Source organism: Hyperolius riggenbachi, chromosome 7, assembly GCF_040937935.1.
Source record: "Hyperolius riggenbachi isolate aHypRig1 chromosome 7, aHypRig1.pri, whole genome shotgun sequence".
NCBI classification, from domain to species: Eukaryota; Metazoa; Chordata; class Amphibia; order Anura; family Hyperoliidae; genus Hyperolius; species Hyperolius riggenbachi.
Window position 1 is genome coordinate 161750675 of NC_090652.1, and position 288358 is coordinate 162039032.

The following is a 288358-nucleotide window of genomic DNA, read 5'->3' on the forward strand; positions in this document are numbered from 1 at the left end:
CATACCTGTTCACTGCACCTGTGTGACAGCTGCACATTGTATTGTAATACCAGTCACCACATACCTGTTCACTGCACCTGTGAGACAGCTGCACATTGTATTGTAATACCAGTCACCACATACCTGTTCACTGCACCTGTGAGACAGCTGCACATTGTGTTGTAATACCAGTCACTGCACACATTTAACTGCACCTGTGTGACTGACCGCACGCTGTTTTATATACCAGTCCATGCATACCTGTTCACTGCACCTGTGTGACAGCCACACATTGTATTGTAATACCAGTCACTGCATACCTGTTCACTGCACCTGTGTGACAGCCACACATTGTATTGTAATACCAGTCACTGCATACCTTTATCTGTACCTGTGTGACAGCTGCACATTGTATTGTAATACCAGTCACTGCATACCTTTCACTGCACCTGTGTGACTGACCACACACTGTTTTATATAGCAGTCCGTGCATGCCTGTTCCCTGCACCTGTGTAATAGCTGCACATTGTATTGTAATACCAGTCACTGCATATCTGTTCATTGCACCTGTGTGACAGCTGTACATTGTATTGTAATACCAGTCACTGCATACCTTTAACTGCACCTGTGTGACTGACTGCATGCTGTTTTCTATACCAGTCCGTGCATACCTGTTCACTGCACCTGTGTGACAGCTGCACATTGTATTGTAATACCAGTCACTGCATACCTGTTCACTGCACTTGTGAGACAGCTGCACATTGTGTTGTAATACCAGTCACTGCACACATGTAACTGCACCTGTGTGACTGACCGCACGCTGTTTTATATACCAGTCCATGCATACCTGTTCACTGCACCTGTGTGACAGCCACACATTGTATTGTAATACTAGTCACTGCATACCTTTCACTGCACCTGTGTGACTGACCGCACACTGTTTTATATAGCAGTCCGTGCATGCCGGTTCCCTGCACCTGTGTAATAGCTGCACATTGTATTGTAATACCAGTCACTGCATATCTGTTCATTGCACCTGTGTGACAGCTGCACATTGTATTGTAATACCAGTCACTGCATACCTTTAACTGCACCTGTGTGACTGACTGCATGCTGTTTTCTATACCAGTCCATGCATACCTGTTCACTGCACCTGTGTGACAGCTGCACATTGTATTGTAATACCAGTCACTGCATACCTGTTCACTGCACTTGTGAGACAGCTGCACATTGTGTTGTAATACCAGTCACTGCACACATGTAACTGCACCTGTGTGACTGACCGCACGCTGTTTTATATACCAGTCCATGCATACCTGTTCACTGCACCTGTGTGACAGCCACACATTGTATTGTAATACCAGTCACTGCATACCTGTTCACTGCACCTGTGTGACAGCTGCACATTGTATTGTAATACCAGTCACTGCCTAACTTTATCTGCACCTGTGTGACAGCTACACATTGTATTGTAATACCAGTCACTGCATACCTTTCACTGCACCTGTGTGACTGACCGCACGCTGTTTTATATACCAGTCCGTGCATGCCTGTTCCCTGCACCTGTGTGATAGCTGCACATTGTATTGTATTACCAGTCCATGCATACTCTTTCACTGCACCTGTGTGACAGCCACACATTGTATTGTAATACCAGTCACTGCATACCTGTTCACTGCACTTGTGTGACAGCTGCACATTGTATTGTAATACCAGTCACTGCATACCTTTAACTGCACCTGTGTGCCTGACCGTATGCTGTTTTATATACCAGTCTGTGTATACCTGTTCACTGCACCTGTGTGACAGCCACACATTGTATTGTAATACCAGTCACTGCATACCTGTTCACTGCACCTCTGTGACAGCTGCACATTGTATTGTAATACCAGTCACTGCATACCTGTTCACTGCACCTGTGTGACAGCTGCACATTGTATTGTAATACCAGTCACCTCATACCTGTTCACTGCACCTGTGAGACAGCTGCACATTGTGTTGTAATACCAGTCACTGCACACATTTAACTGCACCCGTGTGACTGACTGCATGCTGTTTTATATACCAGTCCATGCATACCTGTTCACTGCACCTGTGTGACAGCCACACATTTTATTGTAATACCAGTCACTGCATACCTGTTCACTGCACCTGTGTGACAGCTGCACATTGTATTGTAATACCAGTCACTGCATACCTTTATCTGCACCTGTGTGACAGCTGCACATTGTATTGTAATACCAGTCACTGCATACCTTTCACTGCACCTGTGTGACTGACCGCACACCGTTTTATATAGCAGTCCGTGCATGCCTGTTCCCTGCACCTGTGTAATAGCTGCACATTGTATTGTAATACCAGTCACTGTATACCTGTTCATTGCACCTGTGTGACAGCTGCACATTGTATTGTAATACCAGTCACTGCATACCTTTAACTGCACCTGTGTGACTGACCGCACGCTGTTTTATATACCAGTTCGTGCATACCTGTTCACTGCACCTGTGTGACAGCCACACATTGTATTGTAATACCAGTCACTGCATACCTGTTCACTGCACCTGTGTGACAGCTGCACATTGTATTGTAATACTAGTCACTGCATACCTTTAACTACACCTCTGTGACTGCTGCACATTGTATTGTAATACCAGTCACTGCATACCTTTTACTGCGCCTGTGTGACTGACCGCACGCTGTTTTCTATACCACTCCGTGCATACCTGTTCACTGCACCTGTGTGACAGCTGCACATTGTATTGTAATACCAGTCACTGCCTCTCCACACCGGGATCTCATCTGGCTCTTCTCGGCTTCCTGCTCCACTGCGCATTTTTTACTCTGCAGGCAGGGGGGACACTGGGGGCATTAGGAGGGAGAGAGGGAGAAGTTTAATGACGGCGGCCATCCATGCCGCATACCGCATCCCCGGGCTGGTGCCTCGATCGTTTTTTTCCTCCTCTCTCCCCAGCAGCCGGGACCAAGGGGGGGGGGGGGGGGGCAGTGTGGGACAGCGGGAGGGCCCCCCATAATCGGGACTGTCCCGACGAAATCGGGATGGTTGGGGGCCCTGGAGAGAGGTTGCTGCAGAGATAGGAAAAGCTTAGTTAGGCTTTTGTTAGCTTGCTCCTTGCTGATATTTATTGCTAAAAAGCACCCCAAAACAGCTCTTTTGAGAGCTAATGTTCTTGTGATGAGTTTTTTTTTGTGTGTGTGTGGCCAACTGACACTTGCATATATAGCCCTGTCTGTCGCAGCTGGCCCTTGCTAATTGCTATACTGTGCCAGGCCCAGCACATTCAGTGCCTACCTTTTCACTGCACCACCTGACCTGTGTGACTGCTGCACTGCACATTGTATTGTAATACCAGTCACTGCATACCTTTATCTGCACCTGTGTGACTGACCGCACGCTGTTTTCTATACCAGTCCGTGCATACCTGTTCACTGCACCTGTGTGACAGCTGCACATTGTATAGTAATACCAGTCACTGCATACCTTTATCTGCACCTGTGTGACTGACCGCACGCTGTTTTCTATACCAGTCCGTGCATACCTGTTCACTGCACCTGTGTGACAGCTGCACATTGTATTGTAATACCAGTCACTGCACACCTGTTCACTGCACCTGTGTGACAGCTGCACATTGTATTGTAATACCAGTCACTGCATACCTGTTCACTGCACCTGTGTGACAGCTGCACATTGTATTGTAATACCAGTCACTGCATACCTTTAACTGCACCTGTGTGACTGACCGCACGCTGTTTTATATACTAGTCCATGCATACCTTTCACTGCATCTGTGACTGCACATTGTATTATACCAGCAGTCAGTGTATACCTTTCACTGCATCTGTGTGACTGCACAATGTATTAGTCAAGTCTGTGCATATCTTTCCCTTCATCCCCCCCAATATGGACAAAACAACAGGCAGATGTAGAGGCAGAGCCAGAGGCAGGCCACCCGGCAGGTCTGTTCGAGGTCGTGCTGACGTGATTTCGTGCGGACTTGGACCAAAGTACAGTGTTTAGAAGGCACGTGCCATCAACTCCCAAAATTGTCAGGACGTAGTTGACTATTTAACACAGAGGAGCCACATGAAGGCGTTCGTGGGATACACGCCAAGAAGGTTGATATTTGACTATCATGAATCATCTATGGGACAGGTGTACACAGTTATAGAACATACACAAATAAATAATATTACTGTATTTTTCAGAATATAACACGCACCTAGGTTTAGAGGACAAAAAAAAAAAAAACAGGTAAAAAATACTAAACCTGGTGCATCTATGGTCTAGGAGCATTTTGAAGATGGTCTCCTCCCAATTATTGTGTCCTCCTGTGTCCCCATATGTCCCCCATGTGTCCTTCTGAGTACCTGTATGTCCCCCATGTGTCCTTCTGTGTACCTGCCAGCATGGTGGCGTAGTTGTTAGCACACTCACCTTGCAGCAATGGGTTCCTAGTTCCCAGCCAGGGCCTAACTGCACGGAATTTGTATGTTCTTCCTGTGTCTGTGTGGGTTTCCTCCGGACACACATGTTTTCTCCCACACCCCAAAGACTTACAGCTAAGTGAATTGGCTTTACCCTAAAATTGGCCCTAGACTATTATGCATACACTACACGATACATACATAGACATATGATTATGGTAGATATTAGAGATGGCTTGAACCTCCGATTTTAGGTTCGCAAATCTCGAACGCGAACTTCCTCAAAAGTTCGCAAACCTGCAAACTTTGCGAACCGCAATAGACTTCAATGGGCAGGCGAACTTTCAAAACTTCAAACGCAAATTCTGGCCAAAAAAGTGATGGAAAAGATGTTTCAAGGGGTCTAACACCTGGAGGGGGGCATGGCGGAGTAGGATACACTCCAAAAGTCCCGGAAAATTATGGATTTGATGCAGAGCAGGGTTTTAAGGGCAGAAATCACATTGCAATGCTAAATTGGAGGCATAAAGTGCTTTAAAACATCTTGCGTGTGTATACATCAATCAGGTAGTGTAATTAGTGTACTGCTTCACACTGACAGACCAAACTCACTGTGTAACGCACCACAAACAGCTGTTTGTGTAGTGATGGCCGTGCTGGACTGGTGCACACCATGGCGAGAGTGCAGGCGATGGCGGTTTTCAAACAGATATGGTCGCCGGGTTGAGGTAGCTCGATGATAGAACAACAGTGACTGTCCAGCTGATCGAATTTGGTCTGTCCACAATGAAGCAACGACCTTATTATCTTGGATGTGCCCCCAACACACTCATATAGCCGGTCATTGCTTCATTGTGATATGCAAGCCCCTTCACCGTGGCAAGGTAAAGATCACGAAGGGGAATTGACACATGTACATGACTTTTGTTTTGTTGTTGCAGCCGCAGTGCAGCCAGAAAAATTAGGCAGGCATGTACACGCACCAGAATTTTTTTTTATTGTTTTTGTTGGCGGCCGCTGCTAGCAGTGGCCTTAAAAATTCAGGAATCCACCTGGAGTCCTGGACCCTGTTGGTGGTGGCGGAGAAGGCAGTCAAGCGGCCTGCAGGCAGAACTAATTCTAAAAGAAAGGAAGCGCTCTATAGTGCATTACCCAAGGATATGTTTTAATCGCAAATTAAAATTATACTCACAAGATGTGAATGATAAAATCGCTCATCAGCGGTACAGTCCACCGCTACACTCTCAGGCAGATGGGCAACAACGCGCTGTGGCCGGCAGCGCGTTCTCCGATACTCGGGGAAGCCGTCTCGTGGTGGGAGTGGGCGTGACTGTGGATTCAGCGTGCGTATAGCGTCATTACGCGTTTCGGCGCTCTGCGCCTTCATCAGATGATGCCTATACGCACTGGAGGCTGTCTATGTACGCTCCTGCAGCCGTCGTCATGGCTACTGGAGCGAAACAGTTTTTTTAAAAACAACTTTATTAGTGGCGAGCAATTGGGCGCACACTATGTTAGAAGAGAGCACTATGTTGCTCCCAATTGATATAAACAACACTGGGAGAACTGGATTCGCTGGCTCACAGCGCGCTGTTCACGGATATAAATACACTTCTATGTGATAAATACTAATTCAATAACACAACAAAAAGGCTTACATTTAAAATGTTATGATGCCACCTCTATCTGATTTCACCACATGGCTGCTAACAAGAAATAAAAATCCTTAAAGTACATACCATAAGCTCATATGTGGAAATTTTTAGCCTGGGTTATATCAGATGTCACGGATGGTTATATAGACTCTTTAAATCTTATAAAAATTAAACAATAGAATATCAAAATTATTAGGATTACAATCAAATTTGTCATATTTGAAATGAATACTTTAAAATGAAAGTAAAAATGGATAAAAATACATGAAAAATTTCTATATATGAGTTAGTTAATATGGGTTAGTATTCCTAAAAATGGTTATTATATGGATCATTTGGGGGGATGCTGCTCCCTGTGTAGTCACGTCCTGATGGAGGGGGGGGGGGGGGGCAGTGGAAGGGGAGAGGAGGAAGGGGGAGGGGGAGGGAGGGGGGCCAGTGAAAGGGGGGAGGGGGGAAGAGGGACGGGGGGGGGGGGGAGGAAAAAGGTGGGGAGGAAGGGAGGAACGGAAAAGGGGTATAAATCTGAGCAGTTACAAACTACTCTAGAGGAGTTCAAGGTCAAACCGCCCCGTCAGAGGGGATCGTCTTCAGAGTCTAAACTCCACGCTGACATGTCTTTTATTACACCTTACTCAGAGGCACACAAGAAAATCAAGAAAGTTTTAACACAGAATTGGGCTATCTTAAAACAAGACTCTATATTGAGGGACATAATTCCTGACCATCCGGGTGTGATTTTCAAAAAAGCGAGATCAATTAAGAACACCATCGCACCAAGTAATATAAGAAAAATCAAAGAAAAACCCAGAAGTATGTTCCCATCAATAGTAGGAAACTTTAGATGTCATATAAAAAGATGTGGTTGTTGCCCGTTCATGCAACACAGAGCAACTGAGGTGTTTGATGGCAGCCTATGTGTAAATAAGATTAAGGAATTTATTACATGTGGGAGCGACCACGTGGTGTATTTGCTGACTTGTGACTGCCCCAAAAAGTATGTGGGCAGAACTACTCGACCACTCAGACAGAGATTTGGGGAACACAAGCGTAACATCCTGGAGGGGGTTGAGAAACACACTGTCCCCCGTCATTTTAAAGAATGTCATAACTGTTCTGTTGAAACACTTAAGATTACAGGTTTGGAAATGATTCCAAAAAACCTCCATCGAAGAGAAAGATTTAGGAAACTATGCGAAAGAGAGACTTTTTGGATCTTCAAGCTAAATGCCCTTAAACCAAATGGCTTGAATGAAAGTTTGGAAGCCTCCACTTATTTGTAGCATTATATTGACGTTGATAGTATCTGACTTGAACTAGTTACTTTGATAAGCTAATAACATGTTTCCTTCTCTTTCTACAGCTACCCTATACCCTTAGCAGAATTCCACACTAGATGAGGGTGGTGAGTACCCGATAAGTTAGAAATGTCCATAGCAGGTGTCATACTAACCTTTCCAGCCCACCCCACCGCTGAAGAGTTAGTTCATCCTCTGTCCCATGATTGTAGGCCGCCGTACGACCTGTCCGGCTCCCTTACCCACGGCCCCCCTACTCTTAAGGGCTCTGAGTTGCATCATTTCCCCAACATGGACCTCTCCCTTATGGAGATAGCCTGCCTCCCTGAGTCTAAATTCCCTGGGTCCAATATCTACCCTTTCCCCCCCCCCCCCCTGCCCCCCCCCCCCATCCCCCTTTCCGTTCCTCCCTTCCTCCCCACCTTTTTCCTTTCCCCCCCCCCCCGTCCCTCTTCCCCCCCCCCCCCCCCTTTCACTGGCCCCCCCTCCCTCCCCCTCCCCCTTCCTCCTCTCCCCTTCCACTGCCCCCCCCCCCCTCCTTAAGGACGTGACTACACAGGGAGCAGCATCCCCCCAAATGATCCATATAATAACCATTTTTAGGAATACTAACCCATATTAACTAACTCATATATAGAAATTTTTCATGTATTTTTATCCATTTTTACTTTCATTTTAAAGTATTCATTTCAAATATGACAAATTTGATTGTAATCCTAATAATTTTGATATTCTATTGTTTAATTTTTATAAGATTTAAAGAGTCTATATAACCATCCGTGACATCTGATATAACCCAGGCTAAAAATTTCCACATATGAGCTTATGGTATGTACTTTAAGGATTTTTATTTCTTGTTAGCAGCCATGTGGTGAAATCAGATAGAGGTGGCATCATAACATTTTAAATGTAAGCCTTTTTGTTGTGTTATTGAATTAGTATTTATCACATAGAAGTGTATTTATATCCGTGAACAGCGCGCTGTGAGACAGCGCATCCAGTTCTCCCAGTGTTGTTTATATCAATTGGGAGCAACATAGTGCTCTCTTCTAACATAGTGTGCGCCCAATTGCTCGCCACTAATAAAGTTGTTTTTTAAAAAACTGTTTCGCTCCAGTAGCCATGACGACGGCTGCAGGAGCGTACATAGACAGCCTCCAGTGCGTATAGGCGTCATCTGATGAAGGCGCAGAGCGCCGAAACGCGTAATGACGCTATACGCACGCTGAATCCACAGTCACGCCCACTCCCACCACGAGACGGCTTCCCCGAGTATCGGAGAACGCGCTGCCGGCCACAGCGCGTTGTTGCCCATCTGCCTGAGAGTGTAGCGGTGGACTGTACCGCTGATGAGCGATTTTATCATTCACATCTTGTGAGTATAATTTTAATTTGCGATTAAAACATATCCTTGGGTAATGCACTATAGAGCGCTTCCTTTCTTTTAGAATTAGTTCCTCCTTGTCCAATACAAGTGGAGCAGCTCAGTGCATAGAGACCAAGGAGAAAAAGGATCTGTTTGAAAGCACTGATACTTCAGGAAAGGAGCGCAAGGTCATCGACTTTTTTCTTTGGGCCTGCAGGCAGAGATGCTGTGTGTGGGGACCGACTTAGTCTTAGGTCACACGGCGTGCAGGCAGAGATGATGTGTGTGTGGGGACTGACTTAGTCTTCAGGCAGGCAGTAGCCCTCCGGGATCCATGCCTCATTCATTTTGATAAAGGTGAAGGTGCGCTGAAGGTCCTTTCTGACAGGACGCTTGAGGCAGGGCAAGCCAGAAGTTGGATGGCAAATTGTGACAGCTCTGTCAGCCTTTACGGTCATAGGCCGTAAAGGCTGATTTGGCAACAGGACCAAGTACAGGAATCTTAGTAGCTTGATGTCACCTTCTGCTATAACAAAAAGAAGTAAATTATCTTCTTTTATTTACACCATCTTGTTTTTATAACCATGGATGCCTAGAACTAAGGATGAGAGTGGCCTGAAATGTAGAACTGGTGCCAAATTTATCTTGTATGGATTGATAAAGACAACCATTTTAAACCAGATGTTTTCTTAGCTGGCAACTGATGTTTCTTATGAACAACTATTATAAATATGTTCAAAATTACAGCTGTAGCTTAATTCTCTTTTTTATCTATTGTTGATTGACAGATAATTAAAACATGCTGATTCCATTTTCTTATTGGAGCTTTTGTAATGCTGTTATGGGTGCTCCTATTCTGTGTCACAAATGTAGTAAGAGCTGCACATTCCTCTATTTCAAAAGAAGGTATATATTCACTTAAGCATGTAATGTAATGTGAAATAGTTCACATTCATAAGCACATAAATACAATGAAAGATGTAAGTGCTGGACGAAATGGGTGGATGGACAAGGGTGGTTATCTTGTGGAAGATAATTCTCCTCAGCATTCTTGTGTCCTTAGATAGCAGCCCATTTGGGTGCTGAGAATGCAATTCCTTGTCATTTCTTGTCAGTAGAAACAGCTATGGACACACACCCAAGGAATATTTAATTTGTCAGTATTTTGTTATTTTCTTCAAAGCATGAAAAAAGTTACCTAAGCTGCGACGTATTCTTGTAACATTTGCAAGTACAGTATAAATACAGTAGGCAAAAAAGATGCTGAGATTTAAAAATAATTGTATAATTTATATTCATTAATATGTCTATTACACCAACTGGGTGCAAGGGCTTGCCACAAGCAGAAGTGGGAACTATTTATTTATACTACTAAAATGTTATACATGTCAAGATCTGGCTCTGGCATGAAGCAAGGAAACATTTGGAGACATTTTCAAGCAAGAATTTATTAATGTATCCATCTACTGCTGTGCACCTTCTTGCTGCAGTTAAATGCTTTAAAATTTCAATGCCAATGTATGTGCAGGACCTTTAATTGCAAGTTTTCACTGCCCTTAAAAAGCAGCCCAAGGGGAGGCCACTTGGCAAACCAAATGCTTCGCGGCATCAGTAGTTGTTGTAAAAACCCTCATTAGATGTGTTGGAAGGAGACAAGATAACAGCAGTCAGCTCACTTTGTGGAGTGTCTGGTGGATTTTCAAGTATATTGTATTGATGACCTGCTGACACAACAGTTGTTGCAAATTCACCTATGGGAAAGAATGTTGACCAGACCACACTATAGTCCATTTAGGAGAGTGTAATTTATGATAGTAATATCTTATACTACATTTTTTTACTTCTTGGCAGTGAAAGCTCCAAGTGAAGTTGAGCTTATGCTGCCCTGGACCTGATGCACAAATCTAGGGTTATATTGCCATACGCAGGCAGTGCACCACAATGTTACCAGTGCTAACGTCAGCAGAGTACCTCATGTGGCTAAATTAGCATCACCCGTGGTACAAGAGTAACACAACGTTGCTATGATAATGCACATTACATTACTTGTTTAACGCAATGTTCTTCTGGTGATGCACAGTATCATAGTAATGCTCATGTTACCCATGTACTGCTGGACACTTTAATAGTGCAATGCGAAGTACTCTGCAGCTGCTAATGGCAATATTACTGTAGGTTCGTGCTTGGCATTCAATTGTCTGGTTAATCAGTAAAAGGTAACTTTTATTGGTAACTAGCAGACCCAAGCTCGTTTAAAAATGGATCTAGGGTCTGCGTTTCTCGCCGCCGCCTGCCGCATGTTCTGCGCGCGCACCTGCACGTGCACAAGTGCGCGCATCCCGGACGCCCGCTCACTTGTCCGCCCGGCTCCATGGCCCCGTCCCTATTCTCCTGTCTCTGTGAGGCTGGGTTTGTTCTGCCCCCCCCCACCCTCCTGCAAAACTTTGTATAGGGCCCCCTCTTCCCTCGCTTTCTGCACAGGTAAACTGAGAACCAATGTTATTCATGTGGCTTGTGCACGCTTGAATGCGTTTTCCCCTTGCAGATAAAACAGACAGCAGGGAAGCACTGCATGCATTTTCTCTATCAATTACATTTGCTACTGTGATAAAACGTGCATGTTTTTACATATACAGACACACATGGTGTGCAGAAAACGCATATAGGAAAACGCACACAGAAAACTGGCAGACCAGTGTGCTTCCATCCTCAGCTTCTTATTACTCACTTTGTTCTCCTCAATGGAGCAGAACTCCAGCTCTGCAGATTCCTCCAGCATCACTACAGTACACAACACTTGGGGGTGGAGAGGCTGGGGACATGGCAATGTACACAATACCATGCTGTACACTGAATAGAGACTGTCTACAAAACTTTGTATGATTCCTTTTCGGTGGCTGAGCAGATGCAGTAATTAGAACAATTGTGAAGAGAGCAGAAAGCTTTTTCTCTCTGTGCCTTGAGTTGTCAGTCTCTCAGGACAGGGAAAAGAGACTTCTCAACCCACGGGGCCCACTGCAGCTTCTGGGTCTCCTGCAGCTGCATCCCTTGCAGGGTCTAATGTTACGCCCTTGCGAAAGAAGGGGGTGCATGGGGGAGGGGAGAAGAGATAGAAGCACAAGACAGCCTGGTGGGAGAAAGAAGTGGCAGAAATGACTATCATCAGGACTGCAGACTTCACCAGTGCTGTTTGGCAGGGGGGGGGGGGGGGGGGGGAGATGAGATAATAAATTGCCTGGAGCTTGCTTTTCTGCTCACTACAGAAGTCGGCTGTGAGCAAGTCATACAGGTGACTTGCTATTTTCCCTTATGTTGCCCGAATTATGAAAAAAGGTCCCATGTGGAAGAACACAGTGGTGGAGCACCACAGTGGCACCCCTAGCTATGACTACCCCCGGGGCTGTGAGCACCTGCAACCTTATGGTAGGTGCGTCACTGATGGGAGCTAAACAACAAGGCTATTACAGTGAACAACCACAAAACTGTGCCTCCTACAAAATAAATCCCCAGTCCCCCCACCCACTAATGCCAGGGTTCCTTGAGATCCAAAAACTATATCAAGGGTTCCTCCTTCAAAAGCTTGAGAAAGGCTGATCTAATAGCTTAGTTATCAGAGTGCTCATCTATGTGACACAAAGCTTCTGCGGCTAATAGTGCTGTTGTCACCTAATCTAAAGCAGCATAGTTGAAGGAGATAATAGCTCTGTAGGGGGAGCTGCTGCTGCTGCTTTACTTGCACTATTACACTGTTCACACTGTGGTGCATAAACTAAATTCTATAGGAAGATTGCAGTCTATGCCTCCACAGTTTCTGACTTTAAAGGCCAGTTTTCACTAGAGCGAATCTGCATGCGTTTTCTGCATGCCGATTCGCATAACCAATACAAGGGGATGGGGCTGATTCCACTTGTCAGGAATTCTGTGCGGTCTGCTGTGCAGAAAAAATCTGCACGGCAGAGCCGTCAGAATTCGCACGCCGCACATCAGCACGCAAATCGCCGCTGATGTAATGTAATAGGAAAACCGCAAGCATGTTAGTCTTGCGGTTTTCCCAGCGTTTCCGCGTGCATTTCCGCGTGAAAACCCATGTCAATGCTTGCCGGCATTGACACGGTTAATATCGCATAGCGATACAAACCAGGAGCGATTCCACGTGAAAATCCGCATGGAAGCGCGAACGAATCCACACCCGCATGCGGATTTGTTGACGCGTTTTCCGCGATGGGATCGCAACGCACAAGTGGAAACGGGCCCTAAATAATTGTTTTTCATTTGCTACTAAAGGAGCTTATAAAGCACAGCTAAACACAATATATGAAGCTCCTGCATCTGCACAGATCGAGGAAAACATGTGTTTTCACAATGCACTGCTATGGAAAAAACGCATACCAATGCGTACTAATGTACTAAATACTAATGCACACTAACGCATACCAACGCATTACATGTAAAAGGGTTCTAAGGGCCCTTTTACACTTAATGTGTTGGTATATGCGTTAGTACGCGTTGGTATGCATTTTTTCCATTGCAGTGCATTGTGAAAAAGATTTCAGTTAAAGGACCACTGTAGCAAAAAAAGTAGGCAGTTAAAATCTGACAGAACCAACAGGTTTTGGGCCAGTCCATCTCCTCATGGGGGATTCTCAGGGTTTTATTTGTTTTCAAAGCATTTCCTGAACAGCAGTTGCAAAGTCTAACGGACAAAAAAAGTGTGCAAGTGAATAGGGAGGTTGGCTGGTATCTTACTATTTTGGCAGTTAACTTCTTGCTGACCGCCCCACGCCGATTGGCGTGGAAGCGACGGCAGCCCCAGGACCGCTCCACGACGATTGGAGCTAGCAGAAGATTGCGCGGAGGTCCGCCTTCAGTCTCCCTGCGGCGATCATCGCTCGGAGACTGTTAAACGGCAAAACCACTGTCTAATTACCCCATACAGAGTTGCAATCTAAGGCAGCGCTGTACTGGGGACAGCCATGTGACACGGCTGTCCCCTCCATAGGCTGGGGAGTGATCGACTGTCATAGGCTGAAGCTAATTGGCTGGTGGGGGGAGGAAGGGAGGGGGAATAAAAAAACAAAAAAAGAGCACATTTTATTAAAAAATAAATACACTAAATACCTATTATAAAAAATGAACAACTGGGGAGCGATCAGACCCCACCAACAAAGAGCTCTGTTGGTGGGGAGAAAAGGGGAGGCGGGGGGGGGAAATCACTTGTGTGCTGAGTTGTGCGGCCCTGCAGCTAGGTCTTAAAGTTGCAGTGGCCATTTTAGTAAAAAAAAAATGTCCTGATCATTAGGGGGGGTTTAACACCGCGGTCCTCAAGTGGTTAAAGAGAAACCGTAACCAAGAATTGAACTTTACCCTAATCAATAGCTGATACCTCCTTTCCCATGAGAAAGCTGTTCCTTTTCTCAAACGGATCATCAGGGCTTTGTATGGCTGATTTTGTGGTGAAACCCCTCCCACAGTGTGATGGCAGCGCCTCACAGCACTGAGGTACTGATATCACACTGTGGGAGCCTTGTAGCATTGTGGGAAATAACAGCTGTTTCCAACTGCCAAAAAAGCAAGCAGCATCTCCTTCCAGTGACATCACCTGCCAGCAGTAAAAATGTCACCATGTGATACATTTCAGACTGTAAATCAGGGAGAGGAAAGCTTTTACAATGAGCAAACACTGACTAAATCATTTATACATAATTATTGTAAAAATTAAGCATTTTTTTATTACATTATTTTCACTGGAGTTCCTCTTTAAACTGCTGTTCAGGAAATGCTGTTGAAAACAAAGAAAACCCTGAGAATCGCCCATGAGGAGATGGACTGGCCCAAAACCTGTCGGTTCTATCAGATTTATGCATATGGTCCTTTAAAATGTGTATAGCGTCAACTGTGCCAATGAAAACCATGGGCATTACTTTGAAAATCAGTTTTATTTCAGTTATAACTGAAAGCAACTGATTAAGTATAAAAGGGGTCTTAGGGTCAACTGATTTTCAAAGTAATGCCCATGTATTCCTATGGCTTAGTTCCCACTATAGGCGCTTTAACTGAAAGCTTTTTCACAATGCATTGCTATGAAAAGTTAAAACGCATACGTTTTTCAACGTATAGTGTAAAAGAGGCATTACAGATTTTTATTTTTTTTTATTAGTATAATTGGGGGTCTATTGGAGGAATAGTCTTTATATCTTCAGAAGGATAGAAAAAGAAAACATTACATCAAAGAAAAAATACATGGTAATGACAGTGAAATTACACTATGACGGCAACTGACAAACATCATATTATTGAATAACAAAACAACAGACGAGCGAGCGCCTTTGTAGGCACCTATGTAGGTCAACTCCAAAACTAAGGCTGTGGTTTTCCCTTAAAAGTGCATACAAGGCAATAAGAAGACCTGCGGATGGGGGAGTCCTGGCAGGACCTTCAATGATGCTTTTGCCGAGGCACCTGTGAGAGAAGACGAACAGAAGAGCAGTGACATTGGGTCCAGAGGCCAACGCCGAGCGACGGGAGGCCATCGAGAATGGCAATGCCAGCAGGATCTGGGGTAAGTGCCTGGGGGCCTGCTGGCTCTAGCAGCCGATGTTGGGTGGGCCTACATCTACCGGAAAAGAGAGGCAGCAGCACTGTGTTGCTGTATGACAGCTCCATGGCACAAATACCTTTCATCACATCACTCGACATCGCATGGGGCACACGCCTGAGTTATGCTCTCTAGGCTCAGGTAAAACTAGCAATTGAAGTTGCCAGGAACTCCTGAGGCGATAAGAGGCTCACACGTATTGAGCTTCTCATCACCTCAAATTCCATATGGCCCAGTGTTTCTACAAAGCTCTCCCAGAATTCAAAGAAACGTTTAGTACGGATGTCCTTTTTGAGATGTGATATAGTTTTAATCTGAATTGTTGCAATGTCAGTGGAGTTGGAGAAATCCAGCTCTGTAATATAGTTTTCCAGGCTGCTGCAGAAATGATGGTGGCTAGTGATGATGGTAATGCGCTCATCTGTGTAATTTTCGTAGGCATGATTACAATCCTTATTGAAAAATCTTAGCCAAAATTGAAATTTCAACTCATCACTAATGTTTTGCTTCCCTTAGTGACCCTCACCCCTTCCATATTTGAGATACTAAATAAGGCCCACTCTGGTGTCATTGGAAAGTTGTAGCATAATTTACTGCCGATTATTATTTAGTATTTATATAGCACCAACATCTTCCACAGTGCTGTTCAGCGTATATTGTCTTGTCACTTAACTGTCCCTTAGAAGGGCTCGCAATCAAATGCCTACCATAGTCATATGTCTTTTTGTATTGTGTAGTGTATAAGTCGTAGTCTAGAGCCAATTTAAGGGGGAAGCCAATTAACTTATCTGTATGTTTTTGGGATATGGGAGGAAACTGGAGTGACTGGAGGAAACCCTCACAGACACGGGGAGAACATACAAACTCCATGCAAATAGTGCCCTGGCTTGAATTTGAACAGGGTACACATCACTGCAAGGCATGGGAGTTAACCAATACGCCACTATGCTGCCCGGAGCAAGAATCGCTTGAAGGCCAGAAAGTATGAGCTAGATCTGTATGGTCTGTGTTACATTTTAACAGGAATGCGAATCTGACAACTACCTCATCAGAAAGGATTTTTAGGGATAAATACAGGTATATGCATAGTGGTGCTGCTTTAAGAGCATTTCTCTAAGTATTGAGGCTGGAAGAATCTTCCATAAGTACTTAAAACGTTTGATCAAAGCATCCACTATGTGGTCCAATGAGATTCACCCACCTAGAGTATGAGAGGGGAACCCCAGCTGGAGCCTCACTAAATAACTAAATATAAATAAATAACTAAATATAAAACCAGTCCTCTGCGGCCCCAGACTTCATCCATCCTTTCAAAAATGTTTGCTATGGCCAATACAATAGCCCTTTACAGCCAGGCAAGATAGGTCTGGTAATCCACAGATAGATCTAAGTGAAGGTGTCACCGCAAATTGTAACCGCTGCCTTTCCATCTCTAGAGCCTATAGGCAGAAATTGGTGAGTAAGGATGAGCGAGCAAATCAGCCCCAATCTCTCTTTGCAAGATTCTCACAAAATTGGCAGTCAAGTTTTTTATGCAAAGTTTGCCATTCAGGAAGTATGAAACAAATAAGAATTGACGATTTTCACTCTGCCATGTATTAAGCCTCATACCCACGGTACAATTTTCCATCGGATCGACCAGTGATCTGATAAGAAATTGTATGGTGCGTAGACATCCAAATTGTTTCCAATAGATTTTGCTATTGATTTTGCGTTGATAAGTATCCAAAATTGATTGCAAAATCGATCACAATCCGATCGGACTGGTCGGAAATTATCTTATAGATCCATTGATCTGACGGAAAATTGTAACGTGTGGACTCTTTACACGGAGCTCTGCTAATACTTTGAGATCATGCCAGAAAAGCTGAAATTCCTGCTTCTTCTATTAGCCCTGACATTTTATGACACAATCACACCTGCTGCACTCATTTGGGCCTAATTTTTCTGCTAGTTAGTGTCAGAATTATAATGCCAGTTTCACACAACCTGATCGAAAGTTTGATGAAACTCTGTGAAAATCTGTGAACCTGCCAGTGACAATATCGCTCATCCCTTCCGGTGAGGACCTGTATCCCTCCAATAGTGGCATCTGGAAGTGAGATGTTTCAGAAGTAGTGGCTATAGGCATGAGCTTCTGTGCGTTATGGAAGAGATGGCAAATCAGGTCCTGGTGCTGATATATAGAGATGGCTACACAAGGAGGTACATTCAAAACCAACCCCAGCTAAAAGATGAAAGTAAGAAAATGTTACCCATATGGCAGCAAATACCGGCGACACACAGGCTGCTATAAAGGTGGAGACACCGCACACACAGCAGGGAGGGACTCTATACTGATGGAAGCATTGCTGCTACTGAAAGAAAGTGGGTGTGATTTTTGATGAAATAGGCATGTTTTGAGCATCCCATTGCAGGTAATCACACTTCTTCCTGTTAGAGCAGTTCGACAAGATCCTTGGAGAATATTTTGGGGATGACTTAGCAGCAACCGAGAGGCTCTACACTAGGCTTCCTCAACCAGGGTTCCTTGAATACTCTGCAAGGATTCCCTGGCATTTTCCCCTATCATGGGGAATGAGGGAAGCGTATAGGTCACGCTATAATCAGGGCCGGATTTCTGGGAAGGTCACAGAGGCCGGACCGCATGCGGAACGGACGGAACGGATGCACGGCATAGCAATGAAAGTCTATGCGTCCGTTCACATGCGTCCGTTTCGTCCGGACCGGAGCCGGACCGGATCCGGACTCCGGCATAAGATCCAACATGCGCTATTTTTTGGTCCGGCTCCTCCGGCAGACGTATCCGAAGCGGAGCCGGACTGTTGCATCCGGCCAATACAAAACAATGAGAACCGGAGAGCGCACAACACACTGGCTATAAAAACCGGACGTTCTACCCCACTTCCTATGCTTTTCTAGTGGCCATTTTGGATGGGGACCACATGGGCCCAGCGTTCACTAGAGTTGGGCCAAACCTCCGATTTTAGGTTCGCGAACCGGGTTCGCGAACTTCCGCGGAAGGTTCGGTTCGCGTTAAAGTTCGCGAACCGCAATAGACTTCAATGGGGATGCGAACTTTGAAAAAAAAAATAATTATGCTGGCCACAAAAGTGATGGAAAAGATGTTTCAAGGGGTCTAACACCTGGAGGGGGGCATGACGGAGTGGGATATACGCCAAAAGTCCCCAGGAAAAATCTGGATTTGACGCAAAGCAGCGTTTTAAGGACAGAAATCATATTGAATGCTAAATGACAGGCCTAAAGTGCTTTAAAACATCTTGCATGTGTATACATCAATCAGGTAGTGTAATTAAGGTACTGCTTCACACTGACACACCAAACTGTTCACTGAACAGAACAGGTATGCAGTGGCGGGTCCACTGAACAGAACAGGTATGCAGTGGTGGGTTCACAGAACAGGTATGCAGTGGTGGGTTCACAAAACAGGTATGCAGTAGCAGGATCACTGAACAGGTATGCAGTGGTGGGTGGGTTCACAGAACAGGTATGCAGTGGCAGGATCACTGAACAGGTTTGCAGTGGTGGGTGGGTTCACAGAACAGGTATGCAGTGGTGGGTTCACAGAACAGGTATGCAGTGGCAGGATCACTGAACAGGTATGCAGTGGTGGGTTCACAGAACAGGTATGCAGTGGCAGGATCACTGAACAGGTATGCAGTGGTGGGTGGGTTCACAGAACAGGTATGCAGTGGTGGGTTCACAGAACAGGTATGCAGTGGCAGGATCACTGAACAGGTATGCAGTGGTGGGTTCACAGAACAGGTATGCAGTGGCAGGATCACTGAACAGGTATGCAGTGGTGGGTGGGTTCACAGAACAGGTATGCAGTGGTGGGTTCACAGAACAGGTATGCAGTGGCAGGATCACTGAACAGGTATGCAGTGGTGGGTGGGTTCACAGAACAGGTATGCAGTGGCAGGATCACTGAACAGGTATGCAGTGGTGGGTGGGTTCACAGAACAGGTATGCAGTGGCAGGATCACTGAACAGGTATGCAGTGGTGGGTGGGTTCACAGAACAGGAATGCAGTGGCAGGATCACTGAACAGGTATGCAGTGGTGGGTGGGTTCACAGAACAGGTATGCAGTGGCAGGATCACTGAACAGGTATGCAGCCAGGAAAAGCTAAGCCTAACTAATCTTTTCCTATGAGAGACAGACAGCAGCTCGCCCTACTCTCTCTAATGCAGGCACACGAGTGGCCGTAATGGCCGCCGCTGCCTGCCTTATATAAGGGGGGTGGGGCTCCAGGGGCTAGTGTAGCCTAATTGGCTACACTGGGCCTGCTGACTGTGATGTAGAGGGTCAAAGTTGACCCTCATAGTGCATTGTGGGGCGAACCGAACTTCCGGAAACGTTCGCCTGCGGGAGGCGAACGCGAACCACCGAAGTTCGCCGGGAACCGTTCGCCGGCGAACCGTTCGGCCCATCTCTAGCGTTCACAGAGTGGAGCAGCAGGGATTTCATGCTTGGCAGCAACATGTCTGATGATATGTCTGATAACGAGGAGGTGAGGCCTTCTCCCCACATAGTAGTAGGTGAACAACAGGAAGGAGAGAATTCCCAGGTACGAGTAAAAAATGACTGGATCCATGGTCCCAACTGCAGTCTCTGTATCCACGGATGGTCTCCACACGTCCACCTGTCTCCAACAATGACCCCAGAGCTTCTGCTGACCTCCCAGACCCCAGGTATTTACAGGTTGTTATCTCTTTAAGAAACCGGATCCGGACCGCAACCGTGTTCATACCGCACGGAAAACGGATGCAAACGGACCGGATCCGGACCTGATCCGGATAGGAACCGTACGGATTAGGTCCGGTCCGGATCCGGTGCGGTCCGGACATCCGTTCCGGTTTTTACAAAACCGCAAGTGTGAACGGGGCCTAAGAGGTCACATGTCAAAGTAAATCACCTCTCCTGCTTTGCTCTGGTCTGCCTGAATTCCAGAGATCCCTGCATCTCTCTTACTTGTGCAAAGTGTGTGGTATGGCAGTCAGCATCTGCTGTCACCTGTATGATGAGAGGGGACAAACAATCTGCTGTGAGAAGAAAAATATATGGGCTCAAGTAGCAGAACTCTTGAGTTCCGATTACTTTTTTTCATGCAGCACGCATTCACGGGCAGGAATTAGCAGCTCTCCCCCTCCCTGACTGATGTTATTTTATTACTAGTAGGTCAGTGCTGTTAAAGACCTCAGATCTGTTAAATGTATGGCTTTTTTTTCTCCTAGAGAATGACAACAACATTCTTTGTGCTACAGTTTAACTCTTTCCTGGCTTTTTTTGCCAGCATTGTACTGTTAGCCATCGGTGAAAGCAGGATGTTTTGAAACAGAATGACACCTGTGTTACATTTATTTACATTTACAAAACAATCAATGCATCTCCTGCTGACTGTATATATAGCTGTGTGCCTAACTTCTTGTATACAGTAGCAAAGTCTGAAGATGGCTCATTGACCAAAGGCTCACTGTTTTTCTTTTGGTTAGCCAATAAAAAGTGTTATTCTGTTACAAAACTTCTTGCTGACTGATTAAGATCTGTCTTAAGTGCTAAATTGTCACTGTGTAAAGTACACCTGAGCTTATTCTGGGTACACACAATGCAATTTTCTGACAGCTTTACTGTCAGATCGACTATTTCCAACACGTCCGATCTGCTTTCCAATCAATTTTCTGAATGATTTTTCATAGAAGTGAACAGCAAATTGATCGAAGAATTGAAATTAGATCAGACATGATGGAAATAATGGACCTGACAGTAAATCTGTCAGAAAATTGCATCATGTGTACCTAGCATTACACTACATCTATGGCAGTGTGTGTAGTGTCGGATCCTTCTACTTACCTGTTCTCTGTTTTTGATGGGCTTCTCTGCATTGTGCTACACTGTACCCTATTTGTGGCTCTGACAAGTGGCAAGTAGCACAGAGGACAAAGAAGCAGCGCTGTCCACTGGGGCTCCTTGTGATTTTGCACTCCTGTATGCATGTGCACAGGAGCCGAGGGAGTGTTATGGGTATGTGTACTTGACAAGTGCTGCTGAGTGCTCATACATGAGCATCATTTCTGAAGTATGCAAGCCCAGAACACTATCGCCTGCTGTGCATGCAGACAGGAGCGCAAAATTACATGGAGTGGACAGAGCATGCACTGCTTCTTTGTTGAACGGGGCAAAGCAGCAAAACAGAGGGGGGCCCGTTCAAACTAGTCAGAGTTGGACAGAATGGGGGGCGGTTGGTGACAGCCAGCCTAGGGCGCTGGAAAGTACAAATCCGGCCCTGGCTATAATAGGGGGTACAGAAAAATAAAATACACTTAATTTGGAGTCAGACTAATCATGAGCACAAAATAAAGCACTACAATACGGAGACAGTATAATGAGGGGCACTATAAAAGGAGTAGTATAAAAAAGAGTACTGTTATAGGGGTGCACTATAATTGTGGGAACTATAGTAAGAAACTCAAACTAGTGCTACTACAATAGGGAAAGTATAAGGAAATATGGACTGGATGACTAAACAAAAAGACTGTAAAAATAAACAGCCACACCCACTTTTAAGGACCATGCCTCCTGCAAAATAAATGCCTGAGTTCCTTGAGATCTAAAAATTATTTGAAGGGTTTCTCCAGGGTAAAAAGGCTGAGAAAGGCCTGTCTAGAAAGTGAAAAGAAGTCACACAGGCATGTAATTGGCTAAGGAACGTGCCTGTGTGCTCCACTCATGCTTAACTACTTGGAGACCGCCTCACGCCAACGGGCGTGACCGCGGCGGCAGCCCCAGGACCGCCTAACACCAATCAGCGTCAGGTCCTGGAGCTGGCTTGTGCAGGAGATCGCACGTAGGTTGCGTGCGCATCTCCTGCTTGGAAGGCGGAGCTCCGCCTTCAGTCTCCCAGCGGCGATCGCCACTCGGGAGACTGTTAGACGGCGAAATCCTTGTCTATAAACCTTGTGCACGGCTGTCCCTCCATTGGCTCAGGAGTGATAGGCTGTCATAGGCTGAAGCCTATGACAGCCTCTCACAGTGATTGGCTGGTGGGGGGAGGGAGGGGATAAAAAAATAAATAGCAAAAAATATCACAAAAATACACATAAATATTTATAAAAAAAAAATAAACATCTGGAGGGACAATCAGACCCCACCAACAGAAAGTTCTGTTGGTGGGGAGAAAAGGGGGGAGGGGGATCACTTGTGTGCTGAATTGGCCGGCACTGCAGCTTGGCCTTAAAGCTGCAGTGGCCCAATTAACAAAAAATTGCCTGGTCTTTAGGGGGGTTTAGTACTGTGGTCCTCAAGTGGTTAAAAGGGTAGTAAAGTGACACAAAATATAATAATGCAGAAATGTCGTAGAAAACTACGTGGGGCACGCGTGTATGAACAGTGCAATGTGCCCGGAGCAGCGGAGGGACAAGCACAGGCCACAGACAGATAATGTATATTTTGCACGGAGCACTGAGGGGACATATTTCATTAGGGGGGACAGTGTCAGAGGTTTCATCACGTTCGTCGATTGTCACAAAATTGCACGCCATTCCCACCATGCGCCCAATCGAGCAAGGTGGCCCAACATCTTGCAGCATGCACAATGGACAATGCGACCAATTTTCATCCCAAAATTGGTCACATTGTCGGTTGTGCATGCACTTGGTGGCACCGATTGTCATCCAATTCGATTATAATAATCGAATCTGATGGTGGATCGGCCGCCAAGTCGCCTGATGTATGGCAGCCTTCAGTCTTCAACAATATTCTGATTACTTCAGGTACAAAGTTACAGACAGAGCAGTAGACTTTGCAGACTATCCCTTTCAGCCAGCCCTCTGAAGACATTCCTTAGATTCACACACAGGCTTGTGACCTTATGGTGTCTGTGTGAGAATCCGCTTAGCTGCCTGTGCAGGCAGGCAGCTTTTTGACCATTGTTTGGGTTTGCATGCTGCAGGACTCTGGAAAGAAGAGGTTCTGTCAGTTTTGCAGCTTGTGCTTGCTGAGGAATTTGCATACGTTGTCATGCAAATTGCCTGGCCGCATTCATTGGAGGCGTGTACTATAAGTACTATGTCTTTCCCACAATGCTGGGCTGGTCATAAGGAGTCTTTCTGTGAAACACTCTGGAGAGTGTCAGCCATGCTCTTTGTTTGAAGATCAGCTTAGAGTAATTCCTGGAAACTGTGCTAGGCAGATTCCCTAATGCAGTTAGGATTGTTTATCTGTTTGTTTGCTCTGTTGCTGTTGTCCTGTCCCAGCGGTGGTCGACAGAAAATGGTTCTGATCTCTGTTCTTGGAGTATAGCTGGTGCAGCGGTTGCTACCAGCTATCTCTTCTGTTCTGTCTCCTGGGATCGCGCTAGCCACTTTTCGCTAGCGCTGTGGATCCTTCTGTTTTGTCTCCTGGGATCGCGCTAGCCACTTTTCGCTAGCACTGTGGATCCTTCTGTTCTGTCTCCTGGGATCACGCTAGCCACTTTTCGCTAGCGCTGTGGATCCTTCTGTTCTGTCTCCTGGGATCGCGCTAGCCACTTTTCGCTAGTGCTGTGGATCCTTCTGTTCTGCTACTCTGTACCTGGATCGCACTCGCTTCGCGCTAGTGCTGTGGATCCTTCTGTTCTGTCTTCCTGGATCGCGCTAGCCACTTTCGCTAGTGCTGTGGATCCTATCTCTCGCTTGTCCCTGTTTTCGTGTGTCTGTCTTGTCTGCTACGACCGCTTGCTGAAGGCTTGGTGAGGTAACCGTTAAGCAAGCGTTTGCGTCCTCTGTTTCTTGTTTGTCTGTCGATGGTTAGTTAGGCGTGCTTGTCTCTATTGTGCTTATCACGTGGAGACCGCGCATAACCGCGTGCACTGTTGCGAATGAGTGCGGTGTTCGCGGTTAGCTAGCGTTTGTTATTTTCTGCACCTCCTCATTGTATGATTTGCTGTGCCTTTGCTAACCTCGTATTCTGTTCTGATCTGCCTTGTGTCACGTCTGGCGATCGCACCTCTCGCAATCGCGTTCCTGTTTCATATCTGCTGTTGTGTGTGCACTGTCGCGGGGTGCCGACTAGGTTGGCGCACACACATACAACCTGTCCCTTTGCTCGTCTCATTCGCAATCGCCTCTCTTGCGATTGCGTTCTGTGCTTCGTACAATTCCTGTCTGGCATTTGTGGAGGTACAGAGGATTGGTTCCTCTGCACTCCCCAGCGCCATCTGCCGACAGGAATTTTCCCTCTACGGGTGCGTAGCACCTTTTGCTGGGTGCCTGCAAATATACGCTTGTGGAGGATTTCCGCCGTGTCAGCGCACGCGTTGTGCGCTGATCACGGAGAAAGTTCCACAATCGTTACAGTCTGATTATGGACACAGTGGAGAAGGTAATAGCAATCTGTATTACATGTCTGGAGATCAGAGTGATCGGTGATCTGTCTGGAATCGACAGGAAATATCCAAATGGACAAATGTATGGGTATCTTCATAAATATAAACACCAGAAACTACAATTTCAAATTGTTCATTTGATTTATAAATGTATCCTAAAATAAAATAAAATCTTAAAAACAAGTACACAGCAAGAGGATATAGATCAGTGCAGATTAGTAGTCAGATACATGTAGATGTAGCTCAGTCCGTTCAAAGAAAAATAATTGTTCTCAATCTAATTGAACTTCTTGCTTTCTCGTGCTAAATGATTCTGTTAGAAGCTTTGGTTACTAAACTGCTGTGTATGTGTAACCATCCTGGGATTTGCATAAAGTTTGCATAAAGGTGGCCATACACTGGCCCGATTTGCGACCGTTTCGACAGCAGATTCGATCACTGGGATCGAATCTGCTGCCAATCGTTCATGCTACACGCCAAATTGCGATCCATTCCGTCCGATCCCGTCGATCGCGCCGTGCGGAAAATAACCGTCGATCGCCCGCGGGTAAAGAGCGCATCGCTAGCGGTGTTCGAGTGCCCGACGACCGACGCAATAGAGCCGCATACATTACCTGCTCCGCCGGCGCGACTCCCGGGTCTCCGCTGTTCTCCGTCTCCGCTCTGGTCTGCTCTGGTCTCCGGCATGCTTCCCTTCTTCCTGTCCCGGCAGGAAGTTTAAACAGTAGAGGGCGCTCTACTGTTTAAACTTCCCCCAGACAGGAAGAAGGGAAGCATGCCGGAGACCAGAGCGGAGATGGAGAAGAAGAGCGGTGACCGGGGGCAGTCGCACCAGCGGAGCAGGTAATGTATGCGGGCGGGGGGAGCGGCGGCAGCACCACCACAACAGATTGTGATCGGTTTCACGCTGAAATCGGTTCACAATCTGTTTGCAGTAAAGGTAGCCATACGATCCCTCTCTGATCAGATTCGATCAGATAGGATCTGTCTGTTGGTCAAATCTGATGGCAAATCGACCAGTGTATGGCTACCTTTAAGGTGGCCATACACTGGCCTGATTCGCGGCCGTTTCGACAGCAGATTCGATCCTGGGATCGAATCTGCTGCCAATCGTTTGCGCTAAACGCACCCGCCGATCCGATTTCCTCCCGAAATCGGATCGGTCCGTCGATCGCGCCGTGCGGGAAATTACCCTCGATCGCCCGCGGGTAGGGAGCGCGTCGCTAGCGGCGGCCGATCCGATCAGGTATACATTACCTGACGCTGGCTCCCGGGCGTCTTCTCCGCATCTTCTCCGCGCTGCACCCGCTCCATCCCGGCGCTTCCTGTCACTGCAGTGACCAGGAAGTTCAAATAGAGGGCGCTCTATTTGAACTTCCTGGTCACGGAGTGACACAGGAAGCGCCGGGATGGAGCGGGTGCAGCGTGGAGAAGATGCGGAGAAGATGCCCGGGAGCCAGCGTCAGGTAATGTATGCGCGGGGGGGGGGGGGGAGGGACAGGCGGCAGCGGCGGCTCCACAGATTGTGATCGGTTTCAGGCTGAAATCGATTCACAATCTGTTTGCAGTAAAGGCAGCCATACGATCCCTCTCTGATCAGATTCGATCAGATAGGGATCTGTCAGCTGGTCGATCTAATAGCAAATCGACCAGTGTATGGCTACCTTTAGTGTTCAAACTGTCATTGTTCCTGACTTTCTGTAACTTTGGGTCACTCTTCCCCATCCCCCATGCACACTGAGCAGGAATGAGGAGGAACAGGCACACTTGCCCATTGAACACCAATGATGGCCAGGTGCAGTGACTGCACTTTGGTTGGGGGATAATATGCAGCATGTTGGGGTATTTTTTTGTATCTATAATGACACAAGTGATACCTGGGGCAATTGTTGCAGTTTATATGTGGGGTGATTGCTGTGTGTCATATGTGGGGTAACCAGGGTCGGACTGGGACACTGGGGGCCCACCAAAGAAATTTCAACCTGGGGCCCACACATCCCATGATTGCAGTGAAAAAAGGGCAGGACCATGCACCAGAAGGTGGGCGTGGTCATGATGTATTATGGACAGGGCCAAATGTACATGATCTTAGCAGCATTGTAATTCAGAGACACTGCTGCCCAGCAAAACTTTGCCTTGAGTCCCCTCCTTCAATATAAAGTAATGTCCTACTTTGCAGAGGTTGCGACCGCAGAGGTTGCAGAGGTCAGTCTTGGGCCAAAGGGGCCCCGAAGGACACTCCCTCAACTACAGTGTTACCTTTCTATTGGTCCTGTGCTCATAATAATCACTTCTATAGATACTTTGAACAGTGGGAATCATTAACAAGCTGTTTCCCATCCCCTTCTTGCACCTGCTTGGGGACCCTATTGTAAAATTTGCATCGAGGCCTACAGCTCCTTAGCTACGCCACTGCTCAGTCTCAGCATGAGTGATTACAGCACTAAGAAGAGAATTTTTGTGCTGCAGGCAGCAATTGGAGCTCTCTCAGACAAGGAGGGGGGGGCCCACCAGAGACCTGGAGGTGGGGCCCACGAGAGAAAAAACTGTACTACTGTGGCCCAGTCCGACCCTGGGGGTAACTATTGTATTTCAAATGTGTGGGGGCAGGATGGGGGGAGCGTCCTCACAATGTTTGCTTCAGGCAGCCAAAAGTTTAGAACCGGCCCGGATGAGACTGTAGTTCATCATCCAAGCAGCATAAAGAATCACTGGCTGCAGTTTACGTTCCCTGCAGGACCTTTATGCCAGGGACCAAGATTGCCTCATACACTATGCTCCCACATAGCCAGATCTCCAATGGCCAGTGGGAGAGGACAGTGTAGTGTCCATTCAGATGTGTTTCCACCATAGGCTTTTATGGAAAAGGCATCCGCTGTCCAGGAAAAATCATGCAGATCACAAATTTGCATTCTGCTTACCACAACAATTCCCTTGGATCTGTTACAGACTGAAAAGTGTGTGCGGAGCGTAAAATAGGAACTGGTTGTTTTCCACTCCAGCAAAATGGACAAAAAAAAAACAGTTTATCTCTACAATGGGAACTGACCCCTCTCACTCTTCCCAATCCATCTTACAACTTTTGCCTTCAGGCGTGAGATATTAACCTCTTGACGACCAGCTAACGCCGATTGGCGTAAACTGGTCGTCTGCGGGTTTCCATGGCCTTTCCATGTTCGTTCACGGAGGGTGTCTCCGTGAACAGCCGGAGAGCCACCGATCGTGGCTCGCCGGCAAAATGTAAACACGCGGGGAAGAAATGCCCACTGTTTACATCATACGGCGCTGCTGTGCAGCAGCGCCGTAAGGCAGAACGGCGAACCCCGGCCTCTGATTGGCCAGGGATCGCCGGCCTATGATAGGCTGAAGCCTACCCTTCAATGCGCAGGATGGATATCCGTCCTGCGCAGCTCACAGGGGGAGGGAGAGGGACAGAGCGCAGAGAACGCTGCGGAGGGGGCTTTGAAGAGCCCCCTCCCCCCCCCCGCAAAGCGCAGCAAGCCGGCGGCAATCAGACCCCCCCCAGCAGGACATCCCCCTAGTGGGGAAAAAAGGGGGTAAGTCTGATCGCCCTGGCATAATCCTGATCTGTGCTGCGGGCTGGAGAGCCCACGCAGCTCAGATCAGACAGAAATCCACTGGTCGTCAAGTGGTTAATCAGTTGTAACTAAACGTCCAGGCAAAGAAACAATTTCTCCACCCATACAGGAGCCCAGCATAATGCAGAACCATGCTAACCCATACAGCACAAACATTTCTGAAACTGCTAGGGCTTGAAATCATTCCAGAACTAGAACCAGAAATGTAAATGTGAATGTTTCTCATCCTGATTTCTAATGTTTTAACTCTTAAGGGGCCCATACACCTAACGATTTTCCCGACGGTATACAGCAGATTTGATCACTGTGATTGAATATGCTGTGAAATCGTTGCGCAAAAGCAAAGGATTGATTTCCATCCGAAATCAATCGTTCCCGTTGATTCACGTCGAGCCGTCCATGTGGAAGATTTTGCTCGATTGCCGGCGGGTCGGGAGTGCGTCGATATCGGCGTTCGAATGCCCGACGACCGACGCAATACAGCGGCAATACATTACCTGCTCCGGCCAGCGCGAGTCCCCGCTGTCTTCTTCTCCGCTGGGTTCCGGATTCCGAAACGGCTGGCTTCACTTCCTGTCGCGGCAGGAAGTTTAAACAGTAGAGCACACTCTACTGTTTAAACTTCCCCAGAAAGAAAGAAGTGAAGCCAGCCGGAACCCGGAGCCCAGCGGAGAAGATGACAGCGGGGACTCGCGCCGGCCGGAGCAGGTAATGTGTGTGTGTGTGTTGTGTGGGAAGGGGGGGGGGGGGGGGGGTGCAGCGGCAGCACTACCACAGATTGTGATAGGTTTCATGCTGAAATTGATTCACAATCTGTTTGCAGTAAAGGCAGCCATACGATCCCTCTCTGATCAGATTCAATCAGAGAGGGATCTATCTGTTGGTTGATCTGATGGCAAATCGACCAGTGTATGGCCACCTTTATACTGTCCTTAATCTGTAGTCACTATATTGTATGCCCTTGAATCATATTGTGTGTTGTGTGTGTCCATTACTTCCAAGGCCACCTTCTTAATTTATGTTTACTTACCAGGGCTTCTTCCAGCCCCTAGAAGTCATTTCACTCCCTCTCTGCAGCTCCACTACAGGTGCAGTACACGCCGGATGGTGTGGACACGCACAGAGGCACCGTAGGGTCGGCCAGCTGGAAACCGAGGAGGACCGTAGCTGTGGCAATTGACCAAAATTTTTTCTAGTGGCTGGAAGAAGCCCCAGCCAAGTAAAGATAGATTAAGTTGGTCGCCTTGGAAGTCCTTTAACCACTTCAGCCTTCAGTGTTTTTCCACCTTATTCATCCGAGCATTTTCACCTCCTATTCATTCGCCAATAACTTTATCACTACTTATCACAATGAATTGATCTATATCTTGGTTTTTTTTCCACCACCAATTAGGCTTTCTTTGGCTGGTAGAGTTTGCTAAGAATTATTGTTTTCTAAATGCATTTTAATGGGAATATTAAGAAAAAATTGAAAAAATTAATTATTTCTCAGTTTTTGGCCATTTTAGATTTAAAGTAATACATGCTACCATAATTAAAACCCATGTATTTTTATTTGCCCATTTGTCCTGGTTATTACACCATTTAAATGATGTCCTTATCCCAATGTATGGCGCCCATATTTTATTTAGAAATAAAGGTGCTTTTTTTTCAGTTTTGCGTCCATCACTATTTACAAGCTTATTATTTGAAAAATAATAGTAATATACCCTCTTGACATGCATATTAAAAAAGTTCAGACCATTAGGTAACTATTTATGTTTTTTCTTTTTTTTTTTTATTGTAATTTTTTATTTTTATTTTTATTAAAAATTTTATTTGGGTATTTTTTTTAGTGTGAGAAGTAAACAGTTAATTTTAAATGTAATTGTTTGTGTGTTTATTAAAAAAAAGTATGTAGATATAGTTTTACTATTTGGCCGCAAGATGGCCTCAGTCATTTTTTTCTTCCTGTAATCAAGTGATCACGCTTGCAGGAAGTGATGGGAGGACGTGAAACGCTTTTTTTTCTTTAGAAAGATTGCAGTCTTTCTTACGGGGACTTAGATCATTGATTGGAAACTGGGTTCCCATTCATTTATCTCCAGGCTAACTGCCGGTGGCACGGGAGCGCACAGCCACGATCGGCCGCGGGAGCGCGCAGCAGCACAGCAGCAGCCTTTTGGACGTAGCAGCTAGATCCAAAAGGCTAAACTAGTTAAGCAACTGCCAAGTCAAATTAATTGTAAGTACAAACTTATTTAACCAAAAAAAATGATTCTGATAAGTCCCTAATTAAACAAAGTTTAAAGTTAAAAGAAATCTTAAGCCTAAAAAAAGCAGTTTAACTTATCTGGGGCTTCTTGCCTCCCCCTGCAGTCATCCTGAGCCCATGCTGTCCTTCCGCAACCCTCAAAGTTGGCCAGTTGTGGCCGGTCGCAGGCTATAGTGCTTGTGCGGCTGCACACATCTTGATTGTGCTACTGCAGCTGGAAGCATTCTGCGCATGAGCAGCAGCGATTTTTCTGTACTGCTCATGCACAGAACGCTGCCATGCACCAGAGCGCAATGAAGAGACGTGCGGCCCGGGTCTGTGCATACAGCTGATCCTAGGTCAATACAGCTAATGAAAGGATCGCGGAGTGGTAGTGTGGGCACAGGATGATTGCAGGGGGGCTGTAAGAAGCCTCAGGTAAGTTAAACTGCTTTTTAAGATTTAAGATTTCCTTTGAATCGAAATCGCGCATGCCGTATCCCTACAGTCTTTTGAAACATTTTAGGTATCCCTGTGAGGCAATACTGGATCTGAGTAGGTTAGACAAGACAATAGTGAAGTGTTATCTTCCTAATGATGCTTGCATAGTGTGAATAAACAGATACTGAAAGGAACATGGCATTGTAGATAAAGGGAATGACTCACTGAACATATTGAAAATCGCCTGCTGGTTTGTTTCACTTCACACAGGGTTTTAAATGAGACCTTTCGGAGGCAAAAGTACTAATTAATTTTAATTAAATTATCTAAATAACAGTACATAAAATCTGTGACTTTGTTTAAATTAGTGGTTTTCAACATCATTATAGCATGTACTGCCTTGTGAAAGATTGTGGTTGGCAAGTACCCTTGTTGTGGCTAATAGTATATTATGTACCTCTTTATCAGGATCAGATTTTATTTTGCCAAGTAGTGTTGCTCGGATACCTCATTATCCTATTCGAGTTTGGTCGAATTCGGATAGTAAACTATCCGAATTCACTCGAAGTTCAATATCCGATTTAATCGAATATCCGATTCGACCTCGGATATCCGACGTCACTATCCGAGTCTGTATTCGAGTAAAATATTCGAGCTGGCCTTAAATAGCTTGTAAAACTTGTTTGGAGGTCAATGATGCATGAAACCACCTTTTTTATGAAGAAAAATATCAAGTGATTAGGTGGTGATGTAGTAGTTATAAAAAAGGTATCAAAAATAGTAAATTAACTTCATGAAAAGTGTTTGCATGAGAAGGTGTGTCCAAAATGGTTTTAAGTTGGAAGTCTTCATTTACGTCGTCTTCATCTTCTTCTTCTTCTATATCTTCTTCTTCTTCTTCTATATCTTCTTCTTCTTCTATATCTTCTCTTTCCTCTTCTTCTTCTATATCTTCTTCCTCTTCTTCTTCTATATCTTCTTCTTCTTCTTCTTCTTCTTCTTCTTCTTCTTCTTCTTCTATATCTTCTTCTTCTTCTTCTTCTATATCTTCTTCTTCTATATCTTCTTCTTCATCTTCTTCTATATCTTCTTCTTCTATATCTTCTTCTTCATCTTCTTCTTCTTCATCTTCTTCTTCTATATCTTCTTCTTCTATATCTTCTTCATCTTCTTCATCTTATATATCTTCATCTTCTATATCTTCTTCTTCTATATCTTCTTCTTCTATATCTTCTTCATCTTCTTCTATATCTTCTTCTTCTATATCTTCTTCTTCTATATCTTCTTCATCTTCTTCTATATCTTCTTCTTCTATATCTTCTTCATCTTCTTATTCTTCTTCTATATCTTCTTCTTCTATATCTTCTTCTTCTATATCTTCTTCATCTTCTATATCTTCTTCTTCTATATCTTCTTCATCTTCTTATTCTTCTTCTATATCTTCTTCTTCTATATCTTCTTCTTCTATATCTTCTTCATCTTCTATATCTTCTTCTTCTATATCTTCTTCTTCTATATCTTCTTCTTCTATATCTTCTTCATCTTCTTCTATATCTTCTTCTTCTATATCTTCTTCTTCTATATCTTCTTCTTCTTCTTTATCTTCTTCTTCTTCTTCTTCCTCTTCTTCTCTATCATTCTATTATGTGTCTTTGTTTTCCTTTCTTTTGTAATATTTTTTTTTTACTTCATTTGTGGAAATATTTTATTTTAATAACACCATAGTTATATTTGTGTTGATGGCATAATAGGTAGGTAGTGGCACATTGCAAGCCACAGCGCCTTTTCTGTGTACCCTGGCGGTGGTAAAACACAGACATCAGCAGGAGGAGGAAGTAGTTGCAGGCTTGCAGCTATTTGTAGTGTGGTGTGTGGTAATAGTCGGTCGTTACTCGGTAGGAGAGTGGGTGGGCAGGTGGCAGCAGAAAATAGTTCTTCTTCTGTTCTCCCTGGCAGTGGTAGCAGCACACAGACAGCAGAAGCTCACTGCAGCTACAGGAGGAGGAGTAATGTGTGTCAGGCAGTGTGATGTGACTGACATAATAGGTCCTGGTTCCTAGCGGTGGTTCCAGGGCCGTAAATGAACATCATGAGGTTCCAGACAGCGGTCGTGAAGCCCACATTGTGTCCAATACACAATTGGGACAGCACAGTTTTCAACCCGGACACCTCTAAAATAATTACAATTTTTTTTTTAAATGATTGCAGCTATTGTTGAGCGTAATAGCTGGTGGCGTATGGGCAGCAGCACCTTGTAATGTGTTGTGTTTCCTGGCAGTGGAGAGGAGACACAGACAGCAGGAGGAAATATAACAGCAGGCAGCATGAAGAGGATAAGTGTGTGGCAGACTGGCATTTGGCAGCAGGCAGGTGGGCAGGCAGCGAGACATAGTAGGCCTTGGTTCCTAGCGGTGGTTCCAGGGCCGTAAATACACAGCATGAGGTTCCAGACAGCGGTCGTGAAGCCCACATTGTGTCCAATACACAATTGGGACAGCACAGTTTTCAACCCGGACACCTCTAAAATAATTACATTTTTTTTTTCAAAATATTGCAGGCAGTGAGGCAGCTATTTTTGAGCGTAATAGCTGGTGGCGCATGGGCAGCAGCACTTTGTAATGTGTTGTGTTCCCTGGCAGTGGAGAGGAGACACAGACAGCAGGAGGAAATATAACAGCAGGCAGCGTGAGGAGGATAAGTGTGTGGCAGACTGGCATTTGGCAGCAGGCAGGAGGGCAGGCAGCGAGACATAGTAGGCCCTGGTTCCTAGCGGTGGTTCCAGGGCCATAAATGAACATCATGAGGTTCCAGACAGCGGTCGTGAAGCCCACATTGTGTCCAATACACAATTGGGACAGCACAGTTTTCAACCCGGACACCTCTAAAATAATTACATTTTTTTTTCAAAATAATGCAGGCAGTGAGGCAGCTATTTTTGAGCATAATAGCTGGTGGCGCATGGGCAGCAGCACCTTGTCATGTGTTCCCGGGCAGTGGAGACACAGACAGCAGGAAGAAATACAACAGCAGGCAGTGTGAGGAGGATGAGTGTGGCAGACTGACAGCAGGCAGCAGGAGGGCAGGCAGCGAGACATAATAGGCCCTGGTTCCTAGCGGTGGTTCCAGGGCCGTAAATAAACAGCATGAGGTTCCAGACAGCGGTCGTGAAGCCCACATTGTGTCCAATACACAATTGGGACAGCAGAGTTTTCAACCCGGACACCTCTAAATTAATTCAATTTTTTTTTTATTGCAGCTATTGTTGAGCGTAATAGCTGGTGGCGCATGGGCAGCAGCACCTTGTAATGTTTTCACTGGCAGTGGAAACACACAGACAGCAGGAGGCAATACAGCAGCAGGCAGCGTGAGGAGAATGAGTGTGTGTGGCAGACTGGCATTTGGCAGCAGGCAGGAGGGCAGGCAGCGAGACATAGTAGGCCCTGGGTCCTAGCGGTGGTTCCAGGGCCGTAAATACACAGCATGAGGTTCCAGACAGCGGTCGTGAAGCCCACATTGTGTCCAATACACAATTGAGACAGCACAGTTTTCAACCCGGACACCTCTAAATTAATTACAATTTTTTTTTTTCAAATTGAATGCAGCTATTTTTGAGTGTAATAGCTAGTGGTGCATGGGCAGCAGCACCTTGTAATGTGTTCCCTGGCAGTGGAGACACAGACAGCAGGATGAAATACAACAGCAGCAGCAGCAGGTGTATGTGTGTGTGCCAGTCGTCACTTCATGTCCCCCTCTCGCCGACAACAGGGGCCATGAATTCGCCTTCCACCCAAGCCTGGTTCATTTTGAGAAACGTCAGTCTGTCCACAGACTTGTGAGACAGACGAGATCGCTTCTCAGTGACAACTCCACCGGCTGCACTGAAGCAACACTCTGACAGTACGCTGGAAGGGGGGCAGGAGAGCACTTCCAGGGCGTACTGCGCAAGCTCGCTCCAGATCGGCAGGTGCTTGACCCAATACTCCATGGGATCAACAGGGGCCACGCTGTCAAGCCCGCTGAAGGACCCCATGTAGTCAGCCACCATGCGGGTCAAGCGCTGCCTGTGACTGGAGAAGGATGCTGCTGCAGGCACCTCCTCTCTAGTCCTTGGCAGCTCTACACTCATGTAGAGCTCTTGGGTCAGAGACAGCAGGTCTGTGGTGCGCGTGCGCTTGCTGCTGGTGGATGCAGGCACCTGCTGCTGCCTCTGTGCTGGCTGGACAGTGGGGGTGGATGGCTCAGGGAAGGCTTCCTGCAAGCGCTCAACAAGGGACAGCTGCAAATCCCTCATTTGTTGCGCACGGTCTCCTCCTGCAGGCAGGAACTGGCTGAGCTTCCCCTTCAGATGTGGGTCCAGCATCATGCAGATCCAGATGTCCTCCCTCTGCTTCATCTGGATCACCCTTGGGTCCTTGCGCAGGCACCTCAGCATGTGCGCTGCCATTGGGAAGAGTCTGGCCACGTCTGTTGGCACATCATCGGCATCCCCAGAGTCGAGAGTGCTGTCCTCCTCTTCCTCTGCCCCCTCCACCTCATCCTCTCTCCACCCCCGCACCAGTCCAGCTGCGCTCTGCTGCTCCCCCTCATCAGCAGCAAGGTCAGGGACCTCCACCAACTCTGAGCCCTCCTCCTCAGAGGTGGCCTGTGAAGCTGCCTGCAGCTCCGGCTGGTCCAAGGCTGCCACTCCCTCTTCCAGCAGTGCATACAGGGCCCTGTCCAGCACACACACCATGGGCACCCACTCGCACACCACTGCATGGTCCCTGCTTACCATGTTGGTGGCCTGCAGGAAGGGTGCCAGGACTGAGCACACCTGCCTCATGTGCCCCCAGTCCTCCGTGGAGATGATGGACGGGAGGTTGGTGGCGGCACACCCAGTTGCAGTGAGGGAGGCAACTGTTGCTCGTGCAACGTACTGGCTGACAGCCTGCCTCTGTTCAACCAACATCGCCAGGGTGGAGTTCCAGCGAGTTGGAACATCGAGCATGAGCCAGTGCTGTGGCAGGTGCAGCTCCTTCTGCACCTCTTCCAGGCTCGCCACGGCTGCAGGCGAGTGCCGGAAGTGACGCACAACCTTCCTTGCCGCCTCAAGGAGTCGGTCCATCTCCTGGTAGGTCTGCAGGAACTTTTGGACTACCAGGTTTAGGACGTGCGCCAGGCAGGGGATGTGGGTCAGGTCTTCCCTGCTGATTGCAGCAACCAGGTTTGCCCCATTGTCGGACACCACCTCTCCGACTCTGAGGCCTCTGGGGGTCAGCCAATTCCTCTCCTGCTCTCGGAGTTTGGCCAGGACGTGGTTCGCCGTCAGTTTGGTCTTCCCCAGGCTGACCAATTCCAGCAGCGCTTGGCAGTGGCGGGGCTTCACGCTGCTGCTGAGGCGGGGGGTTTGGGCTGGTGTGCCGGAGGATGGAAGCGGATCAGAGGAACCTGCTGCTGTTCCGCTGACCCTGCATGGTGGCACCACCCACTGCGTTGTTGGTGCTGCTGCTGCTCTGACAGTGCCGGCCGATGCTGCTCCCCCCTCCTCACCCCCTTCCACTAAGCTGACCCAATGCGCGGTGAAGGACAGATAGCGGCCTGTTCCAAACCGGCTGCTCCACGAGTCCATGGTGACGTGGACCCGTTGACCCACCGCGTGCTCCAGCCCTCTCCCGACATTGGCCATCACAGAGCGGTGAAGTGCAGGGATGGCCGTGCGTGCAAAATAATGTCGGCTGGGGATTGGCCAATCGGGGGCTGAACACATCAGGAGCGCACGCATGTCGTTTCCCTCCTGCACAAGGGAATAAGGCAGGAGTTGGGAGCACATGGCCCGTGACAGCAAGCCGTTCAGCTGCCTCATGCGACGGCTGCTGGGATGCAGAACCCTGACCACCCCCTGGAAGGTGTCGCTGAGCAGGGTCTGGCGAGGCCTTTTGCTGGCATGGGAAGCAGTGGAGGGAGCAGAGGAGGCCACTGAGGACTGGCTGCCAGAACAGGCCTCAGTGTCGGCGGCAGGAGTTGTAGAGGGAGGAGGAGCAGTGCGTTGCTGATGCACTCCTGCTGCCGACGGCTTCGCAGTGGTGGCGGGTCTGCCACTGCCAGCTTCCTTCAACTTCACGAACTCCTCATGCTCGTGAAAGTGTTTCCTGCAAGGTGGTTGACCAGAGAGGTGGTGCCAAACGCAGAGGGCTCCTTCCCTCTGCTGAGCTGCTTGCGGCACTGGTTGCAGGTGGCATACTTGCACTCCAAATATGGAAGGGTGAAAAAATTCCATATTGGGGAGGTAAGGTTGCCCCTTCGGCTGGAAGGTGCTGCTGCCGCTGGCCTCCCTGTGGTGGTTGGGGGGGGTTCTTGGTGCGGCTGGTGGTGGCACTGGCAGAACTCGTCTCCTGATCAGCACGCTGTGTGGCCTGCATACCGCGCCCACTTGTGATCCTGCCCATGCCTGCAATGCTGATCCTTCTAGCAAGGCCCGCAGACGCATCCTCCTCCTCCTCCTCCTCAGAGCTGATGACATCCCTCTCCCAGGACCTGGCAACCAGTCTTTGTCCTGCTCCCTGTCATCATCATCCTCCCCCTCCGCAAACATGTCCTGCTGGGATCCCCCAAAATCCCCTTCTGCATGCATGGGCGGATGGACAGTCACCACTGTCTGACTGTCCAAAGCATCATCCCCCAAAGTGCCCATGAGCATTCCTTCCTCTGCCAATTCTTCCGCAACAGCACTCCATACCTTCTCTGTGCTTGGGGTCCATAAGAAGGTGCTGAGTGACAGGGTGCTGGTGTCGCCCGCTGGGGCTGGAGAACTGCACTCCTCCTCCTCTCCCCCAGGCAGTGCTGGGCGGCTGCTGCTGCTCTTGCAAACAGGAGTGGTGGCGGGGGTGGAGGACTCGGTTCCAGAGCTAATGGTGGCCTGCTCATCCACCATCAGTTCCACCACAGCGTCTGCGTCCTTCTCCTCAATAGGACAGCTATGACCTGGCGGTGGGCGGAACATCTGGGCCACACGCTGCTGCTGCTGCTGTGTCTCTGCAGCGTGACTCCCAGCTGTTGGGCGGCCAAGGCGTCCACGGCCAGTGGCTAATGGCGGAATAGCCACTGGTGCAGATGCAGAACTGCGCATGGTGGTGGTGGCGCGGCTGCCACGCCCACAACCTCCTCTCTTGGCGATGCCCTTGCTGCCCTTGCTGCCCCTGCTCAAACCGCGGCTGCCAGTTCCAGACATTGTAAATTTTTAATATTATACAAATGAAAAAAAAACTTATGTATGTAAAGGCGGGTGGGACAAGTGGAGTACTTTAATGGGGTGGGCCTAGTGGTGGTGGGTGTGTTAGGTGACGGACAGGTGTACTGTACTCTACAGCAGAGATCGGTGTAGCGCTAACGAGAGAGTGCGCACTGCGCACACTAAGACCCTAGCTGACGCTGACTGACGGTGTCAGACTACAGTACAATTCAGCAAATACACAATAGAAGTAGTGATATATATAAACAATAGGAGGACGGGTGTAGCACTAACTGGAGGGTGCGGACAGCGCAGATGTGCACTGCGCACGCACACTAAGACCCTAGCTGATGCTGACTGACGGTCCCTAAACACAGACTAGAGTACAGTGAGTACTAACTAAACAATAGAAGAATCGAGCTAAATAGTAGAACAGGTGTGACTAGATTACTGAGAGCAGATACAGCAGGACAGGTATAGCAGTAAGCTGGGCCTTGCTAACTACAAAATAGTACAATAATCTATCTAACACAGAAGTAGTAGTACAGTAGAGTAGGACAATTGAGAGCACAGGTAAGGTAGAGACTAGACCACAGAGCAGGGCAGGCTGCCTTGCCTAGGCACAGGCCCTAGCTGCTGGCTGCAGGCCTGCAGCAGCACCAGTGACAGTCTCCCTCCCTAGTCCCTAATCACACAAACTAAACTGCCTAAAATACAATCTATCCACAATACAAAGCAATACAGTTGAAGATCAAGTGTTGGAGTGTAAAAACGCTAGGTTTAGAACAATAGCAATGCACTTGCACACAGACAAAAAGCACTGGAGCAGTTCTCTCAGTACAATCAGTCAGTAAGTCGCAAGCAGGACGAGTGAGGCAAGATGGCGTCCGCTATTTATAGAGGGGGGCTTGGCCAGGCTCCCCCTCTGTGATTGGCTGCAGTCAGAGGGCTGGGAGCCCTATGATTCGCTTGTGAAAACTCGAGGTGACGTCTGGCGTGACGCTATCCGAGCTCGTGACGCTATCCGAGCTCGGATAGCTAGGATATCTCCAGATATCTGATTGCTATCCGGGTGCGCTCGGATAGCACAGCCCGGATAGCTAATACTATTCGAGCTCGGTATTCGAGCTCGAATAGTGAAAAAAGAGCTAGGATATCCGAGTAACTCGGATATCCTAGCTCAGATGAGCATCACTGTTGGCAAGTACAATAGAGGTTGTACCCGGAAATGGTTTTGGAACTACAGGGACGGTGGTGGCACAGTATCATACAGTGGTACAGTAAACAAACAGTACGTTGCATAAGCATACAGTAGATACAGTAGATTGCCTAATGTATAGGCATGGATAAAATATATGAAAGATACAAAAAGATGGGCCAAGGAGAAAAGGACCAGGGAGTAATCTGCTGCAGTCTATGGCACTCATTTGAGTACTACTTTTACCTACCTACATACCTACTTCTGCAGCGATAAATGAATCAGATGCCCCTCAATCTGTCCTTGTGTTATGCTGGGCATACACGGGTCGATCCAGCGGCCGATTAGCCGCCGGATCGACTCCCGCCACATCCCCGCGCGTCCGCGCGTGCACCTGAATCGATTCCCGCTCGTCCCCGCCGGCGCTTCTTATCTCTCGCTCGATTCACCGCTATTGTCGGTCTGCGGGTATCGAGCGCGGAATCGATCCCCGCAGTGATCGGACACGTCGGATATTATCAATCGAGCCATCAGCGGCTCAATTGATAAGGGGGTATCGAGCCGTCTATGCCCAGCATTAGAAAGAGAGGAGAGGATAAAAAGGAGAGAGAAGAGGAGAGATAGAATGTGAGCCTCCCTGGGGTTGCAGTGGGACTTGGCTGGTGGGTGTCCTGGATGGCTGGTCTGGCCCAAGACCCCCTGAGAGCAACCTGCTGACATGATGTACTGGAGGCTGTGGCCGCTGACCTTGCCTTTTCTGCATAAATATTCACTAGGTGTATGTTATGATTTAGTTCTACAGCTTTTTAATTATTCTGCTATGCTTTTCATTAGTTAACCACTTATTCATGTTTGCTTATAATGATTTAACCAAACCTGAACTGAAAATAAACCGAAGAGGTGATTAATTGTATGTGCAGTAGCAACGGCATATAGAATTTCCTGGAGTCTTGCATTGTTATTTTCAATCTAAGGAGTTGCATTTTAAGTGTGCAGTGTGGACAGCAGCCATGTTGGTGTGATGTAAATTCTTATTCATTCAGTTTGTAGTAAAAAGAAATCATTAACTTTTTAGCTGTAGAGCTCTCTCTTATTATCAGGATAATGGTATCATGACGATGTCAGATAAAAATATTTTATTTTCTATATATATAAAATATTTTTGTTTCTGTTACCTATTTCAGGAGAGCTGCTGCTACATTTGACAGTAGTCCAATTTTGTGAACATGAATCACTGGTTTATTAACTCTTGAAATAAAAATAAAAATAAAAGGTGAACACAGAAAAGTTTGAAACAGGCTTGATACCATATTTCATCATATCAAATGATAAAACCGACACTGATGCGAAGATAAATTGTGAGATAATGATTTTTATGTGTAGTAATAAATAGAACATTAGTAGCAAAAAAAAGAGTCTCATATTTTTATTTTCAGTTATATAGCTTTATTTATAACATTGCATCATTCTGGTATTTTTGCAGTTTCAAGACCACACTCTGTATTATAAGCTGTAATATAAAGCAGGGCTAATGACCCATTAAACTTTCCTGCAGAAAAACCTTATAACTGCATAACTCATCCAATTTTACCACCTCCATGTAGTATAAAGGCCAACAGATTTTGAATACTATGAAAAGATTGTGTATGTAAACTGTCACACTACATGGAAGTAGTGAGATAGGTCAGTGATTGACCAATCATACTTGAAGGCGTGTACAAGGCTTATCTCAAGCTTTCTCTCGCTATTTAGAAAACAGGACTAAAGGTCCGTACACACGCCGGACTAGAGGCAACGACGGGTCCGTCGTCACCTCCCGCTTGTTGGGCGTTCCAGCAACAGTCCGGCGTGTGTACAGTTTGTCGGCGGACTGATACGGCTGTTTCTGAGCGATCTGCCAGGCGGATCACTCAGAAACAGCCGTATCAGTCTGCAGACAGTCCAGCGTGTGTACGGACCTTAAGTTTGATCAAGTTGGGTCGGAGAGCTCAAAGAAGCTCTTTTGCATAGATAACAACGCAAGAGTTTTAACTCTTTTTGTACTGGAAAACAATATTAGACTTTTTCCTTTGCTACCAACGTTCTATTTGTTATCTGTACTACACGTACAATTCATCATTTCATAAGTTTATTTTTGCTTCAAATTTGCTTTAACTTTTTTTTTTTTTTTTTTTTACATCTAACAGATTGTCAAATGCCAGTAACCCCAGATCCCAGTAGACCACCTCCTGGATATGTGTATTATGTGCTGAGAAGTTGGGAAGTTAGAGCACAGTTGAATGTTCTGAAATTCTAGTATGAGTTTATATTTTGTAATTTTACAACCAGAACAAGAATGCTTTAACAGCAAAGGGAGACAGGGATTTCTTGAAATCACATATTAATACATTTAAAAATGTAAAGTTAACCTGTAGGGTAAAAGTGCCCCTACAGACAGGCCCGGATTTACTTCAGAGGAGCCTAGAGCCTATAGGCACAGATGTCCTGACACCTTAGACTTTGTCCTCCAGGAATCTACAAACCCCCGCTGATCCGCACCTCAATTGGGCTGGCTGTCCCAGCTGTCACTTCTCCCTTACTTCCCTTGCCCATCATAGGTAGCTACAGGTGCCTCTTAGTATTAGGTAGCCAAACGTACCCTACAACGCTGAGACCACTGAAAAAATTGATTATCGATAGCTCACGCATGCTCACAGACCTGCTCTAGCTGTCAGAAAAAGCCAAGCCCTATTGGTTCCATGCTACTGAGTATGCACAAGCTGGCTCTGTCTGCACAGTAGCATGGACTTGATTGGGCGTGGCCTTTTTCTGCCAGAGCCCGAGCAAGTCCATGCTACGGCCCAGGCACATTGTGGCAACGCTTTAGGGGTCTCATCACCCTGGCTGAGGAGGATGGGGGAAGATGCTCCAGGATCCAGCTTGAGAAAGCGAGGAAGTTCTCTGTGAAACGCGTGGCTAATAAAGATTTAATGCTAACTGAATCCACTTTCATTGCGGCTAAACACCGCTATTTTATAATCTCTAACGGCATGCACAACCGGGGGACAAGCTTGAACTGGCCGAGCACATACTTTACCCTAATAACACATGTGAGTCATTGCATAGCGAGGATTCACTAACATCTCTCTAGGAAAACCTGAGGCAAAGAGGAGCCAGAGGATCCCCTGCCATAGGCCTGGTCCCCGGCTCTAAGACTCCCGTTAACCCATAAGCATGTCTCCAGATCTTCTAAATAGGTGATGCCTTACCATTAGGGCATAGCAGGGGCTGCTAGCGATTTTGTCACTCCAGACAAGAAAACCTGTGGCCACCCCCGTGGCAAACTCCGCCCCCCCATGAAAATCCCAATGTAGCAGCGTTTCACCAGAAAGCACACTTATTGCAGCAATGTTTCACCAGAAAATACACGTATTGCGGAAGAATTTCACCAGAAAATAATCGTAATGCACAAATGTTTCACCAGAAAATGCACATATTGTGTCAGCGTTTCACCCAAAAAAACGTAATGCGGCAGCGTTTCACCACAAAATACATGTATTGCGGAAGCGTTTCACCAGAAAATACACATATTGCGGCAGTGTTTCACCAGAAAATAACCATAATGCAGCAGTGTTTCACCAGAAAATAATTGTAATGCGTCAGCGTTGCTCCAGAAAATATTCTTAATGTGGCAGTATTTCACCAGAAAATAATCTTAATGTGGCCGCATTTCATGATATGCTGATAATGATCGCCTCTATAGAGTATGTGCTTTGAATTGTGGTAATCTTTCCCAGAACTGTTCCCCTCCCCTACTTACACATCTCTGACCCTACAGCTGTCCTTGGCAAGTTTCAGAGCTTCATATCAACTGTTATGTATAGACCAGTGGCGGACTGACAACTCATGGGGCCCCCGGGAAATAGGAGATTATGGGGCCCCGTACCAGTGTTCCCAACCCTTCATGTTATTTACTGACAAAGGACATTTTACTAATTAAGTAAAGTTATACAATTAAGTGTATTTTTTTTTCTGTTCAGTGTGTGAAATTTATAAATTATAAATAATAAAAAAGGACGTGGACGTGGGGTCCCCCTCCCAAGCTTCTTTAACCCCTTGTCCCCATGCAGGCTAAGATCACTAGAATGCGGAGCCCTGGCTGCGTTGGGCTTCTCACTCTGACTATACCAGCCCGTATGGTCCAAGGGTTCTGGGGACAAGGGGGTCTTCCCTACCTCCGGTGCTCCAGGAGGAGGTTGGGCGATGACTCCATGGTGGGGTTCATGGTGGCATCTGGGAGTCCCCTTTAAGAAGGGGACCCCCAGATGCCCACCCCCCTCCTAGGAGAAATGGGTATAGGGATACTCAGTACCCCTTAACCTTTTCCACAAAGGGTTAAGTGAGATAAAAACACAACAACGAAAAAAGTCCTTTATTATTCTTAATTAACCATAAATACTTACCTGTACCTTTAAAAATATGTTCCCATGCCAATATCCTCTGAAAAGTCCCACGCCAATGTCCCCTAATCTTGTGAGCTTCTTAAAGTTGATTGAAGATCTCTGCGCACCCGACGCCCCACACCGCCACTATCCGCGCAGCTGAGAGCTAAAAGCATCTTTGAATTTTGGCTCCAAGGCTCCCCATTGGTCTATCACCTTTTCTGAGGATATTGGCGTGAGAACTTTTTTTAAAGCTGCAGGTAAGTATTTTTGGTTAATTTAGAATATAAAGGACTTTTTGTAGTTGTGTTTTTATTTCACTTAACCCTTTGTGGAAATGGGTAAGGGGTACTATGTATCCCTATACCAACCTCTCCTGGGAGGGGGGAATGCATCTGGGGGTCTCCTTAAAGGGGACTCCCAGGTGCCACCATAAAACCCTCTCTAGGAGTCGTCGCCCCCACCTCCTGGGGACCCGGAGGTGGGAAAGAGCCCCTTGTCCATGGATTGGACAAGGGCTCCAGGGGGAGGGGGTAGCATAGCTGCCCCTCTCCCCAGAGCCCCCCTTACCATGGACTATGTGGACTGGTATAGTCAGGGTGTGAAGCCGGGGCTCCGCATTCTGGCTATCCCAGCCTGCATGGGGGTCAAGGGGTTGTAGAAGCTCTGGATGGGGACCCCACATCATTTTTTTTTTATTTCACACACTGAACAGAAAAAAAAAACATTTATATAGATGTTTATACATTAACTATCATTTTACCACATTTAAATCGCGTCTTTTTTCCTCAAACTTTAACATCGATTTTCTCAAAAACTCTAAGATCTTTTTGAAAAAATATTTCCTCTTGGTCCCACTGTTCATCTTAACATAACCTGCAAATTTGTTGTTTGTAGCACATAAGGAGGCTTTGCTAGTAACCGTTAAAGTAATCACGGATTCCGACTCGGGATTACGGGTGTAATGCGAAATTCAGACTCGAAACTGCATTTGAATTCAGAATTCCGATTCTATCCGAAATCACGATCACGGCCAATCCAAAAGTGGGCGGAGCCATGATCCAAAACCACTCGAATCCAAAATTGGGGGTATCCGAGCAACACTAATCAGGACTCACCAAAGCTGGGGCAGCCATAGTGCAGACAATGGTTTATGCAGACCTCTGGTAAGTAATACTGCGTGAAGCACATGCTCATTTCTGTTTCAGGTCATGGAAAGGCTGATTCACTATAATCCACTATCTGCAATCGCTTTTCTTGGCTCACCTTGTGATCTAATTCACTAGGCACAGAACAATCACAGCCATGGAAAGCTTCTGAGCTGCAATGATGTACAAAGAACCGCAGTTTCCTACCGTGATCAGAGTATCCCATGCCACTTTCATGATCTTTCTAGCCTAAATAATATTTAAAATGGTGTGATTTTTATAAATATGTTGTTAATATATTCTTCACATAAATGCATTCATTTGCCTAATTGTTATCATATTACACTTCCTTCCCTCTGAGATCATTACCTGCATCTTTCCACTGAAATGAATTGGGCCTAGTGGCATCCTTGTGTGCCTTTATTTTTTGTAAATATTTCAAATATAATTTTCCTGACATTGCAGTGGATCACTTTTAATGTGGCTGTCATAAATCAGACACAAAGGCTTCAATTCATCAAGCATTACCGCATTCGGTAATGCTGAAAACAGCTGACTTAACGAAGCACTTTAGAAAATGTTAATTCATCAAAGCTGTTACCGAATGAGAAGCTGAAATGACACAGCAATGAGATAAATTACCGACATGTGCTCAACAAATGTTAATTCATCAAGGTTCCCACATTCGATAACACATTCGGTGTTTATCTCAAGCTCTCCCCTGTCGTTACAGGCTTCGAAAGCCTTCTGTGTGAATGTTTTCATGATTAGCAGGAGCAGGCAGCCAATAGAAACAGCCCCTGTTCTCCTGCAAGTGCCGCTGATAGGTCACACAGGCTTCTCCACACAAGCTTTCAGACCCCCCAAGCAGTGAGCAGAGAGAACGGGTCAAAATATATCCCCAGATTCCCTTCGGTGGTGTAACCCTTTCAGGCCCTGTTTGATAATGCAAAGATGCTGGTGGTGAAATCACCAAGCATGGCATTTGTAATGTCTCCAGGAAGTTCATCTACGTTGTGGCAAATAAATAAAATGTTAAGAAAGACTGATCGACAGATTCAGAGCAGCAGAGGCAGTATAAATAACAGTAACTATAACATCTTTACATCTAAAGGGATGTCTGGATGCCTTCTATTGTTATCAGCTTGTAACAACACACGGACATTCCAAGCTGCTCTGCACCACTCTGCTGTTATCGAACAGCCTTTGATGAATTAAAGCCTAGTAGTTCGGTAACTTAACGAACCTCTACCACACATGGGAAAATATTGATGAATTAGCACAGTGAAGTGTAAAATACCGAATGCGGTATTTTAAGGACTGGGGTTTTGTTATCGAACACCCTTTGATGAATTGAAGCCAAAGTGTCACTTCAGGTTTACAGGTTTACACAAAGCTAATCATTTTGCAGGATTATATATTGCACTTGAGTAAATACAAAATACAGCAGGCTATGTTTACAGTGGGTCATTGCGTTGCAGGAGAAATTTAACACACACTAGTGCATTGCAATTGTAGTGGTATGTGAGGTTCAGAGTGCATCCAGATCCTACAGTGGTGCCCATAGATAGATTGCGATCTACCGGTAGATTGTGAAGGATTTCTTGGTAGATCCCGACCCCACTACATTTTCCATTCTGTATATACAATTGTGCTCCTAAAATTGTACATCGGTAGATCATTTTGACTTGCTAATTTTTCAAAGTAGCTCACAAGCCAAAAAAGTCTGTCCTACGGTGTCCGGTATACAAACACGGAGCATGCAGTGCGTCACAGCATAACACATGCGTTAACAGTGGCAGTGACGCATAATTTCCATTCACTGTATGCTTCACTGTGCAATGCGACTATTCCTCTCCATTGCGTTGCAATTCCCGTTTTTACAGGAAACGCAATGCAGCTCCCCACTGTGAACTTAGCCTTACTGAATAGAGATGGCCCAGATTTGGAGAACTCATGGAGAAGCACATGATCAGTTTGATCAGCTGATAGATTTGTAAGCCTCTGATTTGCTGTGATTGCTTCCTGGTTTAACACATGATCATGGCCAGCAAATCAGAGCCTTACAAATCTATCAGCTGATCAAACTGATCATGTGCTTCTCCATGAGTTCTCCAAAGCTGGGCCATCTCTATTACTGAATTCAGTATTTTTCATCCAAGTAGAGATAAAGACAACAAGTAACTTATAATGTGCTACAATATTAGTTGTTCTAGAATAGTGCAGATCTTCATGTTGAAAATAACTTAAATCAAACTTTGAGAATTCATGAATGATAACAGTTTGGCTACTGGTGTATACACCAAACCAGAGAAAAGGCAGTTTGCCAGAGCAGCAGCTTATTAGCCATTTTGCAGAGTTGTGCTGGTTTGTATTCTGCAGAGGTCAGTGAGATGTAATCAGGCTGGAGTGGGGAGAGGGACAGTGACTCAGCAGGAATACGCCTTGGGTAGGCTTTACAAAGTTTCCTATAAAAAGCCATTTTTCTCCTAGAACTACACAGCCTACAGCGCAATATCATCACCTCTAAAGCCACCAAGTCCCAACTAGCTGCAACAATGGTTCACTGGACTGCTGAAGAGAAAGCTGCCATCAACTCCATCTGGAGCAAAGTTGACCTGGAAAACGATGGCCATGATGCTCTGGGCAGGTAATAACTAATGACCTGTATATAGCAGATTGTAATTGTACTTTTAAGTTTACATTGAAAGAACCTATTTATTGTATTTAACTTTTAGCAGTTGATTTTTTCTCTCTCTCTTACATAAAAATCCATGAAATTAAACTGACTCGGACGGCTCTGGTCGTAAATAGGCCAGAGTTGTCCAGTCCGTAAGTGGTTAAACATTACACCTTCCTGTTAAAGGATAATCATTATATGTGGCCCCTCTTATTGCAAATTAAACACTGGTATAAAATATGATGCATGCGTATTTTGTTGTGTTTTATTAGGTTGCTCCTCACCTACCCCTGGACTCAGAGGTATTTCAGCAGCTTCGGAAATCTCTCCAGTGCTTCTGCTATTTCTGGTAATTCCAAGGTCCATGCCCATGGCAAGAAGGTGATTGGTGCCATTGACAAAGCCGTTCATCATCTGGATGATGTGAAGCACACCCTGGCTGCCCTCAGCAAGAAGCATGCTGAGGAGCTCAATGTGGATCCCGAGAACTTCAAGGTATAAAACCTATACAAATACAGTCACTAACCTGCAGCTACCGATTAGATTTACATCTTGTGCAAAATGATCAAGATAATGGAAGGCAACTATTGTATAGTTACTAGTTACTATGGTATTTTGTTTAAAGGTTAGTCTTTAAGTGAGTGCTTTCCATTTTTATCAGGTTTTTCTTGCTGTCTGTATTGCTGTTGGAGAGCTGTACTCACTTCCTGCTATTAGTGGCATCACAGAAATTGAGTGGAGGCCTTCCCAATAGGGATGGCAATAAAAACAGATGTTCTACCCTTTAATGCTCTACCCAAAACAAATATAAACGTTTTTACATGGGTAATGGCTATTTGCATGATTTCTCTTGCTATTCTACATCCCAAAAGTTTTTGCTTGCTTGCAATGCTTAATACAAAATGTAGATAAATAACAGTAATATATACGTTTTGCCATGATATTTGTGTTACTAGTACAGGAAGTAAAGGGAATCTGGCATTATACAATTGCTTGCAGGCTGGGCATGCATCTGTAGTAGTGCTACAGATACATGCATACTTAAAGGAAGATACAATGCATCAACAAATAGAGGAGCATGGCAATGAAGCTGAAAAACTCACCTTTATTATATACAGCTGAGTACAGTTAACACGGTGAACAGTGGGAGTGGGCGGAGCCTGACAGCCATTTCTTGGAGACACGTTTTCTCAAGGACCATGACACACCTATTGCCAGGAAGGGGGTAACTGCAAAGCATCTGTCAGGCTCTTCCAACTCCCACTGTTCAACCCGTTATCTGTACCCGGCTGTATGTAATAAAGATGCATTTTTCAGCTACAATGCCACGCTTCTCTATTTGTTGAGATATTTGTGTTACATCCTAACACACTATGTTAAGCACAATGCTTTTATTTCTTACTTTTAATTTGCCATCATGCTATGTATTATTATTCAGGATGGTTTTCACTCTAATGTGAAAGTCCTTCCACTACCTTCTGAGGTGAGGGAGTGAAATGAGTTTCCTGGATTTTCAGTCCCTAGTGTTTGAAAAAAAATGTTAAAAAGTAGATAAAAATGTATGTCCTAAGTAAACCTAGTCTGAGTATTCTCTTGTCTGCTCAGAAAAGGTATTTTCCTGTGAGAAAACTCATAAGGAAAGGTAATTAAATTTCATACATTGCCAGCCACTTGCATCTCCAGTCTTTATATAACCTGCTAAACTTTTGTGCCTCTGTTACTCATTCTGTGTCTTTTCCTTACTCAGCGTTTTGTTGATGTGCTGATCATCGTTTTGGCCACCAAGCTGGGAGCTGCATTCACCCCTCAAACCCAGGCTACCTGGGAGAAGTTCAATAATGTCCTGGTGGCTGCTCTGAGCCATGGCTATTACTAAATCTCTGTGTAATATTGGGGGAAAAATCTCCACTAACACTTCTGTGAGAATAAAAAATATCTTTCAATTGCATTTCTATCTTTTTCCTCTATTGTTTCACTTTTTTTTTATATTAAAGCACACCTGAAGTGAGAGGAGTATGGAGCCTGCCATATTAATTTCCCTTTCCTTTTAAACACTGAAAGTTGCCTTTCCCATTATTCAAGCATTTTTGAATTCGATCTGCTTATGATGCTTTTGATTTTGTACAGTGCTGATCTCAAAATGGATCCATTTCTTGATCTGAATCAGATTGGACATTCTGGAAATGATCAAACAACAGGAAATTGTCCATCTATCTGATGTGAAAATTGTATGGTGCTGGGTACCAGCATTAAACTGAACTGCGGTATGCATAGCCCAGGCTGCCTGGGAAAAACCCAGTAATGTCTTGGCTTCCGCTCTGATCCACGACTGGTAGTAACCCTGTGTCTGTAGTACTGATGCGGCATCTCTACTTACATTTCTTCAGTATGAAAAATAAAAATGGCTCCTAAACCAAACCACTGCGGTAAATTCCTTTTTTCTTATTTACTTCTTATCAACAAATACAGTATGTCACAAAAGTGAGTACACTTTTCACATGTTTGTAAATATTTTGTTATATCTTTTCATGAGACAACACTGAAGATATGACATTTCTATACAATGCAAAGTAGTCAGTGCACCACTTGTATAAAACTGTAAATTTGCTGTCCCATCTCAATAACTCCACACACAGAAACCTAAAGCAACACAAGTGGGTACAACCCTAAGTGAAGAATGTCAAAATTGTACCCAAAGTATCAGTATTTTGTGTGCCCACTATCCCATTTTCCAGCAGTGTCTTAACAACTGAAATTAGAGGGATATGGAGGCTGCCATTTTTGTTTCCTTTTAAACATTACCAGTTGCTTGGCAGGTCTGCTGATTTCGCTCTGCAGTAGTGTCTGAATCACACATCTGTACCAAACATGCATCTTGTCATCATCTTGTCAGATTTTTTTTGTGTGAAACATTTTATCTTAATGCTAATTAAGGGTCTATGGCTAAAATATTAGAGGCAGTGGGTCAGCAGGATAGCCAGGCAATGTGCATACTTTAAAAAGACACATATCCTATATCCCTCTCACTTCAGTTGACCTTTAACTCTCATGGGCATGGAGTCCACTTGAGGTTTACAAATTGCCACTGGAATCCTTTCCCACTCCACCATGACAGCATCACACAACTGGTGGATGTTAGAGACCTTGTGCTGTTCTGCCTTCCATTTGAGGATGCCCCAGAGATGCTCAATAGGGTTTAGTTGTGAAGACATGCTTGTCCAGTCATGCACCTTTACCATCAGTTTCTTTAGCCTGGCATTGGTTGTCTCAGAGGTGTGTTTGGGGTGATTATCATGTTTGAATACTGCCCTGCGGCTCATTTTCCGAAGGGAGGGAATAATGCTGTGCTTCAGTATGTCACAGTACAAGTTGGCATTAATGGTTCCCTCAATGAACTGAAGTACTCATTCAATCCCAAACCATGACACTCCTACCACCACGCTTAACTGTAGGCAAGACACACTTGACTTTGTACTCCTCACCTTGTTGCTGCCACACATGCTTGACACCATCTGAACCACCTAGTATGAGGACAGCCATGCCGACCAATTTGATACAGTGTGCGGCATATGGTCTGGGCACTGGCAGGCTGACACCCCCATTTATTCAACCTATGCACCAATGCTGCCAGTACCATTATGTATACTTGCAAAAGACAACATTTGGATACGGTGCTAAACACGGGCACTCAACTTCTTTGGTTGACCATTGTGAGACCTGTCTTGTTAAACCGCTGTATGGCCTTGGCCACTGTGCTGCAGCTCAGTTTCAGGGTGATGGCAATCTTCTTATAGCCTAGGCTATATCTACAGCGGCTGTATCTTTTTAAGAAAACATCATGGATACCATGATAAAATTATATCGTTGGGTGTTAAAGATATGCAGAATTCCCCTCTCTCTGTTTGCTTCATTGGTTCATAAATCTGCAAAAACTGTACAGCTAAAGAGGTAACGGTAGACTTCAAAAGAAACATCCACACTTAACCCGGTCTCCATTGAAGTCACAAGGGTACCAAAAGTCCAGTTTCTGAGCACTACCATTACCAACGATCTCATATGGGATGAGAACACCATAAAAACCCAGGAGAAGGCTCAGCAAAGGTTGTTCTTCCTTCAATATCTGAAAAAAAATTAGAATTACAAGGGAACTACTGACCAACTTCTACTCCTCCAACATTTAATCAATCCTCTGCTCCTCCATCACTGTCTGGTATGCTGGTGCATCCATAAGAAACTGATACAAACTTCAAAGGGTCATCAATGCTGCAGAGAGTATCATCAGGGCTCCCTTGCCTCCACTGGACCTCTTACACAATTCCAAAATGAGGAAGCTTATAAAAAAGATAAAAGAAACAAAAGGACACTGGGAGCCCGATCTGGTGTATTATCGCTGGTTTTCAGGTCTGTATGTTCATTCAAGTAGAAAGAATTATACTCACAAAGCTGGGTTACGTCAAGGGGCTCTCCAAAGCTGCATGTGGGGAAGTACCATCCCCACTCAGCCTTGTGAGAGTTGAATGAAGTGCACAGCTCCTGGAAAAGGCCACCTGGGGTGGTGGGGACCCCTGGCAGGGGGTGATAAATAGACAACGTTGGATGGGAGGTGCCCGGAGTACTTAAATGTGTCTAGTATATATCAATGTTTAAAAGCACCAGTAGCTATATAATAGATAATAAAATAGGTTCTACCTTAATAAGTCAGTAGTCCTTTGTTTAGAATAAAAATAATTTTTATTGTGCCCTTTCTTGAAGCGGAATATAACCCTGCATTTCAACTTTGCTCTAAAATATTATTTACAGCATATTATATGCAACCAGCATTTTTTTTTTACTAGACCAGTATTGGAAGGGTTACACACAGAGCTTTAAAGTTCCGTGGAGAGAACTGCTCCCCGCAGCCGAAGTTTAGATAGATACATTTAAGTAAACAGAATGTAACAAGTGTGGAATGTGACTCACTCTCTCTGACTGTGCAGGAGCTGGAGGACAGCCAAAGAGTGTGTAACATTCCTTACTTGTTATCATGATCAGTTAATGTGATTTCTTATTTAGACACCATGGTTATCAAGGAAGATGGACACTTGGTGACCGATCTTTTTCGTAAAGAGACTGACAGAAATGCTATTTTACATTTCAGGAGTTTTCACCCGCAGCACATGATCCATAATATCCCTGGTGGACAGTTCCAACGGGTTGACAGAATTGTCAGCCAGGAGGGCAAACAAGACTTGAGGTTGTCCGAAATGGTGGTACGCTTTAAGCAAAGGGGATACCCTACCAAATTACTTCTTAACCAACTTGATAATAGACCAGGTGGGGGTAGGAGAAGGAGAGGCTCTGGTAGACAAGATAAACAAGATAGGGTTGCATTTGTCTCCACTTATAGTGTAGTCAGTAGTCAAGTGGAACGTTGTATTAGACGACATTGGAATATTCTTAGGGATTCATTACCTTATATTAAGGAATTTAATCGCCCCCCTATGTTCTGTTACAAAAGAGCACCCTCCTTTAGGAGTAAATTGGTTCATTCTGATATCAGTATTAATAAACAACCAAAGCAATGTGGCGTTTTTCCCTGTTTACAATGTCATATTTGTAATAGCCTCATTAAGGGTGATACCTTTTTTCACCCTATGAGTGGTAAACGATATGCCATACGAGATAGGTACACTTGTGATTCTCAAAAAACACAGTATTACTCCTGCGCACTCAAAAACAATTTAATACCATCAATTAAATAACAATAAAAATCATACCACACACGAGTAGCTCCACTAAAATCGCAACCACACTGTCACTCACATCCAGACAAATCTGCAGGTATGCAGAGACCTTACAAACCTCTCACACTGAAAAGTCCTGCAGGATCCTGCTAATTAGCCTGATGGTTCAGAGCAGCAGTTTGAGGGCCCTTTTCCACTAGCAATCGCTAGCGTTCACGCTGAACGCTAGCGATTGCTGAATCGCAATTACCGGCGATTCCCCGACGTTCGCGGCCGCGATTTTGCTATGCTATGCACTGCATAGCAAAATCGCGGCAATAATCGCTCCGCCGCGCGATCGCGATCCGGTCAAAAACGAATCGCGGTAGTGGAAATGACCTACCGCGATTCCTATGTTAAAAGCAAACTGTAGCGATTTGACAAATCACTAGCGGTTTGCGGTTTTGCGATTAAGCAATCGCAAACGCTGTAGTGGAAAAGGGCCCTGAGGATGCAAAAATATGCGAGCAAACACTTCAGTGGCAGATTAAGAAAAAATTCCAATAAAAACGTTGCGGAAAATAAAGAAAACTAAAAGGCGTAGGGCAACGATTTAGGTGTCGCCAGAAAGAGGAGAAAGAGAGCTTTAAAATGATATCCATCTTTCCATAGTTACATTGTATTACACAGGGCGACTTTTTCTGCTGAATGGAGCTGCTGACACTGGGGAAAGTGTCGTCCTGTGTAATACAAGTAACTATGGAAAGATGGATATCATTTTAAAGCTCTCTTTCTCCTCTTTCTGGCGACACCTAAATCGTTGCCCTACGCCTTTTAGTTTTCTTTATTTTTGCGATTGAAATCGCGGCCACGGCAATTTCAATCGCAAAAATAGCATAAACTAAAAGGCGTAGGGCGGCGGTTTATATATCATTGGAAAGAGGAGAAAGAGCGCTTTAAAATGATGTGCATCTTTCCATAGTTTCTGCACTGCTCGGAGTCCCTTTAATCTGCCACTGAAGTGTTTGCTCGCATATTTTTGCACCCTCAAACTGCTGCTCTGAACCATCAGGCTAATTAGCAGGATCCTGCAGGACTTTTCAGTGTGAGAGGTGTGTAAGGTCTCTGCATACCTGCAGATTTGTCTAGATGTGAGTGACAGTGTGGTTGCGATTTTAGTGGAGCTACTCGTGTGTGGTATGATTTTTATTGTTATTTAATTGATGGTATTAAATTGTTTTTGAGTGCGCAGGAGTAATACTGTGTTTTTTGTTTAATTCGAGTGGATTGGGGTACAGATCCATTTTTCTCCTTGCAGCCAACATTTTGTTAAAGCTCCTTATTGTGGTGCTGCTAGGTGCGCGGCAATCATACATATTCTCACTTGTGATTCTCGTTGGGTGGTTTATATGCTTAAATGCCCATGTGGTAAGTGCTATGTTGGCCAAACGACACAGAGATTGAAAGATCGTTTGTTTTTGTTTTTTAAATAAAATGTTACTTTATGGATTTTTTTCTTTTTTCTGCTAATCAGCATATTCCACCATGGCGTTTTGGCTGATATTTTGCCAATACATCTTAGAGGTATGCCTGATCTTTTATTCGGCCATTATTGATTGTTATTTTTTGAATGTTTGGATCTTGCTCAGATCCACCAATGGGGGAGTTGGAGGTGTGACTAGATATGTAAATAGGCTGTTTCCTATCAGGTCCTCTAATTAGTATATACTCAGTGATTGGTTGTTTCTCTGTATATATGTTGGTGTTTTTGTATGTCACTTCAGAACTAGGCAGCATGAAGATGGGCAGGAGCCCGAAACAGTGGACTGTCCTGCCTTAAAGTTCTTTTTAAATTTGTATGTCTTTTTCCAATAAAACAGACTAAGCTTTTCTGAAGGTGGTGCGGATCTTTTTCTTCATTTGCTACAGTTTGTGTCCCATGGTGTCTGGGACTATTGGATCTGCACACCTGACCATCTGAAATTGATGGAAGCCAAGCAAGTGCGACTCTACACTCAAAATTTCTGATGCAAACATGCACACCCCAGAGGGGAGATTAAGCTGTCATATAACAACTGACATCTCCACTAAGTGATCAGGAGCTAATCGCGATGGCTCCTGATCACTACGATTGCTGGCCGATCATAGTGATCACTATTGGCAGTGGCAGTCTGAGGGAAAGAAGAGGACAGGGATTCACCTTCCTGATGCTCTCCCAGCAATCATCGCTCCCCTCCGCTCTGGCTGGCAACCCCGCTCGCTCTGCCTTAAGTGTCGGGTCCCGGATTGATGACAGAACTTTACGGCAGTGCGAGCGGGGATGCCAGCCAAAGCGGAGAGGGCTAGAGCTGCTCATCACTGGAGCCTGGGAGGTGAGTAAAGGCTGCTGGCAATACAGTACAGGGACTTATGCGTGCTATGCGTGTAAGCAAAAGTGATGTCGAACTGATGTCGCCCCATTACAGGATCGTATTCTATTCGGCCTAGAGTGCGGGGAATGACTCTCCCATTAGTGGTTCTCAATGTAATGTGATTGCCCCGCCTTCCTGTAGTTCTAAGGCAGCGGCCATCTTATTGAAGCCCGTTCTAACTGTGGATTTTATTTACCTACACCGCAACTCTACAGCACCGATTGGTAATAGTACAATAAGGGGTTAAAAATGATATAATAAGAGGATCAATTAGTATGTATTTAATATCTCGGATGGTGTCATACAATGATATGGATGAGGAATAAATATGAAGGTATGAAGAGTGGGGGATATGCTGAAGTATGCATTCTCCTAATAAAGAGACTTATTAATTAGAATTAAGTGGGCAGTTCCCCAGATCTGCAGTGTGCCACTATAAGATAAAAAAGAAGAATAAGTAAAATAAACAATAATGAAAATAATTAATAAATATAAGATTAATCTAATGATTGTAGTCCTTGGATGTCACTGAAATAAGATAGATAGTTGTGGAATATTACTCACTGCGGTTTGTTATAAAATTTCACAATTCCAAAATGAGAACCAGGGCCAAAAGCATAACAAAAGACCCCTTCCACCCCGTCTGGCACTACTATAGCCTTCTCCCATCAGGCCTCTGCTACAGATCCATCCTCACCAAAACTTCCAGGCACAGGAACACCTTTCTTTCTTTGCAATCTTTCTCCTAAACTCAAACCAACTCCTTCAAGCAAATCCTCTGACAAGGCAACAGGCTCGGATTTACATCACAGACAGGAGCCTAGAGGTACAGATGCCCTGGCAGCCTAGACTTCACCCTCCATTAACATACAAACCTCTGCTGAACTGCACTGCAAGTGTGCTGGCTGGCCCAGCTGTCACTTCTCCCTTACTTCCCTTGCCTCATAGGTAGCTACAGGTTATCCTTAGTATTAGATAACTAGAGGAACCTCAGTATTAAGCAGGGTTGCTCAGCAGGACCCCGAATGCGAAGTTTCCCCAAAAAATGCGGGTGTTTTTTGGGTTTGCCGCATGCGAACCCGAACCCGAATGCTGCAATCCTAGCCGAACCCGAATACGAAGCCTGCCGAATGTGCGCACTAGAATTCGGCCGGATGGAGCTGTGGGTTCGGTTTCGGCTTCGGGATTCGGGGATGACGTTATTGGGCCAATCAGAAGTCCTCCTGCCTAGTGTTGGGCGAACAGTGTTCGCCACTGTTCGGGTTCTGCAGAACATCACCCTGTTCGGGTGATGTTCGAGTTCGGCCGAACACCTGACGGTGCTCGGCCAAACCGTTCGGCCATATGGCCGAACTAAGAGCGCATGGCCGAACGTTCCCCGAACGTTCGGCTAGCGCTGTGATTGGCCGAACGGGTCACGTGGTTCGGACCCGAACGCGCTCTGATTGGCCGAACTGTCACGTGGTTCGGGTAAATAAATACCCGAACCACGTCATATCTCCGCCATTTGTCTGTGGGTTTAGCTTTGGGTAGGCAGGCAGGGTAGTTCGCGCTCCAGCCACGCTAGCCAGGGTCCCCCCTGTCATTGTGTCACTGCTGGGAACAGTAGTACACCGCTTGCTCAGCCACACTATATAGCATTCTGTTTACTGCCACTCTGTGTACCTCGCTCAGCCACACTATATAGCATTCTGTTTACTGCCACTCTGTGTCTGCTGGGAATAGTAGTACACCGCTTGCTCAGCCACACTATATAGCATTCTGTTTACTGCCACTCTGTGTACCTCGCTCAGCCACACTATATAGCATTCTGTTTACTGCCACTCTGTGTCTGCTGGGAATAGTGGTACACCGCTCGCTCAGCCACACTATATAGCATTCTGTTCACTGTTCTGTGTCTGCTTGGAATAGTGGTACACCGCTCGCTCAGCCACACTATATAGCATTCTGTTTACTGTTCTGTGTCTGCTGGGAATAGTGGTACACCGCTCGCTCAGCCACACTATATAGCATTCTGTTTACTGTTCTGTGTCTGCTGGGAATAGTGGTACACCGCTCGCTCAGCCACACTATATAGCATTCTGTTCACTGTTCTGTGTCTGCTGGGAATAGTGGTACACCGCTCGCTCAGCCACACTATATAGCATTCTGTTCACTGTTCTGTGTCTGCTGGGAATAGTGGTACACCGCTCGCTCAGCCACACTATATAGCATTCTGTTTACTGTTCTGTGTCTGCTGGGAATAGTGGTACACCGCTCGCTCAGCCACACTATATAGCATTCTGTTTACTGTTCTGTGTCTGCTGGGAACAGTAGTACACCGCTCGCTCAGCCAGAGTATATAGCATTGTGTTTACTGCCACTCTGTGTACACCGCTCAGCCAGACTATATACCATTGTTTACTGACACTCTGTGTACACCGCTCAGCCAGACTATATACCATTGTTTACTGACACTCTGTGTACACCGCTCAGCCAGACTATATACCATTGTTTACTGCCACTCTGATTCTGCTGGGAACAGTAGTACACCGCTCGCTCAGCCAGACTATATACCATTGTTTACTGACACTCTGTGTACACCGCTCAGCCAGACTATATACCATTGTTTACTGCCACTCTGATTCTGCTGGGAACAGTAGTACACCGCTCGCTCAGCCAGACTATATAGCATTGTGTTTACTGCCACTCTGTGTACACCGCTCAGCCACACTATATAGCATTGCGTACTCTGCCAGTCAGTGTGTATATTGCTGGGATCAGTAATACTCCACTCACCGTCAACCACTATATGAGCTCAACATGAGTTCCCCAGAGACCTCCGCTGTGAGCAGCACTCCCAACAACAGCAACAGCCAACGCCCCACGCAAGCTATAACATCCACCCCAGCAGCCAGTGGTCAGCAGCAGCCCTCCCCGGAGGAGAACGTTGTGTCCATCAGTCCGTCGCCAGAGCGATTAATGAGGGCTGCCATTGAGGAGATGATGGGGCCTGATGTGGAGGAGGAGGTCTGGCTCAGGCCAGCATCCCAAGTTAATGTTGAGGACGATGAGGGGTCTGTGTCTGGGGATGTTGGGGTGGCAGAGGTGGTGGGTGGGTCAGACTCAGGAGAAGAGTTGTATGATGAGGATGATGATCGGGACCATCTGTATGTGCCTCAGAGTCCGACCCCGGAAAACATGTTGTATCGTGTGTTTAGGTACTAAAATCTGCGTTCCCTCCCAGTAGTGTTGGGCGAACAGTGTTTGCCACTGTTCGGGTTCTGCAGAACATCACCCTGTTCGGGGTGACTATATAGCAGACTATATAGCATTGTGTTTAATGCCACTCTGTGTACACGGCTCAGCCACACTATATAGCATTGTGTTTACTTCCACTCTGTGTCTGCTGGGAACAGTAGTACACCGCTCACCCGCCACTGTATAGCATTGTGCTCTGTGTCACTGCTGACAATAGTGGTACACCGCTCACCCACCACTGTATAGCATTTCTGTACTGCCACTGTACTGCTGCCAGTCAGCGTGTACTTTAAGGATAAGTGAAATGAGGAAGAAATCCGGTGAAAGAGGGAGGGGCAAGGGAAGAGGTGTTTCCCCTGACGGTTCACGTACAGGCCACAGGGGAGCACCCAAGAAAACCCACTCAATACTGCCCATGTTGTCCAGGACAACAACCCTCACAGATCCAAAAGAACAGGACCAGATAATTACTTGGATGACCTCTCAAGCGTCCAGCAGTGGGTTAAGCAGCACCAGCACATCACGCACGAGGTCCGAGTCCTCAGCCAGTTAAAGTCTGGGCTTTCTTTGAAGACTGCACTGAGGATGTTACCATGGCGATTTGCAAGGTGTGCAAGACCCGCCTGAGCAGGGGGAAAAGTATTAACAACCTCTCCACCACCAGCATGAGCCGCCACATTCTATCCAAACATCCCACTCTGTGGGCAAACGCGGCAGGACAGGGTACCACCAGCAACACTGCCTCCCTTGGGTTCACCAGACTCACCACCAGACCCGCCTCAGCAGCAGCAGTAGCCCAGCCATTGCGTGGTTCACAACATTCACAAACATCAGACGATGCTGACACTGTCACTTTCCGGACTAGTGCTCTTGAGGTCTCCCAGTGTTCATCAAACACAACAACCAACAGCCCTTCGGTGTGCAGCGCTACGGTTGAGTTGTCTGTCTCTGAGATGTTTGAGCACAAGAGGAAATTGCCAGCAAATGACCCCCGGGCCGTGGCAGTAACAGCCAGCCAGCATAGCCAAGCTTCTGGCCTGCGAAATGCTGCCATATCGAGTGGTGGAGACAAACAGCTTCAAGGGCATGATGTCAGTGGCCATCCCACGTTACGTGGTTCCCAGCCGCTACCACTTTGCGCGCTCTGCAGTGCCTGAGTTGCATGAGCACGTGGTCAGCTAAATAACCCGAAGCTTGAAGAATGCCGTTGCCTGCAAGGTTCACCTCACCACTGACACCTGGACGAGTGCGTTCGGCCAGGGTCGATACATCTCCCTTACCGCGCACTGGGTGAACCTTGTGGAGCCTGGCAGCGATTCCTCACCTGCTACGGCGCGGGTGTTGCCCACGCCGCAAACAGCTGGATAACAACAGCAGCACCTACCTCTCTGACTCCTTCTCCTCCAACGCATCTCAAAGCTGTACCTCATCCGGAAATGCTAACCCAGCACCAGCAGCAGTAGGATCGTGGAAGCAGTGCAGCACAGCTGTTGGCATGTGTCAGCAAGCGTTGCTGAAGCTGATCTGCCTTGGGGATAAGCAGCACACAGGGGAGGAAATTTGGAGGGGAATAAAGGAACAGACGGATTTGTGGCTGGCACCGCTGGACCTGAAACCGGGCATGAAGCTAGACACCTGGCACGAACTGGCAATGTACACAATAGAGGTGCTGGCTTGCCCGGCAGCCAGCGTTATGTCGGAACGCTGTTTCAGTGCTGCCGGAGGCATCATCACAGATCGGCGTATCCGCCTCTCCACAGAAAATGCAGACCGTCTGACTCAAATTAAAATGAATCAATCCTGGATTGGAAACGACTACGCAACACTCCTGGACCCCAACCAAGTAACATGACCGATGAACATCTGGGATGGTTTAGCGTTTCCGGTCCCTGTTTATTGAACCTCTCATCTGTATTACATTTATGACTGCATGGCGGCAAAAAGCATTGCTGCTATATCCGCACGCTTTTTGTCCTCATGCAAGGCCTGGGTTGTTGTGTCTCACAAAGCGTGGCCTTCTCCTCCTGCGCCTCCTCCTGTTCCATCACGTGTGCTGCTGCTGCTGCTGCTGCTGCTGGGTTACCGTTGCCGGTCCCTGTTTATGGAACCTCTTATCTTTATTACATTTATGACTACATGGCGGTACAAAGCATGCTATCCGCACGCTTTTTGTCCTCATGCAAGGCCTGGGTTGTTGTGTCTCACAAAGCGTGGCCTTCTCCTCCTGCGCCTCCTCCTGTTCCATCACGTGTGCTGCTGCTGCTGCTGCTGCTGCTGGGTTACCGTTGCCGGTCCCTGTTTATGGAACCTCTTATCTTTATTACATTTATGACTACATGGCGGTACAAAGCATGCTATCCGCACGCTTTTTGTCCTCATGCAAGGCCTGGGTTGTTGTGTCTCACAAAGCGTGGCCTTCTCCTCCTGCGCCTCCTCCTGTTCCATCACGTGTGCTGCTGCTGCTGCTGCTGCTGCTGGGTTACCGTTGCCGGTCCCTGTTTATGGAACCTCTTATCTTTATTACATTTATGACTACATGGCGGTACAAAGCATGCTATCCGCACGCTTTTTGTCCTCATGCAAGGCCTGGGTTGTTGTGTCTCACAAAGCGTGGCCTTCTCCTCCTGCGCCTCCTCCTGTTCCATCACGTGTGCTGCTGCTGGGTTAGCGTTGCCGCGTGGTCCCTGTTTATTGAACCACTTATCTTTATTACATTTATGACTGCATGGTGGTACAAAGCATGCTATCCGCACGCTTCTTGTCCTCATGCAAGGCCTGGGTTGTTGTGTCTCAAAGCGTGGCCTTCTCCTCCTGCGCCACCCTCCTCCTGTTCCATCACGTGTGCTGCTGCTGGGTTAGCATTACCGGTCCCTTTTCCTGGAACCTCTTATATGTATTACATTTATGACTGCATGCCGACAAAAAGCATGTTACCTGTGCAAAGAAAACAGACATTTCCCGCATTTAAAAGACAGTTTTCCCTTTGAAACTTTAAAATCGATTTTCTCAAAAACTATAAGCTCTTTTTGCTAAATTTTTTTTTCCTCTTGTACCCACTCCCAAGGTGCACATACCCTGTAAATTTGGGGTATGTAGCATGTAAGGAGGCTTTACAAACCACAAAAGTTCGGGTCCCCATTGACTTCCATTATGTTCGGAGTTCGGGTCGAACACCCGAACATCGCGGCCATGTTCGGCCTGTTCGGCCCGAACCCGAACATCTAGATGTTCGCCCAACACTACTCCTGCCGAGGACCTGGCAACCCTAGCAACCAATCAGAGGAGGGGAGCCTGGCCCTCCCCTCCTCTATATAAGGCGGCGGCCATGTTGCGGAGCCACGCACTTGTGTGACTGCTGCTGGTACTGAGAGATTCTCCAGTGCTGTGCTGTGTCTGAGCAAGTGCTTTTCACTGCTAAACCTAGCGTTTTGTTTCCTAAACACCCCCTAAACACATTTATTGTTGTCCTATATAGTTAGCTAGTATTTTGATTGTTTTTAGTCAGCTAGTGTATAGTGTATACTGTGCTAGGCTAGTGTTAGTCTGTGTGCAGGCTAGGCCTGCTAGCCTAGGTAGCCTTAGCCTACTACTAGCTTAGGTAGGTTAGGGATTCTAGTTAGTTGTGTACTTAGTAGTACTAGTTTAGTTAATTATTACTGCTGTAGTCTGTTACTTTATTAGTTTCAGTACTGTGTTCACAAGCGTCCGAGCCATTAGGCAGCTATAAATTTTCACCTAAGGCGACAGGAAGAGGCAAGGGCGCTTCTGCACTGAGTAGTGAGAGAAGAAATGCCTCTCAGCTGACTCAGGTGTCAGTTTACACAGCAGCAGCGGGGCTGACTGGACTTCAGCTCAATGATTCAAAGAACCACAGTAATGAATGAGTCAGTGAGAGAAGGCACTCATCCTAGTCAGGGATCCGAGGAGTACAGCATCATCAGCTCCTGAGTCCAACTCCTGAGAATTCAGTCCCTCTCTCTCTGCTACTGCTAACTGCGTGGATGTAGAGACTGTGTAGCAGCCAGGCATTGACTTCCCCCCAGGCCGCCTTTCATTCAATGATTTAGGGTTGGTCCTGTGTCTGCTGTATTCAGGTTTGTTGATGTAAGGCAATGTAAAATACTAGGCTAGCTGATAAAAGTGCAATTAGAGGGCAGGCTAGCTGGTAAATATACACAGCATGATGTAGAACTCGTCTGGAGGGTCAGTGGGAAAAAATCTGTCTGGTCTCTCTCCATTGTTATAATGACTGCATGTGCAGATAAGGTCTTAAACAGGTTGAAAAGTTTTGACAGTCCCTAGACTCCAGGAGGGCTGCTTGCTGACTTGTGTAAGAGATTGGCAGGGACAGCAGTCCTATTACCAGCAACTAGTCTCTGTGTAATGTGGGACTGCAATACAGATAAACTGCTCCATCTCAGGCTATTCTCAGTCTCACTCCACTCCTCCTATCTCTGTATGTGTATAGTGTATGTCTACTGTGTGCTGTGTACAGTGTGCTCTGTGTGTGTGTGTGTGTGTGTGTGTGTGTGTGTGTGTGTGTGTGTGTGTGTGTGTGTGTGTTGTGTGCAGTGTGTGTACTGTGTGTGTGTGTGTGTGTATGTTGTGTGCAGTGTGTGTACTGTGTGTGTGTGTGTACTGTGCTGTGCATGTGAGTGTGTGTGTGTGTGTACTGTGTATAGTGTGTATGTTGTGTGCAGTGTGTGTACTGTGTGTGTGTGTGTATGTTGTGTGCAGTGTGTGTACTGTGTGTGTGTGTGTGTGTGTGTATAGTGTGTGTACTGTGCTGTGCATGTCTAGTGTGTGTGTGTGTGTGTGTGTGTGTGTGTGTGTGTGTGTGTGTGTGTGTGTGTGTGTGTGTACTGTGTATAGTGTGTATGTTGTGTGCAGTGTGTGTACTGTGTGTGTGTGTGTGTGTGTGTGTGTGTGTGTGTGTGTACACTGTGTGTGTGTGTGTGTATAGTGTGTGTGTGTGTACTGTGTGTGGTGTGTGTGAGTGCATGCCGCAATAAGTATATTTTATGGTGAAACGCTCTGCTGCATAACAACTATTTTCTGGTGAACCCATGCCGCAATAAGTACATTTTCTGGTGAAACGCTGCTGCATTATGATTTTCGGGGGTCTTGGGGGTGGGGTTCACCACAGGAGTGGTGTTCACCATGAGGGGTGCGGGGTATGGGACTGGGGGCAATCACGGGGGGGGGGGGGGGGTGCCACAGGATTTCTCGCCTGGAGTGACAAAATGGCTAGAGACGCCCCTGAGTGTTAGTTAGTTACTGACTGTGACAGGTCACCACCAGCATCCGTTGTGAGTGACCTGACCTGTGACTGTCTGTCACTTGCCCGAGCCTATTGATTGATTGCGTCTGACCGTGTGTGACCGATTGTTGTAATTGTCACCGACTGTCTGCCGCACAACTTACTTGAAGCGTAGTATGCTAGGTGTTTCTTAGTTACCTGCGTGCGTGTGTACTACTACTAGTGTCTACTACTATACTACTAGTCTACTAGTACCCGTTCACTTATATTTTTTTCACTTTTACTGTGTGATTTTATTATCATCTGTAGTGTGTGTAAGAAATTAGAGTTACAACACATACAGGCCACCACCAGCATCCGTTGTGAGTGACCTGTGTCTGTCTGTCGCCTGCCCGAGCTTATTGATTGATTGCGTCTGACCGTGTGTGACCGTTTGTAATTGTCACCGACTGTCTGCCGCACGACTTACTTGTAGCGTTTCTTAGTTACCTGCGTGCGTGTGTACTACTACTAGTGTCTACTACTATACTCAGTGCAGTTTCTAGGCTAAAATGCACCCAGGGCGAGTGTGTAAAAATTGCGCCCCCCCCAAGCAAGGTATGGGTGCCCGCAGTATAGGTTAGCCAGGTCTAGTTGCACTTAGTATAGGTCCCCTCAGTATAGGTAGCCAAGAATAGGTACCCCAGTATAGGTAGCCAGGCATAGGTGAGCCAGTATAGTTGCCCCTGCTATAGGTTAGCCAGGTAGGTGCCTCCAGTATAGGTAGCCAGTATAGTTGCCCCCAGTATAGGTTAGATAGGCAGGCGCCCCCGGTATAAGTTAGATAGGTAGGTGCCCCAGTACAGGTTAGCTAGGTGGGTGCCTCTAATATAGGTAGCCAGAATAGTTGCCCCCAGCATAGGTTAGATAGGTAGGTGCCCCCAAAATTGGTTATTTAGGTAGGTGCCTGCAATATAGATAACCAGTATAGTTGCCACCTGTATAGGCTAGCTAGGTAGGTGCCCCCAATACAGGTTAGATAAGTGCCCCCAGCGTAGGTTAGATCGGTAGCTGCCCCTCAGTGTAGGTTAGATTAGGTAGCTGCCCCCAGTGTAGGTTATATAGGTAGCTGCCCCCCAGTGTAGGTTAGATAGGTAGCTGCCCCCCAGTGTAGGTTAGATTAGGTGGGTGTCCCTCAGTATAGGTTAGATAGGTAGCTGCCCCCCAGCGTAGGTTAGATTAGGTAGCTGCCCCCAGTATAGGTTAGATAGGTAGCTGCCCCCCAGTGTAGGTTAGATAGGTAGCTGCCCCCCAGTGTAGGTTAGATTAGGTAGGTGCCCCCCAGTACAGGTTAGATAGGTAGCTGCCCTCCAGCGTAGGTTAGATTAGGTAGCTGCCCCCCCAGTATAGATTAGATAGGTAGCTGCCCCCCAGTGTAGGTTAGATTAGGTAGGTGCCCCCCAGTATAGGTTAGATAGGTAGGTGCCCCCCAGCGTAGGTTAGATTAGGTAGCTGCCCCCCAGTATAGGTTAGATTAGGTAGCTGCCCCCCAGTGTAGGTTAGATTAGGTAGATGCCCCCCAGTATAGGTTAGATAGGTAGGTGCCCCCCAGCGTAGGTTAGATTAGGTAGCTGCCCCCCAGTATAGGTTAGATTAGGTAGGTGCCCCCCAGTATAGGTTAGATTAGGTAGGTGCCCCCCAGGGTAGGTTAGATTAGGTAGGTGCCCCCCAGTATAGGTTAGATAGGTAGGTGCCCCCCAGCGTAGGTTAGATTAGGTAGCTGCCCCCCAGTATAGGTTAGATTAGGTAGCTGCCCCCCAGCGTAGGTTAGATTAGGTAGGTGCCCCCAGGGTAGGTTAGATTAGGTAGCTGTCCCCCATAATGGAGGGGGGAGCCAGAGCCGCGGGGAGGGCAGCCCGACCTCTCCCTCCCTCTCCTGGGCCTCCCTCCGTGATCCCCCCTCAGATGCAGAGCGAGCGCAGCAGGAAGCGCTGTTTACAACTCACCTGCCTGCCTCCAAGCGCTGCTCTCTCGCCGCCGGTCTCTTCCTCTCTCCCTATACGATACACACGCTGGTTCCTGTTTAGCCGGAACCAGCGTGTGTGTATCATCGTATAGGCGGCAGAGAGGAAGAGACCGGCGGCGAGAGAGCAGCGCTTGGAACGCAGGGAGGTATGTTGTATACAGTGCTCCCTCCCTGGCTGCTGCTGCGCTCTGCATCTGAGGGGGAGCACGGAGGGCGGCCCAGGAGAGGGAGGGAGAGGTCGGGCTGCCCTCCCCACGGCTCCGGCTCCCCCCTCCATTTCAGCGCCCACCTCCCAACAGCGCCCCGGGCGGCGGCACGGGCCGCACGGCCCTAAAAACGGTCATGACTATACTACTAGTCTACTAGTACCCGTTTACTTATATTTTTTTCACTTTTACTGTGTGATTTTATTATCATCTGTAGTGTGTGTAATAAATAAGAGTTACAACACATACAGGCCACCACCAGCATCCGTTGTGAGTGACCTGTGTCTGTCTGTCGCCTGCCCGAGCCTATTGATTGATTGCGTCTGACCGTGTGTGACCGTTTGTAATTGTTACCGACTGTCTGCCGCACGACTTACTTGTAGTGTTGTACGCTAGGTGTTTTTTTAGTTACCTGCGTGCGTGCTACTACTAGTGTCTACTACTACTTTCCTACAGGAATTCCCAGAACTTCTGGCCATGCTGGCTCTGTCTTATCCGAGATGGATCATCCTTGGTGACTTCAACATCCGGGCTGATAACACTCAATCACAAGATGCAAATGAACTAATAAATCTCATGGGTGGACTAGGCTTCACACAAGTTGTAAAATCAGCTACCCACAGAGGAGGGCATACGCTAGACTTACTGTTCCACCTCGGAATGGACATTAGTAACATAACAGTAACCCCAGTGGTGTGGTCAGACCATCACATAATACAGTTTACTATTGAACATCACCCTATCAAGCAGCTCCCTAAAGAAACAATCAAAACCCGTCCCCTGAGTAAATTAACACCGGAGAGGATAACTGCCAACCTGGATTTTACAAATCTGCTCCACAGTCAAATGGACCCAAACTCTCTAGTAACCCAGTACAACAACACGATATATGAAACACTTGACAGTATTGCCCCATGGCGCACCAAATCAGCAACCAAAAAGCAGAAAGCTAATTGGTTTGACAAAACCATCATGGATCTAAAAAAGAAAGGGCGCAGACTAGAAAGACAGTGGCGTAAATCAGGGACTGGGGAGCACAAATCTAGCCTAGTTCAACACCTCAGACAATACCAACAAGCAATAACCAAGAAAAAATCAGACTTTATCTCGCACAAAATATCTACAGCCAACAACAGAGCTGCTCAACTCTTCCACACAGTGGAATCACTCTGCAATCCTTCCTGCCTAAAAGCCCCAACCACATACTCCAGGGAAAGGTGTGAAGAATTCTCTGCCTTCTTCACAAACAAGGTGTCTACCATCCGTGCCAGCATTACACCAACAACATCAATTGACCACTGGACGTTGCATATGCCTACTACCGTACCACCATGGCAAGTCTTTGACACTCTGAGTGTAGAAGATTTTGGAATTCTCATTCAAAGTCTCCGCCCCACTACCTGCGACCTGGATCCTGGCCCAACTGGATCCTTAATGCAGTGCCCAGCGCTGTTCAGGCCAGCACTTCACAAAATCACTCAGTGCTCCTTGCAAAGTGGACTTTTCCCAGAAGAACTAAAGAAAGCAATCATAAAACCCCTCCTGAAGAAACCATCACTAGATCCTGATTCTGTAACCAACTACAGACCTGTGGCGAACTTACCATTCCTATCAAAAGTTATCGAGAAAGCAGTCGCCAACCAGCTAGAAGCCAGGCTTACAGATAACAACATCTTTGATACTTTTCAGTCAGGATTCAGGAAAAGGCACAGCACTGAAACAGCATTAGTCCGAGTAATGAATGATCTACTTACTGCAAGGGACAAGGGTGATTGCTCAATTCTGATTCTTCTTGACTTGTCAGCAGCATTTGATACTGTGGATCATGAAATACTAATCCAGCGACTGAAGAATTACTGTGGCCTAAGGGGTACTGTTCTTAGCTGGTTTCAGACCTTCCTATCTGGCAGGACACAGCAAGTATGTCTGGGCACACACTACTCTAATCCAGTGCCACTTGCCTATGGAGTTCCACAGGGTTCTGTACTATCACCATTACTCTTTGCAGTCTACATGCTCCCACTGGGCAAAATAATCCAGAACTATGGTTTAGGATACCATTGTTATGCAGATGACACACAACTGTATCTGTCCTTCAAGCCTGGAACCCAAGACCCATCAGCATCCATAAATGCGTGTCTAGTGGATTTACAAAATTGGATGAACACCAGCTAGCTGAGGCTGAACTCTGACAAAACAGAGGTGTTGGTGGTAGGTGGTCCACACATGATGGATAAAGTTCAAAACGCTCACCACCTCAAACTAGCAATTGGGGGAGATACTGTACAGTATAAAGACTCTGTGCGAAACCTTGGGGTGATCCTGGATGGAAATCTAAAACTCAGACAGCAGGTATCAGCTGTCGTCAAGTCTTCCTTCTTCCATCTAAGAAATATAGCGAAAATCAAACACCTTATCCCAGCTGAAGACCTACCTGCCCTGGTTCACGCATTTGTATCCTCCCGCCTAGACTACTGCAACGCCCTGTTAATCGGATCTACAGATAAGGTTCTGCGCCCCTTACAGCTAGTACAGAATGCTGCAGCCAGACTCCTAGCCAATGCCCCCCGCAGCTCACACATCACCCCAGTACTGCAAACTCTTCACTGGTTGCCAGTAAAATGGAGAATCAATTTTAAGATCTGCCTGCTGACATTCAAGGCTCTACACCACATGGGACCCAAATACATAGCGGATCTATTGGAACTTTATGCCCCTCCACCCACCCTCCGCTCTGCCAACAAGATGAAGCTGGTTATTCCCAGGATACACTTAACATTTGGTGCTCGGGCCTTTTCCTATGCAGCCCCTACTCTATGGAACTCACTTCCACAATCAGTACGAGAGGCTCCTTCTCTGGACAGCTTTAAAAAAAGGCTAAAAACTCACCTCTTTTCCCTAGCCTTTGAGACTGCATAATGCAGGGTCACAGCGCTTTGAGTCCCCAGGGAGAAAAGTGCTATATAAATATTATTGTTATTGTTACTATACTACTAGTCTACTAGTACCCGTTCACTTATATTTTTTTTTCACTTTTACTGTGTGATTTTATTATCATCCGTAGTGTGTGTAATAAATAAGAGTTACAACACATACAAGCCACCACCAGCATCTGTTGTGAGTGACCTGTGACTGTCTGTCGCCTGCCAGAGCCTATTGATTGATTGCGTCTGACCGTGTGTGACCGTTTGTAATTGTCACCAACTGTCTGCCGCACGACTTACTTGAAGCGTAGTACGCTAGGTGTTTCTTAGTTACCTGCGTGCGTGTGTACTACTACTAGTGTCTACTACTATACTACTAGTCTACTAGTACCCGTTCACTTGTTTTTTTTTTCACTTTTACTGTGTGATTTTATTATCATCCGTAGTGTGTGTAATAAATAAGAGTTACAACACATATAGGCCACCACCAGCATCCGTTGTTGTGAGTGACCTGTGACTGTCTGTCGCCTGCCCGAGCCTATTGATTAATTGCGTCTGACCGTGTGTGACCGTTTGTAATTGTCACCGACTGTCTGCCGCACGACTTACTTGTAGCGTAGTACACTAGGGGTTTTTAACCACCCTGGCGTTCTGATTAAATCACCAGGGTGGCTGCGGGAGGGTTTTTTTTAAATAAAAAAAAAACTATTTCATGCAGCCAACTGAAAGTTGGCTGCATGAAAGCCCACTAGAGGGCGCTCCGGAGGCGATCTTCCGATCGCCTCCGGCGCCCAGAATAAACAAGGAAGGCCGCAATGAGCGGCCTTCCTTGTTTTGCTTATATCGTCGCCATAGCGACGAGCGGAGTGACGTCATCGACGTCAGCCGACGTCCTGACGTCAGCCGCCTCCGATCCAGCCCTTAGCGCTGGCCGGAACTTTTTGTTCCGGCTACGCTGGGCTCAGGCGGCTGGGGGGACCCTCTTTCGCCGCTGCTCGCGGCGGATCGCCGCAGAGCGGCGGCGATCAGGCAGCACACGCGGCTGGCAAAGTGCCGGCTGCGTGTGCTGCTTTTTATTTGATGAAAATCGGCCCAGCAGGGCCTGAGCGGCAGCCTCTGGCGGTGTTGGACGAGCTGAGCTCGTCCAGACCGCTCAGGTGGTTTATTACCTGCATGAGTGCTACTACTAGTGTCTACTACTATACTACTAGTCTACTAGTACCCGTTCACTTATATTTTTTTTTCACTTTTACTGTGTGATTTTATTATCATCCGTAGTGTGTGTAATAAATAAGAGTTACAACACATACAGGCCACCATCAGCATCCGTTGTGAGTGACCTGTGACTGTCTGTCGCCTGCCCGCGCCTATTGATTGATTGCGTCTGATCGTGTGTGACCATTTGTAATTGTCACCGACTGTCTGCCGCACGACTTACTTGTAGCGTAGTTTGCTAGGTGTTTCTTAGTTACCTGCGTGCGTGCTACTACTAGTGTCTACTACTATACTACTAGTCTAATAGTACCCGTTCACTTATATTTTTTTTTCACTTTTACTGTGTGATTTTATTATCATCTGTAGCGTGTGTAATAAATAAGAGTTACAACACATACAGGCCACCACCAGCATCCGTTGTGAGTGATCTGTGTCTGTCTGTCTCCTGCCCGAGCCTATTAATTGATTGCGTCTGACCGTGTGTGACCGTTTGTAATTGTCACCGACTGTCTGCCGCACGACTTACTTGTAGCGTAGTACGCTAGGTGTTTTTTAGTTACCTGCGTGCGTGCTACTACTAGTGTCTACTACTAGTCTACTAGTACCCGTTCATTTATATTTTTTTTCACTTTTAATGTGTGATTTTATTATCATCTGTAGTGTGTGTAATAAATAAGAGTTACAACACATACAGGCCACCACCAGCATCTGCTGTGAGTGACCTGTGACTGTCTGTCGCCTGCCCGAGCCTATTGATTGATTGCGTCTGACCGTGTGTGACCGTTTGTAATTGTCACCGACTGTCTGCCGCACGACTTACTTGTAGCGTAGTACGCTAGGTGTTTCTTAGCTACCTGCGTGCGTACTACTACTGCCTACTACTACTACTAGTCACCACCAAGTCACCACCAACACAGACTTTATTAAAGTTTACACCCTTTCCCGCCCTCTTCTACTTATATTTTTTTTACTGTATTTGTATAGTGCACAATGACTGGCAGAGGTAGAGGTAGAGGGCGAGGCACCACCAGGAGAGGAAGCGCCATTGCAGGAGCCACTGCCAGCAGCAGCAGGTCTGGGACTGGTCCGCTGCCAGCCACTGACCACAGGGAGGAGGGAGCAGAGGCGCAACAGCAGCATGTTGCGCCCATCTTTGAGACGGGTCGTCGCCCACGGCCCATTGGGGAGAGTCAGGTGCAGGCTGTGGTGGAAATGATGGCCGGGCAGGAAGCCACCTTTTCCAGCCAGGCCTCCAGCACCAGCGAGACTAGTGCCACCAGCACCAGCACTCCTGTCACCAGCAGCAGGCCTCCACCAGCGCTTGAGGCCATGGTCACGGTGACCCCATCGACCAGCCTGCCCTCAATGAGCACGCTCTTCTCCCCTGAGACTTTGACAATGTACAGGGATGTTTTTGAGAAGTATGAGTTGGAGATGATGGGGCCATCCAAGGAGGAGGAGGAGGAGTTTGAGGTGCAGAAGTTTGTTGTTGGTGCTGAGGAGGAGGGGCGTGATGCAGGGGATGTTGGGGTAGAGGAGTTGGTTGAGTCGGGCTCACAGGATTTGTTTGGGGTTGATGATGATGACTTGATAGATCCTCCCTATGTGCCACCAGTACCACCAGCACAGTTGGTTGAAGGCAGCTCGTCATCGGAGGAGGAGGCGTCTCTGGCGCAGAGGCGCGGCAGCAGCAAGGCGGCCAGCACAGGGCGTGGAAGGCAGGAGCCACAGCCTGCTGCTTCAGTCGCTACCACCACCCGCAGCAAACCTCTAACTACAACCAAAAAGGCACAATCCTCCAAGGGCATCCAAAAACCCCAGCCCTCAAGCTCAAAGAGCAGGTTGAAGTCCCCAGTCTGGCGGTTCTTCCCCAAGTGCTCAGTGGACCTGACCCGTGCAATTTGCAACAGTTGCAATCTCAGTCTCAGCAGAGGTCGCGATATCCACAAATTGAGTACCTCGTGCCTGCAGACCCACTTACAGAGCAGACATTTTGAGGACTTTAATGAGTTGGAGAAGCAAAGTGGTGCAGGCAGTGGTCAGAGCCAGACAGCCACTGCACAGATTTAAGCAGCAGCAGCAGCAGCCGTCCCTCCTGCCCATTCAGCAGCAGCAGCCCCTCCTGCCCATCCAGCAGCAGCAGCAGCAGGAGCACAGCAGCAACTCACTCCCCCCCCCCCCCTGGGCAGCCAGTCCTCAGTGGCCTCATCAGCTCCCTCCACAGTGGCCTCCTCATCCTCCCATGCAGGCAAACGCCACCAGACCCTGCTCAGCGAAGCATTCCCCGGTGTGACCAAGGTGCTTCCTCCCGCCCACAGGCGCATCCGGTTGCTGAACGGGTTGCTTGCCCGGGCCATGTGCTCCCAGCTCCTGCCATATTCCTTTGTGCAGGAGGGGAGTGACATCAGAGCGCTGCTGCAGGTTGGGATCCCGGAGTGGCAAGTCCCCAGCCGCCACTATTTCTCCCGCAGGGCGATCCCAGCACTGCACCACTCTGCCATGGAGAACGTGGGCCACGCGCTGGATCACGCTGTCAGTGCGCGGATCCACATAACCATGGATTCTTGGAGCAGCCGGTTTGGGACAGAGCGCTATCTGTCCTTTACGGCCCACTGGGTCAGCCTGGTGGAAAGCCCGAGCGAGGAAGCAGCAGGTCCATCCTCGGGCACAGCAGCACCAGTTGCCCACTACGTGGTGCCACCGCGCAGGGTCAGGGGAGAAGCAGCAGCTCCCACCACCAAGCGATCCCGTCTCTCCAGCAGCGTGAAGGCCCGCCACTGCCAAGCGCTGCTGGAGATGAAAAGCCTGGGGAAGAACTCCTTGACGGCATCCAGCGTGCTCCGGTACCTCAGGGAGCAGGAGAAGATGTGGCTGACCCCCAGAGGCCTCACTGTGGGATTGGTGGTGTCCGACAATGCCGCCAACCTGCTGTCTGCCATCAGCAGTGGAGACTTGCTCCACGTCCCTTGCTTGGCCCACGTCCTGAACCTGGTGGTTCAAAAGTTCATGTGCACCTACCTGGGGATGGAGGAGCTGTTAGAAGCGGCGCGGAAAATTGTGCGCACTTTCCGCCGCTCAGCAGCTGCCGCAGCAAAACTGGCAGACATCCAGCAGCAGGAGGGCCTGCCACGACACCGCCTCATCATAGATGTGCCAACTCGCTGGAACTCCACCCTGGCGATGTTGGAGCGGCTGGTTGAGCAGAGGAGGGCTGTCAACCGGTACATCTATGATGCCACTGTCTCCGGCACCGGCAGCAGAAGCAGCACCACACTCCAGCTCCTCACCAACGCGCAATGGGGGCAGATGCAGCAGGTCTGCTTGGTGTCGGCTCCCTTTCTGCGGGGAACCAACTTGGTAAATGAACAACGGGCATCCCTCTGCCAGTGGGTGCCCTTTGTTTGTCTGCTGGACAGGGCACTTGGCGATTTGGTGGATTTGGGAGAGGAGGCCCTGAAGCAGCTGGAACAGCAGCCGCCTATGCAGTCCACTGCTCCGCAGGTATTTGAGTCCCTGGAGGAGGAGGAGTTGGAGGTGCTGGACGTTGCTGCTGGGGGGGAACATCGGAGCGCAGCAGCAGTGGTGCGAGGGTGGAGAGAGGAGGAAGAGTCTCAGGGGCAAGAGGAGGAGGAGGAGGACGCTGACCCTGATGTCTCTGTTAGACGGTCCACCCTGTTCCCCATGGCAGCGCACATGCTGCGCTGCCTGCGCACAGACCCCAGGGTCAAGCGGATGCAAGCGAGGGAGGACGCCTGCATCAGCATGATCCTGGACCCACGGCTGAGGGGGAGGTGGGATCAGTTTCTGCCTGCCAGAGACTGTGAGCAGCGAGCAAGGGAGTTGCAGGAGATCCTTGTTCGGCGACTGGAGGAAGCCTTCCCCCTGCTTTCCACTCCCTCTGTCCCTGTCCAGCAGCCAGCAGCACAGCAGCAGGTGCCTTCGGCCAGCAGCAGCATCAGGCGCCCAGGAGACCTGCTGTCATTGACGCAGGCGTTCTACATGAAGGTACAGCAGCCGAGAGAGGAGGTGCGGGCAGCAGCCACCTTCGATGAGAGTCACAGCCAGCGCATGATCCGGATGGTGGCCGACTACATGGGGTCCTTCAGTGGGCTTGACACCAGCAGCGAAGAGCCTGTGGACCCCATGGAGTACTGGGTGGAGCGCTTGCACATCTGGAGGGAGCTTGCGCAGTACGCCCTGGAGGTATTGTCTTGCCCCCCTTCCAGCGTGCTGTCTGAGAGGTGCTTCAGTGCGGCCGGTGGCGTGGTCACCGAGAAGCGCTCTCGTCTGTCCACAGAGGGTGTGGACAGACTGACATTTTTGAAGATTAACCAGGCCTGGATAGAAGGCACGTTCCTGGCACCTGTTGTCGGGCGAAAGGAGGACATGAGGTGCCTGCCTGGGAATTGCAATACATTGCCTGCTGCCTGCCATACGAGATGACTCCTCCTTCTCCTTCTGGCCTGCTGCATTGATTTACCTATGAATTTATTTATGTATTTATTGTATTTCTACCTGACTGCTCCTGCTGCTGCTGCTGGCCTGCTGCATTGATTTACCTATGAATTTATTTATGTATTTATTGTATTTCTACCTGACGCCTCCTGCTGCTGCTGCTGCTGGCCTGCTGCATTGATTTACCTATGAATTTATTTATGTATTTATTGTATTTCTCAAATAGTGACAGTCAGGGGAGGACTGGGACCTTTTGGCCTGGGGGGAAAACACAAACTAGAGGCCCGTTTTCACGGCAGCCCCAGCCCAAATGACATCACACACGTGCCCCACGTGCTATATGTCATTACTCACGTGGGAAATACAGCAAGGACACTCAAGGGACCGTGTGACAGGTAAACTATAAATGCACTGGCACCGGGGGGGGGGGGGGGGGGGGGGGGGGCACATAATACATTTTGAGTTACAACAGTCGGGGTTTCTACCTCTTACACAAGTCCTGCAAGCAGCCCTTCTGGAGTCTAGGGACTGTCTGCAAGCAGCCCTTCTGGAGTCTAGGGACTGTCTGCAAGCAGTCCTTCTGGAGTCTAGGGACTGTCGAAAACTTGTTAACCTAGATAATATCTTATGTAGCTGTGCACATGCAGTTAACAATGGTGAGAGACCAGACAGATATTTTCCCATGGACCCTGCAGGCAAGCCTCTGCTCTGTATCATGCTGTGTATATTTACTAGCTTGCCCGCCCTGCAATTGCTCTGTAATTGGGCGTTTATTTTCCTCATTCAGCCTAGTGTTTCACATTGTCTTATACATAAACCTAAATTCACCAGGCACAGTGCCAGCCCTAAATCATTAAATGAGAGGCAGCCTGGGGGGAAATCTCCCCCCTTCCCCCCTGGCCAGTCCTCCTCAGTGGTATAGATCAAAAGTACATTTCAGCGTATCAATGTGCAAAATCCAGCATGATGGGTGAACGTTGATGTGAAGCTTACGTGTCCATCCAGATGGCTGGTCTGTGGGAAGGAGGTGGGTGGAAGTTACTGAGGTGGCGAGCGACGGCCGTTTCGCGTCTCCTGATGCTTGGTCACGCTACGTGCCACTGATGGAGGAAGAAGTGAACGGCCGGAGTAAAGACGAGGTCCAAGTCCCGCCCCTTCCGGTTACGTCACTTCCTCCTCGTGAGAGCCCGTTGGCCTGGAAACGGGGACGCTGCAGCCGGGGACCCAGCGGGGTGGAGTTAGCAACTCCATCCTCCAAAACGAGACCACCCCCGCAAACAGCACTCGCGTTAGTAGTGCTGTAACGAGACGGTGCTACGCGTTCAATGCGCGGCCAGTGCTCAAAAAAGGCACATCTGCCGCCACTCAGAGTGCTTCTTAAACGCACCATGCTCGAAATAAATCAATGAGCAAAAAACATTAAATATAATTACTAGCGGGGGTGGCCCGCACCCAGGAATTCCGGGAGGGGTGACTCAGATTAGGGAATTTTTTACCTGTCAAACGAAGTATGTTGTCTATGTTATGATCTGTCCCTGTAACCGGTTCTATATCGGACAGACAACTAGGTCTATAAAGACAAGATTTGGAGAACATATAGGGTCAATTAAATCAGGAAAAGGCTGCGCACGCTTGATTGAGCATATGAGAAATGTCCATAGCACTGACAGATTTAATTTAAGGTTTGCAGCCTTGGAGAAACAGGATGTACCCTGAAGAGGGGGGGATAGAGATAGGTTACTTTTGAGGAAGGAGACGAGATTGATCTTGAGAATGGAAGCTATGGGGCCCTTAGGGTTGAATGATAAAACAGAATTATCCTGTATGTTGGACCCCTAAACAAGATTTTTGTGACTGATGATAGTTTGTATTTACCTTTGTATAAGTCCATTGAGTTCATATATGCCATATATCAGTTAACAACATGCTGGCAGTTGCGTGAAACTATTAATGTATCATCCCTGTATTGTTCCTGTCATGCATGCTTTTTTGGGGGGGGGCTATGTAATTTACCACTACCAGGCTTGCTTAAGTGTTAGTATAACCTGTCTAAAATGTAGAATGTGTGGGGGTTGTTGAATTTGAAATTGGATGTGAAGTTTAAGTGCTTCCTAATGGTTCATCTATAAATTTATTTTTGGTGGACTATTATAATGTACGTCCCCCCCCTTTCTTTTGCTTGATTTGTGGCATAGACCTGTTCCCCCGACCAACTCTTCCCCCCCCCCCCTCGTTCCTTTAAAATCCTAGGAACCTAGCCAAGCCCGTAATACAGCTTTTATATGTTTTTATTGGCCATATGGTAATCCCCGTCTTTTTTGTTTTTGTTTTTATTGACACTGTCACTATAATTTAAGTTTGAGTCACCCCTCCCGGAATTCCTGGGTGCGGAGACGTTCGTATGGGGAGATAGCGGGCCACCCCCGCTAGTAATTATATTTAATGTTTTTTGCTCATTGATTTATTTCGAGCATGGTGCGTTTAAGAAGCGTTCTGAGTGGCGGCAGATGTGCCTTTTTTGAGCACTGGCCGCGCATTGAAGACAAGACAAGACAAGACAAATAACATTTATATTGCGCTTTTCTCCTTGCGGACTCAAAGCGCCAGAGCTGCAGCCACTAGGGCGCGCTCTATTGGCAGTAGCAGTGTAAGGGAGACTTGCCAAAGGTCTCCTACTGAATTAGTGCTGGCTTACTGAACAGGCAGAGCCGAGATTCGAACCCTGGTCTCCTGTGTCAGAGGCAGAGCCCTTAACCATTACACCATCAGCCAACTTGAACGCGTAGCACCGTCTCGTTACAGCACTACTAACGCGAGTGCTGTTTGCGGGGGTGGTCTCATTTTGGAGGATGGAGTTGCTAACTCCACCCCGCTGGGTCCCCGGCTGCAGCGTCCCCGTTTCCAGGCCAACGGGCTCTCACGAGGAGGAAGTGACGTAACCGGAAGGGGCGGGACTTGGTCCTCGTCTTTACTCCGGCCGTTCACTTCTTCCTCCATCAGTGGCACGTAGCGTGACCAAGCGTCAGGAGACGCGAAACGGCCGTCGCTCGCCACCTCAGTGCCTTCCACCCACCTCCTTCCCACAGACCAGCCATCTGGATGGACACGTAAGCTTCACATCAACGTTCACCCATCATGCTGGATTTTGCACATTGATACGCTGAAATGTACTTTTGATCTATACCACTGTCACTATTTGAGATTAAAACCCTGGACGGAAGGTGCACGCTTCTGCTTTCTTTCATTCATGTTTGAACTGTTTTCCCCATTTGTTTGGCGGAGCACACGTCCAGTGGCAGTGGATTCAAGTGCAGCTAGTGCAGGCCTGCTGGACTGTGAGGGTTATATTTGTGTTCCTCACTCACTGAAGGGGATGTGCCACACCTATTACTCTTATCTTTAGAATTACTACTTTATTGTATTTCTACCTGACTCCTCCTGCTGCTGCTGCTGGCCTGCTGCATTGATTTACCTATGAATTTATTTATGTATTTATTGTATTTCTACCTGACTCCTGCTGCTGCTGCTGCTGGCCTGCTGCATTGATTTACCTATAAATTCATTTATGTATTTATTGTATTTCTACCTGACTCCTCCTGCTGCTGCTGCTGGCCTGCTGCATTGATTGACCTATGAATTTATTTATGTATTTATTGTATTTCTACCTGACTCCTGCTGCTGCTGCTGGCCTGCTGCATTGATTTACCTTTGAATTCATTTATGTATTTATAAAGCGGCAACATATTACACCGCGCTCATTTTCATCCTGCTGCTGTTAGTGGTCCCACCGCCAGGGTCCACACAATGCATTGCCTGCTGTCAGTGCTACACGTCACTCCTCCTCCTCCTGCTGCTGCTGTTGTATTTATCCTGCTGCTGTCAGTGGTCCCACCGCCAGGGTCCACACTATGCATTGCCTGCTGCCAGTGCCACACGTCACTCCTCCTGCTGCTGTTGTATTTATCCTGCTGCTGTCAGTGGTCCCACCGCCAGGGTCCACACTATGCATTGCCTGCTGCCAGTGCCACACGTCACTCCTCCTCCTCCTGCTGTTGTATTTATCCTGCTGCTGTCAGTGGTCCCACCGCCAGGGTCCACACTATGTAGTGCCTGCTGCCAGTGCCACACATCATTCCTCCTCCTCCTGCTGCTGTTGTATTTATCCTGCTGCTGTCAGTGGTCCCACCGCCAGGGTCCACACTATGCATTGCCTGCTGCCAGTGCCACACGTCACTCCTTTTCCTCCTGCTGCTGTTGTATTTATCCTGCTGCTGTCAGTGGTCCCACTGCCAGGGTCCACACTATGCATTGCCTGCTGCCACTGCCACACGTCACTCCTCCTCCTCCTGCTGCTGTTGTATTTATCCTGCTGCTGTCAGTGGTCCCACCGCCAGGGTCCACACTATGCATTGCCTGCTGCCAGTGCCACACGTCACTCCTTCTCCTCCTGCTGCTGTTGTATTTATCCTGCTGCTGTCAGTGGTCCCACCGCCAGGGTCCACACTATGCATTGCCTGCTGCCAGTGCCACACGTTATTCCTCCTCCTCCTGCTGCTGTTGTATTTATCCTGCTGCTGTCAGTGGTCCCACCGCCAGGGTCCACACTATGCATTGCCTGCTGCCAGTGCCACACACACATCACTCCTCCTCCTCCTCCTGCTGCTGCTGTTGTATTTATCCTCCTGCTGTCAGTGGTCCCACCGCCAGGGTCAACACAATACATTGCCTGCTGCAAGTGCCACACGTCACTCCTCCTCCTGCTTCTGCTGTATTTATCCTCCTGCGGCTGTATTTATCCTCCTGCTGTCAGTGGTCCCACCGCCAGGGTCCACACAATGCATTGCCTGCTGCCAGTGCCACACACACTTCACTCCTCCTCCTCCTGCTGCTGCTGTTGTATTTATCTTCCTGCTGTCAGTGGTCCCACCGCCAGGGTCCACACTATGCATTGCCTGCTGCCAGTGCCACACATCACTCCTCCTCCTCCTGCTGCTGTTGTATTTATTCTGCTGCTGTCAGTGGTCCCTCCGCCAGGGTCCACACTATGCATTGCCTGCTGCCAGTGCCACACGTCACTCCTCCTCCTCCTGCTGCTGTTGTATTTATCCTGCTGCTGTCAGTGGTCCCACCGCCAGGGTCCACATTATGCATTGCCTGCTGCCAGTGCCACACGTCGCTCCTTCTCCTCCTGCTGCTTTTGTATTTATCCTGCTGCTGTCAGTGGTCCCACCGCCAGGGTCCACACTATGCATTGCCTGCTGCCAGTGCCACACGTCATTCCTCCTCCTCCTGCTGCTGTTGTATTTATCCTGCTGCTGTCAGTGGTCCCACCGCCAGGGTCCACACTATGCATTGCCTGCTGCCAGTGCCACACGTCATTCCTCCTCCTCCTGCTGCTGTTGTATTTATCCTGCTGCTGTCAGTGGTCCCACCGCCAGGGTCCACATTATGCATTGCCTGCTGCCAGTGCCACACACACATCACTCCTCCTCCTCCTCCTGCTGCTGCTCTTGTATTTATCCTCCTGCTGTCAGTGGTCCCACCGCCAGGGTCCACACAATGCATTACCTGCTGCCAGTGCCACACACACGTCACTCCTCCTCCTCCTCCTGCTGCTGCTGTTGTATTTATCCTCCTGCTGTCAGTGGTCCCACCGCCAGGGTCCACACAATGCATTGCCTGCTGCCAGTGCCACACGTCACGTTTTTAGTTTTGTTTTTTTATGTACATTTATTTCAATGTGCATTCCCTTTAAAAAAACACACAAAAAAAACCCGAATTCACGAACACGAATTTTCACCGAATTTTGAGGCGTAACCCCGAACCGAATATGAATTCGAACCGAATTTCGTGGTCGAAGGCGAATTCGAATGTCATGCGGACCCGAATTCGACTGTACCCGAACCGAATTTTGGTACATCTGAGCATGCCTGGTATTAAGCAGCTAGTGGTGCTCCCGACTGAAGGGAGATCTCATCAGTGGAATGCTGAGAGCTGGATGAGCAACCTCTCATTTACTCTCTGCTCGGGACTCTGCATAGGGAAGGAGGGAGCTAGGCGCTGGGGGAGGTGAGTGAGCCATCGTTCCATCATCAGGCGCCTCTAGGCATGTGCCTACAAAGCCTTATGGTAAATCCGGCCCTGCAAGGCAGTAAGTAAAACTTATTGCTCCACACGCACCCCTACAGCTTGCTGGTTTACTGCAATGACACATTCATTCCACAGAGAAGAAGTAGTGTCACGTCTGCGAGGGTACTTGCATTCAGATAAAGCATTTGAAAGCAACCATTTCCTTATCAATAAAGTTCAGTTCACACTACAAGGTACCCAGCAGAAGCAGAGCTGTGTTGTATGGATATGCAGTATCATTTCAGGGTTGCAATGTAGTCAATTTCCAGGGTCCTCTGCCACTTCAGAGAGGATGAGTTCATTTCATCTATTAAAAAAAAACTAAAAACAGTGTAACCCGCTTGATCCGTGTGCACCAGGCACTCAGCTAAGTGGAATCTACCAGACACTGACTGAAATGATCAAAGATTTATTTGTGACCTAACAGTGGTCACTGTGGAAAGGAATCAATCAATTATCAAAATACACTTTCCTTGCACATCAAAGGTCAAATAACACACACATCTTCTGGTCTTCACTGCCGGTGCACCGGTAAAAGCTGCGGAAGGAAACGGTTAGTTACACAGAAATTATAGTGAGCTACAATAGGTCTTCTCGTACAACAATCAACCACTTTACAGCATATACAATTCACAGTACCGATGTTGGGCGTGGGCTGGGGATAGGACTGGTCTACTGAGCAATTCAGTCCAGTATCGGATCAGTTCTCAGTCTCTCACAACTAAGTTAAAGTTCTATTGCTCCGCAAAACCTTGGGGGAAACTCGTGACAGTTCACAATAGGGTACTGAGTAGTTCACAGCTCGTTGGTTGGTCCAATCAGGACATTCACCTTGCTCCAAGATCTTATGTACTCTTTAGGTTGTATTTGTAGCACTCAATACACTCTCTTCAAAATACCTCCCCTCTAGATTGGGCTCCCCAAAACAACAAACAAAATAAAAGATAAAGCAAATAATCAAAAAAGGTTAAAGTAAAATAAAGATAAATAAAATATAAAGTGACTGCTGCACCCCTCTATACCCTCAACACCTTCTCACTATAATAGGACTCTGTTTAAGTGCACTTTGTTGTTAAAGCTGAATGAACTCTGAGTTAGATTTGATGAAAATCTTGTAATCCAAATCTGTTAACTCTGTATCTTGCTCAGGTATCACCTGGTTGCTCCTGCAGCACACTTTAATATCATAAGATGCAATGTGAATCCTCCTCCACTCTTCGACTGTAATGCTGACAGGTTCACTTTAAATACCACACTCCTGTTCACTCTGCAGAACACATCAATTGAAGAACTTGCAACTTGTAACTCAACTCCTGACTCCAAACGACTTGACAGGGACAAGGACATCAATTCCCTCAGCTTATCTCCTGTCTTTAATAACACTTCTGAGCTGTTTCTACAGTTATCACCATTATATCACCATGGTGATAACTGTAGAAACAGCTCAGAAAAGTTATTAAAGACAGGAGATAAGCTTAGTGAATTGAGGCCATTGTCTCTTATCAACCAGACCTTAATGCTGGCAGGGGCTGCATCAGGTAAGCAGGTACTTAAGGGAGGCTTATGACAGTCTATCAGCAGCAGCTAGGCCTGAACATGCAATGTACTTCTTATCATCAACAGTATCTTCTCTATTTTTAATGTCGCTGTGTGTGGAAAGCTTTCTCACACTAACAGTCTCTAGTAACACCACTTTGAAACACACTAGGTGGCTTAGGGTTGGCCCGCAGGCCTGTACTCATCTGTCTGTGGCCTCTGGTGTGGCACAGGTATGGGCAAGGTCTGCCTCCTCCGGCCTTCGGTCTGTCCAACCTGCTGCTGCTGTCCTTACTGGTATGCGCTGGTCTCTCTATGGCCGCCGGGTCCCCTCCTACTGTCCGGGCGACTGCTACGGCCTCACCTCCTGCCCGCTCCACACCACCAGCTCCTGGCGTAAGTCCTTCTCTCTCTCCTCTCTTGCTCGCTCGCTCTCGTCTCAGCCTGTTCCCTCCAGCTACACCATGGTCTCTCCACCCCTTGAGCCTGCTCAGTAGCTCCCTGACTGGCCATGCGGGGTTTCTGAAAAGTTCCAGCAAATTCCCCTAATTTGCATATTGGATCACTTAGCAACAGGCTATGCGACCTGTCTGACGCTTACTCTCCCTCCCATGCGCCTATTGGGTTCCATAGGCCTAGGTACTCAGTCTCAGTGCTGCTCGGAAACCATTTTTCACTATCTGGAACTAATTCGGATCCGGATACCCCTCTATCCGATCCGTGTCAGATATCTGGATCAAAAATTTTCCATTCCGAATCCGGGTCGGATATCCGACCCCAGTATCCGGGGTATCCGGCCGGATTCGGATATCTGGATAGAAAAATCGGAATTGCCCTTTAAGTTGCTTTAAAAAGAGTTTTTAGGGTCAATGAGGCATGTATCATCATTATTTTGCAAAGGGGAACATGATGATCTGGGGACTTAAAATCCCCCCCCCCAAAATGGCTGTCAATTAACATCAGGCCTAGGTTCCAGACAGCGGTCGTGCAGCCCACATTGTGTCCAAAGTCCAAAATGCAAAGGGCAAAGGGCCACGTGCAAAGTGCCACGTGTAAAGTGCAAAGTGCCACGAGCAAAGTGCCAAGTGCAAACACGTGCAAAGTGCCACGTGCAAACACGTGCAAAGTGCCACGTGCAAAGTGCCATGTGCAAAGACATGCAAACATGTGCAAAGTGCAAAGTGCCACGTGCAAAGTGCCACGTGCAAACACGTGTAAAGTGCCACATGCAAAGTGCAAAGTGCCACGTGCAAGTTCATGCAAAGTGCAAAGTGCCACGTGCAAACACGTGCAAAGTGCAAAGTGCCATGTGCAAAGTGCCACAAGCAAAGTGCAAAGTGCCACATGCAAAGTGCCAAGTGCAAACACGTGCAAAGTGCCACGTGCAAAGTGCCACGTGCAAACACGTGCAAAGTGCCACGTGCAAAGAGCCATGTGCAGAGTGCCACGTGCAAAGTGCCAAGTACAAAGTGCCAAGTGCAAACACGTGCAAAGTGCCACGTGCAAAGTGCCACGTGCAAAGATGTGCAAACATGTGCAAAGTGCAAACACATGCACAGTGCAAAGTGCCACGTGCAAAGTGCCACGCGCAAAGTGCCACGTGCAAACATGTGCAAAGTGCAAACACATGCAAAGTGCAAAGTGCCATGTGCAAACATGTGCAAACATGTGCAAAGTGCAAAGTGCCACGTGCAAAGTGCAAAGTGCCACGTGCAAGCACGTTCAAAGTGCAAAGTGCCACGTGCAAACACGTGCAAAGTGCAAAGTGCCATGTGCAAAGTGCCACAAGCAAATTGCAAAGTGCCACGTGCAAAGTGCCAAGTGCAAAGTGCCACGTGCAAAGTGCCACGTGCAAAGTGCAAACACATGCAAAGTGCAACCTGCAAAGTGCCATGTGCAAACACGTGCAAAGTGCCACGTGCAAAGTGCCATGTGCAGAGTGCCACGTGCAAAGTGCCAAGTACAAAGTGTCAAGTGCAAACACGTGCAAAGTGCCACGTGCAAACACGTGCAAAGTGCCACGTGCAAAGTGCCACGTGCAAACATGTGCAAACATGTGCAAAGTGCAAACACATGCACAGTGCAAAGTGCCACGTGCAAAGTGCCACGTGCAAAGTGCCACGTGCAAACATGTGCAAACACGTGCATAGTGCCATGTGCAAAGTGCAAAATGCCACGTGCAAGCACATGCAAAGTGCAAAGTGCCATGTGCAAAGTGCCACGAGCAAAGTGCCACGTGCAAAGTGCCACGTCCAAACACGTGCAAACACGTGCAAAGTGCCACATGCAAAGTGGAAACACATGCAAAGTGCAATGTGCAAAGTGCCACATGCAAACACGTGCAAAGTGCCATGTGCAGAGTGCCACGTGCAAAGTGCCAAGTACAAAGTGCCACATGCAAACACATGCAAAGTGCAAAGTGCCACGTTCAAAGTGCAAACACATGCAAAGTGCCACGTGCAAAGTGCCACATGCAAAGTGCCACATGCAAACACGTGCAATGTGCAAAGTGCCACGTGCAAAGTGCCAAGTGCAAAGTGCCACGTGCAAACACGTGCCAAGTGCATAGTGCCACATGCAAACATGTGCAAAGTGCCACGTGCAAAGTGCCATGTGCAAATACGTGTAAAGTGCAAAGTGCCACGTGCAAAGTGGCACGTGGCACTTTGCACGTGGCACTTTGCACGTGTTTGCACGTGGCACTTTGCACGTGTTTGAACGTGGCACTTTGCACGTGTTTGCACATGGCACTTTGCACGTGGCACTTTGCACGTGTTTGCACACGGAACTTTGCACGTGGCACTTTGCATGTGTTTGCATGTGGCACTTTGCACTTTGCACGTGTTTGCATGTGGCACTTTGCACGTGTTGGCACTTTGCACGTGTTTGCACTTTGCATGTGGCACTTTGCACATGGCACTTTGCACGTGGCACTTTGCACTATGCACGTGTTTGCACTTTGCATGTGGCACTTTGCACATGTTTGCACGTGGCACTTTGCTCGTGTTTGCACATGGCACTTTGCACGTGGCACTTTGCACTTTGCACGTGTTTGCATGTGGCACTTTGCACGTGTTTGCACTTTGCATGTGGCACTTTGAACGTGGCACTTTGCACGTGACACTTTGCATGTGGCACTTTGCATGTGTTTGAACTTTGCACGTGGCACTTTGCACAAGGCACTTTGCACGTGGCACTTTACACGTGTTTGCACGAGGCACTTTGCATTTTGCACGTGTTTGCACTTTGCATGTGGCACTTTGAACGTGGCACTTTGCACGAGGCACTTTGCACTATGCACGTGTTTGCACTTTGCATGTGGCACTTTGCATGTGGCACTTTGCACTTTGCACGTGTTGGCACGTGGCACTTTGCACGTGTTTGCACATGGCACTTTGCACGTAGCACTTTGCACTTTGCATGTGTTTGCATGTGGCACTTTGCACTTTGCACATGTTTGCACGTGGCACTGTGCACGTGTTTGCATGTGGCACTTTGCAAGTGTTTGCACTTTGCATGTGGAACTTTGCACGTGGCACTTTGCACTATGCATGTGTTTGCACTTTGCATGTGGCATTTTGCACGTGGCACTTTGCACTTTGCACGTGTTTGCACTTTGCATGTGGCACTTTGCACGTTGGTTGCTAGGGCTTCTGCTGGGAGCCCTCTGATTGGCTCCAGGATGTCATCACCTTAGTTACAGTATTTCGGATCCGGATCCCCGAAATATCCGCGGATATCCGCGGTATGCGCCCAACTATCCACAGATAGCTATCCGGATTTGGGCCTAGCTATCTGCAATCCGGATCCGGTCGGATAGGCCTAAAAAGTTCGGATATCTGGGTTACCCGGATATCCGGAATCCTGATGAGCAGCACTGCTCAGTCTATCTTGTGGCCATTTTTCAGAAGGCATGTCTGCAATAATATTTTGTAACTTTCTTTTGGGGGTTCCAACAGGTAAAAATCTTACCTGTTGGAATTGTCCGTTGGGGAAATGCAACAGACAATACTGACAAGTCAAAAACAGTGGTGTGAGCTGGCTCATGGAAAAAACATTGCCAGCTTCTCCCATTGATTTTTGTCTGTTGCCTCATATCCTCCCACTCCCATAATCCAAAGCGCTTGTTCAGCACTTTTAATTCCCTTCTATATCCCAAAGCCACGCTCCCCCCCCCCCCACCTTCATGCTTACCAGCTGAAGAATTTGCAACATATTTCACTGAAAAAATGTCAAAATCCGAAGTGGTTTTTCCATGCAGCCTCAAATTCCATCTCTGAAGCTCTCATTGACTGCTCTCTATCTGCCTTCTCTCCACTCTCTGAACATTCTCTCTCCTCTCTAATCTCCAATCTCATCTTACCACCTGTTGGTTGGATCCTTCTCCCTCCCATCTCATTTCACAGCTAGACTCATTCTTCATCCCTGTACTAGCATCGCTATTTAACCTATTCCTCTACCGGCATCTTTCCAGCCTCACTTAAATAGTCTGTTGTGACACCACTACTTAAAGTGTACCAGAGATGACAATATATAAAGAATCCATACTTACTCGGGGCTTCCTCCAGCCCCATAAGCACGTGTGAGTCCCACATCGTCCTCCTGCACTCTGCCGTGCAGCCGCGATCAGCCTCGGTAATTGTTTCAGTCGGGCCCAGCCTGTGTCTTCTGCACATGTGCAGACCTCCCATGCATATGCAGAAGATATAGGAGTGCACTCCAACCCGGACTCTTTAGCCCAACGTCACTTCCACTTGTTTTTAGGGGTGGGTTTAACATGATGTCCGTGTTTTTATACATTTAGGAATAAAGGTTTAATATAGTATATGATAAGTTTTGTGCTCCCTATATTTTTGCTTGGTAGGTTATTTATATTATTACAGACTTTATTTCTTTATTCACATACACACTAAGAGAGGTTTGGCGCTTCACAGTGTAAAAAAGACTGAACAGGTTTTTCCCAAAAAAGCATGAATACATATATATGCTTCACTGTTAATGCTTTACCCTTAATAAAACTAAACAAATGTCCACTAAAAACATGTAACAGGAACGCATGTGCGTCACTGATATTGCTTCACTCTTGCTAGTCTCAGGGACCTCCACCACACCCTTTGTGTGCGACTCACCAGATAAAAAGACCTTCCAGGGTCTATAAGCGCCTTGGGACCGTTATGCGGGTCGTCCCTCACCTCTCTGGCATCCACAACCTCCACAATCTCCTTAACCTTCTGCCGCCCGTGTCACGCCAGTAGGCGTGGCCGCGGCGGCAGCCCCAGGACCGCCTAACGCCAATTGGCGTAAAGTCCTGGGGCTCTGTTTAGCATGAGATCGCGCGCATGGTGCGCGCGCATCTCATGCTCGGAGGGCGGAGCTCCGCCCCACCTTCGGTCTCCGAGCGGCTATTGCCGCTCGGGAGACTGTTAGCCGGCGATTACGCCATCTATTTACTTGGTGCAGCGCTGCGATCAGCAGCAGCGCTGCACTGGGGACAGCCGTGTGACACGGCTGTCCCCATGGGGGACAAGAGAGCGATCGGCTCTCATAGGCAGAAGCCTATGACAGCCGATCGCCATAATTGGCCGGCTGTGGGGAGGGAGGGAGGGAGGGAATAAATTTAAAGAAACAGGGGGTTTTAGAAAAAACAAACAAACAATAATATTTATTTTAAAAAAAATAAACATGGGGGGAGCGATCAGACCCCACCAACAGAGAGCTCTGCTGGTGGGGAGAAAAGGGGGGGGGGGATCACTTGTGTGCTAAGTTGTGCGGCCCTGCAGCTTGGCCTTAAAGCTGCAGTGGCCAATTTAGCTAAAAATGGCCTGGTCACTAGGGGGGTTTAGCCCTGCAGTCCTCAAGTGGTTAATACAGTGGAAGAACTTCCAATAAAAAGATCTTGTCCCAAGAACCTCAAATGCAAATCCATGCCGTCATATCCCTTTTCACATAATCCCATAATCCCTTCTATAAGAGTCCACCCATTAGCCAAAAAATAAACAGGAACTCCCTTTCGGTGACCTGGGGAGAGCTTCGTGCTTACATAGTATAAAATCCCTTATGCATAACAATTACATAAATTTGTATGCATGCATTACAACATATAAAAACACTTTATTGTTACATACTATAAAACCTTATCAGAGTGATAACATTCCTAGGTACAGTAGATATTCTCACCACCTTTTGACACATATCCTTCTTGCCCCCTAATTTCTATTTGTTACTTTATTCATCGCAATCTATTTAAAATAAATGATTTCAGCATTCACTCACTCTTTACCAGGATTGGAGAAGTCTGGAGTGTGCACCCCCCAAGCATTACCTTCATACATATACACTCCCCCCCCCCCCCCCCCCCCCCAAACAAAAGAAATTAAGTGCAAAAAATCTGAAAAAAGTGTCAATATTTTCACATCTCCTTATTCCTCCTGACAATGCGTATATCAAAAAAGGGCGTTGGGAAAAAAGGGCGCGTGGTGTAAACGATAAACAGTATTATCGTTTATCGAAATATTGTGTAGAATTTCGTTTAGAAATAGTGTTTGAAGAATTTATAAATCACTAAATAATGTGTATGAGATCGGCAATTCTTAAAACGTTAATCTTCCGTATTTGTAAACTGAAACTTATATTTACGTTTGTTAAAACCCTCCCTGTACCTATCCCTAACCCCTAGACCCCCTGTTGGTGCCTAAACCTAAGACCCCCCTGTTGGTGCCTAAACCTAAGACCCCCCAGTTGGTGCCTAAACCTAAGACCCCCCTGTTGGTGCCTAAACCTAAGACCCCCCAGTTGGTGCCTAAACCTAAGACCCCCCAGTTGGTGCCTAAACCTAAGACCCCCCTGTTGGTGCCTAAACCTAAGACCCCCCTGTTGGTGCCTAAACCTAAGACCCCCCAGTTGGTGCCTAAACCTAAGACCCCCCTGTTGGTGCCTAAACCTAAGACCCCCCTGTTGGTGCCTAAACCTAAGACCCCCCTGTTGGTGCCTAAACCTAAGACCCCCTATGGATAATAATGTTTTACAGACATTAATAAATAAAAAATGTAAATAAAAAAATGTAATTAATTTTTTTGGGCGAAAAATAATGTTTTAGAAATGTTTTAGAAATAGTGATTTAGTATCTTTATAAACGTTATTCGTCACGGGCTCATTTTGTAAAGTTAAATCATCACAAACATAGTTATAAATCCTTAAAAATCTCCGGGCGCCGTTTGTTAAAACGTTAATAATCTCCGGCGCCTTTTTTTCCCTGTTCGGCGCCCGGTAAACGATATTTATAATAGGAGTGAATGGGGCGCCCTTTTTGTCCACTTGTCTCATGCGCCCAAATCTCCTGCTTCCCTGACAACTTTCACCTCAGTGGGGCACCCCTCAGCTTCCCCATCCATCACATTATGACCCAGAGAACAAACCAAATCTATATCTATATTCAGGCCACTTGGTCTAAGTGTGCCTAAATTGTATATCCACCACATCTCCTCTTGGGACACCTTTCTAACTACATTGCAATTTGCATCCCCTCCATGAGGATTGTACCTTTTTTATGCCACAAAAGAGAGCAGCTTAGGGTCACAATTATACATACTACCAAAGTGTGAGGACAAACTATAGCTGGAGAACCCCTTTTTCACATTTCTAACATGTTCCCCCATACGTTCTCTGAGCATCCTTGTGGTCCTCCACACTTACTGCCACCCACAAGGGCACCAAGCGAGGTATACCACATTTTTATCATTACAGGTTATAAATTCTTTAATGTTATACTCCTTTCCATTGCTAGAGGATACGACAGTTTGTTCCCTCTGTACTCCCTTAACCATTTTTTCCTTTTTCGAGTATTTTCGCGCCCAAATTAGCGCGTGCTGTTTCCACTTGTATGCTGATAGCCCCTGTGTGACAGTGCATACTGAGTGACAGGTTCTTTTGAGACAAAACAGGAGGCTGATTGAGCCCCTGTTATTTCCTTTATTTCCTGTCTGTGGTAGAGATCAGGAACAAATATCTGTTGCAAGGAGAATTCCACATATCTATACCGGCTGTGACATCACTGGGAGGGCACGGCAGGAGCAGGAAATATGGGTGCCCACTATCAGCAGATGGGCCCATTAGATTCCAGCACAGGTGCATTTGACACAAGTACTTAATAATAATAATAGCATTGATAATGCGATTACCAATATTTTGAGTTTTAACCACTTCCCGACCGCCGTATATACAATTGGCGGCCGGGAAGTGGACCCCGCAAGGACCGCCGTATTGACAAATGGCCGCGGTCCTTGTAGGGGCATGGGCGGAGCGATCGCGTCATCAGTGACGCGATCCTCCGCCTCCGCCTGGCGCCGCTCACCCGCCGCAACATCCCGGGGGCCATACGGAAGCGCTGGCGGGATGTTAACCCGACGATCGCCGCATACAAAGTTTATAATACACTTTGTAATGTTTACAAAGTGTATTATACAGGCTGCCTCCTGCCCTGGTGGTCCCAGTGTCCGAGGGACCACCAGGGCAGGCTGCAGCCACCCTAGTCTGCACCAAGCACACTGATTTCACCCCCCCCCCCTGCCCCAGATCGCCCACAGCACCCATCAGACCCCTGCCCACTCCCCAGACCCCTGTTTGCACCCAATCACCCCCCTAATCACTCATCAATCACTCCCTGTCACTATCTGTTAACGCTATTTTTTTTACCCCCCCCCTGCCCCCTGCTCCCTCCTGATCACCCCCACCCCTCAGATTCTCCCCAGACCCCCCCCCCCCCCGACCCCCCCATGTACTGTATGCATCTATCCCCCCTGATCACCTGTCAATCACCTGTCAATCACCTGTCAATCACTCATCAATCACCCATCAATCACCCCCTGTCACTGCCACCCATCAATCAGCCCCTAACCTGCCCCTTGCGGGCAATCTGATCACCCCCCACACCAATAGATCGCCCGCAGATCCGACATCAGATCACCACCCAAGCGCAGTGTTTACATCTATTCTCTCCTCTAAACACCCACTAATTACCCATCAATCACCCATCAATCACCCCCTATCACCACCTGTCACTGTTACCCATCAGATCAGACCCTAATCTGCCCCTTGCGGGCACCCAATCACCCGCCTACACGCTCAGATTGCCCTCAGACCCCCCCTTATCAATTTGCCAGGGCATTATTTACATCTGTCCTTCCCTGTAATAACCCACTGATCACCTGTCAATCACCTGTCAATCACCCATCAATCACCCCCTGTCACTGCCACCCATCAATCACCCCCTGTCACTGCCACCCATCAATCAGCCCCTAACCTGCCCCTTTCGGGCAAACTGATCACCCACCCACACCAATAGATCGCCCGCAGATCCGACATCAGATCACCACCCAAGCGCAGTGTTTACATCTATTCTCTCCTCTAAACACCCACTAATTACCCATCAATCGCCCATCAATCACCCCCTATCACCACCTGTCACTGTTACCCATCAGATCAGACCCTAATCTGCCCCTTGCGGGCACCCAATCACCCGCCTACACGCTCAGATTGCCCTCAGACTCCCCCTTATCAATTCGCCAGGGCATTATTTACATCTGTCCTTCCCTGTAATAACCCACTGATCACCTGTCAATCACCTGTCAATCACCCATCAATCACCCCCTGTCACTGCCACCCATCAATCACCCCCTGTCACTGCCACCCATCAATCAGCCCCTAACCTGCCCCTTGCGGGCAAACTGATCACCCACCCACACCAATAGATCGCCCGCAGATCCGACATCAGATCACCACCCAAGCGCAGTGTTTACATCTATTCTCTCCTCTAAACACCCACTAATTACCCATCAATCGCCCATCAATCACCCCCTATCACCACCTGTCACTGTTACCCATCAGATCAGACCCTAATCTGCCCCTTGCGGGCACCCAATCACCCGCCTACACGCTCAGATTGCCCTCAGACCCCCCCTTATCAATTTGCCAGGGCATTATTTACATCTGTCCTTCCCTGTAATAACCCACTGATCACCTGTCAATCACCTGTCAATCACCCATCAATCACCCCCTGTCAATGCCACCCATCAATCACCCCCTGTCACTGCCACCCATCAATCAGCCCCTAACCTGCCCCTTGCGGGCAAACTGATCACCCACCCACACCAATAGATCGCCCGCAGATCCGACATCAGATCACCACCCAAGCGCAGTGTTTACATCTATTCTCTCCTCTAAACACCCACTAATTACCCATCAATCGCCCATCAATCACCCCCTATCACCACCTGTCACTGTTACCCATCAGATCAGACCCTAATCTGCCCCTTGCGGGCACCCAATCACCCGCCTACACGCTCAGATTGCCCTCAGACTCCCCCTTATCAATTCGCCAGGGCATTATTTACATCTGTCCTTCCCTGTAATAACCCACTGATCACCTGTCAATCACCTGTCAATCACCCATCAATCACCCCCTGTCACTGCCACCCATCAATCACCCCCTGTCACTGCCACCCATCAATCAGCCCCTAACCTGCCCCTTGCGGGCAAACTGATCACCCACCCACACCAATAGATCGCCCGCAGATCCGACATCAGATCACCTCCCAAGCGCAACGTTTACATCTATTCTCTACCCTAAACACCCACTAATTACCCATCAATCACCCCCTATCACCACCTGTCACTGTTACCCATCAGATCAGACCCTAATCTGCCCCTTGCGGGCACCCAATCACCCGCCTACACGCTCAGATTGCCCTCAGACCCCCCCTTATCAATTCGCCAGTGCAATATTTACATCTGTTCTCCCCTGTAATAACCCACTGATTACCTGTCAATCACCTGTCAATCACCTATCAATCACCCATCAATCACCCCCTGTCACTGCTACCCATCAATCACCCCCTGTCACTGCCACCCATCAATCACCCGCTGTCACTGCCACCCATCAATCAGCCCCTAACCTGCCCCTTGCGGGCAATCTGATCACCCACCCACACCAATAGATCGCCCGCAGATCCGACGTCTGATCACCTCCCAAGTGCAGTGTTTACATCTGTTCTCTACCCTAAACACCCACTAATTACCCATCAATCACCCCCTGTCACTGCTACCTATCAGATTAGACCCCTATCTGCCCCTAGGGCACTCAATCACCCGCCCACACCCTCAGAATGCCCTCAGACCCCAGCCCTGATCACCTCACCAGTGCATTGCTTGCATCTATTCCCCCCTCTAATCACACCTTGAGACACCCATCAATCACCTCCTGTCACATCCTAGTACACCTACCCATCAGATCAGGCCCTAATTTGCCCCGTGTGGGCTCCTGATCACTCGGCCAAACCCTCAGATCCCCCTCAGACCCCCTTCCGATCACCTCCCCAGTGCATTGATTGCATCTATTTTCCCCTCTAACCACCCCCTGAGACACAAAGTGTCATTTTTCACTAACTTGTGACAAAAAATAAAATCTTCTATGAACTCGCAATACACCTAACGGAATACCTTGGGGTGTCTTCTTTCTAAAATGGGGTCACTTGTGGGGTTCCTATACTGCCCTGGCATTTTAGGGGCCCTAAAACCGCGAGGAGTAGTCTAGAAAACAAATGCCTCAAAATGACCTGTGAATAGGACGTTGGGCCCCTTAGCGCACCTAGGCTGCAAAAAAGTGTCACACATGTGGTACCGCCGTACTCAGGAAAAGTAGTATAATGTGTTTTGGGGTGTATTTTTACACATACCCATGCTGGGTGGGAGAAATTTCTATGTAAATGGACAATTGTGTGTAAAAAAAATCAAACAATTGTCATTTACAGAGATATTTCTCCCACTTAGCATGGGTATGTGTAAAAATACACCCCAAAACACATTATACTACTTCTCCTGAGTACGGGGGTACCACATGTGTGGCACTTTTTTACACCCTAAGTACGCTAAGGGGCCCAAAGTCCAATGAGTACCTTTAGGATTTCACAGGTCATTTTGCGACATTTGGTTTCAAGACTACTCCTCACGGTTTAGGGCCCCTAAAATGCCAGGGCAGTATAGGAACCCCACAAATGACCCCATTCTAGAAAGAAGACACCCAAAGGTATTCCGTACGGAGTATGGTGAGTTCATAGAGGATTTTATTTTTTGTCACAAGTTAGCGGAAAATGACACTTTGTGAAAAAAAAACAATTAAAATCAATTTCCGCTAACTTCTGACAAAAAAATAAAAACTTCTATGAACTCACCATACTCCTAACGGAATACCTTGGGGTGTCTTCTTTCTAAAATGGGGTCATTAGTGGGGTTCCTATACTGCCCTGGCATTTTAGGGGCCCTAAACCGTGAGGAGTAGTCTTGAAACAAAAATGACCTGTGAAATCCTAAAGGTACTCATTGGACTTTGGGCCCCTTAGTGCAGTTAGGGTGCAAAAAAGTGCCACACATGTGGTATCGCTGTACTCGGGAGAAGTAGTACAATGTGTTTTGAGGTGTATTTTTACACATACCCATGCTGGGTGGGAGAAATACCTCTGTAAATGACAATCTTTTGATTTTTTTACACACAATTGTCCATTTACAGAGTTATTTCTCCCACCCAGCATGGGTATGTGTAAAAATACACCCCAAAACACATTGTACTACTTCTCCCGAGTACGGCGATACCACATGTGTGGCACTTTTTTGCACCCTAACTGCGCTAAGGGGCCCAAAGTCCAATGAGTACCTTTAGGATTTCACAGGTCATTTTGTGAAATTTTGTTTCAAGACTACTCCTCACGGTTTAGGGCCCCTAAAATGCCAGGACAGTATAGGAACCCCACAAATGACTCCATTTTAGAAAGAAGACACCCCAAGGTATTCTGTTAGTAGTACGGTGAGTTCATAGAAGATTTTATTTTTGTCACAAGTTAGCGGAAATTGATTTTTATTGGTTTTTGTTCACAAAGTGTCATTTTCCGCTAACTTGTGACAAAAAATAAAATCTTCTATGAACTCGCAATACACCTAACGGAATACCTTGGGGTGTCTTCTTTCTAAAATGGGGTCACTTGTGGGGTTCCTATACTGCCCTGGCATTTTAGGGGCCCTAAAACCGCGAGGAGTAGTCTAGAAAACAAATGCCTCAAAATGACCTGTGAATAGGACGTTGGGCCCCTTAGCGCACCTAGGCTGCAAAAAAGTGTCACACATGTGGTACCGCCGTACTCAGGAAAAGTAGTATAATGTGTTTTGGGGTGTATTTTTACACATACCCATGCTGGGTGGGAGAAATTTCTATGTAAATGGACAATTGTGTGTAAAAAAAATCAAACAATTGTCATTTACAGAGATATTTCTCCCACTTAGCATGGGTATGTGTAAAAATACACCCCAAAACACATTATACTACTTCTCCTGAGTACGGGGGTACCACATGTGTGGCACTTTTTTACACCCTAAGTACGCTAAGGGGCCCAAAGTCCAATGAGTACCTTTAGGATTTCACAGGTCATTTTGCGACATTTGGTTTCAAGACTACTCCTCACGGTTTAGGGCCCCTAAAATGCCAGGGCAGTATAGGAACCCCACAAATGACCCCATTCTAGAAAGAAGACACCCAAAGGTATTCCGTACGGAGTATGGTGAGTTCATAGAAGATTTTATTTTTTGTCACAAGTTAGCGGAAAATGACACTTTGTGAAAAAAAAAACAATTAAAATCAATTTCCGCTAACTTCTGACAAAAAAATAAAAACTTCTATGAACTCACCATACTCCTAACGGAATACCTTGGGGTGTCTTCTTTCTAAAATGGGGTCATTAGTGGGGTTCCTATACTGCCCTGGCATTTTAGGGGCCCTAAACCGTGAGGAGTAGTCTTGAAACAAAAATGACCTGTGAAATCCTAAAGGTACTCATTGGACTTTGGGCCCCTTAGTGCAGTTAGGGTGCAAAAAAGTGCCACACATGTGGTATCGCTGTACTCGGGAGAAGTAGTACAATGTGTTTTGAGGTGTATTTTTACACATACCCATGCTGGGTGGGAGAAATACCTCTGTAAATGACAATCTTTTGATTTTTTTACACACAATTGTCCATTTACAGAGTTATTTCTTCCACCCAGCATGGGTATGTGTAAAAATACACCCCAAAACACATTGTACTACTTCTCCCGAGTACGGCGATACCACATGTGTGGCACTTTTTTGCACCCTAACTGCGCTAAGGGGCCCAAAGTCCAATGAGTACCTTTAGGATTTCACAGGTCATTTTGTGAAATTTTGTTTCAAGACTACTCCTCACGGTTTAGGGCCCCTAAAATGCCAGGACAGTATAGGAACCCCACAAATGACTCCATTTTAGAAAGAAGACACCCCAAGGTATTCTGTTAGTAGTACGGTGAGTTCATAGAAGATTTTATTTTTGTCACAAGTTAGCGGAAATTGATTTTTATTGGTTTTTGTTCACAAAGTGTCATTTTCCGCTAACTTGTGACAAAAAATAAAATCTTCTATGAACTCACCGTACTACTAACTGAATACCTTGGGGTGTCTTGTTTCTAAAATGGGGTCATTTGTGGGGTTCCTATACTGTCCTGGCATTTAAGGCCCCGTTCACACTTGCGGTTTTGTCAAAACCGCACCGGATGTCCGGACCGCACCGTAGCCGGACCGGACCTGATCCGTACGGTTCCTATCCGGATCCGGTCCGGATCCGGTCCGTTTGCATCCGGTTTCCGTGCGGTGTGAACACGGTTGCGGTCCGGATCCGGTTTCTTAAGGAGATAACATCCTGTAAATACCTGGGGTCTGGGAGGTCAGCAGAAGGGTCTGGGGTCATTGTTGGAGACAGGTGGACGTGTGGAGACCATCCGTGGATACAGAGACTGCAGTTGGGACCATGGATCCAGGCATTTTTTACTCGTAAACCTGGGAATTCTCTCCTTCCTGTTGTTCGCCTCCTCGTTATCAGACATCAGACATGTTGCTGCCAAAAAGAGCTCCAGCATGAAATCGCTGCTGCCCCACTCTTTGAACGCTGGGCCCATGTGGTCCCCATCCAAAATGCATAGGAAGTGGGGTAGAACGTCCGGTTTTTGTAGCCAGTGTGTTGTGCGCTCTCCGGCTCTCATTGCTTTGTATTGGCCGGATGGTGCAGTCCGGCTCCACTCCGGATACGGCTGCCGGAGGAGCCGGACCAAAAAATAGCGCATGTTGGAACGGATGTTGGAACGGACGCCGGAGTCCGGATCCGGTCCGGATCCGGTCCGGCTCCGGTCCGGCAGAATGGACGCATGTGAACGGACGCATAGGCTTTCATTGCTATTGCCGTGCGTCCGTTCCGTCTGTTCTGCAAGCGGTCCGGCTCCGGCACGGCGATTCCGGACGGCCACCGCTAATGTGAACCGGGCCTTAGGGGCCCTAAACCGTGAGGAGTAGTCTTGAAACGAAATTTCTCAAAATGACCTGTGAAATCCTAAAGGTACTCATTGGACTTTGGGCCCCTTAGCGCAGTTAGGGTGCAAAAAAGTGCCACACATGTGGTATCGCCGTACTCAGGAGAAGTAGTATAATGTGTTTTGGGGTGTATTTGTACACATACCCATGCTGAGTGGGAGAAAGATCTCTGTAAATGGACAATTGTGTGTAAAAAAAATTAAAAAATTGTCATTTACAGAGATATTTCTCCCACCCAGCATCGGTATGTGTAAAAATACACCCCAAAACACATTATACTACTTCTCCTGAGTACGGCAATACCACATGTGTGGCACTTTTTTGCAGCCTAACTGCGCTAAGGGGCCCAAAGTCCAATGAGCACCTTTAGGCTTTACAGGGGTACTTACAAATTAGCACCCCCCAAAATTCGAGGACAGTAAACACACCCCACAAATTACCTCATTTTGGAAAGTAGACACTTCAAGGTATTCAGAGAGGGGCATGGTGAGTCCGTGGCAGATTTCATTTTTTTTTTTGTCGCAAGTTAGAAGAAATGGAAACTTTTTTTTTTGTCACAAAGTTTCATTTTCCGCTTACTTGTGACAAAAATTAATATCTTCTATGAACTCACTATGCCTCTCAGTGAATACTTTGGGATGTCTTCTTTCCAAAATGCGGTCATTTGGGGGGTATTTATGCTATCCTGGAATTCTAGCCCCTCATGAAACATGTCAGGTGGTCAGAAAAGTCATAGATGCTTGAAAATGGGAAAATTCACTTTTTGCACCATAGTTTGTAAACGCTATAACTTTTACCCAAACCAATAAATATACACTGAATGGTTTTTTTTTAATCAAAAACATGTTTGTCCACATTTTTCGCGCTGCATGTATACAGAAATTTTACTTTATTTGAAAAATGTCAGCACAGAAAGTTAAAAAAAATCATTTTTTTTGCCAAAATTCATGTCTTTTTTGATGAATATAATAAAAAGTAATAAGAGAAACAGAGGCGCCAATAGAGTAAAATATGATTCCAAATTAAAACCAATTAAAATGTGGGTGGCAGTGGTCGACTTGCCTACCCCCAATGAGGAAAGGACCACTTTGTATGGTTAACAATATAAATTTAATCAATTTAGTACTCCAAGACAACAATTAGTTTGCAACGCGTTTCACGGGACACAAGCCCGCTTCCTCAGGCAAAATACATACAAGTAGGAGCAACTGGAACAAAAAAACATAAAAAAGAACCCATATAACTCAAAATAAAATCAAAAATAAAGATAAAAGATAAAAATTAAATATTACTCATCATAGGACCAATAGTAGAGATCAACGTACCGGATTTAGCTCTAAAATCAATTCAGAGGCCAATTAAGCCATAAAAATTAATCTGCCTTAAGGATGTCTGATTGGTAGAGGCCACAATATGATTATATTTGACATTCAGCATAATAAAAAAAGGGGCACATTTATAAGGTCTTTTAAAAGAGTATTGATTAGGGTGAGGGGGCAGGGGATTAGGGTGGGATGAAGGGGAGGGAGGCGGGCTCCATTGGTATGGGAATACAGGTACCAACGGGAAGGAGGGGGAAGAAGGGGAACGAGAAAGGCTGGAGGGAGGCGGAGAAGGAGAAAAGGAGAAGTACCATATTGTTCAGCATAAACTTGTCACATACTGATATAAATATATACATTTATACATATAGATGTGTGCACAAAAACACTTATTAACATATGAGGGACTCTGGTAAGGTGGATCCGCATCTATATGTGATGCTATGTTGTAATCCCCCTACTAGTGCGCATAGCTGTAAATATATGCCCCCTGTTATCCTTAGTGGGTATGATGTAAGTGGAGTACGTGATAGGTATGATGTAAGTGGGATGCATGAGCACATGAATCAGAGCACTTACCCCAGTAGCAGTCCGTACTAGCGTGGCGCCTTTGTAGCGAATGGACGCCTCGCCAGCTCCTAAATGCTCTCCCCGTTGCGATTGAGCGGCAATTGTAGGTGGGCGGGGTTCGCCGTGCGTAGGTGATGACGCTATCCGCCACTAGACTATTGGTTTCTGGCTCGGGCGGCAAGTATAGGTGGGCGGAGTTCGCTGTGCGTAGGTAATGACGCTATCCGCAGCCAGACTAGTGATTTCTGGCTTGGGCGGAAATGCGTCATCTAGGGGCATGAGGCCTGAGCCGCCATATTTGTTATGGTCAATATTCCGCTGTTAGGCGGAGAGGGGGGTGTTATGGGACTGGATCCTGCGAGTATCCATCTTTTTTCATGTTTGGTGTCACATTTGGTGAACAAGAAACATCAAGGCACACTTGATAAAAACTAAAGCATAAACATATTAGGGGGAAAAAATTATAATAGACAATTATTGATGACATTAGTAAATAGAAATCGTAATTTAGGGGACCTATACAGTGGTGGAAATAATTATTTGACCCCCTCACTGATTTTGTAAGTTTGTCCAATGACAAAGAAATGAAAAGTCTCAGAACAGTATCATTTCAATGGTAGGTTTATTTTAACAGTGGCAGATAGCACATCAAAAGGAAAATCGAAAAAATAACCTTAAATAAAAGATAGCAACTGATTTGCATTTCATTGAGTGAAATAAGTTTTTGAACCCCTACCAACCATTAAGAGTTCTGGCTCCCACAGAGTGGTTAGACACTTCTACTCAATTAGTCACCCTCATTAAGGACACCTGTCTTAACTAGTCACCTGAATAAAAGACACCTGTCCACAGAATCAATCAATCAAGCAGACTCCAAACTCTCCAACATGGGAAAGACCAAAGAGTTGTCCAAGGATGTCAGAGACAAAATTGTAGACCTGCACAAGGCTGGAATGGGCTACAAAACCATTAGCAAGAAGCTGGGAGAGAAGGTTACAACTGTTGGTGCAATTGTTCGAAAATGGAAGGAGCACAAAATGACCATCAATCGACCTCGCTCTGGGGCTCCACGCAAGATCTCACCTTGTGGGGTGTTAATGGTTCTGAGAAAGGTGACAAAGCATCCTAGAACTACACGGGAGGAGTTAGTGAATGACCTCAAATTAGCAGGGACCACAGTCACCAAGAAAACCATTGGAAACACATTACACCGCAATGGATTAAAATCCTGCAGGGCTCGCAAGGTCCCCCTGCTCAAGAAGGCACATGTGCAGGCCCGTCTGAAGTTTGCCAATGAACACCTGAATGATTCTGTGAGTGACTGGGAGAAGGTGCTGTGGTCTGATGAGACCAAAATAGAGCTCTTTGGCATTAACTCAACTCGCTGTGTTTGGAGGAAGAAAAATGCTGCCTATGACCCCCAAAACACCATCCCCACCGTCAAACATGGGGGTGGAAACATTTTGCTTTGGGGGTGTTTTTCTGCTAAGGGCACAGGACAACTTAATCGCATTAATGGGTAAATGGACGGAGCCATGTATCGTAAAATCCTGAACGACAACCTCCTTCCCTCTGCCAGGAAACTGAAAATGGGTCGTGGATGGGTGTTCCAGCACGACAATGACCCAAAACATACAGCAAAGGCAACAAAGGAGTGGCTCAAGAAGAAGCACATTAAGGTCATGGAGTGGCCTAGTCAGTCTCCGGACCTTAATCCAATAGAAAACCTATGGAGGGAGCTCAAGCTCAGAGTTGCACAGAGACAGCCTCGAAACATGAGGGATTTAGAGATGATCTGCAAAGAGGAGTGGACCAACATTTCTCCTAAAATGTGTGCAAACTTGGTCATCAATTACAAGAAACGTTTGACCTCTGTGCTTGCAAACAAGGGTTTTTCCACTAAGTATTAAGTCTTTTATTGTTAGAGGGTTCAAAAACGTATTTCACTCAATGAAATGCAAATCAGTTGCTATCTTTTATTTAAAGTTATTTTTTCAATTTTCCTTTTGATGTGCTATCTGCCACTGTTAAAATAAACCTACCATTGAAATGATACTGTTCTGAGACTTTTCATTTCTTTGTCATTGGACAAACTTACAAAATCAGTGAGGGGTCAAATAATTATTTCCTCCACTGTATGTGCGTGTGGCATTTTTACCCCCTCTAGTGGTCAGATTCTAAACTGCTACTTTAAGAAGGACAAATTAGATATATTATGATTTTAGTCTTCTAGATCAGTGGGTAGGGGCCATAGCTGTTATATGCTTATCGATATTGAGAAAAATGCACATATAATTATTATGGACAAATGCACATGCAATCGTGGATGACCCATATAATAAACATAATATAAATAATTAAAAATAAAAATAAATAAATGAAAATAATATAAATTTACTGATTAAATTAGATAAACAGCACATATAATATATAATAATAATAGCATAAATATAGATATAAAGATAGAATTCTCTCTAATAAAAATGGGCTAAAAATAGAGCGACACATAGAAGTGATAGGACCAAAAACAGTTCTACTAGAAGGTTTTTTCTAATTGTTCATTGAGACCCAGGGGTACCAAGGTTTTCAGGGTTTGGATCCAAAACATCTCTCTATTTTTGAGTGTTTGGATTGCATTGGTTGTTAGGGGGTTAATATGTTCCAAGGCTATAAAGGAGACTTCAGTGACATTTCTATTGTGGACTAGATCAAAATGTCTCGATAAGCTGTGTGTGGCCAGCCCCTTTAGGATATTCCGTCTGTGCTGTCCAATTCTGTCTCGTAGTTGCTGGCTAGTGCGTCCTACATATTGTCTCTTGCAGGGACATGTGGCTACATAGATCACCAATCTACAGTCGTAATCTATGTGTTTTTTAATTGGATAGACATATAGACATATAGATGCGGATCCACCTTACCAGAGTCCCTCCTATGTTAATAAGTGTTTTTGTGCACACATCTATATGTATAAATGTATATATTTATATCAGTATGTGACAAGTTTATGCTGAATAATATGGTACTTCTCCTTTTCTCCTTCTCCGCCTCCCTCCAGCCTTTCTCGTTCCCCTTCTTCCCCCTCCTTCCCGTTGGTACCTGTATTCCCATACCAATGGAGCCCGCCTCCCTCCCCTTCATCCCACCCTAATCCCCTGCCCCCTCACCCTAATCAATACTCTTTTAAAAGACCTTATAAATGTGCCCCCTTTTTTATTATGTTGCTGAATGTCAAATATAATCATATTGTGGCCTCTACCAATCAGACATCCTTAAGGCAGATCAGTGGTGCTCACCGCCAGGTCGTGATCATGCTTACGCGTGGATTCACGACCATTTTGACGCATTCCGCCTCGGACACGCTAAGCCGTGAATAGATTTTCAACCACGAAAATCTACTTCGGCTTCGCATGAATGCGGACAGAAATCCGCATTCACGCTCGTGAAACCCGGTGCTGAAGTCGTGGTTTGCGGAAATGCGTCAAACTATGCGGAAGTGACACATTGCAGGCCAATCAGAGTGCCCCAGCCAGGCCCTAGCAACCAATCACAGGAGGGGAGCTATGCCCTCCCCTCCTGAATATAAAGCGGCGGCCATGATGGAAAAGCTCTGTCCTTGCTAGACTGTGGTGCTGAGAGGATTATCTCCAGGCCATTGTTGTTTGAGCAAGTGCATTTATTGTGTTAAAAACAAAACGTTTTTTTTTGCTAACACTGCTCTTATACTGTACACAGTTAGCTAGTCAGTGAGTGATTGCTGTAGTTAATTGTAGTCAGTGTAGTGTAGTGGGAGTGTGGGAGTCTAGTGATTATTTAACTGTGTGTAGTGCAGGCAGGTTCAGTGCTGCAGTGTAGTCAGTGTAGTGGGAGTGGGGATTATCTGTGTGTAGTGCAGGCAGGCAGGTTAGTGCAGCTGCAGTGTTCACTTGCATATTCCAGTGACAGTTATACACTTGTACTATTTGCAGGCAGCCAGTCACACTGTCGGCGCCGCCACTCTCTGCCAGCGCTGTTCATTCATTCTGTCTGACCTTGTGCCGTGCCCAGTGCCCACTGCTCGCTCGCTGGCATATGAGCATCTCATTACACAGTGTGACATCCTTGTGTGCCCACTGCATCCTTCAGTGACCTAGTTGTATATCCAGTGCCCACTGCTGTGCCCACTGCATCCTTCAGTGACCTTGTACTGTGCCCACTGCATCCTTCAGTGACCTAGTTGTATATCCAGTGCCCACTGCTGTGCCCACTGCATCCTTCAGTGACCTTGTACTGTGCCCACTGCATCCTTCAGTGACCTAGTTGTATATCCAGTGCCCACTGCTGTGCCCACTGCATCCTTTAGTGACCTTGTACTGTGCCCACTGCATCCTTCAGTGACCTAGTTGTATATCCAGTGCCCACTGCTGTGCCCACTGCATCCTTCAGTGACCTTGTACTGTGCCCACTGCATCCTTCAGTGACCTAGTTGTATATCCAGTGCCCACTGCTGTGCCCACTGCATCCTTCAGTGACCTTGTACTGTGCCCACTGCATCCTTCAGTGCCGTTGTACTGTGCCTGGTGCATCCTTCAGTGACCTTGTACTGTGCCCACTGCATCCAGTGATTCATTACTAGCAACATGTCTGGCAGGGTTTCGCGGGGTGAGAGGAAAGGGAGTTCAATTGCCTCAGCCACTTCTGGGACTGCTCCACGTCCAGGGAGAGGACGCCCAGCTGTACGTGGTCGTGATGCAGCAGAAAGGGGGGCAGCAAAGCCTGGGCCGAGTCAGCGGACGCCATTGTCCAAATATTTTAAAGTTTCTGGTCCCCGTGTGGTGGTTGAGCAAATGGAACCTGACGTACTCATGGACATCATGACTTCCTCCCAGACCTCTACTGTGAGCACCACTCCAAGCAGCAGCAGCAGCCAACGCCCCACGCTTGTTGTGACATCCACCCCAGCACCCACTGGTCAGCAGCCCTCCCAGGATGACAGCGTTCTGTCCCTCAGTCCGGCTTCTGGGAACCTGCTGATGCAAGAAGCTCAGGACTTACTGGGGACTGATGTGGCAGAGATTGAGATCGGGCCACAATCACAAGCGTTGTTGAGTTCTGGTGATGAAGAAGAGGGGTCTGTGTCTGGGGATGTAGGGACAGAAGAGGAGGCGGGGGAGTCAGAGGAAGAGCTGGATTATGATGATGCTGCTGATGATGACGACGTTGTGGACCCTAACTATGTGCAGCCTGCTGAGTCCGTGGAAGAATGGTCAGAGGCAGAGCAGGATGACGAGTCACCTCGGCCTAGGCAAGGATATCGCCATATGTCAGGCAGGGGCAGGGGCATCGGCAGCAGTGGGCGTGGAGGAAGTAGACAGGACACTGCTTCAGCCGGCACCACCACCATGCAACCCCCGGCAACTACTACCACACATTGTTCCGCTGCACCCTCTGCTAGTGGGGGCCGCAGTAAATTAAAGTCACCAGTGTGGGATTGCTTTGAGGAATGTACTGATGACAAAAGGTATGCGGTGTGCAGGTTATGCAGCAAAAGATTGAGCCGTGGGAAAAGTCTGAGCAAGATGGGTACCTCATCCCTCCAGGGCCACCTGAGAAGCCGCCACTGCCGCGAGTATGCGGACTTTAAGAGGAAGCAGGCACTGCTGGCAGGGGTTCCTGAGAGCAGAAGGCCCACCAGCGCAGCAGCATCATCCCTCCCTCAGGGTCGTGAATCCCCCACAGCAGCAGCAGTAGTAGCACGCAAGCGCTCTTCCACCTCGGCTACTCAGGACACAGACATTGAGGCTGGCAGCCAGTGTTCGTCTCTCTCCTCTGTCTCCCCTGCATCCCAGCGTCGTCAGACCCTGCTGAGCGACACCTTTCAGGGTCTGACCAAGCCTCTGCCTCCAAGCCACAGGCGGATCCGCAAACTAAATGGCTTGCTGGCCCGGGCCATGGCATCACAGCTGCTTCCCTACTCCCTGGTGCAGGAGGGGAGCGCCATGCGGACGCTGCTCCAATTTGGCATCCCCGAGTGGCAAGTCCCCAGTCGCCACTATTTCAGCAGGAGCGCGATCCCAGCACTCCACAAGTTTGCTGTGGAAAACGTGGCCCGTTCCCTGGACTACTCTGTGGGCAAGCGGGTCCACGTGACCATGGACTCATGGAGTAGCAGATTTGGGACAGGTCGCTACCTGTCCTTTACGGCCCACTGGGTGACACTGATGAAAGGGAGGGAGGACAAGAGCGCATCAGCCCAGCTAGTGGTGCCACCACGCGGGATCAGGGGGGATGCAGAAGGGTCCTGTCACGACACTCCCTCTGCACCCGGAAAGCAAGCCCGCCTCGCCAGCAGCAGCGCCAAGCCTCGGCACTGCCAAGCCCTTTTAAAATTGGTGACCCTGGGGAAGGAGAGGCTTACGGCCACCAACGTCCTGGCCGCCCTCAGGAAGCAGGAGCGGAGGTGGCTGACCCCCAGAGGCCTGGAAGTGGGGTATGTGGCAGCCGATAACGGGGCCAACCTGGTGGCAGCAGTGCAGCAGGGAAACCTCCAGCACATCCCCTGCTTGGCCCACGTGCTCAATCTTGTGGTGCAGCGCTTCTTGCGCACCTACCAGGGGATGAGCGAGCTGCTGCAGGATGCCCGGGCGGTGGTACGCTTTTTCCGCCTGTCAGCCACTGCCTCTGCACTCTTGTCCACCTTACAGCAGCAGTATGGAAGGCCACAACACCGGATGATCATCGACATGCCAGTTTGCTGGAATTCGACTCTGGCCATGTTGGAGCGGCTGTGTCAGCACAGGCTGGCTCTTAGGGCCTACATGCTAGACCCAAGTGTCCCCAGCAACCCAAGTGTCCCCATGATTACTGCCACTCAGTGGACACTGATGCAGCAAGTATGCCTAATGCTGAGTCCCTTCCTGGAGGCAACCAAGATGGTCAGTGAGGAGCGGGCCTCTGTGTGCCAGTGGGTGCCCTTGGTTTGTCTACTGGAGCAGGCAATGGACTATTTAATTGAGCGTGGGGATGAAGCCCTGAGGCAGTTGGAAGAACAGGAGCAGATGGCAGCACAGTCCAGCTCAGAGGAGGGCTCACAGCAGGTAGTGGAAGAGTTGGAGGTCCCTAACCTGAATGAGGAGGAGGAGGAGGAGCAGAGTGCAGCAGGCGTTGTACGTGGATGGCGGTTTGAGGAGGACAACGACATGGCACAGGAAGAGGACAGGCATGCGTTATGGGACAATGGCGAGGACGAGGAAGATCTTGCTGGCAGGGCCCACTTGTTTCCCATGGCTGTGCACATGTTGCGCTGCCTTCGCAGGGACCCCCGGGTGATCCAGATGCGTTCAAGGGAGGACATCTGGATTACCTTGATGCTTGATCCCGGTCTGAAGGGGAAGCTGGGAGACTTAATGACGCCATCCACCACCGAGCAACGCACAAGGGAGTTGAAGGAGGCCCTTGTGCGCAGACTACTGGAAGCATTCCCCCAGCCTTCCGCCCCCACTGTAACTGCTCTGCCAAGCAAGAGGTGCCTGCCATTGCCACTAGCAGCACAACAACAACCACCAGCAGCAGAAGCAGCAACTGGCGCCCCGAAGACCTGAAGAGCCTAAGCAAGAGCCTGTATGCAGTGCAGGAGCCCAGAACAGAGGTGCCCGCCACAGCATCCACCACCAACCAGCACAAGCAACGACTGACCACCATGGTGTCTGACTATATGGGGTCATCCAGTGGGCTCAATGACACCGACAGCCCCGTGGACCCCTTGGAGTACTGGGTCAAGAGACTGGACATCTGGAGCGAGCTTTCCCAGTACACCCTGGAACTTCTATCCTGCCCTCCTTCCAGTGTCCTCTCAGAGAGATGCTTTAGTGCGGCCGGTGGCGTGGTCACAGAGAAGCGCTCTCGGCTCTCCCACGCCTCTGTGGACAAACTCACCTTCCTGAAAATCAACCAGGCTTGGGTGGAAGGTGAGTTCCTGGCCCCTATTGTCGGACACAGGGGGACATGAAGTGGCTGCTGCATGTGCTGTTGTTAACTATGCCTGCCTTTATAAAGACAGTTACTACCTGCCTAGTGCCTACCTTGGTTAATTTTTTGGTGTTATGGTACTACTACCAGTAAGTTGCCATGGTCCTCCTTCTGAGCTGCTGAACTGACCGCCCGCTTTGTCCTCCTGACTCAGTCGCTACTACACTCTGCGTTCATACTGCCCGGGTCACTGGGTGCATTTATTTTTTGGCCAGCACTATGACGCTGTGCTACTACTACTACCACCAGTATGTTGCCATGGTCCTTCTGTGCTGCTGAACTGACCGCCCGCATTGTCCTCCTCCTCCTGACTCAGTCGCTTCCACCAATGTACTCTGTCTGCGTTCACACTGCCCGGGTCACCGGGTGCATTTAATTTTTTGGCCAGCACTATGACGCTGTGCTGCTACTACTACCACCAGTATGTTGCCATGGTCCTTCTGTGCTGCTGAACTGACCGCCCGCATTGTCCTCCTCCTCCTGACTCAGTCACTTCCACCAATGTACTCTGTCTGCGTTATCACTGCCCGGGTCACCGGGTGCATTTAATTTTTTGGCCAGCACTATGACGCTGTGCTGCTACTACTACCACCAGTATGTTGCCATGGTCCTTCTGTGCTGCTGCTGCTGCTGCTGCTGAACTGAACGCCCGCTTTGTCCTCCTCCTCCTCCTGACTCAGTCGCTACCACGGTACCACCAATGTACTCTGTCTGCGTTATCACTGCCCGGGTCACCGGGTGCATTTAATTTTTTGGCCAGCACTATGACGCTGTGCTGCTACTACTACCACCAGTATGTTGGCATGGTCCTTCTGTGCTGCTGAATTGACCGCCGGCATTGTCCTCCTCCTCCTGACTCACTCGCTTCCACCAATGTACTCTGTCTGCGTTCACACTGCCCGGGTCACCGGGTGCATTTAATTTTTTGGCCAGCACTATGACGCTGTGCTACTACTACTACCACCAGTATGTTGCCATGGTCCTTCTGTGCTGCTGAACTGACCGCCCGCATTGTCCTCCTCCTCCTGACTCAGTCGCTTCCACCAATGTACTCTGTCTGTGTTATCACTGCCCGGGTCACCGGGTGAATTTAATTTTTTGGCCAGCACTATGACGCTGTGCTGCTACTACTACCACCAGTATGTTGCCATGGTCCTTCTGTGCTGCTGCTGCTGCTGCTGCTGAACTGAACGCCCGCTTTGTCCTCCTCCTGACTCAGTCGCTACCACGGTACCACCAATGTACTCTGTCTGCGTTCACACTGCCCGGGTCACCGGGTGCATTTAATTTTTTGGCCAGCACTATGACGCTGTGCTGCTACTACTACCACCAGTATGTTGCCATGGTCCTTCTGTGCTGCTGCTGCTGCTGCTGAACTGAACGCCCGCTTTGTCCTCCTCCTCCTCCTGACTCAGTTGCTACCACGGTACCACCAATGCACTCTGTCTGCGTTATCACGGCCCGGGTCACCGGGTGCATTTAATTTTTTGGCCAGCACTATGACGCTGTGCTGCTACTACTACCACCAGTATGTTGCCATGGTCCTTCTGTGCTGCTGAATTGACCGCCGGCATAGTCCTCCTCCTCCTGACTCACTCGCTTCCACCAATGTACTCTGTCTGCGTTCACACTGCCCGGGTCACCGGGTGCATTTAATTTTTTGGCCAGCACTATGACGCTGTGCTGCTACTACTACTACCAGTATGTTGCCGTGGTCCTTCTGTGCTGCTGAACTGACCGCCCGCATAGTCCTTCTCCTGACTCAGTCGCTACCACCACTGCACTCTGCGTTCACACTGCCCCTGTCCACTGACAACTCTGCTGCGATGTCATTGCTAATTGCTGCAAAAAAAAAACAAAAAAAAATTACAAAAACCTCTCTGGGGCCTTTTTGGCATCAGCCACTCATCCTCCTCCAGCGGTACCTTCGCCGCCAAGTGCCATTGGAACTCGCCTTCACCTCTTTGACTGCTTAACGCGTATATCCCTTTTTAAAACCACTTATTACCAATTAATAGCCCCATTTAAAGTGTGGATTTCACTTTAAAATCCATTTTCTCTAGAAAAAAAAAATTGGGGGGAATTTTTTATGTTGAAGTTATGTTGCCCCTTATCACCTCGATAATCCATGTAATTTGGGGGATTGTAGCATGTATGGGGGCTTTGTTATTAACGTTAAAAGAAAATCCGCCTCCGGGCGGGAATCCACGCGTGATTACGCCATTCACGGCAGAAAATCCGCGTGGTTGCGTGGACGCGGACGAAAATCCGCATGCGGCGGGGCCGAATGCGGATTTTTTTTGCAACCACGCGGATTGCCAAATTCGTGGATGAGGCACATCCGAGCATCCCTGAGGCAGATTAATTTTTATGGCTTAATTGGCCTCTGAATTGATTTTAGAGCTAAATCCGGTACGTTGATCTCTACTATTGGTCCTATGATGAGTAATATTTAATTTTTATCTTTTATCTTTATTTTTGATTTTATTTTGAGTTATATGGGTTCTTTTTTATGTTTTTTTGTTCCAGTTGCTCATACTTGTATGTATTTTGCCTGAGGAAGCGGGCTTGTGTCCCGTGAAACGCGTTGCAAACTAATTGTTGTCTTGGAGTACTAAATTGATTAAATTTATATTGTTAACCATGCAAAGTGGTCCTTTCCTCATTGGGGGTAGGCAAGTCCACCACTGCCACCCACATTTTAATTGGTTTTAATTTGGAATCATATTTTACTCTATTGGCGCCTCTGTTTCTCTTATCACGTGATATCCACCTGGTGGATGGGTGTGGACACCCTTTCTTCTTCTTCTATGCAGAGAGCGACTTTTAACCTGAGCGGGGACAGGTCTAATTTCCCCATCTGTGATACAAATGGTTGCCTGACCCGGCAACCTACAATTGTGAGTATAATTTTTACCATTATTCTCACGATAACCATACCAACAATAATACACTATTGGGGGCTCTCGATTTTTCCCTTTTTTTCTCCTTTTTCATAATAAAAAGTAAAAATCGCAGGAGCAATCAAATAGCACCAAAAGAAAGCTTTATTAGTGACAAGAAAAGGAGCCAAAATTCATTTAGGTGGTAGGTTGTATGAGCGAGCAATAAACCGTGAAAGCTGCAGTGGTCTGAATGGAAAAAAAGTGGCCGGTCCTTAAGGGGGGTAAAGCCCTAGGTCCTCAAGTGGTTAAACAACTTCTACATCTGATAACCTTTACTTACACTTACCCATTTTTGGCTTAATGTGTATCTGAGATGAATGAAGGCAAAACATTTATACTTACCCAGGACTTCCACCAGTCCCCTTCAGGCTCCCGGAGTGGTCCAGAGAGACGGTGAGGGAGCCCAGAGCCTGAAGATGGCTGGAGGAAGCCCAGGTAAGGATAAATGTTTTGCCTTTATTTGTCTCAGGTTTCCTTTAAAGTGTACCTGAGACATTTCATCTACCAGCTCTTATACCTACCGGAAGCTTCTTCCAGCCGTGGGCTCCATGGTGGTGCTCCAGGGCTACTCCATTCCTTCACTGTCTCCCCTGGTATAATACCCAGTGTTGGCCAGTCATGCTTCAGTACACCTGCGTGCAGACACCCTTCGCGCTCCTGTAGCTAGGAGCTGGTAGATGAAATGTCTCAGGTTTCCTTTAATTGTCCAGCTCTTGCTTCCTCAAGTAGTTCTTAATACCTTGGAACTGATGACTGCACTGATCATTTCCACCTAGTGCCTGCCAATGATGCAGGTGATTTTTCTGCACATGAAGTCATTATTTATCTACCTTATTTATCTTCTTACACTTAAAGGTCCATACACACATTACCCAAAAGTTGCCGCAAACAAACGAGCAACATTGCGCAAACGACTTTACCCCCGACAAAGACAAACAACGAGTCTGGCAAACAACACTGCCCACACCGATATTCCAGACAACAAAGTAATTTAAATACTGTGTGTGCAAGCAGAAGAGACATTACGCATCACATGCACACATTCTGTAAAACAGTGTGGTTTTAACAACATTGTACACACGTGGCCGGCTGCACAATATCTGCCCAGCAATTGACTGAGTTGATGCGCTGGCGCTGGATAGATCGAGCAAAATGCCCTACATGGTCATTTGTTATAACGTTTTGCAGTGATTGTCCCCCAGTACAGTGAAATCTGTTGTTCATCTGACATTTCCAGTACTTTTGTATGGTGTGTGTACATAGCTTTAGTTCCTTCTAAAATCTGTTTCTGTATCTCTCAATTGAAATGAATAGGACCCCATGTACAATTCCAAACTAACAGGAGCATTGCCAGTGACGACACTACCTCCACATTTCTGGCTATGGAGTGCTGTATTATTGGGATGGTTGAAAATGCCGATTTCCGATTCCCTGAAAATTCCAATTTACCATATTTCATCTTTCAGATTTTCCGTTTTCCAATTTTCCGTTTTTCAGATTTCTGAATATCTGTTTTTCCAATTTTTACTTTTTGCAATTTCCAATTTCCAGTTTTTCCGATTTTTGAAGACAGTTTTAGTGGTCATTTTTTGCATTCTCTGATGCAAAATATGACCACTAAAACTGTCCTCAAAAATCGGAAAAACTGAAAATTGGAAATTGCAAAAAAAAGGTATTAAAACAAAAACGGAAATTGAAAAAAGTAAAATAAGGCTTGAATAAGAAATAAGATTGCTCTGAAATTAAAATTTTCCAGATAAGTTCTGCATTCTATGATTGGTCCAATGCTTCCGATTTCTGTGATTGGGCTAAAATTACTAAACTGCTGTAAATCTGATTACAGTAGAATTCCGTTTTCCGTTTTCCAAATTCCGATTGGAAATTTTAATTGTGCAGAATGCGAATGAGCATCCCTACTGTATTCATTGAAAAAAGAGCTCTGGTGAACTAGCCTGGTCATGCAGTACACATGCACTGTAGCTTAATAGACTTTTAGACACTTCCATAGAATTGTAGCTATCAGCGTCGCTAACTTATCCCTTTAAATGTGGACACATATGAATGATACAGGTCTTGTGGCTAGTTAGATGACATTTAGGCACTGATTATGGTTAAGGCGCCCCAGAACCTGCATAACTTAGAATGGTCAGTGATCAGAGCCACAATATACAATCATTTTATTTTTTGGTTGATTCATCCTATCCTCAGAATTTAAATGTAAAGATGTACACTGACAATGAATGAATACTAATACTTCTTTAAAAGAAGTCTTGAATAGTGATGGGCCAAACCTCCGATTTTAGGTTCGCGAACCGGGTTCGCGAACTTCCGCGGAAGGTTTGGTTCACGGAAAAGTTCGCGAACCGCAATAGACTTCAATGGGGAGGCGAACTTTGTAAAATAGAAAAAATTATGCTGGCTCCAAAAGTGATGTAAAAGATGTTTCAAGGGGTCTAACACCTGGAGGGGGGCATGGCGGAGTGGGATACATGCCAAAAGTCCTGGGGAAAAATCTGGGTGTGAAGCAAAACAGCGTTTTAAGGACAGAAATCACATTGAATGCTAAATTGCAGGCCTAACGTGCTTTCAAACATCTTGTATGTGTATACATCAATCAGGTAGTGTAATTAGAGTACTGCTTCACACTGACGCACCAAACTAACTGTGTAACGCACCGCAAGTTACCAGCTGTTTGTGTAGTGACGGCCATGCTGGACTACTGCGCAACATGACGAGATTGCTCTTCCTCACTCGGTGATGTCAGGTAATGTGTGACTGCCTTCTCAACTTTCCATGGCATTGTTAAAAAGCTTACGTTTTGTTTTTAAATTACATTTTCTACTTGTAGCGGTACTTGTTCAGTACCGCTACAATGAGAATCCTGTGGAGGCGGGCAAGTCTGCCATTGTGACCCCGGGTAATGGCCGGGGAATGAGGGATGGAATCCGGTGTGGAGCCTGAGCAACGGCTACCACTACACATCCAAGGAGGGCAGCAGTCAGGCATGCACGCCCGCCCCAAGGTAGTGACCAAAAATAACAATACAGGAGGACTATCGAGGGCTTGCTGTATTTGAAATGAATGTACTTTAAATCCTTTAACGAGAACCAGTTATGGCGGGCAAATATGACACCACATTCCTTTCACGAGAATCATATGGAGGCGGGCAAGTCTGCCATTTGTGACCCCGGGTAATGGCCGGGGAATGAGGGTTGGAATCCGGTGTGGAGCCTGAGCAACGGCTACCACTACACAGGCAAGGAGGGCAGCAAGCAGGCATGCACGCCCCGAGGTAGTGACCAAAAATAACAATACAGGAGGACTATCGAGGGCTTGCTGTATTTGAAATGAATGTACTTTAAATCCTTTAACGAGAACCAGTTATGGTGGGCAAAGATGACACCACATTCCTTTCACGAGAATCATATGGAGGCGGGCAAGTCTGACATTGTCACCATGGGCAATGGGCGGGGAATGAAGGTTGGATTCCGGCCCGAAGTGAGAGCCTGCTGAGACCCATGCTGTAGCTGCCCTGACCGTGCTTTGCAGACCAGGCATCTGTGATCAGACGGACCCTTCACCCAGCGGAAGACAAACCAAGTCGAAAGCATTTGCCAAGAATGTTTTACGGAGGGCAAGTTTTTTGCCTTTTTTTCAATTGTTTGAAACTGTAGATGGTTGTATTTTTAAATTGTTTTAAAATGTAGATGGTTGTATTTTTAAATTGTTTTAAAATGTAGATGGTTGTATTTTTAAATTGTTTGAAAATGTAGATGGTTGTATTGCGTTCCGGAGTTGGAGCCTGAGAAACGGCTACCACCGAACATCCAGGCAAGGAGGGCAGCAGGCAGGCATGCACGCCCGCCCCAAGGTAGTAACCAAAAATAACAATACAGGACTCAGGAGGACCTTTTGAGGCCCTAATTGTAATGAATCAACTTTAAATCCTTTAACGGGAATCCGTTATGGAGGGCAAGTCTGATGGTGCCTTCACTGCGATTCACCAGGTTGGTCTCCGGCGAGAATCTGTTATGGAGGTCAAGTCTGCCATCGTGACCACTGACCATGGCTAATGGCGGGGGAACCCTTCCTGGTGTGATTCCGGTCCGGAGTTGTAGCCTAACAGACGGCTCCCACCACACATCCAGGCAAGGAGGGCAGCAGGCAGGCATGCCCGCCCCGAGGTAGTGACCAAAAATAACAATACAGGAGGACTATCGAGGGCTTGCTGTATTTGAAATGAATGTACTTTAAATCCTTTAATGAGAACCAGTTATGGTGGGCAAAGATGACACCACATTCCTTTCACGAGAATCATATGGAGGCGGGCAAGTCTGACATTGTCACCACGGGTAATGGGCAGGGAATGAAGGTTGGATTCTGGCCCGAAGTGGGAGCCTGCTGAGACCCATGCTGTAGCTGCCCTGACCGTGCTTTGCAGACCAGACATCTGTGATCAGATGGACCCTTGACTAGTGTTGGGTGAACAGTGTTCGCCACTGTTCGGGTTCTGCAGAACATCACCCTGTTCGGGTGATGTTCGAGTTCGGCCGAACACCTGGTGGTGTTCGACCAAACTGTTCGGGTTCGCCCGAACGGCTCAATGCCTGGCCGAACAGGGCCCCTGTTCGGCCGAAGAGGGCGCTGTTCGGCCGAATACGGCCCCCCTATGGGGTCGCAGGCATAAGGGGGGAGCATGCCCCGATCGCGGGGGGGGGGGGGGGGGGGTTGGAAATTCCCCCCACCCCCTCCGCTAGCGCTCCCCCCTCTGCCCCGTTCCGATACAAAAGTTTAAGGAAAGTAAAATAATACCGGTGGTAATGGCTGGCAGTGGCACTGTGAAGTGAGTCAGGAGGAGGAGTCCGGAGAGTGACGCGTTGAGGGAGGCCGGGCAGCGGGCGGTTCAGCGGTAGTACCCTTGTGGTACTTCCGCCCTTTCTCTGACCTCACGTCCTCTGCGTGATGACGCATACGAGGGTACGCGTGACGCGTACCCTCATATGCAGAGGACGTGAGGTCAGAGAAAGGGCGGAAGTACCACAAGGGTACTACCGCTAAACCGCCCGCTGCCCGGCCTCCCTCAACGCGTCACTCTCCGGACTCCTCCTCCTGACTCACTTCACAGTGCCACTGCCAGCCACTACCACCGGTATTATTTTACTTTCCTTAAACTTTTGTATGGGGAAGCGGGCAGAGGGGGGAGCGCTAGCGGAGGGGGTGGGGGGAATTTCCGACCCCCCCCCCCCCCCCCGCGATCGGGGCATGCTCCCCCCTTATGCCTGCAACCCCATAGGGCCCCCAAAAGCGGGATGTTCGGGGAGTTCGGGGTTCGGCCCGAACTTGCCGAACATCGTGGCCATGTTCGGCGAACGTTCCCGAACCCGAACATCCAGGTGTTCACCCAACACTACCCTTGACCCAGCGGAAGACAAACCAAGTCGAAAGCATTTGCCAAGAATGTTTTACGGAGGGCAAGTTTTTTGCCTTTTTTTTCAATTGTTTGAAACTGTAGATGGTTGTATTTTTAAATTGTTTTAAAATGTAGATGGTTGTATTTTTAAATTGTTTTAAAATGTAGATGGTTGTATTTTTAAATTGTTTGAAAATGTAGATGGTTGTATTTTTCAATTGTTTAAAACTGTATCCATTCAAGTGCAAGTTATGCACTGACTGCCAGGTATAATGTGCAGTCACAGATGCAGTGAAAGGTATGCAGTGACTGCAAACAGCCGTTTGTGTAGTGACGGGCATGCTGGACTGGTGCGCACCATGACGAGAGTGCAGGTGATGGTGGCTTTTCCGCCCATATGGTCGCCCGGCTGATGTAGCTGAATGACAGAACAGTGACTGTCCAGCTGATCAAATTTGGTCTGACCACAATGAAACAACGACCTTATTATCTTTGGTGTGCCACCCCCACCCGAGACACTCATATAGCCGGCGGTCATTGCTTCATTGTGATACGCAAGCCCCTTCACCGCGGCAAGGTAAAGATCACGAAGGGGGATGGGCACATGTACATGCCTTTTGTTTTTTTGTTGCAGCCGCCTGCAGTTCAGCCAGAAAAATTAGGCAGGCATGTGCACACCCCAGAAAAATTAGTATAGCGGCCGCTGCTAGCAGCGGCCTTAAAAATTCTGGAATCCGCCTAGAGTCCTGGACCCTGGTGGTGGTGGCGGAGAAGGCAGCCAGGCGGCCTGCGGGCAGAGATGCTGTGTGTGGGGACTGACTTAGTCTTCGGTCGTGCAATATCCCTCAGGGATCCATGCCTCGTTCATTTTGATAAAGGTCAGGTACTGAACACTGTCATGACTTAGGCGACTTCTCTTCTCAGTGACAATGCCTCCAGCTGCATTGAAGGTCCTTTCTGACAGGACGCTTGCGGCAGGGCAAGAGAGAAGTTGTATGGCAAATTGGGACAGCTCTGGCCACAGGTCAAGCATGCGCAACCAGTAGAGCAAGGGTTCATCGTCGCTGCTCGCAGTCGCAGTGTGTACATCCACACTTAAGGCCAGGTAGTCGGCTACGTGCCGGTCCAGGCGTTGGTGGAGGGTGGATCCCGAAGGGCTACTGCGAGGCGTTGGACTAAAGAATGTCCACATGTCCGACATCACCCCGAGATCGCTGGAGCGTCCTGTCCTTGCCTGCGTGGACTGGTGAGGAGGAGGAGGAATACTGCCAGTGGTACCTTTATTGCGTTGTACTGTCACATCACCCTTAAATGCATTGTAAAGCACCATTGACAGCTTGTTCTGCAAGTGCTGCATCCTTTCCGCCTTGTGTTGAGTTGCTAACAGGCAGGGGCGTAGCAATAGGGGGTGCAGAGGTAGCGACCGCATCGGGGCCCTTGGGCCAGAGGGGCCCCGAAGAGCGCTCCTTCAACTACAGTATTAGCTCTGTATTGGCCCTGTGCTCATAATAATCACTTCTATAGATATTTTGAATAGTAGTAATCATTAACACACTGTTCCCCATCCCCCTCTTGCACCCCTGACACTGTAGTTGCCATTGGCAAGTTTTGGTGCACCGTATCAATTGTTATGTATAGAGTGCTTGGGGGGGCCCCATAGTAAAACTTGCATCGGGGCCCTCAGCTCCTTAGCTACGCCACTGCTAACAGGTCTGCCACTTTGTGCCTGTACCGAGGGTCTAGTAGCGTGGCCACCCAGTACAGGTCATTCGCCTTGAGTTTTTAGATACGGGGGTCCCTCAACAGGCTGGACAACATGAAAGAGTCCATCTGCACAAAGTCGGATCCAGACGTACTCTCCATTTCCTCTTGCTCTTCCACAGTGACGTCACGCAACTCCTCTTCCTCCCCCAAGCCACGAACAATACCACAGGAACGAGGAGCAGCAGAAGCCCCCTGTGACGGCTGCTGCGGTTGTTCTTCTGCCGCTGCCGCCTCTTCCTCCTCCACAGAAACACCTTCCTCATAATCATCCGAGTCTGACTCCTCTCCTTCTCCACACCTCTTCTTCCTCCTCCTCCCCCCTCTGTGGTGCCGCAGGTGTTGAGGAAACCTGTGGTTCGGCTGAAAATTGGTCCCACGACTCCTCCTGCCGTAGCTGTTCCTGTTCCCGCTCCTCCACAGCTTCATCCACCACTCTACGCACGGCACGCTCCAGGAAGTAAGCGTAGGGGATCAAGTCGCTGATGGTGCCTTTAGCGCGACTCACCAGGTTGGTCACCTCCTCAAACGGCCGCATGGTCCTGCATGCATTTCGCATCAGTGTCCAGCTGTTGGGCCACAACATCCCCATCTCCCCAGATTGTGTCCTTCTACTGTAGTTGTACAGGTACTGGGTGACGGCTTTCTCCTGGTCTAGCAGGCGAGAGAACATGAGCAGGGTGGAATTCCAGCGAGTCGGGCTATCGCATATCAAGCGTCTCACCGGCAAGTTGTTTTTCCGCTGAATGTCCGCAAAGAGTGCCATGGCTGTATAAAACCGCCTGAAATGCCCACACAACATCCAGGTCTGCTTCAGGACGTTCTCTAAGCCTGGGTACTTTGAGACAAATCTTTGCATGACCAGATTCAGCACATGTGCCATGCAGGGTACATGTGTCAGCTTTCCCAAATTCAAACCGTAAAGGAGATTGCTGCCGTTGTCACACACCACGTTGCCGATCTCCAGCTGGTGCGGGGTCAGCCATTGCTCCACCTGTTTGTTAAAAGCAGCCAGGAGAGCTGCTCCAGTGTGACTCCCCGCTTTGAGGCAAGACATGTCTAAAATTGCGTGACACCGTCGTACCTGGCATGCAGCGTAGGCTCTGGGGAGATGGGGCTGTGTAGCTAGAGAGGAAGAGGAGATGGCAGCACCGCTAGAGTTCAACTGACACTCAGTTGAGGAGGAGGAGGTTGACAGCGAAGAGGATGTAGCTGGAGGAGAAGGAGAGGAGGTGGCAGGAGGCCTGCCTGCAAGCCGTGGAGGTGTGACAAGTCGGTCCGCTGAACAGCCACGTACTCCCTGCTTGCTTGCCATCGGTCACCAGGTTGACCCAATGGGCTGTGTACGTAATGTAGCAGCCCTGCCCGTGCTTGGCAGGCCAGGCATCCGTGGTCAGATGGACCCTTGACCCAACGCTCTTCGCAATAGATGACACCACTTGCCTCTGAACTGCACGGTACAGTTTGGGTATGGCCTTTCGTGAAAAATAAGTGCGGCCTGGTATCTTCCACTGCGGTGTCCCAATGGCCACAAAATTACGGAACGCCTCTGACTCCACCAGCTTGTATGGTAATAGCTGGCGAGCTAATAGTTCCGCCACACCAGCTGTCAGACGCCGGGCAAGAGGGTGACTGGCCGAAATTGGCTTCTTCCGCTCAAAGACTTCCTTCACGGACACCTAGCTACTGCTGTGGGCAGAGGAGCAGGAACCGCTCAAGGGCAGAGGCGGTGTGAAGGAGGGTGGCTGTAAAGGTTCAAGGGAGAAAGCGGATGAAGACGATGCGCCTGAAGGAGGAAGAGGAGAAGGAGGGTGGCTTGTCTTTTGAGGGGTGCTGCTTTTCCTCAGGTGTTCTTCCCATAGCTGTTTGTGCCTTCTCTCCAGGTGCCTTTGTAAGACACTTGTCCCTACGTGAGAGTTCGCCTTTCCACGGCTCAATTTTTGCTGGCAGAGACAACAGATGGCTTTGCTCCGATCTGAGACACACACGTTAAAAAATTTCCAAACCGCTGAGCCCCCCTGGGGTGATGGCTCTACGGTGGCATCAGCAGCTGACGTTGAAGGGCATGTTGGCTGGCTGGCCATAGCTGGCGATACATGGCGCCGGACACTGCCCCCAGCTGTTTCTGAGGATGAGCTCCCTCTGCTTCTATCATGGAGTCGTCTCCTCCTACTCCTCTCTGGCTCCCCCTCTGACCAGGGGGGTCATCTCCTCTATTGGGAACATACGTGGCATCCGTATAATCGTCATCATAATCCTCCTGCCTAGCTTCGCTTTCCTCAGACAACTGCACCAACTTCAGGTGGTTCATCATGCCCCTCCTCACACATTACGTCCATACTATTGCCACCTAACTCAGACGTATGAGGTGGTGTACCTGCGCCTTCTTCTTGTTGTTGCAGTAGTGGCTGTGAATCAGTGATTTCACCACCACCACCACCAAATAACTCCTGTGAAGTGTCAAATGCAGCGGATGTGGTACTTGTACTAGCGCTGGTAGTACTGGCTGCGGGAGATGAGGTCTTCTGTGTTAAATACTCAAGCACGTCCTCACAATTTTGGGAAGTGATGGCACGTGCCTTCTTCTGAGCACTGTACTTTGGTCCAGGTCCGCACGAAATCACAGCAACACCACCTCGCACAGACCTGCCAGTGCCAGGTGGCCTTCCTCTGGGTCTTCCTCTACCTCTTCCTCTACCTGGTTTGTCCATTTTGTCCATCTCGGGGGGAAGCTAGGTATATGCAGTGAGGTGAGTTCACTCAACAGAAAAGGTAGATATGCAGTGAGGTGAGTTCACTCAACCCAAAGGTAGCTATATATGCAGTGAGGTGAGTTCACTCAACCCAAAGGTAGTTATATATGCAGTGAGGTGAGTTCACTGAACACAAAAGGTAGCTATGTGCAGTGAGGTGAGTTCACTCAACCCAAAGGTAGCTATATATGCAGTGAGGTGAGTTCACTCAACCCAAAGGTAGTTATATATGCAGTGAGGTGAGTTCACTGAACACAATAGGTAGTTAGATGCAGTCAGCTAAGGTTCACTCAACCCAAACGTAGTTATATGCAGTGAGGTGAGTTCACTCTACAGAAAAGGTAGATATGCAGTAAGGTGAGTTCACTCAACCCAAAGGTAGTTATATATGCAGTGAGGTGAGTTCACTCAACACAAAAGGTAGTTATGTGCAGCGAGGTGGGTTCACTCAACACAAACGTAGGTGTATGCAGTGATGAGGTGGGTTAACTAAACACAACAGGTACTAGTAGTAGGTAAATGCTGTACTGGGTAGGTAGTACAATGTGCAGCTCCCTGTCACACACACACAGGTGTCACTGAATGTGCTGCTGAATGCTGGTGGGCTGCTGGCAGTGGGACACACACATTATGAATTAGCAATGCTGTCTAAACAACACAAGTGTCTCACACACACAGGTAGTAGTCACTGAATGTGCTGCTGCTGCTGGCAGTGGGGTACACGGTATGAATTAGCAATGCTGTCTAAAAAACACAAGTGTCTCACACACACAGGTAGTCACTGAATGTGCTGCTGCTGGCAGTGGGACACACAGTATGAATTAGCAATGCTGTCTAAAAAACACAAGTGTCAGTTTCAAACACAGAAAAAAAAAATTGATCACACGATCAGGATGAGCTCTGAAAAGAGCTTTTCTGGGGCGCTATTATAGCAATAAGATTCAGCTAAGCAAGCTAAGAAGGCAAGAGCCTGACTAATCTGTCCCTAGGAGAACAAGTCTGCAGCAGCTGTCCCTATTCTGTCTCTAGCAGGCACACGAGTGAGGATAATGGCCGCCGGAGCCTGCCTTATATAAGGGGGGGTGGGGCTCCAGGGCTAAGTATAGCCGGATTGGCTACAATGCGCCTGCTGACTGTGATGCAGAGGGTCAAAGTTGACCCTCATAGAGCATTATGGGGCGAATCGAACTTCCGGGAAAGTTCGCCTTCGCCGGCGAAGGCGAACCACCCGATGTTCGCCTGGCGAACCGTTCGGCCCATCTCTAGTCTTGAATTGAAAAAAGTCAGTAAAATTCTGATAAAATATTTATTAAAACAAGAAAACAATTCTGGTTACCAGTGGCGTAGCTAAGGAGCTGTGGGCCCTGATGCAAATTTTACAATGGGGCCCCCCAAGCACTCTATATATAACAATTGATATGGCGCACCAAAACCTGCCAATGGCAACTACAGTGTCAGAGGTGCAAGAAGGGGATGGGGAACAGTTTGTTAATAATTATCACTATTCAAACTATCTATAGAAGTGATTATTATGTGCACAGTACCACTAGAGAGCTAATACTGTAATTGAGGTAGGGCCCTTCAAGGTCCCTCTGGCCCAAGGGCCCCAATGCGGTCGCAACCTCCGCCACCCCTATTGCTATGCCCCTGCTGGTTAAGCTTCTTTAATTTAATGGCAGGGGCTGCCATTAAAGTTGGAAAAAAATTGCAGAAAATGACAGATACAGTATTTCATTAATTTACTACGACATAATTATTGTTGAAACATATACTTATTGAAATTATTAGGGCTTGCAGTGCTGGGTGAGGGCTGGAACCCACTAGAGCGATTTTTTTGAGCATTTAGGGAGCGCTTTAAATCGCTAGCGCTTTCCCTAAACGCTCTGCCAACGTAAGTGAATGTAACAAATTCCACAGCAGCGATTGCGATTAGCAAAATCACAATCGCAGGACATGCAGGATTTTGGGAGCGTTTGAACTTCAATGTAAAGTATATAAGCGCTGGCAAATCGCTCATGAATCGATACACATATCGATTTGTGTGCGATTTTAAATTACTGCACACTGTAAAAAAAATGATGATACATTGAAAGGACCAATCATAATTAAAATCGCTAATCGCAAATCGCTACACAATCGCTGGCAAAAAGCTTACACTTTTTAAAATCGCTCCCAAAAGAGCCAGAAAATGCACTTGAAATTGTTAACAAAACGCTAATTAAAAACGCTAGTGATTGCGCTAGCATTTTCATTTGCAATTTGTAGTGGGTTCCAGGCCTAAAGGAAGATTTCCTATACAAAGGGCATGGTTATATTGCATTACCAGCTCTTTGCTAGTTATTCCTGCAAACATTGCCTGGGTCATATCAGGGTATAGCAATGGCTTGCAAATAGTCATGATAGAGATCACACAATTATTCACAGGCATAATTGTGCAGGTATATTTGCAGATTACATTTTTAAGGCATGGCAGTGGCTCCTGCTAGTCATGTTCAATTTGTGACTTCAGGTTATTTCAGAGCTATTTTAATGGTCTTGTAAAAAAATCAGCTTAGGAATACATACAAAATACAGTTAACAAATTCAGTAATTTCAGTACTTTTCAGCAAAATTTTAAAAGCATTCAGGGCTCATTCACATTGCATTCCGCTTGCGTTAGCATTCGCGTTGGGTTGTTTTTTTAGCAATTTTTTTTTTATTTCAGGTGCTTGGGTGGGTGTTCTGTTTTTGTGAAAAGCCCTTTTCTGAGGTCTCTTTCACACTAGCGCCCTTTTCTTGCGTTTTAACGCAAAGTCCAAACTTTGCATTACCCGAGGTAAAATGAAAGTCCATAGACTTTCATTTTACCTTTTACACCCGATGCTGCGTTTTGGTGCATTTCGGTTCAACGCACCTGGAAGCGTTGAACAGCCAGGAGTCAGCGTTTTCCCGTCAGGCGAATAATAGCTAACGGTGCTGATTGCGTCGACATGCCGCAGGCCATTCAACGCATGCAGAACGGCTCCTGCACGTGTTGTCTAATGTGAAAGTGCCCTAAGCACTTTTCATAAGCATTTTTTTAATTCACTCCCTGACGCAAGTTTCCCTTTGATCCGGAAAATAATAAATACAATGTACTTATTCTTTAAAACACGAATGCAATCGCTCCACAAAGCGATTTTGTGAGCATTTAGCGCTTTTCCTATACCTTCCATTATAGCAAAATCGCCCCCAAAATGGTCAGGGCACCGCTTTGCTGAACGCACAGCGCACGAACAGCACTGATATGAACGTTCTCACAGAGATTCATTGCACAAGCGTTTTGGGGGGCGATTTTAAAAACCGTTGGTGCTTGAAAAAAGGCCGAAAACCCCTCTAGTGTGAACGAGCCCTAAAAGCAAAGTGTGCTGCACTGTTAATTATTCTAGAATAGTGCAGATCTCCATGCTGAAAATAACTTTATTGATAATTCATGAGTGATAACAGTTTGGCTAGTGGTGTATACGCCAGAGTTTGCCAGGGCAGCAGCTTATTGGCCATTTTGCAGAGTTGTGCTGGTTTGTATTCTGCAGAGGTCAGTGAGATGTAATCAGGCTGGAGTGGGGAGAGGGACAGTGACTCAGCAGGAATCCGCCTTGGGTGGGCTTTACAAAGTTTGCTATAAAAAGCCATTTTTCTCCTAGAACTACACACAGCCTACAGAGCAATAGCATCACCTCTAAAGCCACCAAGTCCCAACTAGCTGCAACAATGGTTCACTGGACTGCTGAAGAGAAAACTGCCATCACCTCCACCTGGAGCAAAGTTGACCTGGAAAACGATGGCCATGATGCTCTATGCAGGTAATAACTAATGACTTGGATTTAGAATACTGCTAATCTAATTCTATTATTGAAGCACAACTGAAGTGAGAAGAATATGGAGGTCGCCATATGTATTTCCTTTTAAGCAATACCAGTTGCCTGGCAGCCCTGCTAATCTTTTTGGCTGGAGTAGTATCTAAATCACACCAGAAACAAGCATGCAGCTAATCTTGTCAGATCTGACAATGAGGTCACAAACCTGATCTGCTGCATGCTTGTTCAGGGTCTATGGCTAAAAGTATTAGAGGTTCAGCAGGCTAGCCAGGCAACTGATATTGCTTAAAAGGAAATAAATAAGGCAGCCTCCATATCCCTCTCGCTTCAGTTGCCTTTTAAGTTTACATTTAACAGACATTTTGCCGGTTTTTTTTTTTTTTCGGTTTTTTTTTTAACTTTCAGCAGTTGATTTGTTTTATCTTCCTACATTCAGGCCTAATTTTATTTTCTCAAAAATCTATGAAAGCTGAATATCTTAAATGGAAAACATAGTTTTCTTATTGGGTTTATTTATGAAACTGTATTTATATAACCGGGAAAAATTAAATATTCTAAGTGAAAACATAATGAGTGACTTTGGAGCTCCGTCTTTTGATATGACTGTCAGGTTGTGTAAGCACCAGAAGGTCTTTGTGTGAGGGCCCATTCACACTTAAAAGCGCAAAACGGTGGTGCCTAGCGCTTCCGTTTTGCGCAAGTGATTTTTACTGCGACTAGTAAAATCTCTGTACACGTCAGAGCGATTCAGATCGATCCCGATCAGCGCTTTATTAAGCACTGCACCGCGTTCGCTCCGGCAACATGCTGCAAGTAGCACGTTTTGCGATTGGCGCTAATCGCCTGTGATTGGTGCCAGTTGCAGCAGTGATATTACTGCCATAGGGTTAGAGTAGCACTATCGCTTTAAAAAACACTTCAGTGATTAGCGGGAATCGACGGCTAATCACCGTAGTGAGAACGGGCCCTGTTGGGAGGTAATGATGAGATATCTCCATAGTAAACATGGGGGCTATTCATCAGTCACCATCAAGCTTTGGTAATGTTATGGCTTTCTTTAAAGAAAGTAAAGAAAGACTTTTCTGCTGATACAACTTCACAGACAAAACAAGTACAGCAACACAGCAATGAAAAGTTTGAATTAATAGATTTATAATCCCAGTCATGGCAAATAACAAATGGGATAAATATATGATGCATGTGTATTTTGTTGTGTTTTATTAGGTTGCTCCTCACCTACCCCTGGACTCAGAGGTATTTCAGCAGCTTCGGAAATCTCTCCAGTGCTTCTGCTGTTTCTGGTAATTCCAAGGTCCATGCCCATGGCAAGAAGGTGATTGGTGCCATTGACAAAGCCGTTCATCATCTGGATCATGTGAAGCACACCCTGGCTGCCCTCAGCAAGCAGCATGCTGAGGAGCTCAATGTGGATCCCGAGAACTTCAAGGTACAAAACCTATACATATACCTAACGGTATACACATACAGCCAATTATCAGGATAATGAAAAGGCAACTAGGGCGTAGTAATAGGGGTTGCAGAGGTTGCGACCGCAACGGGGCCCTTGGACCAAAGGGGCCTCGAAGGGCCCTCCCTCAACTACAGTATTAGCTCTCTATTGGTCCTGTGCTCATAATAATCACTTCTTTAGATACTTTGAATAGTGGTAAGGTAATCATTAACAAACTGTTCCCCATCCCCTTCTTGCACCTCTGACACTGTAGTTGCCATTGGCAGGTTTTGAAGCGCCGTATCAATTGTTATGTATAGAGTGCTTGGGGGGCCCCATTGTAAAACTTGCATCGGGGGCCCACAGCTCCTTAGCTACGCCACTGAGTCAATTACCAATATATTGTGCCATGACAGTGCATATAATACTGAATGAGTGGGCTCATAGTAGTAGTATTTAGGAAGTAAAACATACCCTCAACTTAGTTCAGATGATTTTTTAGTTAAACTGGGGACACAGAACCTTTCTTAGACTAGTATTGCCATCTAAGTGTATTCACATTCCTTTCACTTCATGTTGCTATAGGCTGTGACAGACAACCATAAAAAATTTTTTTTACGTATGTGAAGAACTTATAACCTTAATCAGGTTTGTTTGCTGTCTGTGTTGCTTTTGGAGAGATGTACTCACTTCATGCTATTAAATAAATGGTATCGAGGGAATAGTAGGGATGCCTCACCAATAAGGACACAAGTGACAATAAAAGTCAAAACGTGACCACTCACTTATCAATTTTCCCTGCCAATTCCTGGCAGGTTCGATCACTTTGATTGTGTCTGCCATAGATCGATGCCCCAACATGCCTACCCAATTGTAATTTTGATCAATTTCAATCAAAATGATCAATTATACCAGTCAAAAAATCTGTCTCGAACAGGGGCGGTAGGATCGGTAGTAGATAGATGGCCCACAGGGTTGCACTGCATCGAGTAGTGCAACGCTGTGGTTTGAAAGATATACAATAGATTTCATGCTGAAATCTATTGTATATCTATTTGTAGTGTGTGCAAAGAGTCGATCCCTCCTTAACCAGATTCTGGGAGGGATTGATCTTTTGACCACATTGGGTAGTCATCTATTTGTATATGGCTTCCCCGTTTTGTGCTGTAGCCAAAACTAATTTAACCACTTGTTGTTCCTCATGGACACAATATGGTGTCATCTCGTGAGCAGGGAGATTAGACAGGAGCTTGCACAAGCGAGCTCCCTTCACTATAAACAAATGGCCCCAGCGATCAGCCTGCCATTGGCTGATCAGCACTGGCAGGCTGTTCTTTTGATTTATAATAAAAAAGTAAATGAAAAAAGCGCTGACATCTGGCGCTGTACAGATTATATTGTCTTGTCACTAACAGTCCCTCTGATTGTCTCCCAGTCCCTGCCATAGCCATATAATGTAATGTAGTGTAGGGCCAATTTAGGGGGGTAAGGGGGAGATAAAATGAAAAAAAAAATGTTTTTTTTAATTAATTAAAAAAAAAATGCAGCAGCAATCAGATACCACCAAAAGAAAGCTCTTTTAGCGAGAAACAGAGGAGGTAAATTTCATTTGGGTGGTAAGTTGTATGACCGAGCAATAATCTGTTAAAGTTGTGAAGTGTGGAATTGTAAAAAAAACGGCCTGGTCAGCAGGGGAGTATAAACCTCTGGTCCTCAAGTGGTTAAAGCTTTTGGCATATTTTCTTTAAATTGAAACACACTATTCAAATCGCATATATTTCATTGTGTTTACTAGTTTTCACATGCCAGCATGTTATATATTGTTGTTTAGGAAGGTTTTCCCTTACTATTTGATGAGAAGATCTACTCTCTGAAGGGAGTGAAATGAGTTGCCACAGCTGCTGAAGCTGCTGTTCTTTGCTGGTTTGATGCCCTCTGGCCACAGAAACCACAGAAAGCATGTGGCATTCTGAGGTTAGGTTGTGTCATGCTGAAAAAGGCCCATCAGCTCTTCACGTGGTAATACTGGAGCTGCTTAATGATTTAGTCTGAACAGTTAATCAACTGAAATATGAATAAGGTGACAACTGCTTCTCATACTTTTCCCCATATTTTAAACGAATAGGAAAATATCTAATCATATAACAATACGTAGCAAAAATAGGCTGGTTAGCAAAAAGTGATGCATATAGCCATGCAAACTCAAATCATAGTGTGGTACTTGGAGTTTATGTATAAAGCCAATCATCTACCAATCATCTGTGTTTCTAGTTTTTGCATAACCTGCTGAATTTCTGTGCCTTTGATGCGTATTTGTTGTTCCATTCACAGCGTTTTGTTGATGTGCTGATCATCGTTTTGGCCAGCAAGCTGGGAGCTGCATTCACCCCTCAAATCCATGCTGCCTGGGAGAAGTTCAATAATGTCCTGGTGGCTGCTCTGAGCCATGGCTATTACTAAATCTCTGTGCCATGATTAAAAATCTCCTTTCACACTCCTACACCATGAGAATAAAATATCCTTTAATTACATTTCTGTGTTTGCTTCTATTTCTTCACAATTATTTTAGTTGAAACACACCTTACGTGAGAGTAATATGGAGCCTGCCACATTAATTTCCTTTTAAACAATATAAATTGCCTGGCTATCCTTCTCATCATCTGTCTCTAATACTTTTAGTTGTAGACACTGAACACGTATGCATGACTGGACATCACAACTGATGTCTGACTGTATTAGCTGCATGCTTGTTTCAGGTGTGTGATTCAGACTCTACTGAAGCCAAAGACATCATAAGGACTGCCAGGCAGTAGCGTAGCAATAGGGGGTGAAGAGGTTGCGACCGCACTGGGAAACTTGGGCCTGAGGGGCCCTCCCTCAACCACAGTATTCGCTCTCTATTGGTCCTGTCCAGGGCCAGCGCTTCCATAGAGGCAAAGGGGGCAGTTGCCCCAGGGCCCCAGAGCCTGTAGGGGCCCACCAACGTGTCTCCACTTCAGCTTACCTGTGCTCCCGGGGACCCTGCAATGGAGTAATGAAGGACTGACAGAGGAGCGTGCCTCTGTCGAACACATTGCAGCAGCCCTTGAGGGCACAGTTAAGTTGGAGTGTGATCTGGGGGGAGGTGGTAGCCGGCTCAGGGGCCCTAGGGGAAATTTGGCTGCAACAAAGGGCCCCAATACTGCTTTTTTGTCACGAGGGTCTGTCGGTGGGCCCCCAGGTTAATCTTGCCCAGGGGCCCCATTTTCGCTAGAACCAGCCCTGGTCCTGTCCTGGTAATAATGACTTCTATTGATGCTTAAAATAGTTGTGATCATTAACAAACTGTTCCCCATCCCCTTCTTGCACCTCTGACACTGTGGTTGTCCTTGGCTAGTTTTGGTGCGTCGTATTAGTGTGTATTGTTATGTATAGAGTGCTTGGGAGGGCCCAGTGTAAAACTTGAACCGGGTCCCACAGTTCCTTAGCTACGCCACTGCTGCCAAGCAAATGGTAATGTTCAAAAGGTAATACATATGGTGTTTATCTCTATTTCATCACAATTGTGTATATACCGGTAGTTAACATAAAGTCATCAGCTGCACAGCAGGTGGCCAGTAGTCCTGTGTTTCTTATAGGACTCCAACAACCATCTTATGCATCTGTAAAGAAATAGGCTGACAAAGGTGCATTACCTTAGTAACACAATCTCTCCACCAATTCCACCGTCACAAATAACAACCGTTTCTGTTATATACACAAGGCTCACCAGATGTCAGTAAACTCAGGCTCTATACAACAACCGCCAAGCACTGGATCAAAGTCTTGCAGCTTGCTGTAACATCACCTCAAAACAGAAGCATCGATCATAGCGTAGCAAATAGATTTATTTTAAAGTAGAAACTTAGGTGCACCCACAATTGTAGATCAGCAAACAGCCTATAACAGTATGTGTAGTCATCCGGCCAGGTCTCTAGCAGTGTTCTGCATCTGCCTGCCGCCTACTGCTGCTATGCCATTCCAGTAACATTTGTGCCTTTCAGTTTCTATTTTAAAATAAATCTATTTGCTATGCTATGATCGCTGCTTCTGTTTTCGAGGTGACGTTACAGCAAGCTGCAAGATTTTGATCCAGTGCTTGTCGGTTGTTATCTATCCGAGCATGTATCCGTGTTCTGCCCCACCATACAGAGCTGAGGGTCAGTTTGAGAAAAGGAAAAGATTTCTCGTGGGAAAGGGGGTATCAGCTACTGATTGGGATGAAGTTCAATCCTTGGTCAAGGTTTCTCTTTAATTCCCTTTTTCAGTTTATCAACTAATATGTGACATACCTGCAAACTATAAAAATTCAAGAAATATTAAAATAGTTAAATTACATTAACATATAAAATTGTAGTAACTGTACTCAGATTCTGATTCTCAGTTAGAAATGTGAAGCATAAAAGGCCTTGTCCCTACTATACGTGTTATGCTAGGTACACACCATACAATTTTCTGGTAGATTTACCTGCCAGATCGATTATTTCCAACATGTCCAATATGAAGTTCGATTGATTTTTCGATTTTCTGTTTTTTTTAATCATTTTTTCGTATTTTGTAAATCGATTTTCGTTCAATTCTATGAAAATTTAAAAAAAAAAAGATTGAAAAAAACTATTAAAAAAACTATAGGAAAGTCGAAAAATCGATCGAAATTCAGATCAGACATGTTGGAAATAATCGATCTGTCAGTGCTGTCCCTTTCACTGTCGCTGAATGGGATCAACACTGCAACATACAGCAATGCTGGTACCATGTGCTTATGTTTAAATGCACTACAACCTGTTCTTACAAAACAAATGTGGACAAGGCCTAAGGCCACTCTAAATTATTCAGAATGTGTTTGGACTACCTTAACAGACCACAAAAATTCTTATTTTTTTTTTTTAAAAAGTAAATATTCCTTGAACAAAATGCATTATAAATTACTTTTTCCCATGTCCCTGTGGGTGGCAGTAGGCGGTCCATCTTCTCATGGGTATTCTCAAGATTTTCTTTATTCTTCAAAGCACTTACTGAATGGCAGTTGCCCAGTCCAAAATAGTGTGCAAATAAGTAGGGAGGCCGGCATGTGTGTATAGATCCTTTCCAGGGAATGCTTTTTGTAAATAATAAAGGAGATATAGATTACAGGTTAAAACCACCAAAGTTACAGTCTTCTACAATGAAACTCAGGAATAGCTATTGACCCCTATTTCCAACTGAAATTACTGGTACACTGCTGGGAACTAGAAAATGCATAGAGGGCATTTGTGAGAGCTAAATATCATGAATTAGAGTTTATGCTTTATCAACTCCTCCTGTTCTCATCACTCTGACCATCCTGAGAAGTGTATGGCCAGCAGGGCGAAGGAGGAGAGGGGAGCACAACAATGGCTAATGGTGAAGGATTTTGTGATTGGTGATTTGGCCAGAGAGTTGACTAGACTACCCCTAAACAATGGTCAAACAGTATATATTATTTGAAAATCAAGCTAAGGGAAGCTCATCACACACTAGGTTTGTTTAAACCAGTGGTCCTCAAACTAAGTCCCGTGGGCCAAATGCGGCCCCCTGAAGCTTTTTCACTGACCCCAAAACACCAAATGTATAACTTCTTGATGTGGCCAACTGCTCCTTTAAATATCGGTGGCCCACATATAAAATAGCAGTGCTGGCACCACCCATCCACATATTGTAGAAACCAGCGAGCAGTAATTCACTGGCTTCCAATCAGGTTCATCAGGTGACACTGTTGTCCAACTAGACAGCAGGTTATCACCTGGGTATGCTTCACTATCTGGTGAACAAAGATGTTCTTCGGGCGCCGCATGACTGAATGGCTGCTGCTGGAAGGTCTCCTAGGCATGATTGAAGGGGAAATCAATACGTAGATTCAATGTAATGTTTTTCAACATCATTTTATGTATGTTCCGCCCCCACAGCAGTCTGAAGTATGTTGACCCGACCCTTGACCGAAAAAGTTTGGGGACCCCTGGTTTAAACCATTTGACAGCCTTGATTAAGTTCACCTCAGAAATGGCAGTAATTGACAAGTATAGTCCTGCTGAGAGCCATCTTGTTAAAGACAGTTAGGGGGCATAGCTAGAAATCCCCCCCCCCCCAACTACTAGGTAAACCCGCAGTACAGAGAGCTAAAGATATGTCCAATATAAGGTTACATAGTAAGAAAGTCCCACCTGGGAAAAAGACGGGCACTAGGCCAATGGGTGTGTGCCGTGGGTGCAAACTCATGCACATGGCCATGACTCCCCACTAGCAATGCACTGGATGCGACCCATGTACGGCTGCGTGTGCCCATTCACAACTGCTGCCCGAAATCCACCCTGGTGCTGCGCAAGAAATAAAATAATACATAAAGGGGAATTTCAGATAAAGCACGACAGTAAGTGGCATTTGGGGGGTCCGTTAAAAATGGCGCCAGTTATCGTAGTTAAAAAACGGCGCCCCATAGAGAACCACTATCGCTAGTTATTTTTCGTTTTTGACAGCTAAAAAACGGCGCTGGCTTTAAAACCGATATTTATCGTTTATATTTGTATTGCTCCCAAACGATAATTTTCGTTTTAACCCTTGCTTTGCTGCCGTTTTGAAAATATCTGCCCGCCGGCTTTAATGTTTAATAGCAAAGCCCCCTTAAAAGCTAAAAACACCAAATTTGCAGGGAATGTTAAGAAGAAAATTGTGAACAAGAGGAAAAATTTTTTTTTCAAAAAGACCTTATAGTTTTTGAGAAAATCGATTTTGAATATTCTTCTTCTGACCGTGGGAAAATTAAACGCCCGCCGACTTTAGCGGTTAATAGCAAAGCCCCTTTAAATGCCAGAAACACCAAATGTGTAGGGAATGTTAAGAAAAATAGTGGGAACACGAAGAAAAAAAATTGTTCAAAAAGACCTTATAGTTTTTGAGAAAATCGATCTTAAATCTTCAAAGGAAATGTAACTATTTAAATCTCGTACTGACATTCCCGTGGAAACTTTTTCCGCCGACTTTAGCAGTTAATAGCAAAGTCCCCTTAAATCCTAGCAACACCAAATTTGCAGAATATGTTAAAAAGATACTGGGAAACAATATTTTTTAAAAAAAAATGAAAAATTTTATTTATTTTTTTTTTAAATTAAAATTTTTGGGTTATGTTCAGAGTGTGGGAAAAGTTTTGAAAAAAATGACGTGGGGTCCCCCCTCCCGAGCCTCTGTAACCCCTTGTCTCCCATGCAGGCTGGGATAGCCAGAATGCGGAGCCCCGGCCGACTGGGGCTTCGCACCCTGAGCTATACCAGCCCGCATGGTCCATGGTATGGGGGGGCTTCGGGGGGGAGGGGCGGCCAAGCCTTCCCCTCCCCCCCCCGGAGCCCTTGTCCAATCCATGGACAAGGGGCTCTTCCCCACCTCCGGTACCCCAGGAGGAGGTGGGGGCGACGACTCCCTGGGGGGGGTTCATGGTGGCATCTGGGAGTCCCCTTTAAGAAGGGGAACCCAGATGCCTGCCCCCCTCCCAGGAGAAATGAGTATAGGGGTGCAGGAGTACCCCTTACCCATTTCCATAAAGGGTTAAATGAAATAAAAACACAACAACGAGAAAAGTCCTTTAATGTTCTAAATTAACCAGAAATACTTACCTGTACCTTTAAGAAAAAAATCCCACGTCAATTAGGTCCCACGACAGTATCCTCCATCTTGCGACCTTCAGTTACATGTTGATTGAAGATCTCCGCCTCCCCGACGCCACACACGCCGCCTCCGCCACCGCACTGCTCTTAGCTATACTTAGTATAGCTAAGAGCAAAAAGCATCTTTAAATTTTATCTCCAATGGTCCCCATTGGTTCCTTAAAGAGGAACTGTAACATAAAAATATCCCCTGGGGGGTACTCACCTCGGGTGGGGGAAGCCTCCGGATCCTAATGAGGCTTCCCACGCCGTCCTCCATCCGTCAGGGGTCTCGCTGCAGCCCTCCGTGGAGTCCGGGCAGCGGTGACGTCATTATTTACCTTCCTGGCTCCTGCGCAGGCGCTCTGACGGCTGTCGGCTCCGAACTACACGGAAATACCCGATCGCCGTCGGGTCCGCTCTACTGCGCAGGCGCAAGTTTCCTGCGCCTGCGCAGTAGAGCGGACCCGAATGAGATCGGGTATTTCCGTGTAGTTCGGAATGGAAAGCCGCCACAGCGCCCCCGCTGGAGCCAGCAAAGGTAAATATTGAAATGACAGTCGGCACAGTCGCCGGCTGTTCGGAGGGCTGCGGAGAGACCCCCGTGGGACAGAGGACGGCGTGGGAAGCCTCATTAGGATCCGGAGGCTTCCCCCACCCGAGGTGAGTACCCCCCAGGGGATGTTTTGAATGTTACAGAGTCTCTTTAACAGACCAACGGGGATCAGGAGGATCCCCATTGGTCGATAAGGAACCAATGGGGAGCCTTGGAGTCAAAATTTAAAGATGCTTTTTGTTCTCAGCTATACTTAGTATAGCTGAGAGTTGCGTCTATGCATCTATATAGACGCATTAGCGCTAGCTGCCGCTGCCCTCCCTGCCTCCCCCCACCTGTCACCCTCACCCATGCTGGCACCCATGGGTGCATTGGGTGCCAGCATGGGTGAGGGTGACAGGTGGGGGGAGGCAGGGAGGGCAGCGGCAGCTAGCGCTAATGCGTCTGTATAGACGCATAGACGCAACTCTCAGCTATACTTAGTATAGCTGAGAGCAGTGCGGCGGAGGCGGCGTGTGTGGCGTCGGGGCGGCGGAGATCTTCAATCGACATGTATCAGAAGATCGCAAGATAGAGGATACTGTCGTGGGACCTGATTGGCGTGGGATTTTTTCTTAAAGGTACAGGTAAGTATTTGTGGTTAATTTAGAACATCAAAGGACTTTTTTCGTTGTTGCGTTTTTATTTCATTTAACCCTTTGTGGAAATGGGTAAGGGGTACTCCTGCACCCCTATACTCATTTCTCCTGGGAGGGGGGTGGGCATCTGGGGGTCCCCTTCTTAAAGGGGACTCCCAGATGCCACCATGAAACCCCCCCCCCCAGGGAGTCGTCGCCCCCGCCTCCACCTGGGGCAAGGGAGGCGGGGAAGAGCCCCTTGTCCATGGATTGGACAAGGGGCTCCGGGGGGGAGGGGGAGCCCCCCCATACCATGGACCATGCAGGCTGGTATAGCTCAGGGTGCGAAGCCCCAGTCGGCCGGGGTTCCGCATTCCTTACCCATTTCCACAAAGGGTTAAATGAAATAAAAACGCAACAACGAAAAAAGTCCTTTGATGTTCTAAATTAACCACAAATACTTACCTGTACCTTTAAGAAAAAATCCCACGCCAATCAGGTCCCACGACAGTATCCTCTATCTTGCGATCTTCTGATACATGTTGATTGAAGATCTCCGCCGCCCCGACGCCACACACGCCGCCTCCGCCGCACTGCTCTCAGCTATACTAAGTATAGCTGAGAGTTGCGTCTATGCGTCTATACAGACGCATTAGCGCTAGCTGCCGCTGCCCTCCCTGCCTCCCCCCACCTGTCACCCTCACCCATGCTGGCACCCAATGCACCCATGGGTGCCAGCATGGGTGAGGGTGACAGGTGGGGGGAGGCAGGGAGGGCAGCGGCAGCTAGCGCTAATGCGTCTATATAGATGCATAGACGCAACTCTCAGCTATACTAAGTATAGCTGAGAACAAAAAGCATCTTTAAATTTTGGCTCCAAGGCTCCCCATTGGTTCCTTATCGACCAATGGGGATCCTCCTGATCCCCATTGGTCTGTTAAGGAACCAATGGGGACCATTGGAGCTAAAATTTAAAGATGCTTTTTGCTCTTAGCTATACTAAGTATAGCTAAGAGCAGTGCGGTGGCGGAGGCGGCGTGTGTGGCGTCGGGGCGGCGGAGATCTTCAATCAACATGTAACTGAAGGTCGCAAGATGGAGGATACTGTCGTGGGACCTAATTGACGTGGGATTTTTTTCTTAAAGGTACAGGTAAATATTTCTGGTTAATTTAAAACATTAAAGGACTTTTCTCGTTGTTGTGTTTTTATTTCATTTAACCCTTTATGGAAATGGGTAAGGGGTACTCCTGCACCCCTATACTCATTTCTCCTGGGAGGGGGGCAGGCATCTGGGTTCCCCTTCTTAAAGGGGACTCCCAGATGCCACCATGAACCCCCCCCAGGGAGTCGTCGCCCCCACCTCCTCCTGGGGCACCGGAGGTGGGGAAGAGCCCCTTGTCCATGGATTCGACAAGGGCTCCAGGGGGGAGGGGAAGGCTTGGCCGCCCCTCCCCCCCGAAGCCCCCCCATACCATGGACCATGCGGGCTGGTATAGCTCAGGGTGCGAAGCCCCAGTCGGCCGGGGCTCCGCATTCTGGCTATCCCAGCCTGCATGGGAGACAAGGGGTTACAGAGGCTCGGGAGGGGGGACCCCACGTCATTTTTTTCAAAACTTTTCCCACACTCTGAACATAACCCAAAAATTTTTATTTAAAAAAAAAATAAATAAAATTTTTCAATTTTTTTTTAAATATTGTTTCCCAGTATCTTTTTAACATATCCTGCAAATTTGGTGTTGCTAGGATTTAAGGGGACTTTGCTATTAACTGCTAAAGTCGGCGGAAAAAGTTTCCACGGGAATGTCAGTACGAGATTTAAATAGTTACATTTCCTTTGAAGATTTAAGATCGATTTTCTCAAAAACTATAAGGTCTTTTTGAACAATTTTTTTTCTTCGTGTTCCCACTATTTTTCTTAACATTCCCTACACATTTGGTGTTTCTGGCATTTAAAGGGGCTTTGCTATTAACCGCTAAAGTCGGCGGGCGTTTAATTTTCCCACGGTCAGAAGAAGAATATTCAAAATCGATTTTCTCAAAAACTATAAGGTCTTTTTGAAAAAAAAATTTTTCCTCTTGTTCACAATTTTCTTCTTAACATTCCCTGCAAATTTGGTGTTTTTAGCTTTTAAGGGGGCTTTGCAATTAAACATTAAAGCCGGCGGGCAGATATTTTCAAAACGGCAGCAAAGCAGGGGTTAAAACGATAAATATCGTTCAGGCAGGACCAAAAAAAAAAAAAAAAACAGTTTTAAAACGATAAATTTCGTTCTGCACTATTTTAACCTTTAAAACGATAAATGTCGTTTTAAACATATATCGGGCAGAAGGGGGCGCCATTTTTTTGCCGGCGCCATTTTTCACTGGACGTGGCATTTGGTCATGACTGCCAATAGTGTATCTAAGTCAAAATACAGTGGGTTTGTGCTTGGAAAACAAAGGATGAGCATCTCAGTTTTTCTTCTACAGCCAGCTTTCAAGACACCACACAGAGCCAAAACATAATGCTAAGACCACTGTGGTATACAAAATGTAAAAAAGGTTAATCTCAAGGAGATTTTTTTTTTAACTTTTTAAATGTCTCATACATTTCCTCATCACACTGCTGATTAGGTCATTTTTGTGACACAGAAAGATAGTCTTACAGAGCTGGACATACTATTCTTGAGCATTCCATACTTGAACAAGCTCTGTTCACTTCTTCAACCAGTGTCCCCTCCTCTGTCCAGTCAATGTATGGGCACCAGGAATGGGGCAGAGCCACATCCAGGCCTGGAAGGGGGTGGATCTATGGCATTCCATGAGGGGGCGGAGCTAAGTTAGGTAAGTGGGAGAAAGGGGCAGAGCCATGTCCAGGAGGGGTGGAACCACACCATGCACCGAGGGTCAGAGCCAAATCCAGGGCTGTAAGCAGAGGGGGGGAGTCGCACATCCTGCTTTGTGCCTCTCTGTTCCTGGCCGGAACTTACACATAATTGTCGGCTCGGCAATATTAATGCGCAACGAGGCAGGCGGCAGGTGTAAAATATCCCCTTTCACTTGACTGTGATAGCAACTGTGAGGCGATATACTTTTTGGTAGCAGCAAGTATAAATTGCAGAAGTCTATGCTCAGAATTTTTAATTTTTAAGGGTTTAAGGCCTAGTAGCAAAATGTTAGGGTCTTTAGGTATATGAGGTAGCAGAATGCGATTAATCATATTTTGGAGTTATGCCCAAAACCTTGAGATAGATGGACAAGTCCACCAGATGTGGAGGGTAGTACCTTTGTCCTGGCATCCCCTGAAACAATTATCAGGGCGGGAAGGGTCCCATTTGTGAATTCTGACTGGTTCTAGGTAAGCCCTATGTAGTAAGTGTAGAGAGGCTTCCAAGTTGGAGTAAAATAAGCTACCTCTAGATCATACATGTCAAACTCCGGCCCGCGGGCCAAATATGGCCCTCGGAGCCATTAAATTTGGCCCTCCAGTGATTTCCCCACTTTGCATTATGTTTGGCCCACTTTAGACCACCAGACCAGACCACCATCTAGAAACAATATTGGAGCTAAAGCCTAGAACACGAGGGAAGGCATATGGGGGAAGGTGGGGGAAAGCACTAAACACCAGGGAACTGTATAGAGGAGTGTGGAGGGCCACTAGACACCAGGGAACTGTATAGTGGAGGGTGGGGGGGCCACTAGACACCAGGGAACTGTATAGGGGAGGGGGCCATTAGACACCAGGGAAATTTATCCGGGAGGGAGAAAACCACTAGACATTGAGGTTGGTCTGCAACTTGGTCCCAGTGTATAGTTTCAGTCCACTTTGTATTTGAGTTTGACACCCCTGCTCTACATAGAGAATCTAGACATTGGAACCATTGTTCTTCCAATAAGGATATATTTAAATCCATTTCCCAGTCCAGCATGAATTTTAATTTCTGGTTGGGGAGGTTTGTTGAATTCAGAGTATAGAAATGAAAGAACAACCTTTCGCAATGGATCATTGCAACACAGGGATTCAAAGAAAGTGGGCCAGATTTGCTGCTTAGAGTGACTTTTGCTTTTCAGGAAATGAAAAATGTGGTGTGCTCTGAATAGCTCGGAGGGCGGGGGGCTTAAATTCTTGGAAGAACCCTGGTAGTGAGTAGAGTTGAGCTTTATGTGTGAAGTTACACACTGCAGTTTTTTGCTTGCCTATCTACCAAGAAAAGCAGCCGGGTCAGGCCCTGCTGGGAAATCAGGGTTGTGCAATATCTCCTGGAGTGGGGATGTGGCAGACTGAGGCCAAATTTGTATCTATCTTTCCTCCAGATGGTACGTGTATGAGAGGCGAACGGAGCTGTTAGACGGGTGTCTTTAGAGATAGGTGACTCTGCCCATAGAATGCCTTTCCAGGTGAGTGGTGACATGAGGGTGTTTTCTAATTTGACTCAGAGTGGTGTATGAGCCCCAGCATATATCATTGGTATTGGGGCTAGTTGGGAGGCTTTAAAATAACGTCTAAGGTTAGGGACAGATAAACCTCCTTGCTTACGGTTCCAAAACATGAACTTCCGAGCTATTCTGGGCCTTTTGTGTTGCCATATAAGTTTGAACATGGTGGTTTGCAATCTATTTATGTCAGAGGTTAGGACTCTAATTGGTATAACTCTAAAGAAATAAGTTAGTTTTGGGAGCCAGGACATTTTAATTGCAATTATCCTGCCAGACCATGACAATGTGGGGAAATCCCATTTTGTCAGGAGGTCAAGGAGTTCTTTGATCAAAGGTATGTAATTCCATTTGTATAAAGAGGCAATATCATCATTACATAGTTTGACACCCAGGTATTGAAGGAAGTGTGGTTGGAACTGGAAATGAAAGGTAGAAGCCAACATTCTGCCCATGTTTTCTGAATAGTTACAGAACATAATCTCCGACTTCTCAACATTGAGCTGTAAGCCTGAGAGTCTATTAAATAATTTGAAAGTGTTCAGGAGGATTGGAACAGAGGTTACTGGGTTGACAAGTGTCAGAAGGACATCGTCCGCGAAGAGACTTAACTTGTTTTCGAGCGGAGGGATTTTATAACCTGTGATGTCAATGTTTTCTCGGATGGAAATAGCCAGTGGTTCCATGGCAAGTGCAAATATTGCAGTGGACAGGGGGCAACCCTGTCGGGTTCCTCTTTGTATGATAATAGGAGGTTGAGTAGCACCTGCGAGTTTTAATATAGCTTGGGGAGAAGAGTAGAGAAGGGCGAGCCAGTTTAGAAATCCACCCCCAATTCCAATCCTCCTGAACACAGCGAACATACAGGACCAAGCAACGGAGACAAATGCCTTTTCTAGGTCAAGAATTAATAGCGTCAGGGGTGTCTTTGTGCGTTGGGCATAGGCTATTATGTTGAAATTCTTTTTGAGGTTATCAGTGGCTTGGCGGATGGGTATGAAACCCACTTGGTCTTTGGCTATTAAAAAAGAGAGGTATTTATACGGGCTGCCATAATGGATGTCAGAATTTTGTAATCTAGATTTAGGAGGGATATTGGACGATAATGTTTCGGATTCAAAGGGTCCTTATTTGGTTTGGGGATACGGTAATAGTTATTTGAGAGACAAGAAATTCTGTTGGGAGGTGCTTTAATTTTCGTAGGGAATTTAAGGTATCAGTCAGAGGCGATAAGTGGGACATGAATTTCTTATAATACAAGGCCATTAGGCCATCAGGCCGTGGTGCTTTTGGAGTTTTAGCTTTTAAATAGTTTTAGAAACCTAATTTTCAGATATGGGGGAGCTTAAGACTTTAGCCGCATCTCTGGACAGGGCAGGGATAGGGAGTTTACCTAGGAAGTCTTCAATCTCCTCTTGGGGATTGGTCTAGGGTAGTTTATATAACTGGGAATAATACTCGTGAAAGATGGTGTGGATTTTTTTCGGGTCTGCTGTGACTGAACCATCTGATAGTCTAATTTTATATATGTTATTAGCTCTAGTCTGGAGTCTTAGTTTCCTAGCCAGTAGGGTATCTGCTTTATTTGAGTACCTATAATATTTGGCTTTTGTCCAGAGGACAGATTTTTCCACCTGTCTGGAAAGGATAAGATCTATCTGAAGCTGAGTATCGTGGATGAGCTTAGCAAGAAATCTAGAAGGTTAAGAAGAATTAAGCGGGTCAGTTTTTGGGATAGGTTGTTATACGCCTCTGAACGTTTTCTTTTTTCTTGTGAAGCTAAAAGGATGAGTTTTCACCTAATGAATGCCTTGTGAGTAAGCCAGTTTATTACTATGGGATGTGTCTGTGATGAATAGCGGAGAAGCCGCCGCATGTTCTGGCGGTAAGGCGGCTGATTCCGCATCTGAGGCGGCAGACTCCGCGTCCAGTGCGGCGGTTTCCCCGCAGCAACATGTGTCTGGGTTGTCTGGACCTAGTAGTGCACACAGATGGAGAGCTACGCGCACGCGCGCGCACTGCAAGACAAGCTCTTTATACCAATAGGAGGAAGATCAGCTGATCAGGGCGGTCAGCTGATTCCTGCTCAGTCAGTGATTGGTTGATGGGAGCAGGGCGGTGCTGGGGAGCGCTTTACTATATATATCTCCTGCTGTTCAGTTGCTGGTTGTCTGGCGTTGCGAATGCTTATGTGTTAGCACTCAGACCTTAGTCAGATCTTTCAGTGTGGTGGAACCAGGAGGACCTGGGAATCCACACTTAGCCAGTTACTGTTTATCATCTGTGTTATTTTCTAGCATAGTTCCAGGGTGTTGAGATCACAGCCCTCACACCCCAGATGAGGAATACTGTTTATCATCTGTGTTATTCTCTAGCATAGTTCCAGGGTGTTGAGATCACGGCCCTCACACCCCAGACTAGGAATACTGCATATCATCTGTGTTATTCTCTAGCATAGTTCCAGGGTGTTGATATCACGGACCTCACACCTCAGACTAGGCCTTGTTCTGATGTCTGTTATGACCTGTAGCTTTTCTGACTATTCTTCTGATCTCTGATTTGGTACCTTGCATATCTGATACACTGTTGCCGACCTGGCCTGTCTTACCTTCTGGCTGTTACACCCCCTCAGGGTGTCCAGCCTTCCCGCAGGGGTCCCCTGCTCTACAGAGGGGACACTGATCCTTATCAGTCAGGGACTCCCTCTCCAGGTGTCCTTCACTGCAGTAGAGTCTTCTCTACTTATTGGACCACCTGCTACCCCGGTGGTCCAAAGATTACTGTTGCACCAAAACACTCACACACTCAGGTGTCTAGAGGTTAGACATATTTGATTATTGACGATTCTGCAGATCCTCAATAATCAGGTATATCTGTATTCTTGGGGATACTGCAGATCGCCAAGAATCAGATTCTCTCTCTGGTTGCTGACACCAATCGTTACAGAACGCCAGACCAAACCAATATGGACGCACTTAGCAGTCGTCTTGACACACTCACCACTTTGGTGGAAAACCTCATCAGAGTGATGGACGGTCAGCAGGCCCAGATCTCTGCCTTATCTGGGTCACTATAAGTCCTTCAGACGACTGTAAATACAGTGCGATCCCCTCCAGTTACAGACTTGAGAATGTCTGTACCAGAGAAGTTTTCTGGCCATAGATCTGACTTTCAGAATTTTAAGAATCGTGTGATGTCATATTTTGAACTAAGGCCTAACCTGCCAGGGACAGAGGCACAGAGAATTGTCTTTATTAAAACTTTACTCTCAGGAGATGCTCAAACCTGGGTGTACAACTTAGAGTCAGGGCATGAAGCACTCAGGTCAGTTGAGGAGTTTTTCAAATCCATGGCCATAATCTATGATGATCCAGGCATTTCCTCTACCGCAGAACGGAAGTTGAAAACCTTGCGCCAAGGCAAGGATCCTGTGGAGGTTTATGCAGCAGAGTTCAGAAAGTGGTCGGTATCGGCCAGGTGGGGGGCTTTTGCATTGTTAGATTGTTTCTTGTCAGGGTTATCAGACGCAGTCTCTGGGTTAATGTTGGGATACCCTGAACCTAAAACTATTGAGGAGGCAATCTCCTTGGCAGTACGTGTAGATCGTCGGTTACGATACCAAAAGCAAACCCGTGGTAAAGACAGGATTAGATATGTCTCTTATGCCACTTCTCCACCCGCCTCACCGCCACCTGAGCCAATGCAAATTGGTCACTCCAAATTAACCCGTTCAGAGAGGAATCGTAGGAAAACTGAGCAGCTTTGTCTATACTGTGCAGAGGAAGGTCATGTAGTGCGGAATTGTCCCAAGAAGTCGGGAAACGCTGCCGCAGTGCAGTTTCTAGGTTAAATTTCTCCCAGGGCGAGTGTCAAAAAATGCGCCCCCCCCCCCCCCCCAAATCCAAAGCTGCTAAGTGAAATCTTGTCAGAAGGCTACTTGTAACCAACTCACCAATTTTTTTTAGTTTTCTTATGCTTGACACAAGGTTTATTGTAAGCAAAGGAAAATCAGAAATTACAACACTGCGCTGCAAGACGCAGGCAGGGTGGTATAGGAGAACTGCAGTATAAAGGTAGGCAATACACTTAGAAGAGTAGTCATAAAATACAATTATCAATAATGTACAAAACAAAAACAAAAAAACCTGTCATGTTATCAGTCAATAACTAAAAACCAATCACAGCAGGTCTCAACTAGCACATGCAAGCAAATGTACAAAAAACAAGTAACATTTTAAACCACATTCAAAAGCATAGATGGCGGTGCTGATATGGAAGTATGCAGGGGATGCTTCCAAACCAACCAAATTTTGAAAAACCAATGATGCACACCTCTTACCTTATAAAGTGCTTTGTGATACAGGAAAATGGCATTAAAGGGAACATAAACTGAGAGGGATATGGATGTTTCCTTTTAAACAATACCAGTTGCCTGGCAGTCCTGCTGATCTCTTTGGCTGCAGTAGTGGCTGAATCACACACATGAAACAAGCATGCAGCTAATCCAGAGCACCTGATCTGCATATGCCTGTTCAGGGGCTGTGGCTAATCGTATTAGAGGCACAGGATCAGCAGGAGAGTCAGGCAACTGGTATTATTTCAAAAGGAAAAATCCATATTCTTTTCAGTTTAGATTTCCTTTAACCAACCAGATACAGTCTTTCTCAGTCAGGACCAATAGCTGAATCCAGAATTTGGTATAGAGCTTTTGTGCCATATTTAGGGATACAAGGAGGATCATCTTAGTACTTTTGCTAGTGATGGTTTCTGGGATAATGTTTACAATACAAATCATAGGATCTACTAAAATAGGACAGCCCATACGATCGTGCAAAAAGGGCATTATTTGAGGCCACTATGTATTGTCCTCAGGACTGAGCCACATCATAAGGAAAATGTGCCTCTTTTGGAGCCACATTAAGGGCAAAGTTCTGAGTAGCCTTGGTATTTAGCGAAAACTACCGAAGTGGCATGGGCTCTATGGAGGGTGTAAAGGGCAAGAAGTCCATCAGGCAAATGTTGTGAGACCTGGACCACAACAGAGGGGGCACTCTCCAACTCATCATCAAGCGGACCAACCACCTTCTCCCCAAGTACATTTTGTAATGTAGGCTCTGCAGGTAGCACCAGGCAGCATAATAACAGAACATAATACTGAGATCATATTTTTTAGGGGAAAGACCAGTGAGGATACCGAGTATGACAGACTCTGAAATGACAGGTGGAATGGTTGAATATTGTGATCTAAGTGCGTTTGACAATAGCATATGGGCAAAGTGCATGGACCGAGAAAGAGCATATTCTGAGGCCAGGGCTGCAAACGGAATAATAGAACCAATTTACTTGCGTTCTGGCATACTCAAATCCCACAAAAGGTGTGGATTTCAGAGGGTCACTGGTATCAAGTAGTCTTTGTGTTATTCCCCAGATTTGTAGAAATTACCTATATTACTATTTTAAATAACAACATGTCTTACTTTGACAAATAGGTTAACTATGATCAGTCTACTAAAGAATAGTAGGAACATTCTACTAAAGAAAAATAAACAGCTACAGAAAAACATCCATTACTGAATTTAACAACAAAATGCAGCAATTGTAACAGAACTGTAGATGATTATTGATGTATTCAGGAAACTGTTCAACAAATCTTCAAGGTTTTATGAGAAATCCACCTTTCTAGACTTTGCAGCTGCAAAAGCATCTATAGCTGCTGAATAGTCCAGCTTTTCCGCTAGTTCACTTTCGATGGAAAGAATTGCAAGGGATGATAGCCTTTCATCCGTCATCGTGGTACGTAGATATGTTTTTATCAATTTAAGTTTGCTGAAGCTCCTTTCACTACTTGCAACTGTAATGGGAATAGTCAGCAGAATCCTCATTGCAATCCAGATATTTTTGAAAAGGTCATGTGACTGTGTGTAATTTATGAGTTCCAAAACTTCCAACGGTGTAATTGAAGACTGGGAGATCATTGGCTGAATATGCTTCAGCTCTTCAAACAACTCTTTTCCATCGATGTCACTCTGTTTCCCTTCAAGGTCTTCCCCTGCAGGCTGGGTTAAAATGTCTTCTAATGTCTTGCACATATTTCGAAGTTTTTCATTTTCTGGCAAACACATTATGTTGTACAGAAAGCCCCACAGTTCATTGTGGTTAGATAGCTGAGAGAAGCGTCTTTCCAGTGAAGCAGTCATGTTGTCAATCAGGGGATAGAAAACTGATATTTTGAAATGCTCTTCTGCATCCATAATAGGCGCATCTTGACTTTCATAGGCAAACAATCTTTTTTTCTTACTAGGCCTTTTTGTCGTAAATTGTGCTTCAATGTCCAAGGCCAAGGCTATTTCTTTGGCAGCGATCTTTGCAGATTCGTATCCAGAATCCCGAAATTTCTTAACAAATGCAGTACAATTTTGCAACAAATTATTGCATCGAGTTATCTCCATGTCCCTGGACTGCATGGCTTTACTCACAATGTGTACCTGAAACAGAAGATCGTACCATACAATAAGAGTGACAATGAAGCTGAAGTCTTCCATCATTGCAGAAAGAGATCTTGCTTCTGAAGCAAGAGTGGGGTCATCAAGATTTTGCTCTAAATCTAAGAGAGCCTCATGAATTTCGACATATTGGTATCGTACTGCTTTTAAGCTCTCAACTCTGCATTCCCAACGTGTAGCACATACTTTCTTCAGGGTGAGATGCTTGACATGATCGCTAATAATACACCACCGTTTAGAGGATGAGGCAAATAGAGTGTAAAGTCTCTGCAAAACACCAAATAGATTGATAGATTTAACAGACGACTTTGAAGCATCACCAGTAACTAAATTTAAACTATGACAACCGCATGGGTTAAAAAATGCCCGAGGATACTGCTGTAAAATTCTAGACTGCACTCCTTTGTTCATGCCAACCATGTTGGCACCGTTGTCATATCCTTGTCCTCGGCAATTGTTCATATCCAGGTTGCATTTTGTCATTTCATCTAAAAGGAGGTTAGAAAGACCTTGACCAGATGTGTCACTAACAGGACGGTAGCCAATAAAGTGCTCCTTTATTGCAACTTGTTCAACATCAATGTCAACAAATCGTAAGGTGTACGATAATTGCTCTGTACGACTTGCATCCTGTGTGCAGTCTAACATCACAGAAAAGTACTTTGCTTTCTTGGCTTTTTCTAAAATAGAATTTTTCATCTGAGAGGCCATTAAGTTGATTATTTCGTTTTGGATTATATTTCCACAGTAATGAGAATGGACTTCTTTTGAGGTAACTCGTTTTAAGTGATCTCGCATTACTGGTTCAAACTTGCCGAGAAGCTGGATAAGCCCAAGAAAATGTCCATTATTTGGTGTATACAGTTTATTTGATGAGCCCCGAAAAGCTAAATTATTAGTTGCCAAATAAACAGTTACTGCTATAATTCTTTCCAACACTTCTCTCCAGCGGTTACGTTCTTGCGAAATCTGGCCTTGCAAATCTTTATCAATGCCTGTATTTTTTTTAAGACAGTTCTCCGCATCAATCCACAACTGACGTGCTTTTATATGTGCAGTAGATAGTTCATGAGATGAAATGTACTCACTAAGATGTTGCCAGTTGTTACTGCCTTCAGTTCCAAATTTAGATTTTGGAGTAAGATCAAACAATTTGCAGCAAAAGCAGTAAACTCTGTCTGCGGAAACAGAGTACTGAAGCCATCGCCTAAGTACCTGCTCCTTGTTTGGTAGCACAACATAACCATGGAATGATGAAAAATGACGCTTGTCCTTGTCTCGGGGGTACACAAAATTTGAAGCAGGTAAAGGCTGTGGTCCTTGCAAAACAATGTGGTCTCTCATACGACTGTTCATTGATTTTGGCCATAAAGAAATATCTTTGTTGGGTAAATCTGTCTCCGTTTGTGGACTTTGTGGGAGTTCAAGCGCTTCTATAGAATCCCTAGCTTCCACAGTACTTTCAGGTTCTGTGTTTTCAGGTTCAGGTTGCTCAATTTCTGATAGAAATTCTGAGTCACTTATTTCAGGTGTAGAAAGCACACTACTAGATGTCTGCTGCACAAGTCCAGATGAAGTACCATGTTCTTGAAGTGACGAAGTGGGCTGACCTTCAGAATCTTTTGGTGCAGTTTCAGTAGAGACCTGCTGTTGATTTTGAATATCGGCTGGAGTTTCTTTCTGCAAGAACATAGCCATTAATTTAGCACCTTTCTCATCTTCACTCTTCTGTTTCTGTCTCCTTTTGCGGAACTGTGCACCTGAAGGCTTAGGTTGTGGCATTTTGAATTGTCTTGCAAAGAGAAAAGCACAAAAGAAAGTTAATTGTATAAATGTCTAAGAATTGGGTACTTAGGTAAAGTTCTAATGTAGTTACTTACATCCTAAGAATGTAGTACGCCTGGTAGGACTACTGAGATTCACCAGCTTTCCTTGCCCAGAATGGAAATTGTTTTAAAAAGTCTCTTTAAATCTGTATTGCCACCTGGGTAACTGCTGAAAGAAATAAAATTTCTTAGTGAAGTGATGGTCAGAAGTATACATTACAGGATAAGTGAAGTTGTGAACCATCCCGTGTAAGTATCCCATGAAGATCCATACAGAAGCCTAACAAGAACTCCAGATTTCTCCATTGTAGTCAAAACATAACTTATTTTTCATCTTGGACCAACTTCTGCCACTTGGTTAGGTTTCACACAAACTGTGCGTAATCGCTTGCTTCGTGACGCGTTTTGATTTTGCATTGTTTTACCTATGTTTGTCTTTCTAGGTTACTGAATGAAGAGAAATGGTCTCATCATTGAATTACATTTTGGCCATGGAGAAAGCAGGAAATTAAAAAATTAAATGCAAAAATCCCATAGGCATGCATTTTGTGAATGCCTGCTATAGGGTTGTGTCTTTTGATTGTCTTCATCTGCTGTGTTATCATCAAGAATATAATCCCAATTTGGAGATCCAGTTATGAATATAATCCCAATTTAGAGATCCAGTCGTGAATACAATCCCAGTTTGGAGATCCAGTTATGAATATAATCCCAATTTAGAGATCCAGTCATGAATACAATCCCAGTTTGGAGATCCAGTCATGAATACAATCCCAGTTTGGAGATCCAGTCATGAATACAATCCCAGTTTGGAGATCCAGTCATGAATACAATACCAGTTTGGAGATCCAGTCATGAATACGATCCCAGTTTGGAGATCCAGTCATGAATATAATCCCAGTTTGGACATCCATCATGAATATAATTCCAATTTGGAGATCCAGTCATGTTTGTTGATTGTTACATGCAAAATGATAAAGCACTGAAGATGCTTCCATGTACAAAATGTTCTTTCTTGATCACAGTCCTTAAAGAAAGCGAACATAGTCATGGAGCCACGCCGTCATTGGAAGTCTTCAGCCCACAGTGTATCAATAGTCGTACTGAGACACCAGGGTACTCCGTTAAAAATAGATCAAGTACCAAATTAGCAAAACTCGCAAAGAATAAGTGAATAACAAGCGCAAATCGCTTGAAAACACGAGATTTTGCCTACCGAATCACGATCACGGGCGCAAACACGATCGTGGTTCAGTCTTGAATGTGAACCCACCCTTAGCATTCTTTATAATTTCTATCATAGTATACTGCTCCCTCCACCAGAATTTAATCACTGCATAAAGTGCAAGCTTCCCAGAAAAATTAATAAAGCTGGGGGAAATGGTGAAAACTTGTGTTATGGCAATACATCTCACTTTCCCTTGTCCATTCATCAAAAGGAATTGTATAAAAAAAAATAAAAAAAAAACCTGTGACAAGTTGACAAAGGTTTCTTTTATGCTCACACTATATACTATTACAGCAAATGTATAGTGCCCACAAACATTTTATCCTAAGCCCCCTTTACATACACATTTTATAAAGCTTTTTGTTGCTTAAATGTTTTGTGCCCCCACAACTCCACGCACCCAGGTTACAGCAGATCAGAATACGATCGACACATCAGCTCAAAAAGCACACCTGTATTGTGGCATTATCTGTATAAGAACACCAATTCTTTTGAGGGTTTCTCAAGGTCCCCTTTTTGTCAAGGCATGTGGAAATCATGCTTACCCGTGGATAATGGCACAATGATTTTAGAATTTAGATTTGCTGCAATATTGGTGATGAGGATAACCGGCCTGTCAAGCATCTGAAATACATACCCAGTCCCGTCAGGCGACACCCAGCATGTGTGCGTGTGTGTGTGTGTGCGTGTGTGTGTGTCTTTAGGTTGTGAATTGTAACGATCGGTGGGCGCAGAGAGTATCTGATTACCGGTGATCTGCAGTATCACCGGAAATACAGATATATACCAGATTATAAGTGATCTGCAGTCTCACCGATAATCCGATATACAAACTAACCTCTGTTCACCTGAGTAGAGTGTAGTGTTTGGTGTAACAGTAACACTTAGAGGACAAGGCCTCAATGCAGCAAGGAGTACTGCACAGATTCCTTCCGCAGACCTGAGCTCTCCAAGACGGGAGGAGTCAGACTGACAGTAGGAAGGTATATCTGAAAGTGACCCTCAAGAGGAAGGATCGCTAACAGAGCGAGGAACCGCCTCTAACGGTAAGGTCGGTTCTCGAGGTCGGACAAGCCAGGTCGTACACACACAGACAGATAAAGTACAAGATCAGGAGGCAAAGGCGGAGTCAAAGTACAGGCAGGGTTCAGCAACGGGGTATCAGATATATCGGGGTACAAAATCAGGAGGCAGAAACAGAGTCAAGGAACGAGCCGGGGTTCGGCAACAGAGTATCAGAAATATCGAGGTACAAGATCAGAGTTCAGGAGGATAGTCAAAGCAGGCAAAAGTCATAACATATAATCACAATCAAACTAGTACTTTAGCTATCAACAGAATCTAGCTAAGTGTAGGATTACAGCTCCAGCTGGTCCCGGCACACTTAAGGATCTGACTACAGGTCTGAGTGCTCCCACATGTGTGATCGCACGCCAGACAAAGAGCAAGTGAACAACCAGCAGTATATATACTCTAGGACCTTTCCAGGACCTCCCTAATTGCTGGTCCAATGAGAGCAGTGGAATTTGTCAGCTGACCCAGCTGGTCAGCCGACACCCTTCTAACTGCTATTTAAACTCTGCCTCTGTGCTCGCGCGCGTGTAAGTCTGAATCCTGGTGGACTATCAGTCCCAGCCACACCAGTACTGTCATGCAATGTATCTAGTGCGGGGGCCGCCTCTGATGCGGATTCCGCCGTTACCAATGCGGATTCCGCCGCACTGCCCATGCGGCATGCAGCGTTTTTTCCGCGTTGTGACGCCATGCTGGACGCGGAAACAGCCGCCTCACCTCGAGAGACGGCGGCTTTTCCGCGTTTCCTCACATGAATACTAAGAGATCGTGATGATTAGATTGTGAGCTCCTGAGGACAGTCAGTGACATGACTATGTACTCTGTAAAGTGCTGCAGAAGATGTCAGTGCTATATAAATACATAATAATAATATGGGAGGACATTAGACTATGACTATGGTAGGATTAGATTGTGAGCTCCTGAGGACAGTCAGTGACATGACTATGTACTATGTAATGTGCTGCAGGAGATGTCAGTGCTATATAAATACATAGTAATATAATGGTAGGACATTAGACTACGACTATGGTAGGATTAGATTGTGAGGTCCTCTGAGGACAGTCAGTGACATGACTATGTACTCTGTAATGTTCTGCAGAAGATGTCAGTGCTATATAAATTCATAATAATAATATGGTAGGGCATTGGACTATAACTGTGGTAGGGATTAGATTGTGAGCTCCTCTGAGGACAGTCAGTGACATGACTATGTACTATGTAATGTGCTGCAGGAGATGTAAGTGCTATATAAATACATAATAATATGGTAGGACATTAGACTATGACTATGGTAGGATTAGATTGTGAGGTCCTCTGAGGACAGTCAGTGACATGACTATGTACTCTGTAATGTTCTGCAGAAGATGTCAGTGCTATATAAATACATAATAATAATATGGTAGGGCATTGGACTATCACTATGGCAGGATTAGAGTGTGAGCTCCTATGCGGACAGTCAGTGACATGAATCTGTACTCTGTAAAGTGCTGCAGAAGATGTCGATGCTATATAAATACATCATAATAAATTAGGACATTAGACTATGACTAAGGTAGGATTAGAGTGTGAGCTCCTCTGAGGGCAGTCAGTGACTTGACTATGTACTCTGGAAAGTCTCCTGTAAACTGGTGTTTAACAGGTACTTTTAAAACAAAAAGGTACAGGTATTTTAAGGCCCCTTTCACACTTGCATTGCAAGTATGCTTTGCGTTACCACAGGGTAAGCAATGCAAGGGGAGCTTTTACACTGAAACAGTACTGCGCTTAAAATGTTTGTACCGATGCCATCCCGACGCACAGCCTACAGTACAATGACACACATGATCCATGCCTGCCGCACAAATTATGCAGCAATGCAATTCAATGGGCAACACAGTATGTGTAAACAACGACATCGACAGAAATCCTGGAGACGCACTTTTACATACGATATATGCTATGCATATGACACCATCAGTGTGCTCTGCTGCAGGGTCATATGTTTGCCATTTTTTGCATTGTGGTGGGTTGCAGCAGGAGCATTGCATCCCCACCGTAACGCAATATCCAAGTGTGAAACCAGCCTTACAAAAAAAATTGACCATGGTTGGACACTACAAGTTAGTGTTAGCTTGTGATTCAAAATATATAGCTTTGTAAAAAGTGTTCCGTGTCATATACTCATACCTTTGTATCATGACGAGTTAGTAAACAGGAAAAGATGAGTTAGTAGCAAAAGAAATTGCTCAGTGAATTCGTATTTCCTGGCTGTAAAAAAAAGGAGTAGGTTTAGAAACAGAAGTTTGAGATTAGGAACAAAGACAAAGCGAAGCAACGAAAAAAAACCCAAATTGATCAGACCCTAGGCAATGTAACTGTGGGTACATGTAAGAGTGATGTGTAGGTACTCAGCAGGAGAATGAGGCGATTCTTCCTCTATTACACATTCTTCATGCACAATCTGAACATGGATCAGGCCCTAGGCAATGTAACTGTGGGTACATGTAAGAGTGATGTGCAGGTACTCAGCAGGAGAATGAGGCGATTCTTCCTCTATTACACATTCTTCAGGCACAATCTGAACATGGATCAGGCCCTAGGCAATATAACTGTGGGTACATGTAAGAGTGATGTGCAGGTACTCTGCAGGGGAATGAGGAGATTCTTCCTCCATTACACATTCTTCATGCATGATGTGAACATGGATCAGGTCCTAGGCAATGTAACTGTGGGTACATGTAAGAGTGATGTGCAGGTACCCTGCAGGAGAATGAAGGGGTTCTTCGTGCACAATCTGAATCATGTGTACGGGTGAAAGACATCACCTCTGCATTCAATATGCACATCAGCTCTGCCGGTTGTGCATATGTAGAGTATAGTACTACTGGGGTCATCACGTTGGCACAGTGGTTAGCTCTCTCGTCTTGCAGCACTGGGTCCCTGGTTCGAATCCCAGACAGGGCACTATTTTTATCTCTGTGTCTGTTTGGGTTTCCTCTAAGCACTCCAGATTCCACCCATATCTCAAAAACATATAGATAAATTAATTGGATTACTCCTAAAATTGGCCCTAGACTACGATACAAACACTTTACTATACATACATAGACATAACTATGGCAAGGATTAGACTGTGAGGTCAGTCAGTGATATGACTATGTACCCTGTAAAGTGAGGGGAGAATATGTCAGTGCTATATAAATATATAATAATAATAATAATATGGTAGGACATTAGATTAGGACTATGGTAGGGATTAGATTGTGAGCTCCTCTGGGGACAATATTGCCATGACTATGTACTCTGTAAAGTGCTGCAGAAGATGTCACTGCTATATTAATACATAATAATAATATGGTAGGACATTAGACTATGACTATGGTAGGATTAGATTGTGAGCTCCTCTGAGGACAGTTAGTGACATGACTATGTACTCTGTAATGGGCTGCAGAAGATGTCAGTGCTATATACATAATAATAATAATATGGTAGGACATTACGCTATGACTATGGTAGGATTAGATTGTGAGCTCCTCTGAGGACAGTCAGTGACATGACTATGTACTCTGTACAGGGCTGCAGAAGATGTCAGTGCTATATAAATACATAATAATAATATGGTAGGACATTACACTATGACTTTGGTAGGATTAGAGTGTGAGCTCCTCTGAGGACAGTCAGTGACATGACTATGTACTCTGTAAAGTGCTGCAGAAGATGTCAGTGCTATATAAATACATAATAATAAGAATATGGCAGGACATTAGACTTTGACTATGCTGGGATTAGTTTGTGAGCCCCTCTGAGGGACAGTTAAATGACAAGACATACTGTACAGCGGAAGATGTCGCCGCTATATAAATACTAAATAACAATAAATAATACTGTGTAACTTAAAGGGTACCTGAGATGGGCAGTGGGAAAAAAGATATACATACCTGGGGCTTCCTCCAAGCTAATTGCTCCCTCGCAGTTCTCCTCCGCTTCTTGGATCTTCTGCAACTCACCCCACAATCTCCTCCAGTCGGTGCAGTCCAGCCACGCATGCTCCCCCCATCGCACTCCTGACGGGAGCGTGCATGTACAGTATGCCCCCGACCAGAGGACTTACCAGGGCAAATCGCTGTAGATTCACACAGCGCAGGAGGATGGTGAGGGACCGATTAGCCTGGAGAGGGCTGAAGGAAGCCCCGGGTATATTTTTCCCCACTGTCCATCTTAGGTTTACTTTAATTTGTAGTCACCAACCCCAAATTTAGCATTATCAAATCATTTGACTTCACGAGCAAAGGGAGTTTAAAAAAAACATGTAGAATTGATACAGGAGCTGACAATAGTTACATGTGTTAGGCTATGTTCGGGCCCCGTTCACAGTGGTGCATTGCGATGCGACATTATGGGGGCATCTTAATGCAGGAAGTCGCAATGCAATAGTAAGTCTATGTGACGTTCATAAGGCATGCGGCACGCATGTTGGGATCCAACGCACTAAGTTACTCCATAATGCAAAAATTAACATAGGCAGTGAAGCATAAATGTTTCACCATTAACTGTATGCTTCACTGTATTTATGGCAGGACTTTTTGGTTCCTTTGCATTTACAGAAAATGCAACGCAGCTTCCACTGTGAATGTAGCCTGAACAGATGCATAAGCTGGTAAAAAAAAAGTTTACTTACCTGGGGCTTTTTCAAGCCCCTAGGAGTCTATGGAGCAGATTCATTATTGTTAACGCGCTGGAAAAGCGCAAGTTAAATATTCTTACTTGTGCTAGTGAAGTAGCGCAACTTAATTATCATAGTAGCAGCCATGCTAGTGAAGTATCGTGGTAGCGATACGTTACTATCGTACGGCACTTACAACGATCGGTCGTTGCTAATGTATGTACACTACGCTGCCAGTAGCATGCCCGAGGGATAAATAGGTCACGCAACTTCACTGGCGCAGGTAAGAACATTTAACTCACGCGTTAACAATAATGACTCTGCCCCTATTTGTGCCCACAACGAAACTGTCAAAATGTTTTTTCCAGCTCATGTATCCTTTAAAGTAAGCATCAGGCGTTTAAAAAAAAAAAATTATCTGCTTACCTGGGGCTTCCTCCAGTCCCTGGCAGACTATGTGTCCCTCGCCACAGCTCCACTCCCGGTGTCCCCTCCATAGCAGCCACCGACCTGACAATGTTGGCGGCTTCTGCGCCTGCAAGCCACGCGGTGATGCTCCCAAACTCAGAAGCATTCTGCACAGGCACATACTTTTGCGGCTGTGCACTTGTGCAGGCGCCACCGATGCTATAACAGAGAGGACCCCAGGACACCGGCTGGGAGTGAATCTGCGACGAGGGACACATAGGCTGCCAGGGGCTGGAGGAAACACCAGGTAATTGATCTATCTTTTTAAATGCCTGATGTTTCCTTTAAAGAGACACTGAAGCGAGAATAAATCTCGCTTCAGTGCTTATATTCAGCAGGGGCATGTGTGCCCCTGCTAAAACGCCGCTATCACGCGGCTAAACGTGGGTCCCTTACCGCCCCAATCCCCTTGTGGAGTCCCGGGCAGCGCTTCCGCATTGAGGCAGGGCTAATGGCCGCAACCCTGCCTCACGCGCGTCTGTCAGCACGTATCTCCGCCTCTCCCCTGCCCCTCTCAGTCTTCCTTTGCTGAGAGGGGCGGGGGAGAGGCGGCAATGCGCCGCTGATAGACGGTGCTGAGAGGCAGGGCTGCAGCCTTTAGCCCTGCCTCAACAGCACCAAGTTGGTCGTAGATTTTGCAGGGGTGGGTTTGGGGGGTAAGGGACCCCCGTTTAGCCGCGGGATAGCGGCGTTTTAGCAGGGGCACACATGCCCCTGCTGAATATAAGCACTGAAGCGAGATTTATTCTCGCTTCAGTGTCTCTTTAATACTCAAATGCAGCTCTAACATTCTGACCCAGGGCCCCCAAAATTGCTCCATTGCCTTAAAAAAACCCTCGGCCAGAGAACCCCCCCCCCACACACACACACACTCACTGGGGCTCTCTAGCTGAGGGGTTGTTGGAAGACCTGCAAGTGCCACTTTGGGGGGGGGTTCTCTCCACCTGAGGGAGGTTTGCCTGTCAGTGCCACTGTCTGTAACCAACACTGGGGGGGGTCTCGGGTGGTAGTTACAATATCACCACAGGCCCCCTCAGCCAGACCCCCAGGCGAACAAACCTCCCTTAACTAGAGAGTCCCCCCCCCCCCCCCAAGTGGCACTTGCAGGATCTCCAACACCCCCTCAGCCAGAGAGACACGTCCCCCCCCCCTCCCCAAAGTAATTGTGGCAGCCACCCTAGCACCCCAGGTCCCTGACACCTCATCCAGATCTGGGACACAAAAATGCAATATTTTTATTGAAATTATTGATACTGCAGCAGCCTGCAGGGCAGATAGCGCCCCCCCCCCTCCCCCCCCCCCCCTCCTCTCTGATAGCAGCCACACAGTCACAGAGGCAAAGTCAGGTCATCACCAGGTGACAGCAGCAGCAGGTCACTTACTGTCTGTGACCACCTGCTGAACAAGAGAGGCGCCGATCCAGCCAGGGGAGAAAGCACGCAGGGCGGGTCACCAGGAGCCGAGGGGGACCACAAACGCATCGCCCCGGGAAGACAGCCAGACAGCCAGTACAGTACTCCGCCTCCTCCTCCATCGGCGCTCTGCCTGGCCTGCACCGTGCTGCACGTCAAGTGTCATCACGTGGTGGTGACGCACATGACGTCAGAGCGGAAAAAGAATGAAGCAGGACGCCCAGGAGGAGTGTGGGAAGGTCGCATTGTGATCGCGCTGGCGTACTTCATTCGCCTGAACCGCGCATCACTTGCTCAGCGGCTCCCACAGTGTCTCCCTGCCGGCGCCCCCCTTCCTTCACCTGCAATCTGCGCTCCGTGCGGTCGCCCGGCCCGCACGGTGATAAAAACGGCCCTGCGCTGCCGCCTAGGTGTAGTCAGAGGTAATACCCTAGGCGCGCAGTCTTTACCTCTACATAATGATCGTCTGTTACTCCCTTGTTCGGTCACATGGGAGGGTCAGACTGCTTCTACGGAAGCCTTTATTGATTCTGGTTCAGCAGCTAACTTTATCGACTATGAGTTTGCAAAAAGATTGGATATACCCATGCTTCCCTTGAATCAACCAATCTTGGTCACTGCGGTAGATGACTCTCCTCTGCAGAGTAAACGCCCCTTGTCCCAGACTCCTAATGTGCATCTCAAGGTGAGGGTCTTACATGGGGAGATTCTGCAATTTCTGGTCTTGCATATGGCAACCTCTACCGTCATCCTTGGCATGCCCTGGTTACAAATCCACTCACCTCAGATAGACTGGGTTACGGGTCAGCTAACAAGCTGGTCGTCCCACTGTGATCATCATTGTTTAGCGAAAGTAACCCTGGGTAATACCAACATTCAGGTTGAAGGTGTACCAAGACAATACCCAGAATTTGCTGATGTCTTTTGCCCAAAGTCGGCAGACAAACTTCCCCCTCATCGTGCCTTTGATTGTCTCCTATCGATCTGAGATCTGGTTGTATGCCGCCCAGAGGTCATCTTTATAACCTATCTGGGCCGGAGAAACTAGCTATGCAGGAATACATCAGGGAAAACTTGGCGAAAGGGTTCATACGTCCCTCTCGGTCACCAGCAGGGGCAGGGTTTTTTTTTGTGAAGAAAAAAGACGGAGGTCTCCACCCCTGTATTGATTACAGAGGACTGAATAAGATCACTGTGAAAAATCGCTACCCTTTACCATTGATTGACGATTTATTCACACAGGTGACCAACACCAAGATTTTTTCTAAGCTAGATCTCAGGGGTGAATACAATCTGGTCCGCATCAGAGATGGAGATAAATGGAAAACGGCCTTTAACACACCGGATGGGCATTACGAATACCTGGTGATGCCATTTGGGTTGTGCAATGCGCCAGCCGTCTTCCAGGAGTTAATTAATGAGGTGTTCAGGGAAGTGTTGGGGAAGTTTGTTCTGGTTTACTTGGATGATATACTAATCTTTTCATCCAACCTCTCAGAACATCGCAAGCATGTCAGATGGGTATTGGAAAGGTTGCGACAGAATCAGCTGTATGCCAAACTAGAGAAATGCCTCTTTGAGGTAGAGTCGGTAGCCTTTTTAGGTTACATCATCTCCACTTCTGGTCTCTCGATGGACCCAGGGAAGGTTTCTGCTGTCCTGGACTGGCCTCAGCCCGTGGGGCTGAAGGCACTCCAGAGGTTCCTGGGGTTTGCCAATTACTACAGAAGATTTATTAAGGGGTACTCTACCATCATCTCTCCCCTCACCAGTCTCACCAAGAAAGGGGCTGATACTCATCATTGGTGTGAAGAAACGCGGAAAAGCCGCCGCATGGACGCAGGATGAGGCGGCTGTTTCCGCGGCTGGCATAGCGGAACGCGTAGAAACCGCCGCGTCTGACGCGGTGGTTTGCGCGCATAGGCCTGCTACTGACAGTATGACCAGGCGCGGGGAGGCCACCGCATGTGCTGTTAGCGGTGCGTCCCACCCCGCGTGCAGGCCAGCAGAGACATTGCAAAGCGTGACTGGTGTGGCTGGGACTGATAGTCCACACAGGTTCAGAATGACGCGCGTGCGCGCTGAGAGGCAGAGTTTATATGACAGCCAGAAGAAGGTCAGCTGACCAAGCTGGTCAGCTGACATTTCCACCACTTCTCATTGGTCCAGCACTTAGGGGAGGCGCTGGAAGCGCTGATGTATGTATACTGGGTGCTGGTCATTTCTCTGGTGTCTGGCGTTGCGATCACAACGTGGTAGCACTCAGACCTTGTCATATCTGTGTTCTAGCATAGTTTCCAAACGTTTTGATGATCACGGACCTCACACCTTAGCGTTAGGAAATTGAACTGTATTATTTGTTATGACCTTCTGCTTGCCTGACTTTTCCTCCTGATCTCTGATTCTGTACCTTGCTATTTCTGATATCCTGTTGCCGACCTCTGCTCATTCCTGAACCCTGCATTTGCCTTCTGACTCTGTACCTCGCTATTCTGATACCCCGTTGCCAAACTCTGCCTGTCTATTGGATTACGTTTCTGTCTCCTGTATTGGTACCTTATCTGTCTGTGTGTTGACGACCTGGCTTGCCCGACCTCGAGAACTGGCCTTACTGTTAGAGGCAGTTCCCAGATCTGTTAGTGACACCCCCTCACTGGTGTCACTCACGTTCTGTCCTTCCTACCCTCAGCCTAGCTCCTCCCCCAGGAGAGTCTAGGCATACGGAAGGAACTTACTTCTGTGCAGTACTCCTTACTGCTTCTGTACCTTCTCCTAAGGTGCAATACTCTAAGTATTACTGTTACACCAATACACTCTTATCTCTCAGGTGTCCAGAGGTTAGAATATATATCTGATTATTGGTGATACTGCAGATCATCAATAATCGGGTATATTCGGCATTCTCGGTGATACTGCAGATCACCGGTAATCAGACCCTCTCTGTGTTACACCGATCGTTACAATTGGTCACCTGAGGCTCATACGGCCTTCTCAACTTTAAAGAAGCTGTTCTGTTCTGCCCCAATACTGAGGCATGTTGACGTCGCCTTCCCCTTCATTGTGGAGGTTGATGCTTCGGAGGTGGGGGTAGGAGCGGTATTGTCACAGAGGTCAGGATTGCAGGGCAAGCTGCATCCATGCGCTTACTTTTCTCACAGATTTTCACCTGCCGAGAAAAATTATGACATCGGCAACCGGGAGCTCCTAGCCATCAAATTAGCTTTTGAGGAATGGCGACACTGGCTGGAGGGTGCAGAACATGTTATCACCGTTTACACAGACCACAAGAATTTGGAGTATATCGAGGGGGCTAAGAGACTTAGCCCTCACCAGGTCAGGTGGTCCCTGTTTTTTGCTAGATTTAGATTTATAATCACGTATACTCCCGGAAGTAAGAATATCAATGCCGATGCGCTCTCTAGGTGTTTTGAGCCCGAATCAGTGCAGCCTGCTGCTCCTGAGACTATCCTGCCTCTTAAGGTAGTCCTGGCAGCCACTGAGACTTGGAGAGATTGGTCAGCCACTTTGAGTCCCTATCAACAGGATGTTCCAGAGGGGAAGCCTGAGGGGGTCATGTTTGTGCCACTGCCCTTTCGGTTACAAATTCTGCAGTTTTTTCACTCTCACAAAAATGCCGGTCATCCTGGAGCTACCAGAACTCAGGATCTACTGGCTAGATGTGCCTGGTGGCCTAGTTTAGTGTCTGATTGTAAGGAATTTGTAAGGGAGTGCACGATCTCTGCGAGGAGTAAACCCTCTCGTCAGGCCCCCATGGGCACGTTACAGTCCTTGCCAGTCCCCAATGAACCTTGGACTCATATTTCCATGGATTTTGTGGGTGAACTCCCTCGGTCTGAAGGCAAGTCGGTCATTTGGGTAGTAGTAGATCGTTTCAGTAAGATGGCGCACTTTGTCCCTCTGAAAGGACTCCCCTCGGCCCAGGAATTGGCTGATCTCTTCATCTAGCACATCTTCCGGCTGCATGGCATTCCGAAAAATGTAGTGTCAGATCGGGGAGTCCAATTCGTTTCATAATTTTGTAGGGCCTTTTGCCATCAATTAGACATGGAACTCGCATTCTCATCAGGCTACCACCCTCAGACCAACGGCCAGACCGAGAGAGTTAACCAATCTCTGGAACAATTTCTCAGGTGCTATGTTGCTGATGCGCAAACTGATTGGGTAAAGTTTTTGCCATTCGCAGAGTTTGCGCACAACAATTTGAAGAGCTCTTCTTCTGGGTATTCCCCTTTTCAAGTGGAGTCAGGTAGATCACCTAAGTTTGCTCCTTTGCCAGTCGCATCAACTCCTTTTCCAGCTCTGGAGGACTGGCAGAGGGCCTTGAAAGAGATTTGGGGAATGGTTAAGAGGAACCTAGGGAAAGCTTTCCAAACCCAGAAGAAGCAGGCAGATAAATATCGGTCTGTAGAGTGGAGATTCTCCCCTGGAGATCTGGTGTGGGTGTCTGTCCACTCGTCATTTGGCCTTGAAACAATTGTCACCCAAGCTAGGCCCTAAATTTATAGGACCATTTCCAGTGGCCAAAAAGATTAATAATGTCACATATGCTGTTGATCTCCCAGCCAGCATGAAAGGTGTGAGATCGTTCCATATGTCCCTGTTGAAACCAGCTGTACAGGTGGACTCCTCTCAAACCCCCCCCCCGCCCCCCTGTGTTGGTGGATGACCAACCAGAGTATGAGATTGAAAAGATTCTGGATTCTCGCCTGGTGCAGAATTTCATGCAGTATCTGGTCCACTGGAAAGGATATGGTGTGAGATTGTCAAGAATCTTGCCTGAATTAAGTTCTGAAGTGACAGTTTGCATTTTGGCCACTAGATGCCGCCTGTATCAGAAAGTGATAACCTAATGCTGCTGAGGGATGAACAAGCATGAGAGGTGGGGCCTGGCAGCTCTAGAGAGACCAGGAAGAGAAGACAGAGACAGACATGGTTGTTTTTGTGGAGAGCTGTCTGTGAAAAGGACAATCTGGATCCATCCAAGCTGCAGAGAGGCTGATCGCTGTTTTCCCCTTGAATCCTGCTTGCTGGAGTGGAGATTGTTCCCAGTTAGCTGCCCTGGGCTTAGGATTCTACGCCAGCTACCCATCAAGGGTGCAAGTGTGGTTGCAGGCCTGAGGCTGTCCCAAAGAGAGGCATCTGCTGATACCAAGTAGGAACAGGTCAGTGAACCCGGGTTCTTGTGTTTTCATTAAACTGTTTTTTGTGGTACGGTACCTGAAGAGACCGAGACTTAGGCCTGCTTTAGGTAGATAGTTAGGAACTGTTTTTAGAAGGTCACACTGGATTGATATTGCAGTGCAGCAAGACTTTAGGCTCTACTGTACACTGCCAACGGATAGGGTTGATCCTGCAGTCCAGCATGACTTGTCCGCTCTGCTGTGTCTGCTAATGGCTAAGAGTGATTCTGCAGTTCAGTATGACTTGAGGCTCTGCTGTAAACTGCCATCAGGTAGAGGTGTCCTGTTGGACAGTGGGGACTCTGGGGTATAGGGTACCCTGTGTATTGCAAATCTTGTTGTGTTTGTAACTGTTCCTGTTAATACTTTCCAGTAAAGAAAGTTTTGGTTGCACTAAGCTGGTGTCTGTATCACCTTCCTTGTTCCGTGACTTCGCTGTATCCTGGGGTACCCCTCGGTACACGGTCTTACAACTTGGCGTAGTTCGGCAGGATACAGCGACCGATATGGGCGGGAACGTGGTGGGAGACCATCCCCCGGCGCTAGGGGCACCGGCTCAGGGCCCAGCTTCGGGTGCACAGGTACAAGGCCAGCTTGTCCCCAACAACATGCCCACCCAAGTAGGATATATCCCTGTAGGGGCACTGCTGCGTCATCTGCCAAAATATGATGGTAAAAACATGACATTGCAGGACTGGATGGAAAGGGTGCGAAGCGCAGTTAAAATGTGTAACTTGACTCCCGAGCTGCAGGCAGAGGTTGCGCTGGGAGCCCTAGAGGGTGACGTCAGACGGACAGTAATGGTAAGGCCCGACTCCGAGAGAGATGCCCTGGAGAAGATATTCTCCTTGCTAGAAAGGGCCCAAGGGGGGCATGCCAAAGTGGTACAGTTACGAAGTCACTTCTTTAACCGGCCCCAGCGAGAGGGTGAGACACTGATGCAATACTCCAATGCTCTACAAGAGACGCTGAATGAGATACGACGGCGAGACCCCGATGCCATGGGAGCCTTCCGGGAAGTGGATCGGCTACTACGAGATCAGTTCATAGTGGGCCTCTCCGATAAGTTCTTACAAGATAAGTTACATGAGATGACCCGAACAACTGCCGATATGACATTCTATAGCATCTACCTAGCTGCGGTAGAGAGAGAAGAAGAACCCCTACCGGCGGCTGCGAGGGTAGTGAATAGCACGCACGCTACAAGGGATCAACCGGGTCCTGAAGAATCGGAGACTCTAAAGGATGTAGTCCAGGCTCTGCGGGCAGAAATGAAAGAGCTTCGTCTGGAAGTGTCTCAGATGAAGGCAAAGCCTCCCCAGCCTCTGGCAACAATCTCCACACTTCGTTCTTCTCCACCCAGGGTGACTCAGGGGAGGGGGCCCGTCAGAAGAGGGCCGCTCTGTTGGGCTTGTCGTGAATACGGCCATATCGCCAGAGAGTGCCTCGGACAGGCAGCACCTGAGCCGCCGTTAAACTCCCAACCGCTGCAGTAGCTGGGCATCCTGCAGCGGTACACCAGAAGTTAAGCCCTATGCGTGAAGACCATGACTTGTATGCCAGCAGCCCCGTCATTGAAGCTGAGTTGGAAGGGCTGAAGGTCTGCTGCCTAGTTGATACAGGGTCAGAGTGCACCCTTATGCCCTTAGAGTTCTTTGAAAGGCACTTCCAGCATATGATTGAACCCGAAGATGGGGGCGTTATCCGGCTGACAGCTGCCAATAACAGGGAGATGGATGTCCGAGGAATAGTCTGGATGCAGGTCAGACTATTTGGACAAGACATCGGCAAGAAGGGGGTCGTGCTGGTTGACCATTCGGCACGGAAAGGAATGGATGTGACCCTGGGTATGAATGTATTGAGAGACTTAGACCACCAGCTCTATGCCAAGGAAGGGCCAAAGTACTGGCAACGGGCCACCACGCACCAGCCTACTCAGAAGCTTTTACAACAGATGGTGAGAAGCTGTAGCCTGCAAAAGAGTAACCTATCTGGTCAGCCCATTGGAAAGGTCAGGGTGCCACGGAGTTCCCCGGTGAAGATCCCACCTCAACAAGAACGAGTGCTAATGCTGCCGGTGGGGGCTGGATGAAGGTTGAATGGGCTGGAGGTCCTGATCGAGCCCGCTTATCAGGGGGAACCATCGACTCATCCGCTTGGTAGCCCGGGCCCTGGCCATTGTGAAGGATGGATGTGTACCCGTACGCTGCCGTAATGTGGTGGACTGCGAGTTGACCGTCCCCGGAAACACCTTGCTGGCCGCAGTCTATGTGTTTGATGGTGGTATTGTTCGACGGAGGGGTTTCACACTACAGCCTGATAGGAGATCAGCCTGGACCTACGCTGTGGAGACTCATCAAAAGGAAACCCCAACAGCAGAATGGAACGGTCAAATGATTATGGCCCGGATGGGAGTTGATTGCCGGACGCTGACTCCGGGGGAACAAAAGCTGCTGGAAGACACCCTTTGGGAGTTTCAAGAAGCCTTCTCGAGACATGATGAAGACTTTGGGTGTGCTGTTGCCATTGAACACGAAATCCCGACTGGCGATGCTGCACCAATCAGGGAACGTTACCGGCAAATCCCACCTAAGATGTACCAGGAGGTGAAAAATATGGTGGCCAGCATGTTGGAAAACCGGGTGATACAGGAGAGTCAGAGCCCTTGGGCTGCTCCAGTAGTTTTAGTGCGGAAGAAAGATGGGAGTCTCCGGTTCTGTGTGGATTACCGGAAGCTGAATGCTCAGACCGTCCGGGATGCCTACCCCCTTCCGCGGATTGAGGAGTCATTGTCAGCCCTAAGTCAAGCAAAATTCTTCTCGACTCTTGACCTGGCTAGTGGGTATTGGCAGGTGCCGGTGGCCAAGAAAGATAAAGCCAAGACAGCCTTCATTCTACCTATGGGGCTCTATGAGTTTAATCGGATGCCATTCGGCCTCTCCAATGCTCCGGGAACATTCCAGCGATTGATGGAGCACTGTCTGGGAGATCTCAATTTTGAGTCAGTATTGATATACCTGGATGACATAGTAGTGTTTGGGGCCTCCTTTGAAGATCACCTCCAGAAGCTACGACAAGTCCTAGGACGACTACGAGAGCATGGGCTCAAGATCAAGCCCAAGAAATGCCAACTGTTCCAACAGCAGATAGAGTACTTAGGACATATAGTCACCTCGGAGGGAGTGAAGCCGGCCCCCAACAAGGTGGAGGCTGTCCAGAAGTGGCCCCAACCCAGTACACTGCGAGAGGTGCGGGCGTTCGTGGGACTGGCTGGCTACTACCGGAGGTTTATACCCAAGTTTGCCCATCTGGTGGGCCCATTAAACGAGTTACTAAGGGGCACGTCTGGGGGCCCAAAGAAGCGTCCCATTGACTGGGGACCTCGGCAACAAGAGGCTTTTGAAGCGGTGAAGGAGTCACTGACCAGTGCCCCGATCTTGGCTTATGCACGGTTCGACACCCCATTCCTGCTATACACTGATGGAAGCCTTCATGGTCTGGGGGCTGTCTTATCCCAAGTCCAGGATGGACGGGAAAGAGTCATCGCCTATGGGAGCCGGTCCCTGAGAGACTCAGAGCGCAACCCTGATAACTACAGCTCCTTTAAACTGGAACTACTGGCGCTGGTGTGGGCTAGAGTTGGGCCGAACCTCCGATTTTCGGTTCGCGAACCGGGTTCGCGAACTTTCGCGAAAGGTTCAGTTCGTGTTAAAGTTCGCGAACCGCAATAGACTTCAATGGGGATGCGAACTTTGAAAAAAAAAAATAATTATGCTGGCCACAAAAGTGATGGAAAAGATGTTTCAAGGGGTCTAACACCTGGAGGGGGGGATGGCAGAGTGGGATACATGCCAAAAGTCCCCGGGAAAAATCTGGATTTGACGCAAAGCAGCGTTTTAAGGGCAGAAATCACATTGAATGCTAAATGACAGGCCTAAAGTGCTTTCAAACATCTTGCATGTGTATACATCAATCAGGTAGTGTAATTAAGGTACTGCTTCACACTGACACACCAAACTCATCGTGTAACGCACCGCAAACAGCTGTTTGTGTAGTGACGGCCGTGCTTTACTGGTGCGCACCATGGCGAGAGTGCAGGTTTTGGTGGCTTTACAGCCCATATGGTCACCTGGCTGATGTAGCTGAATGACAGAACAGTGACTGTCCAGCTGATCAAATTTGGTCTGACCACAATGAGGCAACGACCTTATTATCGTGGGTGTGCCCCCCGAGACACTCATCTAGGCGCCGGTCATTGCTCCATTGTGATACGCAAGCCCCTTCACCACGGCAAGGTAATGATCACGAAGGGGAATGGGCGCATGTACATGCCTTTTCTTTTGTTGTTGCAGCTGCCCGCAGTGCAGCCAGAAAAATTAGGCAGTCATGTACACGCACCCGAAAAATTATTACAGCGGCCGCTGCTAGCAGCGGCCTAAAAAATTCAGCAATCCGCCTGGAGTCCCGGACCCTGTTGGTGGTGGCGGAGAAGGTAGTCAAGCGGCCTGCAGGCAGACATGCTGTGTGGAGGGACTGGGAGCGACTTAGTCTTCTTGGGGCAGGCCAGGCAGCCAGTCACACGGCGTGCAGGCAGAGATGCTGTATGTGCGGGGACTGACTTAGTCTTGGGGCGGGCAGCAGCCCTCCGGGATCCATGCCTCATTCATTTTGATAAAGGTGAGGTACTTAACACTTTTGTGACTTAGGCGACTTCTCTTCTCTGTGACAATGCCTCCAGCTGCGCTGAAGGTCCTTTCTGAGAGGACGCTTGCGGCAGGGCAGGAGAGAAGTTGGATGGCAAATTGGGACAGCTCTGGCCACAGGTCAAGCCTGCGCACCCAGTAGTTCAAGGGTTCCTCATCGCTGTTCACAGCAGTGTCTACATCCACACTTAAGGCCAGGTAGTCGGCTACCTGCCGTTCCAGGCGTTGGTGGAGGGTGGATCCGGAAGGGCTACGGCGAGGCGTTGGACTAAAGAACGTCCGCATGTCCGACATCACCATGAGATCGCTGGAGCGTCCTGTCTTTGACTGCGTGGACACGGGAGGAGGATTAGTGGCAGTGGTACCTTGCTGGCGTTGTGCCGTCACATCACCCTTAAAGGCATTGTAAAGCATAGTTGACAGCTGGTTCTGCATGTGCTGCATCCTTTCCACCTTCCGGTGAGTTGGTAACAGGTCCGCCACTTTGTGCCTGTACCGAGGGTCTAGTAGTGTGGCCACCCAGTACAGCTCATTCCCCTTGAGGTTTTTTATACGGGGGTCCCTCAACAGGCAGGACAGCATAAAAGACGACACCTGCACAAAGTCGGATCCAGTACCCTCCATCTCCTCTTGCTCTTCCTCAGTGACGTCAGGTAAGTCAACCTCCTCCCCCCAGCCGCGAACAATACCACGGGAAGGTTGAGCAGCACAAGCCCCTTGCGATGCCTGCTGAGGTTGTTCTCCTGCCGCTGTCCCCTCCTCCTCCTCCTCCTCCTCCTCCTCCCCCAAAGAAACACCTTGCTCATCATCCTCTGAGTCTGATTCGTCTTCTGCACACGACTTCTCTTCTTCCTCCTCCTCCCCCCTCTGTGCTGCCGCAGGTGTTGAGGAAACAGCTGGGTCTGATGAAAATTGGTCCCATGCCTGTTCCTGCCGTAACGGTTCCTGGTCACGCTCATTCACAGCTTCATCCGCCACTCTACGCACAGCACGCTCCAAGAAGTAAGCGTAGGGAATTAAGTCGCTGATGGTGCCCTCACTGCGGCTCACCAGGTTGGTCACCTCCTCAAACGGCCGCATGAGCCTGCATGCATTCTCCATCAGTGTCCAGTTGTCGGGCCAGAACATCCCCATCTTCCCAGACTGTTTCATTCTACTGTAGTTGTAGAGGTAGTGGGTCACGGCTTTCTTCTGTTCTAGCAGGCGGGAGAACATGAGCAGGGTCGAGTTCCAGCGAGTCGGGCTATCGCAAATGAGGCGTCTCACCGGCATGTTGTTTTTGCGCTGAATTTCCGCAAAGCGTGCCATGGCTGTGTAAGACCGCCTCAAATGCCCACAGAACTTCCTGGCCTGCTTCAGGACATTCGCTAAGCCAGGGTACTTTGCCACAAATCTTTGAACCACTAGATTCATGACATGTGCCATGCAGGGTATGTGTGTCAGCTTCCCCATATGCAAAGCGGCAAGCAGATTGCTGCCGTTGTCGCACACCACGTTGCCTATCTCCAGGTGGTGCGGGGTCAGCCACTCATCCACCTGTTTCTTAAGAGCAGCCAGGAGAGCTGCTCCAGTGTGACTCTCTTTGAGACACTTCTCCGCTTTGAGACAAGCCATGTCTAAGATGGCGTGACACCGTCGTACCTGGCATGCAGCATAGGCCCTGCGGAGCTGGGGCTGTGTAGCTGGAGAGGAGAACTGCCACTCAGCCAAGGAGGAGGAGGACAGCGAAGAGCATGTAGCAGGAGGAGAGGAGGTGGCAGGAGGCCTGCCTGCAAGCCGTGGAGGTGTCACAATTTGGTCCGCTGCGCCCTGCTTGCCATCGTTCACCACCAGGTTCACCCAATGGGCTGTGTAGGTAATGTAGCGGCCCTGCCCGTGCTTGGCAGACCAGGCATCCGTGGTCAGGTGTACCCTTGACCCAACGCTCTTCGCAAGAGATGACACCACTTGCCTCTCAACTTCACGGTGCAGTTGGGGTATGGCCTTTCTCGAAAAATAAGTGCGGCCTGGCATCTTCCACTGCGGTGTTCCGATGGCCACAAATTTACGGAAGGCCTCAGAGTCCACCAGCCGGTATGGTAACAGCTGCCGAGCTAACAGTTCCGCCACGCCAGCTGTCAGACGCCGGGCAAGGGGGTGACTGGCCGAAATTGGCTTCTTCCGCTCAAACATTTCCTTCACGGACACCTGACTGCTGCTGTGGGCAGAGGAGCAGGAAGCGCTCAAGGGCAGAGGCGGAGTGGAGGAGGGTGCCTGTGAAGGTGGAAGGGAGAAAGCGGCAGAAGCAGATAATGCACCTGATGGAGGAGGAAGAGGAGAAGGAGGGTGGCTTTGCTTTTGTGTGCTGCTGCTGCTTTTGCTCAGGTGGCCATCCCATTGCTGTTTGTGCCTTTTCTCCAGGTGCCTTCGTAAGGCACTTGTCCCTACGTGAGTGTTGGCCTTTCCACGGCTCAATTTTTGTTGGCAGAGCGAACAGATGGCTTTGGTCCGATCTGAGGCACACACATTAAAAAATTTCCACACCGCTGAGCCACCCTGGGATGTGGGCACTATGGGGACCTCAGCAGCTGATGCTGAAGGGCAAGTTGGCTGGCTGTACATAGGTGGCAATACATGGTGCCGGACACTGCCACCAGCTGTTTCTGACGAAGAGCTGCCCCAGCTTCTTTCAGCAACTTCTCTCCTCCTCCTACTCTCTGACTCCCCCTCTGAACTGTCCCCCTCTTCATCTCCTCTATTGGGTACATACAGAGGATCCCTATCATCGTCATCATCGTAATCATCCTGCCCAGCTTCGCTTGCCTCAGACAAATCCAAACATGCACCAACATCAGTAGGTCCTTCATCCTCCTTACACGTTACATCCATAATGTTGCCGCGTAACTCAGACATATGAGCTGGTGAAAATTCATCTGGCTGTAACAACAATGGCTGTGCATCAGTGATTTCACCACTAAATAATTCTTGCGAAGTGTCAAATGCAGCGGAAGTGGTGCTAGTAGTAGCACTGGTGGCTGAGCAAGATGAGGTGTTCTGTGTCGCTAAATACTCAACCACGTCCTGACAATCTTGGGAGGTGATGGGACGTGCCTTCTTCCGAGCACTGTACTGTGGGCCAGGTCCACACGAAATTACATTTACACGACCTCGCGCAGACCTGCCGGGTGGCCTTCCTCTGGCTCTGCCACTACCTCTTCCTCTACCTGTTTTGTCCATATCGGGTATGCACGGAGTGGTATATCACACTGCGTGCACTCACGTAGGTAGGTGGGTTCACTTAACTGCACAGGTATGCGCACTGATGCGGTGGGTTCACTGAACAGAACAGGTATACAGTGGCGGGTTCACAGAACAGGTATGCAGTGGCGGGTCCACTGAACAGAACAGGTATGCAGTGGCGGGTTCACTAAACAGAACAGGTATACAGTGGCGGTTCACTAAACAGAACAGGTATGCAGTGGCGGGTCCACTGAACAGAGCAGGTATGCAGTGGCGGGTTCACTTAACTGCACAGGTATGCGCACTGATGCGGTGGGTTCACTGAACAGAACAGGTATGCAGTGGCGGGTTCACTTAACTGCACAGGTATGCGCACTGATGCGGTGGGTTCACTGAACAGAACAGGTATGCAGTGGCGGGTTCACTAAACAGAACAGGTATACAGTGGCGGTTCACTAAACAGAACAGGTATGCAGTGGCGGGTCCACTGAACAGAACAGGTATGCAGTGGCGGGTTCACTTAACTGCACAGGTATGCGCACTGATGCGGTGGGTTCACTGAACAGAACAGGTATGCAGTGGCGGGTTCACTAAACAGAACAGGTATACAGTGGCGGTTCACTAAACAGAACAGGTATGCAGTGGCGGGTCCACTGAACAGAACAGGTATGCAGTGGCGGGTTCACTTAACTGCACAGGTATGCGCACTGATGCGGTGGGTTCACTGAACAGAACAGGTATGCAGTGGCGGGTTCACTAAACAGAACAACTGCACAGGTATGCGCACTGATGCGGTGGGTTCACTGAACAGAACAGGTATGCAGTGGCGGGTTCACTTAACTGCACAGGTATGCGCACTGATGCGGTGGGTTCACTGAACAGAACAGGTATGCAGTGGCGGGTTCACTAAACAGAACAGGTATACAGTGGCGGTTCACTAAACAGTACAGGTATGCAGTGGCGGGTCCACTGAACAGAACAGGTATGCAGTGGCGGGTTCACTTAACTGCACAGGTATGCGCACTGATGCGGTGGGTTCACTGAACAGAACAGGTATGCAGTGGCGGGTTCACTAAACAGAACAGGTATACAGTGGCGGTTCACTAAACAGAACAGGTATGCAGTGGCGGGTCCACTGAACAGAACAGGTATGCAGTGGCGGGTTCACTTAACTGCACAGGTATGCGCACTGATGCGGTGGGTTCACTGAACAGAACAGGTATGCAGTGGCGGGTTCACTAAACAGAACAGGTATGCGCACTGATGCGGTGGGTTCACTGAACAGAACAGGTATGCAGTGGCGGGTTCACTAAACAGAACAGGTATGCGCACTGATGCGGTGGGTTCACTGAACAGAACAGGTATGCAGTGGCGGGTCCACTGAACAGAACAGGTATGCAGTGGCGGGTTCACTTAACTGCACAGGTATGCGCACTGATGCGGTGGGTCCACTGAACAGAACAGGTATGCAGTGGCGGGTTCACTAAACAGAACAGGTATACAGTGGCGGGTCCACTGAACAGAACAGGTATGCAGTGGCGGGTTCACTAAACAGAACAGGTATGCAGTGGCGGGTCCACTGAACAGAACAGGTATGCAGTGGCGGGTTCACTAAACAGAACAGGTATACAGTGGCGGTTCACTAAACAGAACAGGTATGCAGTGGCGGGTCCACTGAACAGAACAGGTATGCAGTGGCGGGTTCACTTAACTGCACAGGTATGCGCACTGATGCGGTGGGTTCACTGAACAGAACAGGTATGCAGTGGCGTGTTCACTAAACAGAACAGGTATACAGTGGCGGTTCACTAAACAGAACAGGTATGCAGTGGCGGGTCCACTGAACAGAACAGGTATGCAGTGGCGGGTTCACTTAACTGCACAGGTATGCGCACTGATGCGGTGGGTTCACTGAACAGAACAGGTATGCAGTGGCGGGTCCACTGAACAGAACAGGTATGCAGTGGCGGGTTCACTAAACAGAACAGGTATACAGTGGCGGTTCACTGAACAGAACAGGTATGCAGTGGCGGGTTCACTTAACTGCACAGGTATGCGCACTGATGCGGTGGGTTCACTGAACAGAACAGGTATGCAGTGGCGGGTTCACTAAACAGAACAGGTATGCAGTGGCGGGTCCACTGAACAGAACAGGTATGCAGTGGCGGGTTCACTTAACTGCACAGGTATGCGCACTGATGCGGTGGGTCCACTGAACAGAACAGGTATGCAGTGGCGGGTTCACTAAACAGAACAGGTATACAGTGGCGGTTCACTAAACAGAACAGGTATGCAGTGGCGGGTCCACTGAACAGAACAGGTATGCAGTGGTGGGTTCACAGCACAGGTATGCAGTGGTGGGTTCACAGCACAGGTATGCAGTGGTGGGTTCACAGCACAGGTATGCAGTGGTGGGTTCAATAAACAGGTATACAGTGGCGGGTCCACTGAACAGAACAGGTATGCAGTGGTGGGTTCACAGCACAGGTATGCAGTGGTGGGTTCACAGCATAGGTATGCAGTGGTGGGTTCACAGCACAGGTATGCAGCCAGACAGGAACAAGCTAAGCCTAACTAATCTTTCCCTGAGAGACAGTCTGCAGCAGCTCGCCCTACTCTGACTAATGCAGGCACACGAGTGGCCGTAATGGCCGCCGCTGCCTGCCTTATATAAGGGGGGGTGGGGCTCCAGGGGCTAGTGTAGCCTAATTGGCTACACTGGGCCTGCTGACTGTGATGTAGAGGGTCAAAGTTGACCCTCCATGTGCATTATGGGGCGAACCGAACTTCCGCAAAGGTTCGCCTGCGGGACGCGAACGCGAACCACTGAAGTTCGCATGGAACCGTTCGCAGGCGAACCGTTCGGCCCAACTCTAGTGTGGGCCATGACCGAAAGGTTTGCCGAGTACCTGACAGGTGCAGAAGTAACTGTGATGACGGATAATAACCCGTTGGCACATCTGGAGAATGCCAAGCTCGGTGCACTCGAGCAAAGATGGATGGCCCGCCTTTCCAAGTACAATTATCGCATCAAGTTCCGGTCCGGTAGGGAGAATGGCAACGCCGATGCACTCTCCCGGGTCCCTGTAGGACAGTCAGCTCAGAGAATCGATGAGGAGTTAGAAGACACTGAAACTCCTGACCTTGGTCGCCTACCTATGTTCCAGGATGTGGCACATACAAGTGGGGTTGCGTCTGGGATGACTCTAGTGCTGGGAAAAACTCTGGCTGATTGGGAGAGAGTCCAGAATGCCTGCCCGGATTTGTGGAAAGTAAAAGAGTGGGTTCAGAACAAGATATGGCCTCGGCCAGAAGAGCGGGCTGGCCTGACCCCAGAGGGTCAAAAGTTGTTGAGGCAATGGGACAAGCTGACAGTTACCCAGGGCCTCTTGTGCCGGACCATATACTTACAGTCAGAACTGCAGCACCGAAAACAGATTGTCATCCCCATGTCATTGGGGCCAGAGGCCGCCAGGGAAGCTCATGAAAAAGGTGCTCATTTCGGGAGTGAAAAGACATTCAAGTGGCTTCAACGTCTGGTATACTGTCCAGATCTGGGTGATATGGTGGCCACTGCATGTCTCAGGTGTTGACTCTGCGGGCTGAGTAAGAGCACTGAACAGCGGGCTCCTGTACAGGCCATCTGCACCTCAGCACCACTAGAGCTTCTTATGATTGACTATGTGCAAATTGGGTACTCTACCTCAGGACACTCATACTGTCTAGTCATGAGAGACCATTTCACAAAATATGCAGTAGCTGTACCCACCAGGGACCAGACAGCAGAGTCGGCTGCTGAAGCAGTCTGCAAACACTTTATACAGGTGTTTGGGTGTCCACAGAGAATACATTCGGACCAGGGGGCATGTTTCCAGGGTACTCTCATGAATGAGTTGTACCAGCTGTATGGGATCGAACGCTCCCGCACCACACCGTATCACCCCCAAGGAAACGGGGCTTGCGAACGTTTCAACCGCACTTTGCTCCAGATGTTGCGGACTCTAGAGGATAGTCAAAAGGCCCGGTGGCCCGAGTACCTGCCTGAGTTGATGTGGGCCTATAACAATAGAGTACATAGTACTACCGGGTACTCCCCACACATGCTCATGTTTGGGAAAGCCGGACGGGAGATTGAAGACCTCCACATGCCCAATCCAATGGGACCACAACCGAGAAGTACCACTGCTTGGGTGCAGGAGCACCACCGCCGCCTGAGAACGGTGCACAAGGTTGTGGGGGAACGCCTGGGACGAGTGATACACCCTAATCCAAAACCAATACTAAGGGATGGGTTTGCCCCAGGTGATAGAGTCATGGTCAAAGCCAAACGGCCGTCAGGAAAGTTGGATGGGCGGTGGGAGGCCGTTCCGTACACAGTGAAAAGAAGGGTTGACCCTGCTATTCCGGTCTATGAGGTAGAGCCGGTAGGGACCGGGGGACCCTCACGAAACTTGCACCGTAATATGTTGAGACATTGTCATTTTGAGGAGCCAGTGTGTGAGGAGGAGGCACCCCTGCATGTTGAGAGTATGGAGGAAAACGCCTCAGATGAGGAGGAAGAGGAATGGTGGGTTGTCCCTGCCCAGATGTCTGCAGAGGCTCCGGCTGTGGTGGGTTTACCTCCTAGGTGTAATGCTGAGCAATGAACAGCTCCTCCCTTACCACATATGCCTGACATACCTGATGTTTCTGAGCCTCCCACGTTGCGAAGATCGGCGAGGCCTAATGTTGGTGTGCCTCCACAGCGCTACGCACGAGATGAGTTTGTTTGGGGAGGGTTGCCAAGGACGACAACCTCTAGTGGGGTGGCATGTGAGATTGTCAAGAATCTTGCCTGAATTAAGTTCTGAAGTGACAGTTTGCATTTTGGCCACTAGATGCCGCCTGTATCAGAAAGTGATAACCTAATGCTGCTGAGGGATGAACAAGCATGAGAGGTGGGGCCTGGCAGCTCTAGAGAGACCAGGAAGAGAAGACAGAGACAGACATGGTTGTTTTTGTGGAGAGCTGTCTGTGAAAAGGACAATCTGGATCCATCCAAGCTGCAGAGAGGCTGATCGCTGTTTTCCCCTTGAATCCTGCTTGCTGGAGTGGAGATTGTTCCCAGTTAGCTGCCCTGGGCTTAGGATTCTACGCCAGCTACCCATCAAGGCTGCAAGTGTGGTTGCAGGCCTGAGGCTGTCCCAAAGAGAGGCATCTGCTGATACCAAGTAGGAACAGGTCAGTGAACCCGGGTTCTTGTGTTTTCATTAAACTGTTTTTTGTGGTACGGTACCTGAAGAGACCGAGACTTAGGCCTGCTTTAGGTAGATAGTTAGGAACTGTTTTTAGAAGGTCACACTGGATTGATATTGCAGTGCAGCAAGACTTTAGGCTCTACTGTACACTGCCAACGGATAGGGTTGATCCTGCAGTCCAGCATGACTTGTCCGCTCTGCTGTGTCTGCTAATGGCTAAGAGTGATTCTGCAGTTCAGTATGACTTGAGGCTCTACTGTAAACTGCCATCAGGTAGAGGTGTCCTGTTGGACAGAAGTGGGGACTCTGGGGTATAGGGTACCCTGTGTATTGCAAATCTTGTTGTGTTTGTAACTGTTCCTGTTAATACTTTCCAGTAAAGAAAGTTTTGGTTGCACTAAGCTGGTGTCTGTATCACCTTCCTTGTTCCGTGACTTCGCTGTATCCTGGGGTACCCCTCGGTACACGGTCTTACAACTTGGTGTAGTTCGGCAGGATACAGCGACCGATATGGGCGGGAACGTGGTGGGAGACCATCCCCCGGCGCTAGGGGCACCGGCTCAGGGCCCAGCTTCGGGTGCACAGGTACAAGGCCAGCTTGTCCCCAACAACATGCCCACCCAAGTAGGATATATCCCTGTAGAGGCACTGCTGCGTCATCTGCCAAAATATGATGGTAAAAACATGACATTGCAGGACTGGATGGAAAGGGTGCGAAGCGCAGTTAAAATGTGTAACTTGACTCCCGAGCTGCAGGCAGAGGTTGCGCTGGGAGCCCTAGAGAGGCTGATCGCTGTTTTCCCCTTGAATCCTGCTTGCTGGAGTGGAGATTGTTCCCAGTTAGCTGCCCTGGGCTTAGGATTCTACGCCAGCTACCCATCAAGGCTGCAAGTGTGGTTGCAGGCCTGAGGCTGTCCCAAAGAGAGGCATCTGCTGATACCAAGTAGGAACAGGTCAGTGAACCCGGGTTCTTGTGTTTTCATTAAACTGTTTTTTGTGGTACGGTACCTGAAGAGACCGAGACTTAGGCCTGCTTTAGGTAGATAGTTAGGAACTGTTTTTAGAAGGTCACACTGGATTGATACTGCAGTGCAGCAAGACTTTAGGCTCTACTGTACACTGCCAACGGATAGGGTTGATCCTGCAGTCCAGCATGACTTGTCCGCTCTGCTGTTCAGTTGCTGGTTGTCTGGCGTTGCGAATGCTTATGTGTTAGCATTTAGACCTTAGTCAGATCTTTCAGTGTGGTGGAACCAGGAGGACCTGGGAATCCATACTTAGCCAGTTACTGTTTATCATCTGTGTTATTCTCTAGCATAGTTCCAGGGTGTTGAGATCACGGCCCTCACACCCCAGACTAGGAATACTGTTTATCATCTGTGTTATTCTCTAGCATAGTTCCAGGGTGTTGAGATCACGGCCCTCACACTCCAGACTAGGAATACTGCATATCATCTGTGTTATTCTCTAGCATAGTTCCAGGGTGTTGAGATCACGGACCTCACACCTCAGACTAGGCCTTGTTCTGATGTCTGTTATGACCTGTAGCTTTTCTGACTATTCTTGTGATCTCTGATTTGGTACCTTGCATATCTGATACACTGTTGCCGACCCGGCCTGTCTTACCTTCTGGCTGTCACACCCCCTCAGGGTGTCCAGCCTTCTCGCAGGGGTCCCCTGCTCTACAGAGGGGACACTGCTCCTTATCAGTCAGGGACTCCCTCTCCAGGTGTCCTTGACTGCAGTAAAGTCTTCTCTACTTATTGGACCACCTGCTACCCCGGTGGTCCAAAGATTACTGTTGCACCAAAACACTCACACACTCAGGTGTCTAGAGGTTAGACATATTTGATTATTGACGATTCTGCAGATCCTCAATAATCAGGTATATCTGTATTCTTGGGGATACTGCAGATCGCCAAGAATCAGATTCTCTCTCTGGTTGCTGACACCAATCGTTACAGTGTCCTTGGGATCATTCAGTTCGAAGAAGGTTTGGATCGTTACAGCAACTTCTAGTTGGGTATGGGGATCTGTTATGATGGATTCATTTAATCTACAAGTATTTGGGCGCAGTGGCGTAGCTAAGGAGCTGTGGGACCCAATGCAAGTTTTACAAATAGGCCCCCCCCAAGCACTCTATACATAACAATTGATACAGTGTACCAAGACCTGCCAATGGAAACTACAGTGTCAGAGGTACAAGAAGGGGATGGGGAACAGTTTGTTAATGATTACCACTATTCAAAGTATCTATAGAAGTGATTATTATAAGCACAGGACCAATAGAGAGCTAATACTGTAGTTGAGGGAGGGCCCTTCGGGGCCCTCTCTGGCCCAAGGGCCCCGATGCGGTTGCTACCTCTGCACCCCCTATTGCTACGCCCCTGTTTGGGCATCTTTGTTGGAAGCACATGTCCATACATATCAGGGGCGTAGGGCCAGTGGTCGCAACGGTCGCCACGGCGACCGGGCCCGGCTCCTAAAGAGGCGGGGGAGGGGCCCGGGGGGGGCCATGTCTTTTTGTAGTGCCCGTGCGGCCCGTGCGCGCTATTGGGAGGGGGGAGCCGCAGCCGCGGGGAGGGCAGCCCGACCTCTCCCCGCCCCCCCCCCCCCCCCCTTCAGATGCAGAGTGCGCGGCGCACGGAAGCGCTGTAGGCTGAACTCACCTCCATCCCTGCGTTCCAAGTGCCGCTGATCTCCTCCCGCTGTATAGATGCTGATACACACTGCTTCCGGCTAAACAGGAAGCAGTGTGTAACAACATCTATACAGAGCGGGAGGAGATCAGCGGCGCAGGGACGGAGGTGAGTTGTTCTGCCTACTACAGCGCTTCCGTGCGCCGCGCACTCTGCATCTGAAGGGGGGGGGGGCCCGGGGAGAGGAAGGGAGGGAGAGGTCGGGCTGCCCTCCCCGCAGCTGCGGCTCCCCCCTTCATTATGGGGGGGCACCTACCTACCTACCTAATCCTGGGGGGCAGCTACCCACCTAACCTATCCTGGGGGGGCAGCTACCTAATCTAATCTATCCTGGGGGGGGGGAAGCTACCTACCTAACCTATCCTGGGGGGGAGCTACCTAATCTATCCTGCTATCCTGGGGGGGCAGCTACCTACCTAACCTATCCTGGGGGGGCAGCTACCTACCTAACCTATCCTACTCGAATTATTCACTGCGCATACTTCAATCCCTGTAGAATCATAAAAAGCATATAGTGCCCAGTACTGTTTGTATCAGGCTAATGCTAACACCTCGTGACGCACACCTGGGGGTAGTGCCACCACCCTATGAGAGGAATGCAGGGAATGTAACAGGTCCCCCCTCTGTGCCCGCACTCACCGAAAGAGCGTCTTGCTCTATTGCATATCACACCATACTGCCTTGCCAGCCAAGGAGATTGAAGCAGATGATGAAGACGTATCCATTTATTAAAATACAGGCATCCAGCAGGCTTACAGTACAACGGACGCAAGTGCCAGCTCCACCGCGGATGATACAGAGCCACTCGCTCCTACTGCTTGTCCTGCTTCCGGGTGACGTCAATGCGCTCCTCCGACTCCGCCCTACGCGTTTCGTCACGCTCCGTGACTCATTCAGGGGCTGGAGGGTAACATTGACGTGAGATTCTTATGGCTGCGCAGCGCTCCCCCCGCCCTGGCTCCACCTAACCTATCCTGGGGGGGCAGCTACCTACCTAACCTATCCTGGGGGGGGCAGCTACCTACCTAACGTATCCTGGGGGGCAGCTACCTACCTAATCTATCCTGGGGGGGGGGGCAGCTACCTACCTAACCTATCCTGGGGGCAGCTACCCACCTAACCTATCCTGGGGGGGCAGCTACCTACCTAACCTATCCTGGGGGGGGGCAGCTACCTAATCTAACCTATCCTGGGGGGCAGCTACCTAATCTAACCTATCCTGGGGGCAGATACCTAATCTATCCTGGGGGGGAGCTACCTAATCTATCCTGGGGGGCAGCTACCTACTCTAAGCTATCATGGGGGGCAGCTACCTACTGTAACCTATCCTGGGGGGCAGCTACCTACTCTAACCTATCCTGGGGGGCAGCTACCTACTCTAACCTATCCTGGGGGGCAGCTACCTACTCTAACCTATTCTGGGGGGCAGCTACCTACTCTAACCTATCCTGGGGGCAGCTACCTAATCTAACCTATCCTGGGGAAAGCTACCTAATCTATCCTGGGGGGCAGCTACCTAACCTATACTAGGGGGGCACCTACCTCATCTAACCTATACTGGGGGGCAGCTACCTAATCTAACCTATACTGGGGGGCACCTACCTATCTAACCTGGGGGCACTTACTTGTCTAACCTGTATTCGGGGCACCTAGCTAGCCTATACAGGTGGCAACTATACTGGCTACCTATATTGGAGGCACCTACCTAACTAACCTATACTGTGGGCACCTACCTATCTAACCTATGCTGGCGGCAACTATACTGGCTTACCTATGCCTGGCTACCTATACTGGGGTGACCTATAGCTGGCTATAGGGATTTGGATATGTGTGTGCGTCAGGTGTTGCCGGGGGAGGGGGGCTGTTGTTGCCGTGGGGGGGGGGCCCACATCCAGATTCCGCATCGGGGCCCAGAGGTTTGTAGCTACGCCACTGCATAGTATAACATAGTGATGGTCTGATAAGGATGTGGGAATGTGTCTCACATATCGGAGCTGTGGGACCATGGACGTTAATAACAGGAAATGGTCTAATTTGGCATAGGAGTTATGAACTGCTGAATAATGTGTGAAGCTTTTTTTTAGCACCATAGCATTCTCTCCAGGCATCAACCAGGAAGTTGTCCTCTAACATAGTCTGGCGTGTGGCACGTTGCTTTTTGGTAAGCTTGTCTGGAGAAGGTCTTGATTTTTCAAGTGATTCAATCAAGTTGAAATTAAAGTCACCACACAAAAAAAGCAGGGTGTTTGGGGCTGAGGACAACCTCCTGGAAACTGCCAGTACAGCTGCCAGAGTTTGATCGGGGGGGGGGGGGGGGGGAGGGCATAGCAGTTGATAATCTGAACAGACTAAAGCCTCATCTACATGCGTAGATGAGGCGGCGATGTGACAGGTCGGATCTTGCTACCGCCGATTCCCTGCTCGTTCCCCGCGAGGGGACAATGGCAAGGAATCGAGCGGAAGATAAGCGGCGCGGGATGAGCGGGTATCGAATCCGGCGCGTGCGCGGGCGAGCGGGGACGCGGAAGAGGCGATCCGGCGGCTAATCGAGCCGCCGGATCGCCGCCTCATCTACGTGTGTAGATGAGGCTTTAGATTAGAGGGTACCTTCTACGATAATGAATCGCTCCATGGGGTCAGGGTAAGTCTCAGTTACCATTAGTGGCAGAGTGTTTTTAATCAGGGTCACTACGCCTGTGTGTTTTTTAATTGAGTTGGCCATATAAAATGTAGAATACCTCTGATCGAAAAATTTAGGGTGGGAGGACTTTGCAAAGTGCGTTTCCTGCAAGCATATGATGTCAGGAGAAATTTTTTTGAGGGGAGTTTAGTCCTCTCGCGTTAACGCTAAGTAATTTAAGGTTACAAGGGCTTGTTGTTGTGGGGGTGGTGTCCGCCATTATAGATAGGTCGACCTGTGAATGTAGGGAGATCCTATGAGTTGACAAATTTTAAAACAATAGATAAAACAAACATAGTTTAAACGATAACTGAACCAAAGCAAGACCGTATAAAAAGTCCTGTTTATAAGAGGTACAGAGGTGAGCCTTATTAATGGGCACATCCCCATTCCTCCAGGTAGAGGCAGCATAAGAGCCCTGAGCAGGACGGGCAAATAGCTATGTGAAATAATTTTACTTGGGATGAAGTTATCTCTATGAGTATATACCATTATCTGTGTAAGAGAGGGATTAAGCATAGGAATGCGAGTAAGGGCAAACAGAGTCAGCCATAACGACAGTACCAGAGATGTCCTAGAGTAAATAGAGATCGTATCATGTTGTCCAGCGTAATAGTGACAATAAAGTACAAACCCAACCTTGATGGTAAAAGTGAGGGTGTTCAGGGGAAGTGGCCTTTGTAACACAGGGGGGCTAGAAGGTTAGGGCTAGACTTAGAATATTGGGGTGAGCGGGAAATTTAGCCCATAGTCTTAAAGGGCAAAGAAGGAGGGGGGAGTTCCATGAGTAAGAGTTCCCTGAATATGATATCAGGAGTAGTAAGGGGGTAGTAATCCTTAGTATGAAGCATGCAGGTGATGTGGAGCTCCCCGCACTGTATAGTGGAGCCTTCAAGTAGAGGCGGAAAGGTAGGCTGGGGGATAGAGGATCCTCCATTGGGACATGTACCATCTAGTAGGTGTCATCAGGGGTAAGAGATAATTCCGCCATGGGGGTAATCATAGGGGTAACTCAGGGGAGTTTTTTGGTAAGGTGGAGACTTACCTGTCCGACGTAGTTGGTTCCGGAGTAGAGTTGTACAGACTGAGGCACTACTGGAAGAGCCGAAAGGCCTCTTGCTACCACAAGGAGCATGTCTTTAATTTCGATGTAGTGAAGCTTCATGATCACATCGCGCGGCAGCTCCGAGTTATGTGGCTTGCCTAAGGCCCAGTGGATACGGTCAACACGGAACATCACTTTATCCACATCAGGAAGGAGAGCTGCGAACAGATTAGTGGACGTTTCTTTAAGATCTGTATATGTCTCTGGTAGGACCTAAATCTCCTTGCCCTGTTCTCGAAGTCTTGTAACTTAGCTTCAATGGTGGTAAGTCATTCATCATGGGCCTCAATATTAGCTTGATCAGCCTTTAAAGCATCGGCAAATTCATCCTGGCGCTTCTCCAAATCATTAACACGGGCCCCTATGTCTCTGATCTGTGCAGTAATGTTTCTAACAGAGTAGGTCAGTTCGGTCTTAAATACCTTCTTTATATCTTTAAAGGAGTTATCAGGCAAAATGAGTAAAATGAGGTTTACTCACCTGGGGCTTTCTCCAGGCCCTTGCAGCAGACTGTCCCATGTCGACCGCTCTGCTCTCCGCCGCTGTCCTAGTCTCGCTGCACGGTGCAGAGGCCGACCGCAGGGTCAGCCTTACTGCGCCTGCACAAGTCACCGCTGTCAATCATTGCCACATGGTCCGCGGCGCACTGCACAGGCGCAGTAGTTCTGCGCCTGCACAGTGTGCCGCGGACCACGTGGCGATGATTGACAGCGGCAGCTCGCGCAGGCGCTGTAAGGCCGACCCCACGGCTGGCCTCTGCACCGTGCAGCGAGACCGGGACAGTGGCAGGGAGCAGAGCGGTTGGCGTGGGACAGTCTGCTGCAAGGGGCTGGAGAAAGCCCCAGTTGAGTAAACCTCATTTTACTAATTTTGTCTGATAACTCCTTTAAGTTCCTGTAGAAGGTCCGCTGGGATCTGGTTGTTGCATGGTGTTTGACTCGGAGAGTCTTGCGATGCAGAAGGCATGTTTCCCTCCATCAGGGTAGAATCAGAGTCAGAGCATTGAGATGCTGCATTAGACGGTTTAGCTCTCTGAACTTCCCGCTGTTTCTGAAGAAGAGCTTGTATCGTGTGGGGAGAAGCCGTCTGGGATGATTTATGAGATTTTTTCTTTGGTCCCATATCAGGTGAGGGTCCCGGGCCGGTCTAGACAAAACTCCATTGGAGTCTCAAAAGTGCTGATTTATGCCCATTTTCCTGTCTCAGGCACGGAGCCAACGAGATTCACATGTGCCCTTGTTGGCCCCGCGCATGTGCCTCTCCTGCTCAAAGCTATTTTGATACACTTTTGATAGACCATACAGTCAGATGAGATATTTGTTTCTGTTGAACGAATTAAGAGCCCCAAATAGTGTATTAATGAAGAACAACATAAGTATTGAGGATATACTCACAAAGGTGGGCTGCCACTAAAAGAAAACCACTATGTGTGCAGATGGGGAAATTATCCTGTCCCCACTCAAGGTAAGAAGTCACTCTCCGTAGATTAGGAAAAAGGGTGAAGCACACACATCCACCAGGTGGATGACCAATTCTATTGTATATACAGAGCCACCAGTAGAGATGGCCCGAACAGTTCACCGGCGGACAGTATCCGTCGAACTTCCACTGTTCGCATTCTCCGCGAACTGCAAACGTATGGTGTGTTTGACCTGCCCCCTATACATCATCATGTAGTCAAACTTTGACCCCTTACCTCACAGTCAGCAGACACATGGCAGCCAATCAGCTAGCACCCCCTCCTGGACCCCCCACCTCCCTATCAAAAAGCAGTTGCGGTGGCCATATTGGATTCATTCTCTGCTGGCTGCTGACTGTTAGTGAGAGCAGGGTCAAACTTGCTGCAGATAGGTAAGGAAAGCATTAGCTAGGCCTGTGTTCTTGTTCCTCACTTGCTGTGAGAGCACCCCAAACAACCCTTTTGAGGGCTAGCACATTGGTCTGCTGTGGGGTTTTTTGTGTGTGACACTCCACAGCCCACTGACACCCAGAGCTGTGTGCACACTACTGCTCTTGCTACATTAACCTCCCTAGCGGTGCATTTCTGTCTGGAATTATGAGTCTAAAAGCAGTACATTTTTTTCAAGAATTTTAGGCCTCCAATTCTTAAGTTTTAATTAACCAAAATATATCAGAATAAAGGCCTGGTAGACATCCTGCCATTAAATAAAAGACTGGAACACAAAATTGTTGAAATAATTAAATTTATCAATAAACTGAAAAAATAGTGAAACTGTACAAATAAGGTACCATACTATACAGTATGTACATATATACCTAATACACCTCCCGTGTGTGGTACATTTTGACTACTCTGTGTAAGGCATGCACCAATGGGGGAAAATTTCTTTTTCAAAAAGGTGACGTGCCCAGACTCAAATCACCTGTGCACTTCCAGGTGACCAGTAAATCCAGTTTCCAAAGGAGTCGGCACCGTCTCAGTAAAAAGCTCTTTATTCCATATCAAAGATTAAAATGGAACAGCATGATGTATAGCATGGCAGCTGCCATGCTATACATCATGCTGTTCCATTTTAATCTTTGATATGGAATAAAGAGCTTTTTACTGAGACGGTGCCAACTCCTTTGGAAACTGTGGTACATTTTGAAACAGGGAATGGCACATAGAAATGGACCAAACTGTTCGCCGGCGAACGGGAACCGGCGAACTTCCATGGTTCGCAATCGCGGAGAACCGCAAACTTTTCCGGAAGTTCGATTCGTCCCCATAGTGCATCATTAGGGTCAACTTTGACCCTCTACATCACAGTCAGCAGGCACATTGTAGCCAATCAGGCACACTCCCTCCTGGAGCTCCACCACCCCTTATTAAAGGCAGGCAGCGTCAGGCATTGGACTCACCTGTGTGCCTGCAGTAATTAGAGTAAGGAGAGCTGCTGCAGAGAAAGCTTAGTTAGGCTCTTGTAGGCTTGTTAGCTTGCTCCTTGCTGATTCTTATCGCTAAAAAAGCACCCCTCAACAGTTCTTTTGAGAGCTAATTTTGTTCTTGTGATCTATTTTTTGTGTGTGTGTGTGTGTGTGTCACAAACACTTGTGTTGCATAGACAGCCTTGGTAATTCCTACTGTGCCACTGCCAGGCCCAGCACATTCAGTGACTACCTGTGTGTGTGACAGGCAGCTGCACATTTGTAATCCTAATCACTGCACCTGTTCACTGTTCAGTGCACCTACCTACCTACCTATGTGAGCGCAAGCAGTGTAATATACCACCAGTCATTGCAACTGTTCACGGTACCTGTGAGTGACAGGTGCACATTTGTAATTCCAATCACTGCACCTGTTCACTGTTCAGTGCACCTACCTACCTACCTACGTGAGCGCAAGCAGTGTAATATACCACCAGGCATTGCACCTGTTCACGTCCCATCAACTCCCAAGATTGTCAGGACGTGGTTGACTATTTAACACAGAACACCTTATCTTCCGCAGCCACCAGCGCTACTCCAAGTACCACTTCCGCTACATTTGACACTTCGCAGGAGTTATTTGGTGGGGAAATCACTGATTCACAGCCATTATTGTTACAACAAGATGAAGGCGCTAAGCAAGTTACACCACCTCATATGAAAAGACTTACATCAGAGGAAGAATATACCTGCGCTGTGAACTACTACTAATATACCACCTCATATGTCTGAGTTAGGCGACACTATGGACGTAAGGTGTGAGGAGGAGGATGATGAAGTACCTGCTGTTGGTGCAGTTTTGGAGGTGTCTGATACAAGAAAAGCTTTGGAGGATGATTATGATGATGATACTGCCATGGATTCCACATGGGATCCTAAGAGACACGATGACCAAGGGGACAGTTCAGAGGGGGAGTCAGAGAAAAGTAGGAGGAGACGAGTTGCTGAAAGAAGCAGGGGGAGCTCATCGTCAGAAACAGCTGGTGGCAGTGTCCAGCACCATGTATCGCCACCTATGTACAGCCAGCCATCATGCCCTTCAACGTCAGCTGCTGACGCCACAGTGCCCACACCCCAGGGTGGCTCAGCGGTGTGGACATTTTTTAGTGTGTATGCCAAAGATCAAAGCAATGCCATCTGTACTCTCTGCCACCAAAAATTGAGCCGTGGAAAGGCCAACACACACGTAGGGACAACTGCCTTACGAAGGCACATGCTGAAAAGGCACAAACTGCAATGGGAAGACCACCTGAGCAAAAGCAGCACACAAAAGCAAAGCCATCCTCCTTCTCTTCCTCCTTCAGGTGCATCATCTTCTTCAGTCGCTTTCTCCCTTGCACCTTCACAATCTCAGCCAACCTCCTCCACTCTGCCTCTCACCTTGAGCGGTTCCTGCTCCTCTGCCCACAGCAGCAGCCAGGTGTCCGTGAGGGCAATCTTTGAGCGGATGAAGCCAATGTCTGCTAGTCACCCCCTCGCCCGACGTCTGACAGCCGGCTTGGCGCCGCCAGCTGTTACCATACCAGCTGGTGGACTCTGAGGCCTTCCAAAAATTTGTGGCCATTGGGACACCACAGTGGAAGATACCAGGCCGCAATTATTTCTCCAAAATGGCGATATCCAAACTGTACCATGAAGTTGAGAGGCAAGTGGTGTCATCTCTGGCACACAGGGTTGGGTCAAGGGTCCATCTGACCACGGATGCCTGGTCTGCCAAGCACGGTCAGGGCAGGTACATTACTTACACAGCCCATTGGGTCAACCTGGTGCAAGCAGGGAGTACGTGGTTGTACAGCGGACCTAGTTACACCTCCACGGCTTGCAGGCAGGCAGGCTTCCCCCTCCTCTCCTCCTGCTACATCCTCTTCGCTGTCGTCCTCCTCCTCCTCCTTGGCTGAGTGGCAGCGCAACTCTACTGGTGCTGTGATCTCCTCTCCAGATACACAGCCTCAGCTCCCCAGGGCCCAGGGTTGCTCTCCAGGACTCCCGAATGCGAATTTACCCAAATTATTCGGGTAAATTTCAGCGTTGTCGAAGCCGAAGCCGAATGCGCCGGACCCGAAGCCGAAGGCGGCCGAATGTGCGCATTTGAATTCGGCCGGATGATGCGTTGGGTTTGGCTTCGGGATTTGGGAGTGATGCGGGCCAATCAGAATTCCTCCTGCCGAGTCCCTGGCAATGGTACCAACCAATCAGAGGAGGGGAGCCTGGCCCTCCCCTACTCTATATAAGGCGGCGGCCATTTTGCGGAGCTACGCACTTGTGTGACTGAGCTGGTACTGAGAGCATCTCCAGTGCTGTGCTGCGTGTCTGATCAAGCGTATTCTGTGCTAAACCTAGCGTTTTGCTTCCTAAACACCTCCTAAACACATTCATTGTACTGTTATATAGATAGTAATTTGATTGTTTGTAGTCAGCTAGTGTGTACTGTATACTGTGCTAGGCTAGTGTTAGTCTGTGTGCAGGCTAGGCCTGCTAGCCTAGGGCATCCTTAGCCTACTACTAGCTTAGGTAGGTTAGGGATTCTAGTTAGTTGTGTACTATAGTAGTTTAGTTAAATTGTACTGCTGCTGTTTGCTGTAGTCTGTTAGTTTATAGCTTCAGTACTGTTAGTTAATACTAGTTAGTCACTGATTGACTGTGTACAGGCCAGCATCCCTTCTTGTCACCTGCTGTGTGACTGTCATTTGCCGGCCCACCCTATTAATTGCGTCTGACCGTGTGTGACCGACCGACTGTAATTGGTCACCCACTGTCTGGCAGTTAGTTATATTGTTTGCTGTTTAGTACAGCAGGCGTTTCATAGTTACTATGTCAGAGATCGCGGAAGAGCCGCCGCCATGAGTCAACGGCAGGCGGCTCTTTCCGCACTTGATGGGGCCAAGCACGGGGAGGCAGCCGCCTCCACTCAGGCTGAGGCGGCTGTCCCCGTGCACAGCATGGCGGAGCGCGGAATAACCGCCGCGTCGGACGCGGCGGTTGGCGCGCATGTCCCCGCTGCGGAGACACCGCAGAGCGGGGCTGCTGTGGCTGGGACTCGTAGTCCCTTCAGTTTCAGGAGGACGCGCGTGCGCGCGGAAAGGCAGAATAGATATAGCTGCCAGAAGTGAGTCAGCTGACCAGGCTGGTCAGCTGACTCTTTCCCCTCTCCTCATTGGTTCAGCACTTAGGGAGGTGCTGGGAAGAGGGTTGTGTATATATACGGCTGGCTGGTCATTTCTCTGGTGTCTGGCGTTGCGATCACATAAGTGGAAGCACCCAGATCCGTAGTCAGATCCGCAAGTGTGCCGGGACCAGCTGGAGCTGTAATCCTACACTTAGCTAGATTCTGTTGATAGCTTAAAGTACTAGTTTGACTGTGATTATCTGTTATGACTCTTTGCCTGCCTGACTATCCTCTTGAACTCTGATCTTGTACCTCGATAATTCTGATACTCTGTTGCCGAACCCCGGCTCGTCCTTAGACTCTGCTTCTGCCTCCTGATCTTGTACCTCTATATATCTGATACCCTGTTGCCGAACCCTGCCTGTACCCAGACTCCGCCTTTGCCTCCTGATACTGTACTTTATCTGTCCGTGTGTGTACGACCTGGTTTGTCCGACCTCGAGAACCGACCTTACTGTTAGAGGCGGTTCCTGTTTGTGACACTTCCTCTAGAGTGTTACTTTCAGACAATCCTTCCTACTCTCAGCCTGACTCCTCCCATCTTGGAGAGCCCAGGTCTTCGGAAGGAATCCGTGCAGTACGCCTTACTGCGCTGAGGCTTAGTCCTCTAGTGTTACCGTTACACCAAACACTACACTCTACTCAGGTGAACAGAGGTTAGCTGGTATATCGAATTATCGGTGATACTGCAGATCACTAATAATCTGGTATACATCTGTATTCCCAGTGATACTGCAGATCACCGGTAATCAGATCCTCTCTGTGCTTCACCGATCGTTACATACTACCTGCGCGTACAACCGTACTACTACTAGGTAGGTGGTAGTCTTCCACTACTACCACCACCCACCTCTTCATTTAATTTTTTCCAGTTGTTACTGTGTGATTTATTACCTTTCTGTAGTAAATTGATACATTCGCAGGCCAGCATCCCTTCTTGTCACCTGCTGTGACTGTCATTTGCTGGCGCACCCTATTGATTGCGTCTGACCGTGTGTGACCGACCGTAATTGTCACCCACTGTCACACGAGTTAGTACTGTAGAGACTCACTGTTAGTAGTAGTAGTACTACTACTACTACTACTACTACTACTACTACTACTACTACTACTACTACTACTACTACTACTACTACTTAAAAAAAAAAATCATTTTTTGTTGACACTTACCACCAGTCAGTCACCACCACCACCAGACTTTATTAAAGTTTACACCCTTTCCCGCCGTTTTCAACACATTTGTTTTTTTTTTTTTACTGTATTCGTATATAAGTGCAAAATGACTGGCAGAGGTAGAGGACGAGGCACCACCAGGAGAGGCAGCGCCATTGCAGCAGCCACTGCCAGCAGCAGCAGGTCTGTGTCCGCTGCCAGCCACTGACCGCAGAGTTGTGGAGGAGGGAGCAGAGGCGCAACAGCAGCGCGTTGCATGCATCTTTGGGACGGGTCGTCGCCCCCGGCCCATTATGGAGAGTCAAGCGCAGGCTGTGGTGCCTCCAGCACCAGCGAAGCCAGTGCCACCACCACCAGCACTCCGGTCCGCAGCAGGCCTCCACCACTGCTTGAGGTCACGGTGACCCCATTGACCAGCCTGCCCTCACTGAGCTCAGTCTTCACCCCAGTGACTGCAGCCGTGTACAGGGATGTTTTGGAGAATTTTGAGCAGGAGATAATGGGGACATCATCATGCAAGGAGGAGGAGGAGGAGTTGGAGGTGGAGTAGTTTATTGTTGGCGCTGATGAGGAGGGGCGTGATGCAGGGGATTTTGGGCTACTGGATGTGGTTGAGGCGGGCTCAGAGGACATGTTTGGGGATGATAATGACTTGCTGGATCCTTCCTATGTGCCACCACCAGTACCACCAGCACACTTGCTTGAAGGCAGCTCGTCATCGGAGGAGGAGATGTTTCTGGCGCAGAGGCATGGCAGCAGCAAGGTGGCAAGCACAGGGCGTGGAAGGCAGGAGCCACAGCCTGCTGCTTCAGCCGCTACCACCACCTGCAGCAAACCTCCAACCAAACCAAAAAAGGCACAAGCCTCCAAGGGCACCAAAAAACCCCAGCCCTCAAGCTCAAAGGGCAGGTTGAAGTCCCCAGTCTGGCGGTTCTTCACTAAGTGCACAGAGGACCCGACCCGTGCAATTTGCAACAGTTGCAAGGTCAGTCTCAGCAGAGGTCGCGATCCCCTCAAGCTGAGTACCTTGTGCCTGTCGACCCACTTACAGACCAGGCATTTTGAGGACTTTTGTGAGTATGAGAAGCTGATGCAAAGTGGCACAGGCAGTGGTCAGAGCCAGAGAGCCACTGCACAGATTTCAGCCAATACTTCTCTCGCACGGCGATCCCAGCACTGCACAGGTTTGCCATGGCGAACGTGGGCCGCGCACTCAATCACGCTGTGAGTGCGCGGATCCACATAACCATGGAATCATGGAGCAGCCGTTTTGGGACAGAACGCTATCTGTCCTTTACGGCACACTGGGTCAGCCTGGTGGAAAGTCCGAGCGAGGAAGCAGCAGCTCCACCCTCGGGCGCATCAGCAGCAGCAGCAGCGGCACCAGTCGCCCACTATGTAGTGCCACCACGCGGGGTCAGGGGAGAAGCAGCACCTCCCGCCGCCAAGCGACAACGCAACAGCAGCGTGAAGGCCCACCACTGCCAAGCACTGCTGGAGATGGTCAGCCTGGGGAAGAACAGTCTGACATCAGCCAACGTGCTCCACTACCTGAGGGAGCAGGAGAAGACGTGGCTGACCCCCAGAGGCCTCCGAGTCGGATTGGTGGTGTCCGACAATGCCGCCAACCTGCTGGCTGCCATCAGCAGGGGACACTTATCCCACATCCCCTGCTTGGCCCACGTCCTGAACCTGGTGGTGCAGAAGTTCCTGTGCACCTACCAGGGGATGGAGGAGCTGTTGAAAATTGTGCGCACTTTCCGCCGCTCAGCTGCTGCTGCATCAAAGCTGGCAGAGATCCAGCAGGGCAAGGGCCTGCCACCACACCGCCTTGTCATCGATGTGCCGACTCGCTGGAACTCCACCCTGGCGATGTTGGAGCGAAGGGTTGAGCAGAGGAGGGCAGTCAACCGGTACATCGTGGAGGCCACTCTGGAAGGCAACCCCAAACTCCAGCTCCTCACCAACGCACAGTGGGGGCAGATGGAGCAGGTCTGCTTGGTCCCTGCAGGGAACCAACATAGTGAGCCAGGAGCGGGCATCCCTCTGCCAGTGGGTGCCCTTTGTTTGTCTGCTGGACAGGGCACTTGGCGATTTGGTGGATTTGGGGGAGGAGGCCCGGAAGCAGCTGGAACAGCAGCCGCCTGCGCAGTCCACTGCTGTACAGGAATTTGAATCCCTGGAGGAGGATGAGGAGGAGTTGAAGGTGCTGGACGTCGCTGCTGAGGGGGAACAGCGGAGCGCAGCAGCAGTGGTGCGAGGGTGGAGAGAGGAGGAAGAGGCTCAGGAGCCAGAGGAGGATGCTGACCCTGATGTCTCTGTGTCATGGACCACCCTGTTCCCCATGGCAGCGCACATGCTGCGTTGCCTGCGCACAGATCCCAGGGTGAAGCAGATGCAAGCGAGGGAGGACGCCTGCATCAGCATAATCCTGGATCCACGGCTGAGGGGGAAGTGGGCTCAGTTCCTGCCTGCTACAGGACGTGAGCAGCGCACAAGCGAGTTGCAGCAGCTCCTTATTCGGCGACTGGAGGAAGCCTTCCCCCAGGCTTCCACCCCCTCTGTCCCTGTCCAGCCAGCACAGCAGCCGGTGCCTGCGGCCAGCAGCAGCAGCGTCAGGCGCCCAGGAGACCTGCTGTCATTGACGCAGGCGCTCTACATGATGGTAGAGCAGCCGAGAGAGGAGGTGCGTGCAGCAGCCACCTTCTCTGAAAGCCACAGCCAGCGCATGACCCAGATGGTGGCTGAGTACATGGGGTCCTTCAGTGGGCTTGACACCGGCAGCATGGACCCCATGGAGTACTGGGTGGAGCGGTTGCACATCTGGAGTGAGCTGGCGCAGTACGCCCTGGAAGTCCTGTCTTGCTCCCCTTCCAGCGTGCTGTCCAAGAGGTGCTTCAGTGCGGCCGGTGGCGTGGTCACCGAGAAGCGCTCTCGTCTGTCCACAGAGGGAGTGGACAGACTGACATTTTTGAAGATCAACCAGGCCTGGATTGAAGGCACGTTCCTGGCACCTACTGTCGGCGAGAGGAGGACATGAGGTGCCTGGGAATCATTCTTTGACAACATAAACCTTCATTCCCGGGGTCCTGATAATTTGGCCTGGTGTTTCTTCACTTGCTGTGGTAGTAACACTAGCTACCATGGCCCGTGACATGACTGCTGCTGCCACACGTCACTCCTCTTCCTGCTGCTGTTGCTGATGTATTTATATATTTATGAATTTACTGATTTATTTATGAATTTATTTATTTGTGTATTTATTTATTTATTGTATTTATACAGCACCAACATATTACGAAGCGCTGATTTTCATCCTCCTGCTGTTCACCACACAATGCATGCCTGCTGCTGCTACACGTCACTCCTCTTCCTGCTGCTGTCTGGGTTGAAAACTGTGCTGTTCCAGTTGTGCATTGGGCACAATGTGGGCTGCATGACTGCTGTCCGGAACCTCCTCCTGCTCTTTGCTGTTTATTTTCAGCCATGGTACCAAAGCTAGGTACCATTGGCCTGTGACATTGCCTGCTGCCATACGTCACTACTCCTCCTCCTCCTCCTGCTGCTGCTGCTATAGTTATCCTCCTGCCTGTCTGTGTTCCCACCGCCAGGGTCCACAGAATTATGCGCTGCTGCCATGCGCCACCACTAGCTATTACGCCACTACAACAGCTATACTGTTGTATAAAAAAAACAATTCTGAGGTGTCTGGGTTGAAAACTGTGCTGTCCCAGTTGTTCATTGGGCACAATGCGGGCTGCACGACTGCTGTCCGGAACCTCCTCCTGCTCTTTTCTGTTTATTTTCAACTATGGTACCAACGCTAGGTACCATTGGCCTGTGACATTGCCCGCTGCCATACGTCACTACTCCTCCTCCTCCTCCTCCTGCTGCTGCTGCTATAGTTATCCTCCTGCCTGTCTGTGTTCCCACCACCTGGGTCCACAGAATTATGCACTGCTGCCATGCGCCACTAGCTATTACGCCACTACAATAGCTATGCTGGTGTTGAAGATAAAATTTTACAACAGTACAGTTCTGTAAGGGAAAAAACAAAGAATGTTGGTGGTGGATGGTGAAGAAGAAGAAGAATAACCATGTGAAGAAGAAGAAGAACCAGGTGAAGAAGAAGAACCAGGTGAAGAAGAAGAACCAGGTGACGAAGAAAAGAACCAGGTGAAGAAGAAAAGAACCAGGTGAAGAAGAACCAGATGATGTTGACGAAGAATAAGAAGATGAAGAAGAACCAGGTGAAGAAGAAGAGAAGAACCAGGTGAAGAAGAAGAAGAGAAGAACCAGGTGAAGAAGAAGAAGAGAAGAACCAGGTGAAGAAGAAGAAGAGAAGAACCAGGTGAAGAAGAAGAAGAGAAGAACCAGGTGAAGCAGAAGAAGAGAAGAACCAGGTGAAGATGAAGAAGAGAAGAACCAGGTGAAGATGAAGAAGAGAAAAACCAGGTGAAGAAGAAGAAGAGAAGAACCAGGTGAAGAAGAAGAAGAGAAGAACCAGGTGAAGAAGAACCAGATGATGATGATGAAGAAGGAGAATAAGAAGACGAAGAAGAACCAGGTGAAGAAGAAGATGAAAAAAAAACAATTGAAGATGAACCAGGTGAAGAAGAACTTAAAGAACCAGATGCCAGTGAAGAAGAAGATGATGAAGATGATAGTAATGAATGATTGATGACGAGAAACAAAAAGAGGGTAAAACAGAAAAAGAAGATGGTGAAGAAAAAGATGGAGAGAAAATGGTGACGATGAATAAACAAGAAATGCTGAAAAAAAAGTTTTCCATCACATTTTTCTTTTCTTTTCTTTTTTTTTTATATTAGACTTATTTACATGTGATTTCCCTTTAAAAAAAAAAAAACATCTGAATTTGCGAACACGAATTTTTCCCGAATTTTTTTATGCAACCCGAACCGAATTCGAATCCGAACCGAATTCGTCGATCGCATCCGAATCCGAATTTTCTGCGTGTCCGAATTCGAATGTACCCGAATCGAATTTTGCTACATTCGAGCAACCCTGCCAGGGCCTATGCCAGGTACGACGGTGTCACGCCATCTTAGACATGTCTTGCCTCAAAGTGGAGAGTTACTCTGGAGCAGCTCTCCTGGCTGCTCTTAACAAACAGGTGGATCAGTGGCTGACCCCGCTCCAACTGGAGATCAGAAACGTGGTGTGTGACAACGGCAGCAATCTCATTTCGGCTTTGAATTTGGGAAAGTTGACACATGTACCCTGCATGGCACATGTGCTCAATCTCGTAATTCAGAGATTTGTGTCTAAGTACCCAGGCTTACAGGACGTCCTAAAGCAGTCCAGGAAGGTGTGTGGGCATTTCAGGTGGTCTTACACGGCCATGGCACGCTAGGCCGATATTCAGTGGAGAAACAACTTGCCGGTGAGACGCTTGATTTGCGATAGCCCAACTCGCTGGAACTGGACCCTCCTGATGTTTGACCGCCTGCTACAACAGGGGAAAGCCGTCAAACAGTATCTCTACAACTACAGTCAAAGAACACAGTCTGGGGAGATGGGGATGTTCTGGCCGAAGTACTGGACACTGATGCAAAATGCCTGCAGACTCATGTGGCCGTTTGAGGAGGTGACAAACCTGGTGAGTCGCAGGGAAGGTGACATCAGCGACTTGATCCCATATGCCTTCTTCCTGGAGAGTGCCGTGTGTAGAGTGGTGGATCAAGCTGTGGAGGAGTGTGAACAGGAACAGGAATGGGAGGAAGAGTTGTGGGATCAATTCTCAGCAGAAGCAGATGTTTCCTCAACACCTGCGGCAGCACAGAGGGGGGAGGAGGAGTCATTTGGAGAAGAGGAGTCAGATGATGAGGCAGGTGTTGTTTTGCAGGAGGAGAATGAGGCGGAAGAACAACCGCAGCAGGTGTTGCAGGGGGCTTGTGCTGCTCAACTTTCCCGTGGTATTGTTCATGGCTGGGGGGGGGGGGAGGAGGAGAACTTAGCTGACATCACTGAGGAAGAGCAAGGGGAGATGAATAGTACATCTGCATCCAACTTTGTGCAGATGGCTTCTTTCATGCTGTCCAGCCTGTTGAGGGACCCCCGTATAAAAAAACTCAACGGGAATTAGCTGTACTGGGTGGCCACGCTACTAGACCCTCGGTATAGGCACAAAGTGGTGGAGATGTTTCCAAATCACCAGAAGGCTGAAAGGATGCAGCACTTGCAGAACAAGCTGGCAACTATGCTCTACAATGCTTTTAAGGGTGATGTCACAGCACAACACAATAAAGGTACCACTGCCAGTAATCCTTCTCCCATGTCCACGCAGTCAAGGACAGGACGCTCCAGCGATCTCATGGTGATGTCGGACATGCGGACATTCTTTAGTCCAACGCCTCGCCTTAGCACTTCCAGATCCACCCTCCACCAACGCCTGGAACGGCAGGTAGCCGACTACCTGGCCTTAAAGAGAATCTGTATTGTTAAAATCGCACAAAAGTAAACATACCAGTGCGTTAGGGGACATCTCCTATTACCCTCTGTCACAATTTTGCCGCTCCCCGCCGCATTAAAAGTAGTTAAAAACCGTTTTAAAAAGTTTGTTTATAAACAAACAAAATGGCCACCAAAACAGGAAGTAGGTTGATGTACAGTATGTCCACACATAGAAAGTACATCCATACACAAGCAGGCTGTATACACTCTTCCTTTTGAATCTCAAGAGATCATTTGTGTGTTTCTTGCCCCCTGCAGAATCTCATGCACTGAAGTTTCAGGCTGCTCTTTTCTTCCTGCAAACAGCTTTGCCCTTGTCTGTAATCCTCAGTATGTGAAAGCCCAGCCAGCTCAGAGGACGGTTTATCCAGCTTGTAAAAGATAAGAGAGAAGAGAAAATCTGCCATAATCTAAACAATACACAGGCAGTGTGCAGAGAGGGGCCTGTAAGGGGGAGTTCATATCAGAACCACAACACTGAAGAACTTGGCAGCCTTCCAGACACAGGCTGACAAGTCTGACAAGGGAAAGATACATTGATTTATTACAGAGACTGTGATAGTAGAACTTACTGCAGTAAGCCAGAACACATTAGAATAGCTTTTGGAACTTGTAGGATGATAAAAAAACAGGATGGAATTTTTGTTACGGAGTCTCTTTAAGTGTGGATGTAGACACTGTGAGCAGCGATGAACCCTTGGACTACTGGGTGCGCAGGATCGACTTGTGGCCAGAGCTGTTCCAATTTGCCATCCAACTTCTGTCTTGCCCTGCCTCAAGCGTCCTGTCAGAAAGGACCTTCAGTGCAGCTGGAGGCATTGTCACTGAGAAGAGAAGTTGCCTAAGTCACAAAAGTGTTCAGTACCTCACCTTTATCAAAATGAATGAGGCATGAATCCCGGATGGCTACTGCCCACCCGAAGACTAAGTCAGTCCCCGCACACAGCATCTCTGCCTATACGCTGTGTGACTGCCTGCCCCATGACTAAGTTGCTCCCCACACAGCATCTCTGCCTGCAGGCCGCTTGACTGCCTTCTCCGACCACGACCAACAGGGTCCAGGACTCCAGACGGATTCCTGAATTTTTAAGGCCGCTGCTAGCAGCGGCCGCTATAATAATTTTTCTGGTGCGTGTAAATGCCTGCCTAATTTTTCTGGCTGCACCGCAGCTGCAACAACTAAACAAAAGGCATGTACATGTGTCAATTCCCCTCTGTGATCGTTACCTTGCCGCGGTGAAGGGGTTTGCGTATCACAATGAAGCAATGACCGAAGGCTATATGAGTGTCTCGGGGGGTGGCACACCAAAGATAATAAGGTTGTTGCTTCATTGTGGACAGACCAAATTCGATCAGCTGGACAGTCACTGTTGTTCTGTCATTGAGCTACCTCAGCCTGGCGACCATATGGGCTTGAAAACCTCTGTCACCTGCACTCTCGCCATGGTGCGCACCAGTCCAGCATGGCCGTCACAACACAAGCAGCTGTTTGCGGTGCGTTACACAGTGAATTTGGTGTGTCAGTGTGAAGCAGTACTCTAATTACACTACCTGATTGATTTATACATATGCAAGATTTTTAAAGCACTTTAGGCCTCCATTGTAGCATCCAATGTGATTTCTGCCCTTAAAACGCTGCTTTGCGTCAAATCCAGATTTTTCCCCGGGACTTTTCGCGTCTATCACACTCATCCATGCAAAAACTCAGATGTTAGACCCCTTGAAACATCTTTTCCATCACTTTTCTGGCCAGCATAAATGTTTCTAGTTTTCAAAGTTCGCCTCCCCATTGAAGTCTATTGCAGTTTGCGAAAGTTTGCAAGTTCGCGAACGTTTGCAGAGGTTCGGGACATCACTAATGGCAGAGAGGGTGACATCACAATCAGGGCAGTAGAAGCGTGATTCCTTTAGGACCTTATTTCTTTTTGCTATCAGTCTTAGGTGGAAGGCAGAGAGTAGTAAAAATCTAGGCAGAGGTCGGTGCAGGCGGCAGGCAGGGGAGTAGTCAAAACCAAGGCAGAGGTCAGAACTGTTCTGGCCATCTCTACTGGTGCCTCTGTATATACAGTACAATAGACTTGATCATCCACCCGGTAGATGGGTGTGCTTCACCCTTTTTCCTAATCTCCGGAGAGCGACTTCTTAGCCTGAGTTGGGAAAGGGTAATTTCCCCATCCGCACACACAGCGGTTGCTTTTAGTGTCAACCCACCTTTGTGAGTATGTCCTCAATACTTATGTTGTTCTTCATTAATACACTATTTAGGGCTCTCGATTTGTTCCTTTTATGATATAAAATTGTCGTGTCTTCTGAGGGGAGGTAATTCTATCACTACTACCCCATTTTAAATAGTTTTTAAATATTTTATTCTACAATGGAGCTTCTGTATATACAATAGAATATAAAATACAGTCATTAAATTCAGGAACAACAAAAGTATAGTAAACTGTAATGTTAATTGTTTTACTATAGCACAAATTTCCAGGTTGAAAATAACTTAAATTAAACTTTGAGAATTCATGAATGATAACAGTTTGGCTACTGGTGTTTAAACCAGACCAGAGGAAAAGCAGTTTGCCAGAGCAGCAGCTTATTGCCCATTTTGCAGAGTTGTGCTGGTTTGTATTCTGCAAAGGTCAGTGAAACTCTGAGATCTAATCAGGCTGGAGTGGGGAGAGGGACAGTGACTCAGCAGGAATCCGCCTTGGGTGGGCATTGCAAAGTTTCCTATAAAAAGCCATTTTTCTCCTAGAACTACACACAGCCTACAGAGCAATAGCATCACCTCTAAAGCCACCAAGTCCCAACTAGCTACAACAATGGTTCACTGGACTGCTGAAGAGAAAGCTGCCATCACCTCCACCTGGAGCAAAGTTAGCCTGGAAGATGCTGGCCATGATGCTCTGGGCAGGTAATAACTAATGACATGGATTTAGTAGACTGCTATTCTAATTATATTAGGTTTACATTGAAAGAACCTTTATACTGTTGAATTATTTTTCAGCAGTTTTTTTATTCTATATTTCCTCCAATCACAATTTATTATGTCTACTTCACAAAAACACATGGAATTAAAATTACAATCATTTTAGTGGAATCGATAATGTTTTTTTTTTGTAAATATGAGATATCTCCATAGTAAACATGGGGCCTATTCATCAGTCACCATCAGGCTTTGGTAATGTTACAGATTTCTGTACTGCTGAACTAGCTGGTCCAGTTAAATCAGCAGGTGAAGCAACACAACACTACCAAGTTTATTTGTTATTTGTCATAGGCTCTTAGGACCTTATTCAATTAACTTTTTCTCTAAGTTTTCTCCTAGATGATATTTTTACACCCTGGCCCATATGCAATTCTCTATTTCACCTCAGTTTTCTCCTAGGTGATATTTTCACAACTTGTCAATAAAATGCCTTGTACACCACCAGCAAGCAAAAAAGTACTCAAAAGAATTTTGACAGCAATTTTTCACCTACTTTTTGGTACTTTTTCTATTGCAAAGAAAAATTGAATTGCATATGGCCGCTTATATGATATTTTTACACCTTATCAATAAAATGCCCTTTAAGCCAAATTTTTGACAGTATTTTGTCATCTACTTTTTGGTACTTTGTCAATTGCAGAGTGCTGAAAGGTTATTTTAAAAGAAAATAAAAAATGATCTCCTAAGAGATAACAATAAGGAGCATTAGCTCAACTAATTAAATATTTTTAAACATAGTACTAAATACAATAAAGAAATATGCTACAACACTACACATTATAATTTAAGTATTATAAGTATTATTATTATAATTATATGTAGCCACTCTTTGTTGTATGTAACAAATGGGATAAATATATGATGCATGTATATTTGGTTGTGTTTTATTAGGTTGCTCCTCACCTACCCCTGGACTCAGAGGTATTTCAGCAGCTTCGGAAATCTCTCCAGTGCTTCTGCTATTTCTGGTAATTCCAAGGTCCATGCCCATGGCAAGAAGGTAATTGGTGCCATTGACAAAGCCGTTCATCATCTGGATGATGTGAAGCACACCCTGGCTGCCCTCAGCAAGAAGCATGCTGAGGAGCTCAATGTGGATCCCGAGAACTTCAAGGTACACAACCTATACAAAATATCGGTTATATAATTAAGAAGATGTGTTGCCATGACATCTCATATAATACAGAATGAGTGGGCTCATAGTACCATCATTTGATGGGCCTCCTTTTAAGTAATAACGCTAGAGCAGAATCCTAAAGGTGGCCACACACCATACAATTTTTTTACTTTGATTCAATTTGAGCATTCCTCGCCAGTTTTCCAACTGATCGGAAGTTTCGATTAGCACCTTTGAGGTACAACACACGTATTTTCAAGATTGCTGTAATTTCGGTATAAAAGATTGTAAACTCCGAAAAAAATTGGTTGGTTATAAAAATCAAGAGAAACAAGTGAATAAATAAAGTTTGGTATGTACTGAATAGTTACATACAATTTTTCTGGTTTAATACAATGTCACAGTCCATCACACACCATACAATTCTTTATGAAATTGGTCTGAATTTTCCAACATGTCCAATCTCAAAAATTCAGAAAAACAGGAAATTCGATCAATTTCTCAATCAAAACAAATAAAAGCTTTTGATTTTTCAGGACAACTGATCGTATTTATCGAATTGGTGTAAAATTGGATTGTTTAATTGTTTGGTGTGTGGCTACCTTTAGGGTTTTGAAGCATAGTAGAATTCCAGACTATTTTTTGTTGTAGATAGGGTGGGGATGCCTTAAAACCCTTCTGAGGCTGGCATTGCCATCTGAGTGCATTCCCTTTACAGACATTCCTTTAACTTCCTGTTACCATAGAGGGAATCTCTCCAGTGGGACAGAAAGTTGTAAAATACTGTATATTAGAGTTATGCAAAGAAGTTATAACCTTTATCGTTTTTTTATTGCTGCCAGTGTTACTGTTGGAGGGATGTACTAATTTCCTGTTATCAGTTCCATTACAAGAATTAAGAAGCTACATTTCCAATGGGAACACGTGTGGCTAATGGCTATATAATCCTAACAGATGTCCTAACCCTTCTGTACACTACTTAAACATATACTGCTATTTAGGAAGGTTTTAACTTATTATTTGATGTAACGGTCTTTTCACGTCTAACCTCTGAAGTGAGGGAACAAAATGAGTTGCCATGACTACTAGAACTGCTGTAATTTCCTGGTGTGATGCCCTCTGGCCCCAGAAACAACAGAAAACATGTGGCATTCTGAGGATGGGCATGTGGTAATCCTGGAGCTGCTTAATCATTCAGTCTGAACATTTAGGGGGAATACACACATCCAGTTTTGACTGGCCAATGTTTGGCCAATTTTACCACTGTCATGCAATATGAGGGCCAACAGGTTTTGAATACTATGAACAGATTGTTTAGGTAAGCTCTCACACGACGTGGAAGTCATAAAATTGGCCAGTCATTGGCCAATCAAAATTGGATGTGTGTATGCACCCTTAAAGGACATCCGAGGTGATAATAAACTGATGAGATAAACAATAGTATCTATCCTCCTTCTCCTAAAAATGACTTTTTTAGATATCCCACAGTTTTATTTTATATTTAAATCTAGTTTTAAGTTTTTACTGTTTCATTGTCTCTGCTCAATGACACATGCATTGAAGTATGACTGAGCTCAAATCTATGAATTATTGACCCTTTTTATCTTTTTCCTGCTCACAAAAGCCATTTGCTGGCAGGAAAGTGTTTTATGGCTGTAATTCCTTATCAGTGAGGGTTGTGCTATAGTCTGACCCAGTCCAACCTGGTCCCAACCTGGACAGAACCTGTCACTTGCATATCTGATTTTTAACTTTTTCAGGCATAGAAAGAAAAAAAAAAGGAACACAGCCTAGTCATTTGTGTGCTTGGCACTGTACATACAGATGTCTAGCTCATCATATTACATATCACCTCGGTTGTCCTTTAATCAGCTGGAATGTGAAAAACTGTATCTCATTGTTTTTCCAGTTTTTTTAGACTAAATTGAAAAAGATCTAATCACATAACAGTATGTGAAAACATGAGTTAGGTAACAAAAAGAGATACATATTTCCATGCACACTCAAAACACACGGTGGCGTAGTGGTTAGCGCTTTCGCCTTGCAGCACTGGATCCCCGGTTCGAATCCCAGCCAGGGTACTATCTGCAAGGAGTTTGTATGTTCTCCCTGTGTCTGCGTGGGTTTCCTCCGGGCACTCCGGTTTCCTCCCACATCCCAAAAACATACAGATAAGTTAATTGGCTCCCCCCTAAAATTGGCCCTAGACTACAGTACTTACACTACATAATACATACATAGACATATGACAATAGTAGGAATTAGATTGTGAGCTCCTTTGAGGGACAGTTAGTGACAAGACAATGTATATACTGTACAGCGCTGCGTAAGATGTTGGCGCTATATAAATACTAAATAATAATAATAGTTATAGTATGTATAAATTCAGTCACCTGCGTTTCTAGTTTTTGCATAACCCGCTGAATTTCTGTGCCTCTGATGCTTATTTTTTGTTCCATTCACAGCGTCTTGTTGATGTGCTGATCATCGTTTTGGCCACCAAGCTGGGAGCTGCATTCACCCCTCAAACCCAGGCTGCCTGGGAGAAGTTCAATAATGTCCTGGTGGCTGCTCTGAGCCATGGCTATTACTAAATCTCTGTGACTGTATTACATGAGGAAAAATCTTCTTTCACACTTCTACACCATCAGAATAAAATATCCTTTAATTAATTTTCTCAGTTTGTCTTTATTTTTTACAGTTATTTTAAGTTACATGATATATACTCTAAATAGCTGTGTAACATATGTACCATAATTATAGCTAACAGTGACATTAACTAACTGTGTATATTATAGCTAACTGTGGCATCCCAGCCCAGACTGCCTGAAAATAACAGCAATATCTTGGCTCCAGCTCTGATCCATGACTGGCAGTAATCCTGTGTCTGTAGGACTGCTGTGACATCTCCACTTATATTTCCACAGTATGGAAAATAAAAATACTTCCTAAACTAAACAACTGTGGTAAAGTCCCTTTTTTCATGCACCATATTATTTATATGAAATACCTCCAAACTTAAAAATGTTTTACAATGGTTAAACAAAGTTAAAATAAGTAATAATTTGGCTAGTTCTTATGTGATTAAATTGCTATTTCTCAGTGCTACATTGTGTGCAGAGTACTTACACTGGCCAACATTCATATCTGGGATTCATTTTACCACCTCCATGTAGTATGAGGGTTTACCAACACAATCTGCGCATAGTATTCAATGTCTGTTGACACTCATACTACATGGAGGTGGTAAAATTGGTCAATCATAATTGAAAGTGTTTACAAGGCTGGTACACACATCCAATTTTGATTGGTGAATGATCGGCCACATTTTCTACTTTCATATAGTATTCTCATACACAATGCCTACACAATATGTTCATAGTATTCAAAACCTGTTGGCCCTCAAACTACATAGAGGTGGTAAATTTGGTCAGTGATTGGCCAATTAAATTTGGATGTGTGTACCAAGCTTTAGACTGTAGTAAGGATATAAAGCCTGGTACAAACTTTAAATTATGAATGGCCAATCAGTAACCAATATTACCACCTCCATATAGTGTTAGAGTTTGCCTACACAATCTGTTCATAGTATGCAATATCTGGACTCTCATACTACATGGAGGTGGTAAAATTGGTCAGTGATTGGCCAATCATAATTGAAAGGTTGTTCAAGGCTTTACACTATGGCAGGGATTAGATTATAACCATCTCTGAAATACAGTTATTAAAGAGAGAGTGACATCTCTCAAAATTCAGGTTTTTATTTAAAAAAAAAAAACTCTTTAAAGGGGGACTGAAGAGAGAGGTATATGGAGGCTGCCATGTTTATTTACTTTTAAGCAATACCAGTTGCCTGGCAGCCCTGCTGATCCTCTGCCTCTAATATGATTAGCCATAGCCCCTGAACAAGCATGCAGCAGATCAGGTGTTTCAGACTTAAAGTCAGATCTGACAAGACTAGCTGCATGCTTCTTTCTGGTGTTATTCAGATACTACTGCAGAGAAATAGACCAGCAGGGCTGCCAGGCAACTGGTATTGATTAAAAGGAAATAAATATGGCAGCCTCCGTATACCTCTTACTTCAGTTCCCCTTTTAAATCAATGCCCTAACTAAAACGCTGCATCCCCACGGCTGCACACTAACTAAATCCCCCCAAACTCCCCGGGGCACATTGCGGGGAGCGCTTCCGTGAAGAGACAGAGCTTTTGGCTGCAGCTCTGCCTCTACACACGTCCATCAGCATGGATCGCCGCCTCTCCCCGCCCATCTCAGTCTTCCTTCACTGAGCGGGGCAGGGGAGAGGCAGAGATACGTGCAGATTGACATGCATGCAGGCAGAGCTGCAGCTCAAAGCTCTGCCTCCCCGGGCAGAAAAATCCACAACCAAGAAAGTTGTGGATTTTTGCTGGGGAGTTTGGGATGATTTAGTTAGTGTTCAGCTGCGGGGATGCAGCGTTTTAGTTAGGGCATTGATGTTAAAGAGGTTTTTAAAATGAAAACCTGAATTTTATGAGACTTCAGAGTCTCTTTAATATGATTATATGCTCTTTGCATTGCAATTCACAGTCATTATAAAGCGTGAGTTATACAACTGACCACTGTGAACCTAGCCTAAGGGTGGATTCTCACTGTGTGAGTTGCACAACTCATGCATTATTTTGTGTATGAACTGAAATGGACACTGTGTGCGTTATACCATACATTAATTCAAAGCCTGCATGCAGTGAGTTAGAATAATGTAATCCGTTAGAACGCAGAGATGTGAACAGGCCTATAGAATTGTATGGGCATTGAGTTGACATACAGGATTATTCTTTAATACAAAGGATACAGTATGGTGTGAATTCCCCATTAACCACTTCCCCTCCCCCGGGACGAGTAACTACATCCCTGCAAATTCCCCCTTCCCCTTGCAGGGACGTAACAACTACGTCCCTTTCCGCCACGCACTCACATTCGCATCCCCCCCACGCTCATCATCGCCGCCAATTGTTAGGCGGGAGGTGAATGAATGGGAACATAGGTAATCTCTGTCCCAGTGTGAATTATCGCAAGCATCGTAGAGATGCAGCGATCATTTGTTTTCTTCCGACGGAACCCATTGCACGCATGACTTCCAATTTAGCGTACTGTATGTACGCAATAGGAAGTAATGTGCAAGGACATGTTGTGGCCAAATAGGAAAATTATACCTATACACATTTAAAAAGGACCCACAAATACATTTTAAATTAACACATTACCTCCCACACTATTCCATTATTACCCAATTTCTTTGTATTCAAAAAAAAATTACAATTAAAAAAAAATTACATAAATAGTTACCTTAGGGTCTAAACTTTTCTAATATGTATGTCAAGAGGATATATAACTGTTAATTTTGAAATGATGGGCTTGTAAATAGTGACGGACGCAAAACTGAGAAAATACACCTTTATTTCCAAATAAAATATTGGCGACATATATTGTACTAGGGCAGGGGTAGGGAACCTTTTTGGCCGAGAGAGCCATAAACACGACATATTTTAAAATGAAATTCTGTGAGAGCCATACAATATGTTTAAAACTAAATACAAGGTAATGTGTACATTTTATGCAAAACAAACACTTTTAAAGTACAATAAGTGTCTGAATTCTTTTAAATAACGTTGTTATGCAGTTGCTAACGGTTAGCAACTGCATAACAACATTATTAAAAAGAATTCAGATACTTATTGGTTACCATTAGCACTTGATAAATAAAGTACTTCTTACCCTGCATGAGATGGCTAAGGGTGGTGGGTTGGGAAGGCCGGTGTGGTGAAAATTTTTGCAACTGGTTGCAATAATTTATACTTGTATCTATCAGAAAGTGCAACGTATCCATTGATCTCAATGTATTTGTATCAGAAAATGCAACCCAACCCTACTCTCACGCAAAATCCTCCTCTACAGGGCAACTAATAACCCCCCCCCCCCCGGACAGGGGCGAAACTAGAAATCACTGAGCCCCCCTGCGAAAATTTGGATGGGGCCCCCCCATAGGTGCCAAATAATCGTAATGGGGCAGCGTTTCACTATAAAATAATTGTAATGGGGCAGCGTTTCACCATAAAATAATTCTAATGCAGCAATGTATCACCAGAAATAAATCGTAAAGTGGGCAGCATTTCATCATAAAATAATCATAAAGTGGGGAGCATTTCACCATAAAATAATCATAAAGTGGGGAGCATTTCACCATAAAATAATCGTAAAGTGGGGAGCATTTCACCATAAAATAATCGTAAAGTGGGGAGCATTTCACCATAAAATAATTGTAAAGTGGGGAGCATTTCACCATAACATAATTGTAAAGTGGGGAGCATTTCACCATAAAATAATCGTAAAGTGGGGGGAGCATTTCACCATAAAATAATCGTAAAGTGGGCAGCATTTCACCATAAAATAATTGGAGCGGCAGGTCAGGGTGTGGAGAGGTAGGTCAAGGTGCTGGGTGGGCAGGTGATATTGCTTGGTGGGTGGGGGAAACAGTTGAGGTGCTGGGTGGGTAGGTGATATTGGTTGGTGGGTGGTGGTGGGGAAACAGGTAAGGTGCTGGGTGGGTAGGCAATATTGGTTGGTGGGTGGTGGTGGGGGAAACAGGTGAGGTGGTGGGTGGGTAGGCAATATTGCTTGGTGGGTGGTGGTGGGGAAACAGGTGCAGTGCTGGGTGGGTAGGCGATATTGCTTGGTGGGTGGTGTTGGTGGGGGAAACAGGTGAGGTGCTGAGTGGGTAGGCGATATTGCTTGGTGGGTGGTGGTGGGGAAACAGGTGAGGTGCTGGGTGGGTAGGCGATATTGCTTGATGGGTGGTGGTGGGGGAAACAGATGAGGTGCTGGGTGGATAGGCGATATTGGTTGGTGGGTGGTGGTGGTGGAAACAGGCGAGGTGCTGGGTGGGTAGGTGATATTGCTTGGTGGGTAGTGGTGGTGGAAACAGGTGAGGTGCTGGGTGGGTAGGCAATATTGCTTGGTGGGTGGTGGTGGGGAAACAGGTGAGGTGATGGGTGGGTAGGCGATATTGCTTGGTGGGTGGTGGTGGGGAAACAGATGAGGTGCTGGGTGGGTAGGCGATATTGCTTGGTGGGTAGTGGTGGGGAAACAGGTGAGGTGCTGGGTGGGTAGGCAATATTGCTTGGTGGGTGGTGGTGGGGAAACAGGTGAGGTGCTGGGTGGGTAGGCGATATTGCTTGGTGGGTGGTGGTGGTGGGGGAAACAGGTGAGGTGCTGGGTGGGTAGGCGATATTGCTTGGTGGGTGGTGGTGGGGGAAACAGGTGAGGTGCTGGGTGGGTAGGCAATATTGGTTGGTGGGTGGTGGTGGGGGAAACAGGTGAGGTGCTGGGTGGGTAGGCGTTGCTTGGTGGGTGGTGGTGGGGGAAACAGGTGAGGTGCTGGGTGGTTAGGCGATACGGATATTGCTTGGTGGGTGGTGGTGGGGAAACAGGTGAGGTGCTAGGTGGGTAGGGGATATTGCTTGGAGGGTGGTGAGGGGGAAACAGGTGAGGCGCTGGGTGGCAGACTTTGTAATGCTAGCTAATCGCTCCTCTAACAATAAAAATGAAAGCTAGCTAATTGCTCCTCACCAGTCCAGCCAGCTTCACTGCAGAGTTCCACAGCGCGGGCTCGGCTGACGTCACTAGCCGCAACACTCACTCAGGCCTCCAGTCCCTGCACGCCGCATCATGGGGGCGGAGCTACAGTACGCTGGCCACGGCGGCTGGAGGAGGCGGCGCTCAGCACACAATGTGAGAGGAGGCAGTGCCGATGGAGGCACACATGCACGGAGGAGGCGGCGGCGGCGGCGCATATTTAAAAAGTAAACACAGGCTCTCTGGCCGCTCTGTCACACGTCTTTTAGCGAGCCAGAGAGCCATATGCGGGCTTGAAAAGAGCCATATATGGCTCGCGAGCCATAGGTTCCCGACCCTGTACTAGGGGAATATTTTAAATGTTGCAATAACCGGGACAAATGGGCAAATAAAATGTTTGGGTTTTAACTACGGTAGCATGTATTATTTTAAAACTATAATGGCCGAAAACTGAGAAATAATGAATTATTTACATTTTTTCTTATTTTTCCTGTTAAAATGTTAGAAGAAAATAATTCTTAGCAAAAAGTACACCCCAAAGAAAACCTAATTGGTGGTGAAAAAAAAACCACGATATAGATTGTTTCGTTGTGGTAAGTAGTAATAAAGTTATAGGCGAATACATGGAAGGAGCACTGACAGGTAAAAATTGCTCTCGTTTTTAAGGAGAAAAACCATTGGGGGTGAAGTGGTTAAACTGCCTGACAGTTTTGCTGATCTTTGGCTGCAGTAGTGTTTGAACTGAGGACCTGAGGTTAATACTTATTTTGGGCCTGTGACTGAAAGTACAGTATACAGGATCAGCAAAACATAGAGGAAATTTGCAGTTTAAAAGGAAAAAAAAGCCTTTAAATCCGTTGTACAGTTGCACTACAGTGAACCTCTATTTTAGCTGGAAGCACAAGGCTACTTAATTCCTGTAAGACCATAACTACTGTACTTGATTTATGTATCCGGGCTGAATACTATCTTAAATTATACACTCGGACTCTGGGTGTGTAAGTGTATCTGTGTGCTCTTGGAGGTGGGGGGATGAAAACTCATTGCTCTGTCTAGAGCTCTGTCTAGAGCTCTGTATGCCCTTAATGTGGCACTGTAGCCTGGGCCTGGCTAGAGAAACACAGTGTATGTGGGCTGGTGGTGCTATGAGTAGAAAGCTAAGCAATTTTACAAGCCACCAGGGCCAGTTCAAGCCCCATTTGGGCCCCAGGGCAAAGGTAACCTGGGGCCTCCTCTGCCCCCCCCCCCCCCCCCCAGGGCCCAGCCATGATTTATGTAAGCATTATAACTTACCTGTCCTGTCGCTGCCGCGTCCATGCTCTGTCTTCATCTCACTTCCTCATCTCTGTGACACAACACATCCTGTTATTACACAATAACATGCGACGGGTCTGAAGAAGATGCAGGCAGCAAGGATGAAGACAGGATGCAAGAATCCTACATAAAAATGTGCAGGGGCACCGGGGAGCAGTCAGGTGGAGACCTGGGGAAAGTGTGTGGCAGCGTGGGGGGCCCAGCATGGTTTGGGGGCCATGTAGCAATTGCCCCCTTTGCCTGACAGGTAATGCTGGCCCTGTAAGGCACCGACACTGTTACAAACCTACATATGGAATTGGAGGTGGGGAAACTCTTTTGTTTGCTGTGCATGATTCTGCAACTGCATAACTGTTTATGTGATAACAAAAAGTGGGCAGAGCAGTACAATTTATATATGTTGCCACAAGACCTGCACCATAAGGCTGGGTCTAAATATTGAGCATGAGCAATATTCAGTCATATTGCCTGGGTTAACTACTATACAATAGTATTGTAGTTGGTTGGCGGGGGGAGCGAGGGAGGGATGGGGAAGAAAATAATTTAAAAAAAAAGACTTTTTGTAAAAAAAAAATGTATTAATAAATAAACATTTGGGGAGAGATAACAGCCCACCAACAGAGAGCTCTGTTGGTGGGCAGAAAAGGGGGGGGGGAATCACTTGTGTGCCAAGTTGTATGACCCTGCAGCGAGGCCATAAAGCTGCAGTGGCCTAATTTGTAAAAATAGCCCGATCACTGGGGGGGGGGGGGGGGACCTGTGGTCCTTAAGTGGTTAAAAAGAAACATTTCTAAAAGTTGGAAGTGCCATACTGGCCAGTATTACTTTGGTGTATTTCGGGCACCTGGGTGTGGTGTATTTCAGTGTAAGCATAGGGAAGAATTTAGGGGTTGGAGGGATATATCAGGAATGTTTCTGTTCTTTCTACTTCTCATGTTCATAAATGGTAGGTCAGCACCCTTCCTCCTGGGAGTAGTGTGCTGTACTGGAATGCCTCCATTACCCTCCGAAGTATGTATCAAGCAAACCAAAGTTTCCAGAATTCCAGTTACACCACAGTAATTTTTAGCTGGTGAAGTAAGGACAGTGACAGCCCACTGTTTCAAGCTGTTAAAGCTATTGTGAGTTGTGAATCTAAAAAAAAAAAAAAGCCAGATACTTACCTGAGGAGAGGGAAGGCTCTGGGTCCTAATAAGCATTCCCTCTCACCTCCCGGTGCCCTCGGTGCAGCGCTGGCTCCCGTGTTTGAATCCCCCGTTGCGGGGGACTTCTGAAATCTTTGGTAGCCAAGTCCTCCCGAAGACAGGCAGCTCCATACTGTGCACGTGTGAGTGCGCAAGAGAGGGTGTGTAGTATGTAGTGGCCCATCTTCAGGCCGATTCTCACTTTAAGCTCACCATGTGACATAAAATCGGTAATATCACAGCCTTATTTACACCCACATATTTCTGATACATTTTTTGATTAATAAGTACAACCCATTTATACATCACTTTGTTTTGAGGTGGTGCGAACAATCTACCGTAATTACCTACTACAAATTAGAGCCAATTTTGGGGGAAGCCAGTTAAACTACTACTGTGAGGTTTGTTGTGGAAGATAAGTGGCAAGAGCCTGCACTGCACTCCCTCACAATCCCTTGTTATAAACAGCAGTGATCACAACAATAAAGTCTAGCAAGTCGAACTATTTATTTGTTTAAGTATTTAAATAGCACTGACATATTACACAGCGTTGTACAGAGTATATATTGTCTTGTCCCTCATAGTCTAGGGCCAATTTAGGAGGATGCCAATTAACTTATCTGTAGGTTTTTGGGATGTGGGAGGAAACCGGAGTGCCCAAAGGAAACCCACACAGACACGGAAAGAAATACATACAAACTCCTTGCAGATGTTGACCTGGCTGAGATCCGAACCAGGGACCCAGCGCTTGCAAGGCGAGAGCGCTAACCACTACGCCACCGTGCTGCCCTACTATGAGCGGCTTTCAGTCACATGATTATTATAAGATACCATGGCCTGTATAGTCATGGCTTGTGTGACTGTCCCAGGCTGGGCTTCGTATTATGCATTTATATGGCCTTGCCTTTATCCACAGCATCTAGTCATGTCATTAAATGATTATCTGATGTCTAATGTCCTTAATATAGTCACAGTCCACGTTTCTGTCAGTCTAGGTCCCTTTGGGTTATTTTCCAAAAACGATGTGTTGGTGTCCTGTGTGTCAGCACTCTGGCTGTAGCATTGCATGATTTCCCAGTGCTCAGCTGCTGTATACAAGACACATGTCACGTTAAATGATAGGGCTTCCTGTATGATGAGATAGAACTGTGGTACATGGTGTAATGTGAGAGAGGTGTCACATGAGAGCTCTCTGATTATGTGTGTTCAGTTAGTTCAGTTTAAAGGCTCCTCAACAGGCATCTGATATTCCTCTGCAGGGATGATAAATACTGTGAAAGCTCAACTCCAGTCAAATAGCCAGTTACACAGCTTGAACTGCTTTCTCTAATAAGAGATTTGTAGCTACTTTGCATTGAGCCAGTTGTAGTGCCTCTGTTAAAAATCCCATCATTTGTTCCTCTTAAGTGAACCCGAACTCTTGCACAGGACAGAAGGAAAACAGAGTTTAGCCTGTCTAATTCTCCCTCATCTGTGACCAATTACAACTGTAATTTTATATCTCAGTTCTGTGATCTGGCTACCTCGGCAGAGCAGATAATTGGTAAACACAGGATGATAACCCTATGCCTGCTCCCGTGAAAGCAGGAAGTAGGCACACTGCAGATTTATTGCAGCATTTGTATCAGCGATAACAAAGAAATGTTTTTCTTTAAATATTATTATGCCTCTGCTTATCTGCTTATCTTTTAGAGCAGAGAGGAAGTTCTGAGTTCATGTTCGCTTTAAGTTGCCTGGTTATTTTGTAATACTGCTTCTCAAACATCATTTCCCATAGAGGGCACATACCTGGCACTGATTATGGGCAGGCAAACAGGTGTGTGAACATTGGATTCTGTCTCTGTTTGTTTAAAGTGCATCTTTGCTGTACATCAGCAGTTCTTCTGGATAATTAAGGTGGCTAAACTCCGCTGTAACATTATGCAAGTTCTCAGCATGTGGCACCTCATACAATTCTGATGTTTGTGTTTACTACTTGTCAGGGGCGTAGCAATAGGGGTTGCAGAGCTTGCAACAGCATCGGGCCCTTGGGCCAGAGGGGCCCCGAAGGGCCCTCCCTCAACTACAGTATTAGCTCTCTATTGGTCCTGGGCTCATAATCGTCACTTCTATAGCTACTTTGAATGAAAGTTGTAATCATTAAGGGCGGGGTGGGGGTTTGGGGGGGGGGGGTTGTCGACCGGGGGGGGGGCGCCTTCACGATCTTTGCCTCAGGCAGCAGAAAGTCCAGGACCGGCCCTGCCTGTATGCAATTAGCTTTTTCTCCTGTGTTATCGCCTAAAAGATAATTTTCATATTCTCTTTAAAGGAGTCATCGGGCAGTATTAAAGAAAATAAGTGCACCTTACCGGGGGCTTCCTCCAGACCCAAGCTCCCAGCACGTCCCTCGCCGCAGTTCTCCCCGCAGCCATTCGCCGCAGCTCCGTCCCGGTCCCCGGCGATGACATCAGGGCGACCTCCAGGTCGACCTGTACTGCGCCTGCGCGAGCGGTGCTGTCAATCACCACCACTTGGGCCGGAGCGGAGCGCACAGACGCAGCAGTTCTGCGCACTCCGCTCCGGCCCACGTGGTGGTGATTGACAGCGTCGCTCGCATAGGCGCAGTACAGGCCGACCTGGAGGTCGTCCTGTTGTCATCGCCGGGGACCGGGACGGAGCTGCTGCGAACGGCTGCGGGGAGAGCTGCGGTGAGGGACTTGCTGGGAGCTTGGGGCTGGAGGAAGCCCCCGGTAAGTAGCACTTATTTTCTTTAATACTGCCTGATGACTCCTTTAAAGGGACACTTAAGTCAAACAAAAAAAATGAGTTTTACTCACCTGGGGCTTCCAATAGCCCCCTGCAGCTCTCCGGTGCCCTCGCCGTCTCCCTCCGATCCTCCTGGCCCCCGCCGGCAGCCACTTCCTGTTTCGGTGACAGGAGCTGACAGGCTTAGGACGCAAGTGATTCTTCGCGTTCCTGGCCACAATAGCGCCATCTATGCTGCTATAGCATATATCATATACCATATAGCAGCATAGAGAGTGCTAATGTGTCTGGGAACATGAAGAATCACTCGCGTCCCCAGCCTGTCAGCTCCTGTCACCGAAACAGGAAGTGGCTGCCGGCGGGGCCAGGAGGATCGGAGGGAGACGGCGAGGGCACCGGAGAGCTGCAGGGGGCTATTGGAAGCCCTAGGTGAGTAAAACTCATTTTTTTTGTTTGACTTAAGTGTCCCTTTAAAGTAACTTGCTTGCTAAGGGTTTAAAAGGCATTTTATAACAAGGTGTTAAAATATCACCTAGGGAAAAACTAAGGAGAAAAAAAAGAATTGGATATGGGCCAATGTGATCATTTTTAAAGGGTTACTCCACCTTAGTACGAAAATCATTATAACATAAATGATCACTTTAAATGGCTTTTCCTTACAAAAGTATTTATAATGTCTTTCAGCTTGAATCTGCAGCTCCTATATTTTTGGGGAAAATGCAAGGATACCATAAAATAAATAAATCAATCAAAAGTATTGCTTCCCTAGTACCCCTACAGTATTGCTGGTTCTAGCATGTTTATGGAGCATTAGGAAGTGACCCCTTCCGTCTCCTTACAGCACATCTGAACTCAGAGGGATAAGAAGGCTGCATATTTATTTACTTTTAAACGATGCAAATTGCCTTGCTGTCCTGCTGATCCTCTGCCTCCAATTGTTTTAACAAGAGACCCTATACACGCACGAAGATCAGGTGTTCTAAAGTAACTTTGATTGTATTAGCTGCATGCTTGCTTCACTACACTACTTCAGAGGTAGAGGCAGACCCAGAGGAAGGCCACCCAGCAGGTCTGTGCGAGGTCGTGCTGATGTGATTTTGTGCGGCCCTGCACCAAAGTACAGTGCTCAAAAGAAGGCACGTCCCATCAACTCCCAAGATTGTCAGGATGTGGTTGACTATTTAACACAGAACACCTCATCTTCCGCAGCTACCAGCGCTACTACAAGCACCACATCCGCTGCATTTGACAGTTTGCATGAGTTATTTGGTGGGGAAATCACTGATACACAGCCATCATTGTTACAACCAGATGAAGGCGCTACGCAAGTTACACCACCTCATATGTCTGAGTTAGGCGACACTATGGACGTAATGTGTGAGGAGGAGGATGATGAAGTACCTGCTGTTGGTGTAGTTTTGGAGGTGTCTGAGGCAAGCGAAGCTAGGCGGGATGATTATGATGATGACGATGATACGGATGCCACGTATGTTCCCAATAGAGGAGATGAACAGGGGGACAGTTAAGAGGGGGAGTCAGAGAGGTGTTGGAGGAGACGAATTCCTGAAAGAATCAGGGGGAGCTCATCGTCAGAAACAGCTGGTGGCAGTGTCCGGCGCCATGTATCGCCACCTATGGACAGCCAGCCAACATGCCCTTCAACGTCAGCTGCTGATGCCACCATAGTGCCATCACCCCAGGGGGCTCAGCAGTTTGGACATTTTTTAATGTGTCTGCCGTAGATCAGAGCAATGCCATCTGTTCTCTCTGCCTCCAAAATTGAGCCGTGGAAAGGCCGACACCCACGTAGGGACAACTGCCTTACTAAGGTACATGCTGAAAAGGCACAAACTGCAATGGGAAGAGCACCAGAGGAAAAGCAGCACACAAAAGAAAAGCCACCCTTCTTCTCCTATTCCTCCTTCAGGTGCAGCATCTTCAGTCACTTTCTCCCTTGCACCTTCACAGCCACCCTCCTCCACTAAGCCTCTGACCTTGAGCGGTTCCTGCTCCTCTGCCCACAGCAGCCATGTGTCTGTGAAGGAAATCTTTGTGCAGAAGAAGCCAATTTCTGCCAGTAACCCCCCTGCCACCCAGGCTTAGAGGACATCCTGAAGCAGGCCAGGAAGTTGTGTGGGCATTTCAGGCGGTCTTACACGGCCATGGCACGCTTTGCCGATATTCAGCGGAGAAACAAGTTGCCGGCGAGACGCCTGATTTGCGATAGCCCGACTTGCTGGAATTTGACCCTCCTTATGTTCTCTCGCCTGCTACAACAGGAGAAAGCTGTCACCCAGTACCTCTACAACTACAGTAAAAGGACAAAGTCTGAGGAGATGAGGATGTTCTGGCCCAACAACTGGACACTCATGCGAAATGCATGCAGGCTCATGAGGCTGTTTGAGGAGATGACCAACCTGGTGAGTCGCAGTGAAGGCACCATCAGCGTGCCGTGCGTAGAGTGGTGGATCAAGCTGTGTAGGAGAGTGAACAGGAACAGTTACGGGAGGAAGCATTGTGGGATCAATTTCTTATCAGAACCAGATGTTTCCTCAACACCTGCAGCAGCACAGGGAGGGGGGGGGAGGAGGAGGAAGAGTCCTGTGGGGAAGAGGAGTCAGACTCGGATGATGAGGAAGGTGTTTCTTTGGAGGAGGAGGAGAAGGCGGCGGCAGAAAAACAACCGCAGCCGGCGGTTGCAAACAAAAAAGGGGATACGGGAGTTCCCTGTATGGAAACCTATTACTATGCATATATTCTTAAAGCCTCTTAAGCATGGTGGTCCAATACCTCTACTACAGCATGGGTACTCCTTGAAGAGAGAGGAAAGGTTTTCCTTTCATAGGAAAACCCTCTTGAAATGTACTTTTGGGTCTGACCAAATATAAAAGAAGCTCACTTGCGACACAAGCCACTATTAATTCCAGAGAGCATTTTAAGACGTTCCCCCTGCATTCCAATGCAGTTAAATGAGGTACCAGCTTGTGTAGACTTATAAATTGTATTTGAATAGAGTAAAACAAAATACAGTTATCAAATTTTGTAATTTTGTGCAAAGTAACTTTTTGCACACTTTAGAATTTCCTGGAAGAGGTGAGTATAACTAAACTATATTATGAAGCAAACTAAGTTATTCTGGAATAGCAAAGATCTTCCCCATATTGGAAAACCAGAGGAAAGTTTGCCAGAGCAGCAGCTTATTGCCCATTTTGCAGAGTTGTGTTGGTTTGTATTCTACAGAGGTCAGTGAAACTCTGAGATCTAATCAGGTTGGAGTGGGGAGAGAGACAGTGACTCAGCAGGAATCTGCCTTGGGAGGGCATTACAAAATTTCCTATAAAAAGCCATTTTTCTACTAGAACTACACACACTTAGACTGGCTCAGTTCCAAGTTGCATTCAATTTTAAAGCAAGCAACTCATTGATCATCTCTAGTGAAGATTTTGGAGCTCTACAGGCTGATTTGACTGTTGAGCTTTGTATGCACAAGAACATTCTTGTATTACTGATAGGAAGTAAAGATAAGATATCTCCATGGTAAACATGGGACTTATTTATCAGTCATCATCAGGCTTTGGTAATGTTAGAGGTTTGTTTAGTTCACCAGTTAAGGCGGACTCTTCGATACTGATGAAACTTTTCCAGCCAAACTAACGGATGACGATCACAATAATAAAACATTGTATTTTATTTATTACACTGTTCATCCCAACCATTTTTTTTAGTGTAGTATAAAACACAATGCATAAGTTATCCTAAAAATACTACACATTATCATTGGCATCCAGAGGAAACGCTGCTGTTAGCCATCAGCCAGTCCTGCAGTATACATCTGCCTTATAATCCAGGCCTTCTTACACACATGAGAATGACGGGAAATCTTGCGCTTCTGGGCACCGGGGATATTTGGGCGAGTGGACTTGCTTTCACACAGTTGGCAGCTCCTTCATGCCTGGCTGAAAGGCATTCTTGTATAAAAACAGAAAAAATAGAAAAGCGGAGGAGCGCTCCATAGTGTAAAAACAGATTTATTAGGTTAAAATGTGCAAATAACAGATGCACTTACTAGACAGTAGATGCATACAAGCATATCAAATGAGGGCGAAGCCCTATTCCTGGAACCCTGGGGCGCGCCTTCTACGTCCTCCGTGTCCATCAGGTGACCTGATGAAGGCGAGTATTCGCTGAAACACGTTGTGACACTGCCAGCACACACAAGGCCCCTGGGACAGTCGTCCCCGTCCTTTCCACCAGGACAACGACCCCCGCAGGCCACGGAGGACATAGAAGGCTAAAACGATTATATGGAGAGCCGCCCCTTTAATGAAGATAGGTGCAACTCACATTAGCAAGGAGCCTGTAGCCTAATTTCAATTATGGTCCACGATCAAACACAAAGGACTACTGTCTCAATACACATACAAAATCTTGTTTAATTAGAAGCCTTAGCTACATGAATTTCGCACAACATGTTAAAAAAACCCCACAACTTAAAAACAAGTGTACCTGGCCAGGATATGCGCGCTTAACTCTAAATGGGACCAGATCAGGTTTTATGCATGGTGTAGTCGCCCAGCCGTAGCCTCATGCAAAAAACGCCCAGCTACCTCGATCTATTGGTCCTCAGCCACCACCAGATCACCACACACACTGTGAAATACTTCTATTTCTGGCTTCCCATAGCTGGTTTGGTTAGTAGCTGCACCATATGAGGCCTTCCAATTCCACTACAATTATAGCATGACAGTCAGCGTTGCAATCAGTCCCGGCAAAGGCATACGCAGACAGGGGGTCACAACTAGCAATTGAGCCTCCACAACATGGCGTTATCGTTTGGCTGGCAGCCTAAGATACTTGCGCACAGTAGTTGGTGAGCTCCAGCTCACAGGGCCCTTCCGTTGTCCGCAGTGCGCTGGATGTTTTCAGCTGTCTCCGCTGCTGTGCTGTGTATGATTCTCTTCTACTGAGGCCTCAGCGCAGCTTCCTTTCACCTCCTTTGCTAGGAGCCGGATCGGCGTGTGTTGGTGTTCACACGTGGGGACACCGCGCGAGCACTCCTGCGGTAGCCACGCCCACCGACGCTTTTCGCCCCGCCCACGGGGCTTTCTCAAGGTGTTGAGAAAGCCCCGTGGGCGGGGCGAAACGCGTCGGTGGGCGTGGCTACCGCAGGAGTGCTCGCGCGGTGTCCCCACGTGTGAACACCAACACACGCCGATCCGGCTCCTAGCAAAGGAGGTGAAAGGAAGCTGCGCTGAGGCCTCAGTAGAAGAGAATCATACACAGCACAGCAGCGGAGACAGCTGAAAACATCCAGTGCACTGCGGACAACGGAAGGGCCCTGTGAGCTGGAGCTCACCAACTACTGTGCGCAAGTATCTTAGGCTGCCAGCCAAACGATAACGCCATGTTGTGGAGGCTCAATTGCTAGTTGTGACCCCCTGTCTGCGTATGCCTTTGCCGGGACTGATTGCAACGCTGACTGTCATGCTATAATTGTAGTGGAATTGGAAGGCCTCATATGGTGCAGCTACTAACCAAACCAGCTATGGGAAGCCAGAAATAGAAGTATTTCACAGTGTGTGTGGTGATCTGGTGGTGGCTGAGGACCAATAGATCGAGGTAGCTGGGCGTTTTTTGCATGAGGCTACGGCTGGGCGACTACACCATGCATAAAACCTGATCTGGTCCCATTTAGAGTTAAGCGCGCTTATCCTGGCCAGGTACACTTGTTTTTAAGTTGTGGGTTTTTTTTAACATGTTGTGCGAAATTCATGTAGCTAAGGCTTCTAATTAAACAAGATTTTGTATGTGTATTGAGACAGTAGTCCTTTGTGTTTGATCGTGGAGGACATAGAAGGCGGCGCCCCAGGGTTCCAGGAATAGGGCTTTGCCCTCATTTGATATGCTTGCATGCATCTACTGTCTAGTAAGTGCATCTGTTATTTGCGCATTTTAACCTAATAAATCTGTTTTTACACTATGGAGCGCTCCTCTGCTTTTCTATTTTTTCTCTTCTTACACACATGCCTGACCATCTGGCCCTTCTTACTCATCTGTCTGATCATTTGCCCCTTCTTTCACACCTGCCTGACCAACCGGTGCTTATTACACCTGCCTGATAATCTGGGCCTATTTACCCACCTACCTGACCATCTGGCCCTTCTTCCTTCACCTGCCTGACCATCTGACCCTTCTTATACACCTACCTCCTACCCACCTGCCTGACCAACTGACGTATCTTACACAACAACTATCTGACCATCTAGCCCTTTTTACATATCTGTCTGGTAATCTGGCGCTTCCTATTCACCTGCCAGACCATCTGGTCCTTCTTACACACCTGCCCAATAATCCGGCCCTTCCTATACACCTGCCTGACCAGCTGGCCCTTTTTACACACCTGCCTAATAATCCAGGCCTTCCTACCCACCTGACTGACCATCTGGACCTTCTTATGCTCCTGACTGATATTCCGGCCCTTCCTATACACCTGCCTGACCATCTGGCCCTTTTTACACACCTTTCTGATAATCCAGCTCTTTCAACATACCTGCCTGAACATCTGGCCCTTCCCACTTACCTTTCTGATCACCTGGCTCTTCCTACTCCTAAAGTAGAGAACTGGGGGTGTGGCCAGCTGTTGGCGGACTAAAAAGTTAATCAACGCTCGGAAAGCCTAACAAACCGCTCTTATCAGCTCCATATCCTCACTAAACTGCACCAATGGGGAAAAATAAGAACAAAGGTTCTGCAGAGGACTCTGGGGAACCTCAAAACACCCCAATTTAGAAATATCTTTGTCCCCTGACATCCAGAGCAGGAGAAGACTCTGGCAGCAGCATGGCAGAACCAGGCCCAGCCACGCGACTGTTCAGCACTCCTAAAGTGACTGCACCCCACCAACAAACTCCGGCGCATAGCTCACCAACAAACTAGGATGGGGCAGAATCCTATATTGAAGTAGAGATGCAGGAATACATGAAAACCCTACCCACGAAGGAGGACTTAGAGCGATGCATTTTCCACATAGAAAATACATACCGCACGGAGATGGCCGGCCTGAATAAAGACATAGCTCAGATCGGGAACAATATGGAAGTCCTGGAGCGCAATCACAACACTCTCCATGCCACTGTGGACTCTCATCAAGCCACTATCGATCACCACTCAACACAGATCACAGAATTATTTTATTTCTTGGATGATATAGAAAATAGAAACAGGTGAAACAATATCAGAATTTGGGGCCTGCCGAAGGCAACAAGAACAGAAGAACAGAAGACCTCCTCCCAACCATCACCGACGTGTTCAATACACTACTTAACAAACCTCAGGGTTGCTGCCCCCACACTCTTCCTCCCAATATACCTAGAGATGTGCTATGTCGTGTCCACTTCTTCCGTGTTAAAGAAGAGATCATGCGTGCAACCAGAGAACAGGGAGAAGTGGATTTTGATGGCACCAAACTCCTTATTATGTCTGATCTCTCTAGTCACACTCTACAGATGAGAAGAGCTCTCAAGCCCCTGCTACAAATACTGCGAGATAGGGAGATCCAGTACAGATGGGGCTATCCTTTCAATCTACGAGCACAACACAATGGCAAGTCAGCAATGTTCCATCAACCCTCCAATCTCCCATCATTCCTGGAATGATTTAAACCTGCCTCCGGTGGAGATAGAAAGCTGGCCGTTTTCTTTCCTTCCTCCTCCGCAAGCTTCTCCGAAGCCACAGTGAGACCGCTGGATTACAGTCTCCAGATCCCAACGCACCTCTACGGCCTAGGATCCACTATGCATAAAGGCCTACAACCCGGTTCACGCTTTAACGGTTTGACTGCACTGAACGGTTTGACTGCACAGTCAAACTGTGACTTTGACTGCAGTCACAGTGTTTTTTCATGGAACTCTTCTAAAGTAAGTACGATTTTACCCCTGCACAATCTCATTTTTATCCCGCTCGTCATTATTAGAAGAGGTCCCCCCTTTTACCAACCACCATTATGCTTCAAACTTTCATTCCCGCCACATCTCCACGAGGAGAAACTCCCTCCATTATCCCTCTCTGTCCGCTCCACGCACCACACCATAAGTCCCAAGAAGTGGTCCAAAACCTAAAGTAGAGAACTGAGAGAGTGCCTTTGGCTTGCTTTCTTTGTGGTTATAACGGGCCTGTCAATTTATGCATAAAGAACATACTGGATCAAGTGCACCAGAAGAAGTATATTTAACAAGCATCACAGGCTGATTTTTACAGTGCCCCTCTTGTGTAATTGAGGTTTACATCTCGCTGCAAAGCCCCAGTCTGTGCATCATTTCTCCTTTCTATTTATATAAAATATTATTATAGTTAGCTGTTCTCTTTTGCACATAACAAATGGGATAAATATATTATGCATGTGTATTTTGTTGTGTTTTATTAGGTTGCTCATCGCCTACCCCTGGACTCAGAGGTATTTCAGCAGCTTCGGAAATCTCTCCAGTGCTTCTGCTATTTCTGGTAATTCCAAGGTCCATGCCCATGGCAAGAAGGTGATTGGTGCCATTGACAAAGCCGTTCATCATCTGGATGATGTGAAGCACACCCTGGCTGCCCTCAGCAAGCAGCATGCTGAGGAGCTCAATGTAGATCCCGAGAACTTCAAGGTACAAAATCTTAACATACACATCAGTTATCCAAGATTCTGCAGGTATTTCTCTTTCCATCATGTTAGTGAGATCAGAAGCGAGGTCAGGGAAGCAGAAGGTCATAACAGATAATAAACAATGCCTAGTCTTGGTGTGAGCTCCGTGATCATTAACACCCTGGAACTAGTCTGGAGTATAACAGATGGTAATACAGATTCCTAATCTTTGGGTGTGAGGTCCTTGATCATCAACACCCTGGAACTAGTCTGAAGTATAACAGATGGTAATACAGATAATATACAGAATTCCTAGTCTTGGGTGTGAGCTCCGTAGTCATCAACACCCTGGAACTAGTCTAACACAGATACTGACAAACAGGTCTGAGTGCTACCACGTAGTGATCGCAACGGCAGACAACCAGAGAATGACCAGCACCCAGTATATATAGTAAAGCGCTCTCCAGTGCCTCCCCTAAGTGCTGGACCAATGGGAACTGGCTAAATCGTCAGCTGACCGGCTTGGTCAGCTGACTCCCTTCTGGCTGTCATAAAAGTTCTGCCTCTCAGCGCGCGTCCTTCTGAACCTGTGTGGAATATCAGTCCCAGCCACAGCAGACATGTGTTGTAAAGCACCCGCCGCACTGGACGCGGAATCCGACGCACTGCTATCAAGGCATGCGGCGGTTCCTCCGCGTTCCGCTACACTACTGTATGCAGGCCCACGCGTGCAAGCCGCCGCGTTGGACGCGGACTCAGCCGCCTTGTTCTGAGTACACACGGCGGCTTTTCCGCGTACCCCCTCCCCCCCCCCCCCTTGAGGAGTGGACTCCGGACAGCTTCTTCCAGTTTCTCAGGATGAAGGGCGTGAAACTCCTTCTTTAAATCGTCCGCATGCATGCGACAATCAGGTACCCATGTTCTGTCCTCAATACCATAACCTTTCCAGTGAACTAAATACTGTACTGAGTTCTGAACAATACGTGAGTCTAAAATCTTTTCCACTTCATATTCAGGTTGGTCATCCACCATCACAGGGGGAGGAGGAGTGGAACCTACATGCACTGCTGGCTTAAGCAGGGATACATGGAACGATCTTACACCACGCATGCTGGCAGGAAGATCAATGGCATAAGTAACATTGTTGATTTTTCCTGGTTACTGGGAAAGGGCCCACAAATCTGGGTCCTAACTTGGGCGAAGGCTGTTTTAACGTCAAATGATGAGTGGACACCCAGACTAAGTCTCCTGGGCGGAACTTCCACTCTGTGAAACGTCTCTTGTCAGCTTGACCTTTCTGACTCTGAAAGGCCTTCTCTAGATTCTTTTTCAGGTCTCCCCAAATGTTCTTAAATGACTTTTGCCAAGCCTCCAAAGCTGGAAACGGAGTGGAAGCTACTGGCAGTGGGGAGAACTTAGGCAACTTTCCAGTTACCACCTGAAATGGAGCGAATCCAGAGGAAGAGCTTTTTAAATTATTGTGTGCAAATTCTGCGAACGGCAAGAACTTGACCAAATCATTTTGCGCATCCGCAACATAACACCTCAGAAACTGTTCCAGTGACTGATTAATTCTCTCGGTCTGCCCATTGGTCTGTGGGTGGTAGCCCGACGAAAACGACAGTTCCATGCCCAATTGATGACAAAATGCCCTCCAAAATTTAGAAATGAATTGGACTCTCCGATCTGACACTATATTTTCCGGGATGCCATGTAGCCGGAAAATATGCATGACGAAAAGATCGGCCAACTCCTGGGCCGAGGGGAGTCCTTTCAGGGGCACGAAATGGGCCATCTTACTGAATCTGTCAACTACCACCCAAATGACCGACATGCCTTCAGACCTCGGGAGCTCACCCACAAAATCCATGGATAAGTGGGTCCATGGTTCACTCGGGGTGGGCAAAGGCTGCAATGTTCCCACAGGTGCCAGACGGGAGGGTTTGCTTTTTGCACACACTGCACATTCTCTCACATACTCCTTGCAGTCAGTTGCCAATGAAGGCCACCAAGCACACCTAGCAACAAGGTCCTGTGTTCTGGAGGCCCCAGGATGTCCAGCATTTTTGTGGGAGTGGAACATCTGCAATATCTGGAGACGACACGGCAATGGTACAAACATGACCCCTTCAGGCTTTCCCTCAGGGACATCCTGCTGGAAGTGACTTAAAGTCTCCATCTAGTTCTTCCAGGTCTCTGTGGCTGCCAATACCACTTTCTGTGGGATAGTAGTCTCTGGGTCTGAGGGCTGTGCTGTCTCTGGCTCAAAGCATCTGGATAAAGCATCTGCTTTAATGTTTTTACTACTCGGAGTATACGTAATTACAAATCTGAATCTCGAGAAAAACAGTGACCATTGAGCCTGACGGGGACTCAATCTCTTAGCCCCCTCAATGTATTCCAAATTTTTGTGATCAGTGTAAACTGTAATCGTATGTTCTGCTCCTTCTAGCCAATGACACCATTCCTCAAAGGCCAATTTAATGGCTAGGAGCTCCCTGTTGCCTATATCGTAGTTTTTCTCTGCTGGTGAAAACCTACGAGAAAAATAGGCACACGGGTGCAATCTTCCCTGCAACCCAGAACGCTGAGACAGCACAGCCCCCACCCCGACCTCTGAGGCATCCACCTCTACGATAAAGGGATAGGATGTGTCGACGTGTCTCAAAATGGGTGCAGAACAAAACAGTTCTTTCAGAGTGGAGAAAGCAGCCAAAGCCTCGAGGAACCAGTGGTTGGTATCTGCCCCTTTCTTTGTGAGACTGGTGAGGGGTGCAATGACTGTGGAGTACCCCTTTATGAACCTTCTATAGTAATTTGCGAACCCTAAGAACCTCTGGAGGGCCTTCAGTCCTACTGGCTGAGGCCACTCCAGGACAGCAGAGACTGTGGCAGGGTCCATATGGACTCCATAGAAAGGCCCGAAGTAGAAATTATGTACCCCAGAAAGGCGACAGATGTTACCTCAAAAATGCATTTCTCCAATTTAGCATAAAGCATGTTCTGTCTTAGCTTATGCAGCACAAATCTGACATGAGCCCTGTGCTCAGAGAGGTTATCTGAGAAGATTAGTATATCATCCAGATATACCAGGACAAATTTACCTAAAACCTCCCTGAACACCTCATTGTTGAGTTCCTGAAAGACGGCCGGAGCGTTACACAACCCGAAGGGCATCACCAGGTACTCGTAATGCCCATCGGGTGTGTTAAAGGCCGTCTTCCACTCATCGCCCTCTCTGATCCGCACCAGGTTGTATGCACCCCGTAAATCCAATTTTGAGAAAATCTTAGCATTGGTGACCTGAGTAAACAAATCGTCTATCAAAGGTAAAGGATAGTGATTCTTTACTGTGATTTTATTCAGACCCCGATAATCAATGCATGGCCGTAGGCCTCCGTCTTTTTTCTTTACAAAAAAGAAACCTGCTCCAGCAGGTGACCGGGAAGGGCGAATGAACCCTTTAGCTAAGTTTTCACGGATATACTCCTGCATGGCCAACTTCTCCGGCCCGGATAAATTGTAGAGGTGGCCTCTAGGGGGCATACAACCAGACCGGAGATCGATGGGACAATCGAAAGGGCGATGTGGAGGAAGTTTATCGGCTGATCTAGGACAAAACATGTCTGAGAATTCAGAATGCTGATCTGGTACTCCCTCCACGTGAATCTTGGTCTGGCCCAAGGTTATCTTCGCTAAACAGTGATGAAAGCAATGGGACGAGCAGCTCGTTAGCTGACCAGTGGCCCGATTTATCTGAGGGGAGTGAAGTTGTAACCAAGGCATGCCAAGAATGATCGTGGAGGTTGTCATGTGTAACACAAAAAAATGCAAATCTTCTCTATGCAACACCCCAATAGCGACTCCCACCTCTGGAGTCTGTGACAGTGGACTGTTACCCTGCAGAGGGGAATCATCCACTGCAGTAACTTGAATCGGTGGTTTAACCGGGGTGAGCGGAATTCCCAATTTCTTAGCAAATTCGTAATCCATAAAATTAGCCGCTGAGCCTGAGTCAATGAAGGCTTCAGTGACTTCAGACTTATCTTCCCATGAAATAGTACAGGGAAGAAGCAAACGTTTCTCATCTAGGGGTAAAAATTGCACGCCTAGGGTATTACCCCCAACTACACCTAAGGCAGCAGCGTTTCCCGATTTCTTAGGGCAATTCTGTACTCCATGATCCCCCTCTGCACAATAAAGACAAAGCTGCTCTGAAATCCTGCGTTTCCGCTTCACCTGAGACAATTTTGACCCACCAATCTGCATTGGCTCAGGTGGAGGCGAGACGGGAGGAGGTGGAGTCACAGGGGGCGCAGAGTGGGATACCATTCTCACATGGCTACTACGCCGGTTCTGCCTCTGATAGCACAGCCGGCGATCTATCCTGATGGCCGATGAAATGGCCTCATCGATGGACTTAGGTTCAGGATGACTTAACATAAGGTCGGAAACCTCATCTGACAACCCTGATAAGAAACAATCTAAAAGGGCAAAGGTGTCCCACCTGGCTGATACTGACCACTTCCTAAATTCAGCAGCATAATCTTCCACCGGACTCTTGCCTTGACGTAACCGCTTGAGCTTCCGCTCAGAAGTCGAGGCAATGTCTGGATCATCGTAAATTATAGCCATGGCTTAAAAAAATTTCTCTACAGAGGTTAGGGCCAAGTCTCCGTCAGGCAGACTGTACGCCCAGGTCTGAGAATCACCTGATAACAAAGTTTTAATAAATGTAACCCTTTGGGCCATAGTTCCTGAAGAATTAGGTCTCAACTCAAAGTATGATAACACTCTACTCCTAAAATTTCGGAAGTCAGATCTGTGACCGGAAAAATTTTCAGGTACAGGCATACGTATGTCTGTGCTAAGAGGAGATTGCACTGATTGAAGTTCCTGAATAGCCCCAAATATCTGACATATCTGGGTCTGTTGGTTCAAAACTGCCGCGGAAAGTTGGTTTACCGCGGTGGTCAGGACTTCAACATGGCTATACAGTGCGTCCATTTGGTCTGCCGTTCTGTAATGATCGGTGTAACACAGAGAGGATCTGATTACCGTGATCTGCAGTATCACCGAGAATCAGATATATCTCTAACCTCTGGACACCTGAGTAATATGAGTGTTTGGTGCAACAGTAATACTTTGAGGAGGGCCCCCGTAAAGGGGGTACAGGGCAGTATGGGATACTGCCCAGAGAACAGGCTCCTTCCAAAGACCTGAAGCTCCCCAAGGGGAGGAGTCAGGCTGAGTGTGGGAAGGACCAGAGTGTGAGTGACACCAATGGTGGAGTGTGACTGACAGATCTGTGAACTATCTCCAAACAGAGGTGATAGTTCTCGAGGTCGGACAAGCCAGGTCGGCAACAGACAGACAGTTCAGATACAGAAGAAAAGACAGATACGGAATCCTAAGACAAGCAAGGTTTGGCAACGGAGTATCAGATATAGCGAAGTACAAAATCAGTAATCAGAAGCGAGGTCAGGGAAGCAGAAGGTCATAACAGATAATAAACAATGCCTAGTCTTGGTGTGAGCTCCGTGATCATCAACACCCTGGAACTAGTCTGGAGTATAACAGATGATAATACAGATTCCTAATCTTTGGGTGTGAGGTCCTTGATCATCAACACCCTGGAACTAGTCTGAAGTATAACAGATGGTAATACAAATAATACACAGAATTCCTAGTCTTGGGTGTGAGCTCCGTAGTCATCAACACCCTGGAACTAGTCTAACACAGATACTGACAAACAGGTCTGAGTGCTACCACGTAGTGATCGCAACGGCAGACAACCAGAGAAAGATTAGCACCCAGTATATATAGTAAAGCGCTCTCCAGCGCCTCCCCTAAGTGCTGGACCAATGGGAACTGGTTGAATCGTCAGCTGACCGGCTTGGTCAGCTGACTTCCTTCTGGCTGTCATAAAAGTTCTGCCTCTCAGCGCGCGCTCGCGTCCTTCTGAACCTGTGTGGACTATCAGTCAGTGGTGCTCACCGCCAGGTCGTGATCACGTTTACGCGTGGATTCACGGCCATTTTGATGCATTCCGCCTCGGACACGCTAAGCCGTGAATAGATTTTCAACCACGAAAATCTGCTTCGGCTTCGCGTGAATGCGGACAGAAATCCGCATTCACGCTCGTGAAACCCGGCGCTGAAGTCGTGGTTAGCGGAAATGCGTCAAACTATGCGAAAGTGACACATTGCAGGCCAATCAGAGGGCCCCAGCCAGGCCCTAGCAACCAATCACAGGAGGGGAGCTATGCCCTCCCCTCCTGAATATAAAGCGGCGGCCATGATGGAAAAGCTCTGTCCTTGCTAGACTGTGGTGCTGAGAGGATTATCTCCAGGCCATTGTTGTTTGAGCAAGTGCATTTATTGTGTTAAAAACAAAGCGTTTTTTTTTGCTAACACTGCTCTTATACTGTACACAGTTAGCTAGTCAGTGAGTGATTGCTGTAGTTAGTTGTAGTCAGTGTAGTGTAGTGGGAGTGTGGGAGTCTAGTGATTATTTAACTGTGTGTAGTGCAGGCAGGTTCAGTGCTGCAGTGTAGTCAGTGTAGTGGGAGTGGGGATTATCTGTGTGTAGTGCAGGCAGGCAGGTTAGTGCAGCTGCAGTGTTCACTTGTATATTCCAGTGACAGTTATACACTTGTACTATTTGCAGGCAGCCAGTCACATCGCCGGCGCCACCACTCTCTGCCAGCGCTGTTCATTCATTCTGTCAGTGACCTTGTGCCGTGCCCAGTGCCCACTGCTCGCTCGCTGGCAAATGAGCATCTCATTACACAGTGTGACATCCTTGTGTGCCCACTGCATGCTTCAGTGACCTAGTTGTATATCCAGTGCCCACTGCTGTGCCCACTGCATCCTTCAGTGACCTTGTGCTGTGCCCACTGCATCCTTCAGTGACCTAGTTGTATATCCAGTGCCCACTGCTGTGCCCACTGCATCCTTCAGTGACCTTGTACTGTGCCCACTGCATCCTTCAGTGACCTAGTTGTATATCCAGTGCCCACTGCTGTGCCCACTGCATCCTTCAGTGACCTTGTGCTGTGCCCACTGCATCCTTCAGTGACCTAGTTGTATATCCAGTGCCCACTGCTGTGCCCACTGCATCCTTCAGTGACCTTGTACTGTGCCCACTGCATCCTTCAGTGACCTTGTACTGTGCCCTCTGCATCCTTCAGTGACCTAGTTGTATATCCAGTGCCCACTGCTGTGCCCACTGCATCCTTCAGTGACCTTGTGCTGTGCCCACTGCATCCTTCAGTGACCTAGTTGTATATCCAGTGCCCACTGCTGTGCCCACTGCATCCTTCAGTGACCTTGTACTGTGCCCACTGCATCCTTCAGTGACCTTGTACTGTGCCCACTGCATCCTTCAGTGACCTTGTACTGTGCCCACTGCATCCAGTGATTCATTACTAGCAACATGTCTGGCATGGTTTCGCGGGGTGAGAGGAAAGGGAGTTCAATTGCCTCAGCCACTTCTGGGACTGCTCCACGTCCAGGGAGAGGACGCCCAGCTGTACGTGGTCGTGATGCAGCAGAAAGGGGGGCAGCAAAGCCTGGGCCGAGTCAGCGGACGCCATTGTCCAAATATTTTAAAGTTTCTGGTCCCCGTGTGGTGGTTGAGCAAATGGAACCTGACGTACTCATGGACATCATGACTTCCTCCCAGACCTCTACTGTGAGCACCACTCCAAGCAGCAGCAGCCAACGTCCCACGCTTGTTGTGACATCCACCCCAGCACCCACTGGTCAGCAGCCCTCCCAGGATGACAGCGTTCTGTCCCTCAGTCCGGCTTCTGGGAACCTGCTGATGCAAGAAGCTCAGGACTTCCTGGGGACTGATGTGGCAGAGATTGAGATCGGGCCACAATCACAAGCGTTGTTGAGTTCTGGTGATGAAGAAGAGGGGTCTGTGTCTGGGGATGTAGGGACAGAAGAGGAGGCGGTGGAGTCAGAGGAAGAGCTGGATTATGAAGATGCTGCTGATGATGACGACGTTGTGGACCCTAACTATGTGCAGGCTGCTGAGTCCGTGGAAGAATGGTCAGAGGCAGAGCAGGATGACGAGTCACCTCGGCCTAGGCAAGGATATCGCCATATGTCAGGCAGGGGCAGGGGCATCGGCAGCAGTGGGCGTGGAGGAAGTAGACAGGACACTGCTTCAGCCGGCACCACCACCATGCAACCCCCGGCAACTACTACCACACATTGTTCCGCTGCACCCTCTGCTAGTGGGGGCCGCAGTAAATTAAAGTCACCAGTGTGGGATTGCTTTGAGGAATGTACTGATGACAAAAGGTATGCGGTGTGCAGGTTATGCAGCAAAAGATTGAGCCGTGGGAAAAGTCTGAGCAAGATGGGTACCTCATCCCTCCAGGGCCACCTGAGAAGCCGCCACTGCCGCGAGTATGCGAAGTTTAAGAGGAAGCAGGCACTGCTGGTAGGGGTTCCTGAGAGCAGAAGGCCCACCAGCGCAGCAGCATCATCCCTCCCTCAGGGTCGTGAATCCCCCACAGCAGCAGCAGTAGTAGCACGCAAGCGCTCTTCCACCTCGGCTACTCAGGACACAGACATTGAGGCTGGCAGCCAGTGTTCGTCTCTCTCCTCTGTCTCCCCTGCATCCCAGCGTCGTCAGACCCTGCTGAGCGACACCTTTCAGGGTCTGACCAAGCCTCTGCCTCCAAGCCACAGGCGGATCCGCAAACTAAATGGCTTGCTGGCCCGGGCCATGGCATCACAGCTGCTTCCCTACTCCCTGGTGCAGGAGGGGAGCGCCATGCGGACGCTGCTCCAATTTGGCATCCCCGAGTGGCAAGTCCCCAGTCGCCACTATTTCAGCAGGAGCGCGATCCCAGCACTCCACAAGTTTGCGGTGGAAAACGTGGCCCGTTCCCTGGACTACTCTGTGGGCAAGCGGGTCCACGTGACCATGGACTCGTGGAGTAGCAGATTTGGGACAGGTCGCTACCTGTCCTTTACGGCCCACTGGGTGACACTGATGGAAGGGAGGGAGGACAAGAGCGCATCAGCCCAGCTAGTGGTGCCACCACGCGGGATCAGGGGGGATGCAGAAGGGTCCTGTCACGACACTCCCTCTGCACCCGGAAAGCAAGCCCGCCTCGGCAGCAGCAGCGCCAAGTCTCGGCACTGCCAAGCCCTTTTAAAATTGGTGACCCTGGGGAAGGAGAGGCTTACGGCCACCAACGTCCTGGCCGCCCTCAGGAAGCAGGAGCGGAGGTGGCTGACCCCCAGAGGCCTGGAAGTGGGGTATGTGGCAGCCGATAACGGGGCAAACCTGGTGGCAGCAGTGCAGCAGGGAAACCTCCAGCACATCCCCTGCTTGGCCCACATGCTCAATCTTGTGGTGCAGCGCTTCTTGCGCACCTACCAGGGGATGAGCGAGCTGCTGCTGGATGCCCGGGCGGTGGTACGCTTTTTCCGCCTGTCAGCCACTGCCTCTGCACTCTTGTCCACCTTACAGCAGCAGTATGGAAGGCCACAACACCGGATGATCATCGACATGCCAGTTCGCTGGAATTCGACTCTGGCCATGTTGGAGCGGCTGTGTCAGCACAGGCTGGCTCTTAGGGCCTACATGCTAGACCCAAGTGTCCCCAGCAACCAGCAAGTCCCCATGATTACTGCCACTCAGTGGACACTGATGCAGCAAGTATGCCTGGTGCTGAGTCCCTTCCTGGAGGCAACCAAGATGGTCAGTGAGGAGCGGGCCTCTGTGTGCCAGTGGGTGCCCTTGGTTTGTCTACTGGAGCAGGCAATGGACAATTTAATTGAGCGTGGGGATGAAGCCCTGAGGCAGTTGGAAGAACAGGAGCAGATGGCAGCACAGTCCAGCTCAGAGGAGGGCTCACAGCAGGTAGTGGGAGAGTTGGAGGTCCCTAACCTGAATGAGGAGGAGGAGGAGGAGCAGAGTGCAGCAGGCGTTGTACGTGGATGGCGGTTTGAGGAGGACAACGACATGGCACAGGAAGAGGACAGGCATGTGTTATGGGACAATGGCGAGGACGAGGAAGATCTTGCTGGCAGGGCCCACTTGTTTCCCATGGCTGTGCACATGTTGCGCTGCCTTCGCAGGGACCCCCGGGTGATCCAGATGCGTTTAAGGGAGGACATCTGGATTACCTTGATGCTTGATCCCCGTCTGAAGGGGAAGCTGGGAGACTTAATGACGCCATCCACCACCGAGCAACGCACAAGGGAGTTGAAGGAGGCCCTTGTGCGCAGACTACTGGAAGCATTCCCCCAGCCTTCCACCCCCACTGTAACTGCTCTGCCAAGCCAGCAAGAGGTGCCTGCCATTGCCACTAGCAGCACAACAACAACCACCAGCAGCAGCAACAGCAACTGGCGCCCCGGAGACCTGAAGAGCCTAAGCAAGAGCCTGTATGCAGTGCAGCAGCCCAGAACAGAGGTGCCCGCCACAGCATCCACCACCAACCAGCACAAGCAACGACTGACCACCATGGTGTCTGACTGTATGGGGTCATCCAGCGGGCTCAATGACACCGACAGCCCCGTGGACCCCTTGGAGTACTGGGTCAAGAGACTGGACATCTGGAGCGAGCTTTCCCAGTACACCCTGGAACTCCTATCCTGCCCTCCTTCCAGTGTCCTCTCAGAGAGATGCTTTAGTGCAGCCGGTGGCGTGGTCACAGAGAAGCACTCTCGGCTCTCCCATGCCTCTGTGGACAAACTCACCTTCCTGAAAATCAACCAGGCTTGGGTGGAAGGTGAGTTCCTGGCCCCTATTGTCGGACACAGGGGGACATGAAGTGGCTGCTGCATGTGCTGTTGTTAACTATGCCTGCCTTTATAAAGACAGTTACTACCTGCCTAGTGCCTTCCTTGGTTAATTTTTTGGTGTTATGGTACTACTACCAGTAAGTTGCCATGGTCCGCCTTCTGAGCTGCTGAACTGACCGCCCGCTTTGTCCTCCTGACTCAGTCGCTACTACACTCTGCGTTCACACTGCCCGGGTCACTGGGTGCATTTAATTTTTTGGCCAGCACTATGACGCTGTGCTACTACTACTACCACCAGTATGTTGCCATAGTCCTTCTGTGCTGCTGCTGCTGCTGAACTGAACGCCCGCTTTGTCCTCCTCCTCCTCCTGACTCAGTCGCTACCACGGTACCACCAATGTACTCTGTCTGCGTTATCACTGCCCGGGTCACCGGGTGCATTTAATTTTTTGGCCAGCACTATGACGCTGTGCTGCTACTGCTACTACTACCACCAGTATGTTGGCATGGTCCTTCTGTGCTGCTGCTGCTGAACTGACCGCCCGCATTGTCCTCCTCCTCCTGACTCAGTCGCTTCCCGCTGCTGCACTCTGCGTTTACACTGCCCGGGTCACCAGGTGCATTTAATTTTTTGGCCAGCACTATGACACTGTGCTACTACTACTACTACCACCAGTATGTTGCCATGGTCCTTCTGTGCTGCTGCTGCTGATCTGACCGCCCGCATTGTCCTCCTCCTCCTGACTCAGTCGCTTCCACCAATGTACTCTGTCTGCGTTCACACTGGCCGGGCCACCGGGTGCATTTAATTTTTTGGCCAGCACTATGACGCTGTGCTGCTACTACTACCACCAGTATGTTGCCATGGTCCTTCTGTGCTGCTGAATTGACCGCCGACATTGTCCTCCTCCTCCTGACTCACTCGCTTCCACCAATATACTCTGTCTGCGTTCACACTGCCCGGGTCACCAGGTGCATTTAATTTTTTGGCCAGCACTATGACGCTGTGCTGCTACTACTACTACCAGTATGTTGCCGTGGTCCTTCTGTGCTGCTGAACTGACCGCCCGCATAGTCCTTCTCCTGACTCAGTCGCTACCACCACTGCACTCTGCGTTCACACTGCCCGTGTCCACTGACAACTCTGCTGCGATGTCATTGCTAATTGCTGCAACAAAAAAAAAATTACAAAAACCTCTCTGGGGCCTTTTTGGCGTCAGCCACTCATCCTCCTCCAGCGGTACCTTCGCCGCCAAGTGCCATTGGAACTCGCCTTCACCTCTTTGACTGCTTAACGCGTATATCCCTTTTTAAAACCACTTATTACCAATTAATAGCCCCATTTAAAGTGTTGATTTCACTTTAAAATCCATTTTCTCTAGAAAAAAAACATTTTTGGAATTGTTTATGTTGAAGTTATGTTGCCCCTTATCACCTCGATAATCCATGCAATTTGGGGGATTGTAGCATGTATGGGGGCTTTGTTATTAACGTTAAAAGAAAATCCGCCTCCGGGCGGGAATCCACGCGTGATTACGCCATTCACGGCAGAAAATCCGCGTGGTTGCGTGGACGCGGACGAAAATCCGCATGCGGCGGGGCCGAATGCGGATTTTTTTTTGCAACCACGCGGATTTCCGAATTCGTGGATGAGGCACACCGAGCATCCCTGCTATCAGTCCCAGCCACACCAGACATGTGTTGTAAAGCACCCGCCGCGCTGGACGTGGAATCCGCCGCACTGCTATCAAGGCATGCGGCGGTTCCTCTGCGTTCGGCTACACTACTGTGTGCAGGCCCACGCGTGCAAGCCGCCGCGTTGTACGCGGACTCAGCCGCCTTGTTCTGAGTACACGCGGCGGCTTTTCCGCTTTTTCTTACAGGGAGTCATTTCCACTTTACTTCACTTCCTCCCTTGATAGAATGTATGAGTTGCCATGACTGTTGGAGCTATTGTTCTTTTCTGGTGTGATACCCACTGGCCCCAGAAACCACAGAAAGCATGTGACATTGTGGTGTATGCAATAAACTTCTTTCTGTGTGTAACATTTTAAAGCATGATGAGTAGAGTGTAATGCATTGTATTGCATTCTGCACGTCATTTTGATTAACACAGTTTATTGCATACACCCTATTCTGAGGATGGGCCATTTCATGGTGGAAAAGGCCAACCAACTCTGTATGTGGTAATCCTGGAGCTGCTTAATTGTTCAGTTTGACAACTGCTTCCCATGGTTTTTTCCCATTTCCAAATAAATAGGAAGATGTCTAATCCAATGACACTTTGTGCCAAATAGGTTGGTTAACAAAAAGTGAAACATATAACTAAAAAAACACAGTATGGTACTTGGAGTGTATGTATAAAACCAGCCACCTGCTCTTCTAGACTATATATAACCTGCTGAATTTCTGTGCCTCTGATGCTTATTCTTTGTTCCATTCACAGCGTTTTGTTGATGTGCTGATCGTCGTTTTGGCCAGCAAGCTGGGAGCTGCATTTACACTTCAGTCCACAGGGTTGAAAATTTTTTGCATCTAAGCAGCAACTTTCATCTCCCATTCATTTGCCAATAACTTTATCACTACTCGGCACAATGAATGGATCTATATCTTGTTTTTTTCTGCCACCAATTAGGCTTTCTGTGGGTGATACATTTTGCTGAAAATTAATTTATTCTAAATCAATTTCAACAGGAATATTAAGAAAGAAATGCAAAAAAAATCATTATTTCTCATCTTTTGGCCATTATAGTTTGAAATTCATACATGCTACCATAATTAAAACCCATGTACTTTATTTGCCAATTTGTCCTGCTTATTACACCATTTAAATTATGTCCCTATCACAATGTATGGCGCCGATATTTTATTTGGAAGTGAAGGTGCAATTTTTCAATTTGCGTCCATCACTATTTACAAGCCCATAATTTTTTAAAAATATATTAATACACTCCTTTGACATGCATATTTATAAAGTTCAGACCCTTAGGTAACTATTTATGTTTTTTTTTTTTTTTTTATTATTGTAAATTATTATTTTTTTATTAAAAATTGTATGTGGGTAATTTTTGGTGTGGGAGGTAAACAGTTATTTTTTAATGTAAAAAAGTGTATTTGTGTAATGTAAAATGTATGTTGGTGTAGTTTTACAGTCAAATAGTCCTGGGAGCGATCGAGCTCGCTCCCAGGAAGATGATTGAAGCAGGGGAACTTTTTGGAATGCAGAAAAGCTGCAGCGTCTCTCCAGACGCTGTCGGCTTTTCTCCGGGGGGTCCGATCGCTGGGCTAACGGCCGGTAGCGGGAGCGCGCACGGGGGCCCGCGGGAGCGCGCGCAACCCGCGGGAGTGCGCACAGCCTAACTGGACGAGAAATTTCGTCCAGTTAGGCTGAAGTGGTTAAGTCCAGGCTGCCTGGGAGAAGTTCAATAATGTCTGAGCCATGGCTATTAATAAATTACTGAGGAAAAATCTCCATTCACACTTTTATAAGAATAAAAATATTCTTCAAAAAACTATCTTCCTATTTTTTTTACTATAAGGCTGAATATATATATATATATATATATATATATATATATATATATATATATATATATATATATATATATATATATATATGTATGTATTTTTTTTTTTTTATTTTTTTTTAAGAATAAACTAATAAACTTCTAGTAAAGCTAAAACAAACATGTTGTATGGAAACTCAGAATTTGATTAAAAAAACAACTCAATCATTTTTACATTCAGTGAACCGCTCACCAGATAAACTGCCTGACCTACCACAGACCAGCAAAACAGCATTCACTGCAGTTCTGATGTCTCTCCTCTGCAGTGAATGCTGTATTGCTGGTCTGTGGTCGGACAGCCAGTTTATCTGGTGAGAAATTAATTTGTATATTGGTGATTGGGATCACAAGTGGTGAAAAGTAGTGCATATGCACTGTGTTATAAGGAGAGGCAACAACTGTCACTAATACTACACCATAAGTGAGTCTTGTTTAGATTTGTCTGGACAAGAAGCTGAGACCGTGTGGAGATCAGTGGATGTTTTAAGCGTTGATTCCTGGTCTGTCATTGGTCATCCTTGAGATCTAGTGAGCGATTATTGCACATGTTAAAGAGGAGCTGTTAGGTATAAGGTCTCAGAGAAAAAAAAAACACATATATCAGTAGCTAAATATTGGCTGTACTTACATTACATATGCCTTTCACTGTCCACGTTTGGATTTCACAGAATTTTTATATAGTATTTGCAGAGAATGATGCTCCTGACAGCTCATGGCAGGTTCCATGTTTGTCTGTCTCCTATGAAGCCAATTGTGTCATCATGTCCTCCCTGCTTCCTGATGATTCCACTCACAAAAAAGATCCTAATGGACAACACTACTGTGCAGTGAATATTAATTAGCCATGTGGCTAGGAACAATAGCGGACTCATGCAGTATACTCTAATGGAACATGTGCCGTGATTTTTCAGTGCTGTGAGCTGGGCTGCGTTACAAGCTGCTGTAACTTGAGCCTGTAACTTCTCACTAGCAGCCTTAGGGCGTGATTGGGAAATGAAGGGGATGACCCAAGGTGGGGAGAAGCAGCCCCAGAATGCTTTGCAGTATGTTATGCGGCCTGTCGTCTTACTTAAGTGCTTGGGAATAACAGCCTTGCTGTTCAGCACACATCAAAAGTAAGAGAGATTTTTAACTTCAGTATTGCCTTTTTGGCTTCCTTCTAAACTGTTTAACACAGGAGAATAGAGGTTTAAATTAGGTTTTGCAGCCTGACAGTTACTCTTTAACAGTGGATTGGATCTAAGTCGTTCCGTGAGGAGGACTTTGAAAATTATTGGAACTTTGTGTATCACTTTATTATGTGGGAGGCAGTGGCGTACCTAGGGTATTTGACCTAGATTGTGAACTCTTCAGAGGACAGTTAGTGACATGACTATGTACTCTATAATGTGCTGCAGAAGATGTCACTGCTATATAAATACAGTGTAAAATGGTATGGCATTAGACTATGACTATAGCAGGATTAGAGTGCAAGCTCCTCTGAGGACAGTCAGTGACATGACTATGAAACTCTGTACAGTGCTGCAGAAGATGTCAGTGCTATACAAATACATAATAATAATATGGTAGGACATTAGACTATGACTATGGTAGGATTAGATTGTGAGCTCCTCTGAGGACAGTCAGTGACATGACTATGTACTCTGTAAAGTGCTGCAGGAGACTTCAGAGCAAAATAAATACATAATATGGGAGGACATTAGACTATGACTATGGTAGGATAAGATTGTGAGCTCCTCTGAGGCAAAGTGAGTGTGGCCATAACATGATGTGGGTGGAGCCACCCCCATATAGCCAGGTGTGGGTACCAACTCCCCAGTATAGGTGACAAGATGTCACATAAATATGTAGGGTGCCCCCAGTATAGGTAGTGAGGTGCCACCAGTATAGGTGGTAAGGTGTCCCCAGTATAGATGGTAAGTGTCCACAGTATAGGTGGTAAGTATCCACAGTATAGGTGCTAAGTGTCCACAGTATAGGTAGTAAGGTGCCCCTCCATAATAGGTAGTAGGGTGACCCCCAGTATAGGTAGTAGGGTGTCCCCAGGTGGTGGTTGGGTAGGCAGGTAGCAGTGTGTGTGGTTTTAGGTAGGTGGGTAGGTATTTAGGTATTGGTGTAGGTAGGTAGGTAGCAGTGTATGGGTAGGTAGGTAGGTAGCAGTGTGTGGGGTGTTTAAGTAGGTAGATAGCAACGTGTGGGTTTAGGTAGGTAGGAAGCAGTGTGTGTGTAGTTAGGTAGGAGCTTGTTAGGTTTTAGATAGGCAGGTAGGTAGCAGTGTGTGGGTTTAGGTAGGTAGGCAGCAGTGTCTGGGTAGGTAGGCAGGTAGGTAGCAATGTGTGGGTTTAGGTAGGTAGGTAGCAGTGTGTGGGTAGCAGTAGGTAGGTAGGTAGGAGCTTGTGGGGTTTTAGGTAGGCAGCTAGGTAGCAGTGTGTGGGTTTAGGTAGGTAGGTAGCAGTGTGTGGGTAGGTAGGAAGAAGTTTGTGGGGTTTTAGGTAAGTAGGTAGGTAACAGTGTGTGGGTTGAGGTAGGTAGGTAGGTAGGTAGCAAAGAGAGCAGAAATGTTTGCACACAATACCCACATGCTGCAATCATATGCTTTACATGTATTTCACCTATATGCTCATCTGTATACTCTGAATACAAACGTCGCACAGTGAAAGAAAGCATTCCCCAAAGCATTCCCAGAAGATAAGTGCAGCTGTTTAGAGCAGTGCAGGAGGATCATATTGCCCTGCAATCACAGTGCCTGCAAAATTACTGAGCTGTGCCAAAAGCTTCCAATGTGTTCACTGTGCACAACTACGGAACAGACAGCCTATAATGAGCAGCACATTATAGCCAGTATGTGTGCTCTACACATATCTGGCAGTGGCACCCATGTCCCTTCTCTCTCATCTACCTGTCTCCCTGCAAGGCTGACTCCCCTTCAACAGAGTGATCCATCTCTGCTCTGCTTCCAGGACCCCGCTGCCCGCTGAGAGGGGGCGTGTTGCTCCTGGCCCCGCCCCTTTTGTGATCCGAATCACTCATTTTGATGATTCGGGTGATTCGACTCACAAAATAGATTCGGATCAAAGATCCGAATCGTTCATGATCCGGACAACACTAGTAGTCGGGTCTCGCGCTGTCTGTAGGCCTGTCACGGCGCTCGCCGTGCTGATCTGTTAGTCTGATGGGAGGGAGGGGAACATGGGGGGCAGCCCAGCCCAAGGCCCCTGCAGGGGTTGAGGCCACAGGCGAGCCGAGCACAGCGGCAGGGGCGGCAGTACAGGGCTCCGGGTGTCACCCGCCACCATGAAGACACCCGGGGCGGCCTGCTCCTGCCGCTTGACGGTAGGAATGCCACTGGTGGGAGGGCCTACACACCATACAATTTACTTACAGAGTATATAGTCATGTCACTTAATGTCCTTAGAGGTAACTCACAACCTAATTCCTACCATAGTCATATGTCCATCACAGACTAGGGCCAAGTTTTAGGAAGAAACCAATTAACTTAGCTGTATTTTTTTATGTGGAAGGAAACCCATGGAAAGACATGGGGATTGGGGACATACTGTACATACATACAAACTCCGTGGAGATAGTACCCTGGCTAGGAATTTAACTGGGGACTGTAAGGAATAGCAGAGATGCCGCCGCTGAGTCAAGCGGCATGGCGGCTATCTCCGCGTGTCAACCGGTGGCCTCTGCCGCGCGGGTATGTGCTCTAGGTCCTTCCATTGCTCACAGGTTAAGGGCTACGCGCGCGCAAGCAGAGCGACAGGACCTTTATGCAGCTAAAAGGGGAGTCAGCTGATCATGCAGTCAGCAGACTCCAGCTAGCATCCGGATTGGCTGAGTGGCTGGGGCGACGCTAGGGAGCATACTGACTATATATAGTGCAGGTCTGTCAGTAGCTCCGCGTCTGCTGTTGCGAATGCTATAGTGTGTTAGCGCTCAGACCCTAGTCAGATCCTAAAGTGTGCTAGAACCGGCTGGAGCCGGGGATCCACACTTAGTCAGATTCTGTTGATAGCTTTAAAGTACTATTACCAGGGTTGCTCAGCAGGACCCCGAATTCGAAGTTTCCCCGAAAAATTCGGGTGTTTTTTAGGTTTGCCGCATGCGAACCCGAACCCGAATGCTGCGATTCCTTGCCGAACCCGAATACGAAGCATGCCGAATGCTCGCGCTGGAATTCGGCCGGATGGAGCTGTGGGTTCGGTTTCGGCTTCGGGATTCGGGGATGATGTGATTGGGCCAATCAGAAGTCCTCCTGCCGAGGAGCTGGCAACCCTAGCAACCAATCAGAGGAGGGGAGCCTGGCCCTCCCCTCCTCTATATAAGGCGGCGGCCATGTTGCGGAGCCATGCACTTGTGTGACTGCTGCTGGTACTGAGAGATTCTCCAGTGCTGTGCTGTGTCTGAGCAAGTGATTTTCACTGCTAAACCTAGCGTTTTGCTTCCTAAACACTTCCTAAACACATTTATTGTTGTCTTATATAGTTAGCTAGTATTTTGATTGTTTTTAGTCAGCTAGTGTATAGTGTATACTGTGCTAGGCTAGTGTTAGTCTGTGAGCAGGCTAGGCCTGCTAGCCTAGGTAGCCTTAGCCTACTACTAGCTTAGGTAGGTTAGGGATTCTAGTTAGTAGTGTGTGTACTAGTAGTACTAGTTTAGTTAATTATTACTGCTGTAGTCTGTTACTTTATTAGTTTCAGTACTGTGTTAGTTAGTTACTGACTGTGAGTGACAGGTCACCACCAGCATCCATTGTGAGTGACCTGACCTGTGACTGTCTGTCACCTCACCTGCCCGAGCCTATTGATTGATTGCGTCTGACCGTGTGTGACCGTTTTTAATTGTCACCGATTGTCTGCCGCACGACTTACTTGTAGCCTATTACGCTAGGTGTTTCTTAGTTACCTGCGTGCATACTACTAGTGTCTACTGTCTACTACTATACTACTAGTCTACTAGTCTAGTACCCGTTCACTAATTTTTTTTTCAATTTTACTGTGTGATTTTATTATCATCTGTAGTGTGTGTAATAAATAAGAGTTACTTACAACACATACAGGCCACCACACCAGCATCCGTTGTGAGTGACCTGTGACTGTCTGTCACCTCACCTGCCCGAGCCTATTGATTGATTGCGTCTGACCATGTGTGACCGTTTGTAATTGTCACCGATTGTCTGCCGCACGACTTACTTGTAGCGTAGTACGCTAGGTGTTTCTTAGTTACCTGCGTGCGTGCATACTTCTAGTGTCTACTACTATACTACTAGTCTACTAGTCTAGACTAGTACCCGTTCACTAATTTTTTTTTCAATTTTACTGTGTGATTTTATTATCAACCGTAGTGTGTGTAATAAATAAGAGTTACAACAACACATACAGGCCACCACACCAGCATCCGTTGTGAGTGACCTGTGACTGTCTGTCACCTCACCTGCCCGAGCCTATTGATTGATTGCGTGTGACCGTGTGTGACCGTTATTAATTGTCACAGATTGTCTGCCGCACGACTTACTTGTAGCCTATTACGCTAGGTGTTTCTTAGTTACCTGCGTGCATACTACTAGTGTCTACTGTCTACTACTATACTACTAGTCTACTAGTCTAGTACCTGTTCACTAATTTTTTTTTCAATTTTACTGTGTGATTTTATTATCATCTGTAGTGTGTGTAATAAATAAGAGTTACTTACAACACATACAGGCCACCACACCAGCATCCGTTGTGAGTGACCTGTGACTGTCTGTCACCTCACCTGCCCGAGCCTATTGATTGATTGCGTCTGACCGTGTGTGACCGTTATTAATTGTCACCGATTGTCTGCCGCACGACTTACTTGTAGCCTATTACGCTAGGTGTTTCTTAGTTACCTGCGTGCATACTACTAGTGTCTACTGTCTACTACTATACTACTAGTCTACTAGTGTAGTACCCGTTCACTAATTTTTTTTTCAATTTTACTGTGTGATTTTATTATCATCCGTAGTGTGTGTAATAAATAAGAGTTACAACAACACATACAGGCCACCACACCAGCATCCGTTGTGAGTGACCTGAGACTGTCTGTCACCTCATCTGCCCGACCCTATTGATTGATTGCGTCTGACCGTGTGTGACCGTTATTAATTGTCACCAATTGTCTGCCGCACAACTTACTTGTAGCCTATTACGCTAGGTGTTTCTTAGTTACCTGCGTGCATACTACTAGTGTCTACTGTCTACTACTATACTACTAGTCTAGTACCCGTTCACTAATTTTTTTTTCAATTTTACTGTGTGATTTTATTATCATCCGTAGTGTGTGTAATAAATAAGAGTTACAACAACACATACAGGCCACCACACCAGCATCCATTTTGAGTGACCTGTGACTGTCTGTCACCTCACCTGCCCGAGCCTATTGATTGATTGCGTCTGACCGTGTGTGACCATTATTAATTGTCACCGATTGTCTGCCGCACGACTTACTTGTAGCCTATTATGCTAGGTGTTTCTTAGTTACCTGCGTGCATACTACTAGTGTCTACTGTCTACTACTATACTACTAGTCTACTAGTCTAGTACCCGTTCACTAATTTTTTTTTTCAATTTTACTGTGTGATTTTATTATCATCCGTAGTGTGTGTAATAAATAAGAGTTACAACAACACATACAGGCCACCACACCAGCATCCATTGTGAGTGACCTGTGACTGTCTGTCACCTCACCTGCCCGAGCCTATTGATTGATTGCGTCTGACCGTGTGTGACCATTATTAATTGTCACCGATTGTCTGCCGCACGACTTACTTGTAGCCTCTTATGCTAGGTGTTTCTTAGTTACCTGCGTGCATACTACTAGTGTCTACTGTCTACTACTATACTACTAGTCTACTAGTCTAGTACCTGTTCACTAATTTTTTTTTCAATGTTACTGTGTGATTTTATTATCATCCGTAGTGTGTGTAATAAATAAGAGTTACAACAACACATACAGGCCACTACACCAGCATCCGTTGTGAGTGACCTGTGACTGTCTGTCACCTCACCTGCCCGAGCCTATTGATTGATTGCGTCTGACCGTGTGTGACCGTTTGTTATTGTCACCGATTGTCTGCCGCACGACATACTTGTAGTGTAGTATGCTAGGTGTTTCTTAGTTACCTGCATGCGTGCATACTTCTAGTGTCTACTACTATACTACTAGTCTACTAGTCTAGACTAGTACCCGTTCACTAATTTTTTTATCAATTTTACTGTGTGATTTTATTATCATCCGTAGTGTGTGTAATAAATAAGAGTTACAACACATACAGGCCACCACACCAGCATCCGTTGTGAGTGACCTGTGACTGTCTGTCACCTCACCTGCCCGAGCTTATTGATTGATTGCGTCTGACCGTGTGACCGTTTGTAATTGTCACCGATTGTCTGCCGCACGACTTACTTGTAGCGTAGTACGCTAGGTGTTTCTTAGTTACCTGCGTGCGTGCATACTACTAGTGTCTACTACTGTACTACTAGTCACCACCAAGTCACCACCAACACAGACTTTATTAAAGTTTACACCCTTTCCCGCCCTCTTCTACTTTTTTTTTTTTACTGTATTTGTATAGTGCACTATGACTGGCAGAGGTAGAGGTAGAGGGCGAGGCACCACCAGGAGAGGAAGCGCCATTGCAGGAGCCACTGCCAGCAGCAGCAGGTCTGGGACTGGTGTGCCGCCAGCCACTGACCACAGGGAGGAGGGAGCAGAGGTGCAACAGCAGCGTGTTGCGCCCATCTTTGAGACGGGTTGTCGCCCACGGCCCATTGGGGAGAGTCAGGTGCAGGCTGTGGTGGAAATGATGGCGTGGCAGGAAGCCACCTTTTCCAGCCAGGCCTCCAGCAGCAGCGAGACTAGTGCCACCAGCACTCCTGTCCGCAGCAGGCCTCCACCAGCGCTTGAGGCCATGGTCACGGTGACCCCATCGACCAGCCTGCCCTCAATGAGCACGCTCTTCTCCCCCGAGACTGTGACCATGTACAGGGATGTTTTGGAGAAGTATGAGTTGGAGATGATGGGGCCATGCAAGGAGGAGGAGGAGTTACAGGTGCAGAAGTTTGTTGTTGGCGCTGAGGAGGAGGGGTGTGATGCAGGGGATGTTGGGGTAGAGGAGTTGGTTGAGTCGGGCTCACAGGATTTGTTTGGGGTTAATGATGATGACTTGATAGATCCTTCCTATGTGCCACCAGTACCACCAGCACAGTTGGTTGAAGGCAGCTCATCATCGGAGGAGGAGGCGTCTTTGGCGCAGAGGCGCGGCAGCAGCAAGGCGGCCAGCACAGGGCGTGGAAGGCAGGAGCCACAGCCTACTGCTTCAGTCGCTACCACCACTCACAGCAAACCTCTAACTACAACCAAAAAGGCACAATCCTCCAAGGGCACCCGAAAACCCCAGCCCTCAAGCGCAAAGAGCAGGTTGAAGTCCCCAGTCTGGCGGTCCTTCACCAAGTGCCCAGTGGACCCGACCCGTGCAATTTGCAACAGTTGCAATCTCAGTCTCAGCAGAGGTCGCGATATCCACAAATTGAGTACCTCGTGCCTGCAGACCCACTTACAGAGCAGACATTTTGAGGACTTTAATGAGTTGGAGGAGCTTATGCAAAGTGGTGCAGGCAGTGGTCAGAGCTAGAGATGTCGCGAACCTCCGATTTTTCGGTTCGCGAACCTGGTTCGCGAACTTCCGCGGAAGGTTCGGTTCGTGGAAAAGTTTGCGAACCGCAATAGACTTCAATGGGGATGCGAACTTTCAAAAATAGAAAAAATTATGCTGGCCACAAAAGTGATGGAAAAGATGTTTCAAGGGGTCTAACACCTGGAGGGGGGCATGGCGGAGTGGGATGCATGCCCAAAGTCCCGGGGAAAAATCTGGATTTGACGCAAAGCAGCATTTTAAGGGCAGAAATCACATTGAATGCTAAATTGCAGGCCTAAAGTGCTTTAAAGCGTCTTGCATGGGTATATATCAATCAGGGAGTGTAATTAGAGTTCTGCTACACACTGACACACCAAACTCACTATGTAACGCAGTGCAAACAGCTGTTTGCGTAGTGACGGCCGTACTGGACTGGTGTGCACCGTGGCCAGAGTGTAGGCCGTGGCGTTTTTCAAGCCCATATGGTCGCCGGGCTGTGGTAGCTCAATGATAGAACAACAGTGACTGTCCAGCTGATCAAATTTGGTCTGACCACAATGAAGCAACAACCTTATTATCTTTTGTGTGCCACCCCACCCGAGACACTCAAATAGCCGGCGGTCATTGCTTCATTGTGATGCGCAAGCCCCTTCACCGCGGCAAGGTAATGATCATGAAGGGGGATGGGCACATGAACATGCCTTTTGTTTTGTTGTTGCACCTGCCCGCAGTGCAGCCAGAAAAATTAGGCAGGCATGTACACGCACCAGAAAAATTAGTGTAGCGGCCGCTACTAGCAGCGGCCTTAAAAATTCAGGAATCCGCCTAGAGTCCTGGACCCTGTTGGTGGTGGCGGAAAAGACAGTCAAGCGGCCTGCAGGCAGAGATGCTGTGTGTGGGGACTGACTTAGTCTTCGGTCGTGCAGTAGCCCTCCGGGATCCATTCCTCATTCATCTTGATAAAGGTCAGGTACTGAACACTGTCGTGACTTAGGCGAGTTCTCTTCTCAGTAACTATGCCTCCAGCTGCACTGAAGGTCCTTTCTGACAGGACGCTTGCGGCAGGGCAAGAGAGAAGTTGTATGGCAAATTGGGACAGCTCTGGCCACAGGTCAAGCCTGCGCAACCAGTAGTCCAAGGGTTCATCGTCGCTTTTCGCAGAGTCTACATCCACACTCAAGGCCAGGTAGTCGGCTACCTGCCGCTCCAGGCGTTGTTGGAGGGTGGATCCGGAAGGATTATGGCGAAGAGTTGGACTAAAGAACGTCCACATGTCCGACATCACCCTGAGATCGTTGGAGCGTCCTGTCCTTGCCTGCGTGGACTTGGGAGGAGGAGGGTTACTGCCAGTGGTACCTTGATTGCGTTTTGCAGCCACATCACCCTTAAATGCATTGTAAAGCATCATCGACAGCTTGTTCTGCAAGTGCTGCATCTTTTCCGCCTTTTGTTGAGTTGCTAAGAGGTCCGCCACTTTGTGCCTGTACCGAGGGTCTAGTAGCGTGGCCACCCAGTACAGGTCATTCATCTTGAGTTTTTTGATACGGGGGTCCCTCAACAGGCTGGACAACATGAAAGAGGACATCTGCACAAAGCTGGATGCAGACGTACTCTCCATCTCCTCTTCCTCCCCCCAGCCACGAACAATACCACGGGAACGTGGAGCAGCAGAAGCCCCCTGTGACGGCTGCCGTGGTTGTTCTTCTTCCGCCGCCTCTTCCTCCTCCACAGAAACACCTTCCTCATCATCACCATCATCAGAGTCTGACTCCTCTCCTTCCCCACACGACTCCTCTTCTTCCTCCTCCTCCTCCTCCTCCCCCCTCTGTGCTGCCGCAGGTGTTGTGGGAACATCGGGTTCGTGTGTAAATGGCTCCCACGACTCCTGCTGCCGTAACTCTTCTCGTTCACGCTCCTCCACAGCTGTATCCACCACTCTACGCACAGCACGCTCCAGGAAGTAGGCGTAGGGGATCAAGTCGCTGATGGTGCCCTCATCGCGACTCACCAGTTTGGTCACCTCCTCAAAGGGCTCCATGACCCTGCATGCATTTCGCATCAGTGTCCAGTTGTTGGGCCACAACATCCCCATCCTCCCAGATTGTGTCCTTGTACTGTAATGATACAGGTAGTGGGTGACGGCTTTCTCCTGGTCTAGCAGGCGAGAGAACATCAGCAGGGTGGAATTCCAGCGAGTCGGGCTATCGCAAATCAGGCGTCTCACCGGCAAGTTGTTTCTACGCTGAATCTCCGCAAAGCGTGCCATGGCCTTGTAAGAGTGCCTGAAATGCCCACACAACTTCCTGGCCTGCTTCAGGACATCCTCTAAGCCTGGGTACTTGGACACAAATCTTTGCACGACCAGATTCAGCACGTGCCATGCAGGGTATGTGTGTCAGCTTTCCCAAATTCAACGCAGCAATCAGATTGCTGCCGTTTTCACACACCACGTTGCCGATCTCAAGCTTGTGCGGAGTCAGCCATTGCTCCACCTGTTTGTTAAGAGCAGCCAGGAGAGCTGCTCCAGTGTGACTCTCCGCTTTCAGGCAAGACATGTCTAACACTGCGTGACACCATCGTACCTGGCATGCAGCATAGGCCCTGGGGTGCTGGGACTGTGTAGCTGGAGAGGAGATTGTGGCACCAGCCAAGGAGGAGGAGGAGGATGACGACAGCGAAGCGGTGGTAGCAGGTGGAGAGGAGGTGGCTGGAGGCCTGCCTGCAAGCCGTGGAGGTGTGACAAGTCGGTCTGCTGCGCAGCCACGTACTCCCTGCTTGCTGCCATCGGTCACCAGGTTGACCCAATGGGCTGTGTATGTAATGTAGTGGCCCTGCCCGTGCTTGGCAGACCAGGCATCCGTGGTCAGGTGGACCCTTGACCCAACGCTGTGTGCCAGAGATGACACCACTTGCCTCTCAATTACACGGTAGAGTTTGGGTATGGCCTTTTGTGAAAAATAATTGCGGCCTGGTATCTTCTACTGCGGTGTACCAATGGCCACAAACTTACGGAAAGCCTCCGACTCCACCAGCTTTTATGGTAATAGCTGGCGAGCTAATAGTTCCGCCACGCCAGCTGTCAGACGCCGGGCAAGAGGGTGACTGGCAGACATTTGCTTCTTCCGCTCAAATACTTCCTTCACGGACAGCTGGGTACTGCTGTGGGCAGAGGAGAAGGAACCGCTCAAGGGAAGAGGCGGTGTGGAGGAGGGTGGCTGTGAAGGTGCAAGGGAGAAAGTGGATGAAGACAATGCACCTGAAGGAGGAAGAGGAGAAGGAGGGTGGCTTGTCTTTTGAGGGGTGCTGCTTTTCCTCAGGTGTTCTTGCCATAGCAGCAGCCATGCAGCACAGCAGCAGGTGCCTGCGGCCAGCAGCAGCATCAGGCGCCCAGGAGACCTTCTGTCATTGACGCAGGCGTTCTACATGAAGGTACAGCAGCCGAGAGAGGAGGTGCGGGCAGCAGCCACCTTCGGTGAGAGTCACAGCCAGCGCATGATCCGGATGGTGGCCGACTACATGGGGTCCTTCAGTGGGCTTGACACTGGCAGCGAAGAGCCTGTGGACCCCATGGAGTACTGGGTGGAGCGCTTGCACATCTGGAGGGAGCTTGCGCAGTACGCCCTGGAGGTATTGTCTTGCCCCCCTTCCAGCGTGCTGTCTGAGAGGTGCTTCAGTGCGGCCGGTGGCGTGGTCACCGAGAAGCGCTCTCGTCTGTCCACAGACTTACATTTTTGAAGATTAACCAGGCCTGGATAGAAGGCACTGTTGTCGGCGAAAGGAGGACATGAGGTGCCTGCCTGGGAATTACAATACATTGCCTACTGCCTGCCATACGTGACGACTCCTCCTCCTCCTGCTGGCCTGCTGCATTGATTTACCTATGAATTTATTTATGTATTTATTTATTGTATTTCTACCAGACTCCTGCTGCTGCTGGCCTGCTGCATTGATTTACCTATGAATTTATTTATGTATTTATTTATTGTATTTCTACCGGACTCCTGCTGCTGCTGCTGGCCTGCTGCATTGATTTACCTATGAATTTATTTATGTATTTATTAATTTATTGTATTTCTACCGGACTCCTGCTGCTGCTGCAGGCCTGCTGCATTGATTTACCTATGAATTTATTTATGTATTTATTTATTTATTGTATTTCTACCGGACTCCTCCTCCTCCTGCTGGCCTGCTGCATTGATTTACCTATGAATTTTTTTATGTATTTATTTATTGTATTTCTACCGGACTCCTGCTGCTGCTGCTGGCCTGCTGCATTGATTTACCTATCAATTTATTTATGTATTTATTTATTGTATTTCTACCGGACTCCTGCTGCTGCTGCTGGCCTGCTGCATTGATTTACCTATGAATTTATTTATGTATTTATTAATTTATTGTATTTCTACCTGACTCCTGCTGCTGCTGCAGGCCTGCTGCATTGATTTACCTATGAATTTATTTATGTATTTATTTATTGTATTTCTACCGGACTCCTGCTGCTGCTGCTGGCCTGCTGCATTGATTTACCTATGAATTTATTTATTTATGTATTTATTTATTGTATTTCTACCGGACTCCTGCTGCTGCTGCAGGCCTGCTGCATTGATTTACCTATGAATTTATTTATCTATTTATTAATTTATTGTATTTCTACCGGACTCCTCCTCCTCCTGCTGGCCTGCTGCATTGATTTACCTATCAATTTATTTATGTATTTATTGTATTTCTAAAGCGGCAACATATTACACTGCGCTCATTTTCATCCTGCTGCTGTCAGTGGTCCCACCGCCCACACAATGCATTGCCTGCTGCCAGTGCCACACGTCACTCCACCTCCTCCTGCTGCTGTTGTATTTATCCTGCTGCTGTCAGTGGTCCCACCGCCAGAGTCCACACTATGCATTGCCTGCTGTCAGTGCCACACGTCACTCCACCTCCTCCTGCTGCTGTTGTATTTATCCTGCTGCTGTTAGTGGTCCCACCGCCAGGGTCCACACTATGCATTGCCTGCTGCCAGTGCCACATGTCACTCCACCTCCTCCTGCTGCTGCTGTTGTATTTATCCTACTGCTGTCAGAGGTCCCACCGCCAGGGTCCACACTATGCATTGCCTGCTGCCAGTGCCACACGTCACTCCTCCTCCTACTGCTGGTGTTGTATTTATCCTGCTGCTGTCAGTGGTCCCACCACCAGGGTCCACACTATGCATTGCCTGCTGCCAGTGCCACACGTCACTCCACCTCCTCCTGCTGCTGCTGTTGTATTTATCCTACTGCTGTCAGAGGTCCCACCGCCAGGGTCCACACTATGCATTGCCTGCTGCCAGTGCCACACGTCACTCCACCTCCTCCTGCTGCTGCTGTTGTATTTATCCTACTGCTGTCAGAGGTCCCACCGCCAGGGTCCACACTATGCATTGCCTGCTGCCAGTGCCACACGTCACTCCACCTCCTCCTGCTGCTCTTGTATTTATCCTGCTGCTGTCAGTGGTCCCACCGCCAGAGTCCACACTATGCATTGCCTGCTGCCAGTGCCACACGTCACTCCACCTCCTCCTCCTGCTGCTGCTGTTGTATTTATCCTACTGCTGTCAGAGGTCCCACCGCCAGGGTCCACACTATGCATTGCCTGCTGTCAGTGCCACACGTCACTCTTCCTCCTACTGCTGCTGTTGTATTTATCCTGCTGCTGTCAGTGGTCCCACCACCAGGGTCCACACTATGCATTGGCCCCGCCCTTTGGAAGGTCAGTGTGAGTGTGGCTGCTGAGGAGAGAGGACGTCTCCAGCTGAGCTCCTGTTGAAGCTCAGCAAGCTCCTTTCTTGGGAGCTTTTGATCCAATTTTCACCTGGACTGTGGACCTTGTCAAGGCAGGACTTGTATGTGAGTACAGGGTAAAGGACTTCGGTGTGTGTCTAGGCTCCCCAGGGCAAGGCTCTAGGGGGGCCTGGGTCTTTTGAAGCAGGACTTCCCTGTCCTCCAGTATGGAGGCTCATAATGCTAGTGGCAATGGTTCGTCTGGTTCATTTGTGAGTATGACTGTGAATAATACGGTGGAATGGCACCAGAAAGTAAAGAAAACCCAGGAAAAATATGACACGTTGTGTTTTGAACTGAAAAAGAGAATCAATAAATATGGGCGGTCATGGAAGCCAGGTTTCCTGAAAACTAACCCAGACCTAATAAAGCTGCAGGAGCAGATACAGGAGGAAGAGAGATTGCTGGAAGAATTAAAACAGAGTGGGGGAATGTTTGCAGAGGCCTTACAGCATAAGCAGAGATTTGTGCAGATGGCTAAAAGTACTCCCAACAGTGTTGCAAGTACAGAGAAATTGGAAGTGGTAATGGCTGACAAGGATAAAAGGTTGGAATCCCTAAAATCTTATTCCCAGAAGGAGAATTTGAAGGAGGATGTGGAAAAACCTGCAGTATGTACTGTTTCACAGAGCCAACCAGGAATGGTAAATGGGTCAGCAGGAATAAATCCTGTGCAGACGCAGCAACTTTGGAGTAATAATTATTCAACCCAGTTTGGAACTGGAATGCAACAATTTTCAGGACAGTTGCAAAGCCTGCCTGGGAATCAGTATGGGTTTTTTCCTAATATGCATATGGGGATGCAATTCCCAGGTTATAATGTAAATAACCCTTTCTTACAGCAAAATGCAATGTTTCCACAATCCCCTTCCTCCTTTCCCAGTGGTGTGCAAAACCCGAACCCGAATGTTAATTTTCCTAGTGTTTCATTTCCTCACCCTGTTTGTTTTTCCCCTGTCAGTTCTTCCCTTGTGAGTCCGTTCTCTGGTAATCAGGTTGCCAGCGGTCTACAGATGTTGCAGAGTCAAGGGGGCGCTGGTGTAGCCCAGTCCTTTGACTATGGGCAAAATGTTCCCTTTACAAAGATGGCGGCGGGTCCTGCCTGTGGCGTGGGGGCGGAGCTAAAGATCGTGCATGGCGGCGGTGATGCGGAGGTTGGAAATGGTGCGAATTTTGTTTCTGGTGGGGAGAGAGCCTCTGCTGGGGCAAAGAGGGTTTTGCAGGACCCTCTATCTTGTCGGAATGCGGCGGGAGATGCGGCGAGGGGCTTTCTGCAAACCGGAAGTGATGTTGGTAAGGCTTCTGACGTCACTTCCGGAGTCCCTGAGGTGAGCGCAGATGCCTGTAAGGGGAAAGACGTTTTTGCGGCGGCAGGCACCGAGACAGCGGCGGTTTCCGGGCGGCAAGGCGTGTGTACAGGTGGGGAACCTCTTGGCAACATGGATCAACCTGTGGGGAAAGATGTTGGTGGACCAAGGGTTGCATCAGCCAATGCCAGCCAGGAACAGGCAGTGGGGAAAACTGGCAGGATTGACCAGGTAATAAATGATCATAAAGGGGGACCTCAGGCCGCAAAAAGGAGAGGGGAGGGAGGTGTAGTTAGGGTGGGAAAGAGAAGGTTGGTGGGAGGTAATGAAAATATGGAAAAGAAGGAAGTGGTGGAGAAAAATAATGAAATCATGATATTTAAAAAGCAAGAAGTGTCTGAAGTTGCTAAGAGCAAAGAGAAGAATATGTCATATGCTAACATGTTGAAGAAAAATGTGAATGATAATGTGACAAAGCAAAATGCTTATGATGAAGTGGGACAGTCTGCAAGAAGCAGAAGGAATTTGGTTAGGGTGTGTTGTGATGGAGGAAATTCTGTGACATATACACGTAAGACTTTTATTCAATTGTTATTGAAAATGGGTTTCAAGGCGGTGGATTTCTATGCCATTTTGGCTCCTGAAAGCCCCCCCTCGTTTTTCGATGTCAGCTTTTTGTCCCCGACTGGTCTGGACACCTTCTGGGAGAAATATGAAGAAACCTGGAAAAAAAGTGAAGAGTGGTGTGGTTTGTCTCCCCGGACGGTGTCTAGGCAGTCGCTGGACAAAAGGGTGACAATCGTGGTCCCGAATGAGTCCATCCCTGTGCATGATCTTATGGTGTGGATAAAAAATTATGGGAAGCCTTTAAATGAGCCTAAGAAGGTGATGGACGAGTTCGGGATCTGGGGGGGAGGTTGGGAGCTGATGGTGAGGCTGGACAGAGTGGGGAATGTGGTCAAACACATCCCCACTTCTGTTTTCATTGGAAGAGATAGAGTGACGGTCTATTATCAGGGGCAACCTCGTGCATGTTATAAGTGTGGTTCACATAGTCATTATAGTATTTCTTGTAAGGAACAGAAGTGTTCGCGGTGCCATGCTTTGGGACACTTAGCAAAGGACTGTAAAGACATCAGATGCAGTATTTGCTTAAAAATAGGTCATCCATATTTGCAGTGTCCCGAAGCATGGGCCAATGTGGATGAGGAAGTAGTAAAAGAGATGGAAAAGATTTTGAAAGAGAATGAGGAGGTGGCCTCTGGTGATGGACCGTCACAGTTGGAGTCTGCCGTCTTGGAACCCCAGCCGGTGATTCCCCCTTTTTTATCGGTTTTGAAGTCGGCACCTCCACCCCCTCCTCCCCCATCTTTGGTCCCAGTGACTACTAGGCTCCCTGGGGGTGCGGAGTCCCTTTTTAAGATTGATGATCCTGGTAAAGGGAAAAATATTTTTTCAGCCTGTGGGAAGGAAGGTTCTTCTCAGGTGATGAAAGTCTCTCCTACGGATGCTAAAAGGAGGGATGATGAGGAAAGAGTTTCTGTTGGGAGGAAAGAGGTGGAGGATAATGATGGGAAAGATAGGGATAGTGATAAACAAATCCCGGAGGGGGGAGGAAAAAAAATAGAAAGAACTAAAACCATTAAAGGAAAAAATAAACAGAATGGAGAGATGGTAGGAGTAAAAGTAGAGAAGTCCAAAAACTTGGATAAGGTGAAGTCAGCAAAAGAAAGAAGGAAGGAAAGGAGGAGGGAAGTGTCAGAAAAGAAAGCAATGGAGAAAATGGAAGAAATTAAACAGAAAAAATCCATTACCTTGCAGAACAAGTATGTAACATTGTCAGATCAGTCTGACGGGTCAGATGAGAATTATATAGAGAGTGAGAGTGATTTATTTGAGGATGATGAGGACTCAGATAAAGAAAAAGTTGAAGAAAAAGTTGAAGAAATGGAAGTTTCTACCTCTAAGGAGGCAGAGAGTACAGTTTAAGAAAGGGTAAGCAATCTCCTTTTTCATTTATCCTGATGGAGGTTCCCCCCCTTTGAAACTAGCAACCATTAATGTTGCTAGTATGAGATCTGTGAGTGCTCGAAGGAAGGCCATATTTTTTCTTGGTCAGTTTGATGCCGACATTTTATTTTTGCAAGAGACCAGGCTTCAAACATTCAAATAAACATAAAACCTGGCGCTCCTCACTACCTCCTTGCTTTCCTCTCTCCTATATCAATCTGGTTCGCTTACTGCATAAAAAGTGTGTGTAACACTCACAAAAATATTAAAAACATAAAAGCAGAGCGATCAACAGTAACAAGAACTGCAACACTAATGTTGCTAAGTAATCAATGTCCTCTTTGGCGTAAGCCTAATGCTGTCCAAACAAAGTTCATCCACATTTGATAAGTATAGGCTCTTCACTGTAAAACTTCCTCCAAAGAAATTGATAAATTTCTGTCACAGCGCTTATCACTATACGCTCACCAGATCGGTTGGCCAATCTTTTCAGATCAGCAGTCAGCGTTTTTGGCCTTGCCAGCAAGAGATTCCTCCGATCACTTCACCAGCCTCTCCAGGCATCCGACCATAAGCTCAGAATAAAACAAGGGAAATGCAATAGTGTGATACCATTTGGATAGAGCTTAATATTATCACCAGTGCACCCCTTTTCCAGAACAGTGCCACCAACGTGCTTCCACCATAAACAGATACACAAGGCGCTCACCAGATGCACTGGCCGACCCGCAACAGACCAGCAATATAGCGTGTTGTTATAACTTCAGTTTTTGGGATAAAGGACATCCTAGGACTCAAACAAAGCCGACCATAGCATAATTCCGTTTGATTTTAATAAGTAATAAAAGTAGTGCACTTACAAATTTGCAGTAAAACATGCGCATATAAAAAAACGTAGCACAGGATCCTCCAGCGTCTCCTCAGCTCCTTAGGCTCCGCCCTACTAGTTTCGTCCAATGACTCATCAGGGGCCCCTGATGAGTCATTGGACGAAACTAGTAGGGCGGAGCCTAAGGAGCTGAGGAGACGCTGGAGGATCCTGTGCTACGTTTTTTTATATGCGCATGTTTTACTGCAAATTTGTAAGTGCACTACTTTTATTACTTATTAAAATCAAACGGAATTATGCTATGGTCGGCTTTGTTTGAGTCCTAGGATGTCCTTTATCCCAAAAACTGAAGTTATAACAACACGCTATATTGCTGGTCTGTTGCGGGTCGGCCAGTGCATCTGGTGAGCGCCTTGTGTATCTGTTTATGGTGGAAGCACGTTGGTGGCACTGTTCTGGAAAAGGGGTGCACTGGTGATAATATTAAGCTCTATCCAAATGGTATCACACTATTGCATTTCCCTTGTTTTATTCTGAGCTTATGGTCGGATGCCTGGAGAGGCTGGTGAAGTGATCGGAGGAATCTCTTGAAGGCTTCAAACATTGTCTGATATCCAGAAAGCCAAGAGGGACTGGTATTTTGGTCCCTCTTATTGGTCTCTTGCGGCCGAGCCTTACACTGGGGTGGCAGTCCTTTTTAAGACCGACATGGTAACTTTCCGGCGGGTAAGTGAGATTGAGATGGGGCGATGTTTGGTCATGGACGTCTCTGTGAGGGGGCAGGACTTGAGACTAATCAATATCTATGGTCCCCAGTCTGAGAGGGAAAGGAAGCGCCTCTTCACAGAGATCAAGCCATTCCTGTTTACAGCCCAGGAGGTAGTCTTTGGTGGTGATTTTAATACCATAGTCAGGCTTAAGGACAGGAGAGGTGCCAAGACTCGCCTGGGCTATGATAGCAATTTTTTGAATAGTATGGTTAGGGATGCTGGTCTGGCGGATGTGCATGTGAAGCACACCCCAGATGACACGGGGTTCACCTATTTCTGTGGAGAGCGTAAGAGTAGAATAGATAGGTTTTTTGTTAAGGAGAGCTCTGCTACCTCATCTCCAGGGGTGCAGGTGGTAGAGTTTTCCGATCACTGTATTCTGTCTGTGGTATTGAATGTGTCAGATGTTCCTCCTAAGGGAAGGGGTATCTGGAGATTAAATTCGGTGCTATTGAAAGAGGAAAGTGTAAGACAATCTTTTAGGGATTTTTTTCAGGCACAGGTTACTTTGCTGGACTGTTGTGACAGTAGGTCTGAGTGGTGGGAGATGGTTAAAAAGCGGGCAGCAGGTCTTTTCAAGAACCGAGCAAGGAAGAGAGCTTTTGGTAAATATATTACCTACCAGCGTCTGAGGCGGAAACTTGAAATTGCTGTCTTGGGGGATGGTGATCCTACAGAGATCAAAAGGATCAAGGATTTGTTACACAAAAGTTTGTATGATCGGCATGCTTCTTTGCTTCTGGAAAGAGATTATGGGAAAAATCACTCGCCAGATCCTTATCAGAATTGTAAACAAAGTATAGCAGTTAAGATCGTTTATGGTCTCAAAGATAGTACAGGGTCTCTGGTGAAGTCCAGAGCAGGGATCCTGGAAATCGTGAGATCCTTTTATGCTGAACTTTTGGGTAGCAAGCCCCTTGATAAGACAGTAATGGAATCTTTCTTGTGGGATATTCCAGGACTGAAGAATTTAGATGTTCCTCTTGCGTTTTTGACGGAAAGAATTTCTGCTGAAGAAGTGGTGAAAGCCATAGAGCAGTTGGCTATCAAAAAAACTCCAGGGCCAGATGGCCTGACGGCCGAATTTTATAAGGTTTTCAAGGACATTCTGGCCCCTGAATTGGCGGAGGTTTACAATCGCAGTCTTGCAGAGGATGAGCTTCCTCCCTCTATGAGAGAGTCAGCAGTTATCCTTTTATCAAAGGGTAAAGATTCTTCAATGATTGAGAATTGGCGGCCTATCAGCCTTCTCAATGTTGACCGAAAGATACTGGCTAAAATAATTTTTTGGCGTTTGAGTCAGGTGGCAAATGAAGTGCTTTCTCGCCAGCAGCACTGTTCTGTCCAGGGTAGAAGTACTTTTTCAGCCGTATTAACGGTCCGGGAGATTTTGGAGAGATGCAGGGCGGCTGGTTGGGGAAAATACTTACTGGCGTTGGATCAAGCAAAGGCTTTTGATCGTGTCAATCATGAGTATCTGTGGGTACTCCTTAGTAGGTATGGTCTGCCGGGGAGGTTTATTGATTGGCTGAAAATTTTATATAGAGGTGCTGAGAGTTTCCCGCTTGTCAATGGTTGGGTTGGGCAGACCTTTGAGGTTAGATCTGGGGTGCGTCAGGGGTGTCCTTTGAGTCCCCTGCTATATGCCTTTGCCATTGATCCTTTCATAAGAAGGATTGATGGTGGAGCGTTGTGTGGGGTGCCGTCGGGCATAACTGGTGTACCTCCTCTCAAGGTGGTGGCTTACGCCGATGATGTGACTGTGGTAATCTCTGGGCAGGAGGAGGCGGAAGGAGTTTGTGCAGAGGTTGCCCGTTACTCATTAGCGTCAGGCTCTAAGATCAATCAGGACAAGTGTGAGGCTTTCTGGATGGGTAAGGAAAATGAGAGCTTCTTGCTTCCGGTCTCTTTTCCGGCACCAAAAGAAAAGATTAAAATACTCGGCATAGAATTTGGTCTGGGTGATTATGGTCACAGAAATTGGGAAGGCAGACTGAAGTGTGCTAAGGCTAAGGTGATCCGCTGGAAAGGTTGGCGATTGACTTTCAGAGAAAGGATTGGCATAATCAAAACTTATTTGATTCCAATTATGTTATATGTCAGTTTTGTCTGTATTTTGCCAGTATCTCTTCACACAAGAATTTACAGCTTGTTCTTCCAAATGCTTTGGGGGAACAAGATGAACCACGTTAAGAGGAATATCACTTATCGATCAAGGCAGAAGGGTGGCTTAGGAATGGTCAACCCGGTGGTTTTCTTTTCTCTGTTATTTATTAAAAATAACTTTGGTAGAATGTATGCGGAGGAACTGCCTGGGTGGATGGGTATTTTTCAGTCCTGGTTTAAACCTTTTCTTAGGCGTTGGGAAGAAGGTGGTTTGGTGAAAAGACTGAGAGCCAGTGCTGATTATCTGCCGGCCTATGTTGCACCGTGTCTGAAAGTGATCCGGCAATGGGAACTGACAAAGGAGGATATTATCTCGATCCCTAGGAAAACCCTAGTGGAAAGAGTGGTTGAGACCTTTTTTCAGGACCCATTGGCCCTGAGAGATTGCCCAAGCCCAATTATGGAGGAGGGTTTGCGCTTGCTATGTTCTCCTAGGATTCCTAACAAATTCAGGGACTTGGCTTGGCTTTCCTTTCATGGCAAACTCTTTGTTAGAGGAAATTTGAAGTTCATTGGGGATAGGGATCGTGGTTGTCCTCATGAGGAGTGTGGTGGTGTGGAGGAGACCATGGACCATTTCCTGGTGGACTGTTCCTTTAAGAAAGAAGTATATAAACAGGTGGGTAGGGCTTTAGGTATTCCCTTTCTGGAGCGGCTCAGTTACGCGGAGTGGACATATGGTGCGTTCAATAACCGGGGGTCATTTAATTTGGACACTTTATTTTTAGTTAGCTTAGTGATCCGGTATTACACTTGGAATGCACGGTGCCAAATTACGATTCATCAGAAAGTCCTCCCTGTCCAGGTGGTGGTGCATGGCATTATTGGTGAGGTTGGGAAAATTCGGGGTCTTGAAGAGAAGAGGTTGAGTCGGGAGGAATGGCGTCTGTTTTGGCAGAGTGTCAAGCCTCCTTGACTTGGCCAATTTTCTTTGTGGTGAGCTTTCTATTTCTTTTCACTTAGTTAGGAACCCAAAATTGAGGAATGGCTTGCAAACATAGGAGGAGTGAGATTGCTTAGTCTTTCTTACTGTTATATGTAAATAGTGTATAGTGTATATAGTGTGATATTGAAGTTGAATAACTGAGATTTAAGTTATTTTGATTCTTGAGTTTTTTCACTTTCCAGGAAAAATGGACTTGATATGAACTGAATATTAAGCGTCTGAGGCAAGAGGCCTAATGTTTGTTACTGTATTTCTTTGGTTATTTTTATATTTTTGTATAAAACAAGTAGTGATATTCTTAATAAAAGAATTACTATGCATTGCCTGCTGCCAGTGCCACACGTCACTCCACCTCCTCCTGCTGCTGCTGTTGTATTTATCCTACTGCTGTCAGAGGTCCCACCGCCAGGGTCCACACTATGCATTGCCTGCTGCCAGTGCCACACGTCACTCCTCCTCCTACTGCTGGTGTTGTATTTATCCTGCTGCTGTCAGTGGTCCCACCACCAGGGCCCACACTATGCATTGCCTGCTGCCAGTGCCACACGTCACTCCTCCTCCTACTGCTGCTGTTGTATTTATCCTGCTGCTGTCAGTGGTCCCACCACCAGGGTCCACACTATGCATTGCCTGCTGCCAGTGCCACACGTCACTCCACCTCCTCCTGCTGCTGCTGTTGTATTTATCCTACTGCTGTCAGAGGTCCCACCGCCAGGGTCCACACAATGCATTGCCTGCTGCCAGTGCCACACGTCACGTTTTCATTTTTTTTTTTTTTAAGAACACCTATTTCAATGTGAATTCACTTTAAAAAAAACACACAAAAACCCCCCGAATTCACGAATACGAATTTTTAACGAATTTTTAGGCGTAACCTCGAACCGAATATGAACTCGAACGGAATTTCGTGGTCGAAGGCAAATTCGAATTCGAATGTCATGCGGACCCGAATTCGAATGTACCCGAACCGAATTTTGGTACATCTGAGCATGCCTGACTATTACATTGTTTATCTGTTATGACCATTTGCTGTATCTGTATACAGATAATTCTGTACCTCAGCCTATCTGATTCACGTTGCCAACCCTGCTTGTCTTTGACGTTGAATCAGCCTTCCATTCTGTACTGCATCTGTCCGCTCGTTGCCAAACTCTGTCTGTCTGACCTTGCTAACTGCATCAGTGGGCCCTGACACTGGTGAAGGAAACTAGTTGCTTACACCTACCTCTCAGGTGTAGAATACTGATACTTAGTTGTTATACCTGCTTGCAGGTATTCATAGGCTGCAGTACTGTCTGTATCACTTGCTCTTAGGCAGCAGTACTGCATGTGTCACTTAGTTTGCAGCACCAACTGTATCAACTACACCTAGGCTGCAAAACAGTTTGTACCATCAGGGGGATCCTTGGTCAAGCATCATTAGGATCACTTCCCCTTATACTGTGCACCTAACACTACCTGGTTGCAGTACAGTCTGAATCACTTGCTCCACAGGTGGTCAGCTGTACAGCGTTACTGTGTTCCTTCTCTTTGTTGTAGTATTCATATGTCTATTGGCTGTAGCACGGACTGTCTCATCCACTCATAAGGTGAGCACCGGCTGCAGTACAGTCTGAGTCACCCGCTCCTCGGGTGAACTCTCTCATCCGTCTTACTGTTACAATAAACACAATCACTCTTCATTAGGTGTCCAGAGGTTAGTCATACTTGTATTATTGGTGATTCTGCAGATCATCCATAATCAGGTATACATCTGTATTGTTGATGATTCTGCAGATCATCAATAATCAGATTCTCTCTGTGTGCTGACACCAATCGTTACAGAACAGCAGACCAAACAATATGGACGCACTACGCAATCAGGTTGATGTCCTGATCACCGCTGTGAACAGTCTCACCGGGGTGATTAATACCCAGCAGACTCAGATCACTCAACTGCCTGGGACAGTCAGGACACTTCAAACAGCTGTCGATACTGTGCGATCCCCTCCAGTCACAGATTTACGTATGGCTGTGCCCGAGAAGTTCTCAGGGCATAGATCAGACTTTCAGAACTTCAGGAATCAGGTGATGTCCTATTTTGAGTTGAGGCCTAATCTATCTGGATCAGAAAACAAGAGGATAACGTTTATTAAGACTCTGTTGTCAGGAGACTCGCAAACATGGGCATATGGTCTTCCTGCAGAGCACAAAGCATTATCCTCGGTTCATGAATTCTTTGAGGCTATGGCCGTTATATATGACGATCCGGACGTGGCGATCACTGCTGAGAGGAAGCTAAAAACTCTCAAACAGGGTCGTAATCCAGTGGAGGTTTATGCTGCGGAATTTAGGAAGTGGGCTGTGTCAGCTAGATGGGGGACGTATGCTTTACTAGACTGTTTCCTGTCAGGATTGTCCGATGCAGTCTCTGATTTAATGTTGGGACATCCCGAACCCAAATCTATTGATGAGGCAATAGCTTTAGCAGTGCGAGTAGATCGTCGCCTGCGTTATCAGAAACAAACTCGTGGAAAAGTTACTTTAAGATCTGTCTCCTACGCCTCCTCTCCACCCCCGTCATCTCCAGACGAGCCGATGCAAATCGGACATTCTAGACTGACGCAAGTGGAAAAGAATCGCAGAAGGTCAGAAGGGCTGTGTCTATACGGTGCAGAGCAGGGTCACGTGGTCCAGAACTGTCCTAAGAAGTCGGGAAATGCTGCCGCCTAGGTGTAGTCAGAGGTAATACCCTAGTCGAGCAGTCAATACCTCTAAACAATAATCGTTTACTCCTTCCCTGCTCCATCACTTGGGAAGGACAGACCGTGTCTACAGAGGCCTTTGTAGACTCAGGCTCTGCAGCCAATTTTATAGATTTTGATTTTGTTAAAAAGATGGGGATTCCATTACTCCCTTTAGACCGACAGATTGTGGTCACAACAGTAGATGACTCTCCGCTACAGTGTAGACAACCCCTTTCCCAGACTCCCTTGCTGACATGTAATATAGGGGTACTACATAAAGAGGAATTACAGTTCTTTGTTCTGCACATGGCTACTTCAACCATCATACTGGGTATGCCCTGGTTGCAACTCCACTCTCCTCAGATCGACTGGGCATCAGGTCAGCTACAAAGCTGGTCTACCCATTGTCGTCATCATTGTTTAGAGAGAGTTACGGTTTGCGCCACCCAGATTCAGGTTAAAGGGGTACCAGTGCAATATGCAGAGTTTGCAGATGTGTTCTGTCCTAAATCTGCGGATAAACTTCCGCCTCACCGGAGTTATTATTGTCCCGTAGAGTTAAGAGCTGGTTGTATGTCCCCAAGAGGCCATCTTTATAATCTGTCTGAGCCTGAGAAACTGGCAATGCAAGAATACATTGAAGAAAACTTGGCTAAAGGCTTTATCCGTCCTTCCTGGTCACCCGCTGGGGCTAGGTTATTTTTTGTACAGAAGAAGGACGGAGGGCTTAGGCCCTGTATTGACTACAGAGGTCTAAATAAGATCACAGTGAAAAATCGGTATCCGTTGCCCTTGATAGACGATTTGTTCACACAGGTGACCAATGCCAGTATTTTCTCCAAATTAGACCTGCGAGGGGCAAACAACCTGGTACGCATTAGGGAGGGTGATAAATGGAAGACAGCGTTTAACACGCCCGACGGGCATTACGAATATCTGGTTATGCCCTTCGCTACTTTTAAAAAACTGTTTTGTTCCGCTCCCATCCTGAGATACGTAGATGTCACCTTCCCCTTTATTGTGGAGGTCGATGCATCTGAAATAGGGGTTGGGGCTGTGCTGTCTCAGCGCTCTGGTCTTCAAGGCAAACTGCACCCGTGTGCCTTATTTTCACGGAGGTTCTCTCCTGCCGAGAGGAACTACGATATTGGTAATCGGGAGCTTTTGGCTATCAAATTAGCCTTTGAAGAATGGCGCCATTGGCTGGAAGGGGCAGAACATACAATTACAGTTTATACAGACCATAAGAACTTGGAGTACATTGAGGGGGCCAAGAGGCTTAGCCCTCGGCAGGCTCGTTGGTCTTTATTCTTCTCAAGATTCAGATTCATTATAACGTATACACCGGGTAGCAAGAATGTTAAGGCAGACGCTCTATCTAGGTGTTTTGAGCCTGAGACAGTCCAGTCCTCGACCTCTGAGACCATTCTACCTCAGAAGGTGGTATTGGCAGCTACCGAGACCTGGGAGGACTGGGCAGCTACGTTGGCTCCTTATCAACAGGATATTCCAGAAGGGAAACCTGTGGGGGTTATGTTTGTGCCACTTCCCTTCCGCCTGCAACTCTTACAATTATTCCATACCCATAAGAATGCTGGGCATGCAGGGGCTACCCGAACTCAGGATCTTTTAGCTAGATGTGTATGGTGACCTTCACTGGCATCTGATTGTAAGGAGTTTGTGAGGGAATGTTCAGTTTGTGCCAGAAGCAAACCCTCCCGTCAGGCTCCAGTGGGCACGTTACAACCCCTACCAGTGCCAAATGAGCCTTGGACACATTTGTCAATGGACTTTGTTGGAGAACTCCCTAGGTCTGAGGGCAAAACGGTCATTTGGGTGGTAGTGGATAGATTCAGTAAGATGGCTCATTTCGTTCCCCTTAAAGGACTCCCCTCGGCTCAGGAGCTAGCTGATCTCTTCATTCAACACATCTTTTGGCTGCATGGCATTCCGGAAAATGTGGTGTCAGACAGGGGAGTCCAGTTTGTGTCGAAATTTTGGAGAGCTTTTTGCCATTAGTTGGGTATGAATCTTTCTTTTTCATCAGGCTACCACCCACAGACCAATGGCCAGACCGAAAGAATTAATCAGTCCCTTGAACAATTCCTCAGGTGTTATGTGACAGATGCACAATCAGATTGGGTAAAGTTTCTGCCATTCGCAGAGTTCGCACATAATAACCTGAGAAGTTCTTCTTCAGGATTTTCCCCTTTCCAGGTGGTGTCGGGAAAATCTCCGAAGTTTTCTCCTGTACCAGTGGCATCTTCCCCTTTCCCGGCTCTAGAAGATTGGCAAAGGGCGCTAAAGGAGATTTGGGGTTCAGTTAAGAGAAATTTGGGGAAAGCATTCCAGTCTCAGAAAAAAACAGGCGGACAAGAGGCAGTCTGTTGAGTGGAAGTTTTCTCCAGGGGACATGGTGTGGATTTCCACTCGGCATTTAGCCTTGAAACAACCATCACCCAAGTTAGGACCCAGATTTATAGGCCCATATCCTGTCTCAAAAAAGATTAATGATGTCACTTATGCAATTGATCTCCCAGCCAGCATGAGAGGCGTGAGATCGTTCCATGTGTCGCTATTAAAGCCTGCTGTGCATGTGGATTCCTCTTCCCCCCCCCCCCCCGTGATGATTTATGATCAACCGGAGTATGAGATCGAGAAGATTCTGGACTCTCGATTAGTGCAGAATTCGGTACAGTACCTGGTTCATTGGAAGGGATATGGGCTGGAGGAGAGAACTTGGGTGCCGAGTGGTCGCATGCATGCTGAAGAATTAAGGAAAGAATTCCATGAGCTGCACCCGGAAAAAAACGGGTAGGAAGTGTCCGAAGTCCACTCCTCGGGGTACCGTAAGGAATAGCGGAGATGCCGCCGCTGAGTCAAGCGGCATGGCAGCTATCTCCGCGTGTCAACCGGCGGCCTCTGCCGCGCGGGTATGTGCTCAAGGTCCTTCCATCGCTCACAGGTTAAGGGCTACGCACGCGCGAGCAGAGTGACAGGACCTTTATGCAGCGAAGAGGGGAGTCAGCTGATCATGCGGTCAGCTGACTCCAGCTAGCATCCAGATTGGCTGAGTGGCTGGGGCGACGCTAGGGAGCATACTGACTATATATAGAGCAGGTCTGTCAGTAGCTCCGCGTCTGCTGTTGCGAATGCTATAGTGTGTTAGCGCTCAGACCCTAGTTAGATCCCAAAGTGTGCTAGAACCGGCTGGAGCCGGGGATCCGCACTTAGTCAGATTCTGCTGATAGCTTTCAAGTACTATTACATTGTTTATCTGTTATGACCTTTTGCTTGCTCTGACTATTCTTCCGTTTGTCGATTCTGTACCTCAGCCTATCTGAGTCACGTTGCCAACCCTGCTTGTATTTGACGTTGAATCAGTCTTCCGTTCTGTACTGCATCTGTCCGCTCGTTGCCAAACTCTGTCTGTCTGACCTTGCTAACTGCATCAGTGGGCCCTGACACTGGTGAAGGAAACTAGTTGCTTACACCTACCTCTCAGGTGTAGGATACTGATACTTAGTTGTTATACCTGCTTGCAGGTATTCATAGGCTGCAGTACTGTCTGTATCACTTGCTCTTAGGCAGCAGTAGTGATGCTCGGATACCCCTTTTTATTATTCGAGTTTGGTCGAATTCGAATAGTAAATTATTCGCGTTCGGTCGAATATTCGAATCAAATTTTTTTTACTATTCGATTCGACCTCGGACTTCGAGCTCACCATTCGAGTCGGTATTCGAGCTCATTATTCGAGCTGACTATTCGAATTGGCCTTAAATAGCTTCCAACACTTGTTTTGAGGGTGAATGATGCAAGAAACATCGTTTTTTCCAAGTAACAACAGCAAGTGATTATGTGGGGATGTTCCTTTAAAAAAACAAAAGGTGGAAAGAGAAGTTGTGTCCAAAATGTTGTTCACTACTGTATATACTTCTTCTTCTTCTTTATCTTCTATATCTTCTTCTTCTTCTTCTATATCTTCTTCTTCTATATCTTCTTCTTCTATATCTTCTTCTATATCTTCTTCTTCTTCTATATCGTCTTCTTCTTCTTCTTCTTCTTCTTCTTCTTCATCTTCTTCTTCATCTTCTTCTTCTTCATCATCATCTTCTTCTTCTTCATCTTCTTCATCTTCTTCTTCTTCATCTTCTTCATCTTCTTCTTCTTCATCTTCTTCTTCTTCATCATCATCTTCTTCTTCTTCTTCATCTTCTTCATCTTCTTCTTCTTCATCATCTTCTTCATCTTCTTCTTCTTCATCTTCTTCATCTTCTTCTTCATCTTCTTCATCTTCTTCATCTTCTTCTTCTTCTTCATCTTCTTCTTCTTCATCTTCTTCTTCTTCATCTTCTTCATCTTCTTCTTCTTCTTCTTCATCTTCTTCATCTTCTTCATCTTCTTCTTCTTCATCTTCTTCTTCTTCTTCTCCTTCTTCTTCTTCTCCTTCTTCTTCTTCTTCTCCTTCTTTTTCTTTATCGTCTTCTTCTTCTTCACTTATTTCTCTTTTATATTTTTTTTTTAAAGAAATGCAGCTATTTTTGAGCGTAATAAATAGCTGGTTGCGCACGCATGTTGGAAGCACCATTGTATGTGCTCCCTGGCAGTGGAAACACACAGACAGCAGGAGGTAAATTCAGCAGCAGGAGGAGGAGGATGATTGTGTGGCAGCAGGCAGTCAATGAGGCAGGCAGCGAGACGAGACATAATAGGCTGTGGTACCTAGCGGTGGTACACAGCATGAGGTTCCAGACAGCGGTCGTGAAGCCCACATCATGTCCAATACACAACTGGGACAACACAGTTTTCAACCCGGACACCTCTAAAGATAATATCACACAGTATTAATAAAAAGTATATATAATTTTTTGTTTTTTTTAAAGAAATGCAGCTATTTTTGAGCGTAACAAATAGCTGGTGGCGCACGCATGTTGGAAGCGCCATTGTATGTGCTCCCTGGCAGTGGAAACACACAGACAGCGGGAGGTAAATTCAGCAGCAGGAGGAGGAGGATGAGTGTGTGGCAGCAGGCAGTCAATGAGGCAGGCAGCGTGACATAATAGCCCTGGTACCTAGCGGTGATACCAGGGCTGTAAATAAACACAGCAGGAGGTCCCAGACAGCGGTCGTGCAGCCCACATCGTGTCCAATACACAACTGGGACAACACAGTTTTCAACCCGGGCACCTCATAAAAATTAAACCTTTTTTTTTTTGGTTTATTTGTTTTGTTTTTTACAGAAAATTACACAGACAGATATAGCTATTGTTTGACGTAATAGCTGGTGGCAGAGTGGCAGCAGAAGGTAATTCTGTGTACCCTGGCAGTGGGAAACACAGACAGACAGCAGCAGCAGCAGGAGGAATGGAGGAGTAGTGTGAGTGTGGCAGCAGGCCAGGCAGGCAGCATGACATAATAGCCCTGGTACCTAGCGGTGATACCAGGGCTGTAAATAAACACAGCAGGAGGTCCCAGACAGCAGTCGTGCAGCCCACATCGTGTCCAATACACAACTGGGACAACACAGTTTTCAACCCGGGCACCTCAGAAAAATTAAACCTTTTTTTTATGGTTTATTTGTTTTGTTTTTACAACAAATTACACAGACAAATATAGCTATTGTTTGACATAATAGCTGGTGGCAGAGTGGCAGCAGAAGGTAATTCTGTGTACCCTGGCAGTGGGAAACACAGACAGACAGCAGCAGCAGCAGGAGGAATGGAGGAGTAATGTGAGCAACTATTGTTTGACGTAATAGCTGGTGGCAGAGTGGCAGCAGAAGGAAATTCTGTGTACCCTGGCAGTGGGAAACACAGACATACAGCAGCAGCAGCAGGAGGAATGGAGGAGTAGTGTGAGTGTGGCAGCAGGCCAGGCAGGCAGCGTGACATAATAGCCCTGGTACCTAGCGGTGATACCAGGGCTGTAAATAAACACAGCAGGAGGTCCCAGACAGCGGTCGTGCAGCCCACATCATGTCCAATACACAACTGGGACAACACAGTTTTCAACCCGGGCACCTCAGAAAAATTAAACCTTTTTTTTTTTTTTTTATGGTTTATTTGTTTTGTTTTTACAACAAATTACACAGACAGATATAGCTATTGTTTGACGTAATAGCTGGTGGCAGAGTGGCAGCAGAAGGTAATTCTGTGTACCCTGGCAGTGGGAAACACAGACAGACAGCAGCAGCAGCAGTAGGAATGGAGGAGTAATGTGAGCAACTATTGTTTGACGTAATAGCTGGTGGCAGAGTGGCAGCAGAAGGAAATTCTGTGTACCCTGGCAGTGGGAAACACAGACATACAGCAGCAGCAGCAGGAGGAATGGAGGAGTAGTGTGAGTGTGGCAGCAGGCCAGGCAGGCAGCGTGACATAATAGCCCTGGTACCTAGCGGTGATACCAGGGCTGTAAATAAACACAGCAGGAGGTCCCAGACAGCGGTCGTGCAGCCCACATCGTGTCCAATACACAACTGGGACAACACAGTTTTCAACCCGGGCACCTCAGAAAAATTAAACCTTTTTTTTTTTTATGGTTTATTTGTTTTGTTTTTTACAGAAAATTACACAGACAGATATAGCGATTGTTTGACGTAATAGCTGGTGGCAGAGTGGCAGCAGAAGGTAAATCTGTGTACCCTGGCAGTGGGAAACACACAGCAGGCGACGTAATAGTCAAAGTGAACCAGGCTGGCTTAGTGAGCAGGAGCCAGGAGGTGGTAAAGGGTGGTAAGGCACATTAACGATGGTTCTTCCGGTAGCCAGTTCATGTCCCCCTCTCGCCGACAACAGGGGCCAGGAACTCGCCTTCCACCCACGCCTGGTTCATCTTGAGAAACGTCAGTCTGACTTCAACAAAGCCAATCTCCGCCGGGAGCTGCCAAGGTTCCATCAGCACGTCACCTGCCCCACCAGAAATGCCAGCACACTGGATCACTGCTACACGACCCTGAAAGACTCCTACAAAGCGATCTCGTGGGCCGCACTGGGTTCATCGGACCACAACCTCATACACCTGATTCCCACCTACAGGAGAAGACTAGAGGCAGAAAAACCAGTCGTCAAATCTGCAAAAGTGTGGTCAAATGAGGCAAAAGACCAGCTTCAGGCTTGTTTCGACAGCACAAACTGGAGGGTTCTGGAATCACCGAACCTGGATGAATGGGCGGACGCTGTCACTTCCTACATAAGATTCTGTGAGGAAACCTGCATTCCCTCAAAGTCCTTCAGGGTCTATCCGAACAATAAACCGTGGTTCTCCAACAGACTACGGAAGCTGCGTAAGCGGAAAGAAGCCGCACATAAGTCCGGCTCCATAGAGGACTTCAGGATAGCAAAGAACTGCCTCAACAAAGAACTGAGAGTCGCTAAAAGGGAATATGCAGATAAGATAAGAAAGAACCTCAGCTCAAATGACCCGCGGGCTGTTTGGAAAGGGCTCAAGGCGGCCACAAATTACAAGCCTCCCCCTCTCCAGGCAACACCAAGCACTGAGCTAGCTGAGGAACTCAGTAGCTTCTACTGCAGGTTCGAGGACCAGTCGGACCGGCAGAGGTATCAGGCTTCCCCAGCCACCTTCATTACAAACCCGAGCTCTCCTCCCCCAGCAGTGAGTGAGGCTGATGTTCTGTACCACCTGTCCACACTGAACTCGAGGAAAGCCTCGGGGCCTGATGGTGTGTCCCCAGCCTGCCTGAGAACCTGCTCACGACAGCTGGCCCCCACCCTCACTTCCATATACTCCAGGTCCCTAAGTGAGGGCAAGGTCCCTTCATGCTTTAAACAGTCCACAATTATTCCTGTGCCAAAAAAACAAGGAGTCTCAGACCTTAACAACTTCAGACCAGTGGCCCTCACCTCTGTTGTTATGAAAACCTTTGAGAAAGTGATCCTATCCCTTCTCAAGAACTCCACACTGCACTGTTTGGATCCGTTTCAATTTGCGTACAGAACAAACAGGTCCACTGATGATGCTATCAACATATGCCTGGAGTACATCACCGGTCACCTGGACAGCCCGGACTCCTATGCCAGGATGCTCCTTCTGGACTTTAGTTCGGCTTTCAACACCATCTGCCCACGTATACTGCACGACATCCTAGTGGATCTCGGTACCCACCCTGCCCTTCGCTGCTGGATCACGGACTTCCTTACAGACAGGTCCCAAGTTGTTAAGCTGGGAGACATCTCGTCCAGACCAAGAATTACCAACACTGGTGCCCCTCAGGGATGTGTCCTGTCACCTTTTCTGTTCTCGCTCTATACTAACCAATGTACCTCCAAGGTCAACTCTGTCAAGGTCATCAAATTTGCCGACGATACCACCATTGTTGGCCTCATTAGTAAGAGCGACGAACAGGCTTACCGAGATGAGGTGGATAGAATCTGCCACTGGTGCAGGGGGAACAAGCTGGTGCTCAACACCACCAAAACGGTGGAGATGGTCATAGACTTCAGAAGGCGGAGCACCACCCCTTGCCCGATTCTTATTGATGGGGCGGAAGTTGAAATTGTCCCCAGTGCCCGACTCCTGGGCACTACCATATCTGATGACCTGAGCTGGAAAGTGAACACCTCCGCAACCCAAAAGAAGGCCCAGCAGAGACTCTTCTTCCTGCGTCAACTAAAGAAGTTCGGCATGGCCAAGAACTTCTTAAATCCTTCTACTCCGCCACCATAGAGTCTGTCCTGTGCTCCTCTATACTCGTATGGTATGCTGGCGCCTCCACCAGCGACAGATACAAAATACAGAGGGTCATCAGATCAGCGGAGAGAATAATTGGAAAACCCCTCCCCCCTCTGGAGCTCATCCACAACTCTAGGATGTGCTCTAGGGCAACAAAGATTGCTAATGACCCATCTCACCCGGGTCATCGCTTCCTCCAACGGCTCCCATCGGGACGGAGGCTACGTGCCATCCCTACCAAGACGTCAAGGCACAGAGACACCTTCTTCCCCACAGCGGTGAGACTCTTGAACTCCCTATAAATGCCCTGCGCTCCCCTGACACTTGCAGGAAGCACCTACTTAGCTGCCCACTACCCATAGTACATGAGTGTTTTCTTTTTCTGCGTTCAGACTGTGTTATCTTGTTTTGCTGCTTGATATGCTACTGTCTCAAGGTTTTTCTTACTCTGTCACGTCTCTGATGTAACTTATTGCCTGCGCACTGTGCTACGTTTGTCTCGTTCTTATTTATTTTGTGAGCTGCCCTGTGATGCTAAAACCAATTCCGGGCATGACCCAGTCATGCTTGGCGAAATAAACTGATTCTGATTCTGATTCTGATTCTGATTCTGAGACAGACGTGAGCGTTTCTCGGTGACCACGCCACCAGCTGCACTGAAGCAGCGCTCGGACAGCACGCTGGAAGGGGGACAGGACAGCACTTCCAGGGTGTACTGCGCCAGCTCGCTCCAGATCTCCAGGCGCTTGACCCAATACTCCATGGGATCAACAGGGGCATCGCTGTCAAGCCCGCTGTAGGACCCCATGTAGTCAGCCACCATTCGGGTCAGGCGCTGGCTGTGACCGGAGGAGGATGCTGCTGCATGCACCTCCTCTCTAGTCACTGCTGCCGGAGCCTCTACAGTCCTGTAGAGCTCATTGCTGAGAGACAGCAGGTCTGTGGGGCGCTTGCTGCTGGATGCAGGCACCTGCTGCTGCCTCTGTGCTGGCTGGACAGTGGGGGTGGAAGGCTGGGGGAAGGCTACCTCCAAGCGCTCAACAAGGGCCTGCTGCAAGCTCCTTATTTGTTGCGCTGGGTCTCCTCCTGCAGGCGGCAGGAACTGGCTCAACTTCCCCTTGAGGCGTGGGTCCAACATCATGCTGATCCAGATGTCCTCCCTCTGCTTCATCTGGATTACCCTGGGGTCCTTGCGCAGGCACGTCAGCATGTGCACTGCCATTGGGAAGAGGCGGGCCACGTGTGCTGGCACATCGACGGCAGTGCTGTCCTCATCCTGCCCCTCTGCCTCCTCAGCCTCATCCTCTCTCCACCCCCGCACCAACTCAGCTGCGCTGTTCTGATCCCCCTCATCAGCAGCAAGGTCAGGGACCTCCACCAAGTCCTCCTCCTCCTCCCCCTCAGAGGTGGACTGTGCAGCTGCATGACGCTCCTGCTGGTCCAAGGCTGCCGCTCCCTGTTCCAGCAAAGCATCGAGGGCCCTGTGCAGCAGACAAACCAGGGGCACCCACTCGCAGACCATAGCATGGTCCCTGCTCACCATGTTAGTGGCCTGCAGAAAGGGAGCCAGCACTAAGCACACCTGCTGCATGTGCCTCCAGTCATCATCGGGGACGATGGACGGGATGTTGCTTGTCCTGTCCCTTCTCTGAGCGGCGGACACAGTGGCCAGGGCAAGGTACTGGTTGACAGCGTGCTTCTGTTCAACCAGACGCTCCAACATCGCCAGGGTGGAGTTCCAGCGAGTCTTCCAGGCTCGCACAGGCTGCAGCCGAGCGCCGGAAGTGACACACAACGTTCCTTGCCGTTTCCAGCAGTTCGCCCATCCCCTGGTAGGTGCGCAAGAACTTCTGCACCACCAGGTTCAGCACGTGGGCAAGACAGGGGATGTGGGTCAGGTTTCCCCTGTCTATTGCGGCAACCAGATTGGCCCCATTGTCGGCCACCACCTCTCCGACTCTGAGGCCTCTGGGGGTCAGCCAAATCCTCTCCTGCTCCTGGAGTTTGGCCAACACATGGGTTGCCGTCAGTTTGGTCTTCCCAAGGCTGACCAAGTGCAGCAGCGCTTGGCAGTGGCGGGCCTTCACGCTGCTGCTGAGGCGGGGGGTTTGGCCAGGTGTGCCGGAGGATGGCAGAGGATCAGAGGAACCTGCTGCAGTTCCCCTGACCCTGCGGGGTGGCACCACCCACTGTGTTGCTGCTGCTGCTGTGCCCGCTGCTGCTCTCCCATCCTCACCCCCTTCCACCAAGCTGACCCAGTGGACAGTGAAGGACAGGTAGCGGCCTGTCCCGAAGCGGCTGCTCCAGGAGTCCATGGTGACGTGGACCCTTTCACCAACCGCGTGCTCCAGCCCTCGCTCCACATTGGCCATCACAAAGCGGTGCAGTGCAGGAATGGCCTTGCGGGCGAAGAAGTGTCTGCTGGGGAGCTGCCAGTCTGGGGCTGCACAAGCAAGCAGCGCACGCATGTCGCTCCCCTCCTGCACGAGCGTGTACGACAGGAGTTGGGAGCACATGGCCCGTGCCAGCAAGCCGTTCAGCTGACGCACGCGACGGCTGCTGGGAGGCAGAGCCCTAACCACCCCCTGGAAGGACTCGCTCAAAAGGCTCCGGCGTGGCCTTTTGCTTGCACGGGAATCAGCAGACACAGCAGAGGAGGCCACTGAGGACTGGCTGCCAGAACAGGCCTCAGTGTCGGCGGCAGGAGTTGCAGAGGGGGGAGGAGCAGTGCGTTTCCGCACTCCTGCTGGTGCTGCTGGAGGAGCAGGAGGGCGGGTGGCTGCTGTTGCTGCTGCTGCTGAAGGCTGTGCAGTGATGGGTGTGGTGCCACTGCCAGCACCAGATGCCTTCAGCCTCTGGAACTCCTCATGCTGGTGGTAATGTTTTGCAGCAAGGTGGTTGATGAGCGAGCTGGTGCTGAACTTTAAGGGGTCTGCACCTCTGCTCAACTTCCGCTGACAGTGGTTGCAAGTGGCGTACTTGCTGTACACTGTGGGCATGGTGAAAAATCGCCAGATTGGTGACAAAAACAACCCCCTACGGCCTGGAGCCGCTGCTGCCTGTCTCCCTGTGGTGGTTGGGGCGGGGGCTTGGGTGCAACTGGTGGTGGTACTGGCAGATGCTGCTGCTGCTGCTGCTGAGCCTGAGACACCAGCAGGCTGTGGGACCTTGTAAATTGAAGAGCAGAGAGCGTGCATCATCCGTCCAAGCTTGTACATTTATTGCATATGAGCAAAAACCAGTGCAGATACAGTATAGTGCATAACAAAATTCATCTGTGTTGCATATTTCATGTCTTATTCATTATAGCAGACTTATCTGTATTTCCGTAAGTAGTCCGTCAGTAATGGAGGTGGGAGTGTGGGAGTGAAATGGGCCTAGCGACGGCCGTTTCGCGTCCTCCTGGACGCTTGGTCACGCTGCGCTCCACTATGCGTCGGCGCCGTTTAGCCACAGTTTACATACGGGAGGATCCGCCTCCCCTATGGCGTCACGACGCCGGCACTGATTGGAGCTCAAAGATTCCTCCAATGGGAGAGCCCGCGATGCCCCATAGTATAGACGGTGGCTGGCAGGTGCCATTTTGCGCAATCCAAACATCCGCATTACGTGCGTCATAAACAAACGCGTCTCGTGCGTTCCAAACACGGGATCAACGTGGGGCGTGCCTTGCGGGCCATTGGTCGCGTAGACACGCATCAAGTGTGACGCAAACACTTGGTCCATCTATTACACCCGGAAATTTTTTGCCATGGTGTTACTGGGACCACCTGCCGTTTCGCAACTCGCCAGCAGGGTGCGCCGCACTTGATAAAGCATAACAGGACACACACCAGGCATCTCCATGTCCGTCTATCTGTCATCGGGCCAAATCATTTAAATAGCCGTCAGTCAGGCATCACTAGCTCGTCCACTGGGGAAATATAATTAAGTGGAGAAACTGTGTATGTGTAGAAAAGTGTTTCAACATTAAAATTGGATACTGGGACCAAGGAGCAAGGACATTGCACATTCATACCATATATTTATGACCTGTTACATGGTTACTTTTCATTAGCTAATCCCTTATAGAACCCACAACAAGAAGGAGGGAGGGGAGAGGGCAAGAGGAAGGAAGGAGGGAGGAGAGAAAAGGGGTGGGGGGGAAGGGGGGGGGGGGAAGGAGAAAAGGGGAAAGGGGAGGAAAGGGTAGGGGAGGGAAGGGAAACGGGGGATGGGGGAGGGGAAAATGAGGGGGGACAAAGGGAGGAAACTTCATCACCTGCAAGGGCAACCTACAACTATATTCATCATGTGCCTTCAGTTCCCCACATACTCATATACTCATTTGCATGAATGCATATCATTTTCCTACAGCGCATTCCTGCCTAAATGCGGTCCATCATGTACACCTAGTGAAAAATTCTTATAGAGCATATTTCTCTGTTCGAAAAGCTACAGCTTCTCATCTCGCTATCTTCATAAATCATGGGTCTAACATACTGGAAAGTTCGACCTTGTCATTAAGGCCCATAGGGCCCAGGGCTTCAGTCTGCAAAATTAACCAGGTTTCCCTTCTCAACAACTTCCTTTCTCTATCTCCACCTCTCCTATCCTTATCTATCCTTTCTAGGCCTGCAAACTTCAGACCCTTCACATTTCCTTCATGTTCATCTCTCATATGGGCAATAAAGCGGGCACACCCTTTCCCACTCTTCACTGATCCCACATGTTCTCCCACTCGTTTCTTCAAGGGACGGGTGGTTTGCCCTATGTAGAAACGTTCACAGGGGCAGAAGAGGACATATACAACATACTTAGTTTGGCAGGTGATTAGGGTGTTAACCACTAAACGTTCCTTTCCCACCTGTATACACTTCTGGGGGACCATACGGGGACAGAACTTGCAATGCCCACATCGGTGGTTTCCCTTTGGCATGCCCCTGTCCAGCCAGTTTCCTTTCCTGGGGGAGATGAACTCACTGTTAGTGAGCATGTCTCCAAGCGTGAAAATGGGGGAGAAACCGAGAGCCCAATATGGTGCAGTATGTTAATATGGAGAGGTCTGTTGTGAATAAATGAGATGATTATACTCACAAGGGTGGGTCGCCACAAAGGCAACCACTGGAAAGGCCGGCGGGGAGAATTGTAACCTGACCCCGCTCAGGTTAAAAAGTCGCTCTCTGTAGATAGGAGAAAATGGGGATACACCCCTCCACCAAGGGTGGACTAGATGATATTGAAATATGATAACAGAGGCGCCAAGCAGAATAAAATTAGTTAAAATTGTTAAAAAGGGGGAAGTGGGTGGACTCACCTCCCTTCTGAAAAAAATGGCCGGACAATGGACAGGTTACTTACAGTCTAAAGTAACATTTATTAGTAACTCCAAAAGTGCTGGCACTTTTGGAGTTACTAATAAATGTTACTTTAGACTGTAAGTAACCTGTCCATTGTCCGGCCATTTTTTTCAGAAGGGAGGTGAGTCCACCCACTTCCCCCTTTTTAACAATTTTAACTAATTTTATTCTGCTTGGCGCCTCTGTTATCATATTTCAATATGTCTCCAAGCGTGGGGGCCCTCCTAAATGCCACCCTCGGGGGACCACCCAACGCCTGCCTCAAAGTGTCATCTCTCTCTATCAAGGGCCAATTTGTAAAAATGGCCTTCCTAATTAAATTAGCCATGGGCGTATAGCCATGGGCGTTCTCTGCTTCGCAGAGGCGTAGAGAAGGGCCTTCTTCCACAGAAACTAGCCCGTGATCTGCTTCCCTCCCACCCTCGCCGCCCGGTGTGGTACCATATACCCAAAATGCACAAGTCCGTGACCGCACCGCCGGGACGTCCCATAGTTTCAGGCTGTGGGTCTCTCACTGAGAGGCTGTCCAGGTACCTCGACCATCTCCTGCGCCCCCTCCTTAAGGGGGTGCCCTCGTATTTGAGGGATACGTTGGAGGTTTTGCAAATGGTGGAGCATGCCACGTGGGTCCCCGGTGACAGACTGGCCACTATTGATGTGGTCAGTCTGTACAGCCGTATCCCCCAGGATTTGGCGATTGAAGCCGTTAGGCATTTCTTGATACGCACTGACAAAGACGTGGAATATATCGACTTTGTCTGCCAGTGTTTGGATTTCGTATTAAGACACAATGCCTTTATGTTTGATGGACAATGGTACCACCAGACAGCGGGCACCATGGGGACCCCCGTGGCATGCTCCTTTGCCAACCTCTTTCTGGGGGCGTGGGAGGAGTCTGCCGTGCTCTCGGACAAAAATCCGTTCCGTCGGCACATCAGACAATGGTCGAGGTACGTGGACGATGTCCTGGTGGTGTGGTCAGGTACGGACATACAATTTGAGGGCTTTTTGAGCTATATTAATAGTAACACAATTAATATGGAGTTCACCGCAGAGATGAGCGATGTAGCGGTGACCTTCCTTGACCTAAGAATCATGGTTAAGAACAATATTTTGTGTTGCGAGGGGTATAGGAAGCCAACGGCAACGAATTCCCTCCTTCACGCTAAAAGTTTCCATCCCCAACATGTTGTCAGGGCCATTCCATATGGCCAGTATCTGAGACTGCGGAGAAATAATGCTGATGATAAACAATTTGAAATGCAGGCGGCTGATTTAACTAAACGTCTGTCCAGTAGAGGGTATGATGCCACATTGTTAGAGGGGGCGTATCATAGGGCTAAGGGTCAGTCCAGACAGAGTCTTCTGGCACCTAAGCAGAAGTCAAGACCGTTGCAGGATCGGATAACCTTTACTTTTGACTATACGCCCATGGCTAATTTAATTAGGAAGGCCATTTTCACAAATTGGCCCTTGATAGAGAGAGATGACACTTTGAGGCAGGCGTTGAGTGGTCCCCCGAGGGTGGCATTTAAGAGGGCCCCCACGCTTGGAGACATGCTCACTAACAGTGAGTTCATCTCCCCCAGGAAAGGAAACTGGCTGGACAGGGGCATGCCAAAGGGAAACCACCGATGTGGGCATTGCAAGTTCTGTCCCCGTATGGTCCCCCAGAAGTGTATACAGGTGGGAAAGGAACGTTTAGTGGTTAACACCCTAATCACCTGCCAAACTAAGTATGTTGTATATGTCCTCTTCTGCCCCTGTGAACGTTTCTACATAGGGCGAACCACCCGTCCCTTGAAGGAACGAGTGGGAGAATATGTGGGATCAGTGAAGAGTGGGAAAGGGTGTGCCTGCTTTATTGCCCATATGAGAGATGAACATGAAGGAAATGTGAAGGGTCTGAAGTTTGCAGGCCTAGAAAGGATAGATAAGGAGAGGAGAGGTGGAGATAGAGAAAGGAAGTTGTTGAGAAGGGAAACCTGGTTAATTTTTCAGACTGAAGCCCTGGGCCCTATGGGCCTTAATGACAAGGTCGAACTTTCCAGTATGTTAGACCCATGATTTATGAAGATAGCGAGATGAGAAGCTGTAGCTTTTCGAACAGAGAAATATGCTCTATAAGAATTTTTCACTAGGTGTACATGATGGACCGCTTTTAGCGCATTGCTGTAGGAAAATGATATGCATTCATGCAAATGAGTATATGAGTATGTGGGGAACTGAAGGCACATGATGAATATAGTTGTAGGTTGCCCTTGCAGGTGATGAAGTTTCCTCCCTTTGTCCCCCCTCATTTTCCCCTCCCCCATCCCCCGTTTCCCTTCCCTCCCCTACCCTTTCCTCCCCTTTCCCCTTCTTTCCCCCCCCCCTTTCCCCCCTCCTCCTTTTCCCTCCTCCCTCCTTCCTTCCTCTTGCCCTCTCCCCTCCCTCCTTCTCGTTGTGGGTTCTATAAGGGATTAGCTAATGAAAAGTAACCATGTAACAGGTCATAAATATATGGTATGAATGTGCAATGTCCTTGCTCCTTGGTCCCAGTATCCAATTTTAATGTTGAAACACTTTTCTACACACACACAGTTTCTCCACTTAATTATATTTCCCCAGTGGACGAGCTAGTGATGCCTGACTGACGGCTATTTAAATGATTTGGCCCGATGACAGATAGACGGACATGGAGATGCCTGGTGTGTGTCCTGTTATGCTTTATCAAGTGCGGCGCACCCTGCTGGCGAGTTGCGAAACGGCAGGTGGTCCCAGTAACACCATGGCAAAAAATTTCCGGGTGTAATGGATGGACCAAGTGTTTGAATCACACTTGATGCGTGTCTACGCAACCAATGGCCCGCAAGGCACGCCCCACGTTGATCCCGTGTTTGGAACGTACGAGACGCGTTTGTTTATGACGCACGTAATGCGGATGTTTGGATTGCGCAAAATGGCACCTGCCAGCCACCGTCTATACTATGGGGCATCGCGGGCTCTCCCATTGGAGGAATCTTTGAGCTCCAATCAGTGCCGGCGTCGTGACGCCACAGGGGAGGCGGATCCTCCCGTATGTAAACTGTGGCTAAACGGCGCTGACTCATAGTGGAGCGCAGCGTGACCAAGCGTCCAGGAGGACGCGAAACGGCCGTCACTAGGCCCATTTCACTCCCACCTCCATTACTGACGGACTACTTACGGAAATACAGATAAGTCTGCTATAATGAATAAGACATGAAATATGCAACACAGATGAATTTTGTTATGCACTATACTGTATCTGCACTGGTTTTTGCTCATATGCAATAAAATGCACAAGCTTGGACGGATGATGCACGCTCTCTGCTCTTCAATTTACATTGTTCAACCTTCTTCCTTCACATGTTTACAGTGGAGCACACGTCCTGCATACAGTGTTTAAATATACAGACTGTCAGTAATTTATTGGCCACCTGTCCACACAGAGCCCGCTCAAAAGGCTGGGGTCAGCAGATCTCTCTTAAAGAAGAAGTGCCACGCCAACCACTGTTTCTTCTAGTTAAAAGTCAGGCTGTGGGACCTGCCTACTGCTGCCAATGCTTGCAATGATGCGCCTCCTTGCAAGGCCCACAAGCGCATCCTCCTCCTCCTCAGAGCTGCTGATGACAACATCCCCTGGAGCTGGTGGCACCCAGTCTTTGTCTGTCACCGTGTCATCATCATCCTCCCCCTCCTGAAACATGTCCTGCTGGGATGATGACCCCCCAAACTCCTCTCCTGATGCATGGATGGGCTGCTTGACTGTCGCCACAGTCTTGCTGTCCAATCCCTCCTCCCCCAAAGTGCCCATCAGCATCTCCTCCTCAAAATCGCCAACAACAGCAGACAATACCCTGATGGTGCCTGGGGTCAAAAGACTGCTGAGTGACAGGTCGGCGACTGACGGTGAACTGGCCTCCTCCCCAGGCCCTGCTGGGCGGCTGCTGCGAACAGGGGTGGTGGTGGTGGTGGTGGTGAGGGTGGAGGCCTCGGATGCAGAGCTGATGGCGGGCTGCTCATCCTCCATCATCAGTTGCACCACAGTGGCTGCATCCTTTTCCTCAATGGGACGTTTCCGACCCGGCTGGAGGAAAATCGAAGCAGGTGCTACACGCTGCTGCTGCTGTGTCTCTGCAGCGTGAGTTGCAGATGCTCCTGCTGGGCGGCGCCCAAGGCGTCCACGGCCAGTGGCTATAGGAGGAATGTTAGCCACTGACGCTGCTGCTGCTGCTGCGGAACTGTGCATGGTGGCGCGGCCGCGGCTTGCCACAATGCTGCTCCCTCTCCTCCTGATTCCCTTGCTGCCCTTCCCCTTGCCCAAACCGCGCTGGCTGCCACTTCCAGACATCTTAGATGTTTTGGGGCGTAAACACAAAAGTTTTTAAAAAGGGCGGGTGAAAAGTGGGGTACTTTAATGGAGTGGGTTGGTGGGTGAGGTGACACTAATCACTAAGTGATTAGATCGCTAACTGATTAGTACAGTACAAATACAAAATACAATAATCGGTAATCAGTAAGTGTGAACAGTGAACAGTGAGTGTGTCCCCTAGTACACTAACTAGAAAATACAATAATCAGTAGTAATCACTCAGATTCAGTAGAAGGAAATAGAGTGTGTGTACACTACAGACAGTGAGTGCACGCACGCGCACACACGCGCAGGAGCTAGCCTATGAACAGTGACTGAGTGAGTGTCCCTAGTACAGTAAGTAAGTAGTAACAGTCAGGAAGTACAACTAGAAATTACAATAATCAGTAGTAATCACAAGGAAATAGAGTGTGTGTACACTACAGACAGTGAGTGCACGCACGCGCACACACGCGCAGGAGCTAGCCTATGAACAGTGACTGAGTGAGTGTCCCTACCCTAGTACAGTAAGTAAGTAGTAACAGTCAGGAAGTACAACTAGAAATTACAATAATCAGATTCAGTAGTAATCACAAGGAAATAGAGTGTGTGTACACTACAGACAGTGAGTGCACGCACGCGCACACACGCGCAGGAGCTAGCCTATGAACAGTGACTGAGTGAGTGTCCCTACCCTAGTACAGTAAGTAAGTAGTAACAGTCAGGAAGTACAACTAGAAATTACAATAATCAGATTCAGTAGTAATCACAAGGAAATAGAGTGTGTGTACACTACAGACAGTGCACGCGCACACACACGCAGGAGCTAGCCTATGAACAGTGACTGAGTGTCCCTCCCTAGTAAAGTAAGTAGTAACAGTAAGTACAACTAGAAATTACAATAATCAGTAATCAGAAGGAAATAGAGTGTGTGTACACTACAGACAGTGCACGCACACACACACACGGTCACACGCAGGAGCTATGAACAAACAGTGACAGTGAGTGTCCTAGTACAGTTATATAACTACAATACAAAATACAATCACTCAGTACTAGTAAAGGACAGCAGAAATACTGGTATAGATGAGAAATAAACTAACAGAGGACAGGAGAGAACAGCTGAGCTGCCCACACAGGCAGGCCCTGAGGCCTAAAGTTGTGTAAGCTTGCCTGCAGCAGCTGGCTCTCTAGTAACACACAAGCTACTAACTAAAATACAATGTCTATCTAACTAACAACAATATAGGTGTATATAGTAGGTGTATGTGAGCAAAAACGCTAGGTGAATGACCACAATAAAGCTCTTGCTAAGCCAAAGCACAAAGGAGCAGATCTCTCTCTGTACAAAGTCAGGCAAGGACGGAAAAACCTAACATGGCGGCTGCTATTTATAGGGTAGGGGCTGGCCAGGGTCCCCCTCTGTGATTGGCTGCCGTCAGAGGGCCTGGGAGCCCTCTGATTGGCTCTGAGGACATCAATCTGGGCTATGACGCTATTCGAGCTCGGTATTCGAGCTCGAATAGCGCTGTTAGCTCGAATAGCGCGAATAGTGAATGTGCTATTCGAGTTTACTCGAATAGCCCATTCGAATATCTCCAGCTATTCGGAGCTCGAATACCGAGCTCGAATAGCTGAAAAAGAGCTTGAATATTCGAGCTACTCGAATATTCGAGCTCTGTTGAGCACCACTGGGCAGCAGTACTGCATGTGTCACTTAGTTTGCAGCACCAACTGTATCAACTACACCTAGGCTGCAAAACAGTTTGTACCATCAGGGGGATCCTTGGTCAAGTATCATTAGGATCACTTCCCCTTATACTGTGCACCTAACACTACCTGGTTGCAGTACAGTCTGAATCACTTGCTCCACAAGTGGTCAGCTGTACAGCATTACTGTGTTCCTTCTCTTTGTTGTAGTATTCATATGTCTATTGGCTGTAGCACGGACTGTCTCATCCACTCATAAGGTGAGCACCGGCTGCAGTACAGTCTGAGTCACCCGCTCCTCGGGTGAACTCTCTCATCCGTCTTACTGTTACAATAAACACGATCACTCTTCATTAGGTGTCCGGAGGTTAGTCATACTTGTATTATTGGTGATTCTGCAGATCATCCATAATCAGGTATACATCTGTATTGTTGATAATTCTGCAGATCATCAATAATCAGATTCTCTCTGTGTGCTGACACCAATCGTTACAGGGACCCAGTGATGAAAGCCAAGAGTGCTCTCGAGGCCAGGACTGCTAGATCACAAAAGCTCCTCACTGCTCTGCAACCTTAGTGAATCAGGGGCCTCCTAGGAAATCATTGTTTTAATCTTTTCTACAGAATAACTTTTCAGCACTTAGCACCTGAAATACTACTAAACAGTAAGTAAAAAAGTAATACCAAACTTATTTTGAGAATTTTTTTTCTTTGCTAAGGGCTTAAAACGTTCTTTATTGATACGGTGTGAAAACATCTACCAGGAGAAAGCGAAATAGAAAAGTTAATCATATAAAGGCCATGTCATGTATCTCCTGTGGCATTCCATCAGCTTGACTTTTGCTTTATTTTATAGGCATGCCACCTGATGGTATTCCTAAGTTATAACACAATGGCCCGCATGCAATTCACTTTTTCACCTGAATTTTCTCCTAGGTGATATTTTCAAACTGGTCATTAAAATGAATTTTAAGCCACCAGCAAGCAAAAAAAATGCTGAAAATAATTTTGATAGTACTTTTTCACCTACTTTTTGGTACTTTTTCCATTGCAAAGTGCTAAACAGTTACTATAAATCGAAGATGACAAATTATCTCCTAGGAGAAAACCCAGGAGAAAAAGTGAATTGCATATGGCCCCTTGTAGAGAGACAGCAGAGAGTACACGGATTGGTGTGCTTCAGGGTACCTGGGGAACTGCAAAGTTTGTTCTTTATTTTGCGATGTAGCTAAGTTAACTGACAAAGCACTGAATGACCATTTGAGTAATAAGGAGAAACTTAGTTCTCCTAGTTTGTAAATTGTACTTTGCTATTGAGAAATGTTTTACTATTTTTGTAAATAGAAGGAAATTAATGGCTTACAATTTGTTCCCACTGCAAAAAGCAACGTGCACAGGAAAAACTCATTTTTTTCCATTAATTTGCTTTATGATTTTGGAGTGCTTGCAGACACTATTCATTGTTACTGAATGGGATGCATCTGCTATTGTGCCAAAGATTGTGCACATCACACTAGTAGTAACATCAATCCATGCCAAAACCTTATGTCATTGCAATTTCCCAGTCATATGGTATTTGAAAATGTAAACAGATCACATGCTCTGGTAATGGGGCTAAGCCCTTACCTGACCATGTAGGTTTCGGTGGCCAGGAGGCAAAAGTCAACAAACAATCTTGCTAAAATTCAGAATCATAAACTACATTTTCTTTTCATTTCTATTTTTTATCTGTAATACTAGAGATCCATTAAGCTGCCATCACACTGATCGCCCCACCGCAAAATGATTGCCAAGGACTCAGGAGCCCGTTGGTCTTTTTGTAAGGACCAACGGAAAGTCTTGGGATGAAAGATTAAATGCTGTAGATGCTGTAGTTCCCAATGAGTTTACGGAAAGTAACAAGTAGGAGGTTGGGAGAGCCCCTTAGTGTTGAATAAGGGTGCTTTGTGAAGAAGAAGGTTATATGCACCCCTATTAGAAGGCATTCCCAAACACTGATAGCCATCCCATTGGTTGTAGCTCAGCAGAGGGAAGCTTTTCCCTGCTGACCACCCAACCTGCATGTTTAGATAAGGGTGCTATGCTGTTTTTCAAGATTTCAGTGATACTTTCTAAAGATTTTCCTCAGACAAACACCATCAATAAAATCAGCACCACCAGTTATATGCTGAAATTCCCTACAGCAGCTGCTGAAGGTTTAGAATCCCAAACAACCAGGGGACGCATCTATAACTTCCAAACTGAGACCATGGGTCACCAGTGATCTCACAGCCTTTTTTTTTGTAATAAATAAATGCTGCAGCTACTGTATTTACTGTAGCTTTCTAAACATGTCGCTTTCTATGAACTGCATGAAGGACTCAGGAACAGAGCGCCCAATTACATTATTCAGTGGTACCTGATAGCCACCTTTTTTTATTTCATAAGTATCTTATTGATTGAATAGCACACATCCTATACATGACATTTCTTCATTACAGAAATTGACATTCAACTGAACTTATATCATCCAGATGCATCTAAAATATATGGAACGCTTCCCGAATTTTCATGTCATCCTTGCGCAGTGGCCATTCTAATCTTCTCTGTATCATTCCAATTTTAGTATTTGTCCTGCCAAAGCGAACAACTACATTTTATTGATTGGCTGGCATTGACATCTCTGATATACTACTGTGAAAACCCTAAAACTGATTAATAATGTATTGCACTTTGTTTTACCAACACATTTGCTGAAGTTACCTATTAAGGCAAACATGAAAATATGTATCTGCTCTAAAGCAACTGATCAGAAAATATTACATTCAGTTAATTTAAATGTTTGTAATAATTTGAAGATCACTAAAGTCTGTCCGCATGGCTATTGTTTGTTTGTGGAAAATTATAAATTGCAGGTGTTTCTGCGACTATTTCTAATAAACTGAGAAATATTTCAAGCAAAATTAATGAAAATGACACTAGCTGTTTTTGAATTTTCCACCATAACAAAATAAACAATGAAGCTACAATACACTATTGAGTTACTTTAGAATAGCTCATGTCTTTATGCTAGCTAAAATTAACCTTGAAAAGCTGTATAATAATTTCAATTCTAATGACATGCAAACACACACACAGTCTGACAAAACAGCAAACAATACAATTTAGCAGTTTTTTTTTAATTCCAGCAGACAATGACAGCACAAGATGTAATCAGGTTGGAGTGGCTAGCATTAGAGTGACTCAGCAGAAAGCCACCATGGGTAGACATGACAAAGCCTTCTATAAAAGGGCAGTTTCTGTGCAGGACGAGGCACAGCATTCAAAGCAGCAGACTTACCTGTGAAACTCCTATCTAACAGCCACCATGGTGCACTGGACTGCAGAAGAGAAAGCCGCCATCAACTCCACCTGGAGCAAGGTCGATCTGGAAAATGATGGCCACAACGCTCTGGGCAGGTAATGACATAAAAAGCCTTCTATACAAGTTACAAGTTACATTTTCCTTTTAAAAGTATTATTTAATATTAATGTGGAGCTGAAGATGAAGTGGTGTTTGTGTTCTTTATATAAATGCCCCACACTTTATGTGTTATAGTTAACAGCATAGTTCTTTGCCAGTACATCTGTTATATGTGTACCTTCATGTGTATTTCTTGTTATTAGGTTGCTCCTCACCTACCCCTGGACTCAGAGGTATTTCAGCAGCTTTGGAGATCTGTCCACCGCTGCTGCCGTTGCTGGTAATGCCAAGGTCCATGCCCATGGAAAGAAGGTGATTGGTGCCCTTGACAAGGCCGTTCACAATCTGGACCATGTGAAAGAGACTCTTGCTGACCTCAGCACACAGCACGCTAATGAACTCCATGTGGATCCCTCAAACTTCAGGGTAAGGATAGATAGCTACAATGGAATAGATCACTTCCATATGGTGAATGGCAGCAAAGTGCAGAAACCCATGGCATTTTAAAAATGTACATCAGTAAGAACAAGAGAAGAGAATTGTTGTCAACTTATTGTGCTATCCTGTACAGAGGTTTCATTTAAAAAGAAGCCCAATAACTATATAGTCCGACACACATACCTACTACTTAGCACTAAATACAACAGATGTATTACCAAGAACTAAATTGTATAGCAAAGCTGTATCATTTATAATACAAAAAAAGTGAAATCATATAACTAACAGTTATTGATTATGTTTATTTTGAATGTAGTCTATGCATTAGCTCACATGCCAAGTAATGGGATTTAATGGGATTTCCATGTTCTATTATTTAAAACCCTTAGTATATCCTTCCTTCTTTTCGTACCAATGGATGTTCCCTTTCTTATTCCCTCTCCAATGCGCTGAAATTAGCGTTGCATGTTTTTTTCTGGAGCAACCCAATGGGCCTGATATAGTATAGGTGTCTATGCTAGAGAATAGTGGATAACAATGGAGACCTTAAGTAGCACCTTGAGTAGCAGGGCTTACCTGTCCTGGATTTATCATTGATGTGTGCTAATAGGTTTCAAGGGTTTGCAACTTTTTGCCTTTAAAATACCAAAATATACCAAGGACTACTGAAAGGTCAGGGAATTACTAGTCATGCAGCAAGAACTTTTTATTATTATTTTTATTACTATTATTTTTAAAATAACAGGTGCTATTTTAAGTTCTTGTTGAGAATATGTGCATGCAACTGCAGCGGCTGAAATAGTAATTCACTAACTTTTCAGCAAACCTTGCTATGTTCTGATATTACCTGGGTGATGGTTGAACATATTTGCTACTAGATTTTAACATACAAGGACCAGGTTTACCAGATTATTTAGGTTTATTTATGTCCTAGTTTAAATAATATTATGTAACAATAGTTGATGCATAGGTAACTATTACAAGTCTATTGCTAAACTGATAACAGTACTATTCTAGTTTACACCTAACTCCCCCAATGTATAATTATTGTGTCTGTGCTCTATTCACAGCGTCTGCTGGAAGTGCTGGTGATCGTTCTGGCCTCTAAGCTGGGATCTGCTTTCACCCCTCAAGTGGAGGCTACCTGGGAGAAGTTTGTTAATGTCCTGGTTGCCGCTCTGAGCCATGGCTATCACTAAACCACTCTGTCAGTATTGCCTGCATAACATGGACATCTCTGTGCTGCAAAGTGAAAAATAAAACATCTTTCAACTAAACTTCTGTGATTATCTCTATTTCTTCATATGTATTATTAATAACAAACATATGGGTACACTCCCAGAGGTTTACAAATTTACATTAAGGTAAAAATGGTGTTTTTTTAATTTATTAATTGCACTTGCCACTAAAGCCTGACACACACATCCAATTTATGTTCGGCCAGACCTTTGCCAATTTTACCACCTGCATTTAGTATGAGGACACAGATTTAGAATACCATGAACATATTGTGTGGGTAAGCTCTCATACTGCATGGAGGTGGTAACATTGGCCAATCATTGGCTTACCTGCACATTCTGGTCATAGCATTTTAAATCTGGAACTCATATTAGATGCAGGTGGTGAAATTAGCAAATGATTGGCCAATTGTACAATTGGTCAAACAAAATTGGATGTACAAGGCGTTAAGCCTGGTAGACACTTTCAATTATGATTGGCCAATCACTGACCAATTTTACCACCTCCGTGTAGCATGAGGATTAATAAATTTGAATACTATGAGCAGATTGTGTAGGTAAGTTACAGGGAGGTGGTAAAATAGGTCAGTGATTGGCCAGTAGTAACTGAAGGTGTGTACTAACCTTTAGGGTGCGTACACACATCCAATTTTGATTGACCATTCACTGGCAAATTTTACCACCTCCATATAGCATGGGGGCCAACAGATTGTGAATACTTTGAAGGGCTTGTTTTACATAGTAGTAGTAAAATTGTCTAATCGCTGGTCAATCAAAATTGGTTGTGTGTACTAGTCTTGAAGTCTGGTACACTTTTTTAATTATGAATGGCCAATCACTGACCAATTTTACCACCTCCATGTAGTATAAGGACTTTCCTACACAATCTGCCCATAGTATTCAATATCTGTTGACTCACATACTACTCGCAGGTCTAATAATAACTCCAATATTTGTATAGTGCCTTTCTCCTGTCGGACTCAAAGCGATTGACTAGATTGGAAACAGGTGGAACAGGCTGGAGAATATTGATCGAAATACCAGCCATTGTTTCGTGTGTAAACCTTTTCGATTATCAGTCTTAAAACTGAACGAAAATATGAAAGAAATTTGAAAAAAAAAACCGTGTGTGTATGCTAGCTTTCTTCTATATCCAATCAATGTCAGATCTGAATATTGATCAGATCTATCGCTGGAGTAGGACCTGAAGTGAAAATGGTGTGTACCAGGCTGAAAACATATTGTGTACTTATAAATATTAAAATGGTTTTAGGACTTTACTGATAAGATTTTTTTAAGATTTGACTAGCAAGATATGTAAGCAAAAAGGTGTTTTGCTTTACTGCCCTGTAGTAACAAAATCTTTATCATTACAAAACACAGTCTCCTTTTATCAGTTACATATCTTTCCAGACAAACCAACATGTAAAGCTAAGGAAAAGAAAAGCAATGATAGATAGATAGATAGATAGATAGACATATTCATAACCATTGCTTACCTGCCGTCTTCATACCTCTACTGGACACACACCTCACTCTTAACCACTTGCCGACCAGGGCTGTACTATTGGCTGATCTGTGCTGCATGGGCTCTCCAGCCCGCAGCACAGATCACTATTATGCCAGGGCGATCAGACTTCCCCCCTTTTTTCCCCACTAGGGGGATGTCCTGCCGGGGGGGTCTGATCGCCACCGGCCATCTGCGTTTTGCGGGGGGGGGCTCCTCAAAGTCCCCCTCCGCAGCCATTTCCGCCCTCTGCCTCCTTACCTCCCTCCCTCCCTCTCTCCGTAATGCGCAGGACGGAGTTTCGTCCTGCGCATTGAAGGATAGGCTTCCGCCTATCAGATGCCGGCGATCCCCGGCCAATCAGAGGCCGGGGATCGCCGATCTCCTCTACGGCGCTGCTGCGCAGCAGCGCCGTATGATGTAAACAGCGGGGATTTCTTCCCCGCGTGTTTACATTTTGCCGGAGAGCCGCGATCGGCGGCTCTCCGGCTGTTCACGGAGACACCCTCCGTGAACTGACATGGAAAGGCCGCTCGGTCGAGCGGCCGTTTCCATGGTATCCCGCAGACGACCAGTTTACGCCGATCGGCGTTAGCTGGTCGTCAAGAGGTTAATGTGTCTGTCTTTCCCATCCCTTAGATTGTAAAGGTGGCCACACACCATATAATTTTTTAAATATCTGTTCAATTCAAGAATAGCAATCAATTTTTCTGACTGATTGTAACAATTCAAAAATCTGCCTAATGTACCATACACCTATGTTTGGTGTTTCTCCAATCATGAATAAGATAATTGAAAGCTCAGAAAAAATTGATTGGAACTGTACATCAAGTAATTTACAATCCATCACACACCATACAATGCTTGATAAAGTTGTTCTGAAATTTCCAACATGTCCAATCTCCAAAAATCAGGAAAAAAAGGGAAATCTGACCGGATTTCTCAATCGAAAACAAAGAAAAGCTCTCGATTTTTTCGAGACAACCGATCTTAATTATTGAATTGGTGAAAAATTGGATCTTTTATTTGTATGGTGTGTGGCCACCTTAAGCCTATTTGGCAGGGCCCTCTTTCCTGGGTTCTCCTCTCCACAACCATATGGACGCAGTGGCTCATCTTCTATTTTATCCCCATTTTGCAATCTGTGCACCACTTTTTATTTTTGTACATTGTTTAATGCTGTAATGTCCCTGTGTTACAGTATCTAACAGTGTACTGCCTCCCCTATCTATTGCACAGCCCTGTGTAATATGTCAGTGCCTTACAAATAAAGTTAATAATAATAAACACACTGG

The 288358-nt window shown here is 47.4% G+C and overlaps 5 protein-coding genes and 1 non-coding gene across 10 annotated transcripts; 5 read left to right on the plus strand and 1 right to left on the minus strand.

Annotated features, from left to right (window-relative positions):
• Nucleotides 1–15224: 15224 nt before the first annotated feature.
• LOC137525710 (hemoglobin larval subunit beta-1-like) lies at nucleotides 15225–49561 on the plus strand. Of its 4 annotated transcripts, none has more exons than XM_068246878.1 (4): nucleotides 15225–15300; nucleotides 47461–47617; nucleotides 47920–48142; nucleotides 49395–49561. In XM_068246878.1, exons 2-4 carry the CDS (start codon nucleotides 47526–47528, stop codon nucleotides 49521–49523), a joined length of 444 nt encoding a protein of 147 aa, XP_068102979.1. In that variant the 5' UTR covers nucleotides 15225–15300; nucleotides 47461–47525; the 3' UTR covers nucleotides 49524–49561. The 4 variants fall into 4 exon arrangements, with proteins under 4 accessions (XP_068102979.1, XP_068102978.1, XP_068102977.1 ...); XM_068246877.1 differs by lacking the exon at nucleotides 15225–15300 and adding an exon at nucleotides 44932–44985; XM_068246876.1 differs by lacking the exon at nucleotides 15225–15300 and adding an exon at nucleotides 45920–46054.
• Nucleotides 15226–128686, plus strand: LOC137525711 (hemoglobin larval subunit beta-1-like). Of its 2 annotated transcripts, none has more exons than XM_068246882.1 (4): nucleotides 15226–15300; nucleotides 124573–124731; nucleotides 125971–126193; nucleotides 128528–128686. In XM_068246882.1, exons 2-4 carry the CDS (start codon nucleotides 124640–124642, stop codon nucleotides 128654–128656), a joined length of 444 nt encoding a protein of 147 aa, XP_068102983.1. In that variant the 5' UTR covers nucleotides 15226–15300; nucleotides 124573–124639; the 3' UTR covers nucleotides 128657–128686. The 2 variants fall into 2 exon arrangements, with proteins under 2 accessions (XP_068102983.1, XP_068102981.1); XM_068246880.1 differs by lacking the exon at nucleotides 15226–15300 and adding an exon at nucleotides 82646–82732.
• A 69269-nt stretch (nucleotides 128687–197955) lies between these two features.
• Nucleotides 197956–201903, plus strand: LOC137525712 (hemoglobin larval subunit beta-1-like). Its single transcript, XM_068246883.1, has 3 exons — nucleotides 197956–198102; nucleotides 199069–199291; nucleotides 201760–201903. Exons 1-3 carry the CDS (start codon nucleotides 198011–198013, stop codon nucleotides 201886–201888), a joined length of 444 nt encoding a protein of 147 aa, XP_068102984.1. The 5' UTR covers nucleotides 197956–198010; the 3' UTR covers nucleotides 201889–201903.
• Nucleotides 201904–219749: 17846 nt separating this feature from the next.
• On the plus strand, nucleotides 219750–234090 carry LOC137526121 (hemoglobin larval subunit beta-1-like). The gene is made up of 3 exons (XM_068247341.1): nucleotides 219750–219883; nucleotides 220573–220795; nucleotides 233998–234090. The coding sequence occupies exons 1-3, from the start codon at nucleotides 219750–219752 to the stop codon at nucleotides 234088–234090; spliced, it is 450 nt and encodes a 149-aa protein (XP_068103442.1).
• Nucleotides 234091–282960: 48870 nt separating this feature from the next.
• On the minus strand, nucleotides 282961–283065 carry LOC137526284 (U6 spliceosomal RNA). The gene has a single exon (XR_011023102.1). It is a non-coding gene; the product is annotated as a U6 spliceosomal RNA (small nuclear RNA).
• A 682-nt stretch (nucleotides 283066–283747) lies between these two features.
• Nucleotides 283748–285565, plus strand: LOC137525713 (hemoglobin subunit beta-3-like). Its single transcript, XM_068246884.1, has 3 exons — nucleotides 283748–283876; nucleotides 284084–284306; nucleotides 285389–285565. Exons 1-3 carry the CDS (start codon nucleotides 283785–283787, stop codon nucleotides 285515–285517), a joined length of 444 nt encoding a protein of 147 aa, XP_068102985.1. The 5' UTR covers nucleotides 283748–283784; the 3' UTR covers nucleotides 285518–285565.
• The last annotated feature ends 2793 nt before the right edge of the window (nucleotides 285566–288358 follow it).

Excerpts from the sequence above, each read along its gene's own strand:
- LOC137525710 (XM_068246876.1), top strand. The coding sequence starts at position 45,922 with ATGCTGGTGGTGAAATCACCAAGCATGGCATTTGTAATGTCTCCAGGA. Across the intron at positions 47,618-47,919 it reads GGCCATGATGCTCTGGGCAG|GTTGCTCCTCACCTACCCCT; the intron begins GTAATAACTAAT and ends GTGTTTTATTAG. Across the intron at positions 48,143-49,394 it reads TGGATCCCGAGAACTTCAAG|CGTTTTGTTGATGTGCTGAT; the intron begins GTATAAAACCTA and ends TTCCTTACTCAG.
- LOC137525711 (XM_068246882.1), top strand. The coding sequence starts at position 124,640 with ATGGTTCACTGGACTGCTGAAGAGAAAACTGCCATCACCTCCACCTGG. Across the intron at positions 124,732-125,970 it reads GGCCATGATGCTCTATGCAG|GTTGCTCCTCACCTACCCCT; the intron begins GTAATAACTAAT and ends GTGTTTTATTAG. Across the intron at positions 126,194-128,527 it reads TGGATCCCGAGAACTTCAAG|CGTTTTGTTGATGTGCTGAT; the intron begins GTACAAAACCTA and ends TTCCATTCACAG.
- LOC137525712 (XM_068246883.1), top strand. The coding sequence starts at position 198,011 with ATGGTTCACTGGACTGCTGAAGAGAAAGCTGCCATCACCTCCACCTGG. Across the intron at positions 198,103-199,068 it reads GGCCATGATGCTCTGGGCAG|GTTGCTCCTCACCTACCCCT; the intron begins GTAATAACTAAT and ends GTGTTTTATTAG. Across the intron at positions 199,292-201,759 it reads TGGATCCCGAGAACTTCAAG|CGTCTTGTTGATGTGCTGAT; the intron begins GTACACAACCTA and ends TTCCATTCACAG.
- LOC137526121 (XM_068247341.1), top strand. The coding sequence starts at position 219,750 with ATGGCAAGTCAGCAATGTTCCATCAACCCTCCAATCTCCCATCATTCC. Across the intron at positions 219,884-220,572 it reads CAAGCTTCTCCGAAGCCACA|GTTGCTCATCGCCTACCCCT; the intron begins GTGAGACCGCTG and ends GTGTTTTATTAG. Across the intron at positions 220,796-233,997 it reads TAGATCCCGAGAACTTCAAG|CGTTTTGTTGATGTGCTGAT; the intron begins GTACAAAATCTT and ends TTCCATTCACAG.
- LOC137525713 (XM_068246884.1), top strand. The coding sequence starts at position 283,785 with ATGGTGCACTGGACTGCAGAAGAGAAAGCCGCCATCAACTCCACCTGG. Across the intron at positions 283,877-284,083 it reads GGCCACAACGCTCTGGGCAG|GTTGCTCCTCACCTACCCCT; the intron begins GTAATGACATAA and ends TCTTGTTATTAG. Across the intron at positions 284,307-285,388 it reads TGGATCCCTCAAACTTCAGG|CGTCTGCTGGAAGTGCTGGT; the intron begins GTAAGGATAGAT and ends CTCTATTCACAG.